The 288,358-nt window shown below is 50.0% G+C and overlaps 2 protein-coding genes and 2 long non-coding RNA genes across 9 annotated transcripts in view; 2 read left to right on the top strand and 2 right to left on the bottom strand.

Annotated features, from left to right (window-relative positions):
• Positions 1–37,186: 37,186 nt before the first annotated feature.
• LOC140427117 (uncharacterized) lies at positions 37,187–57,325 on the bottom strand. The gene is made up of 2 exons (XR_011948392.1): positions 55,873–57,325; positions 37,187–37,679 (listed from the first exon to the last, which is right to left on the bottom strand). It is a non-coding gene; the product is annotated as an uncharacterized lncRNA (long non-coding RNA).
• A 1,354-nt stretch (positions 57,326–58,679) lies between these two features.
• Positions 58,680–147,724, bottom strand: LOC140427118 (15-hydroxyprostaglandin dehydrogenase [NAD(+)]-like). 2 transcript variants are annotated; one of them, XM_072512648.1, is made up of 8 exons: positions 147,618–147,724; positions 115,707–115,821; positions 102,824–102,947; positions 102,197–102,303; positions 95,967–96,063; positions 85,036–85,112; positions 64,416–64,579; positions 58,680–59,334 (listed from the first exon to the last, which is right to left on the bottom strand). In XM_072512648.1, the coding sequence occupies exons 2-8, from the start codon at positions 115,797–115,799 to the stop codon at positions 59,214–59,216; spliced, it is 783 nt and encodes a 260-aa protein (XP_072368749.1). In that variant the 5' UTR covers positions 115,800–115,821; positions 147,618–147,724; the 3' UTR covers positions 58,680–59,213. The 2 variants fall into 2 exon arrangements, with proteins under 2 accessions (XP_072368749.1, XP_072368750.1); XM_072512649.1 differs by lacking the exon at positions 64,416–64,579.
• Positions 147,725–148,090: 366 nt separating this feature from the next.
• LOC140427119 (uncharacterized) lies at positions 148,091–155,964 on the top strand. Its single transcript, XR_011948393.1, has 2 exons — positions 148,091–148,312; positions 152,720–155,964. It is a non-coding gene; the product is annotated as an uncharacterized lncRNA (long non-coding RNA).
• Positions 155,965–219,781: 63,817 nt separating this feature from the next.
• Positions 219,782–288,358, top strand: part of larp1 (La ribonucleoprotein 1, translational regulator) — a 202,867-nt gene continuing 134,290 nt past the window's right edge. For 2 of the 5 annotated variants that reach the window (XM_072512652.1, XM_072512653.1), the window contains exons 1-2: positions 219,782–220,272; positions 283,272–283,333. In XM_072512652.1, the coding sequence (XP_072368753.1) occupies positions 219,813–220,272; positions 283,272–283,333 (522 nt within the window). In that variant the 5' untranslated portion in view covers positions 219,782–219,812. The other 3 variants (XM_072512654.1, XM_072512656.1, XM_072512655.1) reach the window with 3 other exon arrangements.

Raw genomic sequence — 288,358 nt, forward strand, 5'->3', positions numbered from 1 at the left:
TATAGAGTCCCCTATTACTATTGCTCTTCTGCGCTTTTACCCTCCCTTCTGAACATCAGAGCCAGCCGTGGTGCCACTGCTCTGGCTGCTGCTGTTTTCCCCTGATAGGCTATCCCCCCCGAAAGTATCCAAAGGGGTATACCTGTTCGAGAGGAGGACAACCACAGGGGATTCCTGCACTGACTGCCTGCCCTTTCTGGTGGTCACCCATTTCTCTGCCTGCACCTTGGGTGTGACCACATTTACATAACTGCGATCTATGACGCTTTCCGCCACCTGCATGCTCCTAAGTGCATCCAATTGCTGCTCCAACCGAACCATGCGGTCTGTGAGGAGCTCCAGTTGGGTGCACGTTCTGCAGATGAAGCCATCCGGGATGCTGGAAGCCTCCCGGAACTGCCACATCTCACAGTCAGAGCACTGCACCCCTCTAACTGACATTGCGTCAATTAATTAAAATTTAAATTTAATTTTTTTTAAAATATATATATTTTTTAAATTTCAAAGTTACTGCTAACTATCTGTTTCCTAGCACTAGATTTCTAATAGAAATGCAAAAGCTAAATATAGTACTCTCCGATCTCTGGCTTAGATACCCCTCTAAATTATAATTAAGTAATTATGTTTAATTAGTTACCAATGCTTAATTTTTTTAATTTAGTGTAGATTCCCAACCAGCCACTCAGGTCACAGCTTTTCTGTGATGTCACTTCAGTTTCCCCCGACACACACAATTTGAAAAGGGTATAAAAGTAAAAATGAGTAAAAATCACTTGTTACCTTCTTGCCTTCTGAGTGTCTTAGATGTTCTCAGGTTCTCTCCCTGACAGAGACTGCTCCTCCACCTCCGAACCTTGACCTGCACAATGCTAATAATATAATAATGATATAATATGGCACTTACCTCACACCAATGGGTCTTATTATTAGGTTAGAGGAGGAGGGCGGGCGGGAGACACTACACCTGTAGTGTCTCGGGTTTCCTCTCCACCAAAATTTATTGGTTGGGGGGGGGGGGTCTTCCCAGAAGTCCACGGGTTGAAAAAAAATAAAACAGAAAATAAGTTTTTTTTTTAAAAAAGGATACACTTACCTCCCAGAAATCACTTGCGCACCGCTCCCGCTGAAATCGACTGGCCTGCTCCTGTGAAGGTAAGAGTTTTTAAAGGATACACTTACCTCCCAGAAATCACTTGCGCACCGTTCCCGCTGAAATCGACTGGCCTGCTCCTGTGAAGGTAAGAGTTTTTAAAGGATACACTTACCTCCCAGAAATCACTTGCGCACCGTTCCCGCTGAAATCGACCGCTCCCGCTGAAATCGACTGGCCTGCTCCTGTGAAGGTAAGAGTTTTTAAAGGATACACTTACCTCCCAGAAATCACTTGCGCACCGTTCCCGCTGAAATCGACCGCTCCCGCTGAAATCGACTTCTTGCGGGTCTCCTGTTCACGGGAAGGGCACACAGCTACATCCAGAATAGGCCGGAGGATAATCTCTCCCTTGAAACATCTTCCACTGTTTGATGATGGGGCTTTCACACCATAGTTTACACCGCTGGTTCCTCTGTCAAGTGAAGTGATTGGCCAGCGGAATAAGTTTAAGATTGATTTTGGTCAGCAGAGGGGATTTAGATTCAGAGAATCTGGTGGAAGGATTCAGGGGGAGTTGAGGAATCATTTTCTTTTCAACCTGAGGATACTGAGGGGCTGGGATTCACTGGAAGGATGGTGGAAGCAAAGCCCTCAATGCAGTTAAGATCCCTGTTATTCATGGTAGTATAAGACAAGGACAGAGAACGTAACATGCGAGTGGTCAGGAGATGGGGGGGCGGGGGGGGGGGGGGGGGGTGGTGTGGTAGTAGGTCATGTTATTTTATTTTAATGTTGTTTGGTGTGTCGCCCCACTCGGTTGTTTAAGAAATGTTAAATTGTTAAAACTGTGCAAATTACAACTGCTTCAATAAAAATCCCTGTTATTAAATGCGAGGGTATCCCAAACCCCAGAAGGGTAACGTGGAACACCGGTTCTTAGTGGTGTATATTTCCAATTCGGTATACTGTGAGGAAAGGTGTACAAACCAGGGAGGAATAGTCCAGTCTTGTCAGAGTCAATCAATGAAGGACATTTATTAACTTAAAACACACATTTTTCAGTACTTGGGGATACAGGTGGCACGAGACTGGGACAGGTTAAATAAGTTAAATTTGACTAGAGTGGTGGAACAAATGAAGAGGGAGTTTCGGAGATGGGATGCACCCCCGCTGTCACTTGCGGGGAGGGTGCAGACGGTAAAGATGACAATCCTCCCTAGATTCCTGTTCATCTTCCAGTGCCTCCCGATCTTTATCCCACGGTCCTTCTTCAAAAGGAGCGGCAAAATCATCATGAGTTTTGTCTGGGCGGGAAAATCCCCGCGGGTGAGGAAGGCGATGCTTGAAAGGAGCCGCAGCGAGGGGGGACTGGCACTGCCGAGCCTGATCAACTACTACGGGGCGGCTAACATAGCCATGATAAGGAAGTGGATGGTGGGTACGGGGTCTATCTGGGAGCGGGTGGAGGCGGCTTCGTGCAGGGGCACCAGTTTGGCAGCCCTGGTCACGGCTCCCCTACCGCTTGCGCCGGCCAGGTACTCCACCAGCCCGGTAGTGAGGGAGGCCCTGCGGATTTGGGGCCAGTATCTCATGAAGTTAACCCTTGTACCGAGCAATCATAGAATCCCTGCAATGCAGAAGGAGGCCATTCAACCCATCGAGTGTGCACTGACCCTCTGAAAGTGCACCCTCTCCAGGTCCACTACTCCATAACAGTGACCTAACCTGTGCATCTTTGGACACGAAGGGGCAATTTTTTAGCATGACCAATCCACCTAACCGTCACACCTTTGGACATGTTGCTAATTGTGTTTCTCTTTATTTGGCTCTGAATATGGCGGCCAATATGGTCACCTTCCTTAATTCTAATTACGTTTTGCTCTAGTGTCGCCAGGTATCTCTTGATACCGCCACAAGGTTCAAACCGAATACTGATCAAAGACCCGATACAACAGTTAGTTAGTTCAAAGTCAATGCTTATATAATTACACACAGTTAAACATAATCATGTACAAATACTACAGATTAAACTATCACTACTGCTAAAGTCTATACTTAGATTCGGGCGCCCACTCAGTCAGAGGAACAATGGCCGTGGTCGGTTCTGAGGCTGCTGGGGTCGAAGTGGTGAAGGGTAATAGCTAAGGTCGTCTGTCTGGTAGCGTGAGTTGACCTTGGACTCACTTGTTCTGGTGCAGCTTTTGGGCAGGTCTCTCCTCGGTGAGAGCCGGAGCCAAGAGAACGATTCTCTCTTGGGGGATCCTTCTTATACCCAAAGGGGTTTTGCGTGCTTTTGGGCGGGCCCTGAACTTGGCCCCAATTAATTGGGTCGTTTCTCAATCGTTCCTATCGATTTCCTCCAATAAAGGGGTGGGTGCCCTGATGGCTGGACGTGTCCTAGGTGGCCGTTGGCCTACTTTGTTCTGGTCTCCTCTGGCGTTGGGGTGTCTGCCTCAGTATCATTTACTTAAATGTTACTCTTTTGTCCCCGGATATGGCCCATTAGTATGCTAATGGGTTTGCAGTTTTGGTCTTGTCTGGGAGTTGCGGCTCCAATCAACAGACAAACCATGCACCTGCTTGCTTTCTCAGTATTGTCCATTTTTTCTGCAATCTTTCCAAAGTGTCCATTTTGTAATCGGGACGTGGCCATCCCAGATGGCTCCACACCCTCCTTGTGATCCTCAACGCGAAGCGTGAAGGATCACATTACCGCATCGTCTTCGTTCTCTGACCAAGCGGGGCACCCAGAAGTGCTCACGGGTTCTACACTGCCCTATCCTATGAAACACAATTTTTACCTAAAATCATTTTACTTACATACATCAATTTAAAGCTCTATGGGGCGCTATGACATTCAGGCATGCATTACAAAATAAAAAAACTGGAACCTCGAACTATCCTCAATAAACTATCTTCACGCAAATAATCAAAAATAATCTACAACACTTTAAACTGTACGAATAGTAGCAACACAAGTTTCTCAGGCTTGGCAGTCAAGCACAGTGGTTTACATTTCTTTATTGAACAAAACATATGCAAAGAAAAGCGGATGCACATTAATTCACTCAAGGGGCTGGGGGGGCTTGGTGAAGTCCGAAAATAGGGGACCTAAACGTGTATACCGGGGTGTGAGAGCGGTAGGCTCTCCTTCGCCATTTCTGAGTCTAAGTGTCTGCATGAGACTGCAGAGTATTGCCAGTACTAAGTGTGTTTCTACTATGTAAGATAGTGAATACCAGGTTATAAACTTGTCACACCAGGTCGGGGTTAACTATCTCGGGGTTAACTATCTCGGGGTGTAGTATATGGTTGGGGTGAGAATCATTCACGGTTTAAACTAGTATGGCAGGGGGGTGGGCACGGGAGCAATAGGTCAGAAGGTGAGAGCATTGAGGGAGAACTAGGGAATAGGGACAGTGTGGCTCTGAGGCAGAGCAGACGGGGAGAAGTTGCTGAACACAGCGGGTCTGGTGGCCTGAAGTGCATATGTTTTAATGCAAGGAGCATTACGGGTAAGGCAGATGAACTTAGAGCTTGGATTAGTACTTGGAACTATGATGTTGTGGCCATTACAGAGACCTGGTTGAGGGAAGGGCAGGATTGGCAGCTAAACATTCCAGGATTTAGATGTTTCAGGCGGGATAGAGGGGGATGTAAAAGGGGAGGTGGAGTTGCGCTACTTGTTCGGGAGAATATCACAGCTGTACTGCGAGAGGACACCTCAGAGGGCAGTGAGGCTATATGGCTAGAGATCAGGAATAAGAAGGGTGCAGTCACAATGTTGGGGGTATACTACAGGCCTCCCAACAGCCAGCGGGAGATAGAGGAGCAGATAGGTAGACAGATTTTGGAAAAGAGTAAAAACAACAGGGTTATGGTGATGGGAGACTTCAACTTCCCCAATATTGACTGGGATTCACTTAGTGCCAGGGGCTTAGACGGGGCGGAGTTTGTAAGGAGCATCCAGGAGGGCTTCTTAAAACAATATGTAGACAGTCCAACTAGAGAAGGGGCGGTACTGGACCTGGTATTGGGGAATGAGCCCGGCCAGGTGTTAGATGTTTCAGTAGGGGAGCATTTCGGTAACAGTGACCACAATTCAGTAAGTTTTAAAGTACTGGTGGACAAGGATAAGAGTGGTCCGAGGATGAATGTGCTAAATTGGGGGAAGGCTAATTATAACAATATTAGGCGGGAACTGAAGAACATAGATTGGGGGCGGATGCTTGAGGGCAAATCAACATCTGACATGTGGGAGGCTTTCAAGTGGCAGTTGAAAGGAATACAGGACCGGCATGTTCCTGTGAGGAAGAAAGATAAATACCTCAATTTTCGGGAACCTTGGATGACGAGTGATATTGTAGGCCTCGTCAAAAAGAAAAAGGAGGCATTTGTCAGGGCTAAAAGGCTGGGAACAGACGAAGCCTGCGTGGAATATAAGGAAAGTAGGAAGGAACTTAAGCAAGGAGTCAGGAGGGCTAGAAGGAATCACGAAAAGTCATTGGCAAATAGGGTTAAGGAAAATCCCAAGGCTTTTTACACGTACATAAAAAGCAAGAGGGTAGCCAGGGAAAGGGTTGGCCCACTGAAGGATAGGCAAGGGAATCTATGTGTGGAGCCAGAGGAAATGGGCGAGGTACTTTGCATCAGTATTCACCAAAGAGAAGGAATTGGTAGATGTTGAGTCTGGAGAAGGGGGTGTAGATAGCCTGGGTCACATTGAGATCCAAAAAGACGAGGTGTTGGGTGTCTTAAAAAATATTAAGGTAGATAAGTCCCCAGGGCCTGATGGGATCTACCCCAGAATACTGAAGGAGGCTGGAGAGGAAATTGCTGAGGCCTTGACAGAAAACTTTGGATCCTCGCTGTCTTCAGGGGATGTCCCGGAGGACTGGAGAATAGCCAATGTTGTTCCTCTGTTTAAGAAGGGTAGCAAGGATAATCCCGGGAACTACAGGCCGGTGAGCCTTACTTCAGTGGTAGGGAAATTACTGGAGCGAATTCTTCGAGACAGGATCTACTCCCATTTGGAAGCAAATGGACGTATTAGTGAGAGGCAGCACGGTTTTGTGAAGGGGAGGTCGTGTCTCACTAACTTGATAGAGTTTTTCGAGGAGGTCACTAAGATGATTGATGCAGGTAGGGCAGTAGATGTTGTCTATATGGACTTCAGTAAGGCCTTTGACAAGGTCCCTCATGGTAGACTAGTACAAAAGGTGAAGTCACACGGGATCAGGGGTGAGCTGGCAAGGTGGATACAGAACTGGCTAGGCCATAGAAGGCAGAGAGTAGCAATGGAGGGATGCTTTTCTAATTGGAGGGCTGTGACCAGTGGTGTTCCACAGGGATCAGTGCTGGGACCTTTGCTCTTTGTAGTATATATAAATGATTTGGAGGAAAATGTAACTGGTCTGATTAGTAAGTTTGCAGACGACACAAAGGTTGGTGGAATTGCGGATAGCGATGAGGACTGTCGGAGGATACAGCAGGATTTAGATTGTCTGGAGACTTGGGCGGAGAGATGGCAGATGGAGTTTAATCCGGACAAATGTGAGGTAATGCATTTTGGAAGGTCTAATGCAGGTAGGGAATATATAGTGAATGGTAGAACCCTCAAGAGTATTGAAAGTCAAAGAGATCTAGGAGTACAGGTCCACAGGTCATTGAAAGGGGCAACACAGGTGGAGAAGGTAGTCAAGAAGGCATACGGCATGCTTGCCTTCATTGGCCGGGGCATTGAGTATAAGAATTGGCAAGTCATGTTGCAGCTGTATAGAACCTTAGTTAGGCCACACTTGGAGTATAGTGTTCAATTCTGGTCGCCACACTACCAGAAGGATGTGGAGGCTTTAGAGAGGGTGCAGAAGAGATTTACCAGAATGTTGCCTGGTATGGAGGGCATTAGCTATGAGGAGCGATTGAATAAACTCGGTTTGTTCTCATTGGAACGAAGAAGGTTGAGGGGAGACCTGATAGAGGTATATAACATTATGAGGGGCATAGACAGAGTGGATAGTCAGAGGCTTTTCCCCAGGGTAGAGGGGTCAATTACTAGGGGGCATAGGTTTAAGGTGAGAGGGGCAAGGTTTAGAGTAGATGTACGAGGCAAGTTTTTTACGCAGAGGGTAGTGGGTGCCTGGAACTCGCTACTGGAGGAGGTAGTGGAAGCAGGGACGATAGGGACATTTAAGGGGCATCTTGACAAATATATGAATAGGATGGGAATAGAAGGATACGGACCCAGGAAGTGTAGAAGATTGTAGTTTAGTCGGGCAGCATGGTCGGCACGGGCTTGGAGGGCCGAAGGGCCTGTTCCTGTGCTGTACATTTCTTTGTTCTTTGTTTGTTCTTTGTGTGGTAGGGGTCAGGGGGGTAGCGTCCGCGCGCAACTGAAGGGATCCCGCTAAAATCCAGGTGAACATGAAGGTTGTCTTCGTCTTTCTGTCTTCTTCTTTTTCTTCCTCTGGGTTTCCTGAGGTTCAGGCGTTCTATGGACACAAGCATAATATCTGTTATTATCTTGCTTCAGATCTCGTATGTCTGTCTGTCTGTCCTTTGTTGCCAATTACCCATTATGATTGGTCACCATCTGTGACTCCCTCATTTTTCCTTTTTCTTAAACCGAATCTTTAGACAAGACATCCGAGAAAAATACTGCCACAGTGCGAGGCGTCTCGCAGCCTGTGTGATCTACCATCCTAGTGTTTGGGGATGTAAATCGCATACGAAAGCAACCTAAGGGTTGCCAAAAACAAACAAAAGAATTTTGAACGTAACGAGCCAAAATGGGTGCGTATGGGCCGCGGCGGGTAAGAATTGGGTGGAATCCCCGGGTAGGACAGTGACCAGTGCCGTTTGTGCTCTACCCGAGCGTAGCTGGCCAGAGGGGGGTCCTCAGGCAGGGCGGGGACCAGTGCCGTTTTCCACTGCCTGAGCGACCAGCAAGAACGGGTAAGAATGGGTCGTCGTGGGGGGCTGCCTCTCGTTATCAGGAGAGTAGCTATGAGTGGTGTCTGCCGACAAACTAGTTCCTCTGAACAGTTGTCTGTCAACAAACGTGTTCCATTAGCAGCCATTGGGCGTCAAAAGGGTCGTGGCGTGGGGCCATGAAAAACTTTCAAATTCACAAACAACAAACATGTACATTAAACAAACAAACATGGTGCAGGTTCCATCAGAAAGGACACCGTATCTCTCCATCGGTTCCTTTTCTCCATCACCTGGGCACCTCACTGCTCAGTAGCGAACAGGGTCGCAAAGGGATTTGTTTGGTGGGAGTCAGACTCTATGTCATCATCTTCTCCCGGCTGCCATACTCTTGACTGGAATAGTTTGGCAAAAGCTGCTTGGGGCGAATTGGGGTCCATCTCATCATTCCAGATGAGCCTGAATGAATTGTCTCGGTGCCAGAATCGTATGTCGAGGTTGGAGCTAGTAGGTTTTAATCCGTGGTGTGCTCTTGGGGGTGGGGGGGGGGGTTCCAAAAGTAACCATGCCTGGAACTTGCCTTCGCTAGGGCGTCTGCTTTAATGTTACCAGGGGGGGAAGAACGGTGATGACTGCGAACTTTAATAATGCTGGATTTCCTATCTTTGGCCGTCTCTACGATACGTCGGGGTAATGGGGATGAGGGTAGGGGCTTTCCGTCTGCGGAAACAAATCCTCTAGTTTCCCACAGGGGTAGGAATTCCGTTAAACTATTACAGGCATAAGCTGTCCGAATATATGTCTGCTGGGGTCAGAAACGAGTCGGGGTGGTCTACAATGTACGCTATGGCTGCCAGTTCTGCTGCCTGCGAGCCTAGATGTCCTGGCAACTTTAGTGAAATCTCATCTAGGGCGCGTCCCTGCGCGTCCTCTACATAAATGCCGCAACCGGTAATTCTCTTTCCGTTCAAAACTGTGGAGGAGCCATCCACACAAATTTTCAGGGGTGCGCACGTGTCTGTGGGCTGGGGTCTCTGGGGTGTATTACCTGCTTTCCTGGGAGCTGACTTAGGGAAAATGGGCCTGTGTTGTGTTTTGTGGTGATGATCTCACACTCATGAGGGGTTCCTGCATATTGCAAATTATCGGCTAGGAAGGTGTGGGTCTTGGTTCCTGTAACTGTAATGTCCCGTCCCTGTAAAAGAAGGGTCTAATGGACTGCGCGGACTATTTGGCTGACTGTGCCATCTTTAAGTCGACCGTCTAATAATAGCTGTGTTGGGGTGTGTTCTGTGAGAATGGTGATGGGGTTGAGTCCTGTAATGTAGGCGAAGTACTGTACTGCCCAAAAAACTGCGAGCAGGTGCCTTTCGCAGGCTGAAAATCCTTGCTCGACAGGATCTAACACGCATGAGGCGTATGCTACAGGGCGTAATTGGTCATGGCGTTCCTGGAGGAGTACGGCCGAAAGGGTTCGGTCGGTGCTTGCAACTTCGATTGCGTACGGGGAAAGTGGATCTGGGACCTGTAATGCGGGGGCTGTGCTGAGGGCTCTTTTTAAAGCATCCACGGCATCCGTGTGCTGTGGAAGCCATTCCCAAGGTGCCTGTTTCTTGAGAAGGTCGGATAGGGGCGCTTTTGTGGCGAAACCATCGATATGGTTTCGGCAGTAGCCAACCAGTCCTAAAAATGACCGGAGGGCTGTTACATTATGGGGAACGGGCAATTTGATGATGGAGTCAATTCTCTTTTGCTCGATCTCACGTTTACCATGTGTGATTACTGTACCCAAGTAAATCACTTTTTCCTGCAAAATCTGGGCCTTCTTGGGGTATACTTTACATCCAATTTCTTTTAGGAGTGCTAGGAGTTTGGCGAGAAGCAAAATGTGCTCTCCCTTTGTGTCTGTCTGTAGTAGCAAGTCATGTACATACTGGATCAGACAATCGGGTCGGGAAAACTTTGCTAGTCCATTTGCCAGCTGTCGGTGGAAAATGGAGGGGGAGTTGTGGAAGCCTTGTGGAAGGCACGTCCACGTGTATTGTTGTCCCTGGAATGAAAAGGCGAATTTGAACTGGCACACTTTATCCAATGGAATGGACCAAAAGCCGTTGCTAATGTCCAAAACCGAAAAACAATTTGACTGGAGTCCCTGTTTGAGCATGGTCTCGGGACTCGTGGCTACGGTGGGGGCTGCTACTGGGGTTACTTTGTTCAGTTCCCGGTAATCAATGGTCAGTCGCCATGATCCATCGGGTTTCCTGACGGGCCAAATTGGTGCGTTGTTCGTGGAGGCTACTGATCTGAGTACGCCTTGATCAAGCAAACTCGCTATTACTTTAGAGATTTCTCCCTCTGCCTCTTGGGGAAAACCGGACTGCTTTTGGGGTCTGGGGTCGGGACTGGTAATATTTACCAAGCCAGCGATTTTGCCACAGTCATGCTTGTGCTGTGCAAATGCTGCTTTGTGTTGCTGCAGGACTTCCCTAACCTGTTTGTCCTGACTAATGGCTCGAGGGTCGAACCAGAAGTCTCCTACTGAGCTAATTCTGTTTTCATAGTCTCCAACTGTGAGCGTGGCGGGGGCTCGTGCTGCCTTTGCCATTTTCCAAACACATTTATTAACTGGATCAAAAGAGAGGTATTGGGAGCTCATAAAATCGATTTCAAGGCTGTGTTCAGCTGTCTGGGGTAGATCGACCAAAACTTTAGTTGTAATGTTCCCTATTTGTATCGCTACAGGGGCTGTGACGTGTCCATGTTGTAAATGACCTGTAAAGCCGCTGAGTGTGATGGTGTCTGTTGTGGGCCAAGGGTCTCGCTAGAACATCGTGGAGGAATTGTGTGGGGTGCGGGACCCTCCTGTGTCCCAAAGAAATTCTACGGGGTGTCCCAGGACTTTCCCTGCTACGACCGGTCTACCGAACTTGTCCCAAAGGGTGTCGCAGACCCAAATTGGGGAGCCCGAACACCGTCAGTCGGTGCCGTTCATGTCTGTGTTCTCTGAACGGGCGCTAACACTATGGATTGGCTTTGCCCTATTCTTATTTAGGGTGCCTGTCTGTTGGTTTCTCAGCTGCTTTTGGAGCGCATTGCACTCTCGTGCAAAGTGTCCTAATTGTCCACAGTTGTAACATTCCTGGGGGAAAGTTTAAGGGAGATGTGCGTGGAATTTTTTTTACGCAGACGGTGGTGGGTGCCTGGATCGCTTTGCCAGTGGAGGTGGTAGAGGCGGGCACGATAGCATCATTTAAGATGCATCTAGACAGATATATGAACGGGCGGGGAACAGAGGGAAGTGGATCCTTAGAAAATAGAAGACAGGTTCAGATAAAGGATCTGGATCGGCGCAGGCTGGCAGGGCCGAAGGGCCTGTTCCTGTGCTGTAATTTTCTTTATTCTTTGCTTTGTTCTTTGTATTCTCCCGGGACCTGTTTCATCATTCACGCAGAATTCGCTCCAAAGGAGCCATCCTTTCCCTTTGAGGTACTTTCTGATTTCCTCTTCTCATACGGGACACTGTCCTACTCTACTGGTCGCTGTGACCTCAAGTTCCTGGGGGGTTCATAAGACGTTCCATTGCCTTCATTGCCATTTTCTCTATCTGGGTTCTCTACTGAATTTGGAACAGGGGGTGATAAAGTAGTGATGTAAACACGGGTACGCTATTTTCCGGCCTACAAAACTCCCGACAGCTTTACGCAACAAAATCTCTCAGGATGACCTTATATCCCTGTTAGTAAGCATGCATTAAAAACTTCCGAATCTTGGAGGTTTGATCAGTATCGTTCTTACACTTGTGGTTTTTCTGTTTCTAATTGGATTCCAATTCAAATTTGGGTTCTCTCGGAGTGGTTAGGCCACTTCTAAGCCGGGTCCCGGCGGAGTCGCCAGTAAATGTTGCAAATTGTATTTCTCTTTATTTGGCTCTGAATATGGCGGCCAATATGGTCGCCTTCCTTAATGCTCTAGCGTCGCCAGGTATCTCTTGATACCGCCACAAGGTTCAAACCGAGTACTGATCAAAGACTCGATACACCAGTTAGTTAGTTCAAAGTCAAATGCTTATTTATTTACACACACAGTTAAATATAATCATGCACAAATACTACAGACAAAACGATCACTGCTGCTAAAGCCTATACTTAGCTTCGGGCGCCCACTCAGTCAGAGGAACAATGGCCGTGGTCGGTTCTGAGGCTGCTGGGGTCGAAGTGGTGAAGGGGAACAGCTAAGGTCGTCTGTCTGGTAGCGTGCGTTGACCTTGGACTTACTTGTTCTGGTGCAGCTTTTGGGCAGGCCTCTCCTCAGTGAGAGCCGGAGCCAAGAGAACGATTCTCTCTCGGGGGATCCTTCTTATACCCAAAGGGGCTTCGCGTGCTTTTGGGCGGGCCTTGAACTTGGCCCCAATTAATCGGGCCGTTTCTCAATCGTTCCTATCGATTTCCTCCAATAAAGGGGTGGGTGCCCTGATGGCTGGGCGTGTCCTAGGTGGCCGTTGGCCTGTTTTGTTCCGGTCTCCTCTGGCGCCGGGGTGTCTGCCATAGTAATGTTTACTTAAATGTTACTCTTTTGTCCCTGGATATGGCCCATTAGTATGCTAGTGGGTTTGCAGTTTTGGTCTTGTCTGGGAGCTACGGCTCCAATCAACAGACAAACCATGCACCTGCTTGCTTTCTCAGTGTTGTCCATTTTCCCTGCAATCTTTCCAAAATGTCCATTTTGTAATCGGGATGTGGCCATCCCAGATGGCTACACTGAGGAGCAATTTGTTTTGCATGACCAATCCACCTAAACCTGCACATCTTTGGAGGAAACCAGGGCATCCAAAGGAAACCCACGCTGACACGAGGAGAACGTGTAAACTCCACATGGTCACGCAGGCCAGAATTGAACCCGGTTCCCTAGCGCTGTGACTCAGCAGTGTTAACCACTGTGCCACCTACATTCTATGCCTACATCTGCACTTCTGAACTCTCAGAAACACCTGTTTCCCAAACAGCATCCAATACTATATAAATCTATGAGCTAAATCCAGCCAAATGTTACCACCGACGAACTATTTCTAGGTCTTTCTTCCATTCAGCGGAGCTGTTCTCTGAGATATCTACAAACCAGCAACTTCCAGACTGGAGTTCTGTACTTTTGCAGAGTCATATTTACTCGCTGTTTCTCTCTCTCTCATCAATTAACCCTGCTGCAGATATATTGGGCTGGATTCTTCGATTTTCAGGCTATGTGGCATTTTACGCCAAAAAAATCGGCGGCGCCCCAACACTGATCCTCCGATCGGTGAGGGGCTAGCAACCGTGCCATGTAAAATACCCGACCTCCTCGACAAAAACGGCTGGAGAATTGCCGGGTCCGTAGCTGCGCATGCGTACAGAGACGACCTGCAGTAGTCGCGCTGTACAACATGGCGCTGGCCGTGCGCGGGCCTGACGTGCCAGATAGTGCCCCACTGGACAACCCCTCGCCACCCTCCACCAGTCCCCCCAACTCTCGCCGAAGCCCTCCCCCGCCAGAAGCATGGATTGCTGCACTGTCAGAGGGACAGTACTGAAAGAATGCTGCACTGTCAGAGGGTCAGTACTGAGGGAGTGCAGCACTGTCAGAGGGTCAGTACTGAGGGAGTGCAGCACTGTCGGAGGATCAGTACTGAGAGAGTGCAGCACTGTCGGAGGGTCAGTACTGAGGGAGTGCTGCACTGTCGGAGGGTCAGTACTGAGGGAGTGCTGCACTGTCAGAGGGACAGTACTGAGGGAGTGCTGCACTGGCAGAGGGTCAGTACTGAGGGAGTGCCGCACTGTCAGAGGGTCAGCACTGAGGGAGCGCTGCACTGTCAGAGGGTCAGTACTGAGGGAGTGCTGCACTGTCAGAGGGGCAGTACTGAGGGAGTGCTGCACTGTCAAAGGGGCAGTACTGAGGGAGTGCTGCACTGTCAAAGGGGCAGTACTGAGGGAGTGCTGCACTGTCAGAGGGTCAGTACTGAGGGAGTGCAGCACTGTCGGAGGATCAGTACTGAGAGAGTGCAGCACTGTCAGAGGGTCAGTACTGAAAGAGTGCTGCACTGTCAGAGGGTCAGTACTGAGGGAGTGCAGCACTGTCGGAGGGTCAGTACTGAGGGAGTGCTGCACTGTCAGAGGGTTAGTACTGAGGGAGTGCAGCACTGTCGGAGGGAGGTGTATTGAAGGAGTGCTGCACTGTCAGAGGGGCAGTACTGAGGGAGTGCTGCACTGTCAGAGGGTCAGTACTGAGAGAGTGCTGCACTGTCAGAGGGTCAGTACTGAGGGAGCGCAGCACTGTCGGAGGGAGGTGTATTGAAGGAGTGCTGCACTGTCAGGAGGGAGTATTGAGGGAGTGCTGCACTGCTAGAGGGGCAGTACTGAGGGAGTGCTGCACTGTCAGAGGGTCAGTACTGAGAGAGTGCTGCACTGTCAGAGGGTCAGTACTGAGGGAGTGCTGCACTGTCATAGGGTCAGTACTGAGGGAGTGCTGCACTGTCAGAGGGTCAGTACTGAGGAAGTGCTGCACTGTCAGAGGGGCAGTACTGAGGGAGTGCTGCACTGTCAAAGGGGCAGTACTGAGGGAGTCCTGCACTGTCAGAGGGTCAGTACGGAGGGAATGCTGCGCTGTCTGAGGGGTAGTAAATGAGGAGTGCTGCACTGTCAGAGGGGCAGTACTGAGGGAGCGCTGCACTGTCAGAGGGTCAGTACTGAGGAAGTGCTGCACTGTCAGAGGGTCAGTACTGAGGAAGTGCTGCACTGTCAGAGGGGCAGTACTGAGGGAGTGCTGCACTGTCAAAGGGGCAGTACTGAGGGAGTGCTGCACTGTCAGAGGGTCAGTACTGAGGGAGTGCTGCACTGTCAGAGGGGCAGTACTGAGGGAGTGCTGCACTGTCAGAGGGGCAGTACTGAGGGAGTGCTGCACTGTCAAAGGGGCAGTACTGAGGGAGTGCTGCACTGTCAGAGGGTCAGTACGGAGGGACTGCTGCGCTGTCTGAGGGGTAGTAAATGAGGAGTGCTGCACTGTCAGAGGGGCAGTACTGAGGGAGCGTTGCACTGTCAGATCGGAAGTATTGAGGGACTGTTGCACTGTCTAAGCGGTGATACTGAGTGCTGCACTGCCAGAGGGATATTATTGAGGGAGTGCTGTACTGTCAGAGGGGAGCATTGAGGAGTGCTGCACTGTCAGAGGGGCAGTACTGAGGGAGCGCTGCACTGTCAGAGGGTCAGTACTGAGGAAGTGCTGCACTGTCAGAGGGGCAGTACTGAGGGAGTGCTGCACTGTCAAAGGGGCAGTATTGAGGGACTGCTGCACTGTCAGAGGGTCAGTACTGAGGGAGTGCTGCACTGTCAGAGGGGCAGTACTGAGGGAGTGCTGCACTGTCAGAGGGGCAGTACTGAGGGAGTGCTGCACTGTCAAAGGGGCAGTACTGAGGGAGTGCTGCACTGTCAGAGGGTCAGTACGGAGGGAATGCTGCGCTGTCTGAGGGGTAGTAAATGAGGAGTGCTGCACTGTCAGAGGGGCAGTACTGAGGGAGTGCTGCACTGTCAAAGGGGCAGTACTGAGGGAGTGCTGCACTGTCCGAGGGTCAGTACTGAGGGAGTGCTGCACTGTCAGAGGGGCAGTACTGAGGGAGTGCTGCACTGTCAGAGGGGCAGTACTGAGGGAGTGCTGCACTGTCAAAGGGGCAGTACTGAGGGAGTGCTGCACTGTGAGAGGGTCAGTTCGGAGGGAATGCTGCGCTGTCTGAGGGGTAGTAAATGAGGAGTGCTGCACTGTCAGAGTGGCAGTACTGAGGGAGCGCTGCACTGTCAGATCGGAAGTATTGAGGGACTGTTGCACTGTCTAAGCGGTGATACTGAGTGCTGCACTGCCAGAGGGACATTATTGAGGGAGTGCTGTACTGTCAGAGGGGAGCATTGAGGAGTGCTGCACTGTCAGAGGGGGAGCATTGAAGATGTGCTGCACTGCCATAGGAAGGTGTATTGAGGGCTGCACTGTCGGGAAAATATTGAAGGATTGCTGCATTGTCAGAGGGGCAGTTCTGAGGGAGTGCTGGACGATTGGGGGAGTATTGAGGATTCCTGCACTGTCTGAGGAGCACTACTGGAGGAGAGCTGCATTGTCAGAGGGAGTGCTGCACTACCAGAGGGGGAGTATTATAAGGTGTGGAAACGAGTCCACAACAAGCCGATCAGGTTGAGCCCAAGGAAAAAGGTTTACAGCAACAGCTAAAAAATACCATAAGACCATAAGATATAGGAGCCGAATTGGGCCACTCAGCCCATCGAGTCTGCTCCACCATTCAATCATGGCTGATATGTTTCTCATCCCCATTCTCCTGCCTTCTCCCCATAACCCCTGATCCCCTTATTAGTCAAGAACCTATCTTTCCCTGTCTTAAAGACACTCAGTGATTTGGCCTCCACAGCCTTCTGCGGCAAAGAGTTCCACAGATTCACCAGCCTCTGGCTGAAGAAATTCCTCCTCATCTCTGTTTTAAAGGATCGTCCCTTTGGCCTGAGATTGTGCCCTCTGGTTCTAGTTTTTTCTACAAGTGGAAACATCCTCTCCACATCCACTCTATCCAGGCCTCGCAGTATCCTGTAAGTTTCAATAAGATTCCCCCCTCATCCTTCTAAACTCCAATGAGTACAGGCCCAGAGTCCTCAACCGTTCCTTATACGCCAAGCTCTTCCTTCCAGGGATCATTCTTGCGAACCTCCTCTGTCCCTTTCCAAGGCCAGCAGATCCTTCCTTAGATACGGGGCCCAAAACTCCTCACAATACTCCAAAAGGGGTCTGTCCAGAGCCTTATACAGCCTCAGAAGTACATCCCTGCTCTTGTATTCTCGCCCTCTCGACATGCATGCTAACATTTGTAAAGAAATGTGGGAAAATATGTCATTTGAATCATGGAAGTCTGGCAAAACCTGAGATGTCAAATGTAAGGGAAAAATCCCACTTAGGGTTAACAGCAAGACAAGCAGGTTGAAATACAAAAAGCCCACGTCAGCTTAAACACCAGCTTGAGACAACTTCTTTCCAGCTAAAGAAATTACAGTGAGCTAAATTTTAGTAAAATAGGTAAGGGAATCCTTTACAAAGGTAACAAAGGTTTTTAGTTACAAATATAATAAGTTTATACATTATTTTACACTCCATAATTTACATTTTTTTTAGAAGTTAAAACTAATTTTAGAAGTAAAACCTTTTAGCAAGTAGTCGAATAAGAAGGGTCAAGATTTATGTCCCAATTAGATAAGATTAGTGTGCATGTATGAAATACTGACGCCAGTTGAATGCAGAGATTCAGAGGGAACTGCTTCACTGAACACAAGTTATCGTCAAACATTGGGGCTGGGAAGATAAGACTAGGGTTTTGTATCAGAACATTTGCTGATGAGGCAGGAACCAAATTTATTACCTGTCAACCGAATTTATTACCAGTCAAGCAAGATCCGATATTACAAAGACTAAAAGCAATTAGGGTCAGGTAACTCAAGATTGTATTAGACACAAGTAGGACCAAATGTAAAAAGAAGTTGCCTGTCTGCGCAAAAAAGTTACTTTCAATAATGTCATGTCATCACTTGGGCTGCTAGAAGGGCAATGAATCGCTATCAGCCAGCGCTCACTCTCAGTTAGCAGAGTGATCTCGGTATATGGGACGGACAGCATTCAGAAACCGAGCACCACAGCGAATCCATCAGGAGAAAACAAAAAGATAAAGAAAAGATTGTCAAGGTAGACCAGGAAGATCTAAACAACCGAACAGGAGAATCCAGAAGCAAGATCTTTTTTACTTTTCTGTAAAGACAGTAATTTTATCCTTTTTTTAAAAAAAAATAATAAAATAATTTTAAAATTTAACCTGAAACTGTGGTTATTACAAAGTTTACTTTACTTACTTAGCAACGTGGGACCCAGGATCGAAGCTACCAAGTGGTAAGTAGACAGAATCTTCTATGAAGATATAGGTTATACTGGGGGATAACTTGAAACACTAGTTTGACCCGAAAAGCACCTACTTAAGTCTGCATAGGAGTCAGGGAATGAGAATCCCTGTTCACCATTTAGAATATCTTGACCCTTTTCTGGTATAGGGGGAATTCTAAGAATAGTGGTGAGTTTTTTAACTTCACATTGCATTTGCCTTCCTAACTGCCGACTGAACATGAGCATTAACCTTATGAGAATCTTGAACAAGGACTCCCAAGTCTCTTTGTGCTTCTGATTTCCTAAGCATTTCCTCATGTAGAAAATAGTCTATGCCTCCATTCTTCCTTCCAAAGTACATAACCACAAGATTCCACATTGTATTCTACCTGCCACTTCTTTGCCCACTCTCCTAGCCCGTCCAAATCCTTCTGCAGCACCCCTGCTTCCTCAATACTTTACAGATTTTTGGATCATCTGCAAACTTAGCCACAGTGCCTTCAGTTCCTTCTTCCAGATCATTAATGTACATTGTGAAAGGTTGTGGTCCCAGCACCGACCCCTGAGGCACACCACTAGTGACCAGCTGCCATCCTGAAAAAGACCCCTTTATCCCCACTCTCAGCCTTCTGCCAGTCAGCCAATCCTCTATCCATGCCAGGATCTTACCCTTAACACCACGGGCTCTTAACGTATTTAACAGTCTCCTATGCGGCACCTGTTCAAAGGCCTTCTGGAAATTTAAATAAATCACATCCACTGGTTCTCCTTTGTCTAACTTTCTTGTTACCTCCTCAAAGAATTCTAACAGATGTGTCAGACATGGCCTCCCCTTGATGAAGCCGTGTTGACTCAGTCCTATTTCATCATGCACTTCCAAGTACTCTGCAATCTTTAATAATGAACTCTGAAATGAAATGAAAATCACTTATTGTCACGAGTAGGCTTCAATGAAGTTACTGTGAAAAGCCCCTAGTCGCCACATTCGCCGGCAGCGCATGTTCGGGGAGGCTGGTACGGGAATCGAACCGTGCTGCTGGCCTGCCTTGGTCTGCTTTAAAAGCCAGCGATTTAGCCCAGTGTGCTAAACCAGAACCAACTCTAAAATCTTACCAATGACCGAAGTCAGGCGAACCGGCCTATAATTTCCTGTCTTCTGCCTCCCTCCCTTCTTAAACAGCGGTGTCACATTAGCCACTTTCCAGTCCGCTGGGACCCTCCCTCCCTGAAAGATCACCACCAATGCCTCCACAATCTCCTCAGCTATCTCTTTTAGAACTTCGGGGTGTAGTCCCTCTGGTCCAGGTGATTTATCCACCTTCAGACCTCTCAGTTTCCCCAGAACCTTCTCCTTAGTGGTGGCCACTACAATTAATTCTGCCCCCTGATACTCCTGGAGCTCTGGCATCCCACTGGAGTCTTCCACCATGAAGACTGATGCAAAGTAACTATTCAGTTCCTCTGCCATTTTTTGTTTCCTATTATTACTTCTCCAGCCACATTTTCCAGTGGTACAATGTCTATTTTTGCCTCTCTTACCTTTTATATATTGAAAAAAACTTTTCTTATCTTTTATATTACGAGCTACCTTGCACTCATATTTCATCTTCTCCCCCCATATTGCTTTTTATTTGTCCTCTGCTCGCTTTTAAAGGCTTCCCAAACCTCTGGCTTCCTACAAATCCTTGCTACATTGTATGCTTTTTCTTTTGCTTTTATGCTGTCCTTGACTTCCCTCATCAGTCATAGATGCCTTCTCCTCCCCTCAGCATGTTTCCTCTTCCATGGGATGAATTTCTGTTGTGCCTCCCAATAATCCCCCAAAACCCCTGCCATTGCTGTTCCACTGTCTTCCCTGCTAGGTTCTCTTTCCAATCAACTCTGGCCAGCTCCTCCCTCATGTTTTTGTTGTTACCCTTATTTAATTGTAATACCGTTACAACTGATTCTAGTTTATCCCTCTCAAACTGCAGGGTAAATTCTATCATATTGTGGCCATTGCTCCCTCATGGTTCCTTCACCTTAAGTTCCCTAATCAAATCTGCCTCATTACACATCACCAAATCCAGAATTGCCTGTTCCCCAGAAGGCTCTGTCACAATCTGCTCCCCAAAAAATCTCTTAGACATTCCACAAATTCCTTTTCTTGGGATCCACTACCAACCTGATTTTCCCAGGCAATTTGCATATTGAAGGCCCCATGATTATTGTAATATTGCCTTTTTTACATGCCTTTTCTATCTCCTGATTTATTTTCTGCCCCACATCATGACTACTGCTAGGGGGTCTGAAGCATGGGTCGTGAAGTTCAGGAGGTGTACGTCGTGAAGTTCAGGCAGCGTGGGTCGTGAGGTTCGGGCGGCGTGGGTCGTGAAGTTCGGGCGGCGTGGGTCGTGAAGTTCGGGCCGCGTGGGTCGTGAAGTTCGGGCAGCGTGGGTCATGACGTTCGGGCGGCGTGGGTCGTGAGGTTCAGGCAGCGTGGGTCATGACGTTCGGGCGGCGTGGGTCGTGAAGTTCAGGCAGCGTGGGTCATGATGTTCGGGCGGAGTGGGTCGTGAGGTGCAGGCAGCGTGGGTCATGACGTTCGGGCGGCGTGGGTCATGAAGTTCGGGCGGTGTGGGTCGTGAGGTTCGGGCGGCGTGGGTCGTGAGGTTCGGGCGGCGTGGGTCGTGAAGTTCAGGCAGCGTGGGTCGTGAAGTTCAGGCAGCGTGGGTCATGAAGTTCGAGCGGCGTGGGTCGTGAGGTTCGGGCGGCGTGGGTCGTGAAGTTCAGGCAGCATGGGTCATGACGTTCGGGCGGCGTGGGTCGTGAAGTTCAGGCAGCGTGGGTCGTGAAGTTCAGGCAGCGTGGGTCATGAGGTTCGAGCGGCGTGGGTCGAGAAGTTCGGGCGGCGTGGGTCGTGAAGTTCAGGCGGCGTTGGTCGTGAAGTTCAGGCAGCGTGGGTCGTGAAGTTCGGGCGGCATGGGCCGTGAAGTTCGGGCAGCGTGGGTCGTGAAGTTCGGGCGGCGTGAGTCGTGAAGTTCAGGCGGCGTGGGTCGTGACATTCGGGCGGCGTGGGTCGTGAAGTTCGGGCGGCGTGGGTCGTGAAGTTCAGGCGGCGTTGGTCGTGAAGTTCAGGCGGCATGATCACGAGGTTCGGGCGGTATGGGTCGTGAAATTCGGGTGGCGCGGGTCGTGAAGTTCAGGCGGCGTGGTTCGTGAAGTTCAGGCAGCGTGTGTCATGATGTTCGGGTGGCGTGGGTCGCGAAGTTCGGGCGGCATGGGCCGTGAAGTTCGGGCGGCGTGGGTCATGAAGTTCGGGCGGCGTGGGTCGTGAAGTTCAGGCAGCGTGGGTCATGATGTTCGGGCGGCGTGGGTCGTGTAGTTCAGGCAGCGTGGGTCACGATGGTGAGGCGCCGTGGGTCGTGATGTTCAGGCAGCATGGGTCGTGAAGTTCGGGCGGCGCGAGTCGTGAAGTTCAGGCAGCGTGGGCCGTGAAGTTCGGGCGGCGTGGGTCGTGAAGTTCAGGCGGCGTGGGTCGTGAAGTTGGGGCGGCGTGGGCCGTGAAGTTCAGGCAGCGTGGGTCGTGAAGTTGGGGCGGCGTGGGTCGTGAAGTTCAGGCAGCGTGGGTCGTGAAGTTGGGGCGGCGTGGGCCGTGAAGTTCAGGCAGCGCGGGTCGTGAAGTTCAGGCGGCGTGGGTCGTGAAGTTCAGGCGGCGTGGGCCGTGAAGTTCAGGCAGCGCGGGTCGTGAAGTTCAGGCGGCGTGGGTCGTGAAGTTCAGGCAGCGTGGGTCGTGAGGTTCAGGCGGCGTGGGTTGTGAAGTTCAGGCAGCGTGGGTCGTGAAGTTCGGGCGGCATGGGTTGTGAAGTTCAGGCAGCGTGGGTCGTGAAGTTCGAGCAGCGTGGGTCGTGAAGTTCAGGCGGCATGGGTTGTGAAGTTCAGGCAGCGTGGGTCGTGAAGTTCGGGCGGCGTGGGTCGTGAAGTTCAGGCAGCGTAGGTCGTGAAGTTCAGGAGGCGTGATACGTGAAGTTCAGGCAGCGTAGGTCGTGAAGTTCAGGAGGCGTGATTCGTGAAGTTCAGGCAGCGTAGGTCGTGAAGTTCAGGAGGCGTGTTTCGTGAAGTTCAGGCGGCGTGGGTCGTGATGTTCGGGCAGCGTGGGTCGTGATGTTCGGGCAGCGTGGGTCGTGAAGTTCAGGCAGCGTGGGTCATGAGGTTCGAGCGGCGTGGGTCGAGAAGTTCGGGCGGCGTGGGTCGTGAAGTTCAGGCGGCGTTGGTCGTGAAGTTCAGGCAGCGTGGGTCGTGAAGTTCGGGCGGCATGGGCCGTGAAGTTCGGGCAGCGTGGGTCGTGAAGTTCGGGCGGCGTGAGTCGTGAAGTTCAGGCGGCGTGGGTCGTGACATTCGGGCGGCGTGGGTCGTGAAGTTCGGGCGGCGTGGGTCGTGAAGTTCAGGCGGCGTTGGTCGTGAAGTTCAGGCGGCATGATCACGAGGTTCGGGCGGTATGGGTCGTGAAATTCGGGTGGCGCGGGTCGTGAAGTTCAGGCGGCGTGGTTCGTGAAGTTCAGGCAGCGTGTGTCATGATGTTCGGGTGGCGTGGGTCGCGAAGTTCGGGCGGCATGGGCCGTGACGTTCGGGCGGCGTGGGTCATGAAGTTCGGGCGGCGTGGGTCGTGAAGTTCAGGCAGCGTGGGTCATGATGTTCGGGCGGCGTGGGTCGTGTAGTTCAGGCAGCGTGGGTCACGATGGTGAGGCGCCGTGGGTCGTGATGTTCAGGCAGCATGGGTCGTGAAGTTCGGGCGGCGCGAGTCGTGAAGTTCAGGCAGCGTGGGCCGTGAAGTTCGGGCGGCGTGGGTCGTGAAGTTCAGGCGGCGTGGGTCGTGAAGTTGGGGCGGCGTGGGCCGTGAAGTTCAGGCAGCGTGGGTCGTGAAGTTGGGGCGGCGTGGGTCGTGAAGTTCAGGCAGCGTGGGTCGTGAAGTTGGGGCGGCGTGGGTCGTGAAGTTCAGGCAGCGTGGGTCGTGACGTTGGGGCGGCGTGGGTCGTGAAGTTCAGGCAGCGCGGGTCGTGAAGTTCAGGCAGCGCGGGTCGTGAAGTTCAGGCGGCGTGGGTCGTGAAGTTCAGGCGGCGTGGGCCGTGAAGTTCAGGCAGCGCGGGTCGTGAAGTTCAGGCGGCGTGGGTCGTGAAGTTCAGGCAGCGTGGGTCGTGAGGTTCAGGCGGCGTGGGTTGTGAAGTTCAGGCAGCGTGGGTCGTGAAGTTCGGGCGGCATGGGTTGTGAAGTTCAGGCAGCGTGGGTCGTGAAGTTCGAGCAGCGTGGGTCGTGAAGTTCAGGCGGCATGGGTTGTGAAGTTCAGGCAGCGTGGGTCGTGAAGTTCGGGCGGCGTGGGTCGTGAAGTTCAGGCAGCGTAGGTCGTGAAGTTCAGGAGGCGTGATACGTGAAGTTCAGGCAGCGTAGGTCGTGAAGTTCAGGAGGCGTGATTCGTGAAGTTCAGGCAGCGTAGGTCGTGAAGTTCAGGAGGCGTGTTTCGTGAAGTTCAGGCGGCGTGGGTCGTGATGTTCGGGCAGCGTGGGTCGTGATGTTCGGGCAGCGTGGGTCGTGAAGTTCAGGCAGCGTGGGTCGTGATGTTCGGGCAGCGTGGGTCGTGAAGTTCAGGTGGCGTGGGTCGTGAAGTTCGGGCGGCGTGGGTCGTGAAGTTCAGGCGGCGTGGGTCGTGAAGTTCAGGCGGCGTGGGTCGTGAAGTTCAGGCTGCGTGGGTCGTGAAGTTCAGGAGGCGTGATTCGTGACGTTCGGGCGGCGTGGGTCGTGATGTTCGGGCAGCGTGGGTCGTGATGTTCGGGCAGCGTGGGTCGTGAAGTTCAGGCAGCGTGGGTCGTGAAGTTCAGGCAGCGTGGGTCATGAAGTTCAGGCAGCGTGGGTCGTGAAGTTCGAGCAGCGTGGGTCATGAAGTTCAGGCAGCGTGGGTCGTGAAGTTCAGGCAGCGTGGGTCATGAAGTTCGAGCAGCGTGGGTCATGAAGTTCAGGCAGCGTGGGTCGTGAAGTTCGAGCAGCGTGGGTCATGAAGTTCAGGCAGCGTGGGTCGTGAAGTTCGAGCAGCGTGGGTCATGAAGTTCAGGCAGCGTGGGTCGTGAAGTTCAGGCAGCGTGGGTCGTGAAGTTCGAGCAGCGTGGGTCATGAAGTTCAGGCGGCGTGGGTCGTGAAGTTCAGGCAGCGTGGGTCGTGAAGTTCAGGCGGCGTGGGTCGTGAAGTTCAGGCAGCGTGGGTCGTGAAGCTCGAGCAGCGTGGGTCATGAAGTTCAGGCAGCGTGGGTCACGATGGTGAGGCGCCGTGGGTCGTGATGTTCAGGCAGCATGGGTCGTGAAGTTCGGGCGGCGTGGGTCGTGATGTTCAGGCAGCATGGGTCGTGAAGTTCGGGCGGCGTGAGTCGTGAAGTTCAGGCAGCGTGGGCCGTGAAGTTCGGGCAGCGTGGGCCGTGAAGTTCGGGCAGCGCGGGTCGTGAAGTTGGGGCGGCGTGAGTCGTGAAGTTCAGGCAGCGTGGGCCGTGAAGTTCGGGCAGCGTGGGCCGTGAAGTTCGGGCAGCGCGGGTCGTGAAGTTGGGGCGGCGTGGGCCGTGAAGTTCGGGCAGCGTGAGTCGTGAAGTTCAGGCAGCGCGGGTCGTGAAGTTGGGGCGGCGTGGGCCGTGAAGTTCGGGCAGCGTGAGTCGTGAAGTTCAGGCAGCGCGGGTCGTGAAGTTCGGGCGGCGTGGGTCGTGAAGTTCAGGCGGCGTGGGCCGTGAAGTTCAGGCAGCGCGGGTCGTGAAGTTCGGGCGGCGTGGGTCGTGAAGTTGGGGCGGCGTGGGTCGTGATGTTCGGGCAGCGTGGGTCGTGAAGTTGGGGCGGCGTGGGCCGTGAAGTTGGGGCGGCGTGGGTCGTGAAGTTGGGGCGGCGTGGGTCGTGAAGTTGGGGCGGCGTGGGTCGTGATGTTCGGGCAGCGTGGGTCGTGAAGTTGGGGCGGCGTGGGCCGTGAAGTTCGGGCAGCGTGAGTCGTGAAGTTCAGGCAGCGTGGGCCGTGAAGTTCGGGCAGCGTGGGCCGTGAAGTTCGGGCAGCGTGGGTCGTGATGTTCGGGCGGCGTGGGTCGTGAAGTTGGGGCGGCGTGGGTCGTGAAGTTCAGGCGGCATGGGTTGTGAAGTTCAGGCAGCATGGGTTGTGAAGTTCGGGCAGCGTGGGTCGTGAAGTTCAGGCGGCGTGGGCCGTGAAGTTCAGGCAGCGCGGGTCGTGAAGTTCGGGCGGCGTGGGTCGTGAAGTTGGGGCGGCGTGGGTCGTGATGTTCGGGCAGCGTGGGTCGTGAAGTTGGGGCGGCGTGGGCCGTGAAGTTGGGGCGGCGTGGGTCGTGAAGTTGGGGCGGCGTGGGTCGTGAAGTTGGGGCGGCGTGGGTCGTGATGTTCGGGCAGCGTGGGTCGTGAAGTTGGGGCGGCGTGGGCCGTGAAGTTCGGGCAGCGTGAGTCGTGAAGTTCAGGCAGCGTGGGCCGTGAAGTTCGGGCAGCGTGGGCCGTGAAGTTCGGGCAGCGTGGGTCGTGATGTTCGGGCGGCGTGGGTCGTGAAGTTGGGGCGGCGTGGGTCGTGAAGTTCAGGCGGCATGGGTTGTGAAGTTCAGGCAGCATGGGTTGTGAAGTTCGGGCAGCGTGGGTCGTGAAGTTCAGGCGGCGTGGGTCGTGAAGTTGGGGCGGCGTGGGTCGTGAAGTTCAGGCGGCATGGGTTGTGAAGTTCAGGCAGCATGGGTCGTGAAGTTCAGGCGGCGTGGGTCGTGAAGTTCAGGCGGCATGGGTTGTGAAGTTCAGGCAGCATGGGTCGTGAAGTTCGGGCGGCGTGGGTCGTGAAGTTCAGGCAGAGTAGGTCGTGAAGTTCAGGAGGCGTGATTCGTGAAGTTCAGGCAGCGTAGGTCGTGAAGTTCAGGAGGCGTGATTCGTGAAGTTCAGGCAGCGTAGGTCGTGAAGTTCAGGAGGCGTGATTCGTGAAGTTCAGGCGGCGTGGGTCGTGATGTTCGGGCAGCGTGGGTCGTGATGTTCGGGCAGCGTGGGTCGTGAAGTTCAGGCAGCGTGGGTCGTGATGTTCGGGCAGCGTGGGTCGTGAAGTTCAGGCGGCGTGGGTCGTGAAGTTCAGGCGGCGTGGGTCGTGAAGTTCAGGCGGCGTGGGTCGTGAAGTTCGGGAGGCGTGATTCGTGACGTTCGGGCGGCGTGGGTCGTGATGTTCGGGCAGCGTGGGTCGTGATGTTCGGGCAGCGTGGGTCGTGAAGTTCAGGCAGCGTGGGTCGTGATGTTCGGGCAGCGTGGGTCGTGAAGTTCAGGCGGCGTGGGTCGTGAAGTTCAGGCAGCGTGGGTCGTGAAGTTGGGGCGGCGTGGGTCATGAAGTTCAAGCAGCGTGGGTCGTGAAGTTCGAGCAGCGTGGGTCATGAAGTTCAGGCAGCGTGCGTCGTGAAGTTCAGGCAGCGTGGGTCGTGAAGTTCGAGCAGCGTGGGTCATGAAGTTCAGGCAGCGTGGGTCGTGAAGTTCGAGCAGCGTGGGTCATGAAGTTCAGGCAGCGTGGGTCGTGAAGTTCAGGAGGCGTGAGTCGTGAAGTTCAGGTGGTGTGGGTCGTGAAGTTTAGGCGGCATGGATCATGAAGTTCGGGCTGCGTGGGTCATGATGTTCGAGCTCCGTGGGTCCCGAAGGTCGGCTGACGTGGGTCCAAAGGGTCATCTGACGTGTTCCCGAAAGTCGGCTGATGTGGGTCCTGAAGGTCGGATGATGTGGGTCCCGAAGGTCGGTTGGCGTGGGTCCTGAAGGTCGGTTGGCGTGGGTCCCGAAGGTCGGTTGGCGTGGGTCCCGAAGGTCGGTTGGCGTGGGTCCCGAGGGTCAGCTGAAAAAAAGTTTGAAAAACACTGCTCCAGTGGATACAAACCTAACCTTTCCAACATTTCTTCATAAAACAACCCTCCCATTCCAGGTATTAGTCCAGTAAACCTTCTCTGAACTCTCTACCACAGTATTTGCTGTTTGTTCTGGGTGATTTCCCATTTTCCTGGGAGTCAGTTAATTTCCAAACCAGAATCAAATTCAGTTTCATACTCACTACCCGGAGAAAAACAAAACTCAGATAATCAGAATTATTTATTTTTAAACATACTGCGTGTGGACTCCCGGTCAGACAATGGCAGCAACAGCCTAAGACACTTCAGACAGGAAAAGTAAAGATTTACCTTGGCCCCATTCTTCAGTAATATTTCACTAATCGCTTTCCCAATCCCCTGAGCACCGCCGGTCACCAGCGCAACTTTCACTTCTTGCGTATCTCCTGTTCACGGGAAGGGCACACAGCTACATCCAGAATAGGCCGGAGGATAATCTCTCCCTTGAAACATCTTCCACTGTTTGATGATGGGGCTTTCACACCATAGTTTACACCGCTGGTTCCTCTGTCAAGTGAAGTGATTGGCCAGCGGAATAAGTTTAAGATTGATTTTGGTCAGCAGAGGGGATTTAGATTCAGAGAGACTGGGAGAAGGATTAAGGGGGAGTTGAGGAATCATTTTCTTTTCAACCTGAGGATACTGAGGGGCTGGGATTCACTGGGAGGATGGTAGAAGCAAAGCCCTCAATGCAGTTGTTAAGATCCCTGTTATTAATGCGAGGGGGTCCAAAACCCCAGGAGGGTAACGTGGAACACCGGTTCTTAGTGGTGTATATTTCCAATTCGGTATACTGTGAGGAAAGGTGTACAAACCAGGGAGGAATAGTCCAGTCTTGTCAGAGTCAATCAATGAAGGATATTTATTAACTTAAAACACACACACACAAGATCAGGAGGTTGGATAGGGTGGACAGTGAGAGCCTTCTCCCGCAGATGGAATGGCTGGCACGAGGGACATAGCTTTAAACTGAGGGGTAATAGATATAGGACAGAGGTCAGAGGTAGGTTATTTACGCAAAGAGTGGTGAGGCCGTGGAATGCCCTACCTGCAACAGTAGTGAACTCGCCAACATCGAGGGCATTTAAAAGTTTATTGGATAAGCATATGGATGATAATGGCATAGTGTAGGTTGGATGGCTTTTGTTTCAGTGCAACATCGTGGGCTGAAGGGCCTGTACTGCGCTGTATCGTTCTATGTTCTATGTTCTATAGCTGATAATACACTCCAACTGGATTTAGATTTGGATTTATTGTCACGTGTACCAAGTGATATGCCATCAATGAACACGCCACGAGTGGTGAATGTAACTGAGGCTTTAATAAACTAAACAGAAAGCCTCCTGGCCTCGGATCCCGAACTGAGGCAGCGGCGGAGACTAGCCACGTTTATACCGAGCCCGGGGAGGTGGAGCCAGCAGGCAGTAGTTTACCCACATTACATATAATACAGTGTCAGTTTACCACAATACACATAATATATACTACAGTGGTTCGGACCCAGCAGGGACAAGCCCAGGCATGTAACAATACAACAGTACAATACTCTACAGTGGTTTACCACACCGAGGTACAGAGAAAAGTATTGTTCTGTGTACAGTCCAGGCAGATTATTCCATACATGAAAAACATAGGACATACATAAATACATAATATAAATACATAGACATAAACATCCGGTGAAGCGTACAGTGTGTAGTGTTACTCAGTAGAGAAGATGTGTGGAGAGATCAGTTCAGTCCATAACAGGGGCATTCAGGAGTCTGGTAACAGCGTGGAAGAAGCTGTTTTTGACCCTGTTAGTGAGTGTTCTCAGGCTTTTGTCTCTCCTGCCCGATGGAAGTGGAATAAGCCGGGTGGGAGGAGTTTTTGATTATGCTGACCACTTTTCCAAGGCAGCAGGAGGAGTACAAAGAACAAAGAACAAAGAAATGTACAGCACAGGAACAGGCCCTTCGGCCCTCCAAGCCCGTGCCGACCATGCTGCCCGACTAAACTACAATCTTCTACACTTCCTGGGTCCGTATCCTTCTATTCCCATCCTATTCATGTATTTGTCAAGAGTAGACAGTCAATGGGTTGGATGGACTGACTGTGTTCACGACTCTGAAGTTTCTTGCGGTCCTGGGCCGAGCAGTTGCCATACCAGGCTGTGATGCAGCCCGATTGGATGCTTTCTATGGTGCATTTGTAAAAAAATTGGCAAGAGTTAATGTGGACATGCCGAATTTGCTTAGTTTCCTGAGGAAGCATAGGTGCTGTTGTGTTTTCTTGGTCATAGTGTCGGCGTGGGTGGACCAGGACAGATTGTTGGTGATTTGCACCCCTAAGAATTTGAAGCTGTCAATCATCTCCACCTCAGCACCATTGATGCAGACAGGGGTTTGTGCAATATTTCCTGCAGTCAATGGCCAGCTCCTTAGTTTTAGTGACGTTGAGGGATAAATTATTGTCATCCAACTCAGTAAATCCTTCCCTCCTTCCCCGTCATATCCTTTCACCCCTTTAACCCCAAGAGCTATATCTAACTCCTTCTGGAAAACATACAATGTTTTGACCTCAACTGCTTTCTATGGGAGACAATTCCACAGGCCAACCACTCTCCGGGTAAAGACATTTCTCCTCGTCTCAGTCCTAACTGGTTTACTCTGTAACCTTAGACTATGACCCCTGGGTCTGGACTCCCCTGCCATCGGAAACATCCTTCCTGCATCTATCCTGTCTAGTGGTGTTAGAATTTTATAGATCCGTAAGAAAATCAGACTGGGGAAATAATAATGGGGAACCAGGAAATTGCAGAGCAGTTGAACAAATAGTTGGCATCAGTCATCATGGTAGAAGACACAACAACATTCCACAAACACTAAACAATCAAAGGGCAAAACGGGGGGAAGGAAATACATACAATAACAATCACCTGGAATAATGTACTAGGATACTAATGGGGCTAAAGGCCAATACGTCCCTGGACCTAATGGGTTGCATCACAGAATATTAAAGGAGTCACTTCAGAGACAGTGGGTACACTGATAGTAATTTTCCAAGAATCCTTAAATTCTTTAATAGTGACATAGGATTGGAAAACCGCCAATGCAACACCTTTATTCAAAAAAAGGAGACAAAAACATGTGCATATAGGCCAGTTAGCATAACATCTGTCATTGGAAAAATGTTGAAATCTATTAAAAAGGATGTAACAGCAGAGCATTTAGAAATGCATAATATAATCAATCAGAGTCAGCATGAAGGGGAAATCATGCCTGACAAATCTTTTAGAATTCGCTGAGGTAGTAACAAGCAGGATAGATGAAGGGAAACCAATAGATGTAGTAGATTTCCAACAAGCATTTTGTAAGGTACCGCACAAAACACTACTTAATATGATAAGAGCTCATAGTGTTCAGGGTGGTATATTAGCATAGATCGAGGATTGGCTAACTGATGGAAGACAGAGAGTTGGAACAAGAGGGGGTCAGGATGGCAACCTGTAACTACCACAGGTGTCAGTGCTGGGGCCACAACTGTTTACAATATAAATGATGTGGACAAGGGAAGTTAAAGTACTATTGCCAAGTTTGCAAAAGACACAAAATTAGATGGGAAGGCAAGTGGTGAGGATGACACAGAGTCTACAGAGGGATATAGACAGGTTAAGTGAGTGGGCAAAAACTTGACAGATCGAATATAATCTAGGAAAATGTGAAATGATGCATTTTGGTCCGAAGAATAAAGCAGCTGAGTATTATTTAAATGGAGACAGACTGCAGAAAGCTGCAGATTAGAGGGAGCTGGGGGTCCTCCTGCATAAATCACAAAAAGCTAGAATGTAGGTTCAGCAGTTAATTGGAAGGGCAAATGGAATGTTGGCCTTTATGTCAAGGAATGGAGTATAACATTTGGGGAGTCCTGCTAAAACAAGGCACTAGTTAGATCACACTTAGAATACTGTGAACAGATTTGGTCCCCTTATCTAAGGAAAGATATACTGGCATTGGAGACAGTCCAGAGAAGGTCCACTAGGTTAATCCCAGGTATGGATGGATTTTCTTATGAGGAGAGGTTAAGAAGGTTGGACCTGTACTCATTGAAGTGTAGAAGACACTCCAAGAAACAAATTACCCTGAAGTCCTGACAATCGTGGCTGGAGACTTCAACCAGGCCAACCTCAGGAAGGTTCTACCCAAACTCCATCACCATATCTCCTGCCCCACCAGAGGTGCAAGCACCCTGAACCACTGCTACACGAGCATCAAAGGTGCCTACCGCTCCATTCTCCGGCCACACTTTGGCAAATCCGACCACAAGTCGGTACTCCTACGTCCGGCTTACAGACAGCAACTCAAGCGTGCTGAGCCAGTCAAGAAAACCCATGCAGTGCTGGTCCGAGGCATCAGAGGACATTCTCCACGACTGCTTGGTGTCTGTGGACTGGCCCATATTCAAGGCCGCGACAGCTAACCTGGACGAGTACGTAACGACCGTCACAGACGTCATCAGTAAGTGTGCCGAGGACTGTGTACCAAAGAAGACAATACGGGTGTTCCCTAATCGGAATCCCTGGCTCAACCAAAGGGTTCACTCCCTGCTGAAGTTCCAGAAGGAGGCGGTCAAGTCTGACGACCCTGACCTATATAAGAAATCTAGGTACGACATGCGGAAAGCTATCAGGGACGCCAAAAGACAATACCGCATCAAACTAGAGTCCCAGGCCAACGACACAAACCCATAGCATCTATGACACGGCTTACACGAGATCACAGGCTACAAAGCTAGGCTAGGCGGAATCTCTGTAACTGGAGCATTCCTACCCTATGAACTGAACAAGCTCTATGCCCACTTTGAACAGTCAGCCAATACATCAGTGCCGAGGGCAGCACGGTGGTGCAGTGGGTTAGCCCTGATGCCTCACGGCGCCGAGGTCCCAGGTTCGATCCCAGCTCTGGGTCACTGTCCATGTGAAGTTTGCACATTCTCCCCGTGTTTCGCCCCCACAACCCAAAAGATGTGCAACAGCCCTGGACACACCCATACCCACTATTACAGCCTCAGAGGTAAGAACTGCCTTCTTGAAAGTGAACCCGCGGAAAGCGACGGGCCCCGACGGAGTCCCTGGGCGCGCACTCAGAGCCTGCACAGACCATCTGGCGAGTATATTCGCAGACATCTTTAACACCTCACTCCTCCGCTCAGAGGTCCCCATCTCCTTCAAGAAGACTACCATAATACCAGTACCAAAGAAGAACAAGGTAGCCTGCCTCAACGACTACCAACTCGTGGCCCTGATGTGTGTTATCATGAAATGCTTCGAGCGGTTAGTCATGAGACGCCAGCCTCCCAGACGGTCTTGATCCATTGTAGTTCGCCTATCACCACAACCGGTCCACAGCAGATGCTATCTCCCTGGCTCTACATTCAACATTCGAACGCCTCGACAACAAGGACACCTACACGAGACTGCTGTTTATAGACTACAGCTCCGCCTTCAACACCATTATCCCAATGAGACTTATAGCCAAACTCTGCAATCTTGGACTTGACCCCTTCCTGTGCAGCTGGATCCTTGACTTCTTCACCAACAGACCGCAATCTGTCAGGATAGGTAACAGCACCTCCTCCACAATAGTCCTCAACACCGAGGCACCGCAAGGATGTGTGCTCAGTCCTCTACTGTACTCCCTATACACACACGGCCATGTGGCAAGATTTAACTCCAACTCAATCAATACGTTTGCGGATGAAACGACTGTGATGGGTCGTATCTCAAACAATGGATAAGAGCGAAAGTAACAGGGTAGTTATTATGGGAGACTTTAACTTTCCAAATATTGACTGGAAAGGATATAGTTCGAGTACATTAGATGGGTCATTTTTTGTACAGTGTGTGCAGGAGGGTTTCCTGACACAATATGTTGACAGGCCAACAAGAGGCGAGGCCACGTTGGTTTTGGTTTTGGGTAATGAACCAGGCCAGGTGTTGGATTTGGAGGTAGGAGAGCAGTTTGGGGACAGTGACCACAATTCGGTGACGTTTACGTTAGTGATGGAAAGGGATAAGTATACACCGCAGGGCAAGAGTTATAGCTGGGGGAAGGGCAATTATGATGCCATTAGACGTGACTTGGGGGGGATAAGGTGGAGAAGTAGGCTGCAAGTGTTGGGCACACTGGATAAGTGGAGCTTGTTCAAGGATCAGCTACTGCGTGTTCTTGATAAGTATGTACCGGTCAGGCAGGGAGGAAGGCGTAGAGCGAGGGAACCGTGGTTTACCAAAGAAGTGGAATCTCTTGTTAAGAGGAAGAAGGAGGCCTATGTGAAGATGAGGTGTGAAGTTTCAGTTGGGGCGATGGATAGTTACAAGGTAGCGAGGAAGGATCTAAAGAGAGAGCTAAGACGAGCAAGGAGGGGACATGAGAAGTATTTGGCAGGTAGGATCAAGGAAAACCCAAAAGCTTTCTATCGGTATGTCAGGAATAAGCGAATGACTAGGGAAAGAGTAGGACCAGTCAAGGACAGGGATGGGATGTTGTGTGTGGAGTCTGAAGAGATAGGCGAGATACTAAATGAATATTTTTCGTCAGTATTCACTCAGGAAAAAGATAATGTTGTGGAGGAGAATGCTGAGACCCAGGCTATTAGAATAGATGGCATGGAGGTACGTAGGGAAGAGGTGTTGGCAATTCTGGACAGGCTGAAAATAGATAAGTCCCCGGGGCCTGATGGGATTTATCCAAGGATTCTCTGGGAGGCCAGGGAAGAGATTGCTGGACCTTTGGCTTTGATTTTTATGTCATCATTGGCTACAGGAATAGTGCCAGAGGACTGGAGGATAGCAAATGTGGTCCCTTTGTTCAAAAAGGGGAGCAGAGACAACCCCGGCAACTATAGACCGGTGAGCCTCACGTCTGTAGTGGGTAAAGTCTTGGAGGGGATTATAAGAGACAAGATTTATAATCATCTAGATAGGAATAATATGATCAGGGATAGTCAGCATGGCTTTGTGAAGGGTAGATCATGCCTCACAAACCTTATCGAGTTCTTTGAGAAGGTGACTGAACAGGTAGACGAGGGTAGAGCAGTTGATGTGGTGTATATGGATTTCAGCAAAGCATTTGATAAGGTTCCCCACGGTAGGCTATTGCAGAAAATACGGAGGCTGGGGATTGAGGGTGATTTAGAGATGTGGATCAGAAATTGGCTAGCTGAAAGAAGACAGAGGGTGGTGGTTGATGGGAAATGTTCAGAATGGAGTTCAGTTACAAGTGGAGTACCACAAGGATCTGTTCTGGGGCCGTTGCTGTTTGTCATTTTTATCAATGACCTAGAGGAAGGCGCAGAAGGGTGGGTGAGTAAATTTGCAGACGATACTAAAGTCGGTGGTGTTGTCGACAGTGTGGAAGGATGTAGCAGGTTACAGAGGGATATAGATAAGCTGCAGAGCTGGGCTGAGAGGTGGCAAATGGAGTTTAATGTAGAGAAGTGTGAGGTGATTCACTTTGGAAGGAATAACAGGAATGCGGAATATTTGGCTAATGGTAAAGTTCTTGGAAGTGTGGATGAGCAGAGGGATCTACGTGTCCATGTACATAGATCCCTGAAAGTTGCCACCCAGGTTGATAGGGTTGTGAAGAAGGCCTATGGAGTGTTGGCCTTTATTGGTAGAGGGATTGAGTTCCGGAGTCAGGAGATCATGTTGCAGCTGTTTCGGTGCAACATCGTGGGCCGAAGGGCCTGTACTGCGCTGCATCGTTCTATGTTTCTATGTTCTATGTTCTAATGGCGAATCGGACTACAGAAGGGAGATAGATCACTTGGTTGCATGGTGTACCGAAAACAACCTCTCTCTAAATGTCGGAAAGACCAAGGAACTGATCATCGACTTCAGGAAGAGTACCACGCCATACCCCACCCCCCACCCCCCCACCCCCCCCACCCCCCCACCCCCCCACCCCCCACACCCCGCCGTCTGCATCAATGGCTCTGAAGTAGAAATGGTCGATAGCTTTAAGTTCCTGGTGGTCACCATCACCAACAGTTTGTCCCGGTCCACTCACATTGATGCAACAGTCAGGAAAGCCGAAAAACATCTCCTTCCTACGGTGGCTAAAGAAATTTGGCATGTCTGCATCCACTCTCTCAAACTTCTACAGATGTGCCATAGAGAGCATCCTATCCGGCTGCATCAGAGCCTAGTCTGGCAACTGCTCGGTTCAAGATTGCAAGAAACTGCAGAGTGTGGTGAACTCAGCCCAACACATAACTCAAGCTCGCCACCCTCACATTGATTCTGTCTATACTTTCCGCTGTCTCAGGAAGGCAAACAGCATTATCAGAGACCCCTCCCACCCAGGCTTTGCCTTCTTCCAGACCCTTCCATCAGGCAGAAGGTACAGAAGACTGAAGGGCCGCACATCCATTCAGAGGAACAGCTTCTTCCCTACAACTATTAGACTCCTCAATGACTCCCCCTCGGTCTGATCTGTTCCCTGTAAGAACACAATTTATGATGCCCTATGCTACTCTTGTTCATGTATTTGCTTTGTTTGGTCCCTTGTTCCGCACTGCAACCAATCACTGCTTGTTGATGTACCATTTGTCAATGTACTCTGTCGATTATTCTCTTTGTCGACTATGTATGTACTGTGTACATTCCCTTGGCCACAGGAAAATACTTTTCACTGTACTTCGGTACATGTGACAATAAATCAAATCAAATCAAGAAGAATGAAAAGTAACCTTATTGAGTCATATAGGATTCTCAGGGGACTTGACTGGATAGATGCTTGGAGGATGTTTCCTCTTTTGGGAGAGTCCAGCAGAAAAGGGCATAATCTCAGAGTAAAGGGTCATTCATTTAAGGCAGAGAAACAAGGAATTTCTTCTCTCAAAGGGTAGTGAATCTGCGGAATTCTTTATCACAGAGCTGTAGAGGCTGGGTCATTAAGTTCAAAGTATGTTCAAAGCTGAGTGAAACAGATTTTTAATCAGAAGGGAATCATGGGTTCTGGGGATGAGACGGGAAAGTGAGTTGAGGATTGTGTCAATCAACCATGATCTCATTGAATAACGGAGTAGACTCGATGGGCCGAATGGCCTACTTCTGCTCCTATGTCTTATAGTTTCTCTGAGATCCCCCTCATTCTTCCAAACCCCAGCGAATATAATCGTTGCTGAGTCAATCTCCACTCATATGTTAGTCCTGTCATCCAGGGTCCAGTCTAGTAAACCTTTGCTGCACTCCCCCTACAGCAAGAACATCCTCCTTCAGATAAGGAGAGCAAGCCAGCATACAATATTCCACATGTGGATTAGTTGCCTTTGCAACAAAGAGTGACAGTAAATCATTGGATTCGAGGATAAACATTGTCTGCCATCTATCAAGTCTGAAAAAAGCTTGATCACAATAAGCCAGCTTGAGAGGGGATTCCCCTGCCGGGGGGGGGGGGGGGAACGAGAGAACCCCCATAGATGCTATCCACCACTCCCTGTGGAGTCCCCGGGCCGCGCTGACATACGCTCCCCTTCTGACGTCATCACGCCACTCTGCCCTGGTTTGCACGCACAACGTCCTGCGCGCAATTCGGGGGTAGCGAAATGACGTCTGCGGATCCCCGCACATGCGTAGCTCCGCACAGCCCGCCATGTTGTGTTGGCAGGATTGGCGGTTGCTCTCAGTACGAGCCGTTGGGCCTCTGGACGATAGGAGCAGGCCCACAGAGAGATTGGAAAGCAGATAGGGCATCAACAACTGAGCAGGGAAAACCAGTGAAAAAGTTACAACGTAAGGTGCTATCTCTGAATGCAGAGAGCAAGGTAATTTCAACTGGTGAGATCATGGGTTTCCATCTTGTCGCCATTGTTGACATGTGGTTGCACGGTGACCAAGGCTGGGAACCAGATATTCCAGGGGCCAGTTAATGACTTTCAGAAAAGATAAAACAGTGAAAATAGAGGTGAGGTGGCCCTCATAATAAGGGAGGCCGGGAGAAAGGATGTTAGCCCAGAAAACCAAGATGCAGAATCAGTTTGCGTGAAGTTAAGAAGTAACAAAGCTGGTACGAGTAGTTAGGGCTGTGGTTTTCAACCAGTGTACCCCATGGTGTTCCATTGTGGAGCCACTGACACTCGGACACATGCACGCAGACTAAAAAATCCACATCCCAACATATCAGAAATGGATCTGCAAACCGAGTCTGGGGGAGGGGCCATGTAGAAAATGTGACTTCAGCGAATGGGCCAATGCTGTAAAGCGCGAGGCTTCAGCAAGGAGTGGATGAAGAAAGAAATGCACCGCAAGTATATTTCATATTAAAGTAAATCAGACTAAACACTAACAAGAGGAAGTTTCCACATTTATTGAGCGCCACTGACATGAGGACATTGTCACCTTTATAACCAAATATTTACACAGTGAGAAATGTTGTAATAAAGGCAAAGCTGTGGATGGGATCCAAAGACGAACATTAATCCCCATGTGCGTGAAAATGGATGGAGAAATCTTCTATTCAAATATATCCAGATTACATCATAACTCCCAACCTGTGCTCCATCAATTTGATTAAAATGACATATCAAAATTACAAAAAGATGCTCCAGGTTATGAAAAAGTCAAATACAATCTTGCATCCAAAATGCGTTCTGGAAACAAGACAGTAATGCACCAGGCATGTGGAATTAACTCAGAATCGGATGGTTGCTGTGCAATGTGACTAGTTATTGTTCGTTCATCCCATCACCATGGGGAGTAGTAATATTTAACTGTTGGCCTGGGGATAACAGCCATTTTCAATGGTACTGGACAGCTGAATGCAGCAGGAAAGAATCCTGTAAGAGTGGACAATCAATCAGCACAAAAACTGGTCTTGCAGCCGATTAACTCTGGATTTTTCTTTCAGCAATCCTAGAGCGGCTACAATATACTAGCACTCCACAAAACCTTTAACGATGAAAACCATTCCTCGGGTTCTCCTGGGTTTAGAAGAACATAATTAACATTTCCTTCCGAGATTTTGCATCGACTCCAGCGAGGAGAGCAGAGATGTAAAGAGTGAAACTTTAGCGAGAAGAGCGGGTGTTGAGAGGGATAAATAAACTGGGAGAGTTGTGTTCTGTGATATGGCCATTGCAATGAGGTGCCCAGAACATCCAGTTGTTTAACTAGAAAGATGATTTATTAACACACACGTGGAAAGATAACTAACAGATTACTATGCAGACAATAACTACTAAATGAATTCAGTGAATTCTACTGGAACTAATCTAACCGACTCTCCTGTTGTACGTCGTACTACCAACTGGCGGGTATCTCAAATCACGTGAAGGATGTCTGCCTCATCAGCTGGTTGAAGGTCGCATCACTAACAGTCGACACAACTGTGCACAGGCATATCATCACCACATCCCCCTTCCTTTGGAAATGTTAACATTAATATTTGAGTATAACTGTCTTACAAAAACATGACCTATATTACTATTTTACATATGTTATTGATATACATACACAACTGTACTTCAAACAACATGATATGCCTGATGAACGTGTCCCTGGTGCACAGCTTATTGTACATCGACAACAGCATTGCCCCATTGATCTTCTGGGCTCTTATCAGCTTCCCAACGTCACTTTTGCTTCTGGAGTACCGGTTTTCTTGTAGGTCTTTATTTCCTTAACACCGTGTTTAGCCTCTCAACTCGCTGGGGTCTGAAGACCGGTTTTCCTTGCTTGCCTTGCCAGTGTCATCAGCTTCTTTTAACTTTTTTTTTGCGTCGTCGTGTACTTTCACTTTCTGGCCTGTTGGCCACATTGCCGATGTCTTCTTGTTTAGTGCCACAGGTGGGAATCATGGTATCCCCCACTCTCCTTCTCTTCCTCTTTTTTGAAGGAGGGATCCTGTGAAAACGGCTCTTTTGCTGTTTGGTTTTGGTTGCACCTGTCCTGCCGTTGGAGTGTGCCATGTGAGTGGTTGCTTGTGGATCGTCTGTGGAGAAGGCATACACGTGAGGGACTTTGCAGTCGTGGTCAAGTCTGCATCTTCAGTATCGGGCTGCAGAGCCTCGCACTCTGGAATGTACAGCCGCTCAACTAGGTTCAGGGTCTCATACGCATTCGCTTTAATGATGGACTTGTATTTTGTGGAATGGAAACTGATACGATGTGACTTTTGTTGTGTACCCATGCATTGAGTTCACATACACCCAGCGTCTCAATCTCATTCACACTGTAGTCTATCGGCAGTCTCAGTTCATTGACGACTTTCAGTTTGATCCGCAGCCCGTGCAAATCAGACAGATTGAGGCGGTTTGCCCTCGCACTCGTGTCGAGCTTGCATTTTATCAATGTGGGTCGTTCAACATCACTGGAACTGTCCCTCTGTTTTCTATGGTATCAGCTTCATAATCACTATTGTGCCAACTGGTCTGCAAGACTTCCTCAGTTATAATGTTCGGACTCATCCTGTCCTTGGTTGAGATCAGATCAACAAAAAATAATTCTTCAAGGAGCATCTCATTAATTGCATTGACTGACCCTGTTTGGTCCACTGTCGGATGTGTCATGCGAGAGTACCTTTAAGGCATGGATGTTTAAGCAATGTACCTTTAAGAAAACAGTGATGTCAGAGAGTGGGTGGAGCTGGGCTTTAGATCAGCCATTTTGCAGTTTTTAGTTTTGCAGTTTGTAAAGAGCTGGGTGTGTGTCTGTGTTTTGCAGTGAGCTGGATTTGCTGTGATGTCTGCCATGAAAGACGAACTCTGGATCATTTGGGTGATTTAAACTGATAACAGTAAAGCCTTTAACCTGATGTGATTCTGTTTAAAGGTGTTAAGTCTCTTGGAAGTTTGAAGGAACATTTTGAGGAATTATTTACTGTTACAATATTTTCTGAGTTATCTTTGAAGTAAGGGGTGTTAAGAGATCCAATGTTTATTTAAGATGTTAAGTTGAGTTCATGGAATAAACATTGTTTTGTGTTTAAAAACCCACGTGTCCATAATTGTAATCCCACACCTAGGGAACAAGCCGTGTGTTAGGAAAAGCAACAAATACATTAAAGGGAGAGGTTGGTTGAACTCCATGATACATTTTGGGGTTCCGAAAATGCCTCGCCCATAACAATTGGGGGCTCGAGGGGGATAAAAGTCTATCTATTGGATTGGCTTTTGTGAATTTAAAGACAGTGAAAGATTGTTGCTTCTCCGGTGTGGTATTTTAGTTTAAGTGGGGAAAGTGTTGTGAACAATAGCTCTTTCAGAGGCTCAGAAGTTTTTGGGGGTGGAGAATGTCACTCATAGTACTTTACGGACAGAAACGAAAAGCAGACTGTTAGATTTGGCGCAATGTGAAAATATGAGGTAAATATGGCGGTGGTTAAGCATTTAAAGTTGCCTGAGATAGAGTATGACTCATTGGAAATGGCAAAAATTCAGTAGCAAATTAAACAAATGGAACATGAGAAAGAATTAAATTGAATACGAGAGTGAGAGAGAGGAAAAAGAAAGAGAAAGAGAGAGAGAGAGGAAAAATAAAGAGAGAGAGAGGAAAGGAGAAAAGAAAGGATAGCCCTAGCAGAACAAAAAGAAAAAGAAAGGGAGATACAGATCAGGGAAAAAGACAAAGCAAGGGAGTTTGAACTTCAGAAAATGGCCATGAAACATGACAATCAGTTAAAATTGGCAGACGTAAAGGGAAACGTATAGTTGGATGATAGTGATGAGGATAGTGAGAAAGAGCGTCATAGTCGAAGGTGTTGCTAACTTTTAGTTTCTTAATTTGTCTCTATTTAATCACGTTTGCTCAAGAGTCGGCAGGTATCTTTTGACACCGCCACAAGGTTCAGAACCGAATACTGATCAATGACTTGATACACCAGTTAGTAAGTTCAAAAGCAATCCTCATTTATTTACACACAGTCAAATCTACTCATGCATAAACTCTATAAACTAAACTACCACTATTACTAAAGCCTATACTTAGCTTTGGGTGCCCACTCAGTCAGAGGAACAATGGCCGCTGCTCGGTTCTGAGGCTGCTGGGTTGAGCTGTTTACAGGGGAGCAACTAGGAGCGTCTATCTCGTAGCGTGCGTTGACTTGGAACTTACTTGGTCTGATGTAGCTGCTAGGCTGGTCTCTCTCTTCGATGAGAGCCAAAGCCAAAGGAGGAAGATTCTCCCTTGGGTGATACCTGTTATACTGCAAAGGGCTTCGCGCTCTTTTGCGCGGGCCTTGAACTTGGCCTCAACTAATTGGGTCTTTCCCAATCATCTGTATCGATTTTCCTCCAATAGAGGGGCGGTTCCCTGATCGCTGGGCGTGTCCTGGTGACTGTCAGTCTACATATGAGAGCGAGTACCAGGTGATAAACTTATCACACCAGGTCGGGGTATTGCTAGCTGTCGCTGGGCTAGTTATCTCGGGGTTCCATGTATTACAGGGGTGAGAGTCATTTACGGTTTGTGTGGTAGGGGCCAGGGGGATAGCGTCCGCGTGCAACTGAAGGGATCCTACTAAGATCCATGTGAACACGAAGGCTGTCTTCATCTTTGTCGGACTTCTTTGTCTTCCTCTGGGGTTTCTGGGGTTCTGTGAACACAAGCATAATTTCTGTTGTTATCTTGCTTAAGATCTCGTATGTCTGTCTGTCTGTCCTTTACTGCCAATTTCCCTTTATAATTGGTCACCATCAGTGACTCTCTCATTTTTAAAAAAAACCGAATATTTGGACAAGACATCGAAGAAAATACTGCCGTACTGCGAGCCGCCTCACAGCCTGTGTGATTTACCATCCCAGTGTTTGAGGATGTAAATAGTGTAGGGAAGCAACCCAAGGGTTGCCAAAGCCAAACAAAAGAATTTTGAACGTAACGAGCCAAAATGGGGTGCGTATGGGCGGGTAAGAAATGGGTGGAATCCCCGGGTAGGACGGTGATCAATGCCGTATGTGCTCTACCGAGCGTAGCTGACCAGAGGGGGGGGGTCCTCAGGCAGGGCGAGGACCAATGCCGTTTCTCCACTGCCTGAGCAATCGGCAAGAACGGGTAAGAATGTGGTCGTCATGGGGGGCTGCTTCTCGAATTAGGAGAGCAACTATGAGTCGGATTCTGTTGACAGACTAATTCCGCTGAACTATTGTCTGGGACAAGCTTGTACCTTTAACAAGGTTCTGTCGACAAACTAGTTCCTCTGAACTATTATCTGGGACAAACTTGTTCCATTAACAAGTTTCTGGGGACAAACTAGTTCCTCTCACAGCCATTGGGCGTCAAAGGGGGTGGTGACGTGGGGCCGTGAAAACTTTCCGAGTTTACACACAACACTTAACGATAACACTAACGAACAAACATTCAACAAACATGGTGCAGGGTCCATCAGAAAGGACACCGTATCTCTCCATCGGTTCCTTTTTTCTCCATCATCTGGACACCTCACTGCTCAATAGCGAACAGGGTCGCAAAGGGATTCGTTTGGTGGGAGTCAGACTCTAAGTCATCATCTTCTCCCGGCTGCCATACTCTTGTCTGTAGTAACCGTGCTAAAGCAGCTTGGGGCGAATTGGGGTCCATCTCATCATTCCGGATGAGCCTGAATGAATTGTCTCGGTGCCAGAATCGTGTGTCGAGGTTGGAGCTACTATGCTTCAATCCGTAATCGTCGGGCGGTGGGTCTGGGTCAGGGGCTTTGATATAAGTGATTTCAAAAGGGTCGGTAGAATCATGCTCAGATTCACTGGGAGTGGGGCCTGGTGCAGGGGTGTAGGCATAACGTGGTGTGCTGTGGCTATTGTCATCTTGATCGCTATCACTGTCGCTGCTGGTTGAGGGAAGGGAGAAGCGGAGTCGTGCCTCTGGGGGCAGAGTTGAAGTTGTGTCTGAGGACGGGCTGGAGTGGTTGGGGGAGGGTAGGAATATGTCATCTGTGGGCGGGGCGTGATCGTCTGCTGCTGCGGGCAGGATGTGGTGTGTGGTTATTCTGCGAGCCATAAGCCTTGAGCTGGTTTATATGAAATCATGCAGACTTACCATTGGGATAGATTATTTTGTATACTGAGGGGCTGACTTTGTCCGAAATGGAGTACGGTCTGGAAAATTTGGGGGAGAGGAATGAACTGGGGTTGTAAAGGGAAAGCATAACTTGATGCCCTACTGTAAACTCAGTGGCGTGTACTGTTTTGTCAAAACAGGCCTTGCTCTGTTTCTTCCTGGTTCCAAGTCTCACTGCTGCGGCGAGTTGGGCTGCCTTTATGTTCTGTACTAGTTGTGTAACTGCGTTTTCATGTGTGAGGGCTGTAACTGCGGGGCTGGCCAAATCCAGTCCTCGTAAATACTCAGTGCCTTTCATGGGGCGTCCAGTCATGAGGGTGTGGGGGGTGTATCCTATGGATGTAGATACTGTGTTTCTTCAAAACATCAAAGCAAATGGGAGTACTGAATCCCAGGTTCTATTATTTTGCTGTCCCATTTTCCTGAGGGTGGCTTTCAATGTCCTATTCATTCTACAATACCACTTGACTGGGGGTGGTATGCAATATGGAACTTTTGTCTAATTCCAAAAATCGTGAGGACGTTTTTCATTACACGTCCGGTGAAATGGGAGCTTTGATCGGACTCTATACTGCGTGGGAGGCCCCATCTGTAAAGATGTGTGTTAATATTTTAGCCGTCGTCTTGGCCGTATTAGTTCTTGACGGAAATGCTTCCACCTATTTTGTGAAGGTGTCTATGACCACCAACACATACTTGTAACCATTTCTGCACGGGGGTAGGGGTCCTATATAATATATCTGGAGATTTGTCCAGGGTCCATTAACGGGGCGGGTATAGCTAAGTTGAGACTTTTTAGCATATCTGTCCGAATTGTTCTGGGCACAAATTAAACAACTCTCTCCGTAGTGTGTGACATCGATTTTTAAATCAGGCCACCAGCAAAGCGGTCTGAGGTGGGCTAGGGTGGGTTCAATTCCCTGGTGTCCATGATTGTCATGGAACTGACTAATGATCTGGTTCCTGTCCTGGCTGGGAACTATATAAATGCCATCCTTTAAAATCACACCGTTGTGTGTGGTGATTGCATTTTTAAACTTGTCGTACGGGGCTGGGAAGGTTCCCTTTAAAACTTCCCTGAGTTTCTCGTCCTCTTCCTGGGCCTTCGCTAAATCCTGAATGTTGGTCTGTGAGACCTGAACTGCATGTACTGGGATGCTTTCGGGGGGGTTCCAAAAATAACCATGCCTGGAGCCTGCCTTCGCTAGGGCGTCTGCTTTAACGTTTCCAGGGGGGAAGAACGGTGATGACTGCAAACCTTAATTATGCCATGTTTCCTATCCTTCGCTGTCTCTAAGATATGTGGGAGTAATGGGGCTGAGGGTAGGGGTTTACCGTCCGCGGAAACAAATCCTCTTGTTTCCCAGAGTGGTAGGAACTCTGTCAAACTATTACAGACATACAAGCCATCTGAACAGATGTCTGCTCGAGGCGGGAACGAATCTGGGTGGTCTACAATATATGCAATTGCTGCCAGTTTTGCTGCCTGCGAGCCTACGTGTCCTGGCAACTTCAAGGAAATTTCATCAAGGGCGCGTCCCTGCGCGTCCTCAACATATATACCACAACCGGTAATTCTCTCTCCATTTAACACTGTGGAGGAGCCATCCACATATATCTTCAGGGGTGCGCACGTGTCTGTGGGCTGGGGTCTCTGGGGTGTACTACCTGTTTTCCTGGGGGGTGTTTTGGGAATAAATAGGCCTGTGCTTTGTTCAGTGGTGATGATCTCACATTTGTGAGGGGTGCCTGCATACTGCAGATTATCGGCAAGGAAGGTGTGGGTTTTGGTTCTCTTTACCGTGATGTCCCGTCCCTGTAAAAGAAGGGTCCAACGGGCTGCGTGGATTTGGCTGACTGTGCCATCTTTAAGTCGGCCGTCTCACAATAGCTGTGTCGGTGTGTGTTGTGTGAGGATGGTGATGGGGTTGAGTCCTGTAATGTAGACGAAGTATTGTACTGCCCAAAAAACTTCAAGCAGATGCCTTTCACAGGCAGAAAATCCTTGCTCTATGGGGTCTAACATGCGTGAGGCGTGTGCTACTGGTCGTAACTGGTCGTGGCGTTCCTGGAGGAGCACGGCCGAAAGGGTTCGGTTGGTGCTTGCTACCTCTATAGCGTACGGGGAATGTGGATCTGGGACCTGTAGTGCGGGGGCTGTGCTGAGTACCCTTTTTAAAGCATCCACGGCATCTGTATGCTGTGGAAGCCATTCCCAAGGTGCCTGCGTCTTGAGAAGTTCTGAAAGGGGCGCTGCTTTAGTGGCGAAACCGTCAATATGGTTTCGGCAGTAACCAACTAGTCCTAAAAATGACCGGAGGGCTGAGACATTGTGGGGAAGGGGCAATTTGACGATCGAGTCAATTCTCTTGTGCTCGATCTCGCGTCTACCATGAGTGATCACTGTTCCTAAGTAAATCACTTTTTCTTTCAGAATCTGGGCCTTCTTGGGGTTGACTTTACAACCAATTTCTTTTAGGAGTGCTAGGAGCTCGGCGAGAAGCAAAATGTGCTCTCCCTTTGTGTCTGTCTGTAGTAACAAGTCGTCTACATACTGGACCAGACAATCGGGGCGGGAAAATTTTGCTAATTCTTTTGCCAGCTGTCGGTGTAAAATGGAGGGGGAGTTGTGGAAGCCTTGTGGAAGGCACATCCATGTGTATTGTTGCCCTTGGAATGTAAAGGCGAATTTGTACTGGCACGCTTTCGCCAATGGAATGGACCAGAAGCCATTACTAATGTCCAAAACCGAAAAAAAAGTTGACTGGAGTCCCTGTTTGAGCATGGTCTCGGGACCCGTGGCTACGGTGGGGGCTGCTGCTAGGGTTACTTTGTTCAGTTCCCGGTAATCAATGGTCAGTCGCCATGATCCACCCGGTTTCCTGACGGGCCAAACCGGTGCGTTGTTTGTGGAGGCTACTGATCTGAGTACGCCTTGATCCAACAAACTCTCTATTCCTTTGGAGATTTCTCCCTCTGCTTCCTGAGGAAATCCGTACTGCTTCTGGGGTTGAGGGTCGGGACCTGTAACGTTCACAAAACCAGTCAAACTGCCACAGTCGTGCTTGTGCTGTGCAAATGCTGCAGGACTGCCCTAACCTGTTTGCACTAGGTCGAACCAGAAGTCTCCTACTGAGCTAATCCTATTTACGTATTCTCCTACTGTGAGCATGGCGGGGGCTCGTGCTGCCTTTGCCATTTTCCAAACACACTTGTTAACTGGGTCGAAAGAAAGGTTATGGGAGCTCATGAAATCGATCCCAAGGATATGTTCTGCTGTCTGGGGCAGATCAACTAAAACTACGGGGTGCTTGGTCATGATGTTCCCTATCTATATTGCTATAGGGGCTGTGATGTGTCCCTGTTGTAAATGGCCTGTAAAGCCGCTGAGTGTAATGGTGTCTGTTGTGGGCCACGTGTCTCGCTGGAACATCGTGGAGGAATTGAGGGTGGTGCGGGACCCTCCTGTGTCCCAAAGAAATTCTACGGGTTGTCCCCGAACTTTGCCTGCTACTACCGGTCTACCGGACTTGTCCCAAAGGGTGTCGCAGACCCAAGTTGGGGAGCCCGAACACACCGTCAGTCGGTGCCGTTCATGTCTGTACTCTCTGAACGGGCGCTAATGCTATGGATGGGCTTTGCCCTACTCTTGTTTAGGGTGCCTGTCTGTTGGTTTCTCTGCTGCTTCTGGGGTGCTTGACACTCTCGTGCAAAGTGTCCTAGCTGTCCACAATTATAACATTCCTGAGCTTTGGGTTTGGGTTGGCTGTTCCTGCCCTCATTTACCCATGTGGGGTTCTGGTGTGCTTTAACTGGGTTCATGTCTACCTGCTCTTCATCGGGTGTTATAAATGCGGTTTTGCCTGCAATTGATTGCTCCCAAGCGCGGGACAATCTCTTCAAAACCCATTTTTCATTGTGGGCTTCATTTGAGGGGTCATAATTTGTGCAAGCTTTTCATCCTGCTTCTGTGGCATGGGAGACTAAAATTTGGGTCCATTTGGCCATATTATCTGGGGACAAATGGGCATGGGCTAACTCTCCAAAAACTGTGGTAAAGTGAATCCACAAACATCCAGCAAACGCTGTGGGGTGCTCTGTCTTCTTTTGCCTACACTTATTTAGGCTTTCTACGGGGTCTCCTCTGTTAAAGCCGATCGCATCAAGGATCGCTGTGTGCATCTCTTGGAGTGTGCCTCCTCCTACATTCTGTGGGTCGGGAAGGGCTGCTACGACTGAAGGATCGAGGCTTAAAACTGTGAGCTTCACTTTCTCCTTTTCGTCCAGGCCGTACAACGTTGCCTGTTGTCTGAATTTCGCGAAAAACCGGTGGGGGTCTGAAGTGGGAAGGAACGGTGTAATTTTTCCACACGCGTCCCGTAATTTAGTCACGGTTAACGGGGTTGTGTAAAGGAAGTCTGCTTCTCCTTCTCCTGCGGCCCTGTGGTGTGTGGCCACAGGATTCATGGGGGGGTGTTCTGCCTGTTCGGCTGGGGCTTGGGGCGCTTTCCTTTTCTGGGGTTTTTCCTGCGTACATGTCCCATGTACGCATCTATGGGCAGTCTCGTTCAATTCCTGCCAATCGGGGTCGTTTTCTTGATCTAATTGGGGTCCGAATGTACTCTGAAAGCCATTTTGCACAGACAGCAGAGATTGCAATTCTACATTTTGCTTCCGGCACTTTGCATGGTCTACGGAGCTCTGCCTTTGTTCCGTTGTGGAAGTATGGAGTGCTCGTAGGGCCGCTTTTAAATCATTGCACTGTTTCTGCAATTTCTCAAATTACTGTTCTGTTTCTTGTCTCACCAAGACCGCACGTTGCGTGTCCTGGTAGGCCTTGTCATATTGTGTCTGAAAGCTGTTCAAATGCGCAAGACAAGACTGATGTGCCCCCTTGGCATCATCCACCTCTCTGTCCCTTGCTACTAACTGCTCTTTCAGATCTCGATTCTCTTTCTCCACCTCACTCACTTCTACCTCACTGGTTCTATCTCTCTCTATCTCTCTACGGAGCGTCCGAATGACCTCCTCTGTGCCTCGCAATTTTGCCAAACAGGACACGATTGCCATCGGCTTACGAGCTTTTCCCAAGCTCTTCTTGTGGATCTCTGACAGGTTGTCCTATACTCCTGGGTCCTGTTTCCTCATTATCACAGAATTCACTCCAAAGGGACCATCCTTTCCCTTTGAGATATTTCCTGATCTCTTCTTCCCAAACGGGACACTGTCCTACTCTACTGCTGGTCGCTGCGACCTCAAATTCTTGGGGGTTCATAAGGCGTTCCATTGCCTTCATTGCCATCCTCTCTACTAGGATCTCTACCGAATTTGGAACAGGGGGTGATAAAACGGTGATGTAAACACGGGTACGGCTTACGCTAATTTCCGGCCTACAAAACTCCCGACAGTTTTACGCAACAAAATCTCTCAGGTTTACCCTGTTTATATCCCTGTTAGTACGCATGCATTAACACACTTCCGAATCTCAGAGGCTTGATCAGTATTGTTTTGACGCTTGTGGTTTTCTTTCTGTTCCCAATTGGATTCTCAATTCAAATTTTGGGTTCTCTCAGAGTGGTTAGGCTACTTCTAAATTGAGTCCCGTCAGATGTCGCCAGTAAATGTTGCTAACTTTTAGTTGGTTCTTAATTTGGCTCTATTTAACCACGTTTGCTCAAGAGTTGACAGGTATCTTTTGACACCGCCACAAGGTTCAGAACCGAATACTGATCAATGACTCGATACACCAGTTAGTAAGTTCAAAAGCAATGCTCATTTATTTACACACAGTCAAATCTACTCATGCATAAACTCTACAAACTAAACTACCACTATTACTAAGGCCTATACTTAGCTTCGGGCGCCCACTCAGTCAGAGGAACAATGGCCGCTGCTCGGTTCTGAGGCTGCTGGGTTGAGCTGTTTACAGGGGAGCAACTAGGAGCGTCTATCTCGTAGCGTGCGTTGACTTGGAACTTACTTGGTCTGCTGTAGCTGCGAGGCTGGTCTCTCTCTTCGCTGAGAGCCAAAGCCAAAGGAGAAAGATTCTCCCTTGGGTGATACCTCTTATACTGAAAAGGGCTTCGCGCTCTTTTGGGCGGGCCTTGAACTTGGCCTCAACTAATTGGGTCTTTCCCAATCATCTGTATCGATTTTCCTCCAATAGAGGGACGGTTCCCTGATCGCTGGGCGTGTCCTGGTGACTGGCAGTCTGCTTTGTCTCAGCTTCTTCTGGCGCCGGGGAGTCTGTCCTAACATTGTGTATTTAAATGTTTCCCTTTTGTCCCCGGAGATGGCTCATTAGTATGTAAATCGTTTGGTAGTTTCTGTCCTATCTGAGCGTTTAAGGTTCTAATCAACAGACAGAGCTTGCACCTGCTTGTTTCTTAGTATTGTCCAATTTTCCCTGCATTCTTTGCGGGTGTCCATTTTGTAATCGGGACGTGGCCATCCCAGATGGCTACAAAGGTTTGGTGGGAATCTATTTAATTATGTCCAAGCATTGCCAAGGTTTGACGAGAAGGAAGTGAAAACCTTTTTCATTTCATTAGAGAAGGTAGCTAAACAAATGAAATGGCCACAGGACATGTGGGTGTTACTGATTCAAACAAAGCTGGTAGGTCGAGTCAGTGAAGTGTTTGCATCACTACCGGAAGAGGTATCTGGGACGTATGAGCAGGTGAAGAAATCCATCTGAAGTGCATATGAGCTAGTGCCTGAAGCTTACAGACAAAGGTTTAGAAATTTAAGGAAAGAATTTGGTCAAACATACATGGAGTTTGAAAGGCTCAAACAGAGTAATTTTGATAGGTGGATAAGGGCTTTGAAAGTAGACCAAACGTATGAAGCTCTCAGAGAAATTATACTTTGGGAGGAGTTTAAAAATTCAATTCCTGATGTAGTGAGAACTCATGTGAAAGAACAGAGGGTTAAAACTGTGAGATTAGCAGCGGAAATGGCAGATGATTATGAATTAGTTCATAAATCAAAGATTGGTTTCCGACATCAGTTTCAGCCGGTGAGGGATAGAAACTGGAGGCATGAGAAATACTCAAGTGGTAAAGGTAAAGGTGATCTGATGGGAGACAATAAAGAGCGTGTACCTCAGATTAAAAAAGAAATCCAGGAGGGTGGAAAAGAAATGAAAAGTTTCGATGTTTTCACTGTAATAAACTCGGCCATGTAAAGTCACAGTATTGGTGGTTGAAGAAAAGCACTGGGAAGGCTGATGTGGTAAAACAGGATAAGACAGTGGGGTTTGTTAGAGTGGTAAAGGAAAGCCCAAGGGAAGCAAAGGAGGTGCAAACGATTGTACAGCCTGTTCAAGAAGTAATTGTTAAGAAGGTGCCAGATGTCTTTAAAGAATTTACTTGTGTGGGTAAAGTTTACTCATGTGTATCAGGAGGAGCAGGTAAAGAAGTCACAATTTTAAGAGATACAAGGGCTAGTCAATCTTTAATGGTAAGAGATGAGGAATTATGTTGTTTGGGAAGAATGTTGCCAGAAAAGGTGGTGATATGTGGAATTCAGGGTGAGAGGAGTAGTGTTCCATTATATAAGGTAAGGTTGGAAAGTCCAGTGAAGAGTGGTGAAGTGGTAGTAGGAGTAATAGATAAACTATCTTGTCCAGGAATACAGTTTATCTTGGGTAATGATATAGCTGGATCGCAGGTGGGAGTGATGCCTACTGTGGTTGATAAGCCATTGGAAAATCAGTCAACTGAAGTGTTGAAGGATGAATATCCTGGGATTTTTCCGGATTGTGTAGTAACAAGGTCGCAAAGTCACAGATTAAGACAAGAGGAGAAATCAAAGAGTGAAGTTGAAGTTGAAGTGCAATTATCAGAAACGATTTTTGATCAGATGGTTGAAAAATAACAAGAACAGGTGGAGGATGAGGCGGATATTTTTAGTTCAGGAAAATTGGCGGAGTTACAACAGAAAGATGTAGAAATAAAACAGATATATCAGAAAGCATATACGGAAGAGGAATCTGAGAGTATACCAGAGTGTTATTACTGTAAAAATGATGTCTTGATGAGAAAATGGAGACCTGTACATATGCAGGCGGATGAAAAGTGGGCAGAAGTTCATTAAGTAGTATTGCCAATAGGGTATAGAAAGGAGGTGTTGCGAGTTGCACATGAGGTACCAGTGGGAGGTCATTTGGGAATAAGGAAAACTCAAGCTAAAATCCAGAAACATTTTTATTGGCCTGGACTACATAAAGATGTAGTTAAATTTTGTCAATCATGTCACACATGTCAAGTGATAGGGAAACCTCAAGCAGTGATAAAACCAGCACCCTTAATACCCATTCCTGCATTTGAGGAACCTTTTACAAGGGTCCTAATCGATTGTGTAGGACCGCTTCCTAAAACAAAAAGTGGGAATCAATATCTTTTGACTGTAATGTGTGTGCCAACTAGATTTCCAGAGGCCATTCCAGTACGTAATATTACAGCTAAAAAGATTGTGGAGGAGTTACTTAAATTCTTTACTAGAAATGGACTACCCACAGAATTCATTCGGATCAAGGAACAAATTGTACTTCAAAGTTATTCAAAGAAGTTATGGCTAGCTTAGGAATAAAACAATTTAAATCAACTGCGTACCATCCAGAATCGCAGGGAGCGTTAGACATCAAAGACAATGTTGAGGGCGTAATGTCAAGATTATCCAGAGGATTGGGAGAAAGGAATCCCATTCGTATTGTTTGCAATTAGGGATGCACCTAATGAGTCTACCAAATTTAGTCCTTTTGAACTAAATTTTGGTCATGAGGTAAGAGGATCACTTAAATTGATTAAGGAAAAATGGTGGGTAAGAAATCAGAAATTACACTATTGGACTACGTGTCAAATTTTAGGGAACGATTAAATAGAGCAGATAAATTGGCGAGACAACATTTGAAAGTTGCACAAAATGTGATGAAACAGGTAGCGGACAAGACATCCAAAGTTCGTAGTTTTGCCAGTGGGGATAAAGTTTTAGTGTTGTTACCAGTGGTAGGGGAGCCTTTAAAAGTTAGGTTTTGTGGACCGTATCAGATTGAAAGGAAATTAAGTGAGGTGAATTATGTGGTAAAACCACCAGATAGAAGGAAGACTCACCCAGTGTGTCATGTGAATATGCTTAAAAGGTACTTTGAAAGGGAAGGAGAGAAAAAGGAGGTTTTAATGATTCTAACTCAAAGTGACGAACCAAATCCAGATGACTGTGAATTTGACATACCTCAAATTAAATTGGAAAATGAGGATGTTCTTAAAAATTGGGATGAATTGTTAAGTTACCTTCCAGAGGAAAAACAAACTGACCTGAAAGAGTTATTGATATCACATGGGCAAGTTTGTAGAGATAAATTGGGAAGTACTAAAATGGCCATACATGATGTAGATGTGGGAAATGCTATTCCTATCAAACAACATCCATATAGACTTAATCCTTTAAAATTGGCACAGGTTAACAGAGAGATTGAGAGTATGCTGAAGAATGGCATAATTGAAGTGGGTTGCAGCCAATGGAGCTCACCCATAGTGACGGTACCTAAACCAGACGGTACCCAACGGTTGTGTGTGGACTATCGAAAGGTGAATGCAGTTACAAGAACGGACTCTTATCCTATCCCACGTTTGGAGGATTGCATTGAGAAAGTGGGACAATCCGCTTTTATTTCCAAATTGGATTTACTGAAATGTTACTGGCAAGTACCTTTATCCAAAGATATGCAGGTTAGGTGGATTGGCCATGATAAATTGCCCTTAGTGTCCAAAATTGCCCTTAGAGTTGGGTGGGGTTACTGGGTTATGGGGATAGGGTGGAGGTGTTGACCTTGGGTAGGGTGCTCTTTCCAAGAGCCGGTGCAGACTCGACGGACCGATTGGCCTCCTTCTGCACTGTAAATTCTATGATGTATGAAAGGGCGAAGGAGATTTCAGCTTTTGTGACTCCAGATGGTATATACCAGTTCAAAGTTATGCCATTTGGCATGAAAAACGCCCCAGCAACATTTCAACGGTTAACTAATACAGTCGTTTCAGGATTACCCAATTGTGTGGTATACATCGACGATCTGGTAGTTTTCAGCCAGACATGGAAAGAACATTTAAAGCATCTGAGGAAGTTATTCGATCGACTTCAGGAGGCGGGTTTCGTGATAAACCTAGCCAAAAGTGAATTTGGAAAAGTCCAAGTCACTTTCCTTGGCCATACAATCGGACAGGGTCGACTGGTCCCACGGGATGTGAAAACAAAAGTTATTGGGGAGTTTCCGATACCCTCAACACGACGGGAAATAATGCGATTTCTTGGTATGAGTGGATTTTACCGGAAATTTGTGCCAAATTTTAGCAGTGTGCTCGCTCCGCTGACGGACTTGCTCAAGAAGCGTAACAAATTCCAGTGGACAGCGGAGTGTCAACAGGCATTTGACGGCCTGAAGACTGTGTTAACCACTGCTCCTGTGTTAGTAATCCCAAATTATACCAAACCCTTCAAAGTGGCTGTGGATGCGAGCGTGTGGGCGTATGTGCGGTGCTTCTACAAGACGACGACGAAGGGCTAGAGCGGCCTGTTGGTTATTTTTCAAAGAAATTGAATTCTCACCAGAAAAAGTATTCAACGATTGAGAAGGAGACTGAGTTTGGTGCTGGCTTTGCAACATTTTCACATTTATGTGACCAGCAATCCATCGGACACCATTATATATACTGATCATAATCCTTTGACGTTTTTGAAGCGATTCCGGAATAACAATGCAAGGCTGTTTCACTGGAGTTTATTGTTACAGCCATTTCATTTAAAAATAGTACATGTGGCAGGACGGGAAAATGTGACAGCCGATGCTTTGTCACGAATGTGATCAATTGAGAAGGTTTTCGGTTGGAGGAAGAAGAACAAAGAAAAATGGACTATAATATTATATCTGTTTGCGTGTGTTGTTTTTTTTTAAAAACGTAAAAGTATTTTTACTGTGTGCATTTCTTAGTGGATGATGCAAAAGTGAAAAATGAAACCATCTTGAAGTTGATGGTTTATTTTATTTTTTCTTGGGGGGAGGTGTCATGCGAGAGTACCTTTAAGACATGGATGTTTAAGCAATGTACCTTTAAGAACACAGTGATGTCAGAGAGTGGGTGGAGCTGGGCTTTAGATCAGCCATTTTGCAGTTTTTAGTTTTGCAGTTTGAAAAGAGCTGGGTGTGTGTCTGTGTTTTGCAGTGAGCTGGATTTGCTGTGATGTCTGCCATGAAATACTATCTCTGGATCATTTGGGTGATTTAAACTCATAATAGTAAAGCCTTTAACCTGATGTGATTCTGTTTAAAGGTGTTAAATCTCTTGGAAGTTTGAAGGAACATTTTGAGGAATTATTTACTGTTACAATATTTTCTGAGTTATCTTTGAAGTAAGGGATGTTAAGAGATCCAATGTTTATTTAAAATGTTAAGTTGAGTTCATGGAATAAACATTGTTTTGTGTTTAAAAACCCACGTGTCCATAATTGTAATCTCACACCTAGGGAACAAGCTGAGTGCTAGGAAAAGCAACAAATACATTAAAGGGAGAGGTTGGTTGAACTCCACGATACATTTTGGGGTTCTGAGGCTTCAGCCTCAAGTCAGTTACAAAGCTTTTAAAAGATTTGCCTGGTTTTTGGGTACGCGTACAAAATATGTAACTTTCAAATAGCACGGTAGCAATGTGGATAGCACAATTGCTTCACAGCTCCAGGGTCCCAGGTTCGATTCCGGCTTGGGTCATTGTCTGTGCGGAGTCTGCACATCCTCCCCGTGTGTGCGTGGGTTTCCTCCGGGTGCTCCGGTTTCCTCCCACAGTCCAAAGATGTGCGGGTTAGGTGGATTGGCCATGCTAAAATTGCCCTTAGTGTCCAAAATTGCCCTTAGTGTTGGGTGGGGTTGCTGGGTTATGGGGATAGGGTGGAGGTGTTGACCTTGGGTAGGGTGCTCTTTCCAGGAGCCGTTGCAGACTCGATGGGCCGAATGGCCTCCTTCTGCACTGTAAATTCTATGAAATGTTTTGTTTTTCTTTAGAGAGCAATGACGATCGAAGTACATTTTCATCTCATCGTAGCTCTTGCTTTTCTGTTTGCGATCAAAAGCGAAGGTATTGCATATCTCAATTGCTTGAGGACCTCGATCTTGAGCAGCAACGCTACTCGTCAGGCGGTGCCTGAAGGTCAAGAGCTGAAAGATAAAGTCTAAATTGTTGCTTGAAAACAGTTTTCATCTATGTTACCTGAAACTTGAAGTTGGCGTGGTGCCTTTAAACCTTCCATCTCTAACTTCACCGTTGTTTGTTGCGTTAAGTTGCAGGTAGCTGCAGTTAATTAGGGCAGCGGAAGAATCTTCTCTTCATTCTCCAGCCTGTTTCACCTCGTCTTCTCTATCATTATCAAAAAACCTTCTGTATTCCTGGTACCATATTGTATTGTGTGATATGGCCGTTGCAATGAGGTACACAAAACATCCAGTTGTTTAACTAGAAAGATAATTTATTAACAAACATGTGGAAAGATAACTAACAGATTACTAGACAGAAAATAACTACTAAATGAATTCAGTAAATTTGACTGGAACTACTCTAACTGCGACTATCCTACCAACTGGCGGGTATCTCAAGTCATGTGAAGGATGTCTGGCACCACACGCTGGTTGGTGGTCGCATCACTAACTGCCTACAAAACTGCACAGGCATATCACCACACCGGATATGGAGAGGGAGTGATCAATGACGACAGAGTGACAGTAAAGGGAGGGACTAGAACATTGAGAGCAGGGTTGCAAATGAAGTGCAAGGGTCTGTGCAGCAAGCTTCAGAGAGGAAAGTGGGTCTATGCAGCAGATTTCAGAGAGGAAAGTGGATCTTTGCAGCAGATTTCAGAGAGGAAAGCGTAACTGTACAGCAGATTTCAGAGAGGAGAGTGGAACAATATGTATATTGTGAGGAATGCAAGTGTTACCTATTTGATGTTAATACTTCTCACCACTCGATGGAGATAAGGAGCAGTCATAAATATCATTTGACTCCTGGGATTCTGCGAGAAGGAGTTTCGGCGTGAGATATGTCAGTACATCGTGTAGAGTTCTGCAGTTAGAGACAGCATAGTTTAATTTAGTAACCTTATAGTACAAACCTTATTTAGTAGAGTTAATAAATCAGTTTTGCTAGTTAACAAAGCTTGTTCTTTTTTCAACACTATGCATCCAAGCCAGCCAGGCAAAGCAAAACAGAGAACAACACATGGTACCTGGTGTGATTCCTAAAATAGAACAGTAAGGTTTAGGGAGAAAGAAAAAATCTCCATTCAAAGAAAGAAAAAACAGACTTGCCAATAAGAATCTCAACTAGACTCTGATCGCAACAGCCATAGCCAAAAAAAAAAGAAGAAATACCCAGCCGAAGCTTCATGGAAGGCCTGCAGACTCCAAAGCAATTCAGGATAATGGGTAACGTAGCTGTGAACTGGAAAATATTCAAACAACAGTTTGAACTGTACCTCTCAGCCTCAAACCTCGAAGAGGCCAGTGATAAGCGAAAGATTGAGCTGTTACTAATAATGGATGGATGGCTGGCTATAGAAATATATAGGGCGCGATTCTCCGCTCCGACGGTAGAGTGTCGGCGCCGGTGGCAAAACCGGAGTATTTCACTCCGTGGTCGGCGCCCGTTCCGAGACCCCATTCTGCGCCGTACAAGGGGGCTAGCAGGGGCGCAGCGGGAAGTGCGGGGGCGCGGCCTCGGAGCAGCGTCGGAGATGCGGCACCACGCAATCGACGCGGCGCCGCATCGCACATAAGGCGATGTGAGCGCACAGGCCGCCGATGGAGCAACATGGCGCCACGCCGAGCAGCGTCCCGGTTCACCGACCACGACCTGGAGATGCTCCTGGACACCCTCAAGGAGAGGAGAGGGCGTCTGTTCCAGAGGGTCCCACCCAACGTGACACGGCATCTGTGGAGGGAGGTGGGCGTGGCGGTCAGTGCCATCGCATTGACACCCAGGACTGGCGAGCAGTGCTGCAAAAAGCTCAACGACCTACTGAGGGCAGCCAGGGTGAGTACCCAGCAATGTGTCCATGGCACCAACCACCCTACTCCCCACATCTGTAACACCCACCTCCTCCCCAGGGAGACGGTACAACCACAGCCGCAACCCGCATGGCTGCAGCCACCCATGCAAGCCGTGTGGCCGTGTGCCCTGTGCACCTATGCCGACATCGATCCAACTGCATGCATCGGACCGCCTAACAATGCTGTCATCCCCCCCAGGAGAAGAGCGCCCATAACCAGCAAGAGCGAGTGCGAACCGGAGGGGGTGAACTTGACTTGCGGCCCCTCACCGTCAACGAGCAGACGGCAGTGGACAGAACTGGTGCACCCGAGGACTGGGAGATTGCCCATGTCGAGATCGGGGGCGCGCCACCAAGTGAGACCCCCCTTCTGCCTGACCCCTTTCCCCTCAGCACTCTCCCCTCAGCCGTTTCCCCTCAGCCCTCCCCCCTCAGCCCTCTCCCCTCAGCCCTCTCCCCGCAGCCCTCTCCCCGCAGCCCTCTCCCCGCAGCCCTCTCCCCGCAGCCCTCTCCCCTCAGCCCTCTCCCCTCAGCCCTCTCCCCTCAGCCCTCTCCCCTCAGCCCTCTCCCCTCGGCACTCTCCCCTCGGCACTCTCCCCTCGGCCCTTTCCCCTCGGCCCTTTCACCTCAGCACCCTCCCCTCAGCACTCACTGGGCGATTGCCCTCTCCAACTCCCTCACTCAGTACTTCCACTACAGGAACCAACTCTCACTCAGTACTTCCAAAATAAGAACCAATTCTCTCACTCAGTACTTCCACAATAGGAACCAACTCCCTCACTCAGTACTTCCACTACAAGAACCAACTCCCTCACTCAGTACTTCCACTACAGGAACCAACTCTCACTCAGTACTTCCACAATAAGAACCAACTCCCTCACTCAGCACTTCCACAATAAGAACCAACTCCCTCACTCAGTACTTCCACAATAAGAACCAACTTCCTCACTCAATACCTCCACAATAGAAACCAATAGGAGGTGACAAGCAACTGGCCTGGATGTCATTGAGGGTCCATTTAAATAGCAGTGGTGAGAGGTAGGGGGTCTTTCCTGTTGCTGAATGCATGCTCAGCTGTTCATATTTAAGAATGGGTGAAAACAATGAGGGGGAAAGTGGCAGGTCAGCGCTAAACACTAACTGACATCTTGGTCTGCCTCTTCTGCATATTTCCTCCGCCCACTCTTAAAGCACATGCCAACATCCTTACCAAGATGGCATTTGGCATGTGCCACGCTGGAAGTGACACAGATGCCAGTTTTCTACTAAGCTGGTACTTGCAGCACCAAAATTACCAGCACTACAGAGCCTATTTATTATGAGGCGTTTGGACAGAGTGGATAGTCAGAAACTTTTTCCCAGGTTGACAGAGTCAATTACTCGGGGACATATTTTAAGGTGCGAGGGGCAACATTTAGAGGAGATGTGCGAGGGACGCTTTTTTTAAACAGAGAGTAGCTGGTGCCTGGAACTCGCTGCCGGAGGAGGTGGTGGAAGCAGGTACGACAGCGACATTTAAGGGGTGTCTTGACAAATACATGAATAAGATGGGAATAGAGAGATATGGAACCCGGCAGTATAGAAGGTTTTAGGTTAAATGGGCAGCATGGTCGACGGAGGGCCTGGAGGGCCGAAGGGCCTGTTCCGGTGCTGTATTTTTCTTCTTTGTAGACAATAATTGAAGCCGTTGTCAGAACTGGAAAATAAGCAAACATTTATTAATAGTCACAACAAAAGAGAGAGGCAAAAACAACACTTGAGGAATGAAGTATGGAAGAGCTGATACATCAAACAATAGGAAGATACACAGCTAGAGACAGAGGTTGTTTGAATGTTGAGGTACAGCAGAGCACTGGTCAGACATACAATGGATAGGATGCTGCTGAGGTCTGAAATAACTCCCCAATGATAAAAATATTGCTTCCAGCGAAAAGTTCCAGTGGGAGCTCACCCCAAGCATCAACCCTCTGGTCTCTGGGGACCATGAGTGCTGTGATGTGCAGTGAGCCATTTGGCGACCCTCTGCGCTGTCATTTCTCATTCTCCACCCAGGAAATAACTTAAGAAGTCGCTGGCTGCGAGTTTTTCCCTTTCAGGAAAACAAAATAATCAGATGGTGCCCCCAGTATTGAGTTGCCCGGTGTTGTGTCGTCCGTCGTAGGTGCGCTTCATGTCAGGGTTTCCAGTGTTGACGCTCTGGATGTTGGGATGGAGGCTGAAGATATTCTGGGTCACAGGTGGCTTTCGGGGTATCTCTTGTAGTCAATTCCTTTTTTTGTTACATACATAACCTCGCCGTTCTTAGACTCATCAGTAACAAGTTGCAAGAATCCCTCAGCGACCAATGATGGGCTGCAAAATAGAGAAAGGTGTTTCTTCCATCTGAGAGAAGCAAAACTAATTTTGCAATTCATTCAATCACAGGTTAGGAACACCATTACATGTGAGCAGGAGTAGGCCATTCAACCCCTGGAGCCTACGTTGCCATTTAACCATTTAATGGCTGACCTTCAGACTCAATGACATCTTCCCATGCTATCCTTTATTACATATCCCTTGATAACAATGGTATCTAGAAATCTATCACCATCTGCTTTCAACATACTCAATTACTGATCATCAGCAACCCTCTGAGCTACAGAATTCCAAATAGACATTATTTCAAATAGGATATGGAATACGGTCTAGAATTGCGCAATCTTACAGCACAGAAGGAGGCCTTTCAGCCCATTGTGCCTGTTCTAGCCCTTTGAAAGAGTTATCCAATTAATCCCAGACACTTGGACCTCTCTTTCTGCTCCGTTAAAATTTTCCTCAGGATTCCAGTGACAGTGATGTGCTCTGCAGTCGCACTTCAGGTGGCTCTCCCCCAGAATACAACCAAATAGGCACTTGTGGTCGAATTTAGCCCGAAAATCCGAACTTATTTCCCCATAAATAAGAATGGGAGAAAATACGAACAACATGCTAGTCGAGAGCTCGAGAGGCCACAGAGAAGGCTGGACTGGAGGAAAAGGCCAAGAGCAGTGGATGAGTGAGTCGGCGGACCCAAGAGGCGAGAGGTCCCGGGCCACCCCGAAGAGAGGGAGACTGATGACCCAAACAGAGGTATCCAAACCCCCTGCTTGGAGATGGATGGAAGGTGTTTCTGATGAAGGAACTGATGGTGATAAAAAGTGGAAATCCAGGTGGCAGTAAAGTGGCAATGGCGGAAGCATTGGTCGCCATGCAGATGGTGATGGACTGACTGGGAAGAAACTGGAAGCTCAGGGGTAGATGATCCTAGAGCTGGAAAAGGCTTCGATGGACCAGAGCGACAGGATTGTTGCAGCCCAGGACAGCCTGAAGGGGAAAGTCGAGGTCTCGGTGCCAAAATATCTGGATTGTGGGTCTGTCAGAGGGGATTGAGGGCAGAGTCCCGAAGGACTATGTGGCCCAGATGCTGGGCAACCTAGTCAGGAGGGACAGCTTCCCCAAGTCGCCGAAGATCGACAGGGCACACAGGTCGCTCCAACTGAAGCCCAAGACGGGGAAACAGCCAAAGGCAATAATTGTTAAAATACATCGACATCAGGATTGGGAGAAGAATCTGCAGTGGGCAAGGCAGACGAAGGCGAGCAGCTGAGAAGGACATAGAGTACGAGTATACTAGGACATTGGGGCAGACCTGGCAAAGCACAGGGCCAAGTTCAACCTGGTGAAATTGGCCCTGTATAGAAGCGGAATAAAATTTGCAATGCTGTTCCCAGCAAGCTCTGAGTCACGTTCCGAAACAAGGAACATTATTTCAACACTGAGGCAGAGGCCGAAAGAACGGCCTGGACAAGGGGCAGACAATTCAGCACTGATGACCTTTATAAAAAACTTGGACCAGCTCTTGCCCCGCACCTACGGAGATGTACGCAGACTACAAATCAAAAACTTGCTCCGCAAGGAGATGAGGAAGTACCCAGGGCCCCTCGGGCACAATGTTGGAGGAACTGCTGGAGGCGGACAGTATGGAAAAAGGGAACTGTGGGGACCTAGGTGAATGACTTTTAGAAAGTGCGAGAACACCATTGGACAGAAGCAAGACAGAAATGGGAAGATGAAGTACGGACAGAAGTAGGGTGGAGACTCTAGAGTGAAGCACTAAGTCGGACCAACTACACCTCCTCCTGCTCAAGGCATTTCAAAGTGGTGCACAGAGCTCACCTAACTAGAACCCGAATGAGCAGGTTCTTCCCGGAGGTGGAAGACATGCATGAACGGTGCCAGGTGGGCCTAGCCAATCACACCCACATGTTCTGGGCTTGCCCCTGACATGTCGGGTTCTGGACAGCCTTCTTCGAGGCGATGTCCAAGGTTGTGGCGGTGAAGGTGAAGCCGTGCCTGAGAATGGCAGTCTTTGAGGTATCAGACCAGCCAAAACTTAGTATGGGGAAGTGGGCCAATGCCCTTGCTTTTGCTTCTTCCATCGCCCGCCAGAGAATCTTGCTTGGCTGGCGATCAGCAGCAGCACCCACAGCTCAGACTGGCTGGCAGACCTGGCAGACTTTCTCCATCTGGAGAAGATCAAATACACCATCTGAGGGTTGGACGAGAGCTTTCACAAAGTGTGGGGGCCATTCATCAGTTTGTTCCAAGACCTGTTTGAGGCCAATAGCGGAAAGGAAGGGAAAGGGGTGGTGTGGGGGGGGGGGGAAGCGAGTGAACCAATAGGAGCCAAGAGGACCACACAAAGAAGACAAGAACAAGGGGGGCGGGCAGCAAAAGAGGAACCCAGGGAAACACCAGGAGGGTCAATGATGGAAGAAAGGGCCTGAGACGGTGCCTGAAGAAGAGAAAAGGAGTGGGGGTGGGGGGGGGGGGGGGGAGGAGTAAGAAAAACATGCAAATTGCACATAATAACCATCTCAATCACCTGCTGTATAGTGTACAAATGTAAAATTCAATAAAAATATCCAACAAAAAATATCTTTCCTCAGAACCACCTCTTTTGCCAGGCTAAAGGTCAGCTCCCGAATATCTACTTAAGTGCTTTCGGATATTTTTCTGCATAAAAGATGCTATATAAAGGTAAGTCATTGTTGTTTTGTACCAACCTGCAAAGTTTTTACACTTCAAGTATTTATCCAGTTCCCTTTCAAAAACTACTATTGATTTGCTTCAATCCCCCTTTCAGGCAGTGTGATCCAGATCACAAAAGCTCACTGCATAAAAAACAAATTCTGCTTGTCTGCCTCTCTGTTCACTGATGTGTGTCATTTAACAGCACAGGTCAACACTCAAGATGAAAAAAATTGCTTATTTTCCAAATGCAGGAAAAATGTGCATCAATTGATAATCATCTAAGATGTGATCCTTGGCTCAGCGAGAGCGTTCCTGCCTAAATTGGAATTAATCCAACTCCACATTGCCCCTGAAGAGGAGTCATGGGCAGAGGAGATCCAAGGATCCCAGAGACTGGAGTGGGAGGCCTTATGGGGGAAGGATCCAGAGTGAGAGGATTGGGAATTGTAAGATCCAAAGTGGAAATGACCCAGTGGGCATCTGGAGAGGAAGGATCAGAATCCAGAGGATCAGGAGTAACAGCAGCAAGAGGACTGGAAACAGCAGGACCGGGGCAGAAAAAATGTACAATAATGAAATACATAAATAAACAAAGAGTAGGGATCTGGAGAAAAGGCAATGTACCAAAATTAACTCTATGCCAATTTGGGAAATGTTAAAATATCCAGATTGTCGCATCGGAAAGAAATGTCTCGGCCTTGAGTCACTCTGGCCCAAAACAGAGGAAGGAATTTCCAGATAGTTTTCTTCAGAGTCTCAGACAACTGGAAACAGAAAAGAACCTTCTACACTGTCCCATCAAACACTCCCAGATCAGAATAGCACGGGTAAAGTTCCCTCTACACTGTCCCATCAAACACTCCCAGATCAGAATAGCACGGGGTTACATACAGAGTAAAGCTCCCTCTACACTGTCCCATCAAACACTCCCAGGACAGGATAGCACGGGGTTATATATAGAGTAAAGCTCCCTCTACACTGTCCCATCAAACACTCCCAGGACAGGATAGCACGGGGTTAGATACTGAGTAAAGCTCCCTCTATATTGTCCCATCTAACACTCCCAGGGCAGGTACAGCATGGGGCTATATACAGAGTAAAGCTCCCTCCACACTGTCCCATCTAACACTCCCAGGACAGGTACAGCCATGGGATTATATACAGAGTAAAGCTCCCTCTACATTGTCCCATCAAACACTCCCAGATCAGGATAGCACGGGGCTATATACAGAGTAAAGCTCCCTCTACACTGTCCCATCTAACACTCCCAGGACAGGTACAGCCATGGGATTATATACAGAGTAAAGCTCCCTCTACATTGTCCCATCAAACACTCCCAGATCAGGATAGCACGGGGTTAGATACAGAGGAAAGCTCCCTCTACACAGTCCCATCTAACACTCCCAGGACAGGTACAGCACGGGGTTAGATAGAGAGTAAAGCTCCCTCTACACAGACCCCATCAAACACTTCAACGGGAGGTACAGAACGGAGTTAGATACAGAGTAAAACTCCCTCCAGACTGTCCTGATCAAACATTTGCAGGGCACGTACAATACGAGATTAGAAACTGATTAAAGCTTCCTCTACACAGTCCCCATCAAACACTCCCAGGGTAGGTGTAGCACGGGGTTAGATACAGAATAAAGCTTCCTCTACAGTCCCCATCAAACACTCCCAGGGCAGGTGTACATGGGGTTAGATATTGAGTAAAACTCTCTCTAGATTGTCCCCATCTAGCACTCCCAGGACAGATGCAGCACGTAGCTAGATACAGAGTAATGCTCCCTCTACATTGTCCCCATCAAACACTCACAGGGCAGTTTCTGCATGGGGTGAGGTGCAGAGTAAAGCACCCCCTACACTCTTCCCCGGAAATATTTTCTGGACATGTACAGCATGGGGATAGATACAGAGTAAAGCTCCCACCACACTGTCCCCATAAAACACTCGCAGAGCAGTATAGCATTGGGTTAGATACCGAGTAAAGTTCCCTCCACACTGTCCACATCAAATATCCCCAGGACAGTTCCAGCATGGGGTTAGATACAAAGTAAAGCTCCCTATACACCGTCCCCACCAAACACTACCAGGACAGATATAGCACGGGGTTAGATACAGAGTAAAGCTCCCTCTACACTATCCCCATCAAACACTCCCAGGACAGATACAGCACGGGGTTAGATACAGAGTAAAGCTCCCCCTACAGTCCCCATCAAACACTTCCAGGACAGGTACAGCATGGGGTTAGATACAGAGTAAAGCTTCCTCTACACTGAACTGGCAAACACTCTCAGGACAGTTATCTATTGAAACCAATGTTAAATTAATCCCGCAGTCAGCAAGAATTGGAAGTTTCAGATTCCAAATTTGATTCTCACTCTATAATGCCAACTGTTTCCACAGTTTTTATTACAATGTCTTTCAGTCCAGCAAATTGACCCAGTTGTTCTTGTGATGACAAAGTCTTCATGATCGGGGTTTCAGCGAAGGATGGACAGAGGGTATTGATCCGAACTCCGAGACACTCTGCCTTGGAGGCTCCCTAAACACAGGCAACAACGGAAGAGTGCGATTGGTGATCAAATAAAGCACAGCCCTGAAGATCATATGTCACATTGCATAACCCACTGCAGTATTCTTTTAAATGTATTCTTTCACAAGTTGTGGGAGCTTTCTGCATGGCCAGCATTTATTGCCTGTTCCTATACAAATGAATGGCTTGCTGAGAGCAGTTAAGAGCAGATATATTGCTGGAGCTCTGGTGTCACATGTCGGCCAGACTGGGTGTGGTTTGCACGTTTGCTCCCCCATAAAATATTGGTGAACCTGTTGAGTTTTTATGACAATACTACAGTTGTTTCTGATGCTCGCTTTTTAATCCCAGATTTATTTAAATAACTGAATTTTTGCTTCTGCTTTGGTTTTGGCCAGCATCACAGCCTAACATCCTTAACCTGCCCAATATTTCAGTGGTCAGTGTCAGTTAATTTAAATTCCTGATGTGACATGTTGAGATTTGAACATATCTCCCAGATATTATTTCAGGCCATTGTAATGAGGTAATAAACATTTGTAATAAGGTTGATGAATTAACTGCGCTGGCAATCACTAATATATATGATGTCATTGGGATCACGGAGACCTGACTCCAGGGTGACCCAGGATGGAAACTCAACATCCAGGGATATTCAATATTCAGGAAAGATAGAAGGAAAGGAAATGGAGGTGGGGTAGCGTTGCTGGTTAAGGAGGAGATTAACGCGATAGTAAGGAAGGACATTAGCCTGGAAAATGTGCAATCTGTATGGGTGGAGCAGTGCCACACCAAAGGGCAAAAAACGTTAGTGGGAGTTGTGTACAGACCACCAAACAGTAGTTGTGAGGCTGGGGATGGCATCAAACATGACATTTGAGATGCGTGCAGTAAGGGTACACCAGTTATTATGGGTGACTTCAATCTGCATATTGATTGGGCTAATCAAACTGGTAGCAATGCGATGGAGGAGGATTTCCTGGAATGTATAAGGGATGGTTTTCTCGACCAATATGTCGAGGAACCAACTGGAGAGCAGGCCATCCTCGACTGGGTTTTGTGCAACGAGAGGATTAATTAGCAAAGTTGTGGTGCGAGATCCTTCAGGGAAGAGTGACCATAATATGGTCAAATGTTTCATTAAGATGGAGAGTGACACAGTTAAGTCTGAGACTAGGGTCTTGAACTTAACAGAAGCTAACCTTTATGGTATGAGATGCGCATTGGCTAGGATAAGCTGGCAAAGGATACCTAAGGAGTTGACGGTGGATAGCAGACATTTAAAGAACACATGGATGAACTTCAAAAATTGTACATCCCTGTCTGACGCAAGAGTAAGATGGGGAAGGTGGCCCAACCATAGCTAACCAGGGAAATCAGGGATAGTGTTAAATCCAAAGAGGAGGCATATAAATTATCCAGAAAAAGCAGCAAGCCTGAAGACAGGAAGAAATTTATAATTCAGCAGAGGAGAACAAGGTTTAATTCGGTAGCACAGTGGTTAGCATTGTTGCTTCACAGCGCCAGGGTCCCAGGTTCGATTCCCGGCTTGGGTCACTGGCTGTGCGGAGTCTGCACATTCTCCCCGTGTCTGCGTGGGTTTCCTCCGGGTGCTCCGGTTTCCTCCAACAAGTCCCGAAAGACGTGCTGTTAGGTAGATTGGACATTCTGAATTCTCCCTCTGTGTACCCGAACAGGCGCCGGAGTGTGGCGACTAGGGGCTTTTCACAGTAACTTCATTGCAGTGTTAATGTACTACTTGTGACAATAAAGATTAATATTATTATAAAATTCAGAAGGGGAAAATAGAATACGAGAGTAAGCTTGCAGAAAACATAAAAACTGACTGCAAAAGCTTTGATATATTTGTGAAGAGAATAAGTCTGGTGATGACAAATGTAGGTCCCTTACAGATGGAATCAGGTGAATTTATAGTGGGCAACAAAGAGATGGTAGAGCAGTTGAACAAATACTTTGGATATGTCTTCACTTAGGAGGACACAAATAACCTTCCAGAAATACTAGGGGACAAAGGGTTTAGCGTGAGGGAGGAACTGAAAGAAATCCGCATTAGTCAGGAAATTGTATTGGGGAAACTGATGACATTAAAACACAATAAGTCCCCTCTGCATCCCAGAGTACTTAAGGAAGTGGCCCTATAATAGTGGATGCATTGGTGATCATTTTCCAGCATTCTATAGACTCTGGAAGAGTCCCAATGGATTGCAGGGTAGCTAATGTAACTCCACTTTTTAAAAAAGGAGGGAGAGAAACGAGGAATGGTAGAGCAGTTAGCCTGACATCGGTGGTGGGGAAAATGCTGGAGTCAATTATTAAGGATGAAATAACTGAGCATTTGGAAAGTGGGGACAGGATCGGTCCAAATCAGCATGGATTCATGAAAGGGAAATCATGCTTGAGAACTCTTCTGGAATCTCTTAAGGATGTGACCAGTAGAGTGGACAAAGGTGAACCAGTGGATGTTGTGTATCTGGATTTTCAAAAGGCTTTTGACAAGGTCACACACGAGAGATTAGTGAGCAAAATTAAAGCTCATGGTATTGGGGGTAATATATTGGCGTGGATCGAGAACTGGTTGGATTTGGATTGGATTTGTTTATTGTCACGTGTACCGAGGTGCAGTGAAAAGTATTGTTCTGCATCCAGTTCAGATTTTTCCGTACATGAAAAAAATACATAGGGCTAACATAAATACACACTGTAAATACATAACTACAGGCAGCGGGTGAAGCATACAGGAGCGTAGTACTACTCAGTAGAGAAGATATGTGAAGAGATCAGATCAGTCCATAAGAGGGTCGTTTAGGAGTCTGGTAACAACGGGGAAGGTACTGTTTTTGAATCTGTTAGTGCGTGTTCTCAGACTCTTGAATCTCCTGCTCGATGGAAGAAGTTGGAAGAGTGAGTAAGCCAGGTGGGGGTGTCTTTGATTATGCTGCCCGCTTTCCCAAGGCAGAGGAAGGTATAGACAGAGTCAATGGATGGGAGGCGGGTTCATGCGATGGACTGGGCTGTGTTCACGACTCTCTGTAGCTTCATACGGTTTTCGGCCGAGCAGTTGCTATCTCAGGCTGTGATGCAGCCAGATAGGATACTTAATATGGTGCATCTGTAAAAGTTGGTAAGAGTCAATGTGGACATGCCGAATTTCCTTAGTTTCCTGAGAAACTATAGGTGCTCTCAGACAGGAAACGGAGAGTGGGAATAAATGGGTCCTTTTCAGAGTGGCAGGCAGTGACTAGTGGGGGGACCTTAGAATTCAGTGCTGGGATCCCAGCTGTTCACAATATACATTAATGATTTGGACGAAGGAATTGCATGCAATATCTCCAAATTTGCAGAGGACACTAAGCTGGGTGGCAATGTGTACTGTGAGGAGGATGCAAAGATGCAGCAGGATGACTTGGACAGGCTGGCTGGATGGGCAAATACTTGGCAAATGCAATACAATGTGGGTAAATGTGAGGTTATCCACTTTGGTGGCAAAAACAGGAAGGCAGATTATTATCCGAATGGTGGCAGTTTAGGAAAAGGGGAAGTGCAACGAGACCTGGGTGTCATGGTGGAATAGTCACTGAAGGTTGGCAATCAGGTAGAGCAGGCAGTGAGGAAAGGTAATGGTACTTTGGCCTTCATAGCGAGAGGATTGGAGTATGAGTAGGGATGTCTTGCTGCAGTTATACGGGGTCTTGGTGAGGCTACACCTTGAGCATTGTGTGCAGTTTTAGTCTCCTGGATTGAGGAAGGACATTCTTGCTATTGAGTGTGTCCAACGAAGGTTCACCAGACTTACTCCTGGGATGGCAGGACTGACATATGAAGAAAGACTGGATTGACTGGGCTTGTACTCACTGGAATTTAGACAAATGAGAGGAGATCTCATAGAAACATATAAAATCCTGATGGGACTGGACAGGCTAGATGTGGAAAGAATGTTCCGAACGTTGGGCACGTCCAGAACTAGGGGTCACAGCCTAAGAATAAGGGGTAAGCCATTCAGGACTGAGATGAGGAAGAACTTATTCTGTGAAGGCAAGCATCCAGCAGAGGGCAGTAGAGTGGAGCTGCTTATTGGCTGTTGCGGGGAAATTTGCATCAGTGCATTGCGGTCACCGCATCTTGAAGGTGGTGTGTGGAGGAGCCGTTGTCAAGTGACAGTTAAACCCAAAACACCTCTTCAGTGTTTCCCTCCCTACCTCCTCCTCTAAACAAAAAAAAAAGACAACCACTGTAAGGATCCCAGCCGAGTAAAGATCAACAGGGAGACTCGAAGGCAGGTAGAAGTAGAAAGAAGTTGAACCGTGGCGTCACAGCCTGCAGATAAATGATTGACTGGTGACTGGTAAGTAGTTTTTCTTTTCCCTGAGATGTTATCGTGCGGGGCGCAGTGGTTGCTGAGTGAGTGCTTGCTGAGAAGGGGAGTAAATTTTTTTTTTAAACTTACTGTTGGGAGTTTCCAGCTGAATCCGGTCGGAGTGAGGACAGAGTGACTGCTGGGTAAGTAGTAAAGATTTAAATTGTTTGCGCAGGCCCATAACAGCTGATTGCTGTTCCCGTGTGGGGCGCAGTGGTTGCTGGTTAAGTGTTTTATTTTACCTGTATTTAAAGTTGGGCAGTTTCTAAACCCTAGACACTACACTTGTAGTGTCCCCCACCCTTCCACCTCCTTTAACCTAAGGGGTAGAGTGAATAACAGGTAAGCTCTTTCTTTCTTTTTCTTTTTTTATCCAGAGGGGATGGGAGGGAAGGCAGTGCAATGTTCCTCCTGCAGAATGTTTGAGGTGAGGGACGCTGTCAGTATCCCTGCTGATTTCACCTGTGGGAAGTGCACCCATCTCCAGCTCGTCATAGGGAACTGGAGCTGGAGCTGGATGAACTTCGGATCATTCGGGAGGCAGAGGTGGTCATAGATAGTAGCTTCAGGGATGTTGTTACTCCGAAGAATCAAGGTAGATGGTGACGGTGAGAGGGGCTGGGAGGAAGCAGTCAGTGCAGGGATCCTCTGTGGTCGTTCCCCTCAGTAACAAGTATACCGTTTTGGATACTGTTGAGGGGGACGACCTACCAGGGGTAAGCCACGGTGAACGGGTCTCCAGCACTGAGTCCGTCCCTGTCGCTCAGAAGGGAAGGAGGGCAATAGTTATTGGGGACTCGATAGTTAGAGGGACAGATAGACGGTTCAGTGACATCGAAAGAGAATCACGGATGGTATGTTGCCTCCCGGGTGCCAGGCTCCGTGACGTCTCGGACCGTGTTTTCAGAATCCTTAAAGGGGAGGGGGAGCAGTCACAAGTCGTGGTACACATCGGTACCAACGACATAGGTAAGAGAAGGGACGGGGATTTAAAACAGGAATTTAGGGAGCTGGGTGGAAGCTGAGAGCCAGGACAAACCATATTGTCATCTCTGATTTGTTGCCGGTGTCGCGTGCTAGTGAGGTCAGGAACAGGGAGAGAGTGCAGATAAACACGTGGCTGCAGGAATGGTGTAGGAGGGAGGGTTTCAGATACATGGATAATTGGAGCACATTCTGGGGAAGGTGGGACCTGTACAGACAGGACGGTTTGCACCTGAACCAGAGGGGCACCAATATCCTTGGAGGGGAATTTGCTACGGCTCTTCGGGGTGGTTTAACCTAATTTGTCAGGGGGCTGGGGAAACGAGCTGTGTTCCAGAAGCCAGTGTCGAGAGTAGTGAGGTACTGAGGAGGGTATCAAGGTCGCAGGAGTGTACCTGCAGACAGGAAGTTGGGTTAAAGTGTGTCTACTTCAATGCAAGGAGCATCCGGAATAAAGTAGGTGAATGTGGAGCGTGGATTGGGACTTGGGACTACGATGTGGCCATTACAGAGACATGGTTGTTGGAAGTTCCGGGGTATAGATGTTTCAGTAAGAGTAGGGAAGGTGGTAAAAGAGGTGGAGGAGTAGCATTGTTAATCAAGGATAGTTTAACGGCTGCAGAAAGGCAGTTTGAAGGGGATCTGCCTACTAAGGTAATATGCGCCAAAGTTAGAAATAGGAAAGCAGCGGTCACATTGTTAGAAGTTTTCTATACGCCCCCAAATAGTAATAGAGATGTGGAGGAAGAAATTGCAAAACAGATTATGGATAGGGGTGGAGGTCTCAGGGTAGTTGTTATGGGTGACTTTAACTTTCCAAATATTGATTGGAACCTCTATAGGTCGAACAGTTCGGATGGGGTAGTTTTTGTACAGTGTGTGCAGGAGGGTTTCCTGGGACAATATGTGGATAGGCCGACAAGAGGGGGGGGGGCACATTGGATTTGGTACTGTGTAATGAACCGGGCCAAATATTAGATTTGTTTGTGGGAAAGCACTTTGGAGATAGTGACCACAATTCGGTGTCTTTCACTATTGCAATGGAGAGGGATAGGGCCATACGGCAGGGCAAGGTTTATAATTGGGGGAGGGGTAATTATGATGCGAATAGGCAAGAATTAGGGAGCATAAGATGGGAACAGAAACTGTCAGGGAAAGGCACAAATGAAAAGTGGAGCTTGTTCAAGGAAAAAATACTGCGTGTCCTTGATAGGCATGTCCCTGTCAGGCAGGGAGGAAATGGCCGTGTGAGGGAACCATGCTTCACAAAAGAGGTTGAATGTCTTGTCAAGAGGAAAAAGGAAGAGTATGTAAGGATGAGAAAACAAGGTTCAGTAGGGTCGCTTCAGGGTTACAAGGTAGCAAGGAATGAGCTGAAAAAAGGGCTTCGGAGAGCTAGGAGGGGGCATGAGAAGTCCTTGGGGGGTCGAATCAAGGAAAACCCCAAGGCTTTTTACTCTTATGTGAGAAATTAAAAAATGACCAAGGTGAGGGTCGGCCCGGTCAAGGACAGTAGTGGGAACTTGTGCATGGAGTCAGAAGAAATGGGAGAGGCGTTGAATGAATACTTTTCTTCAGTGTCCACAAAGGAGAGGGGCCCTGAGGGTCGACAAGTCCCCTAGGCCAGATGGGATATACCCGAGGATTCTTTGGGAGGCAAGGGATGAGATTGCAGAGCCTTTGGCTTTGATCTTAAGGTCCTCACTGTCCACCGGGATAGTGCCAGAGGACTGGAGAGTGGCGAATGTTGTTCCTCTGTTCAAGAAAGGAAATAGTAATGACCCTGGTAATTATAGGCCAGTTAGTCTTAATTCGGTGGTCGGGAAGATAATGGAAAAGGTCCTGAAGGATAGGATTTATGACCATTTGGAAAGATGCAGCTTAATCCGAGGCAGTCAACACGGATTCGTGAAGGGTAGGTTTTGCCTCACAAATTTGATTGAATTCTTTGAGGAGGTAACTAAGTGTGTAGAAGGTAGAGCAGCTGATGTCTTATACATGGATTTCAGTAAGGCGTTTGATAAGGTTCCCCATGGTCGGCTCATGAAGAAAGTAAGGTGTGGGATAGAGGGAAATTTGGCCAATTGGATAAGTAACTGGCTATCACTAGAAGACAGAGGTTAGTGGGGGATAGAACATTTTCAGACTGGAGACCAGTTGCCAGCGGTGTACCACATGGATCAGTGCTGGGTCCTCTGCTATTTGTGATTTTTATCAACAACTTGGAGGAGGGGGCTTGTAGCCTCCTGAGTTGGCCACTTCCCGACTTAAAATGGAGAACCGCAAAGGCTGAAGAGAAATTCAGCCAACACAGGCAAAGACTAGCAAATACAGAAATCATGTATATTGGAACCTGCAAAACAACCAAACAGCACCGAAACCAGCAACCATCTGCATAGTAATGTAGCAGCCATCTACATAGTAATGTAGCAACCATCTACATATTAATGAGTGATCCCCGGGAACAATCAAATCATTTTAAGGTAAACAAGGCCAAGCCAGAATCCTCGGCGCCGCAGGAGACAACACAAAAGAGGTTAACGGACACTTAAAGACTGCCCAACGATCAGGGAACCGCTCCAGCATTGGAGAAATCGAACTAAGTGATTGGAACGAAGTCCAATCACCTGAAACCAGATACGGGGTCCGCCCCAAAGGGCGGGAAGCCCCTGGGGACTATAAAGCAAAGCCCCCAAGTTCAAACCAAGAGGTTGGGCGAACCCCGTACCTGGTTTCAGGTGATTGGACTTTGTCCCAATCACTTAGTTCGATTTCTCCAATGCTGGAGCGGTTCCCTGATCGTTGGGCAGTCTTTAAGTGTCCGTTAACCTCTTTTGTGTTGGCTCCTGCGGCGCCGAGGATTCTGGCTTGGCCTTGTTTACCTTAAAATGATTTGATTGTTCCCGGGGATCACTCATTAATATGTAGATGGTTGCTACATTACTATGCAGATGGTTGCTGGTTTCGGTGCTGTTTGGTTGTTTTGCAGGTTCCAATATACATGATTTCTGTATTTGCTAGTCTTTGCCTGTGTTGGCTGAATTTTCCTTCAGCCTTTGCGGTTCTCCATTTTAAGTCGGGAAGTGGCCAACTCAGGTGGCTACAGGCTGAAGGGTGGGTCAGTAAATTTGTTGATGACACCAAGATTGGTGGAGTAGTGGATGAGGTGGAGGGCTGCTGTAGGCTGCAAAGAGACATTGATAGGATGCAGAGCTGGGCCGAAAAATGGCAGATGGAGTTTAACCCTGATAAGTGCGAGATGATTCATTTTGGTAGAAAACATTTGAATGTGGATTACAGGGTCAATGGCAGGGTTCTGAGGAATGTGGAGGAACTGAGAGATCTTGGGGTTCATGTCCACAGATTTCTGAAGGTTGCCACTCAAGTGGATAGAGCCGTGAAGAAGGCTTATAGTGTGTTAGCGTTTATTAACAGGGGGCTTGAGTTTAAGAGCCGCGGGTTTATGCTGCAACTATACATGACCCTGGTGAGACCACATTTGGAGTATTGTGTGCAGTTCTGGTCACCTCACTATAGGAAGGATGTGGAAGCGTTGGAAAGGGTGCAAAGGAGATTTACCAGGATGCTGCCTGGTTTGCAGGATAGGTGTTATGAGGAAAGGTTGAGGGAGCTAGGGCTTTTCTCTTTGGAGCGGAGGAGGATGAGAGGCGACTTAATAGAGGTTTATAAGATAATGAGGGGGATAGATAGAGTGGACGTTCAGAGACGATTTCCTCGGGTGGATGTAGCTGTTACAAGGGGGCATAACTATAAGATTCAGGGTGGGAGATATAGGAGGGATGTCTGAGGTAGGTTCTTTACTCAGAGAGTAGTTAGGGCGTGGACAGAACTGCCTGCTGTGATAGTGGAGTCGGACACTTTAGGAACTTTCAAGCGGTTATTGGATAGGCACATGGAGAACACCAGAATGACAGGAAGTGGGATAGCTTGATCTTGGTTTCGGATAATGCTCGGCACAACATCGAGTGCCGAATGACCTGTTCTGTGCTGTACTGTTCTATGTCCTGTCAGAGTTGTGGAATTCTCCACCACAGAAAGTTGTTGGGGCCAGTTCATTGGCTATATTCAAGAGGGAGTTGGACCTCGCGCTTGCAGCTAAAGGGTTCAAGGGGTATGGAGAGAAAGCAGGAGTGGGATACTGAATTTGCATGATCAGCCATGACGATATTGAATGGTGGTGCAGGTTTGAAGGGCCGAATGGCCCAGTCCTACACCTATTTTCTATGTTGCTATTGGATTACTAGCCCAGTCATGTAAACACCAGAATCACACACCATTTCAACCATGGAACTCCTCGCCCACCCCTGTATCACTGTGGAATTTTCATCTAATATAACATGGCACTTCCGCTGTAGAGTTTGTCACAGGCCAGGATTTAGGTTTCTGCCTTCCTATGGTTTTATGTCTCAGTGATGAAGCCCGGAATCTTAATGTGTTAACTAGTCCGGTATCAGGGCAGTTGCAAGGGTCTCCATTCAGAATAGGTATGAGGTACCTCCCTCAGGGTAGGTATGATGCTCCATTCTAGGGTTGTTACTGCGTTCCCTCTCAGACGGTGCAAAGCCTTCCTTTCAGGGAAGTTACAAAGTTCCCTCTCAGGGCTATACGGCACAGAAACAGGCCATTTGGCCCACATACCCATGCTGATATTTATGCTTCATTTGAGCCTCCTCCCATCTTTTATCATCTAAATCTACCATTGTAACCAGTACCATGTCCAGTTAAAGCAAGTAGTATTCATAACTTTTAAATATCAATTTTACTCAGTGTGGAATCTTCTGGAACTGGCTTTTCTTTTAAAATGGGGCTGCAAAGGAAGACCACAAATGGTTATTTTTAAAAAATTCTTTCACTGGAAAGGCTAACATTCCCTAATTGCCCTTGAGCCAAGTGGCTTGCACACTACTTCAGAGGGTTGTTACGAGTGAACCACATTGCTGCGGGTCTGGAGTGACGTATAGGCCAGACACGGTACAGATGGCAGATTTCCTTCCCTGAAAGGGATGAGCTTTTACCGCAATCAACAAAGGTTTTATGGTTACTGTTCCTAGCTTTTCAACTCCAGCTAATTAATTGAATTTGAATTCCATCAGCTATGATGATAGGATTTGAACTTTCATCACCACAACATAGTCTGGGCTTCTGGATGACTAATCTAGTACCATTACCACTATGTCACCATCATCTCCCTGACTTGGTCTGTGGATTCAAAGCTGCCTCACTGTCCCACAAGAACATGTTCCATTCCCAGGAGTGCGAACAACCACCTCCAAAAAATGTTTCCTGACTTGAATGGATCTTCCTGCAACAAAGATGATAATTGTCTCAAACCCCCAGGGTAAATGTCTTCAAACAAAATCCCGGGTTGCGGCTAATTAACCTGAGCTCAACACCCTATTTGAGAGGTCATACAGTAAGGCAGCCATGAAAGGCTCCCTTTTTATTCTTTACGTGCTGTCTGCAAAAAGATACAACGTCATCAACAGCAAGAAAGGGTAGTATCACCTGTGCCTTAACAACTGGAGACAGTAATATCATAAGGTCTCCAAGACTGTCCCTTCCTGAGTCCACACAACACACCAATACAGCAAACCGGCCTCCTGGTTTAAGTAACCAACTTCTCTTTGAGAGAATTTTGCAATGACTCTGGTCTAAGGTTTTGGCTGTTGAGTTCACCTGACTGAACTTCAGGAGCAAAGGCGTCTTCAATGGGCCCGCTACATGTGTTTTCTAAGAAGAGCCGTCTGCAGGAATTATGAACTATTCCTTTTGTTTACAACTTGTAAAGGTGCACTATTTTCCATTAACCATACTTTCTGTGAGTGAGTTTGTTTGGGTGAATGCGCGATATAGCATTGTCAACAGACACAATCAGCAAGAAGTGCCAAATGGATGATCCATCTCGACCTCCCCCTGAGGTCCCCAGCATCACAGATGCCAGTCTTCAGCCAATTTTATTCACCCCATGTGCTAGCAAGAGACAGCTAAAGGCATTGGATACTGTAAAGACTATGGGCGCTGACAACATTCTGGCAATAGTACTGAAGACTGGTACACCAGGACTAGCCATGCCATTTGCCAAGCTGTTCCAGTCCAGCGACAACACTGGCATCTACCCAGCCATGTGGAAAACTGCCAGGTTATGCCCACAAAAAGCAGGGCAAATACAACCTGGCCAATTACTGCTCCAGCAGGTCAGTCTCAATCATAAGCAAAGTGATGGAAAATGGCATCAACAATGCCATCAAGTGTGCTGACACAACAATAACTAGCTCACGGAATCTCAGTTTGGGTTCCGCCAGGGCCACTCAGCATCTAACCTCAATACAGCCTTGGTTCAAACATGTGTCATGTTTAAGCAATGTACCTTTAAGAAATGGAGCTAATCATAGTACTGAAGTGATGTCAGAGGGTGGGGGGAGCTGAGCTCACTTCGGCTTTTTTGAGTTTCAGTTTGAGAGTGTCTGTGTGTTTTGCTGAGAGCTGCAGGAAGAAGCACAGAGCTGGTCTGTTGATGTCTGCAATCCAAAGAGTATAAATATATCGAATGTAACCTAATGTGTTATTATTTTTGAAGGTTTGAAGTCTTTTGGATGTTTAAAGGAACAGTTTGAAGGATTATTTAGTGTTGTAGTCTTTTGGGGTTATCTTTGAAGTAATGGGTGTTAAGATATTCAATGTTTGTTTCTAAAAGGTTAACCTGAGTTCATAGAATAAACATTGCTTTGTTTTAAAAACCATGTGTCCATTTCTGCTGTATCACACCTGGAGAATACGCCGTGTGCTTCCCACACCACAATCTATTAAAAGTTGTGGGTCGGTTGAACTCCATGAAACACTTTGGGGTTCTGTAAACCCGGACCCATAACACATGGACAAAAGAGTTGAACTCCAGAGGCGAGGTAACATCAAATCAGCATTTGACTGAGTGTGGCATCAAGGAGCCTTAGCAAAACTGGAGTCCATTGGAATCAGAGGGAAACTCGCCACTGATTGGAGTTATAACTCGCACAAATGTGGTTGTGATTGTTGCAGATCGATCATTTCAGTCTCCGAGCATTACTGCAGGAGTTTCTTGGTGTAGTATCCTAGGCCCAGCCATAGCTGTTTCTTTAATGACCTTCCTTCCATGATGAGGTCAGTAGTGGGTATGTTGGCTGATGACTGCACAATGTTCAGCACCATTCACGACTCCTCAGATACTAACGCTGACTGTGTCCAAGAGGGAATCTAACTCTCCTTAACATTCAATGGCATTACCATCACTTAATCTCCCACTATCAATATCCTTGGGGTTACCATTGCCAGAAACTAAACTGGACCAGCCATTTTAATACTGTGGCTACATGGTCATAGGCTGGGAGTTCTGCGGCAAGTAACCTCCTGCCTCACTAAAGCTTGCCCACCATCTTCAAGGCACAAGTCAGGAGTGTAATGCAATACTCTCCACCTGTCTGGATGAGTGCAGCTCCAACAACACTCGAGAAGTTCTACACCATCCAAAACAAAGGAGCCCCGCTTGATTAGTAGCTCTTTTACCACGTTAAACATCCACTCCCTCCACAACCAACATGCAGCAGCGTGTACCATCTACAAGATGCGTTGCAGCAACTCACCAAGGCCTTCAAAAGCACCTTCCAAAATTGTGAACTCATCCACCTGAATGACAAGGGCAGCAGATGCATAAGAACACCACCAACAGCAAGTTCTCCTCACCACCCTGACTTAGAAATATGTCCTTCTACCATCACCTTCTCAGGGGCAATCACAGATTGCGAATAAATGCTGGCCCAACCAGCGACACCCACATCCCGTAAAAATAATATATTAAAAAGAACATTCCTCTTTATTTAAACCCACAAAAGGCTTGCTGGTGAGTATTCAACTTGTCCACACACCTGGGTTAGGAATCACACCTTCCCTTTCAAAAACATTCTGATTATGGACAATAGGGAAAGAAATGAGATTTCGATATTTCTCCTCCACCTACCCCATCTGTCCCTCACACCATCTGTCCCTCACACCATCTGTCCCTCACACCATCTGTCCCTCACCCTATCTGTCCCTCACCCCATCTGTCCCTTTCTCTCCCAAATGCCTGTCCAGCCTCCCTTTAAATGCATCTATAGTATTTACTTCAACTACTCACTGTGGAAGTTCCATATTTTCACCACTCTTTGGATAATGAAGTTTCAAAGCTCCCATTTCGGGGCCATTACAAGAATGGGGATTCTCATTGCACCAACACATGATTTATAGAGTTGGCTGCAGAGATCAGTGGCTTTACTAACTAGAATATTGGAAGTGGCACTTGACTGATCCCTATTCTCTGATCTCCATTCTCATTGAGTACAACTCTGAGTGAAGGAAGGATTCTATTAGAGATCCAAAGAGCTGGGCTTTGAATTTATCGAAGACACCAGTGAGTTCTACCATGAATCTGTCAGTGATCCAGTGAGGTGGGCCTTGTATTTGTGGGGTAGGAATGGCATCATGGTAATGTCAGTGGATGAGTAATCTGGAGGCCCAGGCTGATGTCCTGGGAATAAGGGTTCAAATAGCATCACAGTAGCTGGTCAAATTTAAATTTAATGAATAAATCTGGAATGAAAAGCTAGTCTGAGTAATTGAGAAATCGTCATAGAGATTTACAGCACAGCAAAAGGCCTTTTGGCCCATCGTGACTGCACCGACTATCAAACACCTATCTATTCACATCCTATTTCACAGCACTTGGTCCATAGCCTTGTATGCTATGACATTTCAAGTGCTGATCGAAGTGCTTCATAAATGTGAAGATTCATGCCTCTGCCACCCTGTCAGGCAGTGAGTTTCAGATTCCCACTGCCCTCTGGGTGAAAATGCTTTTCCTTTTTAAAAAAAAATGTATTTTATTACAAACGTGTATCAAAAAAAGTTACAACACGTAAACTTCCCGGGAAACATGCTTCCCAACAGTCAACTATACAGTTTGTAGAACACCGCCCCCCCCCCTCCGTGTAACCCACCCATCCCCCGCACAATGGACAACTCGTCAAACACAGTCACGAACATCCCCCACCTTGTCTCAAACGCCTCTGCAGAGCCCCTTAACTCATATTTTCTCTTTTCCAGCTGCAGGAAATCGTACCGGTCACCCAACCATGCTGCTACCCCCGGTGGCGATGCCGACCGCCACTACAGTAAGATTCGTCGCCGGGCAATCAGAGAGGCGAAGGCCACAACATCGGCCTTCCTCCTCTCCATGAGCTCCGGCTTCTCCGAAACCCCAAATATTGCCACCAAAGGATCCGGCTCCATCTCCTCCCCCACTATTCTTGCTCGGGCCGCAAACACTCCCGCCCAGAATCACTCCAACTTTTCACAGCCCCAGAGCATATGCGCGTGATTCACAGGTCCCCGCCCGCACCTCTCACACTCATCTGCCACCTCCTGGAAGAACCCACTCATTCCTGCCTGAGTCATATGTGCCCTATGTATGACCTAGAACTGTATCAGGCTCATCCTTGCGCACGAGGAGGTTGTGTTTACCCTGTGCAATGCCTCACTCCATACTCCACAATTGATCTCCCCTCCCAACTCCCCTTCCCATTTTTCCTTGATCTTCACCATACACTCACCTCCCTGCTCTCCCAGCCACCTGTATATATCTCCAATTCTACCCTCCCCTTCCACATCCGGAAGCAGCAGTCGCTCCAGCAGGGTGCATCTCGGCAACCTAGGGAATTCCTTCCAAATTGTCTGTGCAAGGTCCCTCACCTGCAGGTACCTGAACTCTTGGTACCTATCGGGAACTCTACACTCTCCCTCAGCTCCAGACTGACGAACCTTTCCTCCAGATACAATCCCTCACCTTGACCAGCCCCACTTTCCTCCACCTCCGATACATGCTATCCATCCCCCCCCCCCGGTTCAAACCCGTGATTCTCACACAACGGTGTTAACACTGACATCCACTCCATCCTAAAAGCCTCCTCAACTGATTCCAAATCTTCACCACCAGTCTCCCTGAATATCTACTCGGCACCATTGAAAACGCTGCCCTCACCATTGCCCTCAAGCCGGACCCCCGACAAGATTTCTCCTCCATCTTAACCCATACTACTTCCTCTCCTTCCCACCACCGCTGCACCTTTTCCACATTCGCCGCCCAATAACAATGAAGCAGGTTTGGCAACACCAAGCCCCCCTGTGGCCTCTGCCTCTGTAGCAGGGTCCTCCTAACCCGTGGCACCTTCCCCACCCATATAAAGTCCGAAATAATTGTGTCCAGCTTCCGAAAAAATGCCTTTGGCATAAAAATCGGGAGTGTCTGAAAAATAAACATGAACCTCGGCAGAATATTCATCTTTACTACTTGAGCCCTCGCCGCCAAAGTCAATTGCAATGTATCCCACCTCTTAAGAACCTCCCTGGCCTCCTCCACCATCTTCGTTCAGTTCCACTTATGGAGCCTCGTCCATTTCCTCACTACCTGAATCCCCAAATATCTGAACCTATCCCTAGACACCTTAAACAACATCCTAAATTGGCTCGTCATCCCTACCAATTCACCGGGAAAACCCCACTTTTCCTACATTCAACTTATACCCCGAGAATTCCCCAAACCTCCCCAGCAGGCCCAGAATCCTTCCCATACTCTCCAGCAGGTCCAAAACATACAACAGTAAGTCGTTGGCATTGAGCGACACCCGATGCTCCCTCAGTCCCCTCATAATCCCCCGCCACTCCGCCGACCCCCTAAGAGCCATCGCTAAAGGCTCTATAGCCAGTGCAAACAACAGCGGCGACAGCGGGCACACCTGCCTTGTTCCCCTGTGTAATTCGAAGCTCCGTGAGCTCATGTCATTCGTCCGCACACTGCCCTTGGTGCCACATATAGCAAGCGCAACTATGCCACAAACCTCAGACCAAACCCAAACCATCCAAGAACCTCAAACAAGTACCACCACTCCACCCGGTCGAATACCCTCTCCACGCCTATGGACACCACTACCTCCGGTACCAGGGCTCCCGATGGATTCATGACTACATTTAACAGTCTCCTTATATTGCTCAAGAGCTGCCTTGCCTTTACAAAGCCTGTTTGCTCCTCTGCAACCACCCTAGGGAAACAACCCTCTATCCTTCCCGCCATCAACTTAGCCAGCACTTTCACATCTGCATTCAACAATGATATGGGCCTATATGACCCACATTCCACTGGGTCCTTCCCCTTTTTTGGAATTAATGTAATCACTGCCGGCGTCATCGTCTTCGGCAGCTCCCCCTTCTCTAGCAGCTCAGTAAATGCCCACAAAAGCCAGGTCCGTCACAAACTCCTAATAAAATTCTGCCTCATATCCAACCGGCCCTGGCGCCTTTCCCGATTTCAAAACCCTGATACTATCCAGCACCTCCCTCAGCCCCAGGGGTTCCTCCAGCGCCTGCCTCTTTGCTTCCTGCAGCTGAGGAAACTCCAGCTCAACCAAAAACCTTCCCATGTCCCCCTCCTCTCCCCCCGGGTCCGCCTTGTACAATCCCTGGTAATACTTCCTAAATGCCTAATTTATCTCCCCGGCTCCGATACCACAACCCCAGTCCCAGTCTGTATCCTCAATATTTTCCGAGACGCTTCCTGCCTCTACAGCTGGTGCACTAGCAGACGACTCGCCTTCTCCCCATATTCATATTGCACCCATTTTGCCACACATAACTGTCCTATGCCTGTCCCATTGTTAACCTATCAAATTGCCCCTGTAACATTTTCCTCCTCGCCAATCCCTCCGTAGTGGGCACCTCGAAAACTCCCTATCCACCTCCACTATCTCGCTCACTAGACGGTCATGTTCCTCCCTCCTTTCCTTATCTGCGTGAGCCTTAAACAAAGTAATTTCGCCCCGGTCCACTGCCTTTAGCACTTCCCAGAAAGCGGCTGCCGACACCTCTCCATTCTGATTCAACTCCACATCCTCCTTAATCGCCACCCGCAACTTGTCACAAAAGCCTCCATCCGCCAGCAACCTCGAATCAGACCTCCATCCCAGCCTCTGCTCTCGTCCTGATTGAAGCCGAATCTCCAGCCAGCGGGATAACTATCCCCCCAAGCTCTGCCCCCTCCACCCCAACCAAAATCTCCCGCCAACCACAAAATAATCAATCCCCGAATACACCTTCTAAATATGTGAAAAAAAAGGAATACTCCCTTTCCCCTGTGTTCTTAAAGTGCCACGGGTCCACCATATCCATCCTCTCCATAAACCCACCCAGTCCTTTGTCATTCGTACCCTACCCATCGACCTGCGACTCAACCTTTCCACCTTCGGCTCTAGGACACAGCTAAAACCTCCTCCCATAATCAACCGATGCGTGACCAAGTCCGGGATTGCTGCCAGCAGCCCCCTCGTAAAACCCACATCATCCTAATTTAGTGCATACACGTTTGCCAACACCACTGGCGTCCCTTCCAATACCTCACTCACAATCACGTATCTTCCACCCAGATCCCTCACCTCCTTCGCACTCACAAACCCCGTTTTCTTGCTCATTAGAATTGCCACTCCCCATGATTTCAAATCAAATCCAGAGTGGAAAACCAGCCCGACCAACCCCTTCCTTAACCTAACCTGGTCCTTCACCTGGAGGTGCGTCTCCTGCAGAAAGGCCACTTCTGCTTTCAAGCTCCTGAGCTACACAAATACCCACGATCTTTTAACTGGTCCATTAAGCCCACGGACATTCCACGTTACCAGCCTTACCAGGCGCTTACGTCTCCAATCCCCTCTGCCGTCTGTCATTCTCCCCACTTGACTCCAGCACCATTAATTCCGCCATGTACCTAGCCCATTCCAAATGGCCCCTTTCTCCACCCCTGACCATGTCATCCCTCAGCCCCTGCCACGTCACGTCATTACCCCGCCACCTCCCCCCACCTCTCGCGGCCTTCTCACCCACCTCACGTCCGTTCACCAGCATTACTTGCTAGCGTGGAAGCCCCTGCCCAAAGGCAACTGCCAATCACCTCCCCTCCCCCTCCACTCATTCCTCTGCTCAGGGAAGAAGGCTCCCTGCTGACCTTACCCTCCCCCACCCAAACAAAGACTCATCCTGAACTCCAGGTCACCTCTCCGAGAGCAAACAAACAAACGATAAACAATGAGGGCGGATGCCCCTGCCACCCCTTACAAACCGGAGGGAACAAAAAACCCCAATCCCTACCCCCACTTCAACCATATACCCAACCATTACAAAGTGCCAGTGTGGTGAATGTATAATTACTGATAATTCACCAGTGCACTGTGTTATGTTATTAACCCTGTGGGCTCTACCTATGGGCCATTGTGTGGCTTCACCCACAGGGGAATATGTTGGGGCATGTACGGGCTCCGCCCATGGCTCCACCCCCTTTACAGGAAGTATAAGAGCTGCTGACCTGCGGGGCCGCCTTCAGTGTTGTACTGGTCACAGGCAGGCTCAGTTCTAAGCTGATTAAAACCACGGTTTACTTCTCCACGTGTCTTCGAGTGAATTGATGGTCACATCAATTTAATCAGCTTAGATTCAGCTTACTTCCTTAACATCATAGATGAGTTCTCCCGCTTCCCGTTTGCCATCCCCTGCCCTGATATGACCACCCCCACTGACATTAAAGCCCTGCATAGTGTCTTCACCCTGTTTGGTTTCCCCAGTTATGTCCACAGCGACAGGGGCTCGTCGTCATGAGCGACGAACTGCATCAGTACCTGCTCAGTAAGGGCATCGCCTCGAGCAGGACTACCAGTTATGACCCCAGGGGAAATGGGCAGGTGGAGAGGGAGAACGCGGCGGTCTGGGAGACCGTCCTACAGACCCTGCGGTCCAGGAATCTCCGAATTTCTCACTGGCAGGAGGTCCTCCCCGATGGGCTCCACTCTATTAGGTCCCTCCTTTGCACGGCCGCAAACCAGACTCCTCATGACCGCTTGTTTGTTTTCCCGAGGGGGACTATCTCAGGGGCCTCACTTCCGCCCTGACTGATGATACCGGGTCCAGTCCTCCTCCGAAAACATGTTCAGAGCCATAAGACCGACCGCCTGGTAGAGAGGGTCCAGCTCCTGCACTCCAACCCACACTATGCGTACGTTGAACACCCCAATGGCCGGCAAGATGCCGTCTCCCTCCGGGACCTGGCGCCCGCAGGCTCCAACTTCACTCCCACTACAGCATCCCCCACACTATGTCCCGTCCAACCTCCCATGTTCAGCGCCCCCACCCCTATATGGTTCCCGCGCTTCCTCCCACCCGCCGCACTGGTCCACAGGAATGAAGCTCCGGAAGAGCCGCTCCCGGAGTCCATGCCTGTGCCTGCTCCGGGCCCAGCTCCACAGCCACCCGGACCGGCTGCAATACCAGTGCTTCGGCGGTCGCAACGTACGATCCGGGCACCGGACCGACTGAATCTATGAGCCCGTCACCCCCGCCGGACTTCATTTTTAAACAGGGGGTGAATGTGGTGAATGTATAATTACTGATAATTCACCAGTGCACTGTATTATGTTATTAACCCTGTGGGCTCTACCTATGGGCCATTGTGTGGCTTCCCCCACAGGGGATATGTTGGGAGGGGACAAGGTCCGAATATATCAGGGCATTGGAGCAGAGTTGGCAAAACGGTGGGCAGGATTCAACATATGTTGAGCCGAGTACTGATACTATCTGAGATCCAGTGAGCTGAGTACTGATACTATCTGAGATCCAGTGAGCCGAGTACTGATACTATCTGAGATCCAGTGAGCCGAGTACTGATACTATCAGAGATCCAGTGAGCCGAGTACTGATACCACCAGAGATCCAGTGAGCCGAGTACTGATACCATCAGAGATCCAGTGAGCCGAGTACTGATACCATCAGAGATCCAGTGAGCGGAGTACTGATACTATCAGAGACCCAGTAAGCTCTTTTTTAATCTATTATAAATCCAATGAGACGAGCCATAAAATATTGGGAAACGATTGATGGAGATCAGATTATCTAGCCACTTGGGACAAAACCTTTTTCACAGTAACTTCATTGCAGTGTTAATGTAAGCCTATTTGCGATACTAATAAAGATTATTATTAAAACTTACAGCTATTGCCCTGGAGAATCCCAACACTCCGTGCTTTGATGCTGAATAGACCGGCCCAAATATCATGGGAATGATTCCTGTAGAGGGTTGACAAAAAAAACAAAAGATGAGCAAACATAACGGTAAAAGACTTCATCAGCCTTCGTAAGCCTCGGTCAAGGAACATAGGAACAAAGGACTGAGCAGGAGTAGGTCATTCAGCTGTTTGCTGTTGCTCCACTGGTCAATGAAATGATGGCTGATCTGTTTATGTCTCAACTCCAATTTGCCATCTGTTTGCTGATGCAGTGCATTCCAGGCCCTAACTATTTGCTGTGTGAAAAAGATTTTTCTCACATCACTTTTGCTTCCAATTACCTTAAATCTGTGCCCTCTGGTTTCTCCCAATCTATTTTGTCCAAGCCCCTCATGATCTTCAAAACTTTTATCTAATCTCCTCTCAGCCTCCTTTTCTCCAAAGAAAACAGTCCTAACTTTGCCATTCTATCTTCATAACTGATCTTTCTTATCTGTGGAATCATTCTTGTAAACCTCTTCTGCACGCTCTTCAATGCCTTCTCAACCTTCCTAAAATATGGTGTCCAGAATTGGACGCAATATTCCAGCTAACGTCTAACCAGTGTCTAATACAATTCAGGGACTCTACCTCAGGTACACTGTGAGTGTACGCTGGATACACAAGCATTGAGGCTTCCCTGGATATGCAGTAGGTGAGTCTAGCCTGGGTACGTAGTCAGTGAGTATGCTCTGGGTACATAGACAGTCAGTCTACCCCAGGTACACAGTCAACGAGTCTACCTCAAATGCACCATCAGCGTGTATATGCTGGGTACACTGTCAGTGAGTATACCTCAGATGCACAGCCAGCGCGTCTACCTCAAGTATGCAATAAGTAGGGCATTAGATAATTACTTGAATAGAAACAATGTGCAGGGATGCAGGGAAAAGGCAGAGGACTGGCACCGAGCAACGATGCACTTTTGGAGAGCCAATGCAGACAAGATGGGAAGATGGGTCCTTAACAATTATGTGATTAGGTGATCCCCCAGATGCACATTCACTGAGTACATTCCAAGTACACGATCAGTGAATATACTCTTGGTATACAGTCAGGGTGTCTAACCCAGGTACACAGAGAGTACACTCTAGGTACACAGTCAGGCTGTCTAACCCAGGTACACAGAGAGTACACTCCAGGAGCACAGTCAGGCTGTCTAACCCAGGTACACAGAGAGTACACTCCAGGAGCACTGTCAGGGTGTATTTTGTAAGGGCCACGAAGAATCCAGCACGAGTTTTAAGGATACAAAGTGATAACGTTTATTTACTATAACATATATACATAACAGTAGCAGTAACTTCCCTTGCTACATACTCCTTCCTGCTGGTTCCTGAACTGGCCAGCTTATTTATACTAGGAGTTTACTAGTGGTTTCTCCGCCCCCCTCATTGGGGAAGCTCATACTCCCACAGGATTGTGGGATAGTCATTAGTCCCCAGCCAATGGTAAGTAGGCAGGTTATAACAGTGTCTAACCCAGGTACACAGAGAGTACACTCCAGGAGCACAGTCAGGCTGTCTAACCCAGGTACACAGAGAGTACACTCCAGGAGCACAGTCAGGCTGTCTAACCCAGGTACACAGAGAGTACACTCTAGGAGCACAGTCAGGGTGTCTAACCCAGGTACACAGAGAGTACACTCTAGGTACGCAGTCAGGCTGTCTAACCCAGGTACACAGAGAGTACACTCTTGGTACGCAGTCAGGCTATCTAACCCACGTACACAGAGTGTACACTCTAGGTACACAGTCAGGCTGTCTAACTCAGGTACACAGAGAGTACACTCTAGGTACGCAGTCAGGCTGTCTAACCCAGGTACACAGAGAGTACACTCTAGGTACACAGTCAGGTTATCTAACCCAGGTACACAGAGAGTACACTCCAGGTGCGGAGTCAGGCTATCTAACCCAGGTACACAGAGAGTACACTCTAGGTACGCAGTCAGACTGTCTAACCCAGGTACACAGAGAGTACACTCTAGGTACACAGTCAGGTTATCTAACCCAGGTACACAGAGAGTACACTCTAGGTACGCAGACAGGCTGTCTAACCCAGGTACACAGAGAGTACACTCTAGGTACACAGTTAGGCTATCTAACCCAGGTACACAGAGAGTACACTCTAGGTACGCAGACAGGCTGTCTAACCCAGGTACACAGAGAGTACACTCCAGGAGCACAGTCAGGCTGTCTAACCCAGGTACACAGAGAGTACACTCTAGGTACACAGTCAGGCTATCTAACCCAGGTACACAGGGAGTACACTCCAGGAGCACAGTCAGGCTGTCTAACCCAGGTACACAGAGAGTACACTCCAGGAGCACAGTCAGGGTGTCTAACCCAGGTACACAGAGAGTACACTCCAGGAGCACAGTCAGGCTGTCTAACCCAGGTACACAGAGAGTACACTCCAGGAGCACAGTCAGGGTGTCCAACACAGGTACACAGAGAGTACACTCCAGGAGCACAGGAAGGCCGTCTAACCCAGGTATACCGTCAGTGAGTATACTCCAGGAACACAGTCAGCGAGTACACTTCAGATATAAAAGAAAAGTCGCCGTAGTCCCAGATGACCATAGGCTGCTTTCCTCTGTGCAGGGGAGAGCTGACTGGTGGTGTTTTTCTAATCAGAGGATCACCACACCTCAAGCGAGGGGCAAAGTTGAGAAGGTGGGGCCTTTATGAATAATCTCAGCTAGTACGGGAATTGAACTCATGTTTGTTGGCCTCGCTCTGCATCACAAACCAGGTGACCAGCCAATTCCAGATATGCAGTCAGGGTGTCTAACCCAGGTAAACAGTCAGTGAATGTACACCAGGTACTGATGTTACAGTCCAAATTGATGTTATAACTGGACAAGGAGATCCCAGAATGGAACCCTGGCTCAACCCTGGATTATTTTACGAGGAGAGACTGAGTAGACTGGGACTATACTCATTGGAATTTAGAAGAATGAGGGGGGATCTTATAGAAACATATAAAATCGTGAAGGGAATTGATAGGATAGAAGCAGGGAGGTTGTTTCCACTGGCGGGTGAAACTAGAACTGGGGGCATAACCTCAAAATAGGGGCGAACAGATTTAGGACTAAGTTGAGGAGGAACCTCTTCACCCAAAGGGTCGTTTATCTGTGGAATTCCCTGCCCAGTGAAGCAGTTGAAGCTACCTTCTTAAATGTTTTTAAGACAAAGATAGATAGATTTTTGAACAGTAAAGGAATAGAAGGTTATGGTGAGCGGGCAGGTAAGTGGAGCTGAGTCCACAAAAAGATCAATAATGATCTTATTGAATGGCGGAGCAGGCTCGAGGGGCCAGATGGCCTACCTGCTCCTAGTTCTTATGTTCTTAGGACTGCTAATAAGTTTCAACAACAAGGAAAAAACATTTATTAACGTGAAAGTTGGATTATTATACAATATTCCTTTACTCCCCTCGTACTTTAACAAATAACATACATAATTAAAGATCAACATGGATTACAAAGTATATTTTAAGATACCATGGTCTCATTGATGCAAAGTTCCTCTTAAGCACACACATTGGCTGTGGTCAAATACACAAACTCATCTCTGAACCCAAGTTAGTGTCTGTGAGTTTCGCCTCAGAATTCCCCCAGCTGATTGAGGGTTTCCATACTCCACTCCCAAAACACGCTTTAAAATCTTATTTCACAATAATACTTTCCGTTGGTGGTTTGCATTATGAAATCATGTCCAGATTTTCCAAATGACTCTCTAAAAGTTTCCACCCCATTTTTAACCAGTTTCCAGGTTTCACATCACCACCTTTAGGATTTCTTTGTCTTGGCTGCTATACAAACTATTCACAAACGATTTAACTCTCAATTCCTAGACGCTAGTAAAATGGCATCAAACTTTTGATTTACCTCCGAAGTCTGCTTTCCCACTTTACATCTGGTTGCTTCAATTGTCTCTTTAACTCAGAACACTTTGTTTACTCTTCCTTGAATTCTTCTGAACAATACCTTGGTCTCTGTTCATTTAACTTCAGTCTTTCTCCTGGCAAAGTTAAGAGATGTTCACTCCCTGCTATCTTGTCTTCAACTGAAATATATCCAACTAAAACTAAGAACAAATGAAATACTTTCCCTTTGGAAAGTGGCTCCCTATTGCCAAACAGTGACTTATCCTTCTCAAGGCTTTTATTTGCCCTCCATGGTGCACCCTTCTCTAAGCACAATTGAATCATAGTCAGAACCTAACCAACCCCCACACATCAAACACCATTGTCCAGCATTCATCTAACTATAGATTTTACCCTTCCAGGCTCAGAAACATTAAACCCACTTAAAACTATTCCTTAGTTCTAATGTTTAGCAATGCAATTCTTCTTCTTTGTCAACCACTCGCTAATGAGTATGATTGCCAACCTCAGAAACTCCATGTCACTGGTCATGGGGTTCTGTGAGTCCTTGAGTGGCTGATGAACGCGATCCTAGAGCCGCTTCGATCGCACACTAGGCAGTGTTTCTGGAAGGTTAGATTGGTCCATTGGACTCGAGATCGCTGGTATTCTTTTCTCAGGCTCCTTTTCCAGGCCTCCTCTTGCTGTCGGGTGTTCTCGAAGAATTGTGCCCCTTCAATCAGGAGGTTCCTTCAAGTAGATCTCTTCTGAGCAAGAGTCTCCTCGCCGTTTACATCTATGATGCATTTTTGAGGTAAGCCTTCAGGGTGTCTTTGAAGAGCTTCCTTCTCATCCCTTTGTTCAGGAGCCTTTCTAGAGGAAGAAGAAGATTTGTTTTAGCTGTTGGGGTTTAGCATCCTAAGCACATGGCCGATGCAATGGGGTTGGTTTCAGATGATCATGACCTTGATACTGGTGCTTTTGGCTCCTCCAAGGACACTGATGTTAGTTCGCCAGTCGTCCCAGCTGATGTGGAGAATCTGTCTCAGACAGTGCTGATGGTACCTCTCCAGAGCCATGAGGTGGCATCTGTACAGTCCAAGTTTCTGAACGGATAGAAGAGTTGGGAGTACGGTTATCTTGTACATGAGGATCTTGGTATCAGCGTGGATGTCGCGGTCGTCGAAGACTCTTATCCTTAGTGTTTAAAGGAGTTGTTCATGGATTGGATATGATGTTGGATCTCCGCATCAATGTCGGCCTTAAATGAGATGTAGCTCCCTAAGTAGGAGAAATGTCTCCATTTGGTTGGGTTCCTCCATTGATCTTTATGGAGGGAGAGACCGGATCTTGTCCTGGGGCGGATTGATAAAGGACTGGAAACTTCTTGAGGTTGACACGAGACCGGTTCTTCAGTATGCTTCCAGGAGGGCGTCAAGCATGGTTTAGAAATTCTCTTCTGAGAGTGCGGAGATGCCAATGTCATCCACATACTCAGGTTCCACAAATGATGTCAGCATCGTATTTCAACCAGTTGAGGTTGAAAAGTTTTCCGTCCGTCCAGTAGACTATGTCCACTCCACTGGAAAGCTTGTTCTTGACAAGGTGAAGGATGTTGGCGATGAGGATGGAGAAAAGCGTGGGGGCGATGACATACCTCTCCTTGACTTCAGTTTTGACGTCGAAGGTTTTTGTTTTATTTCTGTCGGTGAGGAATGTTGTCGATATTTTGTCATGGAGGAGTCAGAAGATGTTGATGAATTTCTCTGGACAGTTGTCCTTTGACAACTATGGGTGTTCCATAGTACTTCCCGATTAACTGAGTCAAAAGCCTTGGACAGATCGATGAAGGCCAGTTAAAGTGGTCGATGTTGCTTCTGGCATCTCCTGGTGTTCTTGAGCAGTGAAAATCATGTCCATTGTTCCACCATTTAGTCGGAAGTCACACTGGCTTTCAGGAAGGATTTCTTCAGAGGCTGGGAGAAGGTGGTTCACGAGGATTCAGGCAATGATCTTCCTGGTGGTGGATACTTGGGAGATTCTTTGGTAATTCCCACAGTCGTTTTGTCTCTTTTCTTGAATATGGTGGCGATGACAGAATCCACAGGCCAGCAGGGGTTTCCTCTCTGTCCCAGATTCTCAGGTACAGCTGATGGAAATAACGGGTGATCTCTTGTCCTCCAAGTGTGAGACTCTCCACTGGGAGATCATTTTCCCATCCACTCCTGCTGTTTTCTATTCTTTGTGTGTTTAATGATGGCCTTGACTTCATACATGCTTGATGAAGATCCGAGATCATCTTTGATGGGGAGTTGTTAGACTTCCTCGAACATGGGACTTCTGGTAAAGACATGTGAGAGCAAGTTGCACAAAATGTGGCTCCTGCTAGGGTCCTTGAATTTTGATCTCTTTTGCCTGTTTTTTCAGGAGACTTTGGGTTCCAACCCAGCAGGTCATGAAGGTCAGCTTGCCTCATTGGAAGCTGAAATGCTGCTCATGACGGAGAGGAATAAGGGCCTGAGGATCTGGAGGACAGGTCGAGATGCTTGAATCTCAGGATGGTGGGTTTGCCAGAGGGAGTGGAGGACCAGAGGCCAACCAGGTATTTAGGCAAAGATGTTCTCTTGATTGTGAGGGCGTTATTGAAGTATTCCCCCCTCCGGAATCCGACCAAGCTCATCGGGCTCTGCGGCAGAAGCCACAGCTGAATGAGCCTCCACAGGTGGCGATCGTCTGCTTTCACAGTTTCCAGAGGAAGAAGCGGGTTCTGGAGTGGGCCAAAAAGAATCAGCACATTGACTGGGGTGGGCACATGATGCACATCTATCAGGCCATTGGCACCGAGCTAGCGAAGCAGCGGGTGGCCTTTAATAAGGCGAAGGTGGTACTGCACAGTAAGGGGGGGTGGTTTGGGGTGGTGAATCCAGCGAGACTGAGAGTCACAATGGTCTCGAAGGATGATTACTTTGACACTCCAGAGCAGGCTGAGGCCTTCACCAAGGATAAAGGACTGGAGCCAGTTTGAGGAGTGCTGATGGGATTGTGTATGTGAAAGTTGGGTCAGGCTGGTTGTAAATATTGTAATATATTGTGTTATGTCTTTGTTCTATTTTTTTTAATGGAGGTCGGTGGGGGAATTTTTCTTGAGGTTAGAGTCATGGGGGATGGTAAAGTGGGTGGATTGACATGGTGACCAGATTAGGCTCCAGAAAGCTTGGGTGAGCCATACTCCACATTGGGTGGACCTGGTGCTGGAAGCCAGTCAGGAGCATTGAAGAGGCTAGCAGTTAGACATAGGGCCACTGGGGCAGCACGGTGGCGCAGTGGGTCAGCCCTGCAGCCTCACGGCGCCGAGGTCCCAGGTTCGATCCCGGCTCTGGGTCACTGTCAATGTGGAGTTTGCACATTCTCCCCGTGTTTGCGTGGGTTTTGCCCCACAACCCAAAGATGTGCAGGCTCGGTGGACTGACCACGCTAAATTGCCCCTGAATTGAAAAAAGGAATTTGCTTCTCTAAATTTATTTTTAAAAAGACATAGGGCCACTGTTGGACTGTTTGAGGATCGAGGGCCATACGGGAGTATGCAGAACACAACGATAATGGAATGGTCTCACCCTCTACTTTGTGGGAGGTGCTGAAGGCGGTGATCAGAGGAGAGATCATAACGTATAAGGTGTATGTGAATGGGGAGGCGAGGGAGAAGCGACAGAAACTGATGGATGAGATTCCATGCGTGGATGGTAGGTATGAGGCACACAACTCCGGAGCTCTTGGCGTGCAGGAGAAAACATGTGATGGCAGTTTGACCTGCTGTCCAGTGTGGTGCGCCGACTGAGGTGAGCGAAAGGGGCAGTATATCAGCATAGGGAGAAGGCCAGGCATCTCTTGGCTCACCAACTAAAGTGGCAGGAGGCAGCCAGGGAGATTGTTCAGTTTAGGGATTTGGAGGGGAGGCTTGTCTCTGCCCCGGATAAGGAATGAAGTGTTTAGGGCCTTTTACCAGAGGTTGTATAGGTCAGAGCCGCCAGAGGATGAACGGGAAATGGCAGAGTTCCTGGGGTTTGGAGTTTCCCAAGGGGGAGGAATTGCGGGAAGATCTGGAAGCACCACCGTGCTTGAAGGAGATTCAGATAGGTTTGAGATACATGCAAGCAGGGAAGGCACCGGAGTCGGATGCGTTCTCTGTGGAATTTTATAAGACGTTTTTGGATCAGTTGGGTCCGTTGTTGCTGGGTATAATCGGCGAATCTTTGGCAAGGGGCGCCCTCCCGGAGATACTGGGGCAGTCGTATATCTCTCTGCTCTGAAAAAGGACAAGGACCACACAGAATGTGGGTCATATTGTCCGATCTCCCTGTCAAATGTAGATGCCAAGTTATTGGCCAAGGTGTTGGCATTAAAATGGGACCTTGTCTTCCAGAGGTGGGGGGTGGGGGGAAGACCAGCTGGGATTTGTGAAGAGATGGAAGTTGTCCAATGTGAGGCTGTGGTTGAATGTGGTCTGACCCCTGCGGCCGGGCTGGAATCAGAGATAGTCGTATCATTGGACGTGGCCGGGGTCGTTCATAGGGAATTTTATGGGTATTTTGCAGATCTTAGGTGACTTCTCCACTTACAAGTTGAACAAAGGGAAGTGAATATTTAGTGGTCGGGGGTGGGGGTGGGGGGGGGGGGATTGGGGTGCTGCTGTTTCAGTTTGCGGGAACTAATTTTCGATACTTAAGAGTCCAGGTGGCTGGAGATTCGGCTAATGCAAAGGTTGAATTACATGAGCCTGATTTGTGGAGTTAAGGGGGACTTACAGAGGTGGGTTAGTCTCCCATTATCTTTGACGGGCCGGTTCCAATTGGGAAACATGACCATCTTGCAGAGAGTTTTGCTTTTATTTCAGTGTCTCTCGCCGTTCCTGCCGATGTCTTTTTTCCGAAGAGTTGAGCGGCTATCTCCGGCTTTATTTGGCGGGTGGTCCTTCAGAGGGAGAGGCGGGCAGCGGTTCCTGTCCAGAGTCGGAGGAGGGCAGTACATTTGGCATATGTGAACGGATGGTAGGGGAAGAGTTGAGTTTGGTGGAAGGGGTAAAGGCTAAATAGGTGGAGGAATTAGGCCCAATACTGGAGGAGGAGCTATGGAGTGAGGCGCTGCAGAAGGTGAACGCCACGTCATCGTTTGTGAGACTGAGCTTGACCCAGCCAAAGGTAGTGTTTCGAGCGCACCTCACTAAGACTAGAATGAATAGTTTTTTTGAGGGGGTGGAGGATAGGTGTGAGCGCTGTTCAAAAGGGCCTACACATCCCACACACACATGTTCTGGTCCTGTTCCAAGCTGGTGGGTTTTTGTAGGTACTTTTTGAGCATGATGTTGACAATCCATACATTCGCGCCACACAAGTGCTAGGCAATGACTATCTCCTACAAGAGAGAATCTAACAACCACCCCTTGACATTCAATGGTATTACCATCGCTGAATCCTCCACTATCAACATCCTGGGGGTTAGCATTGATCAGAAACTGAACTGGACTAGCCACATTAATACTGTGGCTACCAGGGCAGGACAAAGAGTAGGAATCCTGCGGTGAGTAACTCACCTCCTGATCCCCAAAGCCTGTCCACCATCTACAAGGCACAAGTCAGGAATGTAATGGAATACTCTCCCCTTGCCTAGATGAGTGCAGCTCCAACAATATTCAAGAAGCTCAACACCATCCAGGACAAAGCAGCCTGCTTGATTGCTCCCCCTTCCACAAACATTCAAACCCTCCACCACCGACGAACAGTGGCAGCCGTGTGTACCATCTACAAGATGCACTGCAGGAACTCACAAAGGTTCCTTAAGACAACACTTTCCAAACCCATGCCCACTACCATCTAGAAGCACAAGGGCAGCAGATACTTGGGAACCCCACCACCTAGAGGTTCCCCTCCACGTCACTCACCATCCTGACTTGGAAATATATCACCGCTCCTTCACTGTCGCTGGTTAGGATTGTATTCGCTGGAGTTCAGAAGAATGAGGAGGGATCTCATAGAAACCTATAAAATTCTAACAGGACTAGACAGTGTAGATGCAGGAAGGATGTTTTCGATGGTGGGTGTGTCGAGAACCAGGGGCCACAGACTGAGGATATGCGGTAGACCATTTAGGACTGAGATGAGGAGAAATCTCTTCACCCAGAGAGTGGTGAGCCAGTGGAATTTGTTACCACAGGAAGTAGTTGAATCCAAAACATTGCATGATTTCAAGAAGCAGTTAGATAGCGCACTTCGGGCGAAGGGGACCAAAGGATATGGGGGAAAGTGAGATTAGGCTATTCAGTTGGATGATCAGCCATGATCATTCTGAATGGTGGACGGGCTTGTAGGGCCGAATGGCCTGCTCCTACTCCTATTTTTTCTATGTTTCTTCATCTTCCACTTCCTCTGGCCGAGGTTGATGGACAGAGGAGCAGATGAGCTTGGTGGTCTCCCCAGCAGTTGTCTGCATTGGTCATCACTTTGGTGAGGGAATCCTTTTGGTTTCGGGATCTGACGATGACGGAGTGGTTTGATGGTGGATTTCTCCAGGTCTTCAATTTGTTGTTTTGGCGGAACAGCGTGTGAGTGATAACAAGCTGGTGTTCTTGCATTCCCCACAAAATCTAACTGTAGGTTTTACCCTTCCAGCCTTAGAAACATTAAATTAAACCCACTTAAAACTATACCTTATTTCTTTCCAATGCTTACCAATATAAATCTCTTAAAACTACCTTTTTTTCCTGAACAACTCAGGGAGCCTAACCCCGGTACAGTCAGTGAGTATATCCCAGGAGCACTACATTTATTCTTGTAATGATTCTCCCTTTTGCTTGTCAGTGTACGTTTTATTTTCATTCACTTGTAATTATCTCTCCTTCGTGCACCGGCCAGTTCTCCCTTGGTGATGGAAATAATTCTTGTGATTTATTTAAATATCAATGAATACCTAATTTCTTAGCTGATTTTAACTATTTTCATGAAGTCTTTTGTACCTGCCATGGAGGAAATGTTGACGATTACTCCTCCTGCACCGCCAGTCTTTTTGCTCATGTAATTTAGTCCCAAATAGGTTCCTCTGATCATACTGACCTGCAAGGCAAGCAAGATAATGTGAGCAGGAAACCCGAAGCCCGAGGCAGACCCAGCGAGAACAGAGGAGCGGGGGAAGCGAGAGAAACCCCAGGGTAAGGAACAGCAGCGGGGAAAGAAACAGACAGCCAGATGGCTGGAGGAAAGAAAAACACCAAGGTGAAGGGACAGTGAGACGCAAGCAGCAGCAGCAGCGAGGGTAAGGCGCATGAGCGGCAGACGCGCAGGCAGGCGGCCCCACAAGACGAGACGGAGGTACAGGCGAGCCTGAAAAGGAAAACGATGGCAGACCAGCAGTGGAACGTGAGCAGGACGCAGCGACCAGCATAAAGGAGGCGCTCTGGTCGGAGCTCCAAGCAATGGTGAAGGAGACGAAGCACAAAATGCAGCAGACCATCGAAGGCCTGGAAAGGGAAGTGAAGGAGCAGAAAAAAACGATTCTGGAGTTGGAGATTGAGAGGGCCGCCTCGGACCAGAGCGACAGATAACCCTAGAAGCCGAGGTCAGAAGGTTAGTAACGGCCCGGGGGAACCTTAGAGGGAAAGTGGAGGACCAGGAAAATAGGTCCAGACAGCAGAACATTAAAATAGGGGTCTGCCAGAGGGGATAGAGGGCAGAGACCCAACAAGCTACATCACCCAAATGATGGGCAAGCTAGTGGGAAAGGAGGTATTCCCAAACCCACGGTCACTCCGACCCAAGCCCAAAGCTGGGGACCAGCCCAGAGCAATTATTGCGAAGCAGCACCGGTTCCAAGAGGGTGAGAAAAGCAAACAGGAGGGCAAGATAAGGACCAGTAGGAGAAAGGTTAAACAGGGCCAGAACTGTGAGGAGAGCCACCTTACTAGCGAGGAGGGCCAGCAAGAGAGGGCAGGAAGGAAGGAGGGCCGCGGCACCCCTCTCAGGGGAGGGGGAGCGTCTGGCACAAGAAGAGGAGGGGGTGACAGAAGGGGGGGGGGAGAACGCTGGGGGGGGGGGGAACAAAGGGACAGGCTGGCGGGGGGGGTGGGGGGGGGGGGAGAGGAGTCGGGAGGGAGAACTCAGAACAAAAGAGAAGCAAAGAGGAGGGTGCAATGGTGAAGCAGTAAAGACATTGGCCTCGGCGGGCATGGAGCAGGGCGAGGAAACAAGAAGGCGCCACAAACAGCCATTCGAGAGGGCGTCAGGGCGGAGAGAGACCCCAGAGCGCAGGGGCGCACTCATGTGGCGTACACACAGCTGGTGGCCACATTGGGTGCCCCCTGGGCAAAGGGAAACCCCTGAGCGCTGGGGCCCGACCCCATGGTGAGAGCGGTGACCCTGGCCATTTTGGACGGCCCTCTAGCAAAGGGAAACCCTGGAGTGCAGGGGCGCGTCTACCAGGTAAGTATGGGTGATCCCACAGGACCGGGGGGGGATCAGAAACCCCCCACCAGGATTGTTACCTGGAATGTAAAGGGACTCAACGGCCCAGTGAAAAGATCCAGAGTGTTTGCCCACCTAAGAAGCCTAAAAGCAGACATAATCTACCTGCAAGTGATGCGCCTGAGGGAGAAGAACCGACTGCTGGTCAGGAAGGGTTGGGTGGGACTGACGTACCACTCATGCTACGGGACGAGGGCTAGGGGGGGTAGCAATATTAATTAGCAAAAGGACGAGGTTTACAGGAACCAAGACAGTTAGGGACCCAGGGGAAGGTACGTCATGGTCAGAGGTGTCCTGGAAGGGGCACCTGTCGTACTGGTAAATGTGTACGCTCCCAACTGGGACGACCCAGAATTCATAAAGAAGACCATGGCGGAAATCCACGACTTTGACACACACCGACTGATTATGGGGGCGACTTTAACTGCGTGCTGGACCCACTGACCGACCGATCAAACCCCAGAACGGGGAAAACATCTGGCATGGCTAGGGAACTAGGGGCCTTTATGGAACAGATGGGGGCACTGGACCCATGGAGGTTCCTGCATCGGGGAGAAAAGGAGTTCTCGTTCTTTCGCAGGTGCACAAGGTATACACCCGTATCGACTTCTTTGCAGTCGGGAAATCGGTGCTTCCAGGGATCACGGGAACGGACTACTCCGCGATCGTTATCTCCGACCACGCTCCACATTATATGGATGTGAGGTTGGAGACAGGCCGGGCCCAGCGCCTCACATGGAGCTGGACACAGACTTCCTGGCCGACAAGACGTTCTACCAAAAATTATCACAGGCCACAGGCGATTACAATCAAAATGGGGAGGCACTGAAGGCAGTGATCAGAGGAGAGATCATAGCCTCCAAGGCAAGTAGAGATAGGGAAGAGAGGGTGGCCAGGCAACAGCTAGTGGACTCCATCCTGGAAGTCGACAGAAATTACTCCGAGGCCCCGACCATAGATCTGCTGGCGGAGAGGAAAAAGCTGCAAATGGACTTTAACCTGCTATCCACTAGGAAAGCAGTGTACCAACTCCATCAGACATAGGGGACCTTCTACGAACACGGAGACAAGGCTGGCCACCCATTGGCTCGCCAGCTGAGAAAGCAGGCAACCACAAGGGAAATAGCGCAGGTTAAGGATAGCAAAGGCAGACTGGTAACAGAACCAAAGGAGGTCAATCGGGCGTTCTAGACCTTCTCCCGGAGGCTGTACACCTCCGAGCCCCCCGACGGGGATGCGGGAATGAGACAGTTCCAAGACAGACTGGAACTACCAGTGGTGGGGGAAGACAGACAGGCGGAGCTGGAAGCACCAATACACCTGGGAGAAATCATGGAGAGCATCAGCTCCATGCAGGCGTGGAAGGCACTGGGATCCGACGGGTTCCCGGCGGACTTCTACAAAACATTTGCACCAGTCCTGGCCCCACACCTAAGGGACATGTTCGCGGACTCACTGGCAGGGGGCACCCTGCCCCCAATGCTAGCGCAGGCCACAATCTCACCAATACCCAATAAAGATAAAGACCCGATGGAATGTGGATCATACAGAACCATTTCACTGCTGAACGTGGATGCGAAAATACTCGCAAAGGACCTGGCCAAAAGGCTGGAGGGCTGTGTACCAGAGGTGGTCGCAGAGGACCAAACCGGCCTTGTCAAGGGTAGGTAGCTCACAGCGAACATCAGGCGGCTGCTGAATGTGATAATGACCGCCCCCCGCCCCCCCCCTCCCCGGGAGAGAACACCAGAGGTGATGGACGCAGAAAAGGCCTTTGACAGAGTCAAATGGAGCTACCTCCTCGAGGTACTGGAATGGTTTGGGCTAGGAGCAGGATTCACCGCCTGGGTGAGGCACCTGTACAACTCTCCCAAAGCGAGCGTCCGAACTAACACCACCAGCTCTGAATACTTCCAGCTACAGAGAGGAGCAAGACAGGGCTGCCCCCTGTCCCCACTCTTGTTTGCACTAGCGATCGAACCCCTAGCAATAGTCCTGCGGGACACAAAAAGCTGGAAGGGAATCTGGAGAGGAGACAGAGAGCACAGAGTCTCACTCTATGCAGATGACCTGCTCCTCTATGTCTCAAAGCCACAGGAGGGACTGAAGGCAATACTGCAAATACTGAGAGAGTTTGGAACCTTCTCGGCTACAAACTTAGCCTGGGCAAAAGCGAGACATTCCCAGTGAACCCAAACCGGGGAGGGACAGAGCTGAAGGGGCTCCCGTTCAAAACGGCCCAGGATAGATTCCGTTACCTGGGGATCCAAATAGCCAGAGACTGGACACTGATCCACAAGTGGAACCTGACCAGCCTGGTAGAGGAAGTAAGAAAGGACCTTCAAAGGTGGGGCTTCCTGACGGGAAGAGTGCAGACGATCAAGATGAACGTACTGCCAAGGTTCCTCTTCCTGTTTAGATCCATTCCGATCTTCATCCCCAAGGCCTTTTTCCAAAACATAGACAGCTTAATCATAGCGTTTGTGTGGGGGGGCAAGAACCCGAGAATTCCCAAACCGACACTGGAAAGAGAGAAAGTCAGAGGGGGCCTGGCTATACCGAACCTACAATACTACCACTGGGCAGCAACGGCAGAAAAGGTGAGGGGATGGGTACAAGAACCCAACACAGATTGGGTACAAATGGAGGAGGGATCGTGTAAAGGAACAACACCTGGGCCCTGGCCACAGCAGCACTCCAATCCCCCTCAACAAGATACACAACGAGCCCAGTGGTAGCGGCCACACTGATAACGTGGACCCAGTTGAGACAGCACTTCGGGATAACCAAAATGTCCCTTATGGCCCCCATCTGCGGCAATCACAGATTCCCCCTTTCAAAAGATGGAGGCGGGACGGGTCGGGGACTTCTACGTAGGGTGCAGACTGGCGACACTGGACGGACTGACGAGGAAGTAGAAACTAGCAAGAGTACAGGAATTGAGACACCTCCAAATAAAGCACTTCCTCCGCAAAGGGACAGTAGGGTACCCCGGAGCCCCAGAAACCACACTACTAGAGGACCTGATAGGACAAGCAGCGAGAAGGGGGGGGCTACGTGGGAAAATATACGGACAGCTACTGGACAGAGCCTGAACACCACTGGACGGGACCAAACAAAAATGGGAGGACGAACTGGGGACGAAGGTAGGATGGGGGCTCTCGAGCGAAGCCCTGAGCAGGGCAAGCTCCACCTCCTCCTGCGCAAGGCTAAGCCCAGCTCAAAGTGGTGCACAGAGCGCACCTGACCAGAACCCGAATGAGCAGGTTCTTCCCGGAGGTGGAGGACAAATGTGAGCGGTGCCAGAGGGGCCCGGCCAACCACACCCACATGTTCTGGACTTGGCCCAAGCTTGCTGGGTTCTGGTCAGCCTTCTCCGAGGCAATGTCCAGGGTTGTGGGGGTGAGGGTGAAGCCATGCACAATCGTGGCAATCTTCGGGGTATCGGAGCAGGCAGAGCTACACATGGGGAAGGGGCCAACGCCCTTGCTTCCGCTCCCCTAATCGCACGCCGGAGAATCCTGCTCGGCTGGCGATCGGCAGCACCACCCACAGCTGCAGGCTGGCTCGCTGACCTCTCGGAATTTCTCCAGCTGGAGAAGATTAAGTACGCCACCCGAGGGTCAGAGGAAGGCTTCCTGGATACTTGAGGGCAGTTCGTCGGCCTGTTCGAGGCCAGCAACGAGGATCCAGAGAGCAGCAAAATGTCAGGACAGGTAGTCAAATGAAGGACAAAACAAACTTCTCTGTAAGATAAAGCAAATTAGCGCGGGCAAGAAAAATGTAATATATATAAGTAGCAACTGTTTATAAAGATGAGAAAAGCCAATAAAAAGATTTTCCAAAAAAAGATAATGTGAGCAAATACAGAGAGAGCAGTATGAGCACCTACAGTCACAGAGTACAGGCAGAGTACAGATTACAGTCACAGAGTACAGCCAGAGTACAGATTATAGCCACAAAATGCAGATGTAACTTCAGGTTACAGGCAGAGTACAGATGTAAACTTCAGGTTACAGGCAGAGTACAGATGTAAACTTCAGGTTACAGGCAGAGTACAGATGTAAACTTCAGGTTACAGACCCAGAGTACAGATGTAAACTTCAGGTTACAGGCAGGGTACAGATGTAAACTTCAGGTTACAGGCAGAGTACAGATGTAAACCTCAGGTTACAGACACAGAGTACAGATGTAAACTTCAGGTTACAGGCAGAGTACAGATGTAAAGTTCAGGTTACAGACCCAAAGTACAGATGTAAACTTCTGGTTACAGGCAGAGTACAGATGTAAACTTCAGGTTACAGACCCAGAGTACAGATGTAAACTTCAGGTTACAGCCAGGGTACAGATGTAAACTTCAGGTTACAGACACAGAGTATAGATGTAAACTTCAGGTTACAGCCAGAGTACAGATTATAGCCACAAAATGCAGATGTAACTTCAGGTTACAGACACAGAGTACAGATGTAAACTTCAGGTTACAGGCAGAGTACGGATGTAAACTTCAGGTTACAGGCAGAGTACAGATGTAAACTTCAGGTTACAGACCCAGAGTACAGATGTAAGCTTCAGGTTACAGACACAGGTACAGATGTAAACTTCAGTTTTCAGGCACCAATGTAAACTTCAGGCTACTTCAGGCATGAGTGGAGTCACAAAGTACAAGTGCGAGAGCATAGCCCTAGTGTACTTGCTAGTCTAGGCACAGAGTACAGAAGTCCGTACTTACCAAGTTTATATCTACACATCTCTGCCAGTTTGTTTCATCACCTATGCCAGCATTGTTGCAAACAATGTCCAACTGCTTGAAGTTTTCAGCTGTTTCCTTGAATGCATCTGCCGGGAAAAGAGGTAATTTAATACCCAAGTCTATCAGTGCCCAGACTTTCCGACAGGCCTGTTGCTGGGGTCTTGGGCCTTGCCGAGTTGTGGAAGGCAGGGAAGAATTCCGTTTGTGAGAAAGACAAGACAAACCCAATGTGAAGAGTGGGTGCCTCTTCTTGTGAGGTTGTGGAAAATGAATACAGCTCATGCGTCCTCCCTGGTTATATAGCACAATTGCAACCCAATCTGCATATTTAAAGGCCCCTGCAGTTTCAGGTGAACAGCGCTCTCACCTGCTGACAAGAGCAATTTATAATTGGAAGTTACGGGAAGAGATCGGTTCCTTGGAGGAGTGGAAAATTATAGGGAATTAAAAATGCCCTCACTACATCTGGTTTCAATTGGATGGGAGGGTGGGGTGGTAGTTTACAATCACCGGTAACCTTGTCCGTGTCTTCCTGATGCACTTTATTGCTGGGACCCTATAGATTTCATGGAAACAATGGGGCTTAATGGTGAATTCTGTCCATACCTTTCAGCTGGTTGTCAGACGTCACATCACAATGGATGAACATGGTTTGCTGAGCACCATAGATCTTATCAAATGCAGACTTCGTCTCAAGGCCAACTGCACTGTTAATATCTAAAAGGCTGACCTGAAAGAGGCAATCAAGATCCTGTTAACTTTTAAGTCAGATAAAGAATTATTCAATGGTGTCATGGGGTTATTTACTGGTTAATTTTTTTATGGTGTTCCAGTGTCAGTTAATAGTTAGTCAGTGGTGTTACGGGGGTTGTTAATGGTTAATCAATGTGTTACGGGGTTAGCTACATCCCACATACAGTGCAATTTGGCCCTTCTGGCCGATCCTAGTGCTTGTGATCCAAATGAGCTTCCTCCTACCCATTTCTATCTCAGTCCAATCAGCATATCATTTTCTACTGCTGGAAAGAAGAGACATGCTGTCGAAACTGTCCGTCTTATGCTGCTCGAGGCAGATGCGCAAGAATGCCAAATCTAAAAAGGAGCAATTTATTCTGCATGGGAAGCGAGTGCTGGGAGGCATTGCCAATGAGAATCCACTTGCCAACCAATCAGCACCCACTTATGCAGTGTAAATTGTTGTTCCCATTGCTATCTGGTACACCTGCGAATCAATCCTGATCAGTGCAAAGCAAAAGGTTTGACAGCACACCTCATTTAATGTCAGCAATACTGAAATTCGACTATGTTTCCTTTCCCTCTCATTTGCTTGTCTGGGATCTCCTTAAATATTTTTTAAAAATAAATTTAGATTACCCAATTTTTTTTTTCCAATTAAGGGCTGTAGCCATCTGGGATGGCCACGTCCCGATTACAAAATGGATACTTGCAACGGTTGCAGGGAAAATTGGACAATGCTAAGAAACAAGCAGGTGCAAGCTCTGTCTGTTGATTAGAACCTTAAATTGCTCTCAGACAGGACAGAAACTACCAAACGATTTACATACTAATGAGCCATCTCTGGGGACAAAAGGGAAACATTTAGATACACAATGTTAGGACAGACTCCCCGGCGCCAGAAGAAGCTAAGACAAAGCAGACTGACAGTCACCAGGACACGCCGAGCGATGAGGGAACCACCCCTCTATTGGGAGGAAAATCGATACCGATGATTGGGAAAGACCCAATTAGTTGAGGCCAAGTTCAAGGCCCGCACAAAAGAGCACAAAGCTCTTTTCAGTATAAGTTATCACCCAAGGGAGATTCTTTCTCCTTTGGCTTTGGCCCTCATCGAAGAGAGAGACCTGCCTAGCAGCTGCATCAGACCATGTAAGTCCCAAGTCAACGCACGCTAGGAGATAGACGCTCCTAGTTGCTCCCCTGTAAACAGCTCAACCCAGCAGCCTCAGAACCGAGCAACGGCCATTGTTCCTCTGGCTGAGTGGGCGCCCGAAGCTAAGTATAGGCTTTAGTAATAGTGGTAGTTTAGATTGTAGAGTTTATGCATGTGTAGATTTGACTGTGTGTAAATAAATGAGCATTGCTTTTGAACTTACTAACTGGTGTATCGAGTCATTGATCAGTATTCGGTTCTGAACCTTGTGGCGGTGTCGAAATATACCTGGCGACTCTTGAGCAAACGTGATTAAATAGAGCCAAATTAAGAACCACCCAAAAGTTAGCAACATTTACTGGCGACTCTGGTGGGACTCGATTTAGAAGTGGCCGAACCACTCCGAGAGAACCCAAAATTTGAATTGAGAATCCAATTGGGAACAGAAAGGAAAACCACAAGTATCAAAACAATACTGATCAAGCCTCTGAGATTCGTAAATGTGTTACTGCATGCGTACTAACAGGGATATAAGGCAAACCGGAGAGATTTTGTTGCAAAAAACTGTCGGGAGTTTTGTAGGCCGGAAATTAGCGTATGCCGTACCGGTGTTTACATCACCGCTTTATCACCCCCTGTTCCAAATTCGTTAGAGATCCTAATAGAGAGAATGGCAATGAAGGCGATGGGACGCCTTATGAACCCCCAGGAATTCAAGGTCGCAGCGACCAGTAGAGTAGGACAGTGTCCCGTTTGGGAAGAAGCGATCAGGAAATATCTCAAAGGGAAAGGATGGCCCCTTTGGAGTGAATTCTGTGATAATGAGGAAACAGGACCCGGGAGTATAGGACATACTTGGTGGGAGAACCTGTCAGAGATCCACAAGAAGAGCTTAGGGAAAGCTCGCAAGCCGATGGCAATCGTGTCCTGTTTGGCACAATTGCGAGGCACAGAGGAAGTCGTTAGGACGCTCCATAGAGAGATAGAGGAGAGAGACAGAAGTAGTGAAGTAGATGTGAGTGAGGTAGAGAAAGAGAATCGAGATCTGAAAGAGCAGTTAGCAGCAAGGGACAGAGAGGTGGATGATGCCAAGGGGGCACATCAGTCTTGTCTCGCGCATTTGAACAGCATTCAGACACAATACGACAAGGCCTACCAGGACACGCAACGTGCGGTCTTGGTAAGTCAAGAAACAGAACAGCAAGTTGAGAAATTGCAGAAACGGTGCAACGATTTAAAAGCAGCCCTACGAGCACTCCATACTTCCACAACGGAACAAAGTCAGAGCTCCGTAGACCACGCAAAGCGCCGGAAGCAAATTGCAGAATTGCAATCTCTGCTGTCTGTGCAAAATGGATTTCAGAGTACATTCGGACCCCAATTAGATCAAGAAAACGGCCCCGATTGGCAGGACTTGAACGAGACTGCCCATAGATACGTACAGGGGACATGTACGCAGGAAAAACCCCAGAAAAGGAAAGCGCCCCAACCCCCAACCGAACAGGCAGAACACACCCCCATGAATCCTGTGGCCACACATACCGCAGGGCCGCAGGAGAAGGCGAAGCAGACTTCCTTTACACAACCCCGTTAACCGTGACCCAATTACGGGATGCGTGTGGAAAAATTACACCGTTCCTTCCCACATCCGACCCCCACCAAATTTTCGCGAAAGTCAGACAACAGGCTACCATGTACAGCCTGGACGAAAAGGAACAAGTGAAGCTCACAGTTTTAAGCCTCGACTCTTCAGTCGTAGCAGCCCTTCCCGACCCACAGAATGTAGGAGGAGGCACACTCCAAGAGATGCACACAGCGATCCTTGATGCGATCGGCTTTAACAGAGACGACCCCGTAGAAAGCCTAAATAAGTGTAGGCAAAAGACAGAGCACCCCACAGCGTTTGCAGATTCACTTTACCGCAGTTTTTGGAGAGTTAGCCCGCGCCCATTTGTCCCCAGATAATATGGCCAAATGGACCCGAATTCTAGTCTCCCATGCCACAGAAGCAGGACGTAAAGCTTGCGCAAATTATGACCCCTCAGATGAGGCCCACAATGGAAAATGGGTTTTGAAGAGATTGTCCCGCGCTTGGGAGCAATCAATTGCAGGCAAAACTGCATTTATAACACCTGATGAAGAGCAGGTAGACATGAACCCAGTTAAGGCACACCAGAACCCCGCATGGGTAAATGAGGGCAGGAACAGCCAACCCCAGCCAAAAGCTCAAGAATGTTATAATTGTGGACAGCTAGGACACTTTGCACGAGAGTGCAACGTGCCCCAGAAGCAGCAGAGAAACCAACAGGCTGACACCCTAAACAAGAATAGGGCAAAGCCGATCCATAGCGTTAGCGCCCGTTCAGAGAGTACAGACATGAACGGCACCGACTGACGGTGTTCGAGCTCCCCAACCTGGGTCTGCGACACCCTTTGGGACAAGTCCGGTAGACTGGTAGTAGCAGGCAAAGTTCGGGGACAACCCGTGGAATTTCTTTGGGACACAGGAGGGTCCCGCACCACACTCAATTCCTCCACCATGTTCCAGCGAGACACGTGGCCCACAACAGACACCATTACACACAGCGGCTTTACAGGCCATTTACAACAGGGACACATCACAGTCCCTACAGCAATACAGATAGGGAACATCATAACTAAGCACCCTGTAGTTTTAGTTGATCTGCTCCAGACAACAGAACATATCCTTGGGATCGATTTCATGAGCTCCCATAACCTTTATTTCGACCCAATGAACAAGTGTGTATGGAAAATGGCAAAGGCAGCACAGGAGGAGAATATGTAAATAGGATTAGCTCAGTAGGAGACTTCTGGTTCGACCCTCGAGCCATTAGTGCAGACAAACAGGTTAGGGCAGTCCTGCAGGAACATAAAGCAGCATTTGCACAGCACAAGCACGACTGTGGCAGTTTGACTGGCTTTGTGAACATTACAAGTCCCGACCTTAAACCCCAGAAGCAGTACGGATTTCCCCAGGAAGCAGAGGGAGAAATTTCCAAAGTAATAGAGAATTTGTTGGATCAAGGCGTACTCAGATCAGTAGCCTCCACAAACAACGCACCGATTTGGCCCGTCAGGAAACCGGATGGATCATGGCGACTGACCATTGATTCCCGGGAACTGAACAAAGTAACCCCAGCAGCAGCCCCCACCGTAGCCACGGGTCCCGAGACCATGCTCAAACAGGGACTCCAGTCAAAAACATTTTCGGTTTTGGACATTAGTAATGGCTTCTGGTCCATCCCATTGGCTAAAGCGTGCCAGTACAAATTCGCCTTTACATTCCAAGGGCAACAGTACACATGGACGTGCCTTCCACAAGGCTTCCACAACTCCCCCTCCATTTTCCACCGACAGCAGCCAAATGGATTAGCAAAATTTTCCCGCCCCGATTGTCTGGTCCAGTATGTAGACGACTTGTTACTACAGACAGACACAAAGGGAGAGCACATTTTGCTTCTCACCGAACTCCTAGCACTCCTAAAAGAAATTGGTTGTAAAGTCAATGAAGGCCCAGATTCTGAAAGAAAAAGTGATTTACTTGGAAACAGTGATCACTCATGGTAAATGCGAGATCGAGAACAAGAGAATTGACTCGATCGTCAAATTGCCCCTTCCCCACAATGTCTCAGCCCTCCGGTCATTTTTAGGACTAGTTGGTTACTGCCGAAACCATATTGACGGTTTTGCCACTAAAGCAGCGCCCCTTTCCGAAATTCTCAAGAAGCAGGCACCTTGGGAATGGCTTCCACAGCATACAGATGCCGTGGATGCTTTAAAAAGAGTATTCAGCACAGCCCCTGCACTACAGGTCCCAGATCCACTGTCCCCATATGCTATAGAGGTAGCAAGCACCGACTGAACCCTTTCGGCCGTGCTCCTCCAGGAACGCCACGACCAGTTACGCCCCGTAGAGCAGGGATTTTCTGCCTGTGAAAGGCATCTGCTTGCAGTTTTTTGGGCAGTGCAATACTTGGCCTTCATTACAGGACTCAACCCCATCACCATCCTCACAGAACACACACCGACAAAACTATTGTGAGACGGCCGACTTAAAGATGGCACAGTCAGCCAAATCCACGCAGCCCTTTGGACCCTTCTTTTACGGGGACGGGACATCACGGTAAAGAGAACCAAAACCCATACCTTCCTTGCCGATAATCTGCAGTATGCAGGCACCCCTCACAAATGTGAGATCATCACCACAAAACACAACACAGGCCCATTTATTCCCAAGACACCCCCCAGGAAAACAGGTAGTACACCCCAGAGACCCCAGCCCACAGACACGTGCGCACCCCTGAAGATATATGTGGATGGCTCATCCACAGTGTTAAACGGAAAGAGAATTACCGGCTGCGGTATATATGTAGAGGACGCACAGGGACGCGCCCCAGATGAAATTTCCTTAAAGTTGCCAGGACACTTAGGCTCGCAGGCAGCAGAGCTGGCAGCAATTGCATATATTGTAGACCACCCAGACTCGTTCCCGACCCCAGCAGACATCTGTTCAGATGGCTTGTATGTCTGTAATAGTTTGACAGAATTCCTACCACTCTGGGAAACAAGAGGATTTGTTTCTGCGGATGGTTAAACCCCTACCCTCAGCCCCATTACTCCCCATATCTTAGAGACAGCGAAGGATAGGAAATACGGAAAATTAAGGTTCACAGTCATCACCGTTCTTCCCCCCTGGAAACGTTAAAGCAGACACCCTAGCGAAGGCAGGCTCCAGGCATGGTTATTTTTGGAACCCCCCCGAAAACATCCCAGTACATGCAGTTCAGGTCTCACAGACCAACATTCAGGATTTAGCGAAGGCCCAGGAAGAGGACGAGAAACTCAGGGAAGTTTTAAAGGGAACCTTCTCAGCCCCGTACAACAAGTTTAGAAACGCAATCACCACACACAACGGTGTGATTTTAAAGGATGGCATTTATATAGCTCCCAGCCAGGACAGGAACCAGATCATTAGTCAGTTCCATGACAATCATGGACACCAGGGAATTGAACCCACCCTAGCCCACCTCAGACCGCTTTGCTGGTGGCCTGATTTAAAAATCGATGTCACACACTACGTAGAGAATTGTTTAATCTGTGCACAGAACAATCCGGACAGATACGCGAAAAAGGCTCAACTTAACCATACCTGCCCCGTTAATGGACCCTGGACAAATCTCCAGATAGATTACATAGGACCCCTACCCCCGTGCAGAAATGGTTACAAGTACGTGTTGGTGGTCATAGACACCTTCACAAAATGGGTGGAAGCAATTCCGTCAAGAACTAATACGGCCAAGACAACGGCAAAAATATTAACACACCACATCTTTACAAGATGGGGCCTCCCACGCAGTATAGAGTCCGAACGAGGCTCCCATTTCACCAGACGTGTAATGAAAAACGTCCTCATGATTTTCGGAATTAGACAGAAGTTCCATAGTGCATACCACCCCCAGTCAAGTGGTATAGTAGAACGAATGAATAGGACATTGAAAGCCACCCTCAGGAAAATGGTACAGCAGAATAATAGCACCTGGGATTCAGTACTCCCATTTGCTTGAATGTTTTTAAGAAAAACAGTATCTACATCCACAGGTTACATCCCCCCCCCCCCCCCCCCCCCCACACACCCTCATGACCGGACGCCCCATGAAAGGCACTGAGTATTTATTAGGACTGGATTTAGCCAGCCCTGCAGTTACAGCCCTCATGCATGAAAATGCGGTTACACAACTAGTACAGAACATAAAGGCAGCCCAACTCGTCGCAGCAGTGAGACTTGGAACCAGGAAGAAACAGAGCAAGGCCTGTTTCGACAAAACAGTACACGCCACTGAGTTTACAGTAGGGCATCAAGTTATGCTTTCCCTTTGCAACCCCCAGTTCATTCCTCTCCCCAAAATTTTCCAGACCGTACTCCATTTCGGACAAAGTCAACCCCTCAGTATACAAAATAACCTATCCCAATGGTAAGTCTGTGTGGTTTCATATAAACCATAGAACATAGAACATTACAGTGCAGTACGGGCCCTTCGGCCCTCGATGTTGCGCTGACCTGTGAAACCACTCTAAAGCCCATCTACACTATTCCCTTATCGTCCATATGCCTATCCAATGACCATTTGAATGCCCTTAGTGTTGGCGAGTCCACTACTGTTGCAGGCAGGGTATTCCACACCCTTACTACTCTCTGAGTAAAGAATCTACCTCTGGCATCTGTCTTATATCTATCTCCCCTCAATTTAAAGCTATGTCCCCTCGTGCTAGACATCACCATCCGAGGAAAAAGGCTCTCACTGTCCACCCTATCTAATCCTCTGATCATCTTGTATGCCTCAATTAAGTCACCTCTTAACCTTCTTCTCTCTAACGAAAACAGCCTCAAGTCCCTCAGCCTTTCCTCATAAGATTTTCCCTCCATACCAGGCAACCAGCCAACCAGCTCAAGGCTTATGGCTCACAGAATAACCACACACCACATCCTGCTCGCAGCAGCAGACGATCACGCCCCGCCCACTGATGACGTATTTCTACCCTCCCCCAACCACTCCAGCCCGCCCTCAGACACAACTTCAACTCCGCCCCCAGAGGCACGACTCCGCTTCTCCCTTCCCTCACCCAGCAGCGACAGTGATAGCGATCAAGATGACAATAGCCACAGCACACCACGTTATGCCTACACCCCTGCACCAGGCCCCATTCCCAGTGAATCTGAGCATGATTCTACCGACCCATTTGAGAACACTTATATCAAAGCCCCTGACCCAGACCCACCGCCCGACGATTACGGATTGAAGCATAGTAGCTCCAACCTCGACACACGATTCTGGCACCGAGACAATTCGTTCAGGCTCATCCGGAATGGGGAGTGGACCCCAACTCGCCCCAAGCAGCGTTGGCACGGTTACTACAGACAAGAGTTTGGCAGCCGGGAGAAGATGATGACTTAGAGTCTGACTCCCACCAAACAAATCCCTTTGCGACCCTGTTCGCTATTGAGCAGTGAGGTGTCCAGATGATGGAGAAAAAAGGAACCGATGGAGAGATACGGTGTCCTTTCTGATGGACCCTGCACCATGTTTGTTGAATGTTTGTTCGTTAGTGTTATCGTTAAGTGTTGTGTGTAAACTCGGAAAGTTTTCACGGCCCCACGTCACCACCCCCTTTGACGCCCAATGGCTGTGAGAGGAACTAGTTTGTCCCCAGAAACTTGTTAATGGAACAAGTTTGTCCCAGATAATAGTTCAGAGGAACTAGTTTGTCGACAGAACCTTGTTAAAGGTACAAGCTTGTCCCAGACAATAGTTCAGAGGAATTAGTCTGTCAACAGAATCCGACTCATAGTTGCTCTCCTAATTCGAGAAGCAGCCCCCCACGACGACCACATTCTTATCCGTTCTTGCCGATTGCTCAGGCAGTGGAGAAACGGCATTGGTCCCCACCCTGCCCGAGGACCCCCCCCTCTGGTCAGCTACGCTCGGGTAGAGCACATACGGCATTGATCACCGTCCTACCCGGAGATTCCACCCATTTCTTACCCGCCCATACGCACCCCATTTTGGCTCGTTACGTTCAAAATTCTTTTGTTTGGCTTTGGCAACCCTTAGGTTGCTTCCCTACACTATTTACATCCTCAAACACTGGGATGGTAAATCACACAGGCTGTGAGGCGGCTCGCAGTACGGCAGTATTTTCTTCGATGTCTTGTCCAAATATTCGGTTTTTTAAAAAAATGAGAGAGTCACTGATGGTGACCAATTATAAAGGGAAATTGGCAGTAAAGGACAGACAGACAGACATACGAGATCTTAAGCAAGATAATAACAGAAATTATGCTTATGTTAACAGAACTCCAGAAACCCAGGAACCACAGAGGAAGACAAAGAAGTCCGACAAAGATGAAGACAGCCTTCGTGTTCACATGGATCTTAGTGGGATCCCTTCAGTTGCGCATGGACGCTACCCCCCTGACCCCTACCACACAAACCGTAAATGACTCTCACCCCTGTAATACACGGAACCCCGAGATAACTAGCCCAGCGACAGCTAGCAATACCCCGACCTGGTGTGATAAGTTTATCACCTGGTACCCGCTCTCATATGTAGTCGAAGCACTCTTAGTGCTGGCGATACTTTGCAGTGTCGTGCAAACGTTTAGAGTTAGGAAATGGCGAAACAGAGCATATCGCTCTCGCACCCCGGTATACAGATTTAGGTCCCCCATTTTCGGATTTCACCAGACCACCGAACCCATTGGGACGGATTAAAGAGCATCCATTTTGTTTAATGTATTCTATGGAATAAAGAGATGTAAACCTCTGTGTCCGACTGCCAGGCCAGAGAAATTTGTGTGCTGCTATTTTGTACAGTTTAAGATGTATAGATTATTTTTGGATTCTTTGTATTTTTGGATTGTTTAAATGAGGATAGTTTATTGAGAATAGTTAGAGGTTCCAGTTTTTTTAATTTTTCTGTAATGCATGTATTAATGTCATAGCGCCCTGTAGAATTTTTTAGTAATGAATGTATTTTAAATGGTTTAAGTAAAATTGTGTTGCATAGGATAGGACAGTGTAGAGCCTAAGCATGGGTGCCCCGGGGATCAGAGGATGAAGACGCCATGGGAATGTGATCCTTCACACTTCGCGTTGAGGATCACAAGGAGGGTGTGTAGCCATCTGGGATGGCCACGTCCCGATTACAAAATGGACACTTGCAAAGACTGCAGGGAAAATTGGGCAATGCTAAGAAACAAGCAGGTGCAAGCTCGGTCTGTTGTTTAGAACATTAAATGCTCAGACAGGACAGAAACTACCAAACGATTTACATACTAATGAGCCATCTCCGGGGACAAAAGGGAAACATTTAGATACACAATGTTAGGACAGACTCCCCGGCGCCAGAAGAAGCGAAGACAAAGCAGACGGACAGTCACCAGGACACGCCCAGCGATTAGGGAACCACCGCCCTATTGGAGGAAAATCGATACCGATGATTGGGAAGGACCCAATTAGTTGAGGCCAAGTTCAAGGCCCGCCCAAAAGAGCGCAAAGCCCTTTGCAGTATAAGAGGTATCGCCCAAGGGAGAATCTTTCTCCTTTGGCTTTGGCTCTCACCGAAGAGAGAGACCTGCCTAGCAGCTACAGCAGACCAAGTAAGTCCCAAGTCAACGCACGCTAGGAAACAGACGCTCCTAGTTGCTACCCTGTAAACAGCTCAACCCAGCAGCCTCAGAACCGAGCAACGGCCATTGGTCCTCTGACTGAGTGGGCACCCGAAGCTAAGTAAAGGCTCTAGTAATCGTGGTAGTTTAGTTTGTAGAGTTTATGCATGAGTAGATTTGACTGTGTGTAAATAAATGAGCATTGCTTTTGAACTTACTAACTGGTGTATCGAGTCATTGATCAGTATTCGGTTATGAACCTTGTGGCGGTGTCGAAAGATACCTGGCGACTCTTGAGCAAACGTGATTAAATAGAGACAAATTAAGAACCACCCAAAAGTTAGCAACAGGGCTAATTTATCATGGCCAATCCACCGAACCTGCACATCTTTGGATTGTGGGGGTGAAACCCACACAGACAGTGACCCGGAGCCGGGATCAAACCCGTGTCATCAGTGATAACCACTGCGCCATCGTGCCGCCCGTAGGATCCCCTTAAATATATTGATGCCATTCTCTTCAATGACTCATGGAGTAAAATTGCGACATTCTCTCTACTCTCTGCGCGAAAGTCTTTTTCTGTGGTCCCTGTTAGATAATTCATAAGAATAATAATCTTTGTCACAAGTAGGCTTACATTAACACTGCAATTAAGTTATTGTGAAAATCCCCTAGTTGGCACATTCCGGCACCTGTTCGGGTACACGGAGGGAGAATTCAGAATGTCCAATTCACCCAACAGTACGTCTTTCTGGACTTGTGGGAGGAAACCGGAGCACCCGGAGGAAACCCACGCAGACACGGGTTTACATTATCTCTTATTACAGATTATCTTACATTTCCATTCCAATTCTCTTCCCGCACTTAGTGATGCACTAAGGCAGACTTTCATCTATTTCCATAGAATCGTAGAATTTACAGGGCAGAAGGAGGCCATTCAGCCCATCGAGTCTGCACCGGCTCTTGTAAAGAGCACCCTACTTAAACCCATCCCTGAAACTCAGTAACCCCACTTAACCCCACCATGGGAGATGGTGTCGCAGTGGTATTGGCTCCGGATTGAATCTCACCCCAACAAATGGTGGAATTTAAGATCACTAAAACATCTGGAATTAAAATTCTCATGAAACCACCGTCACAAAAGCCCAACTGGTTCCCTAATGTCCTTTAGGAGAGGAAGCCCACCGACCTCACTTGGCCTGACCTACCTGTGACTCCAGGCACACACGTCTGCCTCAGATGGCCTAAGAAGCCACTCAGTTGTACAAAACTGCTCACGATTCAGTACAATAAGAAGAAAACATTTCAGTCTATTGGTCAGCAGCCTAGTCCATGCATTCCCAGCCCAGTGGACCCTTACTAACATCCGGGGACTTGTGCCAAAATTGGGAGAGCTGTCTCACAAAAGCGTAACAGTCATCTTCTTCAACGGCACAGCCTTTACCCTCCATCTCTAATGCCAAGAAAGACAAGACACATGGGAAACCCCCACCTGCAAGATCCCCTCCGATCCACACACTGTCCTAACTTTGAATTATATCGCAGTTTCTTCACTAACTCCCTTCCTAACTGCACTGTTGGTGTGCCTGCACCAGATAGACTGCAAGGATTCAAGAAAGTGGATCACCAGCACCATCTCATGGGGAATTAGAAATAGATGCTGCCACTGCCAACAATGCCCACAGCCCATGAATGAATTTTTTTTTAAAAACTCTGTTCTCTAAAGTTAAGAGTGGAAGGGTTTCTGAAAGAAGAATCAAATATGACTCTGAATGGGAAGGCCTTGCTGTCTGAGTGATGATTTTCCTTTAGGATGTCTTTAATAAATGCCCCCAGAGTCCAGCTCACTCAAGGCAAGATACTATGAGGGGACATGGCACAGCATTGATGCATCATACCCAGCCAAAACAGCACTTTTGTAAGGGCCACGAAGAATCCAGCACGAGTTTTAAGGATACAAAGTGATAACGTTTATTTACTATAACAATATATACATAACAGTAGCAGTAACTTCCCTTGCTACCTTCTCCTTCCTGCTGGTTCCTGAACTGGCCAGCTTATTTATACTAGGAGTTTCTCCGCCCCCCTCATTGGGGAAGTTCATACTCCCATAGGATTGTGGGATAGTCATTAGTCCCCAGCCAATCGTAAGTAGGCAGGTTATAACAAGCACCTTCAGAAGAGGGGTGAGCAAACTGAGCAAAGGAGATCCATTCACCCAATGCTTAATATTCAGGAGTCAAATGTGATCATGTGAATGAGGGGTGGTTCCCCAATTATAACTGCAGAGGACAGTCTCACCCACAGAGAATAGTCTCACACAGATTGTCCTACAAAGGCAATCAGTTCAGTAACACATCTCATTTATTCCACGGGGTATTTAACAAACAGGAAATAAATCCTCAGATTACCTTAGCTCCATTTTTCAGCAGTATTTCTGCAAAAGCTTTGCCGAGTCCTTGAGCTGCTCCAGTTATTAATGCAATTTTCCCTGTCAGTGACATTGCGAAGTCGAGTGTTTCAGTCCTATGATAATAATAACAATAATCATTATTAGTGTCACAAGTAGGCTTACATTAATACTGCAATGAAGTTACTGAGGCAGTAGCACCTAGGGCTAGAGGGGGGGGTGCTGGATGAGAGGTTTCGGGGGCGGCAGTGGGCGGGGATCGAGCGGTTTGGGGATTTGTTCATCGGTGGAGGCTTTCCGTGTTTGGAAGGGTTGGAGGAGGAATTTGAGCTGCCCGGTGGGAATGGGTTCTGTTATTTGCAGATGAGGGACTTTGTGCGGAGGCAGGTATCAACCTTTCCTCACCTGCCGCCCCAGGGGCTACAGGACAAGGTGGTGTCAAAAACGGGGGCAAGGGAGGGGAGGGGAAGGTGTCGCAAATTTATAAGGAGCTTGTGGACTGGGAGAGAGCCCCGATAGGGGTAGTGTAAGTGGGAGGAAGATTGGATAGGGAGTTGGGAGGCTGGACTGTGGGAGGAGGCCCTGAGGAGAATTAATGTATCCTTGTCATGCGTTAGGCTTTGCCTTATTCAGTTTAAGGTGGTCCACAGGCACATATGATTGTGGCCTGGATGAGCAGGTTGTTTGAGGGGGTGGAGGATAGATGTGGGCAGTGTACGCGGATGGGCCCGCAAACATGTCCACATGCTCTGGAGGATTCGGCAGGGGTTTGCCGATATTATGTTGGAGGTTCTGAAAGTGAGGGTGGTCCTGAGTCCAGAGGTGCGACAGAAGACCCCGGAGTTCAGGGGGCGAGAGAGGCCAATGTCTTGGCCTTTGCCTCCCTGGTAGCCCGGAGACGGATCTTGTTAGAATGGAGGGACTCGGACCTCCCCGAGGTCGGAGTGTGGGCGAGTGGCCTGGCTCGAGAAAATAAAGTTGGCATTGAGGGGCTCGGTGGAAGGGACTGCTCGGAGGTGCCAGCCGTTTATCGATTTCTTTGGAAAAAATTAAGCTGTCAGAAGTGTGGGTGGGTGGGGGGGGGCGGAGGGGGGGGGGGGGGGGGGGGGGGAGTTGGGCAAGGTCGGTGGGGGATTTTATTGGGTTGCTGGTTATGTAAAGCCATGTTGGTTGGTTTGGGGTTGTGTTTCTGTCCATTGTGTTAAAATATAAAATATAAAGACCTCAATAAAATATTTTTCACACAAAAATGAAGTTACTGTGAAAATCCCCTAGTCGCCACATTCCGGCACCTGTTCGGGTACACAGAGGGAGAATTCAGAATGTCCAATTCACCTAGCAGCACGTCTTTCGGGACTTGTGGGAGGAAACCGGAGCACCCGGAGGAAACCCACGCAGACACATTAATACAGGGCAATGTGAAGTGAAACATTTTATTTTATTTTTCCAATTGATTAGCAGAAGAACCAAAGGCGACATGAGGAAAAGCATTTTCACTCAGTGAGTGTTTATGATCCCAAACTGTCTGAGAGTGTGGTGGAAGCTCAGTCAAACATGGCTGCTACAAAAGTGCACTGGGTAAGAATCGGAGCAGGAAATATTTGCAGTTCTCAGCAAAAGGGCAGGTAAGTGGTACGGGGGGAGTTGTTTTTGCGGAGAATTGGTAAGAACAGGACAAGTTGAGTCACCTTCTTCTGCTTCAAGGTTCTGGATTCCCTCCCTGATAACATGGTACTTGCGCAAGTACCTTCAACAGTACAAGAGGGCAGCCCACCACCACCTTCTCAAGGATAACTAGGGATGGGTATTAAGTGCCTGACTTGCGAATGGCACTAACATCACAAGGACGATAAAAGAAAACATTACTCCAAGTACCTTTCTGCCTGATCGGATAGAACATTGATGGCAATATTCTAAGTGAGCACTGAGATTCCTTGTACCTTGGCTGATATCCCCCGGCTCAAACAAGAATCGTTACACGTGAAGGATTCTGTGGTGTTTCAGAGGTGTGACAAATGTATTTCATAGAATCTTTCAATACAGAAACAGGCCAGGGGCTGGTGTACTCCGCACAAGTCTGCACCCATTGCTCGTTTTCTACCCTCTCAAAGAGTATCCTTCAATTCCTTTCTCTCTATGTGTTTGCCTAGCTTCTCTTAATTGTATCTATGCTACTCACCTCAGCCACACCCAGCGGTAGCGAGCTCCACATTCTCACTGCTCTCCAGTAAGGATGCTTCTCCTGAATCCCCCATTGGATCATTAATGACGGTCTTATACTTATCTAGTTATGGACGTTCCCACAAGTGGAAATTCACCTCGAAATCCAACTTATTAAACCTTTTTATAATTTTGAAGACATCATCAGCCCATATCCTCATTGTAGCACTGTCAATATGACGTGAGGCAGGTTGAGGTAATGTCAATTGAAGGCTTTATTAAGCAGAACTTTATCCCCAGCAGCGTGGTTACAGAATGCAGCTGCTGAGGGAAATGGAGGGAAAACTGGGTTCTTATACCGGCATTTCTGGGTGGAGTCCAGTAGGTGGCAGATCCTATCAGGACCTGGCATCCCTCCACCAATAGCCTGTCGACACGTGGTGTACCGTATTACCCCTAATACATACCACCACACTCATCTTCCCTAAGACCGGTCCTCCTCACCTTCTCTGATCCAGTAATTCCCTATTCCTCCTCACCCAACCATTCCCAGCTCCCTCTCCGGCAGCAATCTGTGGGACAGAGACCAGTGTCACTCAATGTTTCCTTTCTGAGGCAGTTTCTCTCTGCCTCAGAAAGGACACAGTGTTGAAACATCAGAAGCTCATTTTCCCCGCTGTTTTCTCAGTTTTGAAAGCATGTTTGGTTCGAAGTGAAGTAAGGTCCGATGTTGACATTAAAATGTAAGAATTACTGAGGCAGTGTGACTAGATCCAGCCTCAGCAACACATACAGCCGGACTCTCCATTTCAGAAACTAAGGGTACGATCTTCCAGCCACACTGCGCCAGAAAAGCAGCTCGCCGCGGTGTAGCGTGGATTTTTTTGCAAGGCCTCGGAGATCAGGCACCATTTAAAAATGGCGTCCCGATCTCTTGCTACAACAGGGAGTTCGGCGAGCGGAGCCCCCGTGGTAAAAAACGGGGCTATGTGCGGTCTCGTCCGCGCATTCCACATTTAGACCCTAAATGTTTCTTGGCAGTGTGAGTGCTGGGAAACACACAGCTAAACGTACTCGCTGGGGAACTTTGTTCCCTTCTGAAAGATCACACCCTAAGTGTTGATGCTGAGACTGAATTGGTGGGCTTCTACAACAACTAAATTGACACCGGTCCCGGTGCAGTTCAGGGTCTGTTAATGGGCTAGCACCGGCACCACATGGAACACAATCAATTCCAATGAAAAACAGTGTCCGATTCGCCGGGCTCGGGATTGCCACTCGAGAGGCTGACAAGCTGCATATTAGCACTCCACTCCCCCCACACACTCATCCCAGCCAACAGGGTAGCGGCGGCACCCCGGTTTGCAAACGTCGAGCTGGGCTCACTCCCTGTAATGTTCTTATCAGATGGCCTGATTTATTACAATAGCACGTGTAGCTAAAGCTGTAAATGATTTACTAACATTAACTATGGGTCAAATATGTACAAAACAGATGAATAACAGCATGAACATGCGTAATGATAACACTACACTCCCCACCCTGCATCACATGCCAGCGCTCATATCGGTCACTGTGGCTGGGTGACCTGGCCACGATGGCCGCCGGCTTCCTAACCCTGCGCTGCCCACGTCTGAATGTCTTACACTGTGCATTGCCTGTCCCCCCATCCCCAGTAGAAGACAGCCCACAACCACCGTGAGAGCAGAAGACGGAGAGGACCGCCTGATCTGCTGCCCCTCACCGCAGCGGACGGCGGCTACTGGGTCTGGTTGGTGGGCCCAGAGAGAGGGCCATCAGTGAGGTCGGCCTCGGGTGACCAAGCGAGACCCTGCTGTGTTGGGCTTTCCCATGGCAAGTGTGGCATGACCCCCCACTCGACCCCTGCACCACCCCCACGCCAACCCCCCCTCCCACCCTCACTCCCACACCACCGCCTTACACCACCCCTTCACTACCACCCACGACCCCATCCTGCGATACAATCATGCATCATGTCGTGTGCCGTCAGGATCATCATACAATGAGGTGGGCCTTTTTGATGTCCCCCCACCCTCGACCCCAATCAGATTTCAACGATGAGGAGATGATGGATGGCAAGAAGACCCCCCAAATGCCAGCCTGAGAACCGCAGATCCAGCACCAGTCCATCACATCTGTCTCCAACATCCTCCACCACCCCAGAGACACTCACCTTGGTTGGGCATGTTGGTGAAGAAGCTCCTGGGGCACTATCTGGTGAGCACCACACACATGCTACAGTATATCAGGAGGAGGTAGGAATCCTTGAGCGGGCGGAGGGTGGCCCGATCCCAGGGACTAGCTGCGGTCCAGTCGGGTTTCAGGCTTCTGTAATGGAGTTGCTGATACAGAGCCTGGGACTACATGAGGGGCTGTCAGCAACCATCCAGCACCTGCAGGTGCAATTGGAGGAGTCTAACCACCTGAAGGGGCAGCAGGCGATGACGACAATGCATGCCATCCAGGCCAACATCGAACGGTTGCCGTCTTTGGTGGAGGCCTTGGGGGAGAAGGTATCGGCCATGGGTCAGGTGTACAATGCCTGGGGCACTGTGTGTGGGGGGTGGCCGAGGTACAGAACATGGCTCACCTGTCACAGGCCGCTATGTACCAGGGTCACCTGGACATTGCAGCGACGCTCCAGAGCTTGGCCCAGTCACAATAGGTCATGGCTGTCGGCGGCAACGGCATTGCCCAGGCACTGACTGGCCTTAGCCAGTCCCAGAGGGAGTTGGCTCAGTCACTGAGTGATGAGGCACAGTCCCAGAGGGAGATGGCACAGTCACCGAGTGATGTGGAACAGTCCCAGAGGGAGGTGGCACAGTCACTGAGTGATGTGGAACAGTCCCAGAGGGAGATGGCACAGTCACTGAGTGATGTGGCACAGTCCCAGAGGGAGGTGGCACAGTCACAGAGTGATGTGGCACAGTCCAAGAAGGGAGATGGCACAGTCACTGAGTGACGTGGCACAGTCCCAGAGGGAGATGGCACAGTCCCAGAGGGAGGTGGCACAGTCCCAGAGGGAGGTGGCACAGTCCCAGAGGGAGGTGGCACAGTCACTGAGGGAGATGGCACAGTCACAGAGTGATGTGGAACAGTCCCAGAGGGAGGTGGCACAGTCACTGAGTGATGTGGCACAGTCCCAGAGGGTGATGGCACAGTTACTGAGTGATGTGGAACAGTCCCAGAGGGAGATGGCACAGTCACTGAGTGATGTGGCACAGTCCCAGAGGGAGGTGGCACAGTCACTGAGTGATGCGGCACAGTCACCGAGTGATGTGGAACAGTCCCAGATGGAGATAGCACAGTCACTGAGTGATGTGGAACAGTCCCAGAGGGAGATGGCACAGTCCCAGAGTGATGTGGCACAGTCCCAGAGGGAGATGGCACAGTCACGGAGTTATGTGGAACAGTCCAAGAGGGAGATGGCACAGTCACAGAGTGATGTGGCACAGTCCCAGAGGGAGGTGGCACAGTCACTGAGTGATGTGGAACAGTCCCAGAGGGAGATGGCACAGTCACTGAGTGATGTGGCACAGTCCCAGAGGGAGGTGGCACAGTCACAGAGTGATGTGGCACAGTCCAAGAAGGGAGATGGCACAGTCACTGAGTGACGTGGCACAGTCCCAGAGGGAGGTGGCACAGTCCCAGAGGGAGGTGGCACAGTCCCAGAGGGAGGTGGCACAGTCCCAGAGGGAGGTGGCACAGTCCCAGAGGGAGGTGGCACAGTCCCAGAGGGAGGTGGCACAGTCACAGAGTGATGTGGAACAGTCCAAGAGGGAGGTGGCACAGTCACTGAGTGATGTGGCACAGTCCCAGAGGGTGATGGCACAGTTACTGAGTGATGTGGAACAGTCCCAGAGGGAGATGGCACAGTCACTGAGTGATGTGGCACAGTCCCAGAGGGAGATGGCACAGTTACTGAGTGATGTGGAACAGTCCCAGAGGGAGGTGGCACAGTCACTGAGTGATGCGGCACAGTCACCGAGTGATGTGGAACAGTCCCAGATGGAGATAGCACAGTCACTGAGTGATGTGGAACAGTCCCAGAGGGAGATGGCACAGTCCCAGAGTGATGTGGCACAGTCCCAGAGGGAGATGGCACAGTCACTGAGTTATGTGGAACAGTCCAAGAGGGAGATGGCACATTCACAGAGTGATGTGGCACAGTCCCACAGGGGGATGGCACAGTCACTGAGTGATGTGGCACAGTCCCAGAGGGAGATGGCACAGTCCCAGAGGGAGGGGGCACAGTCCCAGAGGGAGGTGGCACAGTCACTGAGTGATGTGCAACAGTCCCAGAGGCAGGTGGCACAGTCACGGAGTGATGTGGAACAGTCCCAGAGGGATGTGGCACAGTCACTGAGTGATGTGGAACAGTCCCACAGGGAGGTGACACATTCACTGAGTGAAGTGGAACAGTCCCAGAGGGAGATGGCACAGTCACTGAGTGATGTGGCACAGTCCCAGAGGGAGATGGCACAGTCCCAGAGGGAGGTGGCACAGTCACTGAGTGATGTGGCACAGTCCCAGAGGGAGATGGCACAGTCACTGAATGATGTGGCACAGTCCCAGAGGGAGATGGCACAGTCACTGAGTGATGTGGAACAGTCCCAGAGGGAGGTGGCACAGTCACTGAGTGATGTGGCACAGTCCCAGAGGGAGATGGCACAGCCACTGAGTGATGTGGCCCAGTCCCAGAGGGAGATGGCACAGTCACGGAGTGATGTGGAACAGTCCCAGAGGGAGGTGGCACAGTCACTGAGTGATGTGGCACAGTCCCAGAGGGAGGTGGCACAGTCACAGAGTGATGTGGCACAGTCCAATAAGGGAGATGGCACAGTCACTGAGTGACGTGGCACAGTCCCAGAGGGAGATGGCACAGTCCCAGAGGGAGGTGGCACAGTCCCAGAGGGAGATGGCACAGTCCCAGATGGAGGTGGCACAGTCACTGAATGATGTGGCACCGTCACTGAGTGATGTGGAACAGTCACAGAGGGAGATGGCACAGTCACTGAATGATGTGGCACCGTCACTGAGTGATGTGGAACAGTCACAGAGGGAGATGGCACAGTCACTGAGTGATGTGGCACAGTCCCAGAGGGAGATGGCACAGTCACTGAGTGATGTGGCACAGTCCCAGATCGAGGTGGCACAGTCACTGAGTGATGTGGCACAGTCCCAGAGGGAGATGGCACAGTCACTGAGTGATGTGGCACAGTCCCAGGGGGAGGTGGCACAGTCCCAGAGGAAGGTGGCACAGTCCCAGAGGAAGGTGGCACAGTCCCAGAGGAAGGTGACACAGTCACTGAGTGATGTGGAACAGTCCCACAGGGAGGTGGCACAGTCCCAGAGGGAGGTGACACATTCACTGAGTGAAGTGGAACAGTCCCAGAGGGAGATGGCACAGTCACTGAGTGATGTGGCACAGTCCCAGAGGGAGATGGCACAGTCCCAGAGGGAGGTGGCACAGTCACTGAGTGATGTGGCACAGTCCCAGAGGGAGATGGCACAGTCACTGAATGATGTGGCACAGTCCCAGAGGGAGATGGCACAGTCACTGAGTGATGTGGAACAGTCCCAGAGGGAGATGGCACAGTCACGGAGTGATGTGGCACAGTCCCAGAGGGAGATGGCACAGTCACGGAGTGATGTGGCACAGTCCCAGAGGGAGGTGGCACAGTCACTGAGTGATGTGGCACAGTCCCAGAGGGAGATGGCACAGCCACTGAGTGATGTGGCCCAGTCCCAGAGGGAGATGGCACAGTCACGGAGTGATGTGGCACAGTCCCAGAGGGAGGTGGCACAGTCACTGAGTGATGTGGCACAGTCCCAGAGGGAGATGGCACAGTTACTGAGTGATGTGGAACAGTCCCAGAGGGAGACGGCACAGTCACTGAGTGATGTGGCACAGTCACCGAGTGATGTGGAACAGTCCCAGAGGGAGATGGCAATGTCACTGAGTGATGTGGAACAGTCCCAGAGGGAGCTGGCACAGTCCCAGAGTGATGTGGCACAGTCCCAGAGGGAGACGGCACAGTCACAGAGTGATGTGGCACAGTCCCAGAGGGAGATGGCACAGTCACTGAGTGATGTGGCACAGTCCCAGAGGGTGGTGGCAGTCACGGAGTGATGTGGCACAGTCCCAGAGGGATGTGGCACAGTCACTGAGTGATGTGGAACAGTCCCACAGGGAGGTGGCACAGTCCCAGAGGGAGGTAGCACAGTCACTGAGTGATATGGCACAGTCCCAGAGGGAGATGGCACAGTCCCAGAGGGAGGTGGCACAGTCCCAGAGGGAGGTGGCACAGTCACTGAGTGATGTGGCACAGTCCCAGAGGGAGATGGCACAGTCACTGAGTGATGTGGAACAGTCCCAGAGGGAGGCGGCACAGTCACTGAGTGATGTGGCACAGTCCTAGAGGGAGATGGCACAGCCACTGAGTGATGTGGTCCAGTCCCAGAGGGAGATGGCACAGTCACTGAGTGATGTGGAACAGTCCCAGAGGGAGGTGGCACAGTCCCAGAGGGAGGTGGCAAAGTCACTGAATGATGTGGCACAGTCACTGAATGATGTGGCACAGTCCCAGAGGGAGGTGGCACAGTCACCGAGTGATGTGGCACAGTCCCAGAGGGAGATGGCACAGTCACTGAGTGATGTGGAACAGTCTCCGAGGGAGATGGCACAGTCACTGAGTGATGTGGCACAGTCCCAGAGGGAGGTGGCACAGTCCCAGAGGGAGGTGGCACAGTCACTGAATGATGTGGCACAGTCCGAGAGGGAGGTGGCACAGTCACGGAATGATGTGGCACAGTCACTGAGTGATGTGGAACAGTCCCAGAGGGAGGTGGCACAGTCACTGACTGATGTGGCACAGTCCCAGAGGGAGGTGGCACAGTCACCGAGTGATGTGGCACAGTCCCAGAGGGAGATTGCACAGTCACTGAGTGATGTGGAACAGTCTCCGAGGGAGATGGCACAGTCACTGAGTGATGTGGCACAGTCCCAGAGGGAGGTGGCACAGTCCCAGAGGGAGGTGGCACAGTCACTGAATGATGTGGCACAGTCCGAGAGGGAGGTGGCACAGTCACGGAATGATGTGGCACAGACACTGAGTGATGTGGGACAGTCCCAGAGGGAGGTGGCACAGTCACTGACTGATGTGGCACAGTCCCAGAGGGAGGTGGCACAGTCACTGAGTGACGTGGCACAGTCCCAGAGGGAGGTGGCACAGTCCCAGAGGGAGGTGGCACAGTCACTGAATGATGTGGCACAGTCCCAGAGGGAGGTGGCACAGTCCCAGAAGGAGATGGCACAGTCACTGAGTGATGTGAAACAGTCCCAGAGGGATGTGGCACAGTCACTGAGTGATGTGGCACAGTCCCAGAGGGATGTGGCACAGTCACTGAGTGATGTGGAACAGTCCCACAGGGAGGTGGCACAGTCACTGAGTGATGTGGCACAGTCACTGAGTGATGTGGCACAGTCCCAGAAGGAGATGGCACAGTCACTGAGTGATGTGGAACAGTCCCAGAGGGATGTGGCACAGTCACTGAGTGATGTGGAACAGTCCCACAGGGAGGTGGCACAGTCCCAGTGGGAGGTGGCACAGTCACTGAGTGATGTGGCACAGTCCCAGAGGGAGATGGCACAGTCCCAGAGGGAAATGGCACAGTCACTGAGTGATGTGGAACTGTCCCAGAGGGAGGTGGCACAGTCACTGAGTGATGTGGCACAGTCCCAGAGGGAGGTGGCACAGTCACTGAATGATGTGGCACAGTCCCAGAGGGAGATGGCACAGCCACTGAGTGATGTGGCCCTGTCCCAGAGGGAGATGGCACAGTCACTGAGTGACGTGGCACAGTCCAAGAAGGGAGATGGCACAGTCACTGAGTGACGTGGCACAGTCCCCGAGGGAGATGGCACAGTCCCCGAGGGAGATGGCACAGTCCCCGAGGGAGATGGCACAGTCCCAGAGGGAGATGGCACAGTCCCAGAGGGAGATGGACAGTCCCAGAGGGAGATGGCACAGTCACTGAATGATGTGGCACAGTCCCAGAGGGAGGTGGCACAGTCACTGAGTGATGTGGCAAAGTCCCAGAGGGAGATGGCACAGTCACTGAGTGATGTGGCACAGTCCCAGAGGGAGATGGCACAGTCACTGAGTAATGTGGCACAGTCCCAGAGGGAGGTGGCACAGTCACTGAGTGATGTGGAACAGTCCCAGAGGGAGATGGCACAGTCCCAGAGGGAGATGGCACAGTCACTGAGTGATGTGGCACAGTCCCAGAGGGAGATGGCACAGTCACTGAGTGATGTGGCACAGTCCCAGAGGGAGGTGGCACGGTCACTGAGTGATGTGGCACAGTCCCAGAGGGAGATGGCACAGTCACTGAGTGATGTGGCACAGTCCCAGAGGGAGATGGCACAGTCCCAGAGGGAGATGGCACAGTCCCAGAGGGAGATGGCACAGTCCCAGAGGGAGATGGCACAGTCACTGAATGATGTGGCACAGTCCCAGATGGAGGTGGCACAGTCACTGAGTGATGTGGCAAAGTCCCAGAGGGAGATGGCACAGTCACTGAGTGATGTGGCACAGTCCCAGAGGGAGATGGCACAGTCACTGAGTGATGTGGCACAGTCCCAGAGGGAGGTGGCACAGTCACTGAGTGATGTGGAACAGTCCCAGAGGGAGATGGCACAGTCCCAGAGGGAGATGGCACAGTCACTGAGTGATGTGGCACAGTCCCAGAGGGAGATGGCACAGTCACTGAGTGATGTGGCACAGTCCCAGAGGGAGGTGGCACGGTCACTGAGTGATGTGGCACAGTCCCAGAGGGAGATGGCACAGTCACTGAGTGATCTGGCACAGTCCCAGAGGGAGGTGGCACAGTCCCAGAGGGAGGTGGCACAGTCACTGAGTGATGTGGCACAGTCACTGAGGGAGATGGCACAGTCACTGAGGGAGATGGCACAGTCACAGAGTGATGTGGAACAGGCCCAGAGGGAGGTGGCACAGTCACTGAGTGATGTGGCACAGTCCCAGAGGGTGATGGCACAGTTACTGAGTGATGTGGAACAGTCCCAGAGGGAGATGGCACAGTCACTGAGTGATGTGGCACAGTCCCAGAGGGAGGTGGCACAGTCACTGAGTGATGCGGCACAGTCACCGAGTGATGTGGAACAGTCCTAGATGGAGATAGCACAGTCACTGAGTGATGTGGAACAGTCCCAGGGGGAGATGGCACAGTCCCAGAGTGATGTGGCACAGTCCCAGAGGGAGATGGCACAGTGACTGAGTTATGTAGAACAGTCCAAGAGGGAGATGGCACAGTCAGAGTGATGTGGCACAGTCCCACAGGGGGATGGCACAGTCACTGAGTGATGTGGCACAGTCCCAGAAGGAGGTGGCACAGTCACTGAATGATGTGGCACAGTCCCAGAGGGAGATGGCACAGTCACTGAGTTATGTGGAACAGTCCAAGAGGGAGATGGCACAGTCAGAGTGATGTGGCACAGTCCCACAGGGGGATGGCACAGTCACTGAGTGACGTGGCACAGTCCCAGAAGGAGGTGGCACAGTCACTGAATGATGTGGCACAGTCCCAGAGGCAGGTGGCACAGTGACGGAGTGATGTGGAACAGTCCCACAGGGAGGTGGCACAGTCCCAGAGGGAGCTGACACATTCACTGAGTGAAGTGGAACAGTCCCAGAGGGAGATGGCACAGTCACTGAGTGATGTGGCACAGTCCCAGAGGGAGGTGGCACAGTCACTGAGTGATGCGGCACAGTCACCGAGTGATGTGGAACAGTCCTAGATGGAGATAGCACAGTCACTGAGTGATGTGGAACAGTCCCAGGGGGAGATGGCACAGTCCCAGAGTGATGTGGCACAGTCCCAGAGGGAGATGGCACAGTGACTGAGTTATGTAGAACAGTCCAAGAGGGAGATGGCACAGTCAGAGTGATGTGGCACATTCCACAGGGGGATGGCACAGTCACTGAGTGATGTGGCACAGTCCCAGAAGGAGGTGGCACAGTCACTGAATGATGTGGCACAGTCCCAGAGGGAGATGGCACAGTCACTGAGTTATGTGGAACAGTCCAAGAGGGAGATGGCACAGTCAGAGTGATGTGGCACAGTCCCACAGGGGGATGGCACAGTCACTGAGTGATGTGGCACAGTCCCAGAAGGAGGTGGCACAGTCACTGAATGATGTGGCACAGTCCCAGAGGCAGGTGGCACAGTGACGGAGTGATGTGGAACAGTCCCACAGGGAGGTGGCACAGTCCCAGAGGGAGCTGACACATTCACTGAGTGAAGTGGAACAGTCCCAGAGGGAGATGGCACAGTCACTGAGTGATGTGGCACAGTCCCAGAGGGAGATGGCACAGTCACTTAGTGATATGGCACAGTCCCAGAGGGAGATGGCAGAGTCCCAGAGGGAGATGGCACAGTCACTGAGTGATGTGGCACAGTCCCAGAGGGAGGTGGCACAGTCCCAGAGGGAGGTGGCACAGTCACTGAGTGATGTGGCACAGTCCCAGAGGGAGATGGCACAGTCACTGAATGATGTTGCACAGTCCCAGAGGGAAATGGCACAGTCACTGAGTGATGTGGAACAGTCCCAGAGGGAGGTGGCACAGTCACTGAGTGATGTGGCACAGTCCCAGAGGGAGATGGCACAGCCACTGAGTGATGTGGCCCAGTCCCAGAGGGAGATGGCACAGTCACTGAGTGATGTGGCACAGTCCCAGAGGGAGGTTGCACAGTCACTGAGTGATGTGGCACAGTCCCAGAGGGAGGTGGCACAGTCACAGAGTGATGTGGCACAGTCCAAGAAGGGAGATGGCACAGTCACTGAGTGACGTGGCACAGTCCCAGAGGGAGATGGCACAGTCCCAGAGGGAGGTGGCACAGTCCCAGAGGGAGATGGCACAGTCCCAGATGGAGGTGGCACAGTCACTGAATGATGTGGCACAGTCCCAGAGGGAGGTGGCACAGTCACTGAATGATGTGGCACAGTCACTGAGTGATGTGGAACAGTCACAGAGGGAGATGGCACAGTCACTGAGTGATGTGGCACAGTCCCAGAGGGAGATGGCACAGTCACTGAGTGATGTGGAACAGTCCCAGAGGGAGATGGCACAGTCACAGAGTGATGTGGAACAGTCCCAGAGGGAGATGGCACAGTCACAGAGTGATGTGGAACAGTCTCAGAGGGAGATGGCACAGTCCCAGAGGGAGATGGCACTGTCACAGAGTGATGTGGCACAGTCCCAGAGGGAGATGGCACAGTCACTCAGTGATGTGGCACAGTCCCAGATCGAGGTGGCACAGTCACTGAGTGATGTGGCACAGTCCCAGAGGGAGATGGCACAGTCACTGAGTGATGTGGCACAGTCCCAGAGGGAGGTGGCACAGTCCCAGAGGAAGGTGGCACAGTCCCAGAGGAAGGTGGCACAGTCACTGAGTGATGTGGCACAGTCCCAGAGGGAGATGGCACTGTCACTGAGTGATGTGGCACAGTCCCACAGGGAGGTGGCACAGTCACTGAGTGATGTGGCACAGTCCCAGAGGGAGATGGCACAGTTACTGAGTGATGTGGAACAGTCCCAGAGGGAGATGGCACAGTCACTGAGTGATGTGGCACAGTCCCAGAGGGAGGTGGCACAGTCACTGAGTGATGTGGCACAGTCACCGAGTGATGTGGAACAGTCCCAGAGGGAGATGGCAATGTCACTGAGTGATGTGGAACAGTCCCAGAGGGAGATGGCACAGTCCCAGAGGGAGGTGGCACAGTCACTGAATGATGTGGCACAGTCACTGAATGATGTGGCACAGTCCCAGAGGGAGGTGGCACAGTCACCGAGTGATGTGGCACAGTCCCAGAGGGAGATGGCACAGTCACTGAGTGATGTGGAACAGTCCCAGAGGGAGATAGCACAGTCACTGAGTGATGTGGCACAGTCCCAGAGGGAGGTGGCACAGTCCCAGAGGGAGGTGGCACAGTCCCAGAGGGAGGTGGCACAGTCCCAGAGGGAGGTGGCACAGTCACGGAATATGTGGCACAGTCACTGAGTGATGTGGAACAGTCCCAGAGGGAGGTGGCACAGTCCCAGAGGGAGGTGGCACAGTCACCGAATGATGTGGCACAGTCCCAGAGGGAGGTGGCACAGTCACCGAGTGATGTGGCACAGTCGCAGAGGGAGATGGCACAGTCCCTGAGTGATGTGGCACAGTCCCAGAGGGAGGTGGCACAGTCACTGAGTGATGTGGCACAGACCCAGAGGGAGGTGGCACAGTCCCAGAGGGAGGTGGCACAGTCACTGAATGATGTGGCACAGTCCAAGAGGGAGGTGGCACAGTCCCAGAAGGAGATGGCACAGTCACTGAGTGATGTGGAACAGTCCCAGAGGGATGTGGCACAGTCACTGAGTGATGTGGAACAGTCCCACAGGGAGGTGGCACAGTCCCAGAGGGAGGTGGCACAGTCACTGTGTGATGTGGCACAGTCCCAGAGGGAGGTGGCACAGTCACTGAGTGATGTGGCACAGTCCCAGAGGGAGATGGCACAGCCACTGAGTGATGTGGCCCTGTCCCAGAGGGAGATGGCACAGTCACTGAGTGACGTGGCACAGTCCTAGAGGGATATGGCACAGTCCCAGAGGGAGGTGGCACAGTCCCAGAGGGAGGTGGCACAGTCCCAGAGGGAGGTGGCACAGTCCCAGAGGGAGGTGGCACAGTCACTGAATGATGTGGCACAGTCCCAGAGGGAGGTGGCACAGTCACTGAATGATGTGGCACAGTCACTGAGTGATGTGGAACAGTCACAGAGGGAGATGGCACAGTCACTGAGTGATGTGGCACAGTCCCAGAGGGAGATGGCACAGTCACTGAGTGATGTGGAACAGTCCCAGAGGGAGGTGGCACAGTCACTGAGTGATGTGGCACAGTCCCAGAGGGAGATGGCACAGTCACTGAGTGATGTGGAACTGTCCCAGAGGGAGGTGGCACAGTCACTGAGTGATGTGGCACAGTCCCAGAGGGAGATGGCACAGCCACTGAGTGATGTGGCCCTGTCCCAGAGGGAGATGGCACAGTCACTGAGTGACGTGGCACAGTCCCAGAGGGAGGTGGCACAGTCCCAGAGGGAGGTGGCACAGTCCCAGAGGGAGGTGGCACAGTCCCAGAGGGAGGTGGCACAGTCCCAGAGGGAGGTGGCACAGTCACTGAATGATGTGGCACAGTCCCAGAGGGAGGTGGCACAGTCACTGAATGATGTGGCACAGTCACGGAGTGATGTGGAACAGTCACAGAGGGAGATGGCACAGTCACTGAGTGATGTGGCACAGTCCCAGAGGGAGATGGCACAGTCACTGAGTGATGTGGAACAGTCCCAGAGGGAGATGGCACAGTCACAGAGTGATGTGGCACAGTCCCAGAGGGAGATGGCACAGTCACTTAGTGATATGGCACAGTCCCAGAGGGAGGTGGCACAGTCACTGCGTGATGTGGCACAGTCCCAGAGGGAGATGGCAGAGTCCCAGAGGGAGATGGCACAGTCACTGAGTGATGTGGCACAGTCCCAGAGGGAGCTGGCACAGTCCCAGAGGGAGGTGGCACAGTCCCAGAGGGAGGTGGCACAGTCACTGAGTGATGTGGCACAGTCCCAGAGGGAGATGGCACAGTCACTGAATGATGTGGCACAGTCCCAGAGGGAGATGGCACAGTCACTGAGTGATGTGGAACAGTCCCAGAGGGAGGTGGCACAGTCACTGAGTGATGTGGCACAGTCCCAGAGGGAGGTGGCACAGTCCCAGAGTGATGTGGCACAGTCCAAGAAGGGAGATGGCACAGTCACAGAGTGATGTGGCACAGTCCCAGAGGGAGATGGCACAGTCACTGAGTGATGTGGCACAGTCACTGAGTGATGTGGAACAGTCCCACAGGGAGGTGGCACAGTCACTGAGTGATGTGGAACAGTCCCAGAGGGAGATGGCACAGTCACTGAATGATGTGGCACAGTCCCAGAGGGAGATGGCACAGTCACTGAGTGATATGGCACAGTCCCAGAGGGAGATGGCACAGTCCCAGAGGGAGATGGCACAGTCACTGAGTGATGTGGCACAGTCCCAGAGGGAGGTGGCACAGTCCCAGAGGGAGGTGGCACAGTCACTGAGTGATGTGGCACAGTCCCAGAGGAAGATGGCACAGTCACTGAGTGATGTGGCACAGTCCCAGAGGGAGATGGCACAGTCACTGAGTGATGTGGAACAGTCCCAGAGGGAGGCGGCACAGTCACTGAGTGATGTGGCACAGTCCCAGAGGGAGGTGGCACAGTCCCAGAGGGAGGTGGCACAGTCCCAGAGGGAGGTGGCACAGTCACTGAATGATGTGGCACAGTCACTGAATGATGTGGCACAGTCCCAGAGGGAGGTGGCACAGTCACCGAGTGATGTGGCACAGTCCCAGAGGGAGATGGCACAGTCACTGAGTGATGTGGAACAGTCCCAGAGGGAGATGGCACAGTCACTGAGTGATGTGGCACAGTCCCAGAGGGAGGTGGCACAGTCCCAGAGGGAGGTGGCACAGTCACTGAATGATGTGGCACAGTCCCAGAGGGAGGTGGCACAGTCACGGAATGATGTGGCACAGTCACTGAGTGATGTGGAACAGTCCCAGAGGGATGTGGCACAGTCACTGACTGATGTGGCACAGTCCCAGAGGGAGGTGGCACAGTCCCAGAGGGAGGTGGCACAGTCCCAGAGGGAGGTGGCACAGTCACCGAGTGATGTGGCACAGTCCCAGAGGGAGATGGCACCATCCCTGAGTGATGTGGCACAGTCCCAGAGGGAGGTGGCACAGTCACGGAATGATGTGGCACAGTCACTGAGTGATGTGGAACAGTCCCAGAGGGAGATGGCACAGTCACTGAGTGATGTGGCACAGACCCAGAGGGAGGTGGCACAGTCCCAGAGGGAGATGTCACAGTCCCAGAGGGAGATGGCACAGTCACTGAGTGATGTGGCACAGTCACTGAATGATGTGGCACAGTCCCAGAGGGAGATGGCACAGTCACTGAGTGATGTGGCACAGACCCAGAGGGAGGTGGCACAGTCCCAGAGGGAGATTTCACAGTCCCAGAGGGAGATGGCACAGTCACTGAGTGATGTGGCACAGTCCCAGAGGGAGATGGCACAGTCACAGAGTGATGTGGAACAGTCCCAGAGGGAGGTGGCACAGTCACTGAGTGATGTGGCTCAGTCCCAGAGGGAGATGGCACAGTCACTGAGTGATGTGGAACAGTCCCAGAGGGAGATGGCACAGTCACTGAGTGATGTGGCACAGTCCCAGAGGGAGATGGCACAGTCACTGAGTGATGTGGAACAGTCACAGAGGGAGATGGCACAGTCACTGAGTGATGTGGCACAGTCCCAGAGGGAGATGGCACAGTCACTGAGTGATGTGGCACAGTCCTAGAGGGAGATGGCACAGTCACTGAGTGATGTGGCACAGTCCCAGAGGGAGGTGGCACAGTCACTGCGTGATGTGGAACAGTCACAGAGGGAGATGGCACCTCCTGCTGGTCCAGCCTCAGTGTATTCCCCAGGGCTGCAGTTGCCAGGATGACAGCCACCATTCTTGGTTGGAATCTGAAGTCCATTGACTGCAAGGGGTGAAAGGCAGAAATGCTAGCCCTGTGCCCAACCAGGTCTACCGGGCTACACAGTGGCCCTGCCTGCACTGCAGGCCCGCCCCCGCATGTCCCCCTCCTCTCCCATGCCCGCACTCACCCCCATCCGTTTTCCTGGCACTCGGCCCTCCGCACCACACCCCTGGCCCCATTGGTGCCCAGCACTGCAGGGCCCTCTGACCCCGTACCTGTCCCTGCCAGCAGCGGTACCTGTGACTGGCATCACCCATGCCAGTGGTACACTCTGCGGTCCCTGTCCAACACCCTTCTATAGCACCTACCAAGGGCGTTGCCCTTGGATGTGGCGCATGATGCCCCGCTGGCGAGTGATGTCCGGTTGTTGGGGTGGGGTGGATGGAGGGGGTGGGGATGGCTGGGGTGGGGACACCCATACGGCCGATGTCACTCTGTGGAACCACAGGCCATGATGGGAGGTCAGTGGGTTGCGTAACAAGTAGTTGCCTTGCAGGCCGCGGCAATGTTGGTCCATGCCTGGACACCCCAGTCCCGGGGGAGCCACCCCAACCCCACGACTCACGCCCTAGTCACCACCCTCTACCCCCACTCCTCCCTGGCACTGGCAGACGCCAACCCCCAGCCAGCCATGCCAATGGCAGGACTGGCAGCCCACGCTCATGCTGCTGGGAGTATGTCCGACCTCCTCTCCCTCAGCAGCCACGGTGCCCGTTTCCCGATTTTTAAAACCACAAGTGAACCTTCGCCGTCGGGAATTCCTCCTGGTGGAGGCGGAGCATCCCGGAACCCCGGTGAATACCGGGTCAGGCCCATTATTGATATGCCAACGGCGTATACTGTACGTTCAGAGTAGAGTGCATTCACGCCATGGTGGAAGCAGCGGAGCTTGGCATTCCATCGGCCGCCCAGCACCGACCACAATCTCACCTCACGCGCGATTCTCCACCCAATCGAATTTCCCGACTCTGGCATCGCTGGATCCGCCCATTTCTGGCATCGCTGGTTCCGCCCATAATGTCACTCTTTGTCTCCCGGACAACCTTCATTAAATATCTATTGGATATCAGGCTGTCATGAGCTGTGCGCAATGAATTGCCTTTAGTCCTCCTAAAGCTAAATCAATTGAAACTTTCTTGCTCCACCTCAAGTACGCAAAGCAACTCACCAAGCTTCCTTCGACAGCACCTTCCACACGGTGACTTCTGCCAGCTAGAAGGATAAGGGCAGCAGACACATGGGAACCTCAACACCTGAAAATTCCCCTCCAAGTCACACGCCATCCTGATTTGAAACTGTTTTGCCGTTCCTTCACTGTCGCTGGATCAAAATCTTGGAACTCCTCCCTGGCAGCACAGTGGGTGTACCTACAACACAGGGACTGCAGTATTCCAAGAATGCAGCTCATCACCACGTTCTCAAGAGAAAATAGGGATGGGCAATAAATGCTGGTTTAGCCAGCGACACCCATATCCCATCAAAGAGTAAAATAAAAAGGCTGGTTTAACCAGATTCCCCAGGCTGGGAGTGAACAACCTGCTGTTAATTAACTCTCTGATCACTCCCATGGAACACTTCGGATACCTCCTCGTGAGAAATTCCCAAATGATCCCCCCCCCCCCCACATACTCCTGGTCGCTGCCAGTGAGTTACTCCTGGTCGCTGCCAGTGAGTTACTCCTGGTCGCTGCCAGTGAGTTACTCCTGGTCGCTGCCAGTCAGTTACTCCTGGTCGCTGCCAGTCAGTTACTCCTGGTGGCTGCCAGTCAGTTACTCCTGGTCGCTGCCAGTGAGTTACTCCTGGTCGCTGCCAGTGAGTTACTCCTGGTCGCTGCCAGTCAGTTACTCCTGGTCGCTGCCAGTGAGTTACTCCTGGTCGCTGCCAGTCAGTTACTCCTGGTCGCTGCCAGTCAGTTACTCCTGGTCGCTGCCAGTCAGTTACTCCTGGTGGCTGCCAGTCAGTTACTCCTGGTCGCTGCCAGTCAGTTACTCCTGGTCGCTGCCAGTCAGTTACTCCTGGTCGCTGCCAGTCAGTTACTCCTGGTCGCTGCCAGTCAGTTACTCCTGGTCGCTGCCAGTGAGTTACTCCTGGTGGCTGCCAGTCAGTTACTCCTGGTCGCTGCCAGTCAGTTACTCCTGGTGGCTGCCAGTGAGTTACTCCTGGTCGCTGCCAGTCAGTTACTCCTGGTCGCTGCCAGTCACTTATTCCTGGTCGCTGCCAGTCACTTACTCCTGGTGGCTGCCAGTCAGTTACTCCTGGTGGCTGCCAGTCAGTTACTCCTGGTGGCTGCCAGTGAGTTACTCCTGGTCGCTGCCAGTCACTTATTCCTGGTCGCTGCCAGTCACTTACTCCTGGTCGCTGCCAGTCAGTTACTCCTGGTCGCTGCCAGTGAGTTACTCCTGGTGGCTGCCAGTCAGTTACTCCTGGTCGCTGCCAGTGAGTTACTCCTGGTCGCTGCCAGTCAGTTACTCCTGGTGGCTGCCAGTGAGTTACTCCTGGTCGCTGCCAGTCAGTTACTCCCGGTCGCTGCCAGTCAGTTACTCCTGGTCGCTGCCAGTGAGTTACTCCTGGTCGCTGCCAGTGAGTTACTCCTGGTCGCTGCCAGTGAGTTACTCCTGGTGGCTGCCAGTCAGTTACTCCTGGTCGCTGCCAGTGAGTTACTCCTGGTCGCTGCCAGTCAGTTACTCCTGGTCGCTGCCAGTGAGTTACTCCTGGTCGCTGCCAGTCAGTTACTCCTGGTTGCTGCCAGTCAGTTACTCCTGGTCGCTGCCAGTGAGTTACTCCTGGTCGCTGCCAGTGAGTTACTCCTGGTCGCTGCCAGTCAGTTACTCCTGGTCGCTGCCAGTGAGTTACTCCTGGTCGCTGCCAGTCAGTTACTCCCGGTCGCTGCCAGTCAGTTACTCCTGGTCGCTGCCAGTCAGTTACTCCTGGTCGCTGCCAGTCAGTTACTCCTGGTGGCTGCCAGTCAGTTACTCCTGGTGGCTGCCAGTGAGTTACTCCTGGTCGCTGCCAGTGAGTTACTCCTGGTCGCTGCCAGTGAGTTACTCCTGGTCGCTGCCAGTGAGTTACTCCTGGTCGCTGCCAGTGAGTTACTCCTGGTCGCTGCCAGTGAGTTACTCCTGGTGGCTGCCAGTGAGTTACTCCTGGTCGCTGCCAGTGAGTTACTCCTGGTCGCTGCCAGTGAGTTACTCCTGGTCGCTGCCAGTCAGTTACTCCTGGTCGCTGCCAGTGAGTTACTCCTGGTGGCTGCCAGTCAGTTACTCCTGGTCGCTGCCAGTGAGTTACTCCTGGTCGCTGCCAGTCAGTTACTCCTGGTCGCTGCCAGTGAGTTACTCCTGGTCGCTGCCAGTCAGTTACTCCTGGTCGCTGCCAGTCAGTTACTCCTGGTCGCTGCCAGTCAGTTACTCCTGGTCGCTGCCAGTCAGTTACTCCTGGTGGCTGCCAGTCAGTTACTCCTGGTGGCTGCCAGTGAGTTACTCCTGGTCGCTGCCAGTGAGTTACTCCTGGTCGCTGCCAGTCAGTTACTCCTGGTGGCTGCCAGTCAGTTACTCCTGGTGGCTGCCAGTGAGTTACTCCTGGTCGCTGCCAGTGAGTTACTCCTGGTCGCTGCCAGTGAGTTACTCCTGGTCGCTGCCAGTGAGTTACTCCTGGTCGCTGCCAGTGAGTTACTCCTGGTGGCTGCCAGTGAGTTACTCCTGGTGGCTGCCAGTGAGTTACTCCTGGTCGCTGCCAGTGAGTTACTCCTGGTCGCTGCCAGTGAGTTACTCCTGGTGGCTGCCAGTGAGTTACTCCTGGTCGCTGCCAGTCAGTTACTCCTGGTGGCTGCCAGTGAGTTACTCCTGGTCGCTGCCAGTGAGTTACTCCTGGTCGCTGCCAGTGAGTTACTCCTGGTCGCTGCCAGTGAGTTACTCCTGGTGGCTGCCAGTGAGTTACTCCTGGTCGCTGCCAGTGAGTTACTCCTGGTCGCTGCCAGTGAGTTACTCCTGGTGGCTGCCAGTGAGTTACTCCTGGTGGCTGCCAGTGAGTTACTCCTGGTCGCTGCCAGTCACTTATTCCTGGTCGCTGCCAGTCACTTACTCCTGGTCGCTGCCAGTCAGTTACTCCTGGTGGCTGCCAGTGAGTTACTCCTGGTCGCTGCCAGTCAGTTACTCCTGGTGGCTGCCAGTCAGTTACTCCTGGTCGCTGCCAGTCAGTTACTCCTGGTCGCTGCCAGTCAGTTACTCCTGGTCGCTGCCAGTCAGTTACTCCTGGTCGCTGCCAGTCAGTTACTCCTGGTCGCTGCCAGTCAGTTACTCCTGGTCGCTGCCAGTCAGTTACTCCTGGTCGCTGCCAGTCAGTTACTCCTGGTCGCTGCCAGTCAGTTACTCCTGGTCGCTGCCAGTGAGTTACTCCTGGTCGCTGCCAGTCAGTTACTCCTGGTCGCTGCCAGTCAGTTACTCCTGGTGGCTGCCAGTCAGTTACTCCTGGTCGGTGCCAGTGAGTTACTCCTGGTGGCTGCCAGTCAGTTACTCCTGGTGGCTGCCAGTCAGTTACTCCTGGTCGCTGCCAGTGAGTTACTCCTGGTCGCTGCCAGTGAGTTACTCCTGGTCGCTGCCAGTCAGTTACTCCTGGTCGCTGCCAGTGAGTTACTCCTGGTGGCTGCCAGTCAGTTACTCCTGGTGGCTGCCAGTGAGTTACTCCTGGTCGCTGCCAGTGAGTTACTCCTGGTCGCTGCCAGTGAGTTACTCCTGGTCGCTGCCAGTGAGTTACTCCTGGTGGCTGCCAGTGAGTTACTCCTGGTGGCTGCCAGTGAGTTACTCCTGGTCGCTGCCAGTGAGTTACTCCTGGTCGCTGCCAGTGAGTTACTCCTGGTGGCTGCCAGTGAGTTACTCCTGGTGGCTGCCAGTGAGTTACTCCTGGTCGCTGCCAGTGAGTTACACCTGGTGGCTGCCAGTGAGTTACTCCTGGTCGCTGCCAGTGAGTTACTCCTGGTCGCTGCCAGTCAGTTACTCCTGGTCGCTGCCAGTCAGTTACTCCTGGTGGCTGCCAGTGAGTTACTCCTGGTCGCTGCCAGTGAGTTACTCCTGGTCGCTGCCAGTGAGTTACTCCTGGTCGCTGCCAGTGAGTTACTCCTGGTGGCTGCCAGTGAGTTACTCCTGGTGGCTGCCAGTGAGTTACTCCTGGTCGCTGCCAGTGAGTTACTCCTGGTCGCTGCCAGTGAGTTACTCCTGGTCGCTGCCAGTCAGTTACTCCCGGTCGCTGCCAGTCAGTTACTCCTGGTCGCTGCCAGTGAGTTACTCCTGGTCGCTGCCAGTCAGTTACTCCTGGTCGCTGCCAGTGAGTTACTCCCGGTGGCTGCCAGTGAGTTACTCCTGGTCGCTGCCAGTGAGTTACTCCCGGTCGCTGCCAGTGAGTTACTCCCGGTCGCTGCCAGTGAGTTACTCCCGGTCGCTGCCAGTGAGTTACTCCTGGTCGCTGCCAGTGAGTTACTCCTGGTCGCTGCCAGTGAGTTACTCCTGGTCGGTGCCAGTGAGTTACTCCTGGTCGCTGCCAGTGAGTTACTCCTGGTCGCTGCCAGTGAGTTACTCCTGGTCGCTGCCAGTGAGTTACTCTTGGTCACTGCCAGTGAGTTACTCCTGGTCGCTGCCAGTGAGTTACTCCTGGTCCCGCCCAGTGCGTTACTCCTGGTCCCGCCCAGTGAGTTACTCCTGGTCGCTGCCAGTGAGTTACTCCTGGTCGCTGCCAGTGAGTTACTCCTGGTCCCGCCCAGTGAGTTACTCCTGGTCACTTTAAGAAGGACACGGGGAGTCCACACTGAGTAAAATAACAAAGCAAAGTTTTAATTTACAGCACAACACATACACAGCCTGGGAGATCCCTACCGGGTTCCTCTCTGGCCGCTGCCTTACTGGCTGACCTTATAAACAGAGGTTACTAGAGATCCCGCCCCGGGTGTGGGGGCTCGTACACCACAAGGGCCAAGGGGAAGATTCTCATTCCCACCCCGTAGGTCTCGTGCGAGCTATTACAGTCACTCCCAGCGAGATACTCTGGGCTCTGCCCAGCGAGATACTCTGGGCTCTGCTCAGCGAGATACTCTGGGCTCTGCTCAGCGAGATACTCTGGGCTCTGCTCAGCGAGATACTCTGGCCTCTGCTCAGCGAGATACTCTGGCCTCTGCTCAGCGAGATACTCTGGCCTCTGCTCAGCGAGATACTCTGGCCTCTGCTCAGCGAGATACTCTGGCCTCTGCTCAGCGAGATACTCTGGCCTCTGCTCAGCGAGATACTCTGGCCTCTGCTCAGCGAGATACTCTGGCCTCTGCTCAGCGAGATACTCTGGCCTCTGCTCAGCGAGATACTCTGGCCTCTGCTCAGCGAGATACTCTGGCCTCTGCTCAGCGAGATACTCTGGCCTCTGCTCAGCGAGATACTCTGGGCTCTGCTCAGCGAGATACTCTGGGCTCTGCTCAGCGAGATACTCTGGGCTCTGCTCAGCGAGATACTCTGGGCTCTGCTCAGCGAGATACTCTGGGCTCTGCTCAGCGAGATACTCTGGGCTCTGCTCAGCGAGATACTCTGGGCTCTGCTCAGCGAGATACTCTGGGCTCTGCTCAGCGAGATACTCTGGGCTCTGCTCAGCGAGATACTCTGGGCTCTGCCCAGCGAGATACTCTGGGCTCTGCCCAGCGAGATACTCTGGGCTCTGCCCAGCGAGATACTCTGGGCTCTGCTCAGCGAGATACTCTGGGCTCTGCTCAGCGAGATACTCTGGGCTCTGCTCAGCGAGATACTCTGGGCTCTGCTCAGCGAGATACTCTGGGCTCTGCTCAGTGAGATACTCAGGGTCCCTCCAGTGAGATACTCTGGGCTCTGCCCTGCCCAGCAAGATACTCTGGGCTCTGCTCAGTGAGATACTCTGGGCTCTGCTCAGTGAGATACTCTGGGTCCCTCCAGTGAGATACTCTGGGCTCTGCCCAGTGAGATACTCTGGGCTCTGCTCAGTGAGATACTCTGGGCTCTGCTCAGTGAGATACTCTGGGCTCTGCCCAGTGAGATACTCTGGGCTCTGACCAGGGTGGAACTCTGGGCTCTGACCAGGGAGGAACTCTGGGCTCTGCTCAGTGAGGTACTCTGGGCTCTGCTCAGTGAGATACTCTGGGCTCTGCTCAGTGAGATACTCTGGGCTCTGCTCAGTGAGATACTCTGGGCTCTGCCCAGTGAGATACTCTGGGCTCTGCTCAGCGAGATACTCTGGGCTCTGCTCAGCGAGATACTCTGGGCTCTGCTCAGCGAGATACTCTGGGCTCTGCTCAGCGAGATACTCTGGGCTCTGCTCAGCGAGATACTCTGGGCTCTCCTCAGCGAGATACTCTGGGCTCTGCTCAGCGAGATACTCTGGGCTCTGCTCAGCGAGATACTCTGGGCTCTGCTCAGCGAGATACTCTGGGCTCTGCTCAGTGAGATACTCTGGGCTCTGCTCAGTGAGATACTCAGGGTCCCTCCAGTGAGATACTCTGGGCTCTGCCCTGCCCAGCAAGATACTCTGGGCTCTGCTCAGTGAGATACTCTGGGCTCTGCTCAGTGAGATACTCTGGGTCCCTCCAGTGAGATACTCTGGGCTCTGCCCAGTGAGATACTCTGGGCTCTGCTCAGTGAGATACTCTGGGCTCTGCCCAGTGAGGTACTCTGGGCTCTGCCCAGTGAGGTACTCTGGGCTCTGCCCAGCGAGATACTCTGGGCTCTGCCCAGCGAGATACTCTGGGCTCTGCCCAGCGAGATACTCTGGGCTCTGCTCAGCGAGATACTCTGGGTCCCTCCAGTGAGATACTCTGGGCTCTGCCCAGTGAGATACTCTGGGCTCTGCTCAGTGAGATACTCTGGGCTCTGCCCAGTGAGGTACTCTGGGCTCTGCCCAGTGAGGTACTCTGGGCTCTGCCCAGCGAGGTACTCTGGGCTCTGCCCAGCGAGATACTCTGGGCTCTGCCCAGCGAGATACTCTGGGCTCTGCCCAGCGAGATACTCTGGGCTCTGCCCAGCGAGATACTCTGGGCTCTGCTCAGCGAGATACTCTGGGCTCTGCTCAGCGAGATACTCTGGGCTCTGCTCAGCGAGATACTCTGGGCTCTGCTCAGCGAGATACTCTGGCCTCTGCTCAGCGAGATACTCTGGCCTCTGCTCAGCGAGATACTCTGGCCTCTGCTCAGCGAGATACTCTGGCCTCTGCTCAGCGAGATACTCTGGCCTCTGCTCAGCGAGATACTCTGGCCTCTGCTCAGCGAGATACTCTGGCCTCTGCTCAGCGAGATACTCTGGCCTCTGCTCAGCGAGATACTCTGGCCTCTGCTCAGCGAGATACTCTGGCCTCTGCTCAGCGAGATACTCTGGCCTCTGCTCAGCGAGATACTCTGGCCTCTGCTCAGCGAGATACTCTGGCCTCTGCTCAGCGAGATACTCTGGCCTCTGCTCAGCGAGATACTCTGGCCTCTGCTCAGCGAGATACTCTGGCCTCTGCTCAGCGAGATACTCTGGCCTCTGCTCAGCGAGATACTCTGGCCTCTGCTCAGCGAGATACTCTGGCCTCTGCTCAGCGAGATACTCTGGCCTCTGCTCAGCGAGATACTCTGGCCTCTGCTCAGCGAGATACTCTGGCCTCTGCTCAGCGAGATACTCTGGCCTCTGCTCAGCGAGATACTCTGGCCTCTGCTCAGTGAGATACTCTGGGCTCTGCTCAGCTAGATACTCTGGGCTCTGCTCAGCTAGATACTCTGGGCTCTGCCCAGCGAGATACTCTGGGCTCTGCTCAGCGAGATACTCTGGGCTCTGCTCAGCGAGATACTCTGGGCTCTGCTCAGCGAGATACTCTGGGCTCTGCTCAGCGAGATACTCTGGGCTCTGCTAAGCGAGATACTCTGGGCTCTGCTAAGCGAGATACTCTGGGCTCTGCTCAGTGAGATACTCTGGGCTCTGCTCAGTGAGATACTCTGGGCTCTGCCCAGTGAGATACTCTGGGCTCTGCTCAGTGAGATACTCTGGGCTCTGCCCAGTGAGATACTCTGGGCTCTGCCCAGTGAGGTACTCTGGGCTCTGCCCAGTGAGGTACTCTGGGCTCTGCCCAGGGAGGAACTCTGGGCTCTGCTCAGTGAGGTACTCTGGGCTCTGCTCAGTGAGATATTCTGGGCTCTGCACAGTGAGATACTCTGGGCTCTGCTCAGCGAGATACTCTGGGCTCTGCTCAGCGAGATACTCTGGGCTCTGCTCAGCGAGATACTCTGGGCTCTGCTCAGCGAGATACTCTGGGCTCTGCTCAGCGAGATACTCTGGGCTCTGCTCAGCGAGATACTCTGGGCTCTGCTCAGCGAGATACTCTGGGCTTTGCTCAGCGAGATACTCTGGGCTCTGCTCAGCGAGATACTCTGTGCTCTGCTCAGCGAGATACTCTGGGCTCTGCCCAGCGAGATACTCTGGGCTCTGCCCAGCGAGATACTCTGGGCTCTGCTCAGCGAGATACTCTGGGCTCTGCTCAGCGAGATACTCTGGGCTCTGCTCAGCGAGATACTCTGGGCTCTGCTCAGCGAGATACTCTGGGCTCTGCTCAGCGAGATACTCTGGGCTCTGCTCAGCGAGATACTCTGGCCTCTGCTCAGCGAGATACTCTGGCCTCTGCTCAGAGAGATACTCTGGCCTCTGCTCAGAGAGATACTCTGGCCTCTGCTCAGAGAGATACTCTGGCCTCTGCTCAGCGAGATACTCTGGCCTCTGCTCAGCGAGATACTCTGGGCTCTGCTCAGCGAGATACTCTGGGCTCTGCTCAGCGAGATACTCTGGGCTCTGCTCAGCGAGATACTCTGGGCTCTGCTCAGCGAGATACTCTGGGCTCTGCTCAGCGAGATACTCTGGGCTCTGCTCAGCGAGATACTCTGGGCTCTGCTCAGCGAGATACTCTGGGCTCTGCTCAGCGAGATACTCTGGGCTCTGCTCAGCGAGATACTCTGGGCTCTGCTCAGCGAGATACTCTGGGCTCTGCCCAGCGAGATACTCTGGGCTCTGCCCAGCGAGATACTCTGGGCTCTGCCCAGCGAGATACTCTGGGCTCTGCTCAGCGAGATACTCTGGGCTCTGCTCAGCGAGATACTCTGGGCTCTGCTCAGCGAGATACTCTGGGCTCTGCTCAGCGAGATACTCTGGGCTCTGCTCAGTGAGATACTCAGGGTCCCTCCAGTGAGATACTCTGGGCTCTGCCCTGCCCAGCAAGATACTCTGGGCTCTGCTCAGTGAGATACTCTGGGCTCTGCTCAGTGAGATACTCTGGGTCCCTCCAGTGAGATACTCTGGGCTCTGCCCAGTGAGATACTCTGGGCTCTGCTCAGTGAGATACTCTGGGCTCTGCTCAGTGAGATACTCTGGGCTCTGCCCAGTGAGATACTCTGGGCTCTGACCAGGGTGGAACTCTGGGCTCTGACCAGGGAGGAACTCTGGGCTCTGCTCAGTGAGGTACTCTGGGCTCTGCTCAGTGAGGTACTCTGGGCTCTGCTCAGTGAGATACTCTGGGCTCTGCTCAGTGAGATACTCTGGGCTCTGCTCAGTGAGATACTCTGGGCTCTGCCCAGTGAGATACTCTCGGCTCTGCACAGTGAGATACTCTGGGCTCTGCCCAGCGAGATACTCTGGGCTCTGCTCAGCGAGATACTCTGGGCTCTGCTCAGCGAGATACTCTGGGCTCTGCTCAGCGAGATACTCTGGGCTCTGCTCAGCGAGATACTCTGGGCTCTGCTCAGCGAGATACTCTGGGCTCTCCTCAGCGAGATACTCTGGGCTCTGCTCAGCGAGATACTCTGGGCTCTGCTCAGCGAGATACTCTGGGCTCTGCTCAGCGAGATACTCTGGGCTCTGCTCAGTGAGATACTCTGGGCTCTGCTCAGTGAGATACTCAGGGTCCCTCCAGTGAGATACTCTGGGCTCTGCCCTGCCCAGCAAGATACTCTGGGCTCTGCTCAGTGAGATACTCTGGGCTCTGCTCAGTGAGATACTCTGGGTCCCTCCAGTGAGATACTCTGGGCTCTGCCCAGTGAGATACTCTGGGCTCTGCTCAGTGAGATACTCTGGGCTCTGCCCAGTGAGGTACTCTGGGCTCTGCCCAGTGAGGTACTCTGGGCTCTGCCCAGTGAGGTACTCTGGGCTCTGCCCAGTGAGGTACTCTGGGCTCTGCCCAGCGAGATACTCTGGGCTCTGCCCAGTGAGATACTCTGGGCTCTGCTCAGCGAGATACTCTGGGCTCTGCCCAGCGAGATACTCTGGGCTCTGCTCAGCGAGATACTCTGGGCTCTGCTCAGCGAGATACTCTGGGCTCTGCCCAGCGAGATACTCTGGGCTCTGCCCAGCGAGATACTCTGGGCTCTGCTCAGCGAGATACTCTGGGCTCTGCTCAGCGAGATACTCTGGGCTCTGCTCAGCGAGATACTCTGGACTCTGCTCAGCGAGATACTCTGGGCTCTGCTCAGCGAGATACTCTGGGCTCTGCTCAGCGAGATACTCTGGGCTCTGCTCAGCGAGATACTCTGGCCTCTGCTCAGCGAGATACTCTGGCCTCTGCTCAGCGAGATACTCTGGCCTCTGCTCAGCGAGATACTCTGGCCTCTGCTCAGCGAGATACTCTGGCCTCTGCTCAGCGAGATACTCTGGCCTCTGCTCAGCGAGATACTCTGGCCTCTGCTCAGCGAGATACTCTGGCCTCTGCTCAGCGAGATACTCTGGCCTCTGCTCAGCGAGATACTCTGGCCTCTGCTCAGCGAGATACTCTGGCCTCTGCTCAGCGAGATACTCTGGCCTCTGCTCAGCGAGATACTCTGGCCTCTGCTCAGCGAGATACTCTGGCCTCTGCTCAGCGAGATACTCTGGCCTCTGCTCAGCGAGATACTCTGGCCTCTGCTCAGCGAGATACTCTGGCCTCTGCTCAGCGAGATACTCTGGCCTCTGCTCAGCGAGATACTCTGGCCTCTGCTCAGCGAGATACTCTGGGCTCTGCTCAGCGAGATACTCTGGGCTCTGCTCAGCGAGATACTCTGGGCTCTGCCCAGCGAGATACTCTGGGCTCTGCTCAGCGAGATACTCTGGGCTCTGCTCAGCGAGATACTCTGGGCTCTGCTCAGCGAGATACTCTGGGCTCTGCTCAGCGAGATACTCTGGGCTCTGCTAAGCGAGATACTCTGGACTCTGCTCAGCGAGATACTCTGGGCTCTGCTCAGAGAGATACTCAGGGTTCCTCCAGTGAGATACTCTGGGCTCTGCCCTGCCCAGCAAGATACTCTGGGCTCTGCTCAGTGAGATACTCTGGGCTCTGCTCAGTGAGATACTCTGGGCTCTGCCCAGTGAGATACTCTGGGCTCTGCCCAGTGAGATACTCTGGGCTCTGCTCAGTGAGATACTCTGGGCTCTGCCCAGTGAGGTACTCTGGGCTCTGCCCAGTGAGGTACTCTGGGCTCTGCCCAGTGAGGTACTCTGGGCTCTGCCCAGTGAGGTACTCTGGGCTCTGCCCAGGGAGGAACTCTGGGCTCTGCTCAGTGAGGTACTCTGGGCTCTGCTCAGTGAGATACTCTGGGCTCTGCACAGTTAGATACTCTGGGCTCTGCTCAGCGAGATACTCTGGGCTCTGCTCAGCGAGATACTCTGGGCTCTGCTCAGCGAGATACTCTGGGCTCTGCTCAGCGAGATACTCTGGGCTCTGCTCAGCGAGATACTCTGTGCTCTGCTCAGCGAGATACTCTGGGCTCTGCCCAGCGAGATACTCTGGGCTCTGCCCAGCGAGATACTCTGGGCTCTGCCCAGCGAGATACTCTGGGCTCTGCCCAGCGAGATACTCTGGGCTCTGCTCAGCGAGATACTCTGGGCTCTGCTCAGCGAGATACTCTGGGCTCTGCTCAGCGAGATACTCTGGGCTCTGCTCAGCGAGATACTCTGGGCTCTGCTCAGCGAGATACTCTGGGCTCTGCTCAGCGAGATACTCTGGGCTCTGCTCAGCGAGATACTCTGGGCTCTGCTCAGCGAGATACTCTGGGCTCTGCTCAGCGAGATACTCTGGGCTCTGCTCAGCGAGATACTCTGGGCTCTGCTCAGCGAGATACTCTGGGCTCTGCTCAGCGAGATACTCTGGGCTCTGCTCAGCGAGATACTCTGGGCTCTGCTCAGCGAGATACTCTGGGCTCTGCTCAGTGAGATACTCTGGGTCCCTCCAGTGAGATACTCTGGGCTCTGCCCAGCAAGCTACTCTGGGCTCTGCTCAGTGGATACTCTGTGCTCTGCTCAGTGAGATACCCTGGGCTCTGCTCAGTGAGATACTCTGGGCTCTGCCCAGCGAGATACTCTGGGCTCTGCTCAGTGAGATACTCCCAATCCCTTCAGTACATTCCAAATGGGAACTGGGGTGAGGGTCTGGGGGTGGAGTCAGGTCCTGGGATCAAGGATTGCAGTTGGCTCTGATCTTCAGATACTGACAGTTTGAGCTGGGAACCATTCCTCACTCCTGCTGCTTCTGCCATGATGTGGAGATGCCGGCGTTGGATTGGTGTGGGCACAGTAAGAAGTCTTACAGCACCAGTCCTGTTAAAGTCTTCACCTGAGGAAGGAGCAGTGTTCCGAAAACTAGTGATTCGAAACAAACCTGTTGTATTTTAACCTGGTGTTGTAAGACTTCATACTGTTTCTGTCCACACTGGGCTTCACATTCCAAGCACTTTTGGACACTTCATCAAGATAAATAAATCACCGCATGGTTTAATGGAGTTAGCGTGTAATATTTTTAAAGCTTCCGCCTAAGAAGTGAGGAAGATTCTTCGTCACAGGAGGTAATTAAACTGTGGTTAGAGATTCTCCAATAGGCCTTCTCTTTCTCCAGTATAATCCTGCAGACTGCCCTCTCCTCTAACTCAGGCTAGTTGAAAGCAATAGTTTTCCGGCGCTTGATTTGTAGACAAGATCTAAAACGAGCCAATGTGAAACTTTGAAAAACATCTCTCCAAATTTCCTGCAGCGCAACAGTCCTAAATTATGTAAGAAATTAACGCCACAGCGAAAGTTTACTTACAGTGCTTGCTCCAGCTTCCTGCAAATCTGTGACGCTCCAATACTGAGCAAAGCCCCACCTTCAGTTCAATCAACTTCCTGATCACTGCGCACTTAAACATCTCCTCTGTGAAATCGACCGCATTCCAGCTGTTCAACTGAGAAAACGGGTCCTTCAGAGCAACGGGAGTTATCAGACTGGGCAACCGATCCTCAGAGGTAACAGTAACCAGGGATGGAGCACGTATTGAACTCGCTCTTGTGTTTGCCCGACTTCTGTCCAGTGATTTTGTTGCATGGCCGTGCTCCTGGAAGCAAAACACCTTCAACCCCAGGGGAGTGCAGCCCCACTGTATGCACCTGTGCTCTGAATGTAAATATTTTAGCCCCAGTGAAAACGGATGGCATCCCCTCTGAGGCCAACAAATCCTGCCTGACCAGAACTGCAGTTCCAATGGATTGGATCCGTCCAACACTTTTGTCCGGCTAATGTATCATTTCCTTCTCTTTGGACTCCTCTCGCCTGCACCATGTCCCCTAACTTGGTGTCATCTGCAAACTTGGACACAGAACTCTCTATTCCTTCTTGCAAATCATTGAGAAATATGGTGAAAAGCTGATATCCCGTACAGATCCCAGCGAACGTGTTTTCACATTGTTACAGTCGCATAGTGGAACTGAACTAGTGATCAAAAAGTCTGAACGAATGATCCAGAGGTAGGAGTTCAAATCCTAGCATAGCAGCTGGGAAATTCAGTATATTAAATAGATTTGGAATAAAAAGCTAATCGTATCACAGAATTTACAGTGCAGAAGGAGGCCATTCGGCCCATCGAGTCTGCACCGGCTCTTGGAAAGAGCACCCTACCCAAGGTCAACACCTCCACCCTATCCCCATAACCCAGTAACCCCACCCAACAGTAAGGGCAATTTTGGACACTAAGGGCAATTTATCATGGCCAATCCACCTAACCTGCACATCTTTGGACTGTGGGAGGAAACCGGAGCACCCGGAGGAAACCCACGCACACACGGGGAGGATGTGCAGACTCCGCACAGACAGTGACCCAAGCTGGAATCGAACCTGGGACCCTGGAGCTGTGAAGCAATTGTGCTATCCACAATGCTACCGTGTTGTTAATGTTAATAATGAACCTCGTAAATTGTTGGAAGATCCCAACTGATTCACAAACAACCTTTAATGGGGCTGGTTTAGCACAGTGGGCTAAACAGCTAGCTTTTAATGCAGAACAAGGCCAGCAGCGTGGGTTCAATTCCCTGAACAGGCGCCCGAATGTAGCCTCAGGGTGCTTTTCACAGTAACGCCATTGAAGCCTACTTGTGACAATAAGCGATTATTATTATTCGTTAAGGAAATCTGCCTCCCTTGCAATGAGTGCTGTCTGTGTCCTTTGAATACTCAGAAGGCCTCTGGTCATCTGGGAGCCCACCCAGGCCACCTCTCTGGATACTCTCATACCCCAGCTATATCATCAAGGGATGGGTGTGGCCAACTCAATCAGAGGCCCCCCAGGTGATGGCATCCCTCAGAAGCGCTGCCCCACTGCAGAGGAAGTATGGGAATGGCAGAGCTCACCCCAACCAGAGGACACCTGCACCAAGGCCTTTGGAACCCTCCCTAGTTCTCTGTCCCTCTCAGGGGCAGAGGACTCCCCAGTGACCCCCCACCTCCCTAGATCACCAGCTGTCTCCCCTGGTGAGGCTGGCAGTGCTGACTGCCTCGGCCACCACCTCTCAAGCACTGTTCAGCCGGGCAAGCTTGAGTCTGCAACTCATCCTGGCGAAGAGGGTGTCCCTCCTCTGCCCACTGGCAAGGAGCTGTGGATCCACCTGGGACTCCCAAACCTGGGGGGCATGCCTTCTGTGAACCATCTTTATGTCTGCAGTGAGTTTGTGGGAAGTGGAGTGCTTATGAACAGCTCCAACTGTCAGACTCTTGCACGCTAATTCTGGCCCCAGTGGTTACAAGGTTGGCTGGGCCGGGAATTGCTCTCAATTCACGCTGGGAGAGTGCTGGCCCATTTCCATGTCCTGACTCGTTTCCCAAATAACACCCGCAACGGAAGTGCAAATCATTCGCTATTCAGTTCTGGTGGCAACACTTAGTCTCCCAAATGAAGAATTCTGGGCCTTGTGTCAGATACCAGGAGATCAATATCACAGAAAGCCTCGAGGAGTAAAAAAAAAAGTACAGGGGCAAAATTAAGCAGGGAGTTAGGAAACAAAAAAGGAGGGAATGAAAAAATCTCAAAGTGAAATCAAGGAAAGCCTGAAAATGTTTTTTTAAATGCGCAAAGAGCAAGAGGATAAGGAAAGAGGCACAGGAAAGAGTAATGTGGATTACAGTCCCAAGTAATTACAGGACATATAACCTCATTGATGGGAAAATCATTGGAACGCATTCTATGCAATGGTTTAAGTTTTCACTTTGAATGGGACATACTAATAAAGGACAGTCTGCATGGATTTGTTAGGTAACGTGCCTAAAAAGCTTGATTGATTTTTTTGTACCAATAACAAGGAAGGTCAGTGACGCTAGTGACTACATGCATTTCAGCAGGGCTTCTGACAGAGTCTCAAATGGGATACAAGAGCAAGTGAGTATTTAGATCCAAAATAGGCTGAGAGGCAGGAAGCAAAGAGTAAAGGTTGATGGCTGTTTTTGTGACTGGAAGGTTGTTTCCAGTGGGGTTTCGCAAGGGTCAACACTAGGTCATTTTGTTATGTTCTGTGTTGTGGCCGTAGTACAAATGCACACAGAACATCTAGTTCTTTGATGAATAAGATAGTTTATTAACAAAATGAACACGTGGAAAGATAACTAATGAACTATGATACAAACTGTAACGAATAAATAAATTCTGTGCATTCTCCTGGAACTACTTCTAATGCGGCTATCCTCCAGTATGACTTACTGCCAACTGCTAGATATCTCGAGTCACATGGTGGATCTCTATCACCACCTGCTGGTTGAAGGTCATATTGATAATTACATACATTAATAGATAACTATGTACATTACTGTGCACAAGCATATCACCACACACTTTACCCATTCACTTTTTAAAATTCATTCATAAATGTGGCTGTCGCTGGTTAGGCCAGCATTCATAGCCCATCCCTAATTGCCCTTGAGGAGGTAGTGGTGAACTGCCTTCTTGAACCGCTGCAGTCCCTATGGTATAGGTATACCCACTGTGCTGTTGGGGAAGGAGTCCCACAATTTTGACCAAGTGACAGTTCAGGAACGACGATATATTTCCAAACCAGGATGGTGAGTGATTTTGAGGGGGACCTCCAGGTGTTCCCAGGTATCTATTGCCCTTGTTCTTCTAGGTGGCAGAGATTGTGGATTTGGAAGGTGCTGTTGAAGGAGCCTTGGTGAGTTACTGCAGTGCATCTTGTAGATGGTACACAATAATAATAATAACTGGACAGCCTTCTTCGAGGCAATGTCCAAGGTGGTGGGGGTGAGGATGGAGCTATGCCCGAAAGTGGCGGTCTTCGGGGTTTCAGACCAGCCAGATCTATTCCTGGGGAGGAGGGCGGACGCCCTTGCCTTTGCCTCCCTGATCGCCCGCCGTAGAATCATGTTCGGCTGGCGGTCAGCAGCACCACCCAAAGCTGTAGACTGGCTGTCCGACCTCTCGGAATCTCTCCAAATGGAGAAAATCAAATTCATCATCCGAGGGTCAGACGACAGCTTCCACAGAATGTGGGAGCCATTCGCCCAACTGTTCCGAGACCTGTTTGTGGCCAACAAACAAGCAGAAGAATAGCCAGGTAGCCAAGAAATAGGAGAGAGTAGCCAAAGCATGAGAGCGAGAGATAGACCGGGAGAGGGGGGGGGGACAACTAGATCTAAGAAGGAAAGGCGAGCAACAGGGGGGTGGGGGGGCAGGAGCGGGGAGAGGGGGGATAGAGGGAAGAGATGGAACAATAGAGGAGAGAGCCAGGGAGGGGGAGGGGGGAGGCAGGGAAACGTTAACAAACTTAACGTCCACAGGAACAGAGAAAACGGGGAAGACGGGAGGGCCACAGAAGCGGAAGTGCGCAGAAGCGGAACGAGACAACAACGGTAGCGAACTCCGTCTGGGAGAAGCAAGGGACGACAACACCACGAACAGATGCCTACTTATGTGTGTAAATAATTTTGCCAAGTGTCCAGAGCTGCTGCTGTTGAGCGGGGGCATAATACCGTCCGATGGCTTCTCAGGGAAAATGAAAACGTCAGCAGCAGCAGCAACCCGTAGGGGAGTGGGGGTGAGTGCTCCGTTGGGAGGGTGTGGGAAGACGGAGGCGCATGGGGACACGTCTGGTCAATTGCTATTGTATATTCTCTTTTTGCACTATGTTAATGTTCACTCTATTTTGCTGTGTTAGGATTATTACTATTTATTATGAAAAACTTTGCAAAACTTTAATGAAAAAAAAATATTTTTAAAAATAATAATAATAATAATCTTTATTATCACAAGGAGGCTTACATTACCAATAAAGTTACTGTGAAAAGCCTCTAGTTGCCTGCTCGGGTACAGAGGAAGAATTCTGAATGTCCAATTCACCTAACAGCGCGTCTTTCGGGACTTGTGGGAGGAAACCGGAGCACCCAGAGGAAACCCACGCAGACACAGGGAGAGCGTACTGACACCGCACAGACAGTGACCCAAGCCGGGAATCGAACCTGGGGCCCTGGCGCTGTGAAGCAACAGTGCTAACCAATGTGCTACCATGCCGTTATTATTATTATTATTATGTTGGCTCTGTGCATCAGTGGTGGAGGGATGAATGTTTGTGGACTGGGTGCCAATCAAGCAGGTTGCTGTGCCCTGGATGGTGTTGAGCTTCTTGAGTGTTGTTGGAGCTGCATTCGTCCAGGGAAGTAGAGAGTATTGCATCACATCTGTGCCTTGTAGATTGTGCACAGGCTTTGGGTAGGCAAGAGATGAGTAACTCGCCACAGAATGCCTAGCCTCTGACCTGCTCTTGTCATCTGATTAATCTATCAATATCTCTGTGATGTTTTATTTCCATTTACACTGGTTACAATGCTCTCTACCTATGAGTCACCTTCAACTTTGCTCTCTCATTTTGATGCCATAGATGAAAGGCTGAATTAACTGATTTCAGGACCTGTGGATGGAATCAACATGTTGCAAGTTTCCCCTGTGACTTCAACATTGACAAGAACAAGAACTATCATTTAACTGCTGACTCCCACTTTAACTGCCCCCACTCTCTACTGATACACACAAGGCAGACAAACACAGAGGGGGAAGGGGTGAAGAATAATAAGAATGAAAGTCAAAGATAAGAGTCTGTGCTTCAGACGGTGTTTTCTGGCACACTTTCTTCACAGCTAACTTGTAGATTAAAGTCTCTGGTTTGCAGCCTCTAATGATCATCTTTGTACATTAATTTATTCAGGTACTCTGTAGTTTAGAAATGTTTTACTCACAGCCTTTCCTGGAGCGGCCGCTTGCTTCACGTCGAACTTTAATTCAGCTTGTGGTTTGTCTTCAGATGTCTGTTGTCCCGTGCATTCGGCCCCCACAGGCTTTCTGGAGAGAGAGTCAGCCCTCTCAGTAACCTTCTGGAGAGAGTAAGCTTGTTCTGGACTTTGTTTGCACAGCCTGTAATACTTATTCCTGTACATACATTCATCCAAGCTCTCTTCCGGTTCAGAAACACAGCCTTTCTGGAGAAAAGCGGAGAGGAGAGGATAGCAGGCCCTTCCTCAGAGCTGCCAGGAGTCAAATTGAAACCAAATCAAACCTGGGGAATCAGAAATAATATCCCAGTGGAATAGGATCAATCAACACCAGTTATCCGGCAGAGCACAGCCTTTTTCTGGCCATCAGCCAATCAATCAAACTGAGCCCCAGCCGATCTCTCAGTCACTGATGTCGGCCAGTCTGCAATCTTCAGTTTAGACCAGCCTCTGGATTCTTACTGCTTGAATTAAAGATACAGGCTGCATGCCTTAAAGTGACATTTCCATTAATCACCATGTATCAACATAATAAAAGCAAAAATAAAAGAATGGGGAAATAAGGGAATAAACAAGGAGTAAACAGGAAGGACCCTTACACAGTAATACAATTAAACTGACAAAAATTTAACTGGCTTCCTAATACCCCTTATCCAACCACCACCATCCCCAAACCCAGGGTAACAGATATTACAGAAATAAACAAAATATAACAGGAAAATCCAATGAAAACAACACAAAGCACACATCCAAAACGTCACCATACAAGTGAGACCACCCAACCATTCAAATGTCCCCCAGTCCAAGTTACTTAATAAAGTTGGTCGCCTTCTTTGGCTCTGATCTTTGCCCCCATGCTTGATCCATAGGCGGGTCATATACACCATTCCAAACTTCACCTTACTGCTGAAAGAAATCGAATTGGCCTTATTAAAGCCAGACCTTTTTGCCAGTTCCGCTCCCAAGTCTTGGTAAATTCTAATGGTCTGACCTTCCAACTGCATTCTCGTGTTTTCTTCACCTACCCCCAGGGCCTTTCCTTATCTAAGTACCTGTGCAGTCCGACTATATTTACACGTGGCGGCTCCCCGGCTCTGGGCTTCTTCGTCAACGACAGATGGGCCGGGTCCACTTCTGGAGGGCGTGCAAGGACTCCCCCCCCCCTCCCACTCCCCACTAGCTGCCCAAACATCTTTGCCACATATTCTGTCGTCTTCGCACCTTCTATGCTCTAAGTCAGCCCAACGATCCTCAGGTTTTGTCGTCTGGAGCGATTCTCCAAGTCATCGATTTTGACCTTTATCATTTTTTGCCCCTCCGCCACCATCATCACCTCTGCCTCCAAGGAGTGAATCCGGTCTTCATGATCTGAGACCGTCTCCCCCATCATCTGGATCAATGAATTCTGTGCCTCCAACCGCAGTTCCACCCTTTCCAGGGCTATCCGAATTGATTCAGTCACTTTTGTCAGATCGTTCGTGGCCACCTGTCTTTGTTTTCTAAATTCTGTCGTCCAGAACTCCACCAACCTCTCAGTCGTCCACTGAGCAGGCAACGACGCGACAGGTCCTTCCACCATGCTTTCTCCTCCTGTGCCACCCGTGACCTCTAAATCTTAAGCAAACACTTTACTCAGCACACTTCTCATTTGATAGTTCCTTTTCCCTTTTCAAAATCCTCATTATGAATTACAAGTCCCATTGACTTTCCTTGCGACTTCCAACACTCTGAACAAATGTTTCCCACTTTATTGCAATGGTAACACCTAGGCCTTTGAGTCTCACCTCCACCCTCAGTACCTTTCTTCCCTGACTGAGGAGGAGATCCTGGAGTATTCCCAGTCCCATCTCTCCATTCCTTACTTTGGTTGCCTGTCTTCCTTTCATTCTCCCACTTCCTATTCTTTCAAAATTATGGGAGTGATGGACCTAAAGTTTAAAGTTATGGATCCACTCATAATCATTAGCCATTATTGCTGCTAGCCTGGCAATCATAACCCTTTTGTCTTCAACATGGGTTCTTTTCACAGAAGTTGGTGAATTCTTAAATTCTTCCAAGAGAATGACTTCTCTCAGAGCCTCATGGGTAGTTTCAACTCCCAATGCTCGCATCTATCTATTAAAATTGGTCTGCCTAATCCTTTCAAATTAATAATAAGGGCATTTAAAAGTTTATTGGATAAACATATGGATGATAATGGTATAGTGTAGGTTAGATGGCTTTTGTTTCGGTGCAACATCGTGGGCCGAAGGGCCTGTACTGCGCTGTATTGTTCTATGTTCTATGTAAATTCAACATAAGTCTGTGCAGCTGTTTCCTTAAATTCAAAAGCATTTGCCTATATTCCTCTGGAACTAATTCACATGCACAAGAATAGCCTTTTTCACCTTGTCGTAATCCTTAGACACCCCCTCTGACAGGGAAGTATAAACCATTCCGTCAGTTTACTTTTCATGGGTAATGTCTACTTTTCCTTCGGCCACTCCATTTGGGTTGATATTTTCTCAAATGCCATTAAGAATGCTTCTACATCCTTTTCCTCAAATTTTGGTAGAGCTAGTATAAATTTAAGCTGTGGTGAATGTAAATACAGTTAATTCACCAGTTATGTTCTATGTTTGTAAATACAGTTAATTTACCAGTTATGTTCTATGTTTATTAACCCTGTGGGTTTTATCTGTGGGCCATTGTATGGCTTTACCCACAGGGGGAGATGTTGGAGCATGTACGAGCTCCGCCCATGGCTCCGCCCCTTTGAAGGAGTATAAGAGTAGCTGGCCTGTGGGACTGTCCTCAGTGTGTACCAGTCGCAGGCAGGCAAAGTTGATAGTTAATTAAAACCACTATTTTACTCCGACACGAGTCCTTGAGTGAATTGATGGTCGCATCAATTTAATTAACTATCTGAACAAAAACGATTATGGAGTCAGCCCTCAAACCTGACAGACTGGAGCTCGATCCACAGGCCCCGGAGGTGAAGGAAATTTTTTCACACTGGCTGCGGTGTTTCAAGGCCTACCTTGCCGCGTCGTCGACGCCATCCATCACGGACGAACAAAAACTGAGTCTCCTCCACGCACGGGTGAGTCACCGCATTTCTGTGCAACTCGAAGAGGCCACCTCATATACCGCCGATCTCACAATCCTCGAGCGCATCTACGTGCGGCCTGTGAACGATGTCTATGCGCGACATATTCTCACTACTAAACGCCAGCGCCCTGGGGAGTCACTCAACAACTATCTGCGTGACCTCAAAAACCTCGCGCGCAACTGCAACTATCAGGCCGTTCCAGCCACTCAGCACATGGAGCTCGCTGTCCGAGACGTCTAGGTTGCGGGGGTCAGATCAAATTACGTGCGGCAGCGACTGCTCGAGAAAGGGGCCCAGGACCTGGATGAGACGATGAAACTGGCGACTTCACTGGAGGTCGCTTTCCAGAGCCTCACTGCATTTCCAGCCGAACACTCGACCCCCTCGTGGGCTCCCGACAGAGACTACCACAGGCCTGTGCTGCGCGCCCACCCACTCATCATGGGGGGTTGCCTTGTTATTATTGCGGCCAGCCTCAACACCCTCGACAGCACTGCCCGGCCTGCAACGCGCACTGCAACAGTTGTGGCCAAAAAGGGCACTTCGCCAAGGTCTGCCTCGCCAAGCCTAAGCACGCGAACGCTCAGACCCAGAGTACCGTCTCTCAGGCCCGCAGACCTCGCAATGTGGCAGCGTGCCTGCCGACTCCGACTCCGCACAGCACGTGCGACTCACGGGGGCCGCCATTTTGGCCATCCTCCCCACGCAGCCAGCCACGTGCAATCCATGGGTGCCGCCATCTTGGACGCCATCTTCCGCGACGCCTGCCACGTTTGATCAACAGGGGCCGCCATCTTGGACGGCATCTGCTACGCCACTCGACGCGTACGACCTGCTCGGACAGTCACCAGGGGGCCATCGCAGCACAGCCGACCACGCCGCCAGTTACCCTCAAGTCAGCGCAGTCACCTTGGACCAGTCGCGACCCAAGCACCTCAAGAGCTCAATGATGGCCATCCGGGTTAACGGGTACGAGACACCTTGCCTGTTCGACTCCGGGAGCACCAAGAATTTCATCCACCTGGATCTGGTAAGCCGCTGCTCGCTCCCGATATTCCCGGCGCAACAAACAATTTCCCTCGCCTCCGGGTCGCACTTGGTACAAATCCGAGGGTGCACTACGGTAACCTTAGTGGTACAGGGCACTGAGTACACTAATTTCCAGCTGTACGTGCTCCCAGACGTCTGCGCCCCCCTCCTTTTAGGGCTCGATTTTCAATGTAATCTCAAGAGCCTGACGCTTAGCTTTGGTGGACTACTGCCCCCACTCACTGTGTGCAGCCTAGTCACTCTGAAAGTCGACCCTTCTTCCCTCTTCACTAATCTCACAGCTGATTGCAAGCCAGTAGCCACTCGCAGCAGGCGATAGAGCATGCAGGACAGAATATTTATTAGGTCTGAGGTCCTGCGTCTGTTGCTGGAAGGAGTCATAGAGGCCAGCAATAGCTCCTAGAGAGCTCAGGTGGTGGTCGACAATGACCGGGGAGAAGCTCCGGATAGTGATTGATTACAACCAGACCATTAACCGGTTTACGCAACTTGATGCGTACCCCCTTCCCCGGATTGCAGACATGGTCAATCAGATCGCTCACGACCGCGTGTTCTCCACGGTGGATCTGAAGTCTGCATACCACCAGCTCCCAATCCGTCCAGAGGATCGTCACTACATAGAACATAGAACATAGAAAATACAGCACAGAACAGGCCCTTCGGCCCACGATGTTGTGCCGAACCTTTGTCCTAGATTAATCATAGATTATCATTGAATTTACAGTGCAGAAGGAGGCCATTCGGCCCCCTGAGTCTGCACCGGCTCTTGGAAAGAGTACCCTACCCAAACTCAACACCTCCACCCAACACCAAGGGCAATTTTGGACACTAAGGGCAATTTATCATGGCCAATCCACCTAACCTGCACATCTTTGGACTATGGGAGGAAACCGGAGCACCCGGAGGAAACCCACGCAGACACGGGGAGGACGTGCAGACTCCGCACAGACAGTGACCCAAGCCGGAATCGAACCTGGGACCCTGGAGCTGTGAAGCAATTGTGCTATCCACAATGCTACCGTGCTGCCCTTAAGAACAAATAAATCTACACTATATCATTTTACCGTAATCCATGTACCTATCCAATAGCTGCTTGAAGGTCCCTAATGTTTCCGACTCAACTACTTCCACAGGCAGTGCATTCCATGCCCCCACTACTCTCTGGGTAAAGAACCTACCTCTGATATCCCTCCTATATCTTCCACCTTTCACCTTAAATTTATGTCCCCTTGTAATGGTTTGTTCCACCCAGGGAAAATGTCTCTGACTGTCTACTCTATCTATTCCCCTGATCATCTTATAAACCTCTTATCAAGTCGCCCCTCATCCTTCCCCGTTCTAATGAGAAAAGGCCTAGCACCCTCAACCTTTCCTCGTAAGTCCTACTCTCCACTCCAGGCAACATCCTGGTAAATCTTCTTTGCACCTTTTCCAAAGCTTCCACATCCTTCCTAAAATGAGGTGACCAGAACTGTACACAGTACTCCAAATGTGGCCTTACCAAAGTTTTGTACAGCTGCATCATCACCTCACGGCTCTTAAATTCAATCCCTCTGTTAATGAACGCGAGCACACCATAGGCCTTCTTCACAGCTCTATCCACTTGAGTGGCAACTTTCAAAGATGTATGAACATAGACCCCAAGATCTCTCTGCTCCTCCACATTGCCAAGAACTCTACCGTTAACCCTGTATTCCGCATTCATATTTGTCCTTCCAAAAAGGACAGCCTCACACTTTTCAGGATTAAACTCCATCTGCCACTTCTCAGGCCAGCTCTGCATCCTATCTATGTCTCTTTGCAGCTGACAACAGCCCTCCTTACTATCCACAACTCCACCAATCTTCGTATCGTCTGCAAATTTACTGACCCACCCTTCAACTCCCTCACCCAAGTCATTAATGAAAATCACAAACAGCAGAGGACCCAGAACTGATCCCTGCGGTACGCCACTGGTAACTGGGATCCAGGCTGAATATTTGCCATCCACCACCACTCTCTGACTTCTATCGGTTAGCCAGTTCGTTATCCAACTGGCCAAATTTCCCACTATCCCATGCCTCCTTACTTTTCTGTAGAAGCCTACCATGGGGAACCTTATCAAATGCCTTACTAAAATCCATGTACAGTACATCCACTGCTTTACCTTCGTCCACATGCTTGGTCACCTCCTCAAAGAATTCAATGAGACTTGTAAGGCAAGACCTGCCCCTCACAAATCCGTGCTGACTATCCCTAATCAAGCAGTGTTTTTCCAGGTGCTCAGAAATCCTATCCTTCAGTACCCTTTCCATTACTTTGCCTACCACCGAAGTAAGACTAACTGGCCTGTAATTCCCAGGGTTATCCCTAGTCCCTTTTTTGAACAGGGGCACGACATTCGCCACTCTCCAATCCCCTGGTACCACCCCTGTTGACAGTGAGGACGAAAAGATCATTGCCAACGGCTCTGCAATTTCATCTCTTGCTTCCCATAGAATCCTTGGATATATCCCGTCAGGCCCGGGGAACTTGTCTATCCTCAAGTTTTTCAAAATGCCCAACACATCTTCCTTCCTAACAAGTATTTCCTCGAGCTTACCAATCTGTTCCACACTGTCCTCTCCAACAATATCGCCCCTCTCATTTGTAAATACAGAAGAAAAGTACTCGTTCAAGACCTCTCCTATCTCTTCAGACTCAATACACAATCTCCCGCTACTGTCCTTGATCGGACCTACCCTCGCTCTAGTCATTCTCATATTTCTCACAGATGTGTAAAAGGCCTTGGGGTTTTCCTTGATCCTACCCGCCAAAGATTGTTCATGCCCTCTTAGCTCTCCTAATCCCTTTCTTCAGTTCCCTCCTGGCTATCTTGTATCCCTCCAATGCCCTGTCTGAACCTTGTTTCCTCAGCCTTACGTAAGTCTCCTTTTTCCTCTTAACAAGACATTCAACCTCTCTTGTCAACCATGGTTCCCTCACTCGACCATCTCTTCCCTGCCTGGCAGGGACATACATATCAAGGACACGTAGTACCTGTTCCTTGAACAAGTTCCACATTTCACTTGTGTCCTTCCCTGACAGCCTATGTTCCCAACTTATGCACTTCAATTCTTGTCTGACAACATCGTATTTACCCTTCCCCCAATTGTAAACCTTGCCCTGTTGCACGCACCTATCCCTCTCCATTACTAAAGTGAAAGTCACAGAATTGTGGTCACTATCTCCAAAATGCTCCCCCACTAACAAATCTGTCACTTGCCCTGGTTCATTACCAAGTACTAAATCCAATATTGCCCCTCCTCTGGTCGGACAATCTACATACTGTGTTAGAAAAGCTTCCTGGACACACTGCACAAACACCACCCCATCCAAACTATTTGATCTAAAGAGTTTCCACTCAATATTTGGGAAGTTAAAGTCACCCATGACTACTACCCTGTGACTTCTGCACCTTTCCAAAATCTGTTTCCCAATCTGTTCCTCCACATCTCTGCTACTATTGGGGGGCCTATAGAAAACTCCTAACAAGGTGACTGTTCCTTTCCTATTTCTGACTTCAACCCATACTACCTCATTAGGGTGATACTCCTCGAACTTCCTTTCTGCCGCTGTTATACTATCTCTAATTAACAATGCCACCCCCCCACCTCTTTTACCACCCTCCCTAATCTTATTGAAACATATAACCAGGGACCTCCAACAACCATTTCTGCCCCTCTTCTATCCAAGTTTCCGTGATGGCCACCACATCGTAGTCCCAAGTACCGATCCATGCCTTAAGTTCACCCACCTTATTCCTGATGCTTCTTGCGTTGAAGTATACACACTTCAACCCATCTCCGTGCCTGCAAGTACTCTCCTTTGTCAATGTTCCCTTCCCCACTGCCTCATTACACGCTTTGGCGTCCTGAATATCGGCTACCTTAGTTGCTGGACTACAAATCCGGTTCCCATTCCCCTGCCAAATTAGTTTAAACCCTCCCGAAGAGTACTAGAAAACCTCCCTCCAAGGATATTGGTGCCCCTCTGGTTCAGATGCAACCCGTCCTGCTTGTACAGGTCCCACCTTCCCCAGAATGCGCTCCAATTATCCAAGTACCTGAAGCCCTCCCTCCTACACCATTCCTGCAGCCACGTGTTTAACTGCACTCTCTCCCTATTCCTAGCCTCGCTATCACGTGGCACCGGCAACAAACCAGAGATGACAACTCTGTCTGTCCTGGCTTTTAACTTACAGCCTAACTCCCTAAACTTGTTTATTACCTCCACACCCCTTTTCCTACCTATGTCGTTGGTACCAATGTGCACCACGACTTCTGGCTGCTCCCCCTCCCCCTTAAGGATCCTGAAGACACGATCCGAGACATCCCTGGCCCTGGCACCCGGGAGGCAGCATACCTTCCGGGAGTCTCGCTCGCGACCACAGAATCTCCTATCTATTCCCCTAACCATTGAATCTCCTACAACTATTGCTTTTCTATTCTCCCCCCTTCCCTTCTGAGCCCAGAGCCAGAGACCTGGCCGCTAGGGCCTTCCCCGGTAGGTCATCCCCCCCAACAGCATCCAAAACGGTATACTTGTTTTGAAGGGGAACGGCCACGAGGGATCCCTGCACTGTCTGCCTGTTTGTTTTTTTCCCCCTGACTGTAACCCAGCTATTCTTGTCCTGTACCTTGGGTGTGGTTACCTCCCTGTAACTCTTCTCAATCACCCCCTCTGCCTCCCGGGTGATCGAAGTTCATCCAGCTTCAGCTCCAGTTCCCTAACACGGTCTTTGAGGAGCTGAAGTTGGGTGCACTTCCCGCAGGTATAGTCAGCGGGGACACCGGTGGTATCCCTCACCACCCACATCCTACAGGAGGAGCATGCAACTGGCCTAGCCTCCATCCCCTCTTACCTGACAGAATATAGCTGACCTGTGGACTAACTAGATCTCCGCCCTCCGACTCTGCTCCCAGTCAGCTACATTTTCTGTAAACTCCTGGCTCTCTTCTCACTCTTTGCGGAAATGTTGGAAACAAAATGAAAGGAGCACCTTACTCCCTCCTCACCTAACTCCCTCGGTCACCAAACTCTTACTATAGCACTCAAATGCACCAAATTCAGCACTCCCTCAGTCACCAAACTCTCACTATAGCACTCAAGTGCACCAAATTCAGCACTCCCTCAGTCACCAAACTCTCACTATAGCACTCAAATGCACCAAATTCAGCACTCCCTCAGTCACCAAACTCTCACTCTTGCACTCAAATGCACCAAATTCAGCACTCAGTGCAAACAAAGTCTGCACTGTAGGGGATCACTTTTATACTGTGAATCTAGCCTCTGAAAACTGGCCTAATCCAATGAACTAATTAACAAGCTCCAGCTGCAAGTGCCTACAAGTAGAAGCTTGTTTAAAGCTGATTGAAAATTCACCTTCTTCTAAACCAAACAGCAACGTTTAAGTTAATTAACTAAATAAAAGAAAGACTAAACTTTAGATAAAAATGAAGTCTTATACTCCCTCGGTCACCAAACTCTTACTATAGTACTCAAAATGCACTCAGTGCAAACCAAACATGGCACACTACATGGTGTTTGAGGCAGACGGCCACCTTTTTCATTTCCTCCGGATCCCTTTTGGCTTTACGAATGGGGTTTCGGTGTTCCAACGAGCAATGGACCGAATGGTGGACCAGTACGGGCTGCGGGCCACGTTTCTGTACTTGGACAATGTCACCATCTGCGGCCATGATCAGCAGGACCATGACGCCAACCTCCAACAATTCCTCCAAACCGCCCAAAAACTTAATCTCACCTATAATAAGGAGAAATGCGTTTTCCGCACCACCAGGCTAGCCATTCTCGGCTACGTCGTGGAAAACGGAGTCCTGGGGCCCGACCCTGACCGTCTGTGCCCCCTCCTGCAACTCCCTCTCCCTCACTGCCCCAAGGCCCTCAAGAGGTGCCTTGGAGTTTTTTCCTACTATGCTCAGTTGGTCCCCCAGTATGCGGACAAAGCCCGCCCTCTATTTAAGGCCACCCTTTTCCCTCTGGCAGCCGAGGCCCGCCAGGCCTTCAACTGCATCAAGGCAGACATCGCCAAAGCCGCGATGTGCGCGGTGGATGAGTCTGTCCCCTTTCAGGTGGAGAGCGATGCCTCAGAGGTCGCTCTCGCCGCCACTCTCAATCAAGCAGGCAGACCGGTTGCGTTTTTTTCACGCACCCTCACCGCCTCTGAACTTCGACACTCCTCGGTCGAAAAAGAGGCTCAAGCCATTGTGGAAGCCATGCGGCACTGGAGGCACTACCTCGCTGGTAGGAGGTTTACCCTCATCACCGACCAACGATCGGTAGCCTTCATGTTCGACAATATGCAGCGGGGCAAAATCAAGAACGATAAGGTCTTGAGGTGGAGAATCGAACTCTCCACCTATAACTACGATATAGTATATCGTCCTGGGAAGCTCAACGAGTCCCCAGATTCCCTGTCCCGCGGCACATGCGCCAGTGCGCAAGAGGACCGACTACGGGTTATCCACGATGACCTCTGCCACCCGGGGATCACCCAGCTCGTCCATTATATCAAGGCCCATGACCTGCCCTACTCCGCCGAGGAGGTCAAAGCTGTAACCAGGGACTGTCAAATCTGTGCGGAGTGTAAACCACACTTCTATCGACCAGATAAGGCCCACCTGGTGAAGGCGTCCCGGCCCTTTGAACGCCTCAGTATCGATTTCAAGCGGCCCCTCCCCTCGAATAATCGCAATACCTACTTTCTCAATATTATTGATGAGTTCTCCCGTTTCCCGTTTGCAATCCCGTGCCCCGATATGACCAGCCCCATTGTTATCAGAGCCCTGCATAGTGTCTTCACCCTGCTTGGTTTCCCCAACTACGTCCACAGCGACAGGAGCTTGACGTTCATGAGGAGCGAACTGCGTCAGTACCTGCTCAGTAAAGGCATCGCCTCTAGCAGGACTACCAGTTACATCCCCCGGGGAAACGGACAAGTGGAAAGGGAGAACGCGACGGTCTGGAAGACCGTCCTACTGACCCTACGGTCCAAGAATCTCCCAGTATCTCACTGGCAGGGAGTCCTCCCCGATGCGCTCCATGCAAAAAGGTCCCTCCTTTGCACGGCCACAAACCAGACTCCTCATGACCGCTTGTTTATTTTCCCGAGGGGGACTACCTCAGGGGCCTCGCTCCCACCCTGGCTGATGACACCGGGTCCGGTTCTCCTCCGGAAACACGTTCAGACCCATAAGACCGATCCCCTGGTAGAGAGGGTCCAGCTCCTGCACTCAAACCCGCACTATGCATATGTTGAGTACCCCGATGGTCGACAGGATACCGTCTCCCTCCGAGACCTTGTGCCCGCAGGCTCCACCACCACTACATCCACAGTACCCCCCGCGCTATACCCCGCTCTTTCTCCCATGCCCAGCGCTCCCGCGCCCATTTGGCTCCCGCGCTCCCTTCCACCCGGCACACCAGTTCGCAGGAATGAAGCTCAGGAAGAGCCGCTCCCGGAGTCCACCCCTGGGGCTGCACCGGACCCACTTCCCCAGCCACCTGAAGCGGCTGCAACACCAGCGCTTCGACGGTTGCAGCGTACGATCCGGGCGCCGGACCAGCTGAACTTGTGGCCCATCACCCCCGCCGGACTTTATTTTTTTACAGGGGGTGAATGTGGTGAATGTAAATACAGTTAATTCACCAGTTATGTTCTATGTTTGTAAATACAATTAATTTACCAGTTATGTTCTATGTTATTAACCCTGTGGGTTTTATCTGTGGGCCATTGTATGGCTTCACCCACAGGGGGAGATGTTGGAGGATGTTGGAGCATGTATGGGCTCCGCCCATGGCTCCGCCTCTTTGAAGGAGTATAAGAGTAGCTGGCCTGTGGGACTGTCCTCAGTATGTACCAGTCGCAGGCAGGCAAAGTTGATTGTTAATTAAAACCACTGTTTTACTCCGACACGAGTCCTTGAGTGAATTGATGGTCGCATCATAAGCAGACCCCCATTGAGTTCTGTTCTGGGGTTACGCTCCCTCCTCGCTTCTGGCAGCTCGGTTTTATTTTCTAACACTTTAAGCTGGAACTCTCTGCCTTTTGCTTTTACCCCTCTCTTTAATTCCAACTTCCTCATTGCAATTTCCATTTGAAAAGCTCTATCTCTTCCTTGTTGCTGCAACGCCATTTATTTTCCCATTTTCCCACTCATGCAACCAAATTCTCTCAAGCTTGAGTTCCACACCAGAAATTGCTTCAGATGCTACACTACTTGAACTATTTGCTCATGGGCTCTCCTGTGTTTCTAACATACCCAAGCATTCAACCAATATATCATATATCAACCTTCTTTGTAGATCCATTTCAACTATATAGTAAAGATATGCGAGGAACTCACTGGTTTTAGAACACTAAATCAGTCCTTTACTTCTGCAGAGAGTGAGAGAGGGCACTCCTACTGCCTTCAAGGCCTAATCACTCCTGCCCAGCTCTCTCAGAAGCTTCCCGCAGGAACAAATCACTGACTGTTGTCAGCTAGAACACTGTCCCTGGCCAATCTACTGGTTGCCAGCCAGCCAAAGGAACAAGCATCCTTCAAAGCTGGTTCTTAAGATGCCCTCGGCGCTGACGAGTCTGTATTCTCCTCTCCAAACAAACAAATCCTGAAACACACTGTACTGACCAGCAGGATGCCTCAGCTTAAGTCCACTGCTTAAAGGCGCATTCCAATTATGAGTCCACGGACCAAAAATAATAAAATAAAACAAAAGAAATGGGAACAAAGGGAAATCAAAAGGAAGGACTCTAACAATTGGAGTAGTCAAGTGTAGAGATAATGAAAGCATGAATGTTTCATCAGCAGATGAACTGAGACAGGGTAATGATGTTATAGAGGTGGAAATAATTGGGTTTAGTAATGATGCAAATAATAATAATAATTGCCAGAAGTAGGCGTACATTAACACTGCAATGAAGTTACTGTGAAAAGCCCCTAGTCACTAAATTCCGGTGCCTGTTCGGGTACACAGAGGGGGAAATTCAGAATGTCCAAATTATCTAACAGCACATCCTTCAGGACTTGTGGGAGGAAACCGGAGCACCCGGAGGAAACCCACGCACACACGGGGAGAACGTGCAGACTCCGCACAGACAGTGACCCAAGCCGGCAATCGAATCATCAGAATCACATCTTGGAGTCAGATATGATGCTAATGCTACTAGAAATCTGGTTGAGACTCAGAAAGTTACCATTTAGAGAGATGGAGTTGGGTAGTTGGGACTAAAAACAATGGCTTCCATCTTTCCTATGTTTAATTGGAAGAGCATTTTTGCTCATCCAGTACTGAATTTTGGACAAGTGGTTTGATAATTTAGCAACAGTGGAGGAGTGACGAGAGGTGATGGTGACGTGGGTGCCATTAGCCTAAATGTGAAAGATAATAGAAACATGGAAATAGAAGCAGAAGGAGGCCATTGGGCCGTTCGAGCCTGCACCGCCATTCATTATGATCATGACTGATCATCAGGTACAATACCCTGATCCCGCCTTCCCCCCCATACCCCTTCATCGCTTTACTCAAGAGCTATATCTAATTCCTTCTTGAAATTGCACAATAGTTTGGCCTCAACTACAGATTCACCACTCAATGAGAGTGTTAAAGGAGAAAATGGCAGTGGAGAGGGGGAGGGGTTTCAGGAGGTAATAGAAAACAAAAGAACTTGGAGGCTGAAGGCACATCCATCTTGTCACTGTGTTGCTCTTATTAGCCTTAGTTTTATTAGCTCTAATTCTGTCACCTTTGCTCACGAGTCGCCAGGTATCTTTCTGATACCGCCACGTGGTTCAAGCTCAAGTAATGATTAATAATGCAGCACACTGCTTAGTAAATGTTAAATCAACGATCATTTATTATATACAGCAATAAATACTTATACAATAATCCTACTTCTAGACTATTACCTACCACTAAAGGCCAACACTTAACTTTGGTGATGGCCCACCAGGTCAGGGAAACGAATGGTCTATCGAATTGGGTCTGGCCTGCGGGGTTCAAAAAGGCTGGTACGGATCGATAGTCTGGAACACCTATCTGGTAGCGATCGCTGGAGTAAGACTTACTTGTTCTTTCGTCGAAGGGTCTCGAAGGTTGCGAGTAGGAGAAGAAGGGTCGATCTGAACTTGGCCCCTATTCTTTATAGTTCCCAGGGGCTTCCCGCCTCTCGGGGCGGACCTTGACCCTGGTCCCAAGTGATTGGACTTGTTCCCAATCACTGGGTTCGATATGCTCCAATAATGGGCGATTCCTTGATCGGGGGGGTGGTCGTTCACCTTTCTTTGTCTCAGCCACTGCTGGCGCCGAAAAGTCTGGATCGGCTTTCAATTGCTAATTTGTAGCAATTGTTCCCGGGGATGCCTGATTAAAATGCAGATGGCTGGGTTGATGTGCTGTTAATGGTTGCAGGTATCGGTCTGGGCCGACTTCCCCAGAGCCGAATACACTGTTTTGCCTGCAGCTGTCCGTTTGAGTCCTGTTGGCTGATTTTCCCATCAGCCTCTTTCGTTCGCCATTTTAGATCGGGGTTTGTCCATTTTACTCGGGAATCAGCCATTTTAGGTGGCTACAACTGGACGAGCAACGCAGATACCCAGGGTCATACTCTGGGAACCTGGGTTCGAATCCCACAACTGCAGATGGTGATATTTGAATTCAATAAAAATCTGAAATTAAAAATCTACTGATGACCATGAATTCATTCAAAAAACTCATCTGGTTCACTGATGCCATTTGGGAAAGGAAACTGCTATCCTTACCTGCTACGGCCTCTATGGGACTTCAGATCCACGGTGATGAGGCTGACTCTTAAACACCCTTTGAAATGGTCTAGCAAATCATTCAGTTCAAGGGCAATTAGAGATGGATAATAAATGTTGCCCACATCTCGCACACCCCATGAATGAATCAAAAAAACATTGTGGGATGAAAAGACCACAGTGCACAATGACCCATAACTTCCTGGTTCACCAATGCCGTATTTAATGCCGTGCTGGAGAATCCCTTTAGGAAGTTCCCACGTAAGGATTTGCAGTTTTTCTGGATGACCTCGTTAAGAGATCAAGATGTGGAGCAGAAATAGAATGGGGTGAAAGAGAAGTATCTGGGGAACACCAGAATTAACGGTGCAGGAGAATTGTTCAGAGAGGTCTTGAAAGCATCCCTGAAGAGATCAAATAACAATAATCTTTATTAGTGTCACAAGTAGGATTACATTAACACTGCAATGAAGTTACTGTGAAAATCCCCTAGTCACCACACTCCGGCACCTGTTCGGGTTCAACCAGAGGAAACCCACGCAGACACAGGGAGAATGTGCAGACTCCGCACAGACAGCAACCCAAGCGGGAATCGAACCCGGGACCCTGGTGCTGTGAAGCAACAGTGCCAACCACTGTGCCACCATGCCACCCACGGGAAACAATGCTTACGGTGGTTAACAGTGAGGTTCAGTATCTTGGGTTACAGGAAGATATATACGGGATGGTCAAATGGGCGGTTAAGTGGTAGATGAAACTTAACCCTGAAAAGTGTGAGGTGATACTGGGAGGGGTTTGGGGCTGGGGACTGGTTTGGTGATGGGGTGTGGTTTGAATGATGGGGTGTGGTTTGGGGGTGGGAAGGGGTTTGAGGGAGGGGTTGAGATGGTGGGAAGGGGTTGGGGTTACAGGGACGATTTTGGGGAGGGGTTAGGGTGATGGGGAGAGGTTTGGGGAGACGGGGAGGGGTTTGGGGATGAGGTGATGGGGGATTTGGGGGGAGGGTTTTGGGTTATGGAGAGGAGTTTGGGTGAAGAGTTTGGGTGTTGAGGCAGGGGTTTGGGTGATGGGGAGGGGTTCGCTGGTGGGAGGGGTTTGGGTGATGGGGAGGGGTTTGGGGTGATGAGGAGGGGTTTGGGGTGATGGGGAGGGGTTTGTGGTGATGGGGAGGGGTTTGGGGTGATGGGGAGGGGTTTGGGTGATGGGGAGGGGTTTGGGGGATGGGGAGGGGTTTGGGGGATGGGGAGGGGTTTGGGGTGATGGGGAGGGGTTTGGGAGATGGGGGCCTTGGGTGATGGGGTGGGGTTTTGGGTGATGGGGAGGGGTTTGAGTGATGGGGAAGGGTTTGGCAGACTGGTGGGGTTTGGGGTGATGGGGAGGGGTTTGGGTGATGGGGAGGGGATTGGATGATGGGGAGGGGTTTGGCAGACGGGTTGAGGTTTGGGGTGATGGGGAGGGGTTTGGATGATGGGGAGGGGTTTGGCAGATGGGGTGGGGTTTGGGGTGATGGGGAGGGGTTTGGGGGATGGGGAGGGGTTTGGATGATTGGGTGGAGTTTGGGTGATGGGGAGGGTTTTGGGTGATGGGGAGGGGTTGGGTGATGGTGTGGGGTTTGGGGTGAAGGGGAGGGGTTTGGGGTGATGGGGAGGGGTTTGGGAGATGGGGGCTTTGGGTGATGGGGCGGGGTTTTGGGTGATGGGGAGGGGTTTGGGTGATGGGGAGGGGTTTGAGTGATGGGGAGGGATTTGGCAGACTGGTGGTGTTTGGGGTGATGGGGAGGGGTTTGGGTGATGGGGAGGGGATTGGATGATGGGGAGGGGTTTGGCAGACGGGTTGGAGTTTGGGGTGATGGGGAGGGGTTTGGGTGATGGGGAGGGGTTTCGATGATTGGGTGGAGTTTGGGTGATGGGGAGGGGTTTGGGTGATGGGGAGGGGTTTGGATGATGGGGTGGGGGTTGGCAGATGGGGTGGAGTTTGGCAAATGGGGTGGGGTTTGGGTGAGGGGAGAGGTTTGGGGTGATGGGGAGGGGTTTGGATGATGGGGTGGGGTTTGGGTGATGGGGAGGGCTTTGGGTGATGGGCAGGGGTTTGGATGATGGGGTGGGATTTGGGGTGATGGGGAGGCGTTTGGATGATGGGGAGCGGTTTGGGGTGATGGGGAGGGGTTTGGCAGATGGGGTGGGGTATGGGGTGATGGGGAGGGCTTTGGGTGATGGGGAGGGGTTTGGATGATGGGGTGGGGTTTGGGGTGATTGGGAGGGATTTGGGTGATGGGGAGGGGTTTGGGTGATGGGGAGCGGTTTGGATGATGGGGTGGGGTTTGGGGTGATGGGAGGGTTTTGGGTGATGGGGAGGGATTTGGGTGAAGGGGTGGGGTTTGGGGTGATGGGGAGGGGTTTGGGTGGTGGGGTTTGGGGTGATGGTGAGGGGTTGCGGTGATGGGGAGGGGTTTGGCAGGTGGGTGGGGTTTGGGTGATGTGGAGGGGTTTGGGTGATGGGGAGGGGTTTGGGTGATGGGGGGGTTTGGGTGATGGGGAGGGGTTTGGGTGATGGGGAGCGGTTTGGTGATGGGAAGGTGTTTGGGTGATGGGGACGAGTTTGGCAGACGGGGAGCGGTTTGGGTGATGGGGAAGGGTTTGGGTGATGGGGAGGGGTTTGGGTGATGGGGAGGGGTTAGGGTGATGGGGAGGGGTTTGGGTGATGTGGAGGGGTTTGGGTAATGGGGAGGGGTTTGGGTGATGGGGAGGGGTTTGGGTGCAGGGGTGCGGTTTTGGTGATGGGGAGGGGTTTGGGTGATGGGGAGGGGTTTAGTTGATGGGGAGGGGTTTGGGTGATGTGGAGGGGTCTGGGTGATAGGGAGGGGTTTGGGTGATGGGGAGGAGTTCAGGTGATGGGGAGGGGTTTGGGTAATGGGGAGGGGTTTGGGTGATGCGGAGGGGTTTGAGTGATGTGGAGGCCTTTGAGGTGATGGGAAGGGGATTGGATGATGGCGTGGGGTTTGGGGTGATGGGGAGGGGTTTGGCAGATGGGGTGGGGTTTCGGGTGATGGGGAGGGGTTTGTGTGATGGGGAGGTGTTTAGATGATGGGGTGGGGTTTTGGTGATGGGGAGGTGTTTGGCAGACAGGGTGGGGTTTGTGGTGATGGGGAGGGGTTTGGGTGATGGGGAGGGGTTTGGATGATGGGGTGGGGTTTGGGGTGATGGGGTGGGGTTTGGGGTGATGGGGAGGGATTTGGTTGATGGGGAGGGGTTTGGGTGATGGGGAGGGATTTGGGTGATGGGGAGGGGTTTGGGGTGATGGGGTGCGGTTTGTGTGATGGGGAGGGGTTTGGATGATGGAGTGGGGTTTGGGGTGATGGGGAGGGGTTTCGGTAATGGGGAGGGGTATGGGGTGATGGTGTGGGGTTTGGCAGACGGGGTGGGGTTTGGGTGATGGGGAGGCGTTTGGATGATGGAGTGGGGTTTGAGGTGATGGGGAGGGGTTTGGGTGATGGGGAGGGGTTTGGGTGATGGGGAGGGGTTTGGGTGATGGGGAGCGGTTTGGGGTGATGGGGAGGGCTTTGGGTGATGGGGAGGGATTTGAGTGATGGGGTTTGGAGTGATGGGGAGGTGTTTTGGTGATGGCGAGGGGTTTGGGGTGATGGGATGGGGTTTGGCAGATGGGGAGGTGTTTGGGTGATGGGGGGTTTGGGTTATGGGGAGGGGTTTGGCAGATGGGTGGGGTTTGGGTGATGGGGGAGGGGTTTGAGTGATGGGGAGGGGATTAGGTGATGGGGAGGGATTTGGGTGAAGGGGTGGAGTTTGGGGTGATGGGGAGGGGTTTGGGTGGTGGGGATTGGGGTGATGGGGAGGTGTTTCGCTGATGGGGAGGTGTTTGGGGTGATGGGGTGGGGTTTGGCAGGTGGGTGGGGTTTGGGTGATGGGGAGGGGTTTGAGTGATGGGGAGGGGTTTGGCAGATGGGTGGGGTTTGGGTGATGGGGAGGGGTTTGAGTGATGGGGAGGGGTTTGGGTGTTGGGGCGGGATTTGGGTGAAGGGGTGGAGTTTGGGGTGATGGGGAGTGGTTTGGGTGGTGGGGATTGGGGTGATGGGGAGGGGTTTCGGTGATGTGGAGGGGTTTGGGGTGACAGGGTGGGGTTTGGCAGGTGGGTGGGGTTTGGGTGATGGGGAGGGGTTTGGGTGATGGGGAGGGGTTTGAGTGATGTGGAGGGGTTTGGGTGATGGGGAGGGGTTTGGGTGATGGTGAGGGGTTTGGGTGATGGGGAGCAGTTTTGGTGATGGGAAGGTGTTTGGGTGATGGGGAGGAGTTTGGCAGATGGGGAGTGGTTTGGGTGATGGGGAAGGGTTTTGGTAATGGGGAGGGGTTTGGCTGATGGGGAGGGGTTTGGGTGAAGGGGAGCAGTTTTGGTGATGGGGAGGGGTTTGGGTGATGGGGAGGAGTTTGGCAGATGAGGAGGGGTTTCGGTGATGGGGATGGGTTTGGGTGATGGGGAGGGGTTTGGGTGATGGGGTGGGGTTTGGGTGATGTGGAGGGGTTTAGTTGATGTGGAGGGGTTTGGGTGATGGGGAGGGGTTTGGGTGATGGGGAGGGGTTTGGGTGATGGGGAGGGGTTTGGGTGATGGGGAGAGGTTTGGGTAATAGGGAGGGGTTTGGGAGATGCGGCGGGGTTTGTGTGATGTGGAGGCGTTTGGGGTGATGGGGAGGGGATTGGATGATGGGGTGGGGTTTGGGGTGACGTGGAGGGGTTTGGCAGATGGGGTGGGGTTTGGGGTGATGGGAAGGGGTTTGTGTGATGGGGAGGGGTTTAGATGATGGGGTGGGGTTTTGCTGATGGGGAGGTGTTTGGCAGACGGGGTGTGGTTTGGGGTGATGGGGAGGGGTTTGGGTGATGGGGAGGGGTTTGGATGATGGGGTGAGGTTTGGGGTGATGGGGTGGGGTTTGGGGTGATGGGGAGGGATTTGGGTGATGGGGAAGGGTTTGGATGATGGGGAGGGATTTGGGTGATGGGGAGGGGTTTGGGTGATGGGGAGGGATTTGGGGTGATGGGGTGCGGTTTGTGTGATGGGGAGGGCTTTGGATGATGGAGTGGGGTTTGGGGTGATGGGGAGGGGTTTCGGTAATGGGGAGGGGTATGGGGTGATGGTGTGGGTTTTGGCAGATCGGGTGGGGTTTGGGTGATGGGGAGGGGTTTGGATGGTGGAGTGGTGTTTGAAGTGATGGGGAGGCGTTTGGGTGATGGGGAGGGGTTTGGGTGATGGGGAGGGGTTTGGGTGATGGGGAGCGGTTTGGGGTGATGGGAAGGGCTTTGGGTGATGGGGAGGGATTTGAGTGATGGGGTTTGGGGTGATGGGGAGGTGTTTCGATGATGGCGAGGTGTTTGGGGTGATGGGATGGGGTTTGTCAGATCGGGAGGTGTTTGGGTGATGGGGGGGTTTGGGTGATGGGGAGGGGTTGAGCAGATGGGTGGGGTTTGGGTGATGGGGAGGGGTATGAGTGATGGGGAGGGGTTTGGGTGATGGGGAGGGATTTGGGTGAAGCGGTGGAGTTTGGGGTGATGGGGAGAGGTTTGGGTGGTGGGGATTGGGGTGATGGGGAGGGGTTTCGGTGATGGGGGGCTTTGGGGTGATGGGGTGGAGTTTGGCTGATGGGCAGGTGTTTGGGTGATGTGGGGGTTTGGGTGATGGGGAGGGGTTTGGGTGATGGGGAGCGGTTTGGGAGAGGGGGTGGTGTTTGGGTGATGGGCAGGGGTTTGGGGGATGGGGTTGGTTTTGGGGTGATGGGGAGGCATTTGGGTGACGGGGAGTGGGTTGTGTAACGGGGAGGGGTTTGGTTGATGGGGAGGGATTTGGGTGATGGGGAGGGGTTGGGTAATGGGGAGGGCTTTGGATGATGGGAGGAGTTTGGGTGATGGGGTGGGGTTTGGGTTGATGGGGAGGGATTTGGGTGATGGGGAGGGGTTTGGGTGATGGGAATGGGTTTGGGTGATGGGGAGGGGTTTGTGTGATGGGGAGGGGGTTTGGGTGATGGGGAGGGGGTTTGGTGATGGGGGGGAGTTTGTCCAGATGGGGCGGGGTTTGGGTGATGGGGAGGGGTTTGGGGGATGGGGTGGGTTTTGGGGTGATGGGTAGGGGTTTGGGGGATGGGGAGGGGTTTGTGTAACAGGGAGGGGTTTTGTTGATGGGGAGGGATTTGGGTGATGGGGAGGGGTTGGGCAGATGGGGTGGGGTTTGGGTTGATGGGCAGGGGTTTGGGGGATGGGGAAGGGTTTGGGTGATGGGGTGGGGTTTGGGGTGATGGGGAGGGGTTTGGGTGGTGGGGTTTGAGGTGATGGTGAGGGGTTGCGGTGATGGGGAGGGGTTTGGCAGGTGGGTGGGGTTTGGGTGATGTGGAGGGGTTTGGGTGAGGGGAGGTTTGGGTGATGGGGGGGTTTGGGTGATGGGGAGGGGTTTGGGTGATGGGGAGCGGTTTGGTGATGGGAAGGTGTTTGGGTGATGGGGAGGGGTTTGGCAGACGAGGAGCGGTTTGAGTGATGGGGAAGGGTTTGGGTGATGGGGAGGGGTTTGGGTGATGGGGAGGGGTTAGGGTGATGGGGAGGGATTTGGGTGATGTGGAGGGGTTTGGGTAATGGGGAGGGGTTTGGGTGATGGGGAGGGGTTTAGTTGATGGGGAGGGTTTTGGGTGATGTGGAGGGGTCTGGGTGATGGGGAGGGGTTTGGGTGATGGGGAGGGGTTCAGGTGATGGGGAGGGATTTGGGTGATGGGGAGGGGTTTGGGTGATGGGGAGGGGTTTGGGTAATGGGGAGGGGTTTTGGTGATGCGGAGGGGTTTGAGTGATGTGGAGGCCTTTGAGGTGATGGGGAGGGGATTGGATGATGGGATGGGGTTTGGGGTGATGGGGAGGGGTTTGGCAGATGGGGTGGGGTTTGGGGTGATGGGGAGGGGTTTGTGTGATGGGGAGGTGTTTAGATGATGGGGTGGGGTTTTGGTGATGGGGAGGTGTTTGGCAGACAGGGTGGGGTTTGTTGTGATGGGGAGGGGTTTGGGTGATGGGGAGGGGTTTGGATGATGGGGTGCGGTTTGGGGTGATGGGGTGGGGTGATGGGGAGGGACTTGGTTGATGGGGAGGGGTTTGGGTGATGGGGAGGGGTTTGGGTGATGGGGAGGGGTTTGGGGTGATGGGGTGCGGTTTGTGTGATGGGGCGGGGTTTGGATGATGGAGTGGGGTTTGGGGTGATGGGGAGCGGTTTCGGTGATGGGGAGGGGTATGGGGTGATGGTGTGGGGTTTGGCAGACAGGGTGGGGTTTGGGTGATGGGGAGGGGTTTGGATGATGGAGTGGAGTTTGGGGTGATGGGGAGGGGTTTGGGTGATGGGGAGGGGTTTGGGTGATGGGGAGGGGTTTGGGTGATGGGGAGCAGTTTGGGGTGATGGGGAGGGCTTTGGGTGATGGGGAGGGATTTGAGTGATAGGGTTTGGAGTGATGGGGAGGTGTTTCGGTGATGGCGAGGGGTTTGGGGTGATGGGGTGGGGTTTGGCAGGTGGGTGGGGTTTGGGTGATGGGGAGGGGTTTGAGTGATGGGGAGGGGTTTGGCAGATGGGTGGGGTTTGGGTGATGGGGAGGGGTTTGAGTGATGGGGAGGGGTTTGGGTGTTGGGGCGGGATTTGGGTGAAGGGGTGGAGTTTGGGGTGATGGGGAGTGGTTTGGGTGGTGGGGATTGGGGTGATGGGGAGGGGTTTCGGTGATGTGGAGGGGTTTGGGGTGACGGGGTGGGGTTTGGCAGGTGGGTGGGGTTTGGGTGATGGGGAGGGGTTTGGGTGATGGGGAGGGGTTTGACTGATGTGGAGGGGTTTGGGTGATGAGGAGGGGTTTGGGTGATGGTGAGGGGGTTCGGTGATGGGGAGCGGTTTTGGTGATGGGAAGGTGTTAGGGTGATGGGGAGGAGTTTGGCAGATGGGGAGTGGTTTGGGTGATGGGGAAGGGTTTGGGTAATGGGGAGGGATTTGGGTGATGTGGAGGGGTTTGGGTAATGGGGAGGGGTTTGGGTGATGGGGAGGGGTTTGGGTGAAGGGGAGCAGTTTTGGTGATGGGGAGGGGTTTGGGTGATGGGGAGGAGTTTGGCAGATGAGGTGGGGTTTCGGTGATGGGGATGGGTTTGGGTGATGGGGAGGGGTTTGGGTGATGGGGAGGGGTTTGGGTGATGTGGAGGGGTTTGGGTGATGTGGAGGGGTTTGGGAGATGGGGAGGGGTTTGGGTGATGGGGAGGGGTTTGGGTGAATGGGAGGGGTTTGGGTGATGGGGAGAGGTTTGGGTAATAGGGAGGGGTTTGGGAGATGCGGCGGGGTTTGTGTGATGTAGAGGCGTTTGGGGTGATGGGGAGGGGATTGGATGATGGGATGGGGTTTGGGGTGATGGGGATGGGTTTGGCAGATGGGGTGGGGTTTGGGGTGATGGGGAGGGGTTTGTGTGATGGGGAGGGGTTTAGATGATGGGGTGGGGTTTTGCTGATGGGGAGGTGTTTGGCAGACGGGGTGGGGTTTGGGGTGATGGGGAGGGGTTTGGGTGATGGGGAGGGGTTTGGATGATGGGGTGAGGTTTGGGGTGATGGGGTGGGGTTTGGGGTGATGGGGAGGGATTTGGGTGATGGGGAAGGGTTTGGATGATGGGGAGGGATTTGGGTGATGGGGAGGGGTTTGGGTGATGGGGAGGGATTTGGGTGATGGGGAGGGGCTGGGCAGATGGGGTGTGGTTTGGGTTGATGGGGAGGGGTTTGGGGGATGGGGAAGGGTTTGGGTGATCGGGAGGGGTTTGGGGTGATGGGGTGCGGTTTGTGTGATGGGGAGGGCTTTGGATGATGAAGTGGGGTTTGGGGTGATGGGGAGGGGTTTCGGTAATGGGGAGGGGTATGGGATGATGGTGTGGGTTTTGGCAGATGGGGTGGGGTTTGGGTGATGGGGAGGGGTTTGGATGGTGGAGTGGGGTTTGAAGTGATGGGGAGGCGTTTGGGTGATGGGGAGGGGTTTGGGTGATGGGGAGGGGTTTGGGTGATGGGGAGCGGTTTGGGGTGATGGGAAGGGCTTTGGGTGATGGGGAGGGATTTGAGTGATGGGGTTTGGGGTGATGGGGAGGTGTTTCGGTGATGGCGAGGTGTTTGGGGTGATGGGATGGGGTTTGTCAGATCGGGAGCTGTTTGGGTGATGGGGGGGTTTGGGTGATGGGGAGGGGTTGAGCAGATGGGTGGGGTTTGGGTGATGGGGAGGGGTATGAGTGATGGGGAGGGGTTTGGGTGATGGGGAGGGATTTGGGTGAAGCGGTGGAGTTTGGGGTGATGGGGAGAGGTTTGGGTGGTGGGGATTGGGGTGATGGGGAGGGGTTTCGGTGTTGGGGGGCTTTGGGGTGATGGGGTGGAGTTTGGCTGATGGGCAGGTGTTTGGGTGATGGGGGGGTTTGGGTGATGGGGAGGGGTTTGGGTGATGGGGAGCGGTTTGGGGGATGGGGTTGGTTTTGGGGTGATGGGGAGGCATTTGGGTGACGGGGAGTGGGTTGTGTAACGGGGAGGGGTTTGGTTGATGGGGAGGGATTTGGGTGAAGGGGAGGGGTTGGGTGATGGGAAGGGGTTTGGATGATGGGAGGAGTTTGGGTGATGGGGTGGGGTTTGGGTTGATGCGGAGGGATTTGGGTGATGGGGAGGGGTTTGGGTGATGGGAAGGGGTTTGGGTGATGGGGAGGAGTTTGGGTGATGGGGAGGGGTTTGTGTGATGGGGAGGGGGTTTGGGTGATGGGGAGGGGGTTTGGTGATGGGGGGGAGTTTGTCCAGATGGGGCGGGGTTTGGGTGATGGGGAGGGGTTTGGGGGATGGGGTGGGTTTTGGGGTGATGGGTAGGGGTTTGGGGGATTGGGAGGGGTTTTGTTGATGGGGAGGGATTTGGGTGATGGGGAGGGGTTGGGCAGATGGGGTGGGGTTTGGGTTGATGGGCAGGGGTTTGGGGGATGGGGAAGGGTTTGGGTGATGGGGAGGGGTTTGGGTGAAGGGGAGGGGTTGGGTGATGGGGAGGGGTTTGGATGATGGGAGGAGTTTGGGTGATGGGGTGGGGTTTGGGTTGATGGGGAGGGATTTGGGTGATGGGGAGGGGTTTGGGTGATGGGCAGGTGTTTGGGTGATGGGGGGGTTTGGGTGATGGGGAGGGGTTTGGGTGATGGGGAGCGGTTTGGGGGATGGGGTTGGTTTTGGGGTGATGGGGAGGCATTTGGGTGACGGGGAGTGGGTTGTGTAACGGGGAGGGGTTTGGTTGATGGGGAGGGATTTGGGTGAAGGGGAGGGGTTGGGTGATGGGGAGGGGTTTGGATGATGGGAGGAGTTTGGGTGATGGGGTGGGGTTTGGGTTGATGGGGAGGGATTTGGGTGATGGGGAGGGGTTTGGGTGATGGGAAGGGGTTTGGGTGATGGGGAGGAGTTTGGGTGATGGGGAGGGGTTTGGGTGATGGGGAGGGGGTTTGGGTGATGGGGAGGGGGTTTGGTGATGGGGGGAGTTTGTCCAGATGGGGCGGGGTTTGGGTGATGGGGAGGGGTTTGGGGGATGGGGTGGGTTTTGGGGTGATGGGTAGGGGTTTGGGGGATGGGGAGGGGTTTGTGTAACAGGGAGGGGTTTTGTTGATGGGGAGGGATTTGGGTGATGGGGAGGGGTTGGGCAGATGGGGTGGGGTTTGGGTTGATGGGCAGGGGTTTGGGGGATGGGGAAGGGTTTGGGTGATGGGGAGGGGTTTGGGTGATGGGAGGAGTTTGGGTGATGGGGTGGGGTTTGGGGTGATGGGGAGGGATTTGGGTGATGGGGAGGGGTTTGGGTGATGGGGAGGGGTTTGGGTGGTGGGGAGGGGTTTGGGTGATGGGGAGGGGTTTGTGTAACAGGGAGGGGTTGGTTGATGGGGAGGGATTTGGGTGATGGGGAGGGGTTTGGGTGATGGGGAGGGGTTTGTGCAACAGGGAGGGGTTGGTTGATGGGGAGGGATTTGTCTGATGGGGAGTGGTTGGGCAGATGGGGTGGGGTTTGGGTTGATGGGGAGGGATTTGGGTGATGGGGAGGGGCTTGGGTGATGGGGAGGGGTTTGGGTGATGGGGAGGGGTTTGGGTGATGGGGAAGGGGTTCGGTGATGGGGGGGAGTTTGTCCAGATGGGGCGGGGTTTGGGTGATGGGGTGGGGTTTGGGTGATAGGGAGACGTTTGGGTGGTGGGAAGGGGTTTGGGTGATGGGGAGGGGTTTGGGGAGTGGTTTGGGTGATGTGGAGTGGTTTCATTGAATTTCATAGAATTTACGGTGCTGAAGGAGGCCATTCGGCCCATTGAGTCTGCTCCGGCCCTTGAAAAGAGCACCCTATCTAACTCCATACCTCTACTCTTTCCCACACCTCCACCCTATCCCCGTAACGCCACCTAACCTTTTTTGGACACCACGGGTAATTTAGCATAGCCAACCCATGTAACCTGCACATCTTTGGACAGTGGGAGGCAACTGAAGCCCCCGGAGGAAACGCACGCAAACACGGGGAGAACATGCAGACTCCACACTGACAGTGACCTAAGCCGAGAATCAAACCTGGGAGCCCGGAGCTGTGATGCAACTGTGCTAACCACTGTGCTACCGTGCTGCCCATGAAACGTGGGTCGGTAAATAGAGAACATGCAGCTAAAATGATTGGCAAAATTCAGGGGAATGTAGCCACCTGGGATGGCCACTTCCAGCATATAAAATGGACACTGCAGAACATACAGGGAATAATGGACAATGCAAAGTAACAAGCAGGCACAGAGCCTGAATGTGTATTTAAAAGACAGACTGCAGACAGAACTGAAACTCTTGGCCGATTTGCACATTGATGGCCCATCTCCGATGAACAAAGACTAGTGCTCAGGGAGCCGGTACCGTCCCAGACATTCCGGCGCCACTACCCCAATAAGAAGAAACAAACAAAGCAAGGCCAACAGCCACTTAGGATACGCCCAGCCATCAAGGCACCCGCCCCTTTATTGGCTCAGATCGATAGCAGTGATCGAGAAGCGGCCCAATTAATTGAGGCCAAGGTTAAGGCCCGCCTAAAAGCGTGCAAAGCCCCCCCGAGTATAAGAAGGAACCCCCGCCATACGTTCAGCCTCTTGGATTCGGCTCTCAACTGGAGAGACCCTTCCACCTGAACCACCAGAAGCAAGTAAGTTCAAGTTCAACGCTCACTCCCAGACGGACGACCTTAGCTGTACTCCTGCTACTTCTTCGAACCCAACAGCCTCAGATCCGAACAACGGCCACTGTTCCTCTGACCTAAGTGGGCACCCGAAATTAAGTATAGGTGTTAGTGAAAGACATAGTTTAGCCTGTAGTGTTATTGTGCATGAGTAAATCATACTGTGTGTAAATACAGTAGCATTGACTTTGAACTAACTAACTGATGTATTGGCTCTTTGATCGGTATTCGGTTCAACCTTGTGGCGGTATCAATAGATACCTGGCGACTCTGAAAGCATATTCATAATTAAGATTAAGAAAGGCGACCTTATTAATCGCCATGTTTATAGCCACTGAAAGAGAGAAACATTACTGGCGACTCTGGTGGGACTCGACCTAGAAGTGACTTTGTCACTCCAAGAGAACCCAATTGGAAAAAGTCAAAACCACAAGCGTAAGACCAGTATCGATCAAACCTCCAAGATTCGGAAGTGTGTAATTTGCATGCGTACTAACAAGGGATATAAGGTAACCTCGATAGATTTTGTTGTGTAAAACTGTTGGGAGTTTTGTAGACCGGGAATTAGCTTGAGCCGTACCCGTGTTTGCATCATCGCTTTATTCCCCCCCCCCCGTTCCAAATTTACAGTAGAAACCCAGAGATTACAGTAGAAATGGCAATGAAGGCAATGGAACGCCTTATGAAACCCCAGGAATTTGAGGTCGCAGCGACCAATAGAGCAGAGCAGTGTCGCATATGATAAGAGAAAATTCGGAAGTATCTAAAAGGGAAAGGATGGCCCCTTTGGAACAAATTTTGCGCAAATGAGGAAACAGGTCCCGGAAGTATAGGACAGACTTGGTGGGATAACCTGACCGAGATTCATAAGAAGAGTTTAGGAAAAGTTCGTAAGCCGATGGCAATCGTGTCCTGCTTGGCACAATAGCGAGGCACAGAGGAGGTCGTGAATAGTGAGGGAGACGCTAGCGAGTGCGAGAAAGTTAATAAGCAACTCAGAGAGCAGTTAGCAGCGAAGGATAAGGAGATGGCGGATGTCAAATGGGCACACCATTCTTGTCTCGCTCACCTAAGCAGCTTTCAGTCCCAGTACTATAAGGCCTACCAAGACACGCAACGCACGTTGGTAAGAGAAGACACAGAGCTTCAAGTCGATCAATTAAAGAAGCAATGTCAGGATTTAAAAGCAGCCCTACGAGCACTCCACAGTTCCACCACGGAACAAAGGCAGAGCTCGGTAGACCACGCCAAGTGCCGAAAGCAAATTACAGACCTGCAATCCCTGCTCTCAGTACAAAATGGTTCCCAAGATACATTTGGACACCAGCAAGATCAGGAAAATGGCCCCGATTGGCAGGAGCTAAATGAAACTGCCCATCGCTATGTGCATGGAGCATGTACCCAAGACAAAACCCAGAAAAGGAAAGCACCCCCACCCCCGACTGCACAGGTAGTACACAATCCCATGAACCCTGTCACCACACAGCGCAGGGCCACAACAAACGGAGACCCCGATTTTCTGTACACCACCCCATTAACTGTCACTCAATTAAGGGACGCGTGTGACAAAATCAAACCGTTCCAACCCACATCGGACCCGCACCATTATTTCGCGAAAGTTATACAACAGGCGACCATGTACGGCCTGAACGAAAGGGAGCAAGTTATGCTCACAGTTTTGAGCCTCGACCCCTCAGTCGTGGCAGCCCTTCCCGAACCACAAAATGTAGGAGGAGGCACTCTCCAAGAAATGCATGCAGCGATCCTAGATGCGATAAGGGAGATCCCGTAGAAGGACTCAATAAATGCAGACAGAAAAAGACCGAGCACCCAACAGCGTTTGCTGGACGCCTTTGAACCCACTTTACAGCAGTATTTGGAGAGTTAGTCCGCGCCCATTTGACATCAGAAAATATGGCCAAATGGACTCGCATCCTAGTCTCCCACGTGACCGAAGCAGGACAGAGAGCTTGTGCCAATTATGACCCCTCAGACGACACACATAATGAGAAATGGGTATTGAAGAGATTATCCCGAGCTTGGGAACAGTCCCTTCAGGGAAGGTCAGAACACGGAAAAGTAGAGGAAGAGCAGGCAGATGCTAACATGCATCCAGTCAGGACACATCAAAACCCCGCATAGGTAACCGAGGGAAGAAAAGCCCACAGCAGCCTAAATCACAAGAGTGCTACAATTGTGGACAGTTAGGACACTACGCCAGAGAGTGCAAAGCCCCCCCGAAATAGCAGCGAAACCAGCAGGCAAATACCCTATATAAGAACAGAGCCAAGCCCATTCACAGTGTTAGCGCCCGTTCCGAGAATGCAGACATGAACGGCACCAATTGACAGTGTTCGGACTCCCCAACTTGGGTCTGCGACACCCTTTGGGACAAGTCCGGAAGATCGGTAGTAGCAGGCGCAGTCCGGGGACACCCTGTAGAATTTCTTTGGGACACAGGAGGGTTCCGTACCATGTTAAATTCCTCCACAATGTTCCACCGGGATACATGAAAAAATGAAATGAAATGAAAATCGCTTATTGTCACAAGTAGGCTTCAAATGAAGTTACTGTGAAAAGCCACTAGTCGCCACATTCCGGCGCCTGTTCGGGGAGGCTGTTACGGGAATTGAACCGTGCTGCTGGCCTGCCTTGGTCTGCTTTCAAAGCCAGCGATTTAGCCCTGTGCTAAACAGCCCCTAACCACAGACACCATTACCCTCAGCGGCTTCACAGGACACTCACAGCAGGGACACATTGCGGCCCCTGTGGCTATTCAGATAGGCAACATTAAGACAAAACTAGTAGATCTACTAGTTGTTCTAGTAGATCTACCGCAGACAGCCGAACACATTTTGGGGATAGACTTCATGAGCTCCCACAATCTTTCATTCCACCCCGTCAATAGATGTGTATGGAGAATGGCAAAGGCAGCACGAGCCCCCGCCACGCTCACAGTTAGAGATTACGCACACACGATTAGTGCAGTAGGAGACTTCTGGGTTGATCCACGAACCAGTAGTCAAGGCAAAGAAGTTAGAGACGTTTTACAGAAACACAAATCATCTTTTGCCCAGCACAAGCACGACTGCGGCAGGATCGCAGGTGTAGTTAACATCACAGGACCCGACCCAAAACCCCAAAAACTGTTTCCCCCATTAAGCAGAGGGAGAAATTGCAAAAGTCATCCAAAGTTTACTTGACCAAGGCGTACTTCGTTCAGTAGCCTCTACTAACAATGTCCCAACTTGGCCTGTCAGGAAAAGATGTTAAAACAGGAACCTCATTCGAAATTGTTCACGGTTTTGGACATCAGCAATGGCTTTTGGTCCATTCCATTGCATAAAGCGTGCCAATACAAATTTGCTTTCACCTTCCAGGGACAGCAATACACGTGGACGTGCCTACCACAAGGCTTTCACAACTCCCCCTCAATTTTCCACTGACAGCTGGCAAATGGATTAGCTCAATTTTCCCGACGCGATTGCCTCGTTCAGTATGTAGGTGACTTACTTCTACAGACGGACACTAAGGGAGAGCACATTTAGCTTCTCACCGAATTATTAGGACTCCTTCATGACCCCAAAAGGCCCATATTCAGCAGGAAAAGGTCATTTATTTAGGCACAGTAATCACCCATGGCAAATGCGAGATCGAGGCGAAACGTATTGACTCCATTGTTAAATTACCCTTGCCCCATAATGTTACAGCCCTCCGGTCATTTCTAGGACTGGTTGGCTACTGCAGGAACCACATAGACGGTTTTGCCACAAAGGCAGCCACTCTTTCCGAGCTCCTAAAAAAGCAAGCCCATGGAAATGGCTTCCACAGCACACGGATGCCATGGGTGCATTAAAACGTGCCCTGAGCACAGCTCCCGCTTTACAGATACCAGACGCACTCATTCCATTTGCAATAGAAGTCGCATCTCCCGACCGAACCCTTTCGGCCGTGCTCCTTCAGGAAAGGCACGATCATTTAGGCCCCGTAGCATACGCCTCACGAGTTCTCGATCCGGTAAAGCAAGGAGATTCTGCCTCCGAAAGGCACTTGCTCACAGTTTTTTGGGCTGTTCAGTACTTTGCGTACATAACAGGACTCAACCCCGTAACCATTTTGACAGAACACACCCCAACCCAACTTCTACTAGATGGCAGACTAAAGGACAGCACAGTCAGCCAAATACGCGCAGCATGATGGACCCTACTCCTACAAGGACGGGACATTACGGACTAAGACACACACATTTCGAGCAGACAATTTACAGTACGCAGGCACCCCACATGAGTGTGAGATCATTACCACCAAGTACAATACCCTTTGTCCCCAAATCAGCTCCCCCAAAACCAGGTACTACACTCCAGAGACCCCAGCCCACAGACACAGCTCTTAGGATTTATGTGGATGGCTCCTCCACAGTTTTAAATGGTAAAAGAATCACAGGTTGTGGTATCTACGTAGAGGATGCGCAGGGACGCGCGTTAAAAGAAATCTCACTGAAATTGCCTGGACATCTAGGTTCGCAGGCAGCCGAACTAGCAGCCGTAGCCTACATTGTACAGCACTCTGACTCATTCCCGACCCGACCCGACATATACTCCAACAGCCTATATGTCTGCAACAGCTTAACTGAGTTCCTACCCCTGTGGGAATCTAGAGGTTTTGTTTCCGCAGACGGAAAACCCCCACCCTCAACCCCATTCCTCCAGTATATCCTCAAAACAGCAAAAGGCCGTAAATACGGTATTGTTAAGGTACGCAGCCACCATCGTTCCTCCCCCCTGATGTGTTGGGTGCTCTGGATCCGTGGAACACATACAGGCCACCAACACTTAAAATAGTGCAACACTATTTTATTAAGTTAGAAAGTGTTGAACATACTTTCACTGTGGGTTAACACGATGTTAGATTAAACTAAAGACCTATGCCTGTCCTAACCAGTCTATGCACTCAGCACATGGTGAAGATCTGTGCTGTAAGCTCTGTCCTTCTAAAAGGCTGCATCCCGAATGAGCGGGAACTCTGATGCCCCCTGTCGTTATAGTGAGTGTGCTCTAACTGGTGATTGGCTGCGGTGTTGTGTGTGTTGATTGGTCTTGTTGTGTGTCCATCACTGTGTGTGTATCTGCACCATGATATACTGCTGTATATTATTGCATCCCCCCTTTTATAAAAGAATGTATGTGTGTGGCAATAAATAATGTATGGTGAGAATGTTCCTAACTACGTGTGGGGTGCGAAGACATATTTACAGGACTATGTACATGAGAACTAAGCTATTTACATGGGAAGGTGCCTGGTGCAGAGAAGCAGTATGCAACAAGAATAACGAGATCAACACTCTATACAAACCAGGGAAACGATCAATCAAAGCAAGAAAACAATTCAAAGAGTCTATAAGTCCACAAAGTTCATAAATTAAGTCTCTGAGGTGGGCGACGAATTCTGGTTGACCGCCTCAAGGATGGGTCGAGAGCCGCCAGTTCAGGAGCGGGCTGGACTGCGCCAAAGTCAAGGGGATGCAGAGTGACAGGGAACTCTGCATAGTCCATGGCAGGGTCAGCAGGTGGGCGAGGCGACAGTGGAGGGTCACGTGGCGAGTGTGGAACGAGACGAAGGGCGCGTCGATTGCGGCGCAGAATAGAGCCATCTGGTAGATGAACCAGGAATGAGCTGGGGGCCACCTGCCGAAGGACAACAGCGGTTGCAGACCAGCCACCATCCGGAAGATGGACGCGGACGTTGTCACCTGGAGCCAGAGCAGGGAGATCAGCTGCACGGGAGTCATGAGCCGCCTTGTGCTGTGCACGAGACAGCTGCATCCGGCGAAGGACCGGAACGTGGTCGAGGTCTGGGACATGGACGGACGGCACCGTCATCCTCAGGGTGCGACCCATGAGTAACTGGGCTGGCGACAGGCCAGTGGACAGTGGGGCAGAGCGATAGGCCAGCAAGGCAAGGTAGAAATCAGACCCAGCATCGGCAGCCTTGCATAGGAGCCGTTTGACTATATGTACTCCCTTCTCCGCTTTGCCGTTGGATTGGGGGTACAGGGGACTGGATGTCACATGGGCAAAATTGTACTGCCCGGCAAAGTTGGACTATTCCTGGCTGGCGAAGCAGGGGCCATTGTCCGACATAACCGTGAGCAGGATGCCTTGTCGACTAAAGGTTTCTTTACATGCACGAATGACTGCAGACGAGGTGATGTCGTGCAACCATATCACCTCCGGGTAATTCGAAAAGTAGTCCACAATCAGGACATAGTCTCTATCCAGCGCGTGGAACAGGTTGATGCCCACCTTGGTCCATTGTGACGTGACCAACTCATGGGGCTGCAGGGTCTCACGTGGTTGGGCCGGCTGGAAGCGCTGACAAGTGGGGCAGTTGAGCACTGTGTTGGCTATGTCCTCATTAATGCCGGGCCAGTACACTGCCTCTCGGGCCCGTCGGCGGCACTTTTCCACGCCAAGTTGGCCCTCATGTAGTTGTTTCAGGACAAGTTGGCGCATGCTATGCGGGATGACAATGCGGTCCAGTTTTAGAAGAACCCCGTCTACTACCGCCAGATCATCTCTGACATTATAGAACTGAGGGCATTGGCCCTTGAGCCACCCGTCCATTAGGTGGCGCATGACACGCTGTAGCAAGGGGTCAGCCGCCGTCTCGCGGCGAATTTGGACAAGGTGTTCATCCGTGGCTGGTAGATTGGAGGCCGCGAATGCCACATGGGCGTCAACCTGGCAGACAAATCCCGCTGGGTCACATGGAGTGTTGACTGCCCTGGAGAGAGCGTCAGCAATGATGAGGTCTTTGCCTGGGGTGTATACCAGCTGGAAGTCATATCGCCGGAGCTTGAGAAGAATACGCTGGAGGTGAGGCGTCATGTCGTTCAAGTCTTTCTGTATTATCTACCCTCAAAATCTCCCCCAGTAGTCTTTCCCTTTCCTTGGCCTCTATTTTCCCCTTGTGGGCCCTGATCGAGATCAGCTCTCCTCTGACCACCGCCTTTAGTGCTTCCCATACTACTCCCACTCGTACCTCCCCGTCGTGATTGGCCTCCAGGTACCTTTCGATAGATCCCCGCACCCTTCCGCAGACTCCCTCATCCAGTAATCCCACATCCAGTCGCCAGAGTGAACGCTGCTCCCTCTCCTCTCCTAATTCCAGGTCCACCCAGTGTGGAGCATGGTCTGAAACAGCTATAGCTGAGTACTCAGTTCCTTCCACCCTCGAGATCAGTGACCTTCCCAAAACAAAGAAATCTATCCGGGAGTACACCTTGTGAACATGGGAGAAGAAGGAGAACTCTTTTGCCATCGGCCTAACAAATCGCCACGGATCCACTCCCCCATTTGGTCCATAAACCCCCTAAGCACCTTGGCCGCTGCCGGCCTTCTTCCGGTCCTAGATCTAGATCTATCTAACCCTGGGTCCAACACGGTGTTGAAGTCCCCCCCCCATTATCAGGTTTCCTACCTCCAGGTCCGGGATACGTCCCAGCATCCGCTTCATAAATCCCGCATCATCCCAATTCTGGGCATATACGTTAACCAACACGACCTCCATTCCCTGCAGTCTGCCACTCACCATCACATATCTGCCTCCGCTGTCTGCTACAATGTTCCTAGCCTCGAATGACACCCGTTTCCCCACCAGTATGGCCACCCCTCTGTTCTTTGCATCCAGCCCTGAGTGGAACACCTGTCCCACCCATCCTTTCCTTAACCTAACTTGGTCCGCCACCTTCAGGTGCGTCTACTGAAGCATGGCCACATCTGCCCTCAGTCCTTTCAAGTGCGCGAACACTCGGGCCCTCTTAATCGGCCCATTTAGGCCTCTCACATTCCACGTGATCAGCCGAACTGGGGGGCTGCCTGCCCGCCTCCCCTGTCGACTAGCCATCACCCTCTCTGGGCCAGTCCCACGTCCCGGTTCCGCGCACCCACCCGTTCCCCAGGCGGCGCATTCCCGCCCCGACCACCTTTTCTTTTACCAGTTCCTCTTCGATCTCTGCAGCAGCAGCCCAGTTACCCCACCCCACTCCCCATCCCCATCTAGCATGATTACTCCCCCATATTGCTTCCGAAAGTCAGCTGACTTCAACTGAACCCGGCTTCTCCCGCTCTCTCCTTGACCCCCCACCCCCCGTGTGGGGAACTCCCATCTACCTTGCGCCTATCTTCCCGCCATCATCTTTCTGGCGCGGGAACAAGAACAATAAGCCCCGTGTTCTCTCGAGCCGTCCCGCTCCTCGTGGCGCAGCTCCCTCTGCCGCCCCACACCCATTCCCCATGCCCCGCCTATGTCTCTTCTTCCCCCCCACCGGCGCCCACATTTCTCAGTGTCCCCCCTCCCCAATTTACATCTCTATATACATCAGCATTGTCGTTTCCCCTCCAACATCAGTCCCTCAGTTCTGATCCAGTTTCTCGTTTTTAATGAAGGTCCATGCTTCTTCCGCCGTTTCGAAGTAGTGATGCCTCTCCTGGTGCGTGACCCACAGTCGCGCCGGCTGCAACATCCCGAACTTCACCTTCTTCTTGTGTAGCACCTCCTTGGCTCGATTAAAACTCGCCCTCCTTCTCGCCACCTCCGCACTCCAATCCTGGTACACCCGTACCACCGCATTCTCCCATCTGCTACTTTGTACCTTTTTGGCCCATCTCAGAACCACCTCTCTGTCATTGAAGCGATGAAATCGCACGATCGTCGCCCTAGGTGGTTCTCCCGCCTTTGGTCTCCTCGCAGGGACCCGATGGGCCCTTTCCACTTCCAAGGGGCCCGAGGGGGCCTCAGCTCCCATTAGCGAGCGTAGCATCGTGCTCACGTAAGCCCCGCCGTCCGCTCCTTCCACTCCCTCGGGGAGACCCAGGATCCGAAGGTTCTTTCTCCGTGATCTGTTTTCTAGGACTTCAATCCTTTCAATGCACTTTTTGTGGAGCGCCTCGTGCGTCTGCATTTTGACCGCCAGGCCCAGGATCTCGTCCTCGTTGTCCGTCACCTTCTGCTCCACCACGCGGAGCTCCATCTCCTGGGTCTTTTGTGTCTCCTTAAACCCCTCAATTGCTTGTAGCATCGAGGCCAGCACCTCCTTTTTTAGCAGCTCCACACACCGTCTCAAAAATTCATCTTGGTCCGGCCCCCATGTCGCCTGGGCTCCCTCCGCCGCCACCTTGCTCCTTTTTCCTTCTGCCCCTGTCCTCGAGGATTCTTCGCGATCTGGCCGCCGCCACCGATATTTTTCTTTTTCGTCGGGGGGGACTCCCTGTTGTCTCACCCCACACCGGGTTTTGTCCTGAAAAAATTCCCCGTTGGGGCTCTTAAAAGAGCCCAAAGGTCCGTTCGAGCTGGAGCCGCCGAAACGTGCGGCTTAGCTGGTCATCGCCGCAACCGGAAGTCAAGTCTTTCTGTATTATATTGACCAGCGGGCAATGGTCGGTCTCGACGGTGAATTGCGGAAGTCCGTAGACATAATCGTGAAACTTAACCACACCAGTCAGAAGGCCCAGGCACTCCTTTTCTATCTGCGCGAAGCGCTGCTCTGTGGGGGTCATCGCACGTGACGCATATGCAACGGGGGCCCATGATGAGGCCTCATCACGTTGAAGGAGCCCCAATGCCGGATTGACTGGCATCGGTCAAAATTTTGGTCTCCTTTGCTGGATCAAAGAAAGCTAAGACCGGGGCCGTGGTCAGTTTTGTTTCGAGTTCTCTCCATTCGCACTCGTGGGCAGCCATTGGATGTCTGTCGTCTTCCTGACCAGGTTCCTGAGAGCCGTGGTATGAAAGGCGAGGTTAGGGATAAATTTCCCTAAAAAATTGACCATGCCCAGAAGTCGGAGGACCACCTTCTTGTCCTTTGGTGTTTTCATAGCTGTGATGGCAGCTACCTTGTCCGCATCCGGCTGCACACCCAATTGGGAGATGTGGTCACCGAGGAACTTGAGTTCCGTCTGACCAAAAGAGCATTTGGCCCTGTTGAGGCGGAGGCCATGCTCATGTACACGTCTGAATACGCGCTAGAGGCGACTAACATGCTCCTGCGGGGTGGTGGTCCAAATGATTATGTCATCGACATAGAGGCGAACACCTTCAATGCCTTCCATCATTTGTTCCATAATCCTATGGAACACTTCATTTGCAGATATGATCCCAAATGGCATCCTGTTGTAACAATATCTGCCAAAGGGGGTATTAAATGTGCAAAGTTTCCTGCTGGATTTGTCGAGCTGGATTTGCCAGAATCCTTTTGAGGCGTTGGGTTTGGTGAAGAGCTTGGCGCGAGCCATCTCGCATGTGAGCTCTTCGTGCTTGGGAATTGGATAATGCTCCCTCATGATATTGCGATTTAGATCCTTGGGATCAATGCAAATTCTCAAGTCGCCAGGAGGCTTTTTTACACATACCATGGAACTGACTGAACCAGTCGGTCGGTTCCGTGACTTTGGAAATCACTCCTTGGTTCTGGAGGTCCTGCAGCTGCTGCTTGAGGCGGTCGTTAAGGGGTGCTGGGACCCTGTGAGGTGCGTGCACCACAGGCATGGCATTCGGTTTTAATAAAATCTTGTAGGTATACGGGAGCGTGCCCATGCCCTCGAAGACGCCGTCGTACTGGTTGATAATGGCGTTGAGCTGCGCCCTGAAGTCAGTGTCCTGAAAGGCAGACGCGTCAGCAGGAGAGAGAGCGTGAACTCTCTGAACTAGGTTCAACAGCTTGCATGCCTGCGCGCCAAGCAGGGAGGCTTTCGAGGAGCCCACGATTTCAAAGGGAAGGATGGCTTTGCGTGACCTGTGCGTCACTTCAAGTTGGCACGAGCCGCTGGCCGCAATGGCATTGCCATTATAATCTAATAGCTGGCAGGCTGATGGCAAGATGGCTGGTTTGACACAAAGGCTTTGGCGGAGGCACCAGTGTCCAGGCGGAATCGTATTTGGGACCGGTTGACCGTCAGGGTAGCACACCACTCATCGTCTGGATCAATGTTGCATACCGATAGAGGCTTGATTCTTTGCTTCGGGGACACCCTGGGCGTCATTCTCCGCCCCCCCGCCGGGTCGGAGAATGGCCGTTGGCCGCCGTGAATCCCGCCCCCGCCCCCGCCGAAGTCTCCGAAGGGAGAAAAGTCGGCGGGGCGTTAATGGCGCCTCTGCCGCGGAGAATGTCACGGGTCTGCGCAAGGCAGCCGATTTTCGGCCTGCCGATATTCTCCCTTCCGGATGGGCCGAAGTCCCGTCGACGTGATGACCGTTCACGTCGACGTCAATCAAACCTCCTTTTCATCGGCGTGATCCGGTGCTCCAGGCTCACGCCGACCAGCGAGGAGGTGAGTGACGGCCTGGGGGGTTGGCTCTGGGCAGGAAATGGCGTGGCCGCAGACTGATTGCGTGAGGAGAGGTGTGTCTCGGCTTGTGTGTGTGTGCGGCGAGGGGGGGGGGGTGGTTAGAGTAGGCTGGGCTCCGGGGGAGTGCCGGGAGGGGGTCCGTGCCGGGGTGGAGGTTGGGGGTTGTGGAGGGGGTCCGTGCCGGGGTGGAGGTTGGGGGGGGTCCGTGCTGGGGTGGAGGTTGGGGGTTGGGGAGGGGGTCTGTGCCGGGGTGGAGGTTGGAGGTTGGGGAGGGGGTCCGTGCCGGGGTGGAGGTTGGGGAGGGGGTCTGTGTCGGGGTGGAGGTTGGGGGGGGGTCCGTGCTGGGGTGGAGGTTGGGGAGGGGGTCCGTGCCGGGGTGGAGGTTGGGGGGGGGGTCCGCGCCGGGGTGGAGGTTGGGGGTTGGGGAGGGGGTCCATGCCGGGGTGGAGGTTGGGGAGGGGGTCCGTGTCGGGGTGGAGGTTGGGGGGGGGGTCCGTGCCGGGGTGGAGGTTGGGGGGGGGGGGTCCGTGCTGGGGTGGAGGTTGGGAGGGGGTCCGTGCCGGGGTGGAGGTTGGGGAGGGGGTCCGTGCCGGGGTGGAGGTTGGGGGGGGGGGTCCGTGCCGGAGTGGAGGTTGGGGGTTGGGGAGGGGGTCCGTGCCGGGGTGGAGGTTGGGGAGGGGGTCCGTGTCGGGGTGGACGTTGGGGGGGGGGGTCCGTGCTGGGGTGGAGGTTGGGGAGGGGGTCCGTGCCGGGGTGGAGGTTGGGGGGGGGGTCCGTGCTGGGGTGGAGGTTGGGGAGGGGGTCCGTGCCGGGGTGGAGGTTGGGGAGGGGGTCCGTGCCGGGGTGGAGGTTGGGGGGGGGTCCGTGCTGGGGTGGAGGTTGGGGGTTGGGGAGGGGGTCCGTGCCGGGGTGGGTGATGGGAGGGCAAATGAGTTGGTCCACCTGGCCAGGTGCCAGCCTCCAACAGTTGGACCCATGCGGTCCATGCCACCTGGCTGGGGGGAGGAGGGGATATGGGCAATGATGACATGTCGTCGTTCCCCTCCCCCCCACCAGGCCGTCATGTTTTCAGACCATCCAGCGATGTTGGCCGCCGTGGTGGCAGCCGCTCATGTCTATGTTGCCCTGGATGAGGAGGAGGAGGAGGAGGAGCGTGCCAGAGAGGCGGCGCAGGCTGCCGCAGAGGGGCAGGCGGCAGCCGCCCAGGCTGGAGGGACACCTGACCGACAGGACGAGGAGGGGGAGGAGGACGTCGTGGCCCCACGGCAACGGAGGCACCCGAGGGCGCCCCGTGTGTACCGGCCCCGGCAGTCATACCAGGACCTCACGGACCGGGAATGCAGGAGGAGACTCCGGATGAGCCGGGAAACCGTGGCACACATCTGCCACCTGCTGGCGCACCTGTCACCGCGTGGCACTGGCGGGGGACACCCTCTCCCCGTGTCCGTCAAGGTTACGGTGGCCCTGAACTTTTATGCAACGGGGTCATTCCAGGCACCGAGTGGGGACCTGTCCGGCATATCGCAGACATCGGTGCATCGGTGCATCCGGGCCAGTGACAGATGCCCTTTATGCCATGGCGCACCGCTACATCCGCTTCCCCGTGGACCGGGCCAGCCAAGATGCCCGGGCCGTGGGCTTCTCTGCCGTTGCCGGGTTCCCCATGGTCCAGGGCGCGATCGATGGGATGCACGTCGCCGTGCGGCCACCTGCAGAGAACAGGGCCGTGTTCACTAATAGGAAGGGGACCTATTCAATGAACGTACAGGTGGTCTGCGACCACCGCATGATGATCCTGCACGTCTGCGCCCGTCACCCAGGCAGTGTACACGACTCATTCGTGTTGTCGCGGTCATCCATCCCCGGCATGTACGAGGGACGCCATCCCCGGCTGAGGGGCTGGTTGCTGGGCGACAGGGGCTACCCATTGCGATCGTGGCTGATGACGCCTATACGGAGGCCACGCAATGAGGCAGAGAACCGCTACAATGATGCCCATGTAGCGACAAGGGGAGTGATCGAGAGCTGCTTTGGCGTGCTGAAGATGCGTTTCAGGTGCCTGGACCTCTCTGGGGGCGCCCTCCAGTATCGGTCAGATAGGGTCGGCCGCATCATTGTGGTGTGCTGCGTCCTGCACAACATAGCCCAGCAGAGGGGCGATGTGCCGCAGGCAGAGGAGGGCGGAGTGGAGGAGCAGCAGGAAGAGGCCCAGTCCTCCCCAGATGAGGCGGATGGGGGCAATGGTCAGGGCAGACGGGGTAGACACAGGCGGGTGGCTGTCCACCGTTACCGGCTGGCCCAGCGGGCACGGGACAGACTGATCGACGCCCGCTTCACTGACTAGATGGGCGTGGGAATCGGGTAGTATGGCCACAGACCGCACACCATGACAACAGCCGACCACCCACACCCCCCACCCATCCACCCACCCAGCACCCTCACCCCCCTCCCCAACCCCACACACCCCACCCGCATGCACACCACCCCCCCACCCCCAATTGCCGATCCACCGGCGGCACAACGGGCCGGGCTCACCCAGTTGCGGGTGGACGCGTGTCTATCGCAGGCCATGGAGGATGATGACAACCCGCCTCCGATGAGCTCCTGGCTCTACATCGTTGGACTATGTCTGACCCATGGCCACAGTACCACCATCCACCCGGACCATCCCTGCATGCGGCTGTGACACTGCAGCGCACGGTCCCGTCCTCTGCCCGGGGGATGTTGATGGCGGCCCAGGGGGAAGGGGGCAGACTCACCTGGGGCTGAGGTAAGACCACCCGTCACACACACACTTGCGCTCAACGTACATGACACGCCCGCACACTTTGGACAGAGCACAAAGGCAGCTTCGGTAGGTGTAACATTGACTTTAATAACCAAAGGAGTTCATGCACGTGCCCTAGCCCCTAAAACTCATCTGTGCCCTGCACCCGTGCCAACTTACTCAGTGTCTAATTGTTTGGCCTTACGGGCCCTTTGACTACGTCTACGTGGTTCCCCAGACGGTACAGCAGAACTGGAGGTGGACTCCTGTGATTCCTGCCCTCTGACACCGGATCCCTTTGGCGGCCGTTTCCTGAGGCGTCCTGGCCTAGATGGGCCAGGCTGCGGCCCGGGCGACTGGGATGGCGAGCTGCCAGCCTGTCCTGCCCGTTGCCCACCCGATGCACCTGGGACGGAAGGGGGGGAGTCCGAGGTGTCGCAGTGTACCGGGACCTCCCCTACAGAGGGAGCCGGGACGGACCACACCACCTCCTCCTCCCTCGGGGTGCCCGATGGCCCCCAGGCCTCTACATGGGTGGGGGATGCGAACGGACTGGCCATCCGACGCGCCCCCGACATCTGGCGCTGCCAGTCCTGGAGGCCCGTGCTGGTATCGACAGGGATCTGCAGGTTTGCAGCCATGGAGCCCAGGGGGTTGTCGAACCCTGTCTGCGACAGTGCGACGCCAGCTCGCACATGGCCACTGGCGCCGATGCCCTCAGCGATGGCCTGCTGAGACTGGGCCATGGCCTGCAGAGACTGGGCCATGGCCTGCAGAGACTGGGCTATGGCCTGCTGAGACTGGGCCATGGCCTGCTGAGACTGGGCCATGGCCTGCTGAGACTGGGCTATGGCGTTGAGCGCCTCTGCCATCTGGCGCTGGCACTGGCTCATGGCCTCCTGTGAGAGGGCAGCCATTTCCTGGGCCACAGACGCCGCCTGCACGGAAGGCCCCAGGCCTCGCAAACCGTTCCCCATGTCTGACACCGTCGCACCCATTGCCTCCACCGCGGACGCCACCCGTGCGGTGTCAGCCTGGGTGGCACGCATGACCGGGACCACTCCCAGCTCCTGGACGCGGGTGGACTCCTCCACCTGCGACCGCAGCCGCCGCAAGCCACCCGTCACCCTATTCGCTCGTCTCCGTGTCGGTGGTTGCATCGGATCTATGTGTGGGTGTGGTAACTGCAGGAACCCGGGATCCATCTGGGCGGCAGATGTTCGCTTGGCCTGGGCTGCCCTCCGACCGCCCGGTCCCTCTGCTGCCTCCACCTGCTGTACCGGGACGGCTGTGTTGTGCGCACCAGTGAGTGTACCAGACGCCTCATCACTAAAGTGCCCAACCGTGGTGAGTGTTTCTGCGATGGTGGAGGGTGTTGGTGACAGCAGTGGCGTTGTGTCGTGCTCTTCGTCCCACTCTGAGTCCATGGCACTTTGGGGTGGGGGTTCGTCTCCACCCATCCACTCTGAGTCACTGTCCGGTATTTCGTCTTCCCGGGTAGGGGTGTCCTGGGTAGTGCTGTCCCGGGTAGTGCTGTCCCGGGTAGTGCTGTCCCGGGTAGGGGTGTCCTGGATAGTGGTGTCCTGGGTAGTGGTGTCCTGGCTCGGATGTGACGGGGGCCTGTGGCTGCCCCCCTCATCGCTGGGTGGTCGCTCCCGCACGTGACGGGGGTGTCGTCTCCCTGTTGCTCCAGGTCTCTCCGTCTCCCGTGGTGTGCGAGGGGCATCCTGCGGGCGTCGCATGCTGGAGGGTGCGGGTCTCTCCGTCTCCTGTGGTCTCCGAGGGACATCCTGCGGGCGGTCTGCATCTGCGGGGATGGGTGCCTGGACGTTTGGTCCTGCGATACACAATGAAGCATGCATGGTTAGACATCAGGCAGTGATCAGGTGATACGGGGGAGGGGGATATAGGGGAGGGGGGATATGGGGACGGGCTGTTGGTGGCTCACTTGCTTGTGGGGCCCCGACCTCTGCATCAGCAACCTCCCGGTCCTCAGGTCCCCCAGCCAGTTCCAGGGCCCTTTCCTCGTGTACGATCAGTGGCCTCTCATCAGCGGGCCCTCCTCCAGTCCTCACATGCTCCCTATTGTTGTGTGCGCGCTTCTCCTGTGGGGGGGGGGGGGGGGGGGTGGTGGCAGGGGTAAAAGGCAACAGTGTTAGGCAGGTATATGAATGCACACCATCGGTTGCGCGTGCATTGCAGAGGTTAAGGTTAGGGCTGGATTCACTTGGGGATATGAGATATGGGGGAGGGGGGGATATGGGGGAGGGGGGGATATGGGGGAGGGGGGATATGGGGGAGGGGGGATATGGGGGAGGGGGGATATGGGAGGGGGGATATGGGGGAGGGGGGATATGGGGGAGGGGGGATATGGGGGAGGGGGGATATGGGGGATATGGGGGAGGGGGGATATGGTGGAGGGGGGATATGGGGGATATGGGGGAGGGGGGATATGGGGAGGGGGGATATGGGGGAGGGGGGATATGGGGGAGGGGGGGATATGGGGGAGGGGGGATATGGGGGATATGGGGGAGGGGGGATATGGGGGAGGGGGGATATGGGGGAGGGGGGATATGGGGGATATGGGGGAGGGGGGATATGGGGGATATGGGGAGGGGGGGATATGGGGGATATGGGGGAGGCTCACCCTGCCTGCTCTGACGAGGTCGTTCACCTTCTTGTGGCACTGGGTGCCTGTCCGTGGTGTTAGGGCCACAGCGGTGACGGCCTCTGCCACCTCCCTCCACAGACGCCGGCTGTGGCGTGGGGCAACTCTGCGGCCGTGCCCGGGATACAGGGCATCCCTCCTCTGCTCCACCGCGTCCAGGAGCGCCTCCACATCGCGTGACTCGAACCTCGGGGCTGAGCGACGGCCAGCCATCAAGTCGGGTGTTGCGGTCGGGTGTTCCGGTCGGGTGGGGGGGAGCAGCGCGGCCTTATGAGCCGTCACGCCGTGCAGCGCGTATGACGCTGCACGGCGTGAACCACTGCGCAAGCGCGGATCCCGTTACGTCGCTGCTAGCCCATTTCGGGCCGCAGACTATCGGCCCATTTTTATGACGTGACGCAAGTGGGATTTGCGCCGTTTTTTGCGCCGATCGGCGGAGTTTCCGCCGATAACGGAGAATTTCGCCCCCTGTTTTTTTGTAACGATACCGACTCGAAAAGGTGCCTTCGGGTCCTCGGTGTCAATAACGGGTAGTAGGTCCGCATCGGACTCGGTGACCGTGTGTTGAATGGCCCAGACATTCCTGCGAGACTGGCTGGAGCGAAACGAATTGGCAGGCTGAGCTGATCTGCATAAAGCAGCATAGTGGCCAAGTTTGCCACATCTCAGGCATTGTCGGGATTTGGCAGGGCATTGCCGCTTTAAGTGGGCGGATCCACAGTTGCCACACGTTGTAGCGTCAGTACGTTCGCAGCACCATCACGCATGTGTGGTGCGGTCGTACGTGGTGCACGCCTGCGCAGTACGTTTGGCGATGTCGCCGTCCCCTCGTTCGTTGCGCACAAACGCGGGAGTCCGCGAAAAGCGCGCGAAATGGTCGCCCTCATCCAGGCTGAGGCCCTGGAGTTGCTCGATTGCTTGGACCCGTTCTGCCTCGTGGGGACTTTGCCGTGCCGTTTCAGCCGCTTGGATGTGGGAATACCGACTAGTGGCGTGTTCGTGTAGCACGCAGGTCTCAATGGGGGTCGCTAGGGTGAGCTGCTTTACCTTGAGGAGCTGCTGGCGTAGGGGGTCCGACTGAACACCGAAAACGATCTGGTCGCGTATCATAGAGTTGGAGGTGGGCCCGTAATTACAGGACTGCTCAAGGATGCGGAGGTGGGTGAGAAAGGACTGGAAAGGTTCATCCTTACCCTGCAAACGCTGTTGGAATACATAGCACTCAAAACTTTCATTCACCTCTATGTTGCAGTGAGTGTCAAACTTGAGGAGGACCGTCTTGAATTTTGATTTATCTTCATCATCAGCAAAGGTGAGAGAATTGAAAATGTGGATGGCATATTCCCCGGCCGTGGATAGAAAGAGAGCGATCTTCCTGGTGTCTGAGGCATCTTCCCGGTCTGTGGCTTCCAGGTAGAGCTGGAAGCGCTGTTTGAATATGTTCCAGTTGGCCCCTAGGTTATCGGTGATGCAGAGCGGCGGCGGGCGGACGCTGTACATTTTGCAGGATGACTGTATGCTGGTGGAAGGCAGATCGCTTGCAGGTAGTTCTAAGAAGTTCTAATATCCCTCAACTCCTGGTATCATGATGTATTGGGTGCTCTGGATCCGTGGAACACATACAGGCTACCAACACTTAAAATAGTGCAACACTATTTTATTAAGTTAGAAACTGTTGAACATACTTTCACTGTGGGTTAACACGATGTTAGATTAAACTAAAGACCTATGCCTGTCCGAACCAGTCTATGCACTCAGCACATGGTGAAGATCTGTGCTGTAAGCTGTAAGCTCTGTCCTTCTAGGAGGCTGCATCCCGAATGATGCCCCCTGACTTTATAGTGAGTGTGCTCTAACTGGTGATTGGCTGCGGTGTTGTGTGTGTTGATTGGTCTTGCTGTGCGTCCATCACTGTGTGTGTATCTGCACCATGATATACTGGTGTATATTATGACATCCTCCTGGTAACGTTAAGGCAGACGCCCTAGCAAAAGCAGGTTCCAGACATAGTCACTTTTGGAATCCCCCCCGAGAGTGCCCCAGTACACGCGGTCCAGGTCTCACAGACCAATTTAGCCCAAGCCCAGAAGGAAGACGAAAAGCTCAGGGAAGTTTTAAAAGGTAACTTCCCAGCCCCCTATGATAAGTACAGAAACGCTTTAACAGCACACGATGGCATAATTTTAAAAGACGGTATTTATGTGATCCCCTCCCAAGATAGAAACCAGGTTATCTGCCAATTCCATGACAACCATGGACACCAAGGGATCGATTCAACCCTTGCCCACCTCAGACCTCTCTGCTGGTGGCCCGATTTAAAATCCAATGTGACTCATTACATTGAGAACTGTTTGATTTGCGCCCAGAACAATCCAGACAGGTATGCGAGGAAAGGTCAACTCAGTCACACACGCCCTGTTAATGGCCCCTGGACTAATTTACAAAAATGGTTTTAAATATGTGTTGATAGTGATCGACACCTTCACGAAGTCGGTGGAAGCTTTTCCATCTAGGACTAACATGGCTAAAACGACAGCCAAGATTCTAACACAGCACATCTTCACAAGATTCCCCGTAGTATCGAGTCAGACCAAGGCTCACATTCACAGGACGCATCATGAAAAACGTCCTCACAATTTTCAGCATACGACTAAAATTTCATATAGCCTATCACCCCCAATCAAGCGGAATTGTAGAACGCATGGATCGGACCCTCAAAGCAACCCTCAGGAAAATGGTGCAGCAGCACAATCCAACATGGGACACAGTTCTCCCATTTGCACTCATGTTCATTAGAAACACGGTATCGACTTCGACAGGATACACCCCTCACACCCTCATGACCGGACGACCCATGAAGGGAACAGAATACTTATTAGGGCTTGATTTGGCCAGCCCCACAGTCACCGCCCTCACCCATGAGTACAACAAATCCTGGAAAACGTTAAAGCAGCCCAGCTCGCAGCAGCTGTTAGGTTTGGCACATGGAAAAAACAGAGTAAAGCATGTTTTGATAAGACGGTTGTGGTAAACCACTGTGTTCTGATATTAGACGTTGTACGGTAGAACCTGCACTACAGGTTCACCTGTGGCCCCTGCATGCTAGCTCCGCCCAGGAGGCGGGGTATAAATATGCGTGGCCTCCAGCTCGCAGCCATTTCGCCAGCTGCTGTGGGAGGGCACACATCTGATACTAATAAAGCCTCAGTTTGGATTCAACTTCGTCTCCAGTCAAATTGATCGTGCCTCAATTTATTAGTATCAGATTCAGAAGATGGACCTCCGTATTAAACCAGATCACCTGCAGCTGGATCCACACTCAAGCGACGCCAGAAAGGGCTTCCAGCACTGGCTAGCTTGTTTTGAAGTATATCAACGCGGCGTCGACCCATGTTCCAGAGGCTCAGAAGATCCAGATATTTTACTCCAGACTCAGCCCCCAAGTCTTCCCGCTGATCCAGGATGCGCCCAATTACGCTGATGCCATGACTCGACTCAAAGAAAATTATGAACAGAAGACGAACACGCTCTTCGCCAGACACGCGCTCGCAACGCGTATTCAACTACCTGGTGAGTCAATCGAGGACTTCTGGAGGGCCCTGATCCCACTAGTTCGGGACTGTGACTGCCAGGACGTTACAGCTAAGGAGCACTCAGATCTCCTTATGCGGGACGCTTTTGTGACTGGTATTGGGTCTGATATTATCAGGCAGCGGCTCCTAGAAGGGGCTACGCGCGACCTCACAGAGACTAAAACACTAGCGCTCTTCATGACGGTCACCCTGTGCAATGTCCAGTCCTACGCCCCCAACCGTGTGGCCCACTCCTCCTACACTTCATGGGCCCCACACGCAACCGCCCCAGCGGGGGCGCTACCCTCCCAATACGCCTGCAGTACGCGCCAGCCAGTGATCCCCGGGGGTCCCCGATGCTACTTTTGCGGCCAGCAAAAATACCCCCGCAAACGCTGCCCGGCCTTCGCTGCCCTTTGTAAGGCCTGCGGGAAGAAGGGCCACTTCGCTGCGGTGTGCCAGGCCCGCTCAGTGGCCGCGGTAGCCCTCCCCCCGGTCACGGACAATGGGCGCCGCCATCCGCCTCTCCTCACCAGGCCATGTGCGACCAATGGGCGCCGCCATCTTCTCCTCGGTGCAACACGTGCGTTTCATGGGCGCCGCCATCTTGCTCCACCCCCGCAACATGCGTTCCATGGGCGTCGCCATTTTGTAACCCCCACATGGACGCTAACGGCGTTCCAGGACCTCAACTCAACGGCCGCCTCACTACCCGACGATCAACCACGGCTCGCCCCCATGGCAATCGATCAGTCCCGACCACATAACCTGACCAACGCATCCACCAGTGTGAAAGTCAACGGCCATGTGACCTCTTGCCTCCTGGACTCCGGGAGCATCAAGAGCTTTGTACACCCAAATACGGTAAGGCGCTGCTCCCTTAAGGTACACCCTACCAATCAAAAAATCTCCCTGGCCTCCGGATCCCATCGCGTAGCGATCCGGGGGTACTGCACGGTCACGCTCACAGTCCAAGGCGTAGAGTTCCACGTCTTTCGCCTCTATGTCCTCCCTAACCTCTGCGCTGCACTTATCCTCGGCCTGGACTTCCAGTGCAACCTCCGGAGCCTGACCCTTAAATTCGGTGGACCCTTACCACCCCTCACTGTGTGCGGCGTCGCAGCCCTAAAGGTCGATCCTCCTTCGCTCTTTGCCAATCTAACTCCAGATTGAAAACCCGTCGCCACCAGGAGCAGACGGTACAACACCCAGAATAAGGCCTTCATCAGGTCCGAGGTCCAGCGGTTGCTTCGGGAAGGCATCATCGAGGCCAGCAACAGTCCCTGGAGAGCTCAAGTGGTAGTGGTTAAATCTGGGGAGAAAAGCCGAATGGTCGTGGACCATAGCCAGACCATCAACAGGTACACGCAGCTCGACGCGTACCCCCTCCCACGCATATCTGACGTGGTTAACCAGATTGCACAGTACCGGGTCTTCTCTTTTTAAAAAAAATATATTTTTATTAAGAATTTTTCAACAATATTTTCCACCTTACAAACACCCCCGCCCCCCCCCCCCCCCCCCTTCCCCCCGTAACAAAGAAAAGAAAAAGAACTCGCGTGGCAAGACATGAACATGGCAAGTCAATAAAATACATAACTTTGTACATTGGATTCATCCCGTTCATGTCAGTTTCCGGCTCATTCATTTGTTTTCTTGCTCAAATGCCCCCCCAAAGGAACCCCCCTCCCCCCTTCCTCTCCCCCCCCCCCAAACAAAAGATGTCCCCTCCCCCCCCCCCCCCCAACCGGGTTGCTGTTGCTGCTGTCCGACCTTCATCTAACGCTCCACGAGATGATCTAGGAACGGTTGCCACCGCCTGTAGAACCCCTGCGCAGACCCTCTCAAGGCAAACTTTATCCTCTCCAACTTGATAAACCCAGCCATATCATTCATCCAGGCCTCCACGCTGGGGGGCTTCGCCTCCTTCCACATTAGCAAGATCCTTCGCCTGGCTACTAGGGACACAAAGGCCAGAATGCCGGCCTCTTTCGCCTCCTGCACTCCCGGCTCGTCCACTACTCCAAATAGTGCTCTCCCCCAGCTTGGCTTGACCCGGACTTTCACCACCTGAGATACTGTTCCCGCAACTCCCCTCCAGTGCCGGGCATGACCAAAACATATGGACATGGTTCGCCGGACTTCCTGAGCACCTCCCACATCTGTCCTCCACCCCAAAGAACCTACTCAGCCTCGCCCCCGTCATATGCACTCTATGAACCACCTTAAATTGTATCAGGCTAAGCCTGGCACACGAGGAAGAGGAATTAACCGTACTTAGGGCATCAACCCACAGCTCCTCCTCAATCTCCTCCCCCAACTCCTCTTCCCATTTACCCTTCAGCTCCTCTACCAAAGCCTCCCCCTCTTCTTTCATCTCCTGGTATATCGCTGACACCTTGCCCTCTCCGACCCATACGCCCGAAATCTCCCTATCTTGAATCCCCTATGCCGGGAGTAGCGGAAATTCCCTCACCTGCCGCCTCGCAAACGCTCTCACTTGCATGTACCTGAAAGCTTTTCCCGGGGGTAGCCCAAGCTTCTCCTCCAGCGCCCCTAAGCTCGCAAACGTCCCATCAATGAACAGGTCCCCCATTCTTCTAATCCCTGCCCGATGCCAGCTCTGAAACCCCCCGTCCATCCTTCCTGGGACAAACCGATGGTTGTCTCTGATCGGGGACCACACCGAGGCTCCCGTCGCACCCCTGTGTCATCTCCACTGCCCCCAGATCTTTAGCGTTGCCGCCACCACCAGGCTCGTGGTGTACCTTGTCGGCGAGAGCGGCAGCGGTGCCGTCACCAGCGCCCCCAGGCTCGATCCTTTGCAGGACGCCATCTCCAACCTCTTCCCCGCCGCCCCCTCTCCCTCCATCACCCACTTACGGATCATTGCCACATTGGCTGCCCAATAGTAACCACCCAAATTCGGCAGCGCCAACCCTCCTCTATCTCTGCTACGCTCCAGGAACCCCCTCCTTACCCTCGGGGTCTTGCTTGCCCACACAAATCCCATGATGCTCCTGCTTACCCTCTTAAAGAAGGCCTTTGTAATCACAATTGGGAGGCATTGGAATACAAAAAGAAACCTCGGGAGGACCACCATTTTAACCGACTGTACCCTACCCGCCAGCGAGAGTGGCAACATGTCCCACCTTTTAAAATCATCCTCCATCTGTTCCACCAGCCGCGTCAAATTAAGTTTGTGCAGTGCCCCCCAGCTCCTAGCTACCTGAATCCCCAAGTATTGAAAGCTCCTTTCCGCCCACCTCAACGGTAGGTCATCTATCCCTCTTCCCTGGTCCCCCGGATGGATCACAAAGAGCTCACTCTTTCCCACATTGAGCTTATAGCCCGAAAAGTCTCCAAACTCCCGTAGGATCTGCATTACCTCAACCATCCCCTCCACTGGATCCATCACATACAGCAACAGGTCGTCTGCATACAGCGACACTCGATGTTCCTCCCCCCCTCGAACCACCCCCTTCCATTTCCCCGACTCCCTTAACGCCATGGCCAAAGGTTCAATTGCTAATGCGAACAGCAGAGGGGACAGGGGGCACCCCTGCCTCGTCCCTCGATACAGCCGGAAATACTCCGACCTCCGCCGGTTCGTGGCCACACTTGCCACCGGGGCTTTATACAGGAGCTTAACCCAACTAATAAACCCTCCCCCGAACCCAAACCTCCTCAACACTTCCCAGAGATACTCCCACTCTACTCGGTCAAAGGCCTTCTCCGCGTCCATGGCTGGCACTATCTCCGCCTCTCCCTCCACCGATGGCATCATTATCACATTTAGGAGCCTTCGCTCATTAGTGTTTAACTGCCTCCCCTTTATGAATCCTGTCTGGTCCTCGTGAATCATCCCCGGGACACAGTCCTCAATCCTCATGGCCAACAGTTTTGCCAGCAACCTAGCATCTACGTTAAGGAGCGAGATCGGTCTATACGACCCACATTGCAGTGGGTCCTTATCCCGCTTCAAGATCAACGAGATCGTCGCCTCCGACATTGTCGGGGGCAGGGTCCCCCCCTCCCTTGCTTCATTGAAGGTCCTTACCAGCAACGGGGCTAACAGGCCTACATACTTCCTATAAAACTCCACCGGGAACCCAACCGGCCCCGGGGCCTTCCCTGCCTGCATGCTCCCCAGTCCTTTAACCAGCTCCTCCACCCCAATTGGCGCCCCCAAACCAGCCACCTCCTGCTCCTCCACCCTTGGGAACTTCAATTGGTCTAAGAATCGCCGCATCCCCTCTTTTCCCCCTGGGGGCTGCGACCTATACAGCTCCTCGTAAAAGGCCTTAAAAGCCTCATTCACTTTCCCCGCACTCCGCACCGTAGTTCCCCTGCCATCTTTGATTACGCCTATTTCCCTCGCTGCCATCCTCTTGCAGAGCTGATGTGCCAGCATCCGACTCGCCTTCTCCCCATATTCATATATCGCCCCCTGTGCCTTCCTCCACTGTGCCTCTGCCTTCCCTGTGGTCAACAGGTCGAACTCCGTCTGGAGACTTCGTCTCTCCCTGAGTAGTCCCTCATCTGGAGCCACTGCATAGCTTCTGTCCACCCTTAAAATCTCCCCCACTAACCTCTCCCTTTCCCTGCCCTCTCTCTTCACCCTATGAGCCCTGATGGAGATTAACTCTCCCCTGACCACTGCCTTCAGCGCCTCCCATACTACTCCCACCTGCACCTCCCCGTTGTCGTTGGCCACCAGATACCTTTCGATACACCCCCGCGCCCTCCCGCACACTTCCTCGTCTGCCAGCAGTCCAACCTCCACAACGGCTGTTGGTCCCTCTCCTCCCCCAGCTCTAGCTCCACCCAATGTGGGGCATGGTCTGAAATGGCTATGGCCGAATACTCCGTTCCCTCCACTTTCGGGATCAATGCCCTGCCCAGAACAAAAAAATCTATCCAGGAGTAGGCCTTATGGACGTGGGAGAAAAAAGAAAATTCTCTGGCCAAAGGCCTGGCAAATCTCCACGGATCTACTCCCCCCATCTGGTCCATGAACCCCCGAAGCACCTTGGCCGCAGCCGGCCTCTTCCCCGTCCTAGATCTAGAGCGATCTAATGCTGGGTCCAGCACCGTATTAAAATCCCCACCCATTATCAAGCTCCCTACCTCCAGGTCTGGAATACGCCCCAACATCCGTTTCATGAATCCAGCATCGTCCCAGTTCGGGGCATATACATTCACCAGTACCACCTCCGTCCCCTGCAACCTACCACTCACCATCACCTATCGGCCTCCCTTGTCCGCTACTATGTTCTTGGCCTCAAACGACACCCGCTTTCCCACCAATATTGCCACCCCTCTATTCTTCGCATCCAGCCCCGAATGGAACACCCGTCCTACCCATCCCTTCCTTAACCTGACCTGATCTGCCACCTTCAGATGTGTCTCCTGAAGCATGGCCACGTCTGCCTTCAGTCCCTTTAGGTGCTCGAACACTCGGGCCCTCTTAACCGGCCCATTTAGGCCTCTCACATTCCACGTGATGAGCCGGATTGGGGGGTTTACCCCCACCCCGCGGACTAGCCATCTCCTATCTTAGGCCAGTCCTGTGCTCGCGCCTCCCCCACCCTCCAATCCCCCAGGCGGGGAACCCCCGTCCCGACCACCTCTTCCATTTTCAGTTCCCCCTCGGACAGTGCAGCAGCAACCCTAAAATCCCCCCCCTTCCCTCCCTCCCCCCACCCCCCCCCCCCCTGCTAGATCTACATCTAGCTCTTTTGCTCCCCCCATATTACTTCCGTGAGTCAGCTGACTTCTGCTGACCCCGGCTTCCCCCGCCTTCCCGTTGATCTCCCCGTGTGGGAGTCTCTCCTCCTCCTTACCTTCCTACATCCCCCTTCCCTTTCTGGCACGGGAAAAAGCCCGCGCTTTCCTGAACCAGCCCCGCCCCCTGTGGCGCAGCTCCTGTTGCGGCCATTGTCCCAGTTCCCCCATCCCCGAGTCTCACCTCCCTCCAGCACCGACGCCCACATTCCCCATCACCGTCATCTCATCTACAGAAAAGAAATTTCAGGAATTTTAACCAGAACTCTCCCACATCCCCATCCATCATCCCACCCATGAAGTATTCTTTGCCCATATTTACAACCCCATATACAACCGACATCTCCCCCCGCAACCACATCCCCTCAGTTCGAGTCCAGTTTTTCCGTCTGAATAAAGGTCCAAGCCTCTTCTGGCGTTTCAAAATAATGGTGTCGGTCCTGATGAGTGACCCACAGTCGCGCAGGCTGCAGCATGCCGAACCTGACTCTTTTTTTATGCAGCACCGCCTTGGCCCGGTTGAAGCCAGCTCTCCTCCTTGCCACCTCCGTGCTCCAATCCTGGTATACTCGGATCACCGCCTTCTCCCATCTACTGCACCGCACCTTCTTGGCCCATCTCAAAACACTTTCTTTGTCCACGAAGCGATGGAACCTTGCCGCTATCGCCCTTGGTGGCTCATCAGCCTTGGGTCTCCTCGCCAGGACCCGGTGAGCCCCCGCCTACTCCAGGGGGGTCGGAGGGGCCTCCGCTCCCATCAGCGCCTGGAGCATCGTGCTCACATACGCCCCGGCATCAGCTCCCTCCACTCCTTCGGGAAGACCCAGAATCCGGAGGTTCTTCTTTCTCGATCTGTTCTCCAGGACCTCAATTCTCTCGGCCCACCTCCTGTGTACCGCCTCGTGCGCCTCCATTTTTACCGCCAGGCCCAGGATCTCGTCCTCGTTGGTATTCACTTTATCATTCACCTCACGAAGCTCCACCGCCTGGGTCTTCTGGGTATCTTTCAGCCCCTCGATCGCCAACAGCATTGGCGCCACCACCTCCTTTTTCAGCTCCTCCACACATCGCTTGAGGAATTCCTGCTGGTCTGGCCCCCACGCTGCTCGCTGTCCGCCCTCCGCCATCTTGCTTTTTTCCCCTCATTTTGGTCTCTGCTCCAGGGCCTCTTTTCTCGTCGTTCCACCGCTGATCTCGGCCATAAATTATAAGGGGGGACCTTACTGCACCTTCCCACACGGGATTAATTCAAAAAAGCTCCGTTCGGGCTCCTCTGGAGAGCTCGAATGTCCGTTGTCGCAGGAGCTGCCGAAACGTGCAGTTTAGATCCGCATCGCCGCAACCGGAAGTCAGTACCGGGTCGTCTCAACGGTGGACCTAAAATCCGCCTACCACCAGCTCCCCATCCGTAAATCGGACCGTCCATACACCGCCTTCGAGGCAGACGGCCGTCTATATCACTTCCTTAGGGTCCCCTTTGGGGTCACCAATGGGGTTTCGGTCTTCCAAAGGGACATGGACCGAATGGTTGATCGGTACGGTTTGTGGGCCACGTTTCCGTACCTGGACAATGTGACCATCTGCGGCCATGATCAGCAGGACCACGACGCCGTCCTTGCTAAATTTCTCCACACCGCCGCTCTCCTCAACCTCACGGATAACAAGGAGAAGTGTGTGTTCCGCAGAAACCACTTAGCCATCCTCGGCTACGTGGTCCAGAACGGAGTTCTGGGGCCCGATCCCGACCGCATGCGCCCCCTCATGCAGCTCCCCCTCCCCCACTGCCCCAAGGCCCTCAAACGTTGCCTGGGGTTCTTCTCATATTACGTGCAGTGGGTTCCAAACTATGCGGACAAGGCCTGCCCACTCATACAGTCCACTCACTTCCCCCTGACGGCCGAGGCCCAACAGGCCTTCGCCCGGATTAGAGCTGATAGTGCCAAAGCTGGAATGCTGCAGATGAAACACTTCTATTCCAAGTAGAAAGCGACGCATCGGACGTCGCCCTTGCCGCTACCCTCAATCAGGCAGGCAGGCCCGTGGTATTCTTTTCCCGCACCCTCCATGCCTCTGAAATTCGGCACTCGTCCGTCGAAAAAGAGGCCCAGGCTATCGTTGAGGTTGTGCGACATTGGAGGCATTACCTGGCTGGCAGCAGATTTACTCTCCTCACTGACCAACGGTCGGTAGCCTTCATGTTCAACAACACACAGCGGGGCAAGATCAAAAATGATAAAATCTTGCGGTGGAGGATCGGATCTCCACCTATAATTATGAGATTAAGTATCGCCCTGGCAAACTCGACGAGCCCCCAGACGCCCTATCCCGAGGTACATGGGCCAGCGCACAAGTAGACCGACTCCAAACCCTGCATGACAGCCTTTGTCACCCAGGGGTCACTCGGTTGTACCATTTCATTAAGGCCCGCAATCTGCCCTACTCCGTCGAGGAAGTAAGGACAATCACCAGGGACTGCCAGGTCTGTGCGGAGTGCAAGCCGCACTTCTACCGGCCGGTCCGTGCGCGTCTGGTGAAGGCCTCCCGCCCCTTTGAACGTCTCAGCGTGGATTTCAAAGGCCTCCTCCCCTCCTCCGATCGACACACATATTTCCTCAGTGTGATCGATGAATACTCTCGGTTCCCCTTCGCCATCCCATGCCCCGACATGACGTCTGCCACCGTTATTAAAGCCCTTAATTCTATCTTCACTCTGTTCGGCATCCCCGCCTACATCTAGTGACAGGGGATCCTCATTCATGAGTGATGAGCTACGTCAGTTCCTGCTCAGCAGGGGTATCGCCTTCAACAGAACGACGAACTACAACCCCCGGGGAAATGGACAGGTAGAAAGGGACGGTATGGAGGGCCGTCCAGCTGGCCCTGCGGTCCAGGAATCTCCTGGCCTCCCGCTGGCAAGAGGACCTCCCTGACGCACTACATTCCATTTGCTCATTACTCTGCACTGCCACTAACAGTACACCACATGAACGTCTTTTTGCCTTCCCCAGGAAGTCCACATCCGGGGTATCGCTCCCAACTTGCCTTACAGCTCCGGGAACTGTGCTTCTCCGTAAACATGTGCGGCTCCACAAGGCGGATCCGTTGGTGGAGAGGGTGCACCTACTCCACGCAAACCCACAGTACGCCTACGTGCCGTTCCCCGACAGCCGCCAGGATACCGTCTCCCTCAGGGACCTGGCACCAGCAGGTTCCACCCCCACACCACCCCCGTTGCCCCTGACGCCACCCTCCCCTCCCCCGCCACTCCCATCATCCCCCACCTAGGACCGTCCGTCCTCCCCCTGCCCACGCCTGTCGATGAAGATGATTTGGGCATGCTCCCGGAGTCAACTTCAACCACGACAGCGCCCACATCGGCGTCACCACTTCGCCGATCTCAAAGAACCATCAAAGCATCGGAAGGGCTGAACCTCTGACCGGCCCGGCGGACGCCAAGAGACATTTGTTTTTGCTGCTCTGTAAATATTAAAATTTCTAATTGTATATAGTTATCCACCACCCCCGCCGGACTCAATTTTAACAGGGGGTGAATGTGGTAAACCACTGTGTTCTGATATTAGACGTTGTACAGTAGAACCTGCACTACAGGTTCACCTGTGGCCCCTGCATGCTAGCTCCGCCCAGGAGGCGGGGTATAAATGTGCGTGGCCTCCAGCTCGCAGCCATTTCGCCAGCTGCTGTGGGAGGCCACACATCTGATACTAATAAAGCCTCAGTTTGGATTCAACTTTGTCTCCAGTCAAATTGATCGTGCCTCAATGGTACACCCGACGGAATTTTCAGTAGGACAGCAAGTCATGCTCTCACTGTACAACCCCAGTTCATTTCTTTCCCCCAAATTCGCAGGATCCTACTCAATTTCAGACAAAGTCAGCCCCTCCGTTTATAAGATCACTTATCCTAATGGCAAGTCAGGATGGTTTCACATAAACCAGCTTAAGGCTTATGGCACACAGAGCAACCACTCCCACCACATCTCACTCGCAGTAGCAGACGAACATGCCCCGCCCATGGACGACCTATTCCTACCCTTCCCCAACCAATCCAGCCCGTCCACGGACACCACTTCGACTCCACCCCCAGAGATACGACTCTGCCCCTCCCTACATTCGACCAGCACCGACAGCGACAGCACTGATACGTTAGACCTCATTGAACCGCCACACGATTTAAACTCTGCAGCAGGCCCCATTCCCAGCGACTCCGAACACGATATGTTTGACCCCTTCGAGACCACTTATATAAAAGCCCCTGAACCGGGCCCACCGCCCGATGACGATGGATTGCTCTCTACCGCCTCCACCCTAGACACTAAGCATTGGCACCGCGACAATTCCTACAGACTCATCCGTAACGATGAGATGGACCCCACCTCGGCCCACGCCGCCTTGGCACAGCTACTCCAGTCACGAGTTGGCAAACGGGAGAAGATGATGACTCAGAGACTGACTCCCACCAGGCCAGCCCCTTTGCGACTCTTTTTGCAGTAGAACAATGAGGTGTCCAGATGATGGTAAAAAGGAACCGATTGAGATTTACGGTGTCCTTCCTTCTGATGGAGCTTACCCATTTTGTTATTTTAGTTTGATATGTTACATGTTGAATGTTTGTATTGTGTACGACCCTTTGATACAGTTTATTCATGGCCCCATGCCAAATTTTGATGCAGTCACGATTACTCTTTTAATGCTACATGGCAGTTAAAGGAACAAGTTTGTCGGCAGACACCAATTGATACAGTCATAACTACTCTTCTGATTCGACGGCAATCATAAGAGGCAGTTTATCCACGGTGAACATAAATTCTTTCCGTTCTTGTCCGGTCACCCAGACAGTGGAGTAATGGCACTGATCCCTGCCCTGCCTGAGGACCCCCATCTGGTCAGCTAAGCTCGGGTAGTGTACCTACGGCACTGGTCACCGCCCTACCCGGGGATTCCACCCATTCTTGCCCCACCGCGGCCCACACGCACCCCATTCGCCGTTTTTGGTTCAAAACTCTTTTACTGTTTCTTAGTATGTGGTTTAAAGAATACTCTTTGCCGCAAGTTTTGCTTGCTTTCCGGCGACCCATAGGCCGCTATCCCCACATGCTATTTACATCCTCAAACACTTGGATAAAACAATTGGCTGCTGACGGAGAAATTGTCCACCCACTCAGCGCATCGACAACACAGGCTGCGAGACTGCTCGCACTTTGACAGTATTTCTATTTTGGATGTCTTGTCCCCAAAATTATTTGCTTGTGTCCACAGGAAATCCAAAACACCAGAAGACAGAGGAAGACAAAGAGAAAAATGAAGACGGACATAATGACCTACATTTGGATCATCGTGGGATCACTACAGTTGCGCACGGAAGCGACCCCCCTAACCCCTACCACACAGGCCGGGAATGTCTCCCATCACTGCCATACACCACACCCAGAAACCGCCACTGACACACCATCCTGGTGCGACAACCTCATAAAATGGTATTCCTTTCATACATCGTAGAAGTCCTATTAGTGATAGCAATACACTGCAGTGTCATCCAGACACTGAGACTTCGGAAATGGGGAAGGAAAGACTCCCGCACTCAAGTATGCACACTTAGACCCCCTATTTTCGGACTCCAGCAAACCCCCCACTCTCGCTAAATAAATAAAGTGCATCGATTACTTTTGTTTCATTCTAATAAAGAAAGGATGTGAATTTTCTGTACTTGACCGTCCAGATACAGAGAAATGTAATGCTGCTATTGTATAGTTTTATACTGTTTGTAAATTATTTTTATTGGCTAAACAACGTGAAGATAGTTTAGAGGAAGATAGTTAGAGGTTCCCGTGTTTAAAAGAGAAAGAAATGTAATGCATGCTTGAATGTTATAGTGCCCCTTAGGATTTTATAATATGATGTAAATAAAAGCAATTTAGGTAAAGGTTCAAATCCATAGGACAGAGTAGGATAGAACCTGTCCTTGATTGCGGGTGCTCGACTTAGTCAGAGAACAAAGAAGATTCAGTAATGTGATCCTTCACGCTTCATGTTGAGGATCATAAGGAGGGTGTGTAGCCACCTGGGATGGCCACTTCCAGCATATAAAATGGACACTCGCAGAGCATACAGGGAACAATGGACAATGCAAAGTAACAAGCAGGCACTGAGCCTGAATGTGTATTTAAAAGACAGACTGCAGACAGAACTGAAACTCTTGGCCGATTTGCACATTGATGACCCATCTCCGATGAACAAAAACTGGTGCTCAGGTAGCCGATACCGTCCCAGACATTCCGGCGCCACTACCCCAGCAAGAAGAAACAACGGACACTTAGGACACGCCCAGCCATCAAGGCACCCGCCCCTTTATTGGCTCAGATCGATGGCAGTGATCGAGAAGCGGCCCAATTAATTGAGGCCAAGGTTAAGGCCCGCCTAAAAGCACGCGAAGCCCCCCCCCCCCCCCCCCGAGTATAAGAAGGAACCCCCGCCATTTGTTCAGTCTCTTGGATTCGGCTCTCAACTGGAGAGACCCTTCCGCCTGCACCACCAGAAGCAAGTAAGTTCAAGTTCAACGCTCACTCCCAGACGGACGACCTTAGCTGTACTCCTGCTACTTCTTCGAACCCAACAGCCTCAGATCCGAACAACGGCCACTGTTCCTCTGACCTAAGTGGGCACCCGAAGTTATGTATAGGTGTTAGTGAAAGACATAGTTGAGCCTGTAGTGTTATTGTGCATGAGTAAATCATACTGTGTGTAAATACAGTAGCATTGACTTTGAACTAACTAACTGGTGTATTGGCTCTTTGATCGGTATTGTGGCGGTATCAAGAGATACCTGGCGACTCTGAAAGCATATTCATAATTAAGATTAAGAAAGACGACCTTATTAATCGCCATATGCCATGGTAGGATTTGAACCTATATCCCAGAGCATTAGCCTGGGCCTCTGGATTACTGTTTCAGTGGCATTACCACTGCACCACCATCTCCCTGCCAAGAGAACGAGAGAAAATAAACTATGCCATTGGATTTTAAGTCTCTGATTGCACCTCTACCCCACAGGTTTGGGGGATGGGGAGGGGTTCGGGTGATGGTGGAGGAGTTTGGGGATGGGGGAGGGGCTTTGGTGATGGTGGAGGGGCTTACATAGAACATAGAAAATACAACACAGAACAGGCCCTTCGGCCCACGATGTTGTGCCGAACCTTTGTCCTAGATTAATCATAGATTATCATTGAATTTACAGTGCAGAAGGAGGCCATTCGGCCCCCTGAGTCTGCACCGGCTCTTGGAAAGAGCACCCTACCCAAACTCAACACCTCCACCCAAAACCAAGGGCAATTTTGGACACTAAGGGCAATTTATCATGGCCAATCCACCTACCCTGCACATCTTTGGACTGTGGGAGGAAACCAGAGCACCCGGAGGAAACCCACGCAGACACGGGGAGGACGTGTAGACTCCGCACAGACAGTGACCCAAGCCGGAATCGAACCTGGGACCCTGGAGCTGTGAAGCAATTGTGCTATCCACAATGCTACCGTGCTGCCCTTAAGAACAAATAAATCTACACTATATCATTTTACCGTAATCCATGTACCTATCCAATAGCTGCTTGAAGGTCCCTAATGTTTCCGACACAACTACTTCCACAGGCAGTGCATTCCATGCCCCCACTACTCTCTGGGTAAAGAACCTACCTCTGATATCCCTCCTATATCTTCCACCTTTCACCTTAAATTTATGTCCCCTTGTAATGGTTTGTTCCACCCGGGGAAAATGTCTCTGACTGTCTACTCTATCTATTCCCCTGATCATCTTATAAACCTCTTATCAAGTCGCCCCTCATCCTTCCCCGTTCTAATGAGAAAAGGCCTAGCACCCTCAACCTTTCCTCGTAAGACCTACTCTCCATTCCAGGTAACATCCTGGTAAATCTTCTTTGCACCTTTTCCAAAGCTTCCACATCCTTCCTAAAATGAGGTGACCAGAACTGTACACAGTACTCCAAATGTGGCCTTACCAAAGTTTTGTACAACTGCATCATCACCTCACGGCTCTTAAATTCAATCCCTCTGTTAATGAACGCAAGCACACCATAGGCCTTCTTCACAGCTCTATCCACTTGAGTGGCAACTTTCAAAGATGTATGAACATAGACCCCAAGATCTCTCTGCTCCTCCACATTGCCAAGAACTCTACCGTTAACCCTGTATTCCGCATTCATATTTGTCCTTCCAAAATGGACAACCTCACACTTTTCAGGGTTAAACTCCATCTGCCACTTTTCAGCCCAGCTCTGCATCCTATCTATGTCTCTTTGCAGCCGACAACAGCCCTCCTTACTATCCACAACTCCACCAATCTTCGTATCGTCTGCAAATTTACTGACCCACCCTTCAACTCCCTCATCCAAGTCATTAATGAAAATCACAAACAGCAGAGGACCCAGAACTGATCCCTGCGGTATGCCACTGGTAACTGGGATCCAGGCTGAATATTTGCCATCCACCACCACTCTCTGACTTCTATCGGTTAGCCAGTTCGTTATCCAACTGGCCAAATTTCCCACTATCCCATGCCTCCTTACTTTCTGCAGAAGCCTACCATGGGGAACCTTATCAAATGCCTTACTAAAATCCATGTACACTACATCCACTGCTTTACCTTCATCCACATGCTTGGTCACCTCCTTAAAGAATTCAATAAGATTTGTAAGGCAAGACCTACCCCTCACAAATCCGTGCTGACTATCCCTAATCAAGCAGTGTCTTTCCAGATGCTCAGAAATCCTATCCTTCAGTACCCTTTCCATTACTTTGCCTACCACCGAAGTAAGACTAACTGGCCTGTAATTCCCAGGGTTATCCCTAGTCCCTTTTTTGAACAGGGGCACGACATTCGCCACTCTCCAATCCCCTGGTACCACCCCTGTCGACAGTGAGGATGAAAAGATCATTGCCAACGGCTCTGCAATTTCATCTCTTGCTTCCCATAGAATCCTTGGATATATCCCGTCAGGCCCGGGGGACTTGTCTATCCACAAGTTTTTCAAAATGCCCAACACATCTTCCTTCCTAACAAGTATTTCCTCGAGCTTACCAATCTGTTTCACACTGTCCTCTCCAACAATATTGCCCCTCTCATTTGTAAATACAGAAGAAAAGTACTCGTTCAAGACCTCTCCTATCTCGTCAGACTCAATACACAATCTCCCGCTACTGTCCTTGATCGGACCTACCCTCGCTCTAGTCATTCTCATATTTCTCACATATGTGTAAAAGGCCTTGGGGTTTTCCTTGATCCTACCCGCCAAAGATTGTTCATGCCCTCTTAGCTCTCCTAATCCCTTTCTTCAGTTCCCTCCTGGCTATCTTGTATCCCTCCAATGCCCTGTCTGAACCTTGTTTCCTCAGCCTTACGTAAGTCTCCTTTTTCCTCTTAACAAGACATTCAACCTCTCTTGTCAACCATGGTTCTCTCACTCGACCATCTCTTCCCTGCCTGGCAGGGACATACATATCAAGGACACGTAGTACCTGTTCCTTGAACAAGTTCCACATTTCACTTGTGTTCTTCCCTGACAGCCTATGTTCCCAACTTATGCACTTCAATTCTTGTCTGACAACATCGTATTTACCCTTCCCCCAATTGTAAACCTTGCCCTGTTGCACGCACCTATCCCTCTCCATTACTAAAGTGAAAGTCACAGAATTGTGGTCACTATCTCCAAAATGCTCCCCCACTAACAAATCTATCACTTGCCCTGGTTCATTACCAAGTACTAAATCCAATATTGCCCCTCCTCTGGTCGGACAATCTACATACTGTGTTAGAAAAGCTTCCTGGACACACTGCACAAACACCACCCCATCCAAACTATTTGATCTAAAGAGTTTCCACTCAATATTTGGGAAGTTAAAGTCACCCATGACTACTACCCTGTGACTTCTGCACCTTTCCAAAATCTGTTTCCCAATCTGTTCCTCCACATCTCTGCTACTATTGGGGGGCCTATAGAAAACTCCTAACAAGGTGACTGTTCCTTTCCTATTTCTGACTTCAACCCATACTACCTCATTAGGGTGATACTCCTCGAACTGCCTTTCTGCAGCTGTTATACTATCTCTAATTAACAATGCCACCCCCCCCACCTCTTTTACCACCCTCCCTAATCTTATTGAAACATCTATAACCAGGGACCTCCAACAACCATTTCTGCCCCTCTTCTATCCAAGTTTCCGTGATGGCCACCACATCGTAGTCCCAAGTACTGATCCATGCCTTAAGTTCACCCACCTTATTCCTGATGCTTCTTGCGTTGAAGTATACACACTTCAACCCATCTCCGTGCCTGCAAGTACTCTCCTTTGTCAATGTTCCCTTCCCGACTGCCTCATTACACGCTTTGGCGTCCTGAATATCGGCTACCTTAGTTGCTGGACTACAAATCCGGTTCCCATTCCCCTGCCAAATTAGTTTAAACCCTCCCGAAGAGTACTAGAAAACCTCCCTCCCAGGATATTGGTGCCCCTCTGGTTCAGATGCAACCCGTCCTGCTTGTACAGGTCCCACCTTCCCCAGAATGCGTTCCAATTATCCAAATACCTGAAGCCCTCCCTCCTACACCATTCCTGCAGCCACGTGTTCAACTGCACTCTCTCCCTATTCCTAGCCTCGCTATCACGTGGCACCGGCAACAAACTAGAGATGACAACTCTGTCTGTCCTGGCTTTTAACTTACAGCCTAACTCCCTAAACTTGTTTATTACCTCCACACCCCTTTTCCTACCTATGTCGTTGGTACCAATGTGCACCACGACTTCTGGCTGCTCCCCCTCCCCCTTAAGGATCCTGAAGACACGATCCGAGACATCCCTGGCCCTGGCACCCGGGAGGCAGCATACCTTCCGGGAGTCTCGCTCGCGACCACAGAATCTCCTATCTATTCCCCTAACCATTGAATCTCCTACAACTATTGCTTTTCTATTCTCTCCCCTTCCCTTCTGAGCCCAGAGCCAGAGACCTGGCCGCTAGGGCCTTCCCCCGGTAGGTCATCCCCCCCAACAGCATCCAAAACGGTCTACTTGTTTTGAAGGGGAACGGCCACGAGGGATCCCTGCACTGTCTGCCTGTTTGTTTTTTTTCCCCTGACTGTAACCCAGCTATTCTTGTCATGTACCTTGGGTGTGGTTACCTCCCTGTAACTCTTCTCAATCACCTCCTCTGCCTCCCGGGTGATCCGAAGTTCATCCAGCTTCAGCTCCAGTTCCCTAACACGGTCTTTGAGGAGCTGAAGTTGGTGCAATTCCCGCAGGTATAGTCAGCGGGGACACCGGTGGTATCCCTCACCACCCACATCCTACAGGAGGAGCATGCAACTGGCCTAGCCTCCATCCCCTCTTACCTGACAGAATATAGCTGACCTGTGGACTAACTAGATCTCCGCCCTCCGACTCTGCTCCCAGTCAGCTACATTTTCTGTAAACTCCTGGCTCTCTTCTCACTCTTTGCGGAAATGTCGGAAACAAAATGAAAGGAGCACCTTACTCCCTCCTCACCTAACTCCCTCAGTCACCAAACTCTTACTATAGCACTCAAATGCACCAAATTCAGCACTCCCTCAGTCACCAAACTCTCACTATAGCACTCAAATGCACCAAATTCAGCACTCCCTCAGTCACCAAACTCTCACTATAGCACTCAAATGCACCAAATTCAGCACTCAGTGCAAACAAAGTCTGCACTGTAGGGGATCACTTTTATACTGTGAATCTAGCCTCTGAAAATGGGCCTAATCCAATGAACTAATTAACAAGCTCCAGCTGCAAGTGCCTACAAGTAGAAGCTTGTTTAAAGCTGATTGAAAATTCACCTTCTTCTAAACCAAACAGCACCGTTTAAGTTAATTAACTAAATAAAAGAAAGACTAAACTTTAGATAAAAATGAAGCCTTATACTCCCTCGGTCACCAAACTCTTACTATAGCACTCAAAATGCACTCAGTGCAAACCAAACATGGCACACTACATGGTGTTTGAGGCAGACGGCCACCTTTTTCATTTCCTCCGGATCCCTTTTGGCTTTACGAATGGGGTTTCGGTGTTCCAACGAGCAATGGACCGAATGGTGGACCAGTACGGGCTGCGGGCCACGTTTCTGTACTTGGACAATGTCACCATCTGCGGCCATGATCAGCAGGACCACGACGCCAACCTCCAACAATTCCTCCAAACCGCCCAAAAACTTAATCTCACCTATAATAAGGAGAAATGCGTTTTCCGCACCACCACGCTAGCCATTCTCGGCTACGTCGTGGAAAACGGAGTCCTGGGGCCCGACCCTGACCGTCTGTGCCCCCTCCTGCAACTCCCTCTCCCTCACTGCCCCAAGGCCCTCAAGAGGTGCCTTGGAGTTTTTTCCTACTATGCTCAGTTGGTCCCCCAGTATGCGGACAAAGCCCGCCCTCTATTTAAGGCCACCCTTTTCCCTCTGGCAGCCGAGGCCCACCAGGCCTTCAACTGCATCAAGGCAGACATCGCCAAAGCCGCGATGTGCGCGGTGGATGAGTCTGTCCCCTTTCAGGTGGAGAGCGATGCCTCAGAGGTCGCTCTCGCCGCCACTCTCAATCAAGCAGGCAGACCGGTTGCGTTTTTTTCACGCACCCTCACCGCCTCTGAACTTCGACACTCCTCGGTCGAAAAAGAGGCTCAAGCCATTGTGGAAGCCATGCGGCACTGGAGGCACTACCTCGCTGGTAGGAGGTTTACCCTCATCACCGACCAACGATCGGTTGCCTTCATGTTCGACAATATGCAGCGGGGCAAAATCAAGAACGATAAGATCTTGAGGTGGAGAATCGAACTCTCCACCTATAACTACGATATAGTATATCGTCCTGGGAAGCTCAACGAGTCCCCAGATTCCCTGTCCCGCGGCACATGCGCCAGTGCGCAAGAGGACCGGCTACGGGCTATCCACGACGACCTCTGCCACCCGGGGGTCACCCAGCTCGTCCATTATATCAAGGCCCATGACCTGCCCTACTCCGCCGAGGAGGTCAAAGCTGTAACCAGGGACTGCCAAATCTGTGCGGAGTGTAAACCACACTTTTTTCAACCAGATAAGGCCCACCTGGTGAAGGCAGATACTCCTCGAGGGCTTGGGTGATGGGTTTGGGGGATGGGGGAGGAGTTTGAGTGATGCGGCGGGGCTTGCAGAGCAGGCTCCGCCCTTTACTTTGGGCCATGCGCCTGCTCTCCGCGCCTGCGCACTGTCCTCGACCTGTGCCGTGCGTGCGCGCGCTCGGTTCAGCGTCTGTTCAGCTCCGTGCGTGCGCGCTCGCGCTGCTGCCACACGGAGCCCGAGCGCGAGCCCAGCCGCCGCCATGGCCACGCAGGTGCAGAGTCTGCCGCCCAACCCGCTGCCGCCGCCTCACGGAGCCCAGGCCCCGGAGCAATCGCGCCCGGAGCCGGCCCAAGGCCCGGGACACGTCCAGGCTCAGGGCCAGGGCGTGGGGCCCGAGCAGGCGGCCACCCAGGCCGGGCCCGGCACCAGCAGCAGGCCCGAAGCCAAGCGCCTCATGGCAGCCCCGCCGCCCAAGGTGAACCCGTGGAGTAAAGCGGCCTGTGCCGTGGAGACCGGCAACCCCAGCCCGGCGCCTCCCGCAGAGCCTGGGCCCGGGTCCGCTGCTGGGCCCGGGCCCGAACCCCCGGGACAGGCCGGAGACAGCGCCGAGGAACAGAGGGCCGGCAGCGGCCGCAGGAAAGAGTTCATCGAGGCGCCGCCGCCCAGGGTCAACCCCTGGACCAGGAGAGCGAGCGGGAGCGGCGTGGACACCGAGCCAGGTTAGCGCGGGGCAATGGTGGAGGGGAGGGCAATGAGCCGTGTCCCGGTGGGGGGGGGGCGGTAGACCCCCCAACTCTCTCCCCCCCCCCCCCCCCCCAACTCTCTCCCCCCCCCCCCCAACTCTCTCCCCCCCCCCCCCCAACTCTTCCCCCCCCCCCCCCAACTCTCCCCCCCCCAACTCTTCCCCCCCCCAACTCTTCCCCCCCCCCAACTCTTCCCCCCCCCCCAACTCTTCCCCCCCCCCCCAACTCTTCCCCCCCCCCAAACTCTTCCCCCCCCCCCAACTCTCCCCCCCCCCAACTCTCCCCCCCCCCAACTCTCCCCCCCCCCCCAACTCCCCCCCCCCCCCAACTCTCCCCCCCCCCCAACTCTTCCCCCCCCCAACTCTCCCCCCCCCCCAACTCTCCCCCCCCCCCCAACTCTCCCTCCCCCCCAACTCTCCCCCCCCCCAACTCTCCCCCCCCCCAACTCTCTCCCCCCCCCAACTCTCCCCCCCCCCCAACTCTCCCCCCCCCAACTCTCCCCCCCCCCAACTCTCCCCCCCCCCAACTCTCCCCCCCCCCAACTCTCCCCCCCCCCCAACTCTTCCCCCCCCCCAACTCTCCCCCCCCAACTCTCCCCCCCCCAACTCTCCCCCCCCCCCAACTCTCCCCCCCCCAACTCTCCCCCCCTCCCCCCAACTCTCTCCCCCCCCCCCCAACTCTCCCCCCCCCAACTCTCCCCCCCCCCAACTCTCCCCCCCCCCAACTCTCCCCCCCCCAACTCTCCCCCCCCCCAACTCTCCCCCCCCCCCAACTCTCTCCCCCCCCCCCCAACTCTCCCCCCCCCCCCAACTCTCCCCCCCCCAACTCTCCCCCCCCCAACTCTCCCCCCCCCCAACTCTCCCCCCCCCCAACTCTCCCCCCCCCAACTCTCCCCCCCCAACTCTCCCCCCCCAACTCTCCCCCCCCCAACTCTCCCCCCCCCCCAACTCTCCCCCCCCCAACTCTCCCCCCCCCCAACTCTCCCCCCCCCCCAACTCTCCCCCCCCCCCCAACTCTCCCCCCCCCCCCAACTCTCCCCCCCCCCCCCCAACTCTCCCCCCCCCCCCCAACTCTCCCCCCCCCCCCCAACTCTCCCCCCCCCCAACTCTCCCCCCCCCCCCCAACTCTCCCCCCCCCCCAACTCTCCCCCCCCCCAACTCTCTCCCCCCCCCCAACTCTTCCCCCCCCCAACTCTTCCCCCCCCCCCCAACTCTTCCCCCCCCCCCCAACTCTCCCCCCCCCCCCAACTCTCCCCCCCCCCAACTCTCCCCCCCCCCAACTCTCCCCCCCCCCCAACTCTCCCCCCCCCAACTCTCCCCCCCCCAACTCTCCCCCCCCCAACTCTCCCCCCCCCAACTCTTCCCCCCCCCCCCCCCAACACTTCCCCCCCTCCAACACTTCCCCCCCCAACACTTCCCCCCCCCAACACTTTCCCCCCCCCAACACTTTCCCCCCCCCAACACTTTCCCCCCCCCAACACTTTCCCCCCCCCAACACTTTCCCCCCCAACTCTTTCCCCCCCCCAACTCTTTCCCCCCCAACTCTTTCCCCCCCAACTCTTTCCCCCCCCAACTCTTCCCCCCCCAACTCTTCCCCCCCCCAACTCTTCCCCCCCCCAACTCTTCCCCCCCCCCAACTCTTCCCCCCCCAACTCTTCTCCCCCCCCAACTCTTCTCCCCCCCCAACTCTTCTCCCCCCCAACTCTCCCCCCCCCCCCAACTCTTCCCCCCCCCCCAACTCTTCCCCCCCCCAACTCTTCCCCCCCCCAACTCTTCCCCCCCCCAACTCTTCCCCCCCCCCCAACTCTTCCCCCCCCCAACTCTTCCCCCCCCCCCAACTCTTCCCCCCCCCCCAACTCTTCCCCCCCCCAACTCTTCTCCCCCCCCCCAACTCTTCCCCCCCCCCCAACTCTTCCCCCCCAACTCTTCCCCCCCCCAACTCTTCCCCCCCCCCCCCGCTCTTCCCCCGGATGCCCCCCCGCACTGGGCAGATGCCCCCCCGCACTGGGCAGATGCCCCCCCCGCACTGGGCAGATGCCCCCCCCGCACTGGGCGGATGCCCTCCCCGCACTGGGCGGATGCCCTCCCCGCACTGGGCGGATGCCCTCCCCGCACTGGGCGGATGCCCTCCCCGCACTGGGCGGATGCCCTCCCCGCACTGGGCGGATGCCCTCCCCGCACTGGGCGGATGCCCCCCCCGCACGGGGCGGATGCCCCCCCCGCACGGGGCGGATGCCCCCCCCCGCACGGGGCGGATGCCCCCCCCGCACGGGGCAGACGCGCCCCCCCCCCCCGCGGGGCAGATGCCGCCCCGCACGGGGCAGGTTACCCCCCCTCCACTGAATGGATAACCCTGAGCCACCCCCTGCTGAGCAGATATCCCCACCCCCCCTGCTGAACCGATAGCCCCCCCCCCGTGCTAAGTAGATTACCCCCCCTCCACTGAATGGATAACCCTGCGCCACCCCCCGCTGAGCAGATATTCCCGCCCCCCCCGCTGAGCGGATATCCCTGCCCCCCCGCTGAGCGGATATCCCCGCCCCCCCTGCTGAGCGGATATCCCCGCCCCCCTGCTGAGCGGATATCCCCGCCCCCCCTGCTGAGCGGATATCCCCGCCCCCCCGCTGAGCGGATATCCCCGCCCCCCCCGCTGAGCGGATATCCCCGCCCCCCCCGCTGAGCGGATATCCCCGCCCCCTCCGCTGAGCGGATATCCCCGCCCCCTCCGCTGAGCGGATATCCCCGACCCCCGCTGAGCGGATATCCCCGCCCCCCGCTGAGCGGATATCCCCGCCCCCCCCCCCCCCCGGCTGATATCCCCCAACCTCCCCGATGTACAGGTAGCCCCCACCCCCCCTCACGCTGAACAGATCGTCCAGCAACCCCACCTGCTGAACAGATCGCCCCATCCCCGCCTGCTGAGCAGTTCAGCCCCCATCCCCGCCTGCTGAAGATTGCCACCAAATCCCCCGCTGAACAGATTGCCCCAACCCCGCCTGCTGAGCAGATCAGCTCCCATCCCCGCCCGCTGAACAGATCGCCCCCCCCCCCCCCCCCGCCTGCTGAACAGATAGTCCAAACTCAGCCCGCTGAACAGATCGTCCCCAACAACCCAGATCGCCCATCCCCGCCCGCTGAACAGATTACCCATCCCCGCCCCGCTGAACAGATCGTCCCCTCCCTGCTGAACAGATTGCCACCATCCCCGCCCTAGGGGAGCGCCTTTACCAGGTTGTTGGACTTCCAGACACCCCCACAGATCGGGATCCGTCCACAGATCCCCTTTTTCCTGGCGCGCGCCCCCCTAACGGCTGAAACCCTCGTAACTGGCAGTATTAAAGGCAGGATTTTGTGTTACCTATTTCTGTTTGCATGTATGGATTTCCTGTGTTGCTTTAAAAACTATTAACTTTCGCTCCCTTTGAGGGGGCAGGACGGGGAGTCTTTAACAGGCGTTAAAATTTATGAAAGGATGTGACGGAGTGGCAAGGTACAAGTCAAGGGGATAAATGGTGATGTTGGAACGTATGATCGGACTCCATTTAAAAATAGTTTTGGTAGGTGGTTGAATGATTGGGGAATGAAGGAAACTGGAAACCTGGCCGGGACATTGGATTTGGGCTGCTGGTGCGGAGCCCACCGAGTGCTCGTCACGAAGAGGCTGTTTTTCCATCTTCTCGCTCTTTATTTTAGCCTGTTTCTAGTTGCTTGTTCTGTTGATGCTCGAATGTGAACAGTTTAACAGGCATTGTTTTGTCGATTCATTTGGTGTTGGATCTGGGGAGAATGCAAAGGTCACTAGCCACAAACAGGCCCACAGGGCTTGTGTGACCCAGGGTGACGTGCTTTGTTCAACTCAATTGCAATAATGCACTTTTTCTTAATTGAACTATAAATTTGCGATCAGCGACTGTTCCCCATACTGAATGAATGAAATGTGAACTGAAGCTCAGTCCTGGGCCTGGATGATCCTCCCCAAGACTTGGATCAGTTCTGTGTGCAGGAATGCAGTAAGGAGGACAGTTATACTGACATCAGGACACATTCATTAAACAATGCACCGTGATTGAGTGTAAGGCAATTCTGGGTGGTGCCTAAAAGTGGCTTTATGAGGTCATTTAATGCACAACTGCGACATCTCATTTTAAATTCAGAGAAAGGAGACACCGAATATGAGTATTCCAAAGTCGCAACAGAAAATTCTGGAAATACACAGCAGGTTGGTTGGAATCTGAAAGAGAGAGATTATTGGACTGGAGGCACTGACAGCACCATCTGAAGCTGTGCTTCCACCCAAACAACCTGTTCTTTTTGATTAATGTTGATGGAGATCCTGTGATAGTACTTTCTGTATGAATTGATGTTCAATTTGTATTTAAGTTGTCTGAAACGCTTTTTAAGCTCGTCCCTAATCTTTGAAAGCTGATTGCATGAGGAAAACTGCTCTGATAGTGATAGTTACCAGACTTCAGTGAATGATGACACAAGACCATAAGACACGGGAGCAGAATCAGGCTTTTTCGGCCCATCGAGTCACTCTGCCATTCAATCATGGCTCATACGTTTCTCATCCCATTCTCCTGCCGTCTCCCCACAACACCTGATCCCCTTATTAACCAGAGGCATTGGAACAGAGCCTCTTCCTGCACAGACTGCTGGTCTGAAACTGGTACTGTGACACATGCTCTAGTTTCCAGTAGGGAAGCAATCTACTTGTATGCACATAGTACCGTACCATGTTCTCTGGCTGTCCGAAGCACTTGCAACAAATTAGTCACTTTACAAGCACAACCACTGTCATATAGGCAATCTTGGTAGCCAAGTTGTGAGAGCAACAACAGCATATATTTTTGTCAGGCCTTTAACATAGTAAAACAGTTCAATGTGCTACACAGGAGTGTTATCAACAACATTTTGACAACAAGCCGCTTAGAGCAGAAGAGGTAAGTTTTAAGGACCATCTATCTTAAAGGTGGAGAGGTTTATGGAGGAATTCTGCAAGTTACAGCTGCCAGTAGTGGAGTGAGTAAAACTGGAGATGCTCGTGAGGCCAGAATTGGAGGAGTGCAGTTAACTTTGAAGGTTCAAGAAACAGAAAGACATGCATTTGTATCTTTCATCACCATGGGATATCCCAAAGCTCTTTACAACCTATTAAGCACTTTTTGAAGTGTATTCACTGTTGTGAGAAATGCAGCTAGAAAATTGTGCACAGCAAGCTCCTACAAAAGCAGTGCCAAATGACCTGATAGTCTTCCTGCTGATCTAGGAATAAATATTGGCCAGGGCACCAGAACTTAATTCCCATGCTCTTCTTCAAAGTAGTGCCATGGGGTGATTTATGTCCATCGGGCAAATGGCACCGAGATCATCGGTTCATCCTAAAGCCGGCATCTCCCACATGCAGCACTCCTTCAGTACTGCACTGGGGCGCAGTCTGGATTTTTGTGCTCAAGTGGAACTTTGGTTGCACCCTTCTGACCCAAAAACAAGAGTTCTACCAATGGGACATGGTTGTAGGGCAAGAGGAAACAAGAGTGGAAATGTTGCAGAACTGGAAGCCACTGTAGGTCGGTGAGCACAGGGGTGATGGACCTGGTGTGACTAAGGACACGGACAGTAGAGTTTTGGATGTCCCCAAGTTTAATGTGTGGGAGGCTGATTAGGAGTGTATTGGATTAATCAAGTCTAGAGGTAACAGGCACAACAAATGAGATGAATAATTTGTTGTTACTGGTCTTGCTGAGTTGAATATTGAGTGAGGTCGAAGTGTTTCCCACTTTTCTGAGAATAATTGCAGCAGGAATGTTGATGAACCTTTGGAACAGGCAGACAATACCTTGGTTTGACAAATGATTCAAAAAACAGGACTCCAGCAGTGCAGAATTCTCCCTTGTGCAAGATTGTGTGATCAAGGCCTATTATGGGATTTGAATCCACAACCTTGTGACTGAGGCAAGAGTATAACTAACTGCTGGCATTGGTTCAAGAAGTCACTTTGATAACCTCAAATAGCGCTAGTGTTCTTAATGAACATACAAAATGTTTGTTGCAAAAAGAATAATGGAAGTAGGCAGCTGAGAAGCAACAGCAACTTGCATTTCTATAACTCCTTTAGCATAGAAGAACATCCCAAGGTATCTCAAGAAGGAAGAAAAGAGCACGGTTTTGACTGGAATACTTCATGAGACCCTGCAATGCTTTGTAGTTTTCATTTGCAGATGTACATCAAGGTATGGTTCTGCATCCGCCAATCTGCTGATGCCATAAAGTGTCAAGTTAGAAAGTTATGAGGAAAGCAAACTGCAGCAAAACCAAAGGGGTAACTAGTGTGAACTGTGTTGTGCGAAGAGTTGACACAGGCTTTAGACTGTAGTTGGCTGTCACTCAATTCAAGGATGATGTCTACTGTACTTTCGTGTAACATTGCTATACTGGCATGGGAGTGAAAGGGAATGGCCCAGATCACCTGTTAGTACTCGGGTGAGGATATCCATGCCGGTAACTGCCTCAAGTTTGCAATTGCAAAGAAGCAAAGCCAAAGTTGTGTTGAGTACAGCCAAAGCATTGTTAAGTCCTAGACTACCAGTCCATGGGTTTCAGATAGATTGCCTTAGTATGGTCTGGTTAGGATGCCAAAATACCACGGTAGCTAAAAGCTGTTGATGTGTTCTTTTCTATTGTTGTGGTGGCTGGTAAGCATGAATTAGTTTTTGTGCTGTGCTGTCCAGATCCTGTATGGAAAGTGTTGCTCTGTCTTGAGTACAGCATCTTTGGAATCCCAACAGGCAACTGATGAGGCAGTCCTGACTGTGCTTACCTGCCATATGTCTGAAATTGTCACAACTTTTAACATTTTTCCTCATTTGAGATGTTAGCTCTGGGCACTGCGCAGCAGCCCACATTCTTCACTGGATGATCATTCTGTGCCTACAACTCCAGGGAGTGGTCATTGGCTCTTTAATAGTGGTTAGCATCGTTGTCTAAATCATACACAATATTGCCTAATGTTTGCTCTCACGCCCTCCCTCATGCTGGGATTTGTCCATATTCAGTGGAGCTCTGATTGTTTTCCTTGGCCTCCAGTCCCCCAACACCTTTGCCTGAGGTAACCTCAAATGCCCTGAGCTGTGATTTGCTGTCCTAGCACCGATTGGGGCCATAATAGCAATATATTACTTTTATCCCTGAAACTTTCCAACCCTTGGCGAACACATGATTTGAGTGGAGTCCCAGAAGTCACAATAACCTGTGACTTGTGTTGATTTGGCGCTAACATCTTGTTTTCTGAAGTTGATTTCTTTCTATGTGTTTGCTTTGGCTAATGAGTTTCCCAGGCACATTTATTAACTTCCAGGCACTTGTTCTAAACATTCTCAGCTGGAATAATGAATATTATTCAGTTTATAAACAGCCATTAATTCTCCTCTCTCCAACATCAAAAAACTTGTCACCAATAGTCATCAAGCTGTTTGAATAGATTGTCAGTGGTGGTTCCTACCCAAATTTTAGTGAGCCAATATGACGTTGCCAGATTAAACTAATTGTGCTGTAGGAAATAAACTGCAGCGGTTTAGCACTCACTCGTCCAGTATAAAGTACCAAACAAACTCGATACTGTATGTTCATAAGTGAGAGGACGCACATCACAAGTCCTGTGAAGACTCAGAGGATAAACATTTTCAACACTTCGTCATCAAAACTCTCAAATTCATGACATCGCAAATTCATTTTTTAAAATGAGTACTCAAAACACATGTTCCGCCTTACCACTGCTTTGTTAAATGGAAACTAAACTGTATCTCCTAATGGAGATGCCGGGGTTGGACTGGGATGGGCACAGTAAGAAGTCTTACAACACCAGGTTAAAGTCCAACTAGTTTGTCTTGAATCAATAGCTTTCGGAGCGCAGCTCCTTCCTCAGGTGAATGTCAGTGTCTATATGCGTGATCTTCTTGGAGATCCTCTCCACTTTCAGCCGGCAGTTTGCGGTGTCGATGGTAGCCATGATGTGGAGATACCGCCGTTGGACTGGGGTGGGCACAGTAAGAAGTCTTATAACACCAGGTTAAAGTCCAACAGGTTTGTTTTGAATCATTAGCTTTTGGAGCGCAGCTCCTTCCTCAGGTGAATCCTCGACACTGCAAACAGCCGGCTCAAAGTGAAAAGGATCTCCAAGTAGATCGCGCATATAGACAGTGACATTGACCTGAGGAAGTAGCTGCGCTCCGAAAGCTAGTGATTCAAAACAAACCTGTTGGACTTTAACCTGGTGTTATAAAACTTTTTCCTGTCTCCTAATGGAGTTCTTGGCTTGTATGGGCAGGTTGGAGATTGAGACCATATTACTGTGGGTCTTGCTAAAATGGTCTGTGATCATCGTAAGGGTGTTGGTTCCCAAAGTGTCCAGGGCTCGCTTCCATTGTTTGACTGAAAGTGGGCAAATGCTCACGGTTGGGTCAAGTGCCACTTTGAATCTCTGCAGTCTGCGTGATGTAGGTACACTCAGTGTTGTTAGGGAAGGAATTCCAGGTGTTTGACCCATCAACAGAGGAGGGACAGTGTCTACTTCCAAGTCAGGATGGAGGAGAACTTCCAGTTACAGTTGTTCTCATGCTCTGGAAACAGTACCCAAATTTGGCAAAATGGTTTGATTTTCTTCTTGCATTTTGGACAAATTTGAAAGGTTTGCTGATATAATCCAACACTTGAGAACTGAGACTCGATTGAGACCTCACCCTCTTTCCAATAGGTAATTAGCCAACCCTGAACGCAAATGAAGATGTGTGCCTGCGAAAGTAGCATTAGCTGGTGCAGAGAGAAGGGTCAGAGGGCGAAAGTGGCAGTTAAACTGGAAAAGGCAGTACAGAATTCTGAAAGCCAATCCTGACTGGGTAGTAGGAGTTTGTCTTCAGAATGTGGTTTGTTGCAAGGTACTCTGCAAGAGGTAGATATAAACCAGCTGTCAAAAGAGCTGGATGTGAGGAGACAGATACAGCGTAAGAGTTCGAGTTGGCAGTGAGGAACATTGTAGATTAGTTGCTGTGTTAGGGTGATCAGGGAGTCTACTCTAATGCGCAGCCTCCAGATCTCCCTCTCTCTCACAATGGGCAGTGAATCAGCTCACTGGGCTTCTTTCTTCCCCACCCCACCCAAAACCAACTCATCCTACTGACATTGTGAACTGTCAGTGTTTTCTCGATTTGGAAGAAGGAACGGCTAATGTTTCTACTGTGCCTTAATTACCTTTTTAGAATGCCTAAAGGTCCTTCACAACCAGTGAACTATATTGAAAGACTTGATGGTCATTGCTCAGAGTTTGAAACTTTCATTGCAATCTCCCGTAATTTGAAATCAGAAATATCACTAGGTGTGAATCGTTCAATGAATTGAAATAAAGGTTTCCTTCAGGTTTTGGCCTTTGTTTTGTATCAAAGAGCTGGTGGGAGATTACGGTGAAAGAAAGATTGTGCAGCCTAAATCAGATATTACACACTTTAAATGACCCGAGTGCTTGCTTTTATCCAGCTCGTCTCCTGGAGTGGAGAGTTTGTCTGTGACTGGGTCACTGTTGGTGCTCGAGATCAATAGATTATTGTTACCGAGGGAATTATGGGATATGGGGGTAGGAACATGGAAAGAGACGTAGACTCCTGAAGCCTGTTCTGCCAATCACTCAGATCATGGATGATCTGTGAGCGATTTTGCTCAGTTGGTTGGACAGCTGTTTTGTGATTGTAGAGTGAAGCCAACAGCGTAGGTCCAATTCCTGTACTGGCTTAGGTTATTCATGAAAACTCTGCCTTAACCTTACCCCTCGCCTGAGGTGTGGTGATGCTCGTGTTAAATGATCACCAGTCAGCTCCCTCCCACACTCTTCCTCAAAGGGGAAAGCTGCCTATGGCCTTCTGGTGATATTGCTTATTATCATTTAATATCTTTGGATAACAATCTTTCAATCTGAGATTTAAAAATGACATTTGATCTGACATCAATTGCTGTTTGTGGAAAAGAGTTCTAAACTTTGGCCACCCATTAGTGCAGAAGTGTTTCCTGATTCGTGTGTGAAAGTGAAGTTGAGGTAGCCGATTAGCCATGATTGTGTTGAATGGCACAGTAGTCACATAGGACAAAATAGCTACCTTTTGGCACTTATTTCTTTAAGAATAAATTCCCCTTTCTCACCTGACCAATAATAAATAGCACTGACTCCATGTCCAGAAAGATCATTGTACAGATTATCAGGCATTAAAGAGAGTACCACAATGCCAGGTGTGCATTTCAACTCTGGACTTTCTTCTCTTTGTATGATAGATTTGGTTCATGGTGTTCCCGGCCTGTGGAATTTGTCAGTTTATCCTGCGCCTTTGTTTTCAAAGGTCATAATTTGTGACTGAAGTAGGACAATACCCCAAGCAGTGCTGGCACAAAGATCTTCCAATGAGGATCAGTGCTACCCATCTCTGTCAACCTAAGGCTAGTTTAGGCGGTTCTCCAATGTAAATTAATGCACAGTTTTTGTTCCAAGGATAGTATAGTTCACATTGGTTACCTAGCTTAGTACGTGTGAATACCTGCATGTTGTGCCTACTGGTACAGCAACTCGGGTAGTTTTTGGTATATGAATTTCTGCGGAAGTTTTGTGTTGTAATCCTAGTGCATGGTAGCTTTTTGTCCACGCCTCCACCGTTGGGAGTTTTGTCATAAGTCTGGATGCAGAAAGTGACGTTTGGATTACGCAGTCTATACAGGTAGTGACATTTACTGGTGCATATGTTGGGATGTGCAGACTGGGTAAAAGTCATTGTGGCTCAGAATATTAAAAAACGTCCTTAGTCTGCAGAAAAAGTATTATCTACTTTGCCTTTTAATTTGCTAGTAAATGTATGGTATGGAAGGGCATTGGCTTAATATTGCAATCTTCTGTGGGGTGTTTGCCAACGATTAGATTGTTGACTTTAAAATTGGGCTTCTCCTGCCCTTTAAACATGCTGAAGTATTTAAAGGTTCTTTGTGACTTACCGTGCCTTTCATGACCACAACTGTATTTTTTAAATACCGTCCGTTGTTATGTAGGAAACGCGATGACTAATTTGTGCACAACAAAGTTCCCAAAAGAACAATAATGTGCTAAAGATTTGATAATCTGAATGGATGTACGTATTTATCTATTTTAATTTGGAGTACCCAATTTTGTTTCCAATTAAGGGGCAATTTTGTGTGGCCAATCCACCTACCCTGCACCTTTGCGTTGTGGGGGTGAACCCACACCGACACGGGGAGAATGTGTAAACTCCACACGGACAGTGACCCGGGGCTGGGATTGGACCCGAGTCCTCAGCGCCGTAGACAGCAGTGCTATCCACTGCCACCGTGCTGCCCACGATAATCTGTATTTATTGGCCAAGACACCGAGGATGACTCCCCTGCTCCTCCTCGAAATTGTGCCATGGGATATCTTATCTCTATCTGAGAGGACAGACGTTTAATGTTTTATCTGAAAGACTGTACCTCTGATGGTGCAGCATTCCCTCATGACTGCACAGGGTTGTCAGCTGACTTGTGTTTTTTTGCTCCAGTCTTAATAGTAGGACTTGAACCGGAAACCTTCTGACTCGAAAGAGTGATATCAACTGAGCAACAACTGACTTGAATGCAATGGGGATGGTAAAGACAGATGAGTAGGCATTTGTACTATACTTTACGACTGGATAACATCTTGCATTGTTTTTATATTGTCGAGACATTTACCTTTGGTGTGTAACTGGATGTAGAAGACCATTTGCTCCAGATGCACCATAGAAAGCATCCTATCTGGCTGCATCACAGCCTGGTATGGCATCTGCTCGGCCCAAGACCACAAGAAACTTCAGAGTCATGAACACAGCCCAGCCAATCACACGAACCTGCCTCCCATCCATTGATTCCATCTACACCTCCCGCTGCCTGGGGAAAGCGGGCATCATAATCAAAGACTCCTCCCACCCGGCTTACTCTTCCAACTTCTTCCATCGGGCAGGAGATACAAGAGTCTGCGAACACACGCGAACAGATTCAAAAACAGCTTGTTCCCCGCTGTTACCAGACTCCTAAATGACCCTCTTATGGACTGACCTGATTAATACTACACTCTTGTGTATTTACATTGTGTACCTTGTTTTGCCCTATCATGTATTTTCTTTTTCTTTTCTTTTTTCCCATGTACTTAATGATCTGTTTGAGCTGCTTGCAGAAAAATACTTTTCACTGTATCTCGGTACACGTGACAATAAACAAATCCAATCCAATTTGCACATTACTGTCCGCCACAGGCAGTAATAAGATGAATATTCAAATAATCTGCTGTCATAGAAGGAGAAAATAAGATTTGGGCCAAGGCACTGGGAGATCTATGAGCATCAAAAATACAATTAATGTGGCTTCTTTAGAATCCAGCTAAACAAGCAGTTGGGGGCCTTGGTATATGGCTCATCTAAAAAATAGAGCCACTGACAATACAGCATTCCAACAACCCTGCACTGGAAGCTTCAGCCTACATTTTGTGATCAAGTTCTGGATTGGGACATGAACTCAACCTCTTGACTCAGTCATGAGTAGTGCCGGATGGCCCAGCGACGCTGGAATATAATTCAGCTGTAGTTTTCCCTTGGTTTCTCCCTGTGATTGTAAAGTGAAATGTGTTATTGTATCTTCCTTAAGCATGAGTAATGTCAATTATGATATGCAATAATGTCTCAGGTTAAAAGTTAAGCTGCCTCTTACTGAGTCCAGGCAAGCTCCAAATTCTGTGTCCCATTGTTACTGTACCAGGTTTTGGTCAGATCGTCCTGCAGATATCAAGTAATTGAGATGAATAAGAATGCTCTAAATACCTTAAATGACTAAAAACAAAAACTGGCTGTACTGTATGTTGAGTTTGCTTAGTCTAAAGTTTCCTGTCATTTCTCATGTAAATGGATGGCAGCTCCAGTGTGGCAAGTCTTCATGAACTGAGACAGTGTGGCAGGTTAACTAATTTCCCAGGGCACTGTTGGTGTGTATTATGTTGGTAAATTGAAGAGCTGGTTGAGGGTAGCAATTGAAGCATGTTAACTATCATGGTACAGTTTTCAGCTTCTGACATTGACCTGACAGAGTGCAATTTTTGTGCATTCTTCTATAATCCTACTAGAATGGCGCGTTGTAGAGTAATATCTCCATTTGTACTCAATCTCTTTAGACAGCAACTTGTTCACCATTGTTGCTGCAGCCATGTGCTGAGCTAATGGTTTCATAGCATTCTTCAACACTAATCCATTGCACATTGAATTGAGAGGTTTAAAGGGGGTGAATTTATGAGTGACAGAGTAGACTACAAGCACATGTAGTGCTAAAGTTTAAAGGCTGCTGCTCTTCAGGTATTTGAATGTCTTCACTTATTTATGGAAAAGATTGCTCACTCCAGCAGGACTCTACACTAAAACAGCTCTATTTTCAGGGTTGAGAACTCCCAATAGAAATAAAGATTCAAAACAAAAACAGGCAGCCAAACAAAAGTCTGTCGTCATAAATTCTCTTCAGCAATCAAAGCGGTGCTGTAATTCATTAAAATCCTCCGAGTTATTTGATTACTGTTCACAATTTTACCGCTCTAATAAGTCACAATTTTCTTGCATATTTTGTTGCCTTGAAACTTCAGTATTGGTCTCTTTCTGTGGTCAGTCTTTCCCCTCTTCAACTCTGAGCTGCTGAAAAGTCCTGAAAATGGCCTTTATCACCCTCGAAATTGTCCAGAGTAGCACAGGCCAGTCTAACCTGTTGATCAAGGATTTGAGCAGCATTCGCTTTCTTTTGGTGGAGTTTGTGGCTGCTGAGTACTGGGTGAGTGTGATTGTTGAGTTTTTTATTCATTCATTGGATTTTGGGGTTTCTCACATCGCATTTATTGATATTTAATTGCCCTTCTCGAGGCAGCCAGTGAAGATCCAGAACTACCAAGCTGCCATGCAGGGCATTGGTGTGGTCAGAGCAGCCGTGCAGGGCATTGGTGTGATCGGAATGGCCATGCAGGGCATTAGTGTGATCGGAGCAGCCATGCAGGTCATTGTTGTGATCAAAGCGGCCATGCAGGTCATTGCTGTGGCCGGAGCCGCCGTGCAGGGCATTGGGGTGGCTGGAGCGGCATTTCAGGTAATTGGGCTGATTGGAGCTGCCATGCAGGACGATAGGGTGGCCAGAGCGGCCGTGCAAGGCGTTGGGGTGGCCAGAGCGGCCGTGCAAGGCTTTGGGGTGGCCGGAGCAGAAGTACAGGGCGTAGGGGTGGCTGCAGCGGCATTTCCGTTCAATGAGCTGATTGGAGCTGCCGTGCAGGGCGTTGGGGTGGCCAGAGCGGCCGTGCAAGGCTTTGGGGTGGCCGGAGCAGAAGTACAGGGCGTAGGGGTGGCTGCAGCGGCATTTCCGTTCAATGAGCTGATTGGAGCTGCCGTGCAGGGCGTTGGGGTGGCCAGAGCGGCCGTGCAAGGCGTTGGGGTGGCCAGAGCAGCCGTGCAAGGCTTTGGGGTGGCCGGAGCAGACGTACAGGGCGTAGGGGTAGCTGCAGCGGCATTTCAGTTCATTGAGCTGATTGGAGCTGCCGTGCAGGGCGTTGGGGTGGCCAGAGCGGCCGTGCACGGCGTTGGGGTGGCCGGAGCGGCTGTACAGGTCATTGGAGTGGCCTGAGCGGACGTGCAGGTCATTGGGGTGGCCAGAGCCGATGTGCAGGTTGTTGGAGTGGCCGGAGCAGATGTGCAGGGAATTTGGCTGGCCGGAGCAGACGTGCAGGGTGTTTGAGGAAATTGAGGGGCTAGTTATTTTATCGTTGTGTGAGAGTATGCCGATGTTCAGTTTCTCAGAGGTTTGCTAGTTTAAACAATAAACATTCTTTCTGTTTTGACTGTGCTGTGTTGGTAGATTGACAGGTCAGAGAGATCACCTGCTGCCCCTTTACCTGAGCAAGCTGATTCTGGCAAGGCAAAGTCTACATCAATGCCACACGGGAAGTTGTTCCTTGCTGGAGTTGTGGGGTGATATCTGGTGATGCCCTGTTTGGAGGACTGGTGCCTGTGTGCTTTGGAACTTCTGAAACCACATGTTGTTCTGGTAGCGAATTCCTGCCCGCAGCTGGTGTTTTGCTTTGACCATCAGCTCGAGTTTCCCAATTCGTCACGATTGATGTTGAGGGCTTTCATGCCTCTTCTGACAGCATTTTAAAGTCTGAGCTTTGGGTGCCCTGCTGGTCTCTGAGAGGGGGCTGCCTCCCCGTATCCATATTGGTGTGGCTGCGGCTAGCTTTCATCACATGCACATGTCTAAGCCAGTGATGGCTATTTTGCCTGATTAGTGCTGGCATTCCTGCTATGTTTGCCCTAGAATGGAGACCTTTATTGGTGACTTTGTATTCCCATGTAATGCCGAAGATGCATCGTAGACACTGAAGTACCTTTGCAACCTCGATTTAAAGCTGGAATTAATGAATTACACAAACGTTTAGTAAGTTGGGGAGCAAGATGTGGAGGCATGGTGATTTTTTTGAGGTTTTTTTTTCTGAACATTTAGTACACAATTGTAAATCTGGCATCCTGTAACTCTGTCTTTGCTGCAATGTCAGAATGGCTGAGAGTAGCACTCCAGCCTCTGAGTCAGAAGATTGAGATTCAAACCCTACATAAGGGCTCAATTTTTGCAGGGATTTTCCCAATCTCTCAATTTAGGTGAAAATTCAATTTCGCAATAAGAACAAACAAAGAACAAAGAGAAGTACAGCACAGGAACAGGCCCTTCGGTCCTCCAAGCCTGCGCCGACCATGCTGCCCATCTAAACTAAAATCTTCTACACTTCTGGGGTCCGTATCCCTCTATTCCCATTCTATTCATGTATTTGTCAAGATGCCCCTTAAATGTCACTATTGTCCCTGCTTCCACCTCCGGCAGCGAGTTCCAGGCACCCACTACCATCTGTGTAAAAATCTTACCTTGTACATCTCCTGTAAATCTTGCCCCTCGCACCTTAAACCTATGCCCCCTAGTAATTGATCCCTCTACCCTGGGAAAAAGTCTCTGACTATCTGCTCTTGTCTATTCCCCTCATAATTTTGTAGACCTCTATCAGGTCGCCACTCAATCTTCTTCGTTCCAGTGAGAACAAACCAAGTTTATTCAACCTCTCCTCATAGCTAATGCCCTCCATACCAGGCAACATCCTGGTAAATCTCTTCTGCACCCTCTCTAAAACCTCCACATCCTTCTGGTAGTGTGGCGACCAGAATTGAACACTATACTCCAAGTGTGGCCTAACTAAGGTTCTATACAGCTGCAACATGACTTGCCAATTCTTGTACAAAATGCCCCGGTCAATGAAGGCAAGCATGCCGTATGCCTTCTTGACTACCTTTTCCACCTGTGTTGCCCCTTTCAGTGACCTGTGGACCTGTACACCTAGATCTCTCTGACTGTCAATACTCTTGAGGGTTCTACCATTAACTGTATATTCCCTACCTGTATTGGATCTTCCAAAAAGCATTACCTCACATTTTCCGGATTAAACTCCATCTGCCACCTCTCCGCCCAAGTCTCCAAACGATCTAAATCCTCTGACAGTCCTCATCGCTATCCGCAATTCCACCAACTTTTGTGTCGTCCACAAACTTACTAATCAGACCAGTTACGTTTTCCTCCAAATCATTTATATATACTACGAACAGCAAAGGCCCCAGCACTGATCCCTGCGGAACACCACTAGTCACAGCCCTCAATCAGAAAAGCACCCTTCCATTGTTACTCTCTGCCTTCTATGACCTAGCCAGTTCTGTATCCATTTTGCAGCTCACCTCTGATCCCGTGTGACTGGGCCTAATAATGAATGAGTGCTCCATTGTCATTTGGGTCTGCTTGTTAACCTCTGTTCAGGTAATATTTGAAGAAAACTTCACAATCACTAAATCCTGGTTATTCATCTCATTGCTATTTGAAGGACCTGTCAAGTTAATTGCCATATTTTCTGGCTTAATAGTGAATGCACTTCAGAGGTAATCCACTTGAGAGATATCCTGAGGCTGCAAAGCTCATAATACAAGCGTGTGGATGTTTTACCTTAACATTAGCGTTAGCTTGACGTTCTGATTCTGTTCACGGTGGTTGGTCCTGTGCCCAGAGTAAGTCCGGGCGCAGACACAATGGGTTCCAGAGGCCGTGGGCTGGATATGTGCGACGTACAGAGAGTGAGACTCCAGAGTTCATGTTTGTGCAGCCTGCTTGGTCTTGTGTCACTGGACTTGCAGTGGACTGGCGGGTTTAACCCTGAAGGATCGATATAGCTTGTACTTTGATGTGACTTGAGTGTTTAGAAGTGCCTGGTATTTTAATGTCTCTTGTGGTCTGTTGATGTTTCACTGTTGTTCCTATCCAAACTAAATCAAACTACAAAGTAACTTGAATTGTAAGTTCGAATTAACAAGAATAGGCCGAATCCTTATCTTACATGTGTCAAACTTCTGATTTTTCTAACTGCTATGTACAGTTTAACAGTTGTATTGTTTCACTTTTGCTCTTTCATATCCAGAGTGATTTACTTGGTAGCTGCTGGGCTAGTTTCCACATCTGATTAATGCCCAGTGAATTCTGCCACAGTTTGCATGTGAGCTGAGACCTTAAGCTATTCTATTTCAAATCATTGATTTCTAAAACAGAAGCTTGTCCTGTTTTAAATGGCAGTGTCTGACGGTCAATTCTGCAACTGGCCCTAAATAGGGTACATTTTCGGAGGGTCGGTGCATACTCGATGGGCCGAACTGCCGCCTTCTGCACTGTAGGGATTCTATGGTTGCATCAGCTGTCTTTCCCAGAAACCGTTCAACAGTTCGCTCACACTGCTTGATGAGTCATCTTTATTGGATTAGACCGACCGCATTAGGGCCAATGCTCCAGTTCCTTAAAGCTGAAAGCACAGGACAGTACTGTGCAATACTCAATCTTCACAGGATGGATAATTGATGATCTTATGAAATGCATTTTGTGTTTCAAGTACAAAGATTGAAGAATCTAGCTGAAACTAAATGGATGAAATTTCAGGATGAAAGTGAGGATTTTCCTTTATTACTTTAAAGGTGAAACAATGTGAAAAGGTTTACTGCTTTTAATCCTGTGGCATTGCTAATTTTGTTGGAAGAATTGCAGAAATGAATGGTTGTGCTGATGTGAAGATATAATTCTGCTTGCTCATACTTTGATTATAGTAGCAGAAAAGAACCTTCATATACAATAATGCCTTTTATATCCCCAGGATACCAAAAGTTTTCTCAGTGAAAACATATGTTAACATATATGCAGCAAGGTGTCGCTCACAGGCCAAATGTACCAAATGGTCCAGTGCTCTGAATTTGGTGTGGGTGGGACCAGAGCATGAGAGGAACTCCATGCTCTTCAAATGATATGTGACCTTTAACATCAGCCCAAATGGGTTAGCAGAACCTCCGTTTACTGACTCGTGGACCTCTATGCAGTATGCCCCTGCCCCTAGTGCAGGTTAGGTGGATTGGCTATACTAAATTGCCCCTTAGTGTCCAAAAGGTTAGGTGGGGTTACTGGGTTACGGGGATATGGTGGAGGCGTGGGCTTAAGTGTAGGGTGCTCTTTCCAAGGGTCGGTGCAGACTCGATGGATCGAATGGCCTCCTTTTGCACTGTAAATTCTATACTTTTATACTGCACCACAATATCTGCTTTCATTCTGACCTCGTGCCCTGGAGTTTGGGCTCAAGCCCATGACAGCTGGACTCATGGTAAGTGCACTACTAACTGAGGCTGTTTCAGTAGTTTCTAAATGCAGACACGTTGCTGCTAGTTGTGATGCTGGCAGTGATGAACAAAGCGAGTGGCTTCCTCCTGCAGGTCAGGGGTGTTCTCCTCTGTGTAATTGGGGCACCACTTAGAACATTAGACTTTGCAGATATATAAAACGAAAAAGAATAGCTAGGGTAAACACTGGTCCTTTAGAGGATGAGAAGGGGATTTAATAATGGGAAATGAGGAAATGGCTGAGGCATTGAACAGGTATTTTGTGTCGGTCTTCACAAAGGTGGACTGCCAAAAACTGTTGGCAGGGAGGCTATGGCAGGTGAGGACCTAGAAATGATCATTGTCACGAAGAAGGTAGTGTTGGGCAGGCTAATGGGGCTAAAGGTAGACAAATCTTCTGGCCATGGTGAAATGCATCCCAGGGTACTAAAAGAGGTGGCGGGGGAATTGGCAAATGCGCTCGTGGTAATTTAGCAAAATTCGCTGGGCTCTGGGGCAGTTCCGGCAGATTGGAAAACAGCAAATGTGAGGTAGTCAAAAGGCAATAAATGTAGGCCGGTTAGCTTAACCTCTGTAGTGGGGAAAATGCTTGAATCTATCATTAAGGAAGATATAGCGGGACATCTGGATAGACATTGTCCCATTGGGCAGACGCAGCACGTGGTCATTAAAGGCAGGTTAATTTTGACTAATTTAGTGGAATTCTTTGAGGACATTGAGTGCAATGGACAGTGGGGAACCAGTGGATGTGGTGGATGCATCTGGATTTCCAGAAGGCATTCGACAAGGGCCGCACAAAAGGCTGCTGCATAAGATAAAGGTGCATGGTGTTACGTTAATGTATTAGCATGGATAGAGGATTGGTTAACTGACAGAAAGCAAAGAGTGGGGATAAATGGGTGCTTTTCTGGTTGGCGATCAGTGGCTAGTGGTGTGCCTCAGGGATTAGTGCTGGGTCCACAATTGTTCACAATTTACATAGATGATCTGGAGTTGGGGACCAATGTGTCAAACTTTGCAGATGACACCAAGATGACCTAATGCCTTCAGCGGGATATAGATAGTTGTGGGCAAGAGTCTGGCAGATGGAGCTCAATGTTGATAAATGTGATGCCACCCATTTTGGTAGGAATAACAGCAAAATGGACTATTATTTAAATAGTAAAAAATTGCAGCATGCTGCTGTGCAGAGGAACCTGGATGTCCTTGTGCATGAATCGCAAAAAGCTGGTTTGCAGATGCAGCAATTAAGAAGGAATTGGAATTAGAGCGATGGAATTTAAAAGGGGCAGCATGGTAGCATAGTGGGTAGCACAATTGCTTCACAGCTCCAGGGTCAGAGGTTCGATTCCCGGCTTGGGTTCACTGTCTGTGCGGAGTCTGCACGTTTTCCCCGTGTGTGCGTGGGTTTCCTCCGGGTGCTCCGGTTTCCTCCCACAGTCCAAAGATGTGCAGGTCAGGTGGATTGGCCATGATAAGTTGCCCCTGAGTGTCCAAAATTGCCCCTGAGTGTCCAAAATTGCCCTTAGTGTTGGGTGGGGTTACTGGGTTATGGGGATAGGATGGAGGTGTGGGTAGGGTGCTCTTTCCAAGAGCCAGTGCAGACCTGATGGGCTGAATGGCCTCCTTCTGCACTGTAAATTCTATGATTCTACGGAAAGCAGGGAGATTATGTTGCAGCTGTATGGGGTGCTGGTGAGGCCACACCTGGAGTAGTGTTCGGTTTTAGTCTCCTTACTTGAGAAAGGATGTACTGACACTGGAGGGTGTGCAGAGGAGATTCACTCGGTTGATTCCAGAGTTGAGAGGATTATCTTATGAGGAGAGACTGAGTAGACTGGGACTATACTCGTTGGAATTTAGAAGAATGAGGGTTTATCTTCTAGAAACACATGACTCACCTGATGAAGGAACTCGCGCTCCGAAAGCTCATGATTCCAAATAAACCTGTTGGACTTTAACCTGGTGTTGTAAGACTTCTTAACTGTGCCCACCCCAGTCCAATGCCGGCATCTCCACATCCAGTTTTGTTACAGCATAGATGGAGGCCATTTGACTCATCGTGTCCATGCTGGCCCTCTGCAAGAGCAGCTCATGGGCCCACTCCCCTGTTGATTTCCTGCAGAATCTTTCTCTTATAAATATCCAATCCAGTTTTGAAAGCCACGATTGAATCTACCTCCACCACACACTCCGGCAGTGCGTTCCAGGTGCTAACCGCTTGCTAAATAAGAAGGTTTGCCCTTCTTTCACCTTTGGTTCTTTTACCATTCACTAAAGTTGATGTCCTCTGGGTCTTGACCCTACTGCCAACGAGAACACTTTCTCCCTAACTACTCTCATGGTTTTGAACACCTCTATCAAATCGCCTCTCAACCGTAGCACTTCTAAGGAGAACAATTCTGAAAATATTCTTGTGAATCGTTTCTGCAACATCTGGTGCCTTTGCACCCTCCCAAATGTGTGGTGCCAGAATTCGGACACAAATTCAGAATACTTCAATAATATTCATGCCACTCAAGTTCCAGGCAATGATCACCTCCAACAAAAGATCACCTAACCTTCTCCACTTGATACTCAATGGCGTTGCCATCACTGAATCCCCCACTGTTCACATCCTGGGGGTTAATGTTGACCAGAGACTGAACCAAACCCCCAGACTGATTCCTGGGATGGCAGGGTGGATGTAATTATATTGACTGGAGTTCAGAAGAATGAGGGGGGATCTCGTAGAAACATACAAAATTATTATTTTTCAAATCAATGTTTGTTTTATTTTCCTTTTTATTAAGGGGCAATTTAGCATTGTCAATCCACCTAACCTGCACATCTTTAGGTTGTGGGGGTGAGACCCACGCAGACGCGGGAAGAATGTGCAAACTCGGGGCCGGGAATGACCCGGGGCCGGGATCGAACACAGGTCCTCGGTGCCGTGAGGTCGCAGTTCTAACCACCCTGCCACCATGCTGCCCATCAAGGGTGGATGTAAGAAGTTTGTTCCCGATGATGGAGTGTCCAGAACAACGGGTCACAGCTTGAGAATACGGAGTAGACCATTTAGGACAGTGACGAGAAGAAATGTCTTTATCCAGAGAGTGGTGAGCCTGTGGAATTCGTTACCACAAGAAGTAGTTGAGATTAAAACATTGTATGTTTTCAAGAAGCAGTTAGATATAGGACTTGAGGCGAAGGGAATCAAAGGATATGGTGGCAAACCAGGATTAGGCTATTGAGTTGGATGATCATAATGAATTGTGGAGTAGGCTCAAAGGGCTAAATGGCCTTTTCCTATTTTCCAGAGGCTGGGACTTCTGATGCAAGTAACTCACCTCCTGACTCCCCAAAGCCTGCCTACCATCTAGAATAGGGTTTTTCAAATTGAGGGTCGTGACCTGTGGGTGAGTGTTGGGAGGGTTGAGGAGCGATCAGTCACGCCATTCCCGCGGTGATCATGGGAGAAGCGTCGAACAGATGCTCCTGGCTTTTAAATTGAGAATGGTGGGCGCTGCTGCCTTTTAAACGATAATAAATGAAGCTCTGTGTGGTCTTCTGGCCAGTAGCGGCAGCAGTGAGCAGGTCAGCATACTGCCTGTACACTTGACATCAAGTGCCCTGCACGTTCTTTTGCTGCCAAATCACGGAGGAGAGCTGTTTCCATTTTCTAGCTGTTAACAAGCAAGGCAAGAGGATAATGGAGATGGATTGTTCTCTTGCAAGTAAGAGATGGCCTGAGACACACACAGGGAGTGTACCTACTGGGCAGGATCGTACAACAGATTCTGCTCGAGAGCTGCTGAGCAGAGTCCAGAGCAGTGTTAGTGTTAGCTCTGTACAGAACTCCAGAGGGTCTGGTGAACAGCCTACAAAGAAGAAACTTGGGAACAAAGCAGTATAAAGATGATTCCTTGAGATAAGGTTTTGTCAACTGCCAATGCAAATCAATGCAAAGCCCATGTGTATTGTGTGCAAATGAGAGAAGATTCAGAATTCGTAAAAGAAGTGGGTGAAAAATTCATTTGAGGTAGAGATCCAGAGTCAGTTATTAACTTGGAGCTGACCAAATTAAAAGACTACGCTGCTGTAGCTGACCTGTAATGCCATATTAAAAACAAGTCAAAAGCCCATGAGACGTTCATCATTCTGATGTAGCATCTTCCAGGAGTATCCAGCACTGAGTAAAACATGCATTTTGTTCCTATTGTCCTTCATGAAATGAAAATCGTTTATCATCCAGCAGAGGGCAGTAGAGCGGAGCTGCTGATTGGTGTTGCAAGGGAAATTTGCATACCTCCGTCGTGGTCACCCTAAATTGAAGGTGTACCTGAGCTAGAGACCCTAGCTGTTCGAGTGAAGACAAGCATCCAGCAGAGGGCAGTAGAGCGGAGCTGCTGATTGGTGTTGCAAGGGAAATTTGCATACCTCTGTCGTGGTCACCCTAATTTGAAGGTAGTTTGTGGAGGGGCTGTTGTCAAGTGACACTTAAACCCGAAACACTTCTTGTGTTTCCCTCCCTACCCCCTCCTCTAACCAAAAAAACCCAACCGCTGTGAAGATCAAGAGGAAGGCTCGAGGTCAGTGACTGGTAAGTAGTGTTTCTGTTTTCTTTTCATTGGTATATTGATATATTTTTTTCTTCGTTGTTTATTTATTTATTTAATTTTTTTTGGTAAATTGTAATTGTTGAAGTTAACTGAAGGTTTAAGACATGGCAGGAGATCTCAGACCCGTGCCATGCTCCTCGTGTGCGATGTGGGAGCTCAGGGACACGTCCACTGTCCCTGGCTCCTTCACGTCCAAGAAGTGTGTCCAGTTGCAGCTCCTGTTAGACCGCTTGACGGCTCTGGAGTTGCGGATGGACTCACTTTGGAGCATCCGCGATGCTGAGGACGTCGGGGATAGCACGTTTAGCGAGTTGGTCACACCGCAGGTGAAAGGTACTGAGGGAGATAGAAAATGGGTGACCAAAAGACAGAACAAGAGTAGGAAGGCAGTGCAGGTGTCCTCTGCAGACATCTCCCTGCAAAACAGATATACCGCTTTGGATACTGTTGAGGGAGATGGCTTACCAGGGGAAGGCAGCAGCAGCCAGGTTCATGGCACCATGGCTGGCTCTGCTGCGCAGCTGGGCAGGAAGAAGAATGGCAGGGCTATAGTGATAGGAGACTCAATTGTAAGGGGAATAGACAGGCGGTTCTGCGGACGCAATCGAGACTCCAGGATGGTATGTTGCCTCCCTGGTGCAAGGGTCAAGGATGTCTCGGAGCGGTTGCAGGACATTCTGGTGGGGGGGGGGGGGGGAGGTGAACAGCCAGCCGTCGTGGTGCACACAGGCACCAACGATATAGGTAAAAAACGGGACGATGTCCTACAAGATGAATTTAGGGAGTTAAGAGTTAAACTAAAAAGTAGGACCTCAAAGGTAGTAATCTCAGGATTGCTACCAGTGCCACAAGCTAGTCAGAGTAGGAATGTCAGGATAGATAGGATGAATGCGTGGCTCGAGAGATGGTGCAAGAGGGAGGGATTCATATTCCTGGGACATTGGAACCGGTTATGGGGGAGGTGGGACCAGTACAATCCTGACTGTCTGCACCTGGGCAGGACTGAAACCGATGTCCTGGGGGGGGGGGGGGGGGGGGGTGTTTGCTAGAGCTGTTGGGGAGAGTTTAAACTAATGTGGCAGGGGGATGGGAACCGATGCAGGAAGTTGGAAGGTAGTAAAACAGGGACAGAAACAAAAGGCAGTAAGGGGGAAAATGTAAGGCAGAGAAGCCATAGTCAAAAATCAAAAAGGGCGACAGTACAAGGTACAGTGACTGAGGGGAGCTCAGTGAATAGGACCAGGAATACTAAAAGGAATAAAACGGGAAGTGAAAACATTAATGGTAAGCAACGCGGCAGGTTGTTACATGAAGATATGGGTTCAACGACAAGGAAAATTAGGAGAAAGGTTAAGAGGAAATATAACTTAACTGATCGAGGTGTTAAGATTCAGAACAGAGGTAAAAAAGCCAACATAAGTGTACTTTACCTGAATGCTCGTAGTATTCGGAATAACGTAAATGAGTTGATGGCGCAAATCATCGTGAATGACTATGATTTAGTGGCCATTACTGAAACATGGTTAAAGGATGGTCACGATTGGGAGTTACACATCCGAGGGTATCAAACTATTCGGAAGGACAGAGTGGATGGTAAGGGAGGTGGTGTGTAGCTCTGTTATTTAAGGATGACATCCGGGCAACAGTAAGGGATGACATCGGTGCTATGGAGGATAAGGTTGAATCCATTTGGGTGGAAATCAGGAATAGTAAGGCGAAAAAGTCACTGATAAGAGTAGTCTATAGGCCACCAAATAGTAACATTATGGTGGGGCAGGCAATAAACAAAGAAATAACTGATGCATGTAGAAATGGTACAGCAGTTATCATGGGGGATTTTAATCTACATGTCGATTGGTTTAACCAGGTCGGTCAAGGCAGCCTTGAGGAGGAGTTTATAGAATGTATCCGCGATAGTTTCCGAGAACAGTATGTAATGGAACCTACGAGGGAACAAGCGGTCCTAGATCTGGTCCTGTGTAATGAAACAGGATTGATTCAGGATCTCATAGTTAGGGATCCTCTCGGAAGGAGCGATCACAGTATGGTGGAACTTAAAATAATGTACTTAATGATCTGTTGAGCTGCTCGCAGAAAAATACTTTTCACTGTACCTCGGTACACGTGACAATAAACAAATCCAATCCAATCCAAAATACAGATGGAGGGTGAGAAGGTAAAATCAAGCACTAATGTTTTGTGCTTAAACAAAGGAGTTTACAATGGGATGAGAGAAGAACTAGCTAAGGTAGGCTGGGAGCAAAGACTTTATGGTGAAACAGTTGAGGACCAGTGGAGAACCTTCCAAGTGATTTTTCACAGTGCTCAGCAAAGGTTTATACCAACGAAAAGGAAGGATGGTAAAAAGAGGGAAAATTGACCGTGGATATCTAAGGAAATAAGGGAGTATTAAATTGAAGGAAAAAACATACAAAGTAGCAAAGATCAGTGGGAGACTAGAGGACTGGGAAATCTTTAGGGGGCAACAGAAAGCTATTAAAAAAGCTATAAAGAAGAGTAAGATAGATTATGAGAGTAAACTTGCTCAGAATATAAAAACAGATAGTAAAAGTTTCTACAAATATATAAAACAAAAAAGAGTGGCTAAGGTAAATATTGATCCTTTCGAGGATGAGAAGGGAGATTTAATAATGGGAGAGGAGGAAATGGCTGAGGAACTGAACAGGTTTTTTGGGTCGGTCTTCACAGTGGAAGACACAAATAACATGCCAGTGACTGATGGAAATGTGGCTATGACAGGTGAGGACCTTGAGAGGATTGTTATCACCAAGTAGGTAGTGATGGGCAAGCTAATGGGGCTAAAGGTAGACAAGTCTCCTGGACCTGATGGAATGCATCCCAGACTGCTAAAAGAGATGGCTAGGGAAATTGCAAATGCACTAGTAATAATTTACCAAAATTCACTAGACTCTGGGGTGGTCCCGGCGGATTGGAAATTAGCAAACGTGACACCACTGTTTAAAAAAGGAGGTAGGCTGAAAGCGGGTAATTATAGGCTAGTGAGCTTAACTTCGGTAGTAGGGAAGATGCTGGCATCTATCATCAAGGAAGAAATAGCGAGGCATCGGGATGGAAATTGTCCCATTGGGCAGACGCAGCATGGGTTCAAAAAGGGCCTAACTAATTTAGTGGAATTTTTTGAGGACATTAACAGTGCGGTAGATAACGGGGAGCCAATGGATGTGGTATATCTGGATTTCCAGAAAGCCTTTGACAAGGTGCCACACAAAAGGTTACTGCATAAGATAAAGATGCATGGCATTAAGGGGAAAGTAGTAGCATGGATAGAGGATTGGTTAATTAATAGAAAGCAAAGAGTGGGGATTAATGGGTGTTTCTCTGGGTGGCAATCAGTAGCTAGTGGTTTCCCTCAGGGATCAGTGTTGGGCCCACAACTGTTCACAATTTACATAGATGATTTGGAGTTGGGGACCAAGGGCAATGTGTCCAAGTTTGCAGACGACACTAAGATAAGTGGTAAAGCAAAAAGTGCAGAGGATACTGGAAGTCTGCAGAGGGATTTGGATAGGCTAAGTGAATGGGCTAGGGTCTGGCAGATGGAATACAATGTTGACAAGTGTGAGATTATCCATTTTGGTAGGAATAACAGCAAAAGGGATTCTTATTTAAATGATAAAATATGAAAACATGCTGCTGTGCAGAGAGACCTGGGTGTGCTAGTGCATGAGTCGCAAAAAGTTGGTTTATAGGTGCAACAGGTGATTAAGAAGGCAAATGGAATTTTGTCCTTCATTGCTAGACGGATGGAGTTTAAGACTAGGGAGGTTATGCTGCAATTGTGTAAGGTGTTAGTGAGGCCACACCTGGAGGATTGTGTTCAGTTTTGGTCTCCTTACTTGAGAAAGGACATACTGGCACTGGAAGGTGTACAGAGGAGATTCACTAGGTTAATCCCAGAGCTGAAGGGGTTGGATTACGAGGAGCGGTTGAGTAGACTGGGACTGTACTCGTTGGAATTTAGAAGGATGAGGGGGGATCTTATAGAAACATATAAGATTATGAAGGGAATAGATAGGATAGATACGGGCAGGTTGTTTCCACTGGCGGGTGAAAGCAGAACTAGGGGGCATAGCCTCAAAAAAAGGGGAAGTAGATTTAGGACTGAGTTTAGAACTTCTTCACCCAAAGAGTTATGAATCTATAGAATTCCTTGCCCAATGAAGCAGTATAGGCTCCTTCATTAAATGTTTTTAAGATAAAGATAGATAGTTTTTTGAAGAATAAAGGGATTAAGGGTTATGGTGTTCGGGTCGGAAAGTGGAGCTGAGTCCACAAAAGATCAGCCATGATCTCATTGAATGGTGGAGCAGGCTCGAGGGGCCAGATGGCCTACTCCTGCTCCTAGTTCTTATGTTCTTATTGTCACGAGTAGGCTTGAATGAATTTACTGTGAAAAGCCCTAGTTGCCACATTCCGGCGCCTGTTCGGGGAGGCTGGTACGGAAATTGAACCGTGCTGCTGGCCTGCCTTGGTCTGCTTTAAAAGCCTGCGATTTAGCCCAGTGAGCTAAACCAGCCCCATGCATGTGCGAGTTGTATTTTCCATTTTCATAGACGGCACAAAGTAACTGGCTGAAGTCTGCACCTGATATGTGCATTGGCCTCTCCTTTGTTGAATCTGATTGAAGTGAGTCGAGAGGACCAAGCAGGCCACACTTTCTCATTCAAGGTAAGGGAACGAAGCGAAGATCAGCCGGTTGGCAAAAGTGAGTCCCGTGACCAAACATTTGGAAAACACTGATCTAGGAGGCACAGGTTGGAGGTGTGATGGAATACTCCCCACTTGCAGGCAGTCCAACAACACTCGGGGAGCTCAACACCATCCAGGACAAAGCAGCCCACTTGATTGGCTCCCCATCCACCACGTTCAACATTCAACCCTGACATTGTTGATGATGTGGAGATGCCAGCGTTGGACTGGGGTGAGCACAGTAAGAAGTCTTACAGCACCAGGTTAAAGTCCAACAGGTTTGTTTTGATGTCACTAGCTTTCGGAGCGCTGCTCCTTCCTCAGGTGAATGGAGCTGTGCTCCGAAAGCTAGTGATTTGAAACAAACCTGTTGGACTTTAACCTGGTGTTGTAAGACTTCTTAATGACATTATTGATGCACAAGTGTGTATCATCTACAAGATACACCGCAGCAACTCACCAAGGCTCTTTCAACAGAACCTTTCACACTTGTGACCCCTACTGCCAAGAAGGATAAGGGCAGTTAGCACATGGGAACTTTATTTATTTTAATTTATTCATTGATGGGATATGGGCGTTGCTAGCTGTGCCAGCATTTATTGTCCATCACTGAGGGCGTTTAAGCGTCAACCACATTGCTGTGGGTCTGGAGTCACATGTAGGCCAGACCAGGTAAGGATGGCAGATTTCCTTCTCTGAAGGATATTTATTAGTGAACCAGATGGGTTTTTATGACAATCGACAATGGTTTCATGGTCATCATTAGACTTTTAATCAAAATTTATTGAATTCAATTTCCACCAATAGTGTTGGTGGGATTCGAACCCGGGTCCCCAGCACATTACCCTGGGTGTCTGGATCACGAGTCCAGTGACAATACCACTACGCCACTGCCTCCCAATGACTTGCCACAAACTGGGGCTTGGAGAGGGTTTCAAGATGATTGGACATAAATGATTTTGACAGTGCTGGAGTCATCTTGTCCTCTAGTTTACTGCAACTTCAGACTGTGGCTGGCTGCAAATTCTTGAGTGATGTTTTTTTAAAAGATTGTTTGAATCACTGAGAAGTCTACAGGGGCTCTGTATATGTTCTCTCAGTATTCCTTCTCATGTAAAATGAAAGCCCCAAGAATCTAAAGTTGTTGAAGAAATTTTATATGAAGTTAATTATGATTTCAGTGATGAAGCTGCGCAAAATGAGCATCTACTTAAGGTTTTAATTTTAGAAACCATTTTGTCGAGCGGGATACTTCAGTACAAATGAAACCTCAAGTGGTTTGGGGTGGTACACGTACTCAGTAATTTCTCTGCTTATTCACAAAAAGGGCTTTGTAATACTGTGAGCCTTTTATCTATTGAGCCTTCAGGTCTTGTCACGTGACATTACCACAGCACATTAACTTCGGAACCATTAGGGTTATATACATGATAGCGGCTTTCAGCTGATGAAGGCTGTAAATTAATCTGGATCATCTGAACCATATGAAGTACTCAGGCTTTGTTCTAGTGGATTAGTAGCTGAACCCTCTCACTTAGTGCAATTGTAATTAATTGGGTATCAGTTATCACCCATTAGTCATTCACAAATCTTACCATTTTTAAAGGGGTGATATATTGCGCTGAAAGTTTCAGGCAGATGTATTTTGTGAAGCAGCCTCTAACAAGTGATAGCTTTTAGTTCTGGTGATTCTGCATGTACTGTACGACATTTGTGATGGTATGTATCACTGTGTTGGTTCATTCTGTTGTTGTTCTGTCTCTCCCCACCATATGGACACTGTGCGTAGTCTGCCGTTCTCCCCATGTCTGCGTGGGTTCCTCTGGGCGCTCCGGATTCCCTCCACAAGCCCCAAAAGTTAGATGAATTGGGCGTTGTAAATTCTCCCTCAGTGTACCCGAACAGGCGCCGGAGTGTGGCGACCAGGGGATTTTCACAGTAACTTTATTCAGTGTTAATGTAAGCCTACTTGTGACACTAATAAAGATTATTATGTGGGCAGATATGGTGCAGTGCCTTTTCCTCCTTTAGTGCAGTGATGGGTGTTTTGTTTTCTGTAAAGAAAGCTGGGTCCAGAGGCTCACTCTCACCCTGTGATCACCATGCTATCAGCACTTCAGTCAGAGTCACATTAGGAGACACACCAATTGATGGTGAAACTCCTTTCATTTGCCGCCTTCACATTTGAAAAATGCTCCATTGCGCAGCACGTTTCTTAAAGATCAATAATTGTGATTTGGCTGAGTTTGTGATGCATATGAAGGGTGTAAGACTGAAATTGTGCAATGACTGATTTGGCAGGTAGCTTGACCAATGGAATAAAGCAGGTGCGTAATAACCTGGGAGTCTGTTCTCACTGCTTGCTGATCAGTCTGTTGATGAAAAACTTGGAGGTGGCAATTTGGAATCTAAAACTACTGCTGATACTGATTTGTGTGGTCAGGCTGTGCATGTAAGCACGGTGACCAGCAGTTGGAGAGATCTGGTCCAATTCAGCAGATAGACTAAGGAGCAGCAAGTGATATTAATGCAGTTTGAAACATGACCCTTGGAAATTGGCATTTCTCATCATAATTCAAAATCCTTTTCAGAAAATGAATTGTCTTCAAGTAGTGATGGCTATCTGTTTGATGCGGGTTGCCAAGGTGACCCCCATCAGAAGTGCTACCAGTTCTGTCTCCAGAGCTGAGTATACCTGCATGGTTTGTGTGTATTGGACTGTCATGTTGACGCCCTGGTGGAAGTGGCATCTACAGCGGTTCATATGTTACGCCTGCAGTCTCTGGGAAATGATTGTGTTACAGTTTTTTCCCATTATTCTTTCAGGAGATTTGGGCATCGCTGGCAAGGCCAATCTTTGTTGTCCATCCCGAACTGCCCTTGAACTGAGTGGCTTTCTAGGGCATTTAAGAGTCAACCACATTTCTGTGCGTCTGGAGTCACATGTAGCCCAGACCAGGGATGATGGACATACCTTTCCGAAAGACTGTAAGAAATCGGAACAGGATTAGGTCGTTCAGTCCTTCGAGCCTGCTCCACCATTCAATAAGATTAGATTGATCTGATATTCCTCGCGTCCACTTTTCTGCCCTTTCCCCGTATCCCATAATTCCCTCACTAATCAAGAATCTGTCTATCTCTGCATGTGACGGAGGATTTTAAGAATATTGGATTCTAAGCATTGGGCAATTTAAATGTTAAAAATCTGGGGTTGGCAGCACGGTGGCACAGTGGGTAGCACTGCTGCCTCACGGCGTCGAGGTCCCAGGTTCGATTCCGGCTCTGGGTCACTGTCCATGTGGAATTTGCACATTGTCCCTGTGCTTGCGTGGGTTTTGTCCCCACAACCCAAAGATGTGCAGGGTAGGTGGATTAGCCACGCTAAATTGCCCCTTAATTGGAAAAAATTAATAGGGCACGCTTAAAAAATTTTTTTTAAACTGGGGTTATAGTGTGATTGACTGCAGTGGCTATGTGTTTTTTAAAAAAATAATCCTGGTTTGCAGGGTCAGGGAGCTTTTAGGAGCTAGAAGGTGAAATTGACCAGAGAAATGTGTTTTTCAGTCTGGGCTAATAATGCTCTGGTTTGACTGGGGACAGTCTATGGCGAGTCACGGTGCTTTCAATTACGGAAAGGGTTTTTTTCAGCTTGGGGAGATGATATCATTGCTGGGTGGAGCTAAGAGATTCAGCAATTCAGAAAGACATTTTGAAAAGTTTGGAGAAGAGTTGAAGTCTGATCTGGGAACCCTTGTTTTGACCACAAGTAAAGGAAGTTTTCTCTCCCAGTAGGATAGTTCTAAAAAGAATAATAGTTAAAGCAGAGCCTGAAGACAGGGAAGAGGCTAAAACAACACAGTTGAAACAGCTATGTGAAGATATTCAGCCAGAGTCTGAAGGGGTTCTAACAGGCGTCAAGCATATGTCTGTAAAGCAAGTATTACTCTATGCCATGCTGATTTTAAGCTGGATTGAGAGCTGTATGTTTCTTGTTTAATTAGAAATTGAGTAGTAGTGTTTAAGGGGTAATTGTCAGCTGTTTGTGGGGGGTTTGAGGTTGAAGAGTCTAATACTGTATTCATAATAAAGTTTTGTTTTAAAATGCCATATCCCTAATTTTTTTCTGCAATCACTCCTGGAGTGAATCATTCTTTTTGCACAGTTACAAATAAACTAAAATATTGGGGTTTCGGTCCAGTATCCCAGCCACTGTTGGGGTCTGGTCTGGTCTGGGATCATAATATTTAAATGTACACGAGGACTCTGCCCACAGCTCTCTGTGACAAGCAGTTCCAAAGACCCTCAACACACCTGAGAGGGGAAACTTCTCTCCATCTGAGTCTTAAATGGGCCTTTATTCTGAGACGGTGCCCTCTGGTCCTAGACTCTCCCATGATGGGAAACATCCTCTCAACATTTACCTTGTCAAGGCCCTTTAGTATCCTATATGTTTAAATGAGATCACCTTCCATTCTTCTAAATTCCAATGCTCACAAGATGTGGTGTATATGGATTTCAGCAAAGCGTTTGATAAGGTTCCCCACGGTAGGCTATTGCAGAAAATACGGAGGCTGGGGATTGAGGGTGATTTAGAGATGTGGATCAGAAATTGGCTAGCTGAAAGAAGACAGAGGGTGGTGGTTGATGGGAAATGTTCAGAATGGAGTTCTGTCACAAGTGGAGTACCACAAGGATCTGTTCTGGGGCCGTTGCTGTTTGTCATTTTTATCAATGACCTAGAGGAAGGCGCAGAAGGGTGGGTGAGTAAATTTGCAGACGATACTAAAGTCGGTGGTGTTGTCGATAGTGAGGAAGGAAGTAGCAGGTTACAGAGGGATATAGATAAGCTGCAGAGCTGGGCTGAGAGGTGGCAAATGGAGTTTAATGTAGAGAAGTGTGAGGTGATTCACTTTGGAAGGAAAAACAGGAATGTGGAATATGTGGCTAATGGAAAAGTTCTTGGAAGTGTGGATGAGCAGAGGGATCTAGGTGTCCATGTACATAGATCCCTGAAAGTTGCCACCCAGGTTGATAGGGTGGTGAAGAAGGCCTATGGAGTGTTGGCCTTTATTGGTAGAGGGATTGAGTTCCGGAGTCAGGAGGTCATGTTGCAGCTGTACAGAACTCTGGTACGGCCGCATTTGGAGTATTGCGTACAGTTCTGGTCACCGCATTATAGGAAGGACGTGGAGGCTTTGGAACGGGTGCAGAGGAGATTTACCAGGATGTTGCCTGGTATGGAGGGAAAATCTTATGAGGAAAGGCTGATGGACTTGAGGTTGTTTTCGTTAGAGAGAAGAAGGTTAAGAGGAGACTTAATAGAGGCATACAAAATGATCAGAGGGTTAGATAGGGTGGACAGTGAGAGCCTTCTCCCGCGGATGGAAATGGCTAGCACGAGGGGACATAGCCTTAAACTGAGGGGTAATAGATATAGGACAGAGGTCAGGGGTAGGTTCTTTACGCAAAGAGTAGTGAGGCCGTGGAATGCCCTACCTGCTACAGTAGTGAACTCGCCAACATTAAGGGCATTTAAAAGTTTATTGGATAAACATATGGATGATAATGGTATAGTGTAGGTTAGATGGCTTTTGTTTCGGTGCAACATCGTGGGCCGAAGGGCCTGTACTGCGCTGTATTGTTCTATGTTCTATGTTCTATGTTCTAAGACAACCCCTCCATACCGAGGAACATCCCTAGTGAACCTTCTCGGAACAGCCTCAAATGAAATAATATCTTTCCTTAAATAAGGGGACTAAAACTGTTCACAGTACTCCAGATGTGATCTCACCAGTACCTTGTGTAGCTGCAGCAAGACTTTTCTACTCTTCATGTCCAACCCCTTTGAAATAAGGGCTAACATTCCATCACCCTTCCTTCTGATTACCAGCTGCACCTGTGTGCTAGCTTTGTGTTTTGTGCGCAAGTACCCCCATTTCTCTTTGTGTTGCAGCTTTCTGCATTTAAATAATACCCTGTTCTTTTGTTCTCCTTTCCAAAATTAACAATTTCACATTTTCCCACATTATACTCCATTTGCCAACTTTTGGCCCACTTACTTAACGTATTAATATCTCTTTGCAAACTGTCTGTACCCTTCTCGTAACTTGCCTTTCCACCTATTTTTGTGGCGTCTTCAAATTTGGCTACAGTACATTTGCTTCCTTCTTCCAGGTCATTAATATATATTGTAAACAGTTGCAGTCCCAGTCCTGATCCCTCTGGAACCCCACTGGTTACCAGTCACCAATCTGAAAAAGAACTGCTTGTTCCCACTTGCTGGTTATTAGCCAATTCTCTACCCGTGCCAATATACTACCTTGTCGAACACCATCTGGAAATCCAAATAGAACACGTCTACTGGTTCCCCTCTATCCACCCTGGTAGACTTCCTCAAAACGAATAAATTAGGCGCAATTTCCCTTTTCTGAAGCCATGCTTACAATGCGTGATTGGATTATGATTTTCAAAATGGGCTGCTATTACTTTCTTAATAATTGATTGCAACACTTTTCCAACAACAACTGTTGGGCTAATTGGCCTAATAGGAGGACGACCTAGGCAGGGAGATCGGGGGAGGACTGGGCTGAAGCACTGCACATGGCAAACTGCACATCCACGTGCGCAGGACTGAGCCCAACACAACTAAAGGTGGTGCACAGGGCGCACCTAACCAGGATGGGGATGAGCAGGTTCTTCCCGGAGGTGGAGGACAAATGTGAATGGTACCGGGAAGGCCTGGCCAACCACACCCACATGTTCTGCTCTTGGCCCCAGACTTGTCAGGTTCTGGACATCCTTCTTCAAGGCCATGTCCAGGATTGTGGGGGTGAGGGTGGAACCTTGCCTGCTGATGGTGATGTTCAGGGTATCAAAACAGCCAATGCTTTTAATGGGGAGAGGGGCTGACACCCTCTCATTGGCCTCCCTGAGATGGCCTGCCAGAGAATCCTGCTAGGATGGTGATCGGCAGCACCACCCAAGGCTGTAGACTGGCTGTCCGACCTGTCAGAATTTCTCAAGCTGGATAAAATAAAATATGCCATTGGAGGAAGGTTTCCACAAAACATGGAGGCTGTTCACCAACTTATTCCAGCACCTGTTCATAATCCAGTGCCAATAAAGTAGGGAGGGGAGGGCCCAGGGGGGCAGGACATGACCTGAAATAAGGAGGAAAGTGGGGGCAAAAGAGAGGGAAATAAAAGCACCGAAGGGAAACACAGGGCAGGTAGAAGAGCAGTTGAACCACAAGGGTGCAGGGTAACGAAAGAAGAGCGCACCCAGTGGACATGCTTTTCTCTTCTCTTCTCTTCTCCCCCCCCCCCCCCCCCCCCCCCCCCCCCCCCCCCCCCCATGCAGGGAAGCACAGCCAGCATGCCGCTGGGCAGTCTAGCCGAACAAGAGCTCAGCGGCACTTCTCTTTGCAAATTATTTTTGTCTGTATCGTTCTCAATCACCTGTGCCTCCCATAGCAGCCTGGGATACAGCTCATCAGGCCCTAATACCTTATCCTTATTAATCTTAACGTGCTGTAGAACGTCACTGTTGCAACTGAAATCTCCACCGACCATGTTTTTCTCCTTCGTGAATCCAGATGAATAATTTTAAGACCTCACCCATGCCCTCTGGGTCCACACACAGACTTTTACAGTTGTACGCAGCTCATGGATAGAAATCATGGGCAAATTAGGTCGTTGAACTGTGTTTTACTTTACAGAATATGGTATTTACTGAATAAGTATTGCTTGACTGAAATCTCAGATACTCCATGTGAGCTGCATGGTTATGTAGGACAGACCAATGTGATTTATTTTCATAAAATAACCTTGTTTAGGCTACAAGTTAAGCAAATTATAATCCTTGAGCAAAATATTGCTGATACTGAATTCTGAAATGACAGAAAATGCTAGAAATATTCAGATTTTCTGCAGGGATGATGACCATTGAGGGAAAGGTGAGAATGAAGATGACCATTGATCAGAACTATCATTCTTGTATATTTAAAGATTGGACAGCAGTGCCTTTGTTCTGGCTGTTAGCCAACAGAAATCTAATAGGTTTAAAGCAGGGTGCTGCCTCTGGAGTGGTATTGGCACCAGATTGGCTGGTGGGTGTATCACGAAGTACTCTTAAAGGAGCAGCACCTTTAACATTGCACAGTTCAATGAATGAGTCTTTCTAAAGGGAGGGAGTGGCTGGTGTGACAATGGTTGCGTTGCCAGGATTAGGTGTTCATATATATTTGCTGTTGCAAGCATTTAAAGGGGAACTGGACCAGTTGCTGAGAGTGGCTAACATATCTACACAGATGGTAGAGGGGTTATTGGGGTGTTGTGTCCTCTGGTCACTCGTGTCTTCCGGGAGCTGGCGCAGAATTTTCCAAAAATGAGCGAAGGTTTTTTTGTCACTTTTCAAGTCCGAGGAGAGATTGCTTGGGTGGGGGGGGAGAGGGGAGGAGGGGGGAGGGGGGGAGGGGGGGAGGGGGGGAGGGGGGGAGGAGGAGAGAGGGGAGGGGGGGGGGGAGAGAGGGGAGGGGGGGGAGGAGGGAGGGGGGGGGGGGGGGGGAGGGAGAGAGAGAGAGTTGCATGTTGTCCAGGACACGACCAGATGTTCATCCCTTGTCGTTTTGCGCTTTTAGATGTAGGTTCTAACACCTCTCGCTGTAATTACTCTACCTGGTGCTCAGGTGTGGTATAAAATTAGATGTTTTGAGCAGCCAATGTAGAGTTTTGTTGTTGAGCATATTTGAAGTATTTATGGTTGTTTTCCTTTCCTGTGGTATATACATCGGAGGTTTCTGCACTTTATAATGCACAAATTGCAGCCTCAAAGGAGTGGCTGACCTGTAGTTCTGCTGTTTTTTAATATTTGATATTCCACAGGGACTGTTTATCAAACCCCCTCCACTCAAGCTACTAACTATTAAAACAATGCTTTATGTTGCTCGGCCTCATTTTCAAAAAGCAGAAGCACATTTTGCAATCTACAGACAAATCTAATAGCAATTTTGAGGGATATTTCTAGCTATCTCATTCTGCTTCCTTCCCAGATAGTAGCAAAGTCAACCAGGAGATGCTTTTTATTGGGATGGGCACTTGTCTATCAAGGGTCCTTCCAGCTATTGTATTGACTCCTCCTTCCTCAGTGGTAGCATTTTTAGAAACATATTTCTTAACGTTTAAGCTTATAAATAACAATGCAGGCCACTCAAAATTAGATATGAAAACAATGGTTTATACACTTATGGGTCTTAGTACTGGACAGCAGAGAAATGCTGAGATACTAGTGAAGTCTTAAGTACAGAGTGTACATTGTTGAGGCATCTTATGGAATAGGCTTCCTGGGGATTGAAAGTAGAAAATGTTGATTCAACCAAATGCAATTAGGTAATCATTTGGTATACAGTATACAAGTAATTTGAGATGTGGTGAGGATATCTTGTTTGGGGAAAAAGTGTGACACCTCACCTTTGATTCTTCACCACTGGAGATTTGCCGGACCTGATGTCTGGCTCTGTTGTAGTCTAATTGATATAGGCTGATTGCCTTGAGTAGTCAACACCATACGACAAGCAGGATGATAAAAGGTGAACTAGACAAGAGTGCAATCCTGGCCTCAACCTGGAGGCACATCGCTGCCGAGTATGACTGATCTCATTCACAGGTGGTCACTTTTCAGTATGATTTGCAGGATTGTGATCGGCTGATTTTCTTTCCCTTCTCCCTTGCCCGGAGGCACTGAGGCTAATCGTAGAATGCCAGCTTGATGCCCTGGCTGAGATTAGTTAAAGGCGTTGAGTACATTACACCTGGAGTCTGTGCAATCGGTGTGGCTCATTAACACACTTGCACTGAACCATTGCAGAGCTTTGTGGTTGGTTATGGCACAGTATGTTCTACATGGGTTAAGATTACTTGACAGCAAATGTGCATTTCCCACGTACATTTGAGGATGCTTATCAATAAATTTAAAACAAACATTTGTTTTTTAATCGAGACTTAGCTCAAGGTTTTTAAAAATCTGGTTCAAGGTCTGGACCAAAGGAGTTTTGTATCGGAGAGAGAATCGGCAGTTGAAATGTCATATGAAATCAATATTTCTTTATGTTAAACAAATGATTCAAACGTGTTTGCAGTTCAGTTCTATAAAATGTAGTCTTCATTAAGACTGTTTATAGAGAGACTTCAAGTGCTAACATACAAGGTAGGGAATAGCCTTGACCACTGCAAAAATAACCTTGCAACACCCTAATACAGTCATGTGATGCTATCATGTTTGCCTACACTGCAGTGCTTACTGTGCACACTGATATTATGTCGTATCTCGCTGGCCCTTCTGATGCTGCTGGTCTTGTTAACGCAACTGGTAAGTGATTTGACAAACAATTTACTGTATTACGTGTAGGCTATGATTAATACCTTTGATTTTAATGTGAAACATCTGCAGTATTGCTTTGGTTACACGTTGCAGATGGCGCTACGTTGTCCTTGCACTGCCTTAGTTCAAGCTCAGTCCAAACTCTAACTGGAGATAAAAGCTGGGCTCCTTGAATGTTTCCTTAAAATGCAAAAGAGGGGTCACTTGGTGATCCCATCGGATTTGTTTGGCACAGATCCGATTCATTTTGGAATGGGATTCAAGTTTGCAGCGCTGGTAGGATTTGAATGTTTCATTGCACTTCGCTGTGAAATCTACTTCGTTCAGAGTGGAAATTTGATCTCGTAAATGGGCCAGACTCCTTTTAAAAATGATGTGATCATCTTTGTGCGTCCACATTCGTAAAACCATATACCGATTTGTACAGTCATTGTCAGCTATGTTCCTCAGTGTAAACAAGCCTGCTTCCTGAGGCACATGTCCATAAGACACGGGCTGTTTTATCTAGTGCAGAGTGTAAGTAACATGTATGTGGAATGCAGGCTTGTTTGCACTGAGGAATGCAGATGACCTACAGAGACCCATGTCTGTGGAAGATGGGCTTGTTTCTGATATGGGCCATAGCTGACAGTCCTATGCACCTGCAGGAGACGGCACCCCTGTTTTCATCAGCTTGAGTGAAAACCATACTACCCCACGCCTTCACATTAGGACCCTGCTGATGCAACAGGGGGAGAATTTGCGGACTTAAATGTGTTGTAATTGATTTGGGCCTATACTTCATGGAGTTTGGAGGAGTGAAAAGTAATCTTATTAAAGCTCACATGATTCTGAAGGAGCTTGATAGGGTTAGACAGTGGTTATTTCTTCTGGTTGGCGAATCACAAATGGAGTAGTTGAGATGAATATCATCAATAGGTTTTAGGGGATGCTAGATAAACACAAACGAACAAATGAATAAAAGGTTCTAGTTGTAAGCTTGGGTGAAGAGGAGGCAGCACATGGAGCTTGAACACCAGCATGGAGTTTTTGAGTCGAATGGTCAGTTTCTGTGCTGTACATTTTATGTATTTTTATGTACCTTCTACAGCAATGAGGTATTCTTGGAATAACCTTCCGCCTCTAGCATTTGCAGTGTGATGCAACAGAGCTGCCGAGGCCTATTAGTGGCAGCGAGATACTTTCAGATGTTCTCTCACCTTTAAAGCCAGATCTTAGCAAGGGGCACAGTCTCAGGATAAGTGGCCAACCATTTAGGACTGAGATGAGGAAATACTTCACTTAATGGGTTGCGGGATTTTGGGATTCTCTAGCCAGAGGATTGTGGATGGTCCATCGCTGAATGTTTTTAAGGCTGAGATAAATGGATTTTTAGCGACTCAGGGAAGCAGGGAATGGGGAGTGGATGGCAAAGTGGAATTAAAGCCCAGGATTGAACAGTGCAGTAGGGTCAAGGGGCCGTGTGGTCTACTCCTGCTATTTCATATGATTCACATCTTTGTACCTATTATAAAATATAATCTTTATTAGTGTCGCAAGTAGGCTTACATTAACACTGCAATGAAGTTACTGTGAAAATCCCCTAGTCGCCACATTCCGGCGCTTGTTCGGGTACACTTGGGGAGAATTTGGAATGTCCAATTCACCTAACAAGCACATCTTTTGGAAACCGGAGTACGCGGAGGAAACCCACGCAGACACGGGGAGAATGTGCAGGCTCCGCACAGACAGTGACCCAAGCCGGGAATCGAACCCGGGTCCCTGGCGCTGTGAAGCAACAGTGCTAACCACTGTCCTACCGTGCCACCCATAATTAGGAGTCCTGCTTATTGATTGCATCAGATAATCTGAGCTAGTACTCCAGAACAGACTTCACCTGACCTGTTCTACTGTGCCTTAAATAACCAACCTTATCTTTTTTCTTGGCATAAATGGGGAGGAATGTAAACAGATTATGGAACATAGGAATTAGGAGCAGAAGAAGGCAATTCAGCCCTTCATGTCTGCTCCACCATTCAATCAGATTTGGCTGATCTCTTCTTGGTCTCAAATCCACCTCCCTACTTGTTCCCCATATCCCTTTAACCTGTTTTTTAATCATAAATATATCTATCATGGGCGGCACAGTGGTTTGCACTGCTGACTCACGGTACTGTGGACCCAGATTCGATTCCGACCCTGGGTCTCTGTCCACGTGGAGTTTGCACATACTCTCCGTGTCTGCCTGGGTCTCATCCCCACAGCCCAAAATGATGTTCAGGGTGGGTGGATTGACCATGCTAAATTGCCCCTTAATTAGGGTAAAAAAGAAAAGTATCTTATCACCTTCTTGAAACCATTCAATGACTTAGATTCCACTGCACTATGGGGCAGCGAGTTCCGCAGATTCACCACCCTCTGCGAGAAGTAATTCCTCCTCATTTCAGTTTTAAATCTACTGCCTCTCAACCTATATCTGTGACCTCTTGTGCTCGGTCGACCTACAGGGGAGAACGTTTGGTCAACACTTACTTTATCAATGCCTTTTAGTATTATATACCTCGATCAGATCCCCTCTCATCCACCTAAACTTCACAAGTACAAGCCCAAGCTGTTTAATCTTTCCTCATATGTCAACCCTTCTTCCCTGGAATCAATCTGGTGAACCTGCTCTGAAGAGCGTCCAATGCCACCACATCCTTCCTCAAATAAGGAGACCAAAACTGGACACTACTCCAGATGTGGTCTCACCAACACCCTATACAATTGCAACAACATTTCTCTACTTTTATACTCCAGTCCTTTTGCAATAAAGGCTAACATTCCATTTGCCTTTTTAATTACATCCTATACCTGCATACCGACTTTCTGTGAAGTAATTTAAGATCGAGTTGGTAGAGAACTGAAACTCAAGTATATCCATGAGATGTAGGCTTTGTAGCTGTGAGAATATCTGAAAATGAATATTGTTTAAGCTCGATGCACTGCCGGCACCTCTTCTAAGCTTATAACTATAACCTTTTATTCCTTTCTCCCCTGTGTCTATCTAGCTTCACCTTAAATGTATCAGTGATATTCAGCCTAACTACTCCATATGGTGGTAGTTCCACATACTCACCACTCTCTGGGTAAAGACATCTCTCATATATTCCCTATTGGATTTCTTGGTGACTGTTTTACATTTAGCTTTGGTCACGCCAACACGTAGAAACATTTTCAATACGTTTACCAGCCAAACGTCTTGATCTTAAAGAACTCAACAAGGTCACCCCTTGGCCTTAGAACATTAGTTAAGAGGAGGTTTGATAAAGGCTGAAAATCAGTGGTTTTCATTGAGTAAAAACGGGGACACTATTTTCAGTGGGAGAAGGGTCAGCAACTGGAGAACACAAATTTAGCAGAATTGACAAATGAACCAATGGTCACATGAAGAAACATTGTTTTGTGTAGTGAGTTGTTGTGACTTGGAATGAGCTGCCTGAAAGGGTTGGGGAGGCAGATTCAATAATTTACAAAAGGGAATTGGATAAACTCTCAGAAGAGAAAAAAAAAGATTGCAGTGCTGTGTGGATGGAACAGGGTTGTGGGACTAATTGGACAGCTCTATCAGTGACCTGGCATGAAGGGTCAACTGATCCTGTGTTGTACCATTACGATTTTGTTCTGACCAAAAGAACCCAAGGGCATTCGGCTATTTCTGTTGAGCATCACTTTTCAGTTCTGGTATCACCCTTATAAATCTTTGTATTTCAACCAGTGCCTCTATCTCCTTTCTACAATGGAGATCTGAACTATTGTTGGTACTCAAGTGTGTTCTACCTAAAGTTTAATATAACTTGTCCTGGCAATGCCCACGACCCAGCTGCCTCATCAGTGATCCACCCCCATCACCTCTGCTTGAAAGGGTGGTGGAAGCAGATTCATTACCAACTTTTAAAAGCAAATTGAATAAATACTTGCACGAGAAAATTTTAAAAGGCAATGGGGAAAGTTTAGGGGAGTGGAGCTCCCTTGACACTCAATAGCAACGTGTTTTTCAAACTTTTTTTCTGGGAACCATTTTTACCAACCAGCCGACATTCGTGGCCCACGCCGGCCGGCCTTCGCGGCCCACGCCGGCCGGCCTTCGCGGCCCACGCCGGCCGGCCTTCGCGGCCCACGCCGGCCGGCCTTCGCGGCCCACGCCGGCCGGCCTTCGCGGCCCACGCCGGCCGGCCTTCGCGGCCCACGCCGGCCGGCCTTCGCGGCCCACCATTTTCTCATCTGGTTTGCTGCTGACAAAAATGGAGGAAATGGTTTTGGGTCCCTTTGGCCCTCGTACACGCCCCTCCAATGGAACCTGTTGGATGAAGGTGTAGCCTTCCGGTGTCGGAATGTATGGAGTCTTCATCTGTCCAAAGTTCTGCATTTCTTTCCTGTAAAAGTTTATCAAATAAATCAAATAGTACTTGTAAAAAAAAAAAGAGAAAAAAAAAATCAATAAAATAAATGAATAAAACACCCCCAAACTTGTAAATCAAAAAGCTGCGACCGTTTAAAAAAAAAAAAAGCGGCCGCACTGCGCTTGCGTGCCCGATTATCGGCGCGCATGCGCAGTGCGGCCTCACTTTTTTTCATGTTCGTGGCCCCTTTGAAGGCTGCTTACAGCCGCCGTTATTAACGGCTGGCTGCTGCGGCTGTTTCGCACAGATTTGCACGATAGGGAGTGCCCTCCCGACATCCGCCCACGACCCACCCATGGGTTGCGCCCCCGAGTTTGACAATGCCTGCAATAGCATTACCATCGCTGAATCTCCCACCAAAAATATCCTGGGGCATTGACCAAAAACTCAGCTGGACCAGACACACAGACTGTGGCTGTAAGAGCAGGCCAGAGATTGGGTGTTCTGAAGTGGTGACTCGCCTCATGACTTCACAAAATGTTGTTTCCCCGCCCCTTTTTTTTAAATTTAAAGTGCCCAATTCTTTCTTTCTTTCTTCCAATTAAGGGGCAATTTAGTGTGGCCAGTCCACCTACCCTGCACATCTTTCGGTTGTGGAGGTGAGACCCACGTTGACACAGAGAGAATGTGCAAACTCCACACACAGTGTCCTGGGGTCGGGATCGAACCCGGGTCCTCAATGAGGCAACCAAAACTTTTCTACCCCACCAACTAGAAGGCACCAGTCACTAGTATGATGGAATAGCCTGTATTTAACTGGATTGGTGCAACTGCACCTAAAGCTCAGCCCATCCATTCAGCCCCTTGAGCCTGTTCCACCATTCAATGAGATCATGGCTAATCTGTGATCTAACTCCATATACTTGCCTTTGGCCCATATCCCTTAGTATCTTTGTTGAAAATTTCTCAGATTTAAAATTAACAATTGATCTAGCTTCATCTGCTGTTTGTGGGAGAGAAGTCCAAACCTCTACCACCTTTTGAGGAAAGAGATTCTCCCTAACTACTCTCGTGAATGGTCTAGCTCTCATTTTTTAGACAATGTCCCCTAGTTTTCGAATCTCCAACCAGTGGAAATTATTTATCTTTATCTACCCTGCTCCTTTCCCTGTTCAATATCTTGAATACTTCGATCAGATCACCCCTCAACCATCTAAATTCTAACAAAAACAGGTCTATTTGAGTAATCTTGCTTCATAACTGCACACCTTGTAATCCAGGTATCATTTTTGTAAACCTAGGTTGCACTCCCTCTAAGCCCAAAATATCCTTCCTAAGGTGTGATGCCCAGAGCTGCTCACTACTGCAAGCGGAGTCTAACCAGGATTTTGTATAGCTGCAGCATAACCCCAGTGTCTTTATATTCCAATCCTCTACATTTAAAACTAGCATTCATTAGGCCTTTTGATTATTTTCTGCACTTGTTCCTGGCATTTTAAGGACCTTTGCACCTGAACCCTTAACTCTTTAGGACATCCACTGCATCTAACCTCTTTCCATTTGGAAAGTACTCTGCCCTATCCTTTTTTGGTCCAAAATGGATAACCTGACCCTTGCTTACATTAAATTCCATCTGCCACAATTTTGCCCATTCACCTAGTCTATCAATGTCTCCTTGCAATTTTATGCCATCATCTAGGCTGTCTACAATGCCACCTAACTTTATATCATCCATAAATTTGGATATATGACTTTCTATACCATCATCCAAGACATTAATAAATAGTGTGAATAATTGAAGCCCTAAGACAATCCCTGTGGTACACCACTAGTCACCACCTGCCAATTTGAGTAAGCATCCATTACCCTCCCTCTCTGTCGCCTGCCACTTAACCAATTTCCTAACCATGTCAATAATGTGCCCTCAAGTCTGTGGTCTCCCATCTTATTTAACAGTCTCTTGTGTGGGACTTTATCAAATGCCTTCTGGAAGTTCACATAAATAACATTCATAAACATTCCCCTGTCCACTACTTTTATCACCTCTTCAAAAAATTAAATAAGATTAGTCAGGCATGACTTTCTCTTCACGGATCCATGCTGGCTCTCCCTGATCTACCGAAAATCTTCAAGGTGTTAAGTTGCCCCATCATATAGACGCCATCAATTTCCCTCCACCACAGATATTAGGCTAACTGGTCTGTAATTCCCTGATTTCCCCCTTTCACCCTTCTTAAAAAGTGGAGTGACATGTAATTTTCCATTCCAGAGGGACTACTCCTGAATCTAGAGAATTTTAGAAGTTTATAGTTAGGGCATTTACAGTGCGCGTTTATAGTTAGGGCATTTACAGTGCGCTCCCCTATTTCCTTTAACAATCCTCGGATGGAAGCTTACCAGCTCCAGGGGATTTGTCACACTTTAGTTCCATTAATTTCCTAGTTAGTGATGCTATACGTCATTAATTGTCCCTGTCCTCTAGCGACTATTAATTTTTTCGGCACTTCTGGCAAGTTATTCTCCTTTTCCTCTGTAAATTCTGAGGCAAAGTAATTGTTCAACCTGTGTGCCATTTCCCCATTATATATGACAATATCAGCTTTTAGTGGGCCTACATTGCTCTTCAACACCTGCTTTCCCTTTATAACTATAAAATGTCTTATTGATTTTGATGTCTCTTGCAACTTTCCTTTCATCCCTTTTAGTAGCTCCTGTAAGCTGCTTTGTGACCCTTTGCTGGTCCTTGTAACCTATCACGTTCATCCGGATCTGTGCTTTGTCTTGCATTTCTGTAGAATTTAAATTTACAAAGCATTTGTTTAATTTGCTTACCATGCACAAGCAACAAGTTTTATACAGTGCCTTTCACACAAAATGCCCAAATCAAGTTATTGCGTAACTGGAAGCCAGGACAACTTGGGTGATACATGAATGGGATTTGGTGTAATAATTTTTAATTCCTCTCTTGCCACGGGGGAGGTGCCAGTGGATTGGAGAACAGCTAATGTGGACCCATTATTTAAGAACGGTTGTAGAGACAAGTCAGGGAACTCCAGTCCAGTGAGTCTCACGTCCGTGGTTGGGAAACTACTGGAGAAGGTTCTGAGGGAGAGAATTTATCTCCTCTTGGAGAGGCAAGACACTCGACCTCACTGTTAAGCACCCGACCAATCTTTGTGTCATCCGCAAACTTACTGATCCTACCCCCCACATATAGTCACCTATATCAGGGATAGTCAGAATGGCTTTGTCAGAGGGAAGTCATGCCTAACAAATTTGATTGAATTTTTTGAGCACGTAACCAAGTGTATAGATGAGTGTAGTGCAGTTGATGGAGTTTACATGGATTTCAGATAGGCCTTTGACAAGGTATCACTTGGGATATAGGGTGATTTGATAAGGTGGATTCATAATTGGCTTAGTGGTAGGAGACCACAGGGATCCATGCTGGCCCCCCTATTGTTTGTCATTTATATAAATGGTATAGATGGCAGGTTAATGGGGTGGTGAAAAAAGCATATGGAACACTCGCTTTTATCAATTGAAGCCTAGATTACAAAAGCAGGGAGGTCATGATGGAGCTGTATAGACTTTTGGTGAGGCTACAGCTGGAGTACTGTGAGCAATTCTGGTTGCCACATTAGAAGAAGATGTAATTGCACTGGAGGGGGTAGAGACGATTCACCAGAATGTTGCCTGGTATGGAACATTTAAGTTATAAAGAGAGGTTGGATAAGTTTGTAGTTGTTTTCTCTGGAGCAGAGAAGACTGAGGGGTGACCTGATTGAGGTGAACAAGATTTTGAGGGGCACGGACAGGGTGGATAGGGAGCAGCTGGTCCCCTTAGTTGAAGGGTCAGTTACGAGGTCGGGAATGCACTGCCTGGGAGGGTGGTAGAGGAGTGATGCCTCTCATTGTTTAAAAAGTACCTGGATGAATACTTGGCATGTCACAACATTCAAGGCTATGGGCCAAATGCAAGCAAGTGGGATTAGGTGGGCAGGTCAGGGCTTTCATGCATCGACGCAGACTGAATGGGCCGACGGGCCTCTTCCGCTCTGTAATATTCTGTGATTCTGCGAAGGACATTAGAGACAGGGTTTTGGATGACCCAAGTTAAGGGAGGGTAGAATGTGAGAGGGCAGCCAGGGATTTATTGGAATAGTCATATCTAGAGGTACAATGGCACGAATGAAGGGGCTCAACACCAGCTGGCCTGAGGCAGTTTTGAAATCAAGCAAGGTTTTGGAGCTGGGGATAGGTGGATGGTCCAAACATGTGGTCAAAAGTTCATTTTGGGGTCAGATATGAGGTCAGTCTGGTTCAGCTTTAGACGCTTGCTCGTGTAAGGAATAGAATTGGTAGCTGAGTGCAAAGACAATGGCTTCCTTCTTTACAATATTTATATTCATAATTGAAGGAAATTTCTGTTATCTATTACTGAATGGTGGACAAGCCATCTGATAGTTTAGTAGCAGTGAAGGAGTTGAAAGAGGTGGTGGTTTGATCAAGCATGGTGTCACCAGGCCGTTTTCGCTGTATTTTCAGATGATGTTGGCGTGGGGCAATGTGCAGATGAAAAAGAGGAGGTAACAAACCTATATCCTGGGGGGATGGGGGGGGGGGAGGGGGAGGGAAGAGCAGGGCAGGCAATCTGAGGTAATATAATAGAAGTGGGAAGAAAAGCCATTGCAATGATTTTCTGGCTTTGGCTCCGTGGACACGAATGGAACTAGTGGAGTCCCACCGAGCAGGACGGCAGTGTTGACCATCACCTATGCAATATGATTTCAAGGTATACCATTTAAGCACAAGGGAAGAGGGTACAAACATGGGAACACCAACACCTTCACTTTCCCTCCCAGGTCTCAGAGTCTTGGCTTGAAAATATATTGCTGTTCCTTCATCATCACTGGTTCAAAATCCTGGAACTCCTTACCTGACAGTTTTCGTGAGTATTGTCACCACATAGACTACAGCAGTTCAAAAAGGCAAATTTAGCATGGCCAATCCACCTAACCTGCACACCTTTGGATTGTGTGAGGAAACCAGCGGACCCGGACAAAACCCACGCAGACACTGGAAGACTGCAGATTCCACACAGATAGTCACCCGAGGTCAGAATCAAACCTGGGTCTCTAACGCTGTGAGGCTGCAGTGCGAACCACTGACACTGCCACCGTTTACAGATAGATGGCTAATGAAACGTTTTGATTTTGAAGAATTCCTGGGCTATAGATAATTTGAGGGATGGTGCTTAGTCCTGGATAAACAAGTCATGTGCATCTTAGTAGCTGGAGACTGAAGAATGCCTTATGATGTAATTAAGGGGTGGAGCCAGGTCTGTATCATTTGCAGTTTGCCAGAGGAATTTAGTTTGACAAGACAGGTCTTCAGCTGGCTCCTAAGAGGTTCTCTCCAAGAGAAAAGCAAATAAACCTGATTTTTAACTTTATTGATGAGTGGTCTTTGAACTATATTGCTTTGCTGAATTGGAATATATGTTGCAGGAATTATAATTTTTAAAAACTTCTATTTATAAACTTTTAACTGTTAATTGTAAAACTGTTCATTTGTTGCTAATATAATTAATTCTGTATTTAAATTGAAGTTTGTTTTAACAGAAAAGATACCTGTTGCTCAGTTTTATCACTCCTGTGGTGAAGTATCCTTTCCTCACAGTTCTACAAATTGCAATTTGTGGTGTTCTCTTCCGGGATTCCAACATCCGTCTTCTTCACATATGGATCGGCATTAATATCTGGTTTATGAGAAATGCCTACATCCTGAGAACTATTTTGTAAAAATCAGTGCATTAAAGAATTTACTGTGCCAAGAACATAGCTCCTGGGGGCCTGAATGGACAATGAATTGAAAACTGCATCAGCTAGGTATTAATGGCTTTAGTCTGGTGTGCTGAAGCTGTTCCAAAGACAGTGCCGCTGTCTTTTATATATTGTGCCAGGGTGCTCCTTTGCATATGTATACAAGGAGCTCCCTGTTAGGCATTCCAGCCTTGGCACAAATATGGATCAAAAATATGTATTCCAGAAGTGAGTGGCTGCTCTTAACATCCAGGTTGCATTTGATCAAGTGGAGCATCAAGCAGTCGAGTAGTATTGACGTCAATAGAACCGAAAGGCAAACTCACTGGCTGGAGTCATACCTAACACAAGTTAGAAGCTGGTTATGGTAGTTAGCGATCAATCATCTTGGGTCACCACTGCAGGAGTTCCTCAGTGGAGTGTGCTAGACCACACCATCTTCAGCTGCTTCATCAATCACCTTCCTGCCATCATAAGGTCAGAAATGGATATATCACAGATGACGGCAGTGTGCATTTGCATTTGCAACTCCTCAGATAATGAAGCAGTCTGTGCCCAAATGCAGCAATGCCTAAGCAGCATTTGGGCTCGGGCTAAGTGGCAGGTAACATTTGTGCCAGGCAAGTGGCAGGCGACTACTATAAAGAGAGTGTAATCACCTCCCCCATGGCATCCAATGGCATTTCCATTGTCGAATCCCCATCTTGGGGATAATCCCCACACAAGTACTGTGGCTACAAAGAGCAGCTCAGAGACTGGGTATTCTGTGCTCCGCGGCTCACTGACTCCTCAAAGCTTTTCTACCATCTCCAAGGCAGGGGCCAATGTCATTCCTCTCACACTCTGGGAACTCGACACAGAATAGTTACAGTACAGCAGGAGGACATTTGACTCATCATGACTCCATCCTCCAGTCCAAATGAGCAAGCAAGGAGAAAGCAGTCTGCTTTAATGGCACCCCAACCGCCACCGTAAAATATCAGTACGGTGTGGCTGCAGGTATGCATCACTGCGATGCACTGCAAAATTGCCAGACTTTTTTTCGATAACACCTTGCATGGAAACATCACCTCCAAGTTCCTCTCCCAAGTCATAAAGCACCCTGATTTGGAAATATTTTGCCATTCCTTCCTGGCTGGAAGAAAATCCTGGAATTCTCCCTCTGATGGAGCCTTGTTGGGATTACCTTCACCACATGGACTGCAGTGGTTCAAGAAGGCAATCTCAGCATCATTTTTTCCTCCTGGCAGACTGTTTCACTTAACTCTTATCTGTTGGGACCTGAGACCAGGGCCGTGATTTAACACCATATTGTGTTTCACTGATGCTGTGTCTATTTTAAAATTGAAATTAAATGCAATAAGGTGCTAATCTATCAGATTGCGAAGTCTTGGGTGGGTGTATGGGAGAGCACCATAAGCACATTCCAGATCCATCTTTGGCTCGTCACTTCCCAGTTAAATGGGATATGAAGGAGGGTCCATTTAAAACTTGAACTGTTGCAGTGGCTCATATGCTAACATGGCCCTGCATAACCAAACCCTCCATAGACAGCCTCTATTCTTACTGGACATCACTTGGAGCACTGCCAATGACTGTGAGTGAACTTGTGCGCCTACATTAAACTAACAAAGCTTATTTGATGGTAAGATTTTTTGGAATACCATGTGATCCCCTTGTGAGTGAAATAGATAAATTCTGTTCATGTTTTGGAGCTGGACAGGAGAATGAGAGAATTAAAGCTGGGAGGTGCACTATTTCCCCCACTATTTATGGAATGTTTTTTTCAACTCCGAGCACTCTGATCAAAGTAACTGCAGAGGAGAACGTTTAACTTGTAGTAGATTCGTTGTAGAACTTGCCTGACGCAGCTGTGTTCAGTGATAATTACACAGTAACTGTGCAGTTCGATTCAGGGCTGCAAATGTTGGAGGGGTTGGGGAGGTAATATTACAAAAATATAAGAAGTGAGAGAATACTTGCACCGAACTGGTCACAGAACGGTCAGTCCTGTGGGCTTTGCCATCTAAATATATGGGCAGCTATTGATCGACACTGTCTCAACTTGTAGAGTGATGCAGCGTGATTCTCGTGATGCTTCTCTTGCTGCGAATAGTGCGGCTGGAGCTTTGAACCTTCCTCTCCACATGACGGCCAGCCTTTCAATTACGAGCAGTTTTGTCCTGTGTGCAGTGAGAATTGGGATGAGCTTAACCAAACTCCGAATAGGCTGCATCCAGGTAATGGGGAGAATATGACATGGAGCATTTTTCAATATTAAATTTTAATGTCATAGTATAGGGAAGATGGATATAGTCTCTCACCTTTGTGCTCCATATATTATAAGGACAGCGACTGACAGGTTGGACAGATGGGTCTCATTGTTAATGGAGTTTATAAGTGTAAGGGTGGCTTGATTGCAATATATAACGGTCTTGACAAGGTGGACGAGGAATCCCTCTTGTGAGGGATTCTAGAACTAATAGGCACTGTTTCAAAATTAGGGGTCGTCCTTTTAAGGCAGAGGTGAGAAATGTTTTCTGAGGGTTGTGCAACTTTGGAACTCTGCATCAAGTGGAGGTGGGAGTGGAACTGAATATTTTTAAGGGGAGATAGATTTTTGTTAGACAAGGGAATCAAAGGTTATTGGAGGTAGATGGGAATGTAGAATTTGAAGTGCAAACAGATCTTGGTAAATGACGAAGATTCGAGGGGTGAAATGATGACTTCTGTTTTCTATGTATGATAGAGACGTGCTCTCGACCCCCTTTTACTGACAAAATAAGCATATGGGTCGAAATAGGAAATAATTACAAACATAAAATTGTGACGTGCAGGTTCATCATTATGTTTTGACCGCAGATGTGTTTGTTTTCCAGTGTGTCACATGATACATTAACTGTTCTGATGCTACATCACTCTGCTTACATCATAAAGCAACTGTCTCCTTGTTTACCTGTTTCAAACAGAAAGAGTTCCTCTGGTGTATTTAACAGACTCCTTATTCTGTTGCCTAATGAAATAACACAGTGCCAAAAGTTTCCATATCACGTTTAAACATGGGTGAACATCATGAATGAAGTGGTGCAGGAGTTCACTATGCCTGTGGCAACAGTCCCACGTGCCTAACTTATTCGAGAAAGGTAACCCTTTGATACAGGGAGATGCTTGAGATTTATAATTTTCTATCTCATCGAGTTGTTGAGCTAAAACTTCACCAGTTTTGTTGATATATGTTGTGGCTGTGTGCCTGAATCTAATGCAGAGCGATTTAGTGATGTACCCATTAATGGCTGTAGTGCTTTCAGCCTCTCCCTTTCATGGGGCAAGTTGCAGCAAGGAGCCTTTCTTGTTGTTTTTAATTTACTATTTCCTGGTCTAGGTTTGTTCAGTGGCACATAACTTCACACTATCATTGATGTCCAACCACAAATTACCATAAATCATTGCTGGTGAATCGAATAAACTACCGTGTGGGTGAATATTTGACAGCCAATACACCCGAGTGTTTAGTCACTCAGTATGTACTTGTTTTACTGGCAGTTACTACCCTCCCTGTCCTTGCCTTGACTTGCTCTGTAGTTTAGTCTCACGGGACTCTCTTATTTTCAAATCTCGACCCCACTCCAGTGAAGATGATGACTCTCGATGGATTCTGTCCCACAGGCACTGGTAACTGACCCCCGCACTTATCCTGAGAGGTGAACATATTAGAGAGTAATTATAATGGGAGTTGAATTACCCAAATATAGTCTGGGATAGTGATAGTGTAAAGGGCAAGTGTTCCTAGATTGTGTTTAGGAGAATTTTCTACAGCCACATGTGTTCAGTCCACCAAGAAAGAAGGCACTGCTAGACCGGGTTTTTGGACATGGGGTGAGCCAGATAAGTCCGATTTGAGTGTGTAAATATTTAGGAGGCCATGATCATATCATAAGGTTTAGGATGATGATAGAAAAGGGAAATGGGCAATCCAGAATGAGAAGAACTGAGGGAGAGCAGACTTCATTGGGGCAAGAACGGAGCTTGGCCTGATAGACTGAAACTGAAGGTTGGCGGGGACAATTGTAGTGGAACAATGGGCTACCTTCAAAAAATAAATATTGGCCATAATCAAGGTATATTCCCTCAAATGGGAAAGGTTTCGCAAACAAATCCAGAGCTCCCTGGATGAACAAGGAGATAGAAATTAGATAAAGAAGAAAAAGTCTGCTTACGACAAGTGTCAGGGAGAAAATACAATTGAGAACCAGGCTGAATGCAGAAGGTTCAGAAGAGTGATGAAAAAGCAAATGAGAGAAGTGAAGAGGGAGTATGAGGGGAAAAAAACTGGAGCAAATATAAAGGGGAGTCTCAAAGTCTTTTAGGCACATCCACAATAAAAGGGCGGTAAAAGAAAGAGTCGAGCTGATTCGGGTCCGAGAGGATTTTACACATGGAGGCAGGGAGCATGGCTGAGGTGTACTTTGCGTCTATCTTTACCAAGGTGCCATGGGACCTTATCAACGTTGTGGTGACAGAAGAATAAGCTCCGACACCAGGAATATTCACAATTGATAATTGGAGAGTAATGGATAAACAAAGTTGACAAGGCACAGTGACCAGATGAGAGACACTAAGGATATTGAAGGAAGCAAGAGCGGTAATTGAAGGGACACTGGCCCTAATCTTTCCACCTTCCCTCGACTTGGGATGTGCCAGAGGACCGGAGAATTACAAACATTAATACCGAACAAATTCAAAGAAGGTTGTAAGGAAAGGCCAGTAATTACAGACCAGTCAGTTTAACTGCATGTAATGGGGAAGCTTCCAGAAACCAATATTCAGGATAGAGTCTATTGTATTTATATTTTATATATTTTTAATAAATTTAGGGCGGCATGGTAGCACAATAGTTAGCACTGTAGCTTCACAGTGCTTGGGTCACTGTCTTTGCTGAGTCTGCACGTTCTCCCTGTGTCTGCGCGGGTTTCCTCTGGGCGCTCCGGTTTCCTCCCGCAAGTCCCGAAAGATGCGCTGTTAGGTAATTTGGACATTCTGAATTCTCCCTGTGTACCCGATCAGATGCTGAAATGTGACAACTAGGGATTTTTCACAGTAACTTCATTGCAGTGTAAATGTGACAATAAAGATTATTATTACCCAATTATATTTTTCCAATTAAGGGGTAATTTAGCATGGCCAATCCACCTTACCTGCACATCTTTAGGTTGTGGGGGTGAATCCCATTCAGACACTGGGAGAACGTGCAAACGCCACACAGGCAGTGACCCAGGGCCGGGATCGAACCCAGGTCCTCAGTGCCGTAGGCAGCAGTGCTAACCACTGCACCACCGTGCCACCCCTATATACAGGATAGAATTAATAATTGCATGTAAAAATGTGGATTGATTAGGATGAGCCAGCATGGGTTTCTTGAAGGGAAAACTGTTTAATAAGGGGTAACACAGGGTTAAAGAAGGTAATGTGGATGTGGTGTACATGGTCTTTCAGAAGCCATTTGCTACAGTACAACAGGGACAGTTGGAACATAGATTGGATAAGTTGGGTCCCTTCTCTTTGGAGAGGAGAAGATTAAGAGGAGATTTGATAGAGGTGTTCAAAATCATTAGGAGACTGGACAAAGTAGATGAGAAGAAACTCTTCCCGCTTGCAAAAAGGATCAAGAATGAGAGGGCACAGTTGTCAGATGATTTACTAAAGAAGCAAATGCGATGTGAGAGAAAAGGTTTCTATGAAGGAGGCCATCGGCCCATTGAGACAGCACCAGCCCTCTGAAAGAGTGCCTTGGCCCATTACCCCGCCCTATCTCTGTAACCCCACCTAACCTGCACACCAAGGGACAATTCAGCATGGCCAATCCACCTAAGGGGCAATTGAGCATGGCCAATCCCACCTAGCCTGCACATCTTTGGACTGTGGGAGGAAACGAGTACCCGGAGGAAACACGCGCAGACATGGGGAGAAAGTGCAAACTCCACACAGACAGTCATCCAAGACCGGAATTGAGTCTGGGTCCCTGGCGTTGTTAGGCAGCAATGCTAACCACCGAACTGCCCACGGTTCGTGCCTGGAACGCACTGCCTGGAAGTGTGGTGGAGTCAAGTTCAATTGAGACATTCAAGAGGACATGAGATAATTATTTGAAGAGAAACAATATGCAGGATTTCGGGGAAAAGACAGGAGAATGGTACCGTCGTCATTTGCAGAGCCGTTGCAGAATCAATGTGCCAAATGACCGCCTTCTGCACTGTAACAATTCTGTGACTCCCCCTGTCCTGACTCACTGAGGTTCAGTCTCACAGGTCATAGCTCCTACCCACTTGTCCTGAAACAGCTGGTCTTTACTGCAGTCTCCATTATTCATCAAGCATGAGACTTAGTGTTGAGTATCTAAAGATTTTTAGATTGTCGTCACACAGCATGTACACAGGTGCCTTTCCATCCGGCTTGTTGATATTGTGGTTCATTTTCCTTTCCCTAAACTCTCCATGCTTAAAAGGGAAATACCCAGTGCCCTACGTTAAAATTTCAGGCTGCCGAGTGACACTGCCATTGGCAGCAAAGCTGACACTAGCTTGCATGATATGCTTGTGGCCATATCAAGCATTCCAATCTTGGCAATTTGCTGCTTTTGGATTAATCGAGTTAAAACTTTAATACAATAATGTGGGTCATCCAGCACCAGTTCTGGTTGGTGAGTACAGCAAATTTATAGTTTTATTCAGAGCTTGAAAGCACCCTTTAATGATTCCTTGGAAGAAAATTGAGTTTGAAAAGCCAAAACACTTAAGCCTGTTTGTTCCTAACAACACCAAGCTCCCCTAGCTCCTAGGGGCGGCACGGCGGCACACTGGTTAGCACTGCTGCCTCATAGCTCCAGTGTCCCGGGTTCAATTCCGGCCTCGGGTGACTCTGTGTGGAGTTTGCACTTTCTCCCCGTGCCTACATGGGTTTCCTCTGGGTGCTCTGACTTCCTCCCATAGATTTCCAGCATCCACTACCTTCCCAGGCAATGCATTCCAGATTCTCACCAACCTCTGAGTGAAAATGTATTTTCTCGGATCTTCTCGGACTCTCCTTCCCCTCAGCCTAAAACTATGCTTCCTTGTGATTGAGGACCAGCTGCATCCTACTTAACTGTCCAAACCCCTCAAAAACTACACATCTCAATCATATCCCCCCTCAACCTTCTCTGCTCTAAAGAAAACAATCCAAGCCTATCCAGTCACTTCTTAGGGCTCAGATGTTCCATCCCAGGCAACATCCTGGTGAATCTCCTCTGTACCCCTTCCAATGCAATCACCTTCCTATAGTGAGGTGACCAGGACTGCACACAGTACTCCAGCTGTAGCCTAACTAACATTCAGTACAGCTCCAACATAACCTCCCTGCTCTTATATTCTATGCCATGACTGATAAAGGCAAGTGACCCGTACGCCTTCTTAACCACCCTATTCACTTGCTCTGTCACCTTCAGGGATTTGTGAACAAGTACCCCAAGATCCATCTGTTCCTCTGAGCTTCCGAGTGTCCTCCCATTCATTACTTACTCCCTTGTCCTGTTTCTCCTTCCAAAATGCATCACTTTGCTCTTATCAGGGTTAAATACCATCTGCCACTGCTCTGCCCATCTGACCAACTCATCTATATCTTCCTGTAACCTACGATCCTCCTCTTCACTGTTAACCGCCATACCAGTCTTGGTGACGGATGCAAACCTACTTATCATTCCCCCCACATTCTCGTCTATATAATTTTGATTTATATATGTTATATAGTTTCCCTACCACTGACATGAGGCTCACCGGTCTGTAATTCCCTGGTTTATCTCTACCACCACCCTTGAAAAGGGGAACATTAGCTGTTCTCTAGTCCTCTGGCACTTCCCCTGTGGCCAGTGAGGAATTAAAACTTGCCTCTGCAATTTCCTGCCTCGCCTCCCACAGCAATCTGGGATGCAGTTCATCCGGGCCTGGGTATTTGTCTATTTTTAAGCCCGTCAAAGCCTCCAATTCCTCCTCACTTCCCATGTCAAACTGCTCAAGGTCCTCACAGTCCCATTTCCTTAATTCTGTAACTATGTCCTGCTCCTGAGTGAAGACCGATGAGAAGTATTAATTTAACACTCTGCAATGTCCTGCCGATTCACATACAGATTGCTCCCTTGGACTCTAATGGGCCCTACTCTTTCCCTGGTTAACCTCTTCCCCATAATGTTATTTGACAGTCCTTTTTAATGCCCCTTTTTGCTCTACGAAATTGCTTTCTTAAGTTTCCTCTTGCGCTTCCTATATTCCTCTAAGGCCACAGTTGAATTTCTCCCTTTGGACTTGCTAAAAGCCTTTCTCTTACTCCTTCTCCAGTGTTGTGCTGCCCTAGACATCCAGGGTTCCTGAACTGTAGGACCTGTACTCTCCCCATTTCCTTTTTGAATGCTCTCCACTGCTCCGCTGTTTAAACCTGCCTTGTTTAAACCTTGTAAATCCAGAAGATGTTTAACAGATAATTGGCATTGCATGTAAAAATCTTCTGTATTAATAATACAATAGACACCAGACCACAAACAAATCGATAAATTGGTACAGAAAGAGCAAGAGAACTGAAACACAGTATGAAATGGGTGGGTTTTGAGGAGATATTAGAGGGCAATAAACTGAGAATACTGCAGAGTAAACAAGAGAAGTGTTGACTATAGGAGATCAAAAATATCTTTTGCAAAAGTGCACAGAGAACCTATAGCAGGTCAGTGTTAAGGGGAGGGGGAAGTTTGGGGTGTTGATGGAAACAAAACATTAGGCAGGTTTACATTGCAGCCATGGTGAGAGTTACTGTCCAAATGGATGGATTACATAGCATTACATTAAATTCTAACAGCAATAAGGAAACAAGTCTTTTGATTCAACTATTGTGTACTGGTTTATCTTCCACACAAGCAGATTCGTACTTCGGTTTTCCCCACCTCCACCTCCCGTTCCTTTAACTCCTGCCCAAACTATTCTGAAATATTAACAAAGTCCATGCTGCAATCTCAAGTACAATTGTCTATCTGGCAGCCTCGTGGCCCACTGTTTTTAACCAAACTTACGACTCCTGCTTTCTGTCCTAAATTCCGGACAGTCTTGAATCTTTACCCCCTTCCTCTGGGCTCTTCGGCTATCCTGCCTCTTCCCTTCAGCGGGAATGTACTCAGCTACAGCAGACTGATCGACCTGCAGTGCAGAAATTCAAATTCTGGCAAGTTGTGAAATTGAAATCTAATAGGGTACAAAAAGAATGACCACAAAACCTGCCAGATTGTTTGTAAAAGCTTGGTGACTAATACCCATCGGGGAAGGGAATTTAGTATGGCCTGCACTTGAACTCCAGTCCCACACTGACATGACAGCTAGGAATGTGCAATTAATACTGGGTTGCTGGTGCTGCCATATCTTCAGAAATAAATAAAAACTATATATGAAGTAACGATGGTGTAAGATAAATTAATTTTGAGAGAGTTAATCTGCATTGGGCATATGAGAGTAAATGCTGGGAGGCTGTTCTCATCCATGACTTAGAATGAAATCAAACAAATTAAATAACTTCTAATTTTGCCACATGTTTAAACTTTAGAAATTGAGAGAAAAACACAAAGCAATCTTGATATCTCCAGCATCGACAATTCAAATGCCTCTTCTGGTCACCCTCTCATCTTCCATACTTTTCGGATTTGAGGTTATCCAAAACTCTGCTGTCCACATACCAACTCACAACAAGTTCATTAAGCCCTGTGCTTGGTGACTTACATTGACTCAAATTCGAGCAACACTAGAATTTTCATCCTTGTTCTCCAATCCCGTGACCTTGTCCCTCCCGAACTCTGCAAATTCCACCAGCCATTCCACCCATTTGAGATTTTCATGATCCTCCAATTCTGGCCTCTTATGTATCCCTAATTTAAATTACAGTATTTAATAATCATGCCGTAAACTGGAATCCCCTCCCTGAAAATGAAATGAAATAAATCGCTTATCGTCACAAGTAGGCTTCAAATGAAGTTACTGTGAAAAGCCCCTAGTCGCCACATTCCAGCGCCTGTTCGGGGAGGCTTGTACGGGAATTGAACCGTGCTGCTGGCTTGTCTTGGTCTGCTTTCAAAACCAGCGATTTAGCCCTGTGCTAAACCAACCCCTCATGCCTTTTCTCTTCCTCTTAAATCCCCTTTGGCCAAAGTTCTGGTCACCCGCCCTCAAGTGTTTCGCTTGATTGCTTCTGTAAAGCAGATCAAGATGTTTTACTTTGTTGAAGGTGCTGTATTATAAGACCATAAGACACAGGAGCAGAATTAGGCCACTTGGCCCATCGAGTCTACTCCACCATTCAATCATGGCTGATATTTTCTCATCCCCATTCTCCTGCCTTCTCCGCATAACCCCTGATCCCCTTATTAATCACAAACCTATTTATCTCTGTCTTAAAGACACTCAGTGAATTGACCTCCACAGACCACTGTGGTAAAGGGTTCCACAGATTCACTACCCTCTGGCTGAAGACATTCCTCCTCATCTCTGTTTTAAAGGATCGTCCCTTTAGTCTGAGATGGTGTCCTCTGGTTCTAGTTTTTCCTACAAGTGGAAACATCCTCTCCATGTCCACTCTATCCAGGCCTCGCAGTATTTGTACGTTTCAATAAGATCCCCTCTCATCCTTCTAAACTCCAACGAGTACAGACCCAGAATACTCAAATGTTCCTCATACGACAAGTTCTTCATTCCAGGGATCATTCTTGTGAACCTCCTCTGGACCCTTTCCAAGGCCAGCACATGCTTAGATATGGGGCACAAAACTGCTCTCAATACTCCAAATGGGGTCTGACCAGGCCTTCTGCAGCCTCAGAAGTACATCCCTGGTCTTGTATTCTAGCCCTCTTGACATGAATGCTAACATTGCAATTGCCTTCTTAACTGCTGACTGAGCCTGCACATTAACCTGAAGAGAATCCTGGACAAGGACTCCCAAGTCACTTTGTGCTTCTGCTTTCCGAAACATTTCTCCATTTAGAAAATAGTCTATGCCTCGATTTCTCCTTCCAAAGTGCATAACCTCACACTTTTCCACATTGTATTTCATTTGCCACTTCATTGCCCACTCTCCTAGCTTGTCCAAGTCCTTCTACAGCCCCCTTGCTTCCTCAATACTACCTGTCCCTCTACAGATCTTTGTATCAGTCTCCCATGCGGCACCTAGTCAAAGGCCTTCTGGAAATCTAAATAAATCACATCCATTGGTTCTCCTTTGTCTAACTTGCTTGTTACCTCCTCAAAGAACTCTTAACAGATTTGTCAGACACGACCTCCCTTTGACAAAGCCGTGCTGATTCAGTCCTATTTTACCATGCACTTCCAAGTGGTTCGCGATCTCATCTTACCAATGACCGAAGTCAGGCTAACCGACCTATAATTTCCCGTATTCTGCCTCCCTCCCTTCTTAAACAGTGGTGTTACATTCGCCACTTTCCAGTCCTCTGGGACCCTTCCTGCCTCCAGTGATTTCTGAAAGATCATCGCTAATGCCTCCACAATTTCCTCAGCTATCTCTTTTAGGACCCTGGGATGTAGTCCATCCGGTCCAGGTGACTTATCCACCTTCAGACCTTTCAGTTTTCCCAGAACCTTCTCCTTAGTAATGGTCACTGCACTCGCCTCTGCCCCCTGGTTCTCCTGGAGCTCTGGCATCCCACTGGTATCTTCCACCGTGAAGACTGATGCAAAGTAACTATTCAGTTCGTCTGCCATTTCTTTGTTTCCTATTACTTCTCCAGCCACATTTTCTTGTGGTCCAATGTCTATTTTTGACTCTCTCTTACCTTTTATATATTGAAAAAAATCTCTTCCTATTTTCCTTTATATTACTCGCTAGATTGCACTCGTACTTCATCTTCTCCCCCCTTATTGCTTTTTTAGTTGTCCTCTGCTCGCTTTTAAAGGCTTCCCAATCCTCTGGTTTCCCACAAATACTCGCCACTTTGTCGGCTTTTTCTTTAACCTTTATGCTGTCCTTGACATCCCTCGTCAGCCATGGATGCCTTGTCCTCCCCTTAGTATGTTTCCTCCTTGGGATGAATTTCTGTTGTGCCTCCCTAATAACCCCCAAAATCTCCTGCCATTGCTGTTCCACTGTCTTCCCTGCTAGGCTCCTTCTCCAATCAACTCTGGCCAGCTCCTCCCTCATGTCTTTGTAGTTACCCTTATTTAATTGTAATACTATTACATCTGATTGCAGCTTAAACTGCAGGGTAAATTCTATCATATTTCTATCATATTGTGGTCACTGCTCCCTTCACCTTAAGTTCCCTAATCAATTAATGTTATCAATGTATTAATGTTAATGTTATGATGTTGACATTCAGTAGCTTGAATTTACTATTCAGCCCAGCTCGTGGTCGTGTTGGCAATACTGACTGTAATATTAACAACTTAGTGTAACCATTATAGTATCTGTCAAACATATTCCTTTTTAACCTGTGCAGCATCTTTGTATAATGTGTACAGCCTCTCGATATTCAAAATACATGACTCCACTGTGACCTGTCCTAATTTTATACCTGAAGGATAGCTGCAAATGGGAAATAAGTGCAGGTTGAGCATCCCATATCCTAAATTCCGAAAACCAAAACATTCCGGAATCCGCATTTTTTTCCAAGCACCGACGTGACGTCATGAGTGGGAAACCCTACAAGGCTCCTGGACGATGTGCAGTTCCCAAAGGGCGCAGTATGCACAGTATTTTCCGAAATCTGAAAAATTCCAAAATCCGATACACGCTCAGCCCCAAGCATTTTGGATAAGGGATTTTGAACCTGTACTTGAAAACAGTGGGCTGGAAGTGAATTTTGATCATTGAAGGTTCACGAGAGAAAGTTAATCACTAAAAGTACTCATATCTTGATGCAATTATTTTGAAAGAAATCCACAGTGCGGTCTTGAGAATGGTCATATCAAACTCTTGATTCTGACATTTTCTGTGGCGAGAAAGTTAATGTGGATGAAATTTGACAAGTGAACATTGGGTTATAGATTGGCATGAGCGAGCAAGTATTGGGCTAAGAAATGGTGTTCGAATGTGGGAGCAAGCATTGTGTAATGGGCATTGTGGCTGGAAAGTACAAACACTACAATTCTTGATTGTTTTCTCTATTCTCAGTTGTGAGCCATATTTGAATGGAGTCAGGGAAGTGAAGTGCGAGGGAGAGGAAGAAGTTATAGATTGTCAAAGACAAGATCCAACAACAAACTCTTGTGGCAGTTCAGGCTCCTCCAAATTCTAAGATTCCTCAGGAATATTGCTTTTTTATAAATCGGGAGTTTTTGTTTTTTGTTTGTTTTTGGTTAATGGTTGGCCAGTCATCAGCCAAGTTGGTTTTCAGTCAGTTATGTGTTGAGATGGATTTCTGGGCACCCTGCCATGTCTCTACCCATTTGGGGTTAAAGTTTATTTCCTGCTGCAACACTGATTATTATATCATCATTGCACTCCTGACCAATGAAGAGTCACCTTTTCTGAGGTCAGATGATGCCCTCACTGAGGACAGAGGTGCCTGGAATATGTGCCATCACCCAGCTGGAGCCCTGCTTCCAGGGTACGGCCTAGCCTGGAGATCAATTCTAGAAGTGATATGGCCTTGGGAGGCACCTAGTTCCAGGTAAACGATGCCTGTGCCATTCTGTAACTTTTGTATCACGGAGAGAGAACGTGAAGGAGGCAGGAGCTCGCATCGAGGTGGGTATCTGCCCAGCCCATGGAAAATCAGCAATACAAACCTCTAATAACAATATTGTATGAGCAAGGGTGATAAAACAGTCATACGTTTACTGCAGTTCTAATGTCAGTTTTCTCTGCCCTCTGAGGATTTGCTTGAATTGGGTGGGAGGAAGGAAGGTATGTTGTGAAGGGAAGGTATGGGTGATGAGGGCAGGCTTTGGAAGAGGAATTGTGCTGGGGAAAGAAGGTTGTGGTAGGGTGGGTGGTGGAGTGAGGGGAGGGGGAGGGTATTGGGAGCAGGAATGGTATGAGGGGGAGGGGGAGAGTTTGAGATGCTGAAGGTTCCCCCACAGGCTATGGTTGAATCCAGTGTGAGGTCACAGCTTCCCTATGCCATCATCCGGGGTCCTCGATTGATCTTGCCTGTCCTGGGTCAACAATCAAGGGCAGCTATCGGCCAATTAGCTCTCAGTATTCGGGCTAGGTGTGACTGAATAAACATTGATGGTGTTCATCTTTTCCTCCTCTACAGAAATGCCAGCACCAGCTAAAGTCGTCAAAGCAGGGAACCCAAGACCAAAGAAAGGAGCCAAGGTAACCCAGCTTGAACACAATTCTATTTTTAAAATTTTCTCTTGGATTTTCTTTGTTAAAAGATACTCACTCCACCAGTGCTTCATGCTCCCATGCTGCTATTTATTGAAGACAATGATCTCTGGATTCTGAGTTTGGGAACTCTTACCTGTGTGTGTGTTTGTCGCGCGCGCGTGTTTGTCGCGCGCGCGTGTTTGTCGCGCGCGCGTGTTTGTCGCCCGCGCGTGTTTGTCGCCCGCGCGTGTTTGTTGCCCGCGCGTGTTTGTTGCCCGCGCGTGTTTGTCGCCCGCGCGTGTTTGTCGCCCGCGCGTGTTTGTCGCCCGCGCGTGTTTGTCGCCCGCGCGTGTTTGTCGCCCGCGCGTGTTTGTCGCCCGCGCGTGTTTGTCGCCCGCGCGTGTTTGTCGCCCGCGCGTGTTTGTCGCCCGCGCGTGTCTGTCGCCCGCGCGTGTCTGTCGCCCGCGCGTGTCTGTCGCCCGCGCGTGTCTGTCGCCCGCGCGCGTTTGTCGCGGGTGTGCGTGGGAGGTGGCGATAAACTGCCTTTAAGAGCTGCAGTTTTTGTGGTGAGGTTTCTCCTGTTGTCCTGTTAAGTAGGGAGTTCAAAGTGTTTATGAAGAGACAACCATATATTTCCAAGTCAGGATATTGTATGGCTTGGAGAGGAACTTGGAGATGCTGGTGTTCGCCTTGCAGGCAGAGGTTGTGAGTTTGGGAGGAGCTGTTGGGGAATTCTTTGCGAATTGAATTGTCGCAATGCATCTTGCAGATGATACAAATCAATCATGTACTGGTTTGGAGGGAGTGCAAGGTGATGGATGAGGCACTGGTCACGTGAGCTCTTTGTTTTGAATGGTGTTGAGCTTCTTGGAGCTGCACTCATCCATACAAATGGAGAATATTCGTTCATACTAAGGTGGAAGCGTTTTGGAGGGGCAGGAAGTGAGCCATGACATGCAGTATTCGACCATTGACCTACTCTTGTAATCACAATATTTATGTGGCTGATCCAGTTAAGTTTCTAGTTAATTATCTTCCAGAGGCAGCACAGTGGTTAGCACTGATGCGTCACAGCTCCAGTGACCTGGGTTCAATTCCGCCCTCAGGTGACTGTGGAGTTTGCACTTTCCCACCGTGTCTGCGTGGGTTTCCTCCGGGTGCTCCAGTTTCCTCCCACAGTCCAAAGATGTGCAGGTTAGGTGGATTGGCCATGCTAAATTGCCCTTAGTGTCCAAAAGGTTTAGGTGGGGCTACTGGGTTACGGGGACAGGGTGGAGGTGTGGGCATGGACTGCTTCAGTATTTGAGGAGTTGCAAGTAGAACTGTACACTGTGCAATCATCAGCAAGGGTCGACATTTATGAACCTTTGATGGAGGGATCGCCATTGTTCACAGAATCACACTGATTCTGCAGCTGAAGGTTGCTGGGTCGAGAATAGTGGTTTAGAGAACATTTGGATGTCCTGCTGGTGGGATGATTAACGTCCACCATTCACAGCCATCTTCCTTTGTGTTAAGTGAAATGTTTTCCCCCTGAACCCCATTGACTTAAATTTTCAAAATTCTGTTTGCACTGAGTGCTGAATTTGAGTGCTATAGTGAGAGTTTGGTGACTGAGGGAGTATAAGGCTTCATTTTTATCTAAAGTCTAGTCTTTCTTTTATTTAGTTAATTAACTTAAAAGTTGCTGTTTGGTTGAGAAGAAGGTGAATTTTCAATCAGCTTTAAACAAAGCTTCTACTTGTAGGCACTTGCAGCTGGAGCTTGTTAATTAGTTAATTGGATTAGGTCAGTTTTCAGAGGCTAGATTCACAGTATAAAAGTGATCCCCTACAGTGCAGACTTTGTTTGCACTGAGTGCTGAATTTGGTGCATTTGAGTGCTATAGTGAGAGTTTGGTGACTGAGGGAGTGCTGAATTTGGTGCATTTGAGTGCTATAGTGAGAGTTTGGTGACTGAGGGAGTGCTGAATTTGGTGCATTTGAGTGCTATAGTGAGAGTTTGGTGACTGAGGGAGTGCTGAATTTGGTGCATTTGAGTGCTATAGTAAGAGTTTGGTGACCGAGGGAGTTAGGTGAGGAGGGAGTAAGGTGCTCCTTTCATTTTGTTTCCGACATTTCCACAAAGAGTGAGAAAAGAGCCAGGAGTTTACAGAAAGTGTAGCTGACTGGGAGCAGAGTCGGAAGGCGGAGATCTAGTTAGTCCACAGGGCAGCTATATTCTGTCAGGTAAGAGGGGATGGAGGCTAGGCCAGTTGCATGCTCCTCCTGTAGGATGTGGGTGGTGAGGGATACCACCGGTGTCCCCGCTGACTATACCTGCGGGAAGTGCACCCAACTTCAGCTCCTCAAAGACCGTGTTAGGGAACTGGAGCTGAAGATGGATGAACTTCGGATCATCCAGGAGGCAGAGGGGGTGATTGAGAAGAGTTACAGGGAGGTAACCACACCCAAGGTACAGGACAAGAATAGCTGGGTTACAGTCAGGGGGGGAAAAACAGGCAGACAGTGCAGGGATCCCTCGTGGCCGTTCCCCTTCAAAACAAGTATACCGTTTTGGATGCTGTTGGGGGGGATGACCTACCGGGGGAAGGCCCTAGCGGCCAGGTCTCTGGCACTGAGTCTGGCTCTGGGCTCAGAAGGGAAGGGGGGAGAAGAGAAAAGCAATAGTAATAGGAGATTCAATGGTTAGGGGACTAGATAGGAGATTCTGTGGTCGCGAGCGAGACTCACGGAAGGTATGTTGCCTCCCGGGTGCCAGGGTCAGGGATGTCTCGGATCGTGTCTTCAGGATCCTTAAGGGGGAGGGTGAGCAGCCAGAAGTCGTGGTGCACATTGGTACCAACGACATAGGTAGGAAAAGGGGTGTGGAGGTAATAAACAAGTTTAGGGAGTTAGGCTGGAAGTTAAAAGCCAGGACAGACAGAGTTGTCATCTCTGGTTTGTTGCCGGTGCCACGTGATAGTGAGGCTAGGAATAGGGAGAGAGTGCAGTTGAACACGTGGCCGCAGGAATGGCGTAGGAGGGAGGGCTTCAGGTATTTGGATAATTGGAGCGCATTCTGGGGAAGGTGGGACCTGTACAAGCAGGACGGGTTGCATCTGAACCAGAGGGGCACCAATATCCTGGGAGGGAGGTTTTCTAGTACTCTTCGGGAGGGTTTAAACTAATTTGGCAGGGGAATGGGAACCGGATTTGTAGTCCAGCAACTAAGGTAGCCGATATTCAGGACGCCAAAGCGTGTAATGAGGCAGTGGGGAAGGGAACACTGACAAAGGAGAGTACTTGCAGGCACGGAGATGGGTTGAAGTGTGTATACTTCAACGCAAGAAGCATCAGGAATAAGGTGGGTGAACTTAAGGCATGGATCGGTACTTGGGACCGAAGTGGCCATCACAGAAACTTGGATAGAAGAGGGGCAGAAATGGTTGTTGGAGGTCCCTGATTATAGATGTTTCAATAAGATTAGGGAGGGTGGTAAAAGAAGTGGGGGGGGTGGCATTGTTAATTAGAGATAGTATAACAGCTGCAGAAAGGCAGTTTGAGGAGTATCACCCTAATGAGGTAGTATGGGTTGAAGTCAGAAATAGGAAAGGAGCAGTCACCTTGTTAGGAGTTTTCTATAGTCTCCCCAATAGTAGCAGAGATGTGGAGGAACAGATTGGGAAACAGATTTTGGAAAGGTGCAGAAGTCACAGGGTAGTAGTCATGGGTGACTTTAACTTCCCAAATATTGAGTGGAAACTCTTTAGATCAAATAGTTTGGATGGGGTGGTGTTTGTGCAGTGTGTCCAGGAAGCTTTTCTAACACAGTATGTAGATTGTCCGACCAGAGGAGGGGCAATATTGGATTTAGTACTTGGTAATGAACCAGGGCAAGTGATAGATTTGTTAGTGGGGGAGCATTTTGGAGATAGTAACCACAATTCTGTGACTTTCACTTAGTAATGGAGAGGGATAGGTGCAGGCAACAGGGCAAGGTTTACAATTGGGGGAAGGGTAAATACGATGTTGTCAGACAAGAATTGAAGTGCTTAAGTTGGGAACATAGGCTGTCAGGGAAGGACACAAGTGAAATGTGGAACTTGTTCAAGGAACAGGTACTACGTGTCCTTGATATGTATGTCCCTGTCAGGCAGGGAAGAGATGGTCGAGTGGGGGAACCATGGTTGACAAGAGAGGTTGAATGTCTTGTTAAGAGGAAAAAGGAGACTTATGTAAGGCTGAGGAAACAAGGTTCAGACAGGGCATTGGAGGGATACAAGATAGCCAGGAGGGAACTGAAGAAAGGGATTAGGAGAGCTAAGAGAGGGCATGAACAATCTTTGGCGGGTAGGATCAAGGAAAACCCCAAGGCCTTTTACACATATGTGAGAAATATGAGAATGACTAGAGCGAGGGTAGGTCCGATCAAGGACAGTAGCGGGAGATTGTGTATTGAGTCTGACGAGATAGGAGAGGTCTTGAACGAGTACTTTTCTTCTGTATTTACAAATGAGAGGGGCGATATTGTTGGAGAGGACAGTGTGAAACAGACTGGTAAGCTCGAGGAAATACTTGTGAGGAAGGAAGATGTGTTGGGCATTTTGAAAAACTTGAGGATAGACAAGTCCCCCGGGCCTGACGGGATATATCCAAGGATTTATGGGAAGCAAGAGATGAAATTGCAGAGCCGTTGGCAATGATCTTTTCGTCCTCACTGTCAACAGGGGTGGTACCAGGGGATTGGAGAGTGGCGAATGTCGTGCCCCTGTTCAAAAAAGGGACTAGGGATAACCCTGGGAATGACAGGCCAGTGAGTCTTACTTCGGTGGTAGGCAAAGTCATGGAAAGGGTACTGAAGGATAGGATTTCTGAGCATCTGGAAAGACACTGCTTGATTAGGGATAGTCAGCACGGATTTGTGAGGGGTAGGTCTTGACGTACAAATCTTATTGAATTCTTTGAGGAGGTGACCAAGCATGTGGATGAAGGTAAAGCAGTGGATGTAGTGTACATGGATTTTCGTAAGGCATTTGATAAGGTTCCCCAT

The sequence above is a fragment of the Scyliorhinus torazame genome, chromosome 7, assembly GCF_047496885.1.
Source record: "Scyliorhinus torazame isolate Kashiwa2021f chromosome 7, sScyTor2.1, whole genome shotgun sequence".
Classification (NCBI taxonomy): Eukaryota; Metazoa; Chordata; class Chondrichthyes; order Carcharhiniformes; family Scyliorhinidae; genus Scyliorhinus; species Scyliorhinus torazame.

Coding starts and splice junctions, on each gene's coding strand:
- LOC140427118 (XM_072512648.1), bottom strand. CDS start 115,799: ATGTCACTGACAGGGAAAATTGCATTAATAACTGGAGCAGCTCAAGGA. Junction 102,304..102,823: donor GTCTGACAACCAGCTGAAAG/GTATGGACAGAA, acceptor TTTTCCCGGCAG/ATGCATTCAAGGAAACAGCT. Junction 96,064..102,196: donor GATGTGTAGATATAAACTTG/GTAAGTACGGAC, acceptor CTTGCCTTGCAG/GTCAGTATGATCAGAGGAAC.